We start from the raw sequence: 288358 nt of genomic DNA on the forward strand, positions 1-288358 counted from the left end.
TTTTCTGTCATCAAAGCCACAAGGAGAGTTTGGAATTGTGACTCTTTGGCTTTGTTAATTACCTATTTTTTTAAAAAAATCGAATATTTTAAACTCCGGTAACTAGAGCTGAGGAATTGCCTAGCATCGCCACTCTTATCCCACTAAAAAAAAAAAAAAAATCAATATTCCTACCCTCTTCCTCCCCTCCCCCCTAGGATCCGCCCCGACCAGATAACCCTTTCTAAACTCTGTTGTGACAATCAGCTCCCCCAGCCGCATTCCCCTCCGCGCCCCGGCTGTGGCTCCTTTAGCGTTCCCCCCCATCTCTCCTTTTCAGGGTCCCTTGCCCAATCTCGTTTCCCCTCCCCCTCTTCCTCCTCTTGCTAGCTCTTTTTTTTTTTTTTTTTTTTTTCCCGAAACCCACTCTAATTGAAGCGCTGGGATTCCTCACGTGAGACGTTGATTTGTAGTTTGAACACGTGGCTCATTCAAAAAGCCGGACACTCGGAGCGGATTTTTTCCGCCTCTTGCGCCTTCCTCCTCCCTCCACCCCTTCTCCCCTCCCTCCTGCCAGTCACCCTTCGGGGTTTTTTATGGGGAGGCGGTGCCTACCCTCACGTAGTGTGATATTTTCACTGTCCGCTGGCCGATGCCAAAGGGGTTGGGGAGGAAGAGACAAAAAGTAGTTTCTCCCCTCCTCTCCTCCTTTTTCTCGCTAATCCCGCCTCCTCCTCCGAGTTAGGAAGACTCGTTGATGCGTTTGGATTGTAGCAAGGGTTTTCTTTTCTTTTTTTTAATACCTAGAAGAGGAAAAACAAGAATCCTCGGATCTGATTTTTCGCTCCTCGCTCTTGTCCTTGGTTCTTACTGTGTTTGTGTATTTTAACGGCGAGAAGAGGAGGGGAACAAAACCCGCCGGATCCATCCATCGCTGTGGGTGGTTTTAATTTTTCGTTTTTCTCTTAATTTTTTTAAACAACCACTCTTCACAATGAACAAACTGTATATCGGAAACCTCAGCGAGAACGCCGTCCCTTCGGACCTGGAAAGTATCTTCAAGGACGCCAAGATCCCGGTGGCGGGACCCTTCCTGGTGAAGACTGGCTACGCGTTCGTGGACTGTCCGGACGAGAGCTGGGCCCTCAAGGCCATCGAGGCGCTTTCAGGTGGGCCCCGGCCTGGCCCCGCCGGAGTGCCTGCTCAGCCCCGCGCCGCCCGCCCGGGCCTGCTGGGGTCCAGGGCCCGGAGCCAGGCCCGCGCTGCCACCGGGTTGTCCACTCTGGGCCCCGGCCTGGGCGAGTGCGGAGAAGGGACGAGGCCCGGGCGCCCACACGCGAGAGTCGGGGTGCTTCTTCCAGGCTGGGCTCCGACCCGGCCCCCGCGGCTCCCCTCCCCAGCCGATCTTTGCGAGCTGAGGGCGGACGCGCTGTCAAGAAAGCCTGGGCGCGGGCTCCGAGGGAAGCGAGGGACCGTTCGGCGCGGAGAAACGGGGCTTGGGGCGGGGGGAGCGAGAGCGCTCTCCCCGCCCGGGCCCAGGCGCGTGCTCCAGGCTCCGGCACGCCGGGCCTTGGGGGCCGAACGCGAACGCCTGCTTCTCGCTCCTTCCTTCCTCTCTGTGCTTGTTATTTACGGGGTTGGGTTCGCTGCCCCTCTCCCCGAAACCCGGGCCGTGGGAGAACTCAAAGTGGCCTTGACCCCGCTGCCGAGCGAGGCCGCGCGGGCTGGTGCCTCCCACCGGCGGCCCCGCGCTTCCTCTCGACCCTGCGGGAGGCGGGCGAGGCCGACGCGGGTTCCTTGCTCAACCTCCCCGTGTCCGACGAGCAAGAGGGGCAGGTGGGCACCGGCGGCCAGGGGTAGCCAGGGAGCGAGCACCGCTGCGGCGCTTGGCCGCTGGGCCTGGGGCTGCGGCCTCCGCCGCTGGCCGGGCGCGCTCCGCGAGGGCGGAGGACGGTGCGTGGCAGGGCGGCGCGCGGGGGCGGGACGCCCAGGGAAAGGCTGCGCTCGGGTCCCTCCCGGAGCCGCGTGCCCTTCGGGGTGGCCGGCGCCGGGCCGTCCTTTGCGCGTTGTACAATCAGTGCTAAGATGCATCTCTGGGCGTTCGCGCTTTCCGCGCCTGCCCTGCTGTCCGCGAACCTTTCCCGCCACTGCCGCTTCCCAGCGGGCCTGAGCTTGAACCGGGAGAAGGGCCCTGGCGCCCCCACCTGAAGAAAGCCAGTTTAACCCCCTCCCCGAGTTTGTTTTGTGGAGTGTCCAGCGAGGTGGGCGGAGGCGCCGTGTCAGTCCGGAGGTGGGGGGGGGGGGTGCCGGGAAGGATAGAGTGTTACCGAAGTGGTGGCTCAGCCAGTTCCTCCCCCTTCCCACTCTTCTGTAAAGTACATGCTGCTCCGAGGGGGTCAGCTTCCCACCTGCGCGGGGCCCGTTTCTCTCGACCTAGAACCGCGTCCGGACGAGCGGAGGAGTTCGGGGTCTCAGGAGGCCACTTGTGTCGCCTCTTAGGCTGTGCGGGTCCTTAGGGCCCAGAGAGCCGCTAAACCCGGCCAACTGTCTTCCACCTCTTGTGTGTCCGCAGGTAAAGTGGAACTGCACGGGAAACTCATAGAAGTTGAGCACTCGGTCCCAAAAAGGCAAAGGTGAGCTTGTTTATTCTCATAGATTCGGTTCTCAACCATTGGGAGAAGAGACTCAACACAGCTGAAAACAACTTTCCCTCTTACGCTTATTGGGTTGTTGTATGGCTTGGTGTTTCTCGTCTTCTCTTGCATTTGCAGGTGTGTGTGTGTTGTGTGTTTGTTGGTACTGCTGCGAAGGAATAGACAGCTTGTCTGTGGCCCATGCCACTGGATTATTGTTACTAGTATAAAAGTCTCAAGGAAACTCTCGCAGCTATATGTTTTCTGACAGAGTAGGTCAGGTTGCTGGAACAGGAAATCACAGTCTCAGAGGGCAGTTTCTGGGAATCTGTAGGAATTAGGAAGCAATGGGTGACCCCCCCCCTCCCCACCTGAAAGTACTGGATAGGCGAAAGCAGCGGCCGACACGCGCGGGTGTGGCGTTCCTTTCCTTCTCTGTCCCGAGTTGGCGGCGACGAGTCTGAGAAGCCTGGGGGGCCGTGCTCACATCTGAGAGGAGTGGAATTTGCCTTTACCCTGGTAGCTCGCCTGCTGGGATTGGAACACGTGAGTGAACGCCTGGGCTTCTTCTGCCCAGAAGGGCCTTTCAGTCACTGCAGAGTTAGACAGTTTTCTTCAAACTCTCCTTTGTCTCCTGCTCAGCATCCCCGCCCCGCCCCCCGCCTCACCAAATATTTTTTGCTTACAGGTAACCATCAAGAAATAGTAAGGACTGAAGATTTGTGCTGCTTAAGCAAGGGGATTGCATTTTTGGAGAGCCGTTGTAGTGTGTCAGTTTATAGAATATTTGGAGACTTTTAATCTCTGGAGTATTTTGGAGAAATGGCTCCTTTCTCCAAAGCAGGCCAGATACCGGCTCTGTAACTGGGACTGGAAAGGTGTTGCTCCTCCCAGTGGTGCTGGGGTTGGCTTTTGCCTCTCTAGGTTTTGCAGGGTGGGGCTGGGGTTTCTGCCTTCCCCTTTCCCCACCCCAACTCCCAACCTGGGCCGAGTAGTAAACTGGGAGTTAATTTAAGCTAGGGCCTCCGTGTGTCTGATTAAGTATTGGTGAGAGTGTGTGCTGGAGGGCAGAGGGGTTTGCTAGGCATTTCCCTGGTGCTTTGCAGAGAGAGATGACCCAACAGGTCATCCTATGCATATTTCTAGTTTGAACTCTCTTCCAGGTAAAGCATTTTCACAAATTGTGTTTTTGGTAGTGAGCTGATGTGGATTTTTGTGGATTTCTCTTCATGTATTTAATTTTTATTAGGATAGTTGGAAAGGAATTTGCATGGCCAGATAGATTTAGTTCTGGCTGGGGAATTTTGGTAGGGGTCAAGTTATTTTATATGGGAGAATGGAGTTCTTTTTTAAAAAATTTTTTTAAATAATAGGATGTGTACTGAAAACTGTCCAAGCTGATCTCAGTTTAATAGCAACTGAAAAATTGGAGAAGTCTTACTTCCTTAAAAAGAAGTTTAAAAGAATAGTCTGAGTTGTTTATCTAGGGGAAAAAATATAAGCACATTCTGCAAACTCTTAATTGGTTTCATGTTTAGTCACTGTGTCTTAATTTTCTTCCAATGTTGAATAAGAAATAGGCAAATGGTTCTGTTGAAAGACTGGCATTTAAACATGAGGGTTTCTAAATTTAAACATTAAATGTCTTGACCTGTATGTAAATACAGTTACTTTGCTTTAGTCTGCTGATTTTTCCTTTACAACCTGGTGTGAATTTCTCCCCCATGTGTAGGGAATTAGGTTAAAAACTTTTTGGTAATAAGACTACCTGTTTTATTCTTAAAGGCTTTTTGCCCAACCTAAAAACAGGCTTAGTTACTTGTTACTTTATGACAAACAGGAGTTCCTATTTAGGAAAGCACATAAAGTAAAATATTACCAGTGACAGCAAGTATTTATCAATGGAAGCTTCTTCAGTTTATTAACAATGTAAATTAAATTTTCTAGCTGATTTTCACTAGCATTAAAATGCTTAGGATTTTAAATGATACTGTCTTACTAGCTAAGTAAGTAGGAGTGAGGACATGGGAGACAACTTTTTTACTGATTTAGAGAGCAATCAAGTAAATCTTTTGCTTGTATTGAAATGGCCAAAAATGAGCTGAAAATCTGTATTACAGTTTTTGTTGATTGTTGTTGTATTTTTAACTGAACCCTGGAGCTGTATAGCAGTTTTCTTTATCTGGACTGTTCTACTGTCTAAATAGGCTTTGGGAGAGGGCAGAGAAGGCATCCTGGCGAACCACATGCCCAGCACCTATAGGAAGGTCAAGAGGTGGTACTGATGACAGTGAATTGAATGCAGCAGACCAGTCCTTGCCAATGAGCCTGTTGGCCTTCTGGGTGGAGTTATTTGTGCTTAGCAGTCATTGCATTCCATCCCATCATCGTGTGGGCATCTGAGGCAGGCACACCCATATATGCAGCAGTGACCTTTATACCTGCTGTGTGAGGCATGTTGGGAGCCCGGTGCTGAAGAATGCTTATGGCAGCACTCTGAGATGGATGAATGGGCTTGCAGCGACTAAACCGGGGAGCAGGCCCAGGAGGCGATTTGAGTATTGGTAGGCTGGGAGCAGAGCTGGGCGGGAACCTTTCAGTAAGGGGCATTGTTGAATTTGGTTCAGACCAAGCTTAGTTCCTGATTACCGAAGTCTCAGGGGAATGTGGAAGGAATGTTGCTTTTCTGCATTCAGATACCCCTCAGTTGGGGAAGATTATAGAAGTGCTTCACGGAGCTTGAGGTCTCATGCATCCAGAATGAAAAGATTTGCATTGAGTACATGTGATAGTGTTGTACTTGTGATTCCAAATATAAAAGATACAGCACATGAATACTTGGGCTTCACTCTGAAGGTGTAAGCTTTAAAAAAAAAATGTGCCCCCGTTATGGGTAAGGGTGGGTATGAAAATTGTTGAGACTTTGGAAGACTAGCTGAATTTGGTTGGAAGAGCCACTGGTATCTTGAGGGACCTTGTTTGTGCCCCTATGTGATTATGTAAATAGCACTGATTTCCTTTTTGTTATGTTGTGGGCTGTTGGGCATGGGAGAGGGAACGGCAAAGTCGCTGACACTGGGGAACTGAGAGGATGGTGGCTTTAGTTCATTTTTCATTATTTTTTTAAATTATAAAAAAAGTTCCTATTTTCCACTTTTTTATAGCTTAAACTTCCTCAAGATTTAGCTGTTAGCTTTGATTAGAATTGTATGTAGTCAAAAATACATTTGAATAAAGGAGAAAAAATAGTAGGATATTAGAGTTAATATTTTTTCAGGAAGGATTTGTTAAAACAGACTGTGGTGCTCAAATGTCTTTTTTCCTTCCTTAAAAAAAAAGAAAAAAATTAAGCGAACAACTTATTTCCGTATTAGAATCTTATGTTTAGCACGTGAATTGGATATAGAGAATGTATAAAAGTTATTAGGGTTTTAAATAATCTTACTTTAAATGGCTGTTTAAAAGCTAGTGCTGCATTTTAATAGCTGTTAAGTATAGAATAGAATGGTGCGGTGACCAGCAGTGTGACCATTAGCCAGGACAAATGACCCTGTTGTCTCAGGACCATAAAAACTGTTTTTAGTGCTCAACATTTAAACAGGTATGCCCCTGACTCATCAGTGTGGTACAGGTGAATCTTGTGAATTGGGCAAGTTTCTCACACATGCATCGACTTGAGATTCTGAATGTTAGGGAAGTTTTCGTGGCTGGTGAAGAATCAAAGACAAGGTTATCTCTGGAGTGCTCGGTTTAAGATCAGTAATGCATGACTGTGTAAGTGGTTATAGCCAATGCAATTTTTCTTGACTTCATGTTTTCTCAGTACAGTTTGAGAGAGTTTAAAAGATTTCTCACTTTGACCTTATTAGAATTTTTAAAAAGTGTTGATAAGTTGCTTCTGTGTGGCTGTCCACAGTAACAAGGAAAACACTGAAAACATGACATGTGCCTGGAGCCAGTGGGAGTTGAGAATCTTGGCTTCTGTTTCTGCCTTTCTTTTGATTTATGTGATCACTTACATTCTCTGTTCATGCCACATGCCATTATAATAAACTAATAAGGGGCATATTTTCTGAGTTTTGCATTTGGCTTGAAATAAATGAGTTACCAGCTAGAGTTTAAAATGTATATATTTTGGAATTATGGAGGTTTAGGGTTTTCCCTGTAAGAAACTTGACTTGTGTTTCTTTTCTGTAGTGTGGTAGCTCAGTTACTAGTGCATGTGTACGTCCTTCGGGGAGTCAGCAAGAGGAACGTGATCTTTGCCATACTTTGAAATCCTTTTATGGGCCACACCACTGCAGTTCCCGTGTTGTTAAAGGTCTGGGATTTTGTACTGAAGTGAAGCTGCTGAGGCATCTTTGTGTGTGTGTGAAGCAACTCCACTGTAACTGTCTTCAGCAGCATTCAGACAGCAACTTTTCTAGCAGTAACTAATTTTGAAAGGTATGAATTACCATTCAGTAACTGGTGGTTGGTTTGGTCTGGGAGGAAGGAGAGAGGCTGTGCTATTCTTAGCTGAGTTTCCTTTATCGACTGTTGACTCTGATTCAAGTTTCTAGAGTCATAAGACAGGAGGTGGCAGTGTGGGAGCGGTGACCAAGGGATAGGATTGGCATTATTAGTTAGGATCTCTGCCCCATAAATCTGTCTACAAATTGGCTATGACTGTGAAGTTTTGCTTCAAAGCTGGTGGCAAACATAGTTTTCAGTACTCTATTAAAATTGAGGGTGTAATTTATCATGGTCTGAAATAGCTGTTTGGCAAGAGTTCGGTATTGGTAAATAAACAGTTATAAATACCAATATAGTATGTGGGATTTTTTTTTTTTTGCCCTGAAGGGGAATACACAGTACATAAATTGTATGTTCTAGAGAATTATGCTGAGACTATTTAACTTGATTAGGAAATAGTTTGAAATTATGGAAGTATTCTTTGAGGAATATACTTAAACTACAAGCTGAAAGAGGCTGAAGTCCTTAGACTGTCTGGCATTATCACTTAGTTGTTGAGGATGCCGATTCCATTGTGATCATGGTGTTTCACGTCTGTACTGCTGCTTAATAAACCACCCCAGAACTAGTGCCTCAAAACAATAGCAACTTGTTCTTCCCCATGATCCTGTGGGTCTGCTAGGAGGTTGGTTCTGTTCCATGTGGTATCATTTTGGATCATTTGCTAAGCTGGGCTTAAAAGGTCTAAGAAGACTTCATGCACACGTCTTGGGGCTTGTCCAGATCACCTGTCTCCACGTGGTATCTTAGCACTCAGGAGTAGCCCCTGGCTGGCTGCAAGCAAGTGAAAGCAGAAGCTGCGGGGCCTCTTACAGGCTATGCCCAGGATTGGCACATTATTGCTTTTCATCCCATTTTACTGATCAGAGCAGGTCACAGGGCCAGCAAGATTCAAGGGGACTATGGAAATAGACTCTGTCTCTCAATGGTAGAGTGGCATGCATGTGCAGAGAGGAGAAATTGATGGTGGCGGTCTTTGTAGGGGATCTTCCACAAACTGGGGAGCATTTTGGCTTCAAAAAGCTTAGACCATAAAACATCTGAAAATTACATTTAGCCAATCCCCATTGTAATATCCTGGCAAGAGATTGTGGTATTAGCTTTGGAGGTGAGGAGTAGTGGTCGACTCTGTATATTTCTAAGGAACATCTAATAGCATTTGCTGATGAGGTAAATGAGGCGTGTGAGAAGGGTAAAGGATGACAGAATTTTTTGGCCAGAACAGTTGGGTGAAAAGTGGTGCCATTTACCAAGATGGAGAGTACTGAGGAGGAGGAACAGATTCTTGGGTGGAAATCAGGAGCTTTACTTTTGACGTACTGTGTTTCTAATATTGATTAGAAATTTAAATGAAGTCGAATAGGTAGTTGGATATATCAGTCTGGAGCTCAGGGGAAGGTGGAAAGTGGAGGTGAAAATAAGAAGTTTCATTAGCTTGTGGTATTGAAATCATGGAATTGGACAGGATCACCAAGGAACTGAACCTGAGGCTGTAGGAGGAAGGAGAGACCAGCAAAGGAGAGTTACGGAGGCCAGCGATTAGTGGAAGGCAGGGTGAACTGTTTCTGGGAGATAAGTGAGGAAAGCCTGTGGAGGAGAGTGTAGTCAACTGTGCAGAAAATCACTGAGAGTTTGTGCTTTAGATGGATGAATACTTGAGTGGGGGTGGTGTTAACTCTCAGCCTTTTGGCTCTGCTGTAAATAAATGGAGAGTGATTTAAGAATTTTGGAGCAACCCGGAATACAGCCTTTCTTCCAGAATTTGTTTATTTGGCTCTGAGTTCATTTTTTTACATTCCAGAAACATCTATGGACATGTATTTATAACCTGGGGCAATAGAAGAGGCTCCTAAGTTTAGTAGATCCGCTTGCCTGATGGACAAGACTTGTGTGTGACAGTTGACCTACCCTCTGGCATCTGTTGCAACACTTTGGGTGACTGTGAGCTCACTTTATTATAGACAACCCATCCTGCTTTTTATTAATACACATTTGGTTCCAAAACAGTGTAGACTAAATTCAGTGGTTCCCTGTGCTTGTGTAAATACTTGTTGAAAGACAAGCAAAGGATGAAACTAATGGTCAAAACGTTTATCAATATTATGGGCTAGGTTTAAAATAATTTAATCACTTTGTTATTTTAGGACGCTGGAATAAGTAACACATTCCTTCCATTTTACTCATAAAATCTGAGCTATAAGAAATGCAAGAACCCTTTTAAGTAACCTAAACTCATTTTTGCATATTAAAAAATCTGGTCTGGTGGAGGGTATAGCTCAGTGGTAGAGTGCATGCCTAGCATGCGTGAGGTCCTGGGTTCAATTCCCAGTACTTCTACTAAATAAATAGACCTAATTACCTCCCTCCATTAAAGAAAAAAAAAATCTGGTCCATGGTAAAGTAGCCTCCTCAAATTATGACTCCTCATTGGCCACAGTAGTCACCAAAACTAGGTGAAGTGTTAGAGCAGTTTATTTTGGGACAGGTGACTTGGTCTGAATAACTCTGCCTAAGACTTTCTTTGTGCAAGTCCTTTGATTAATAGAATACTATTTCTAGAATGTGTTAAACATCTATTATTTTTAGAGGGGAAAACCAATAAAATGAACTAGCACAATAGGTTTTTTTTAGTGGTATTAGTTGCTTTACCAAAGGATTCTCCATAAAGCCGTGGCAGAAGAAGTGACTTGCCCAAGGCACTGCAAGTGATTAGTGGAACGCATTTCCAGGTCCCCTGACTCTGCCCTGTCTTCATTCCTCTCATTTAAAGTTGTCAAATCCTTAAAAAAGTAGCTTACATAGCAGCCTGATGGTGTTTTGCAGTGGCAAGTTAGAGCAGAGATGTCCTGTTTCTTGCTTCCTCTGAAGAAAAAAGAATCTTGTTTGGCTTTAAAGAGTTGATTTATTGTCGTCCTGTAGGAAAAAGACTGGTACAGGTAGTCTGGAATCTGGAGCTTACTAAGAAATAAAAATATCCGGACATCCTTTGAAAATGAGACTACTTTTTCCTTTAAAGTATTTTTTATTTTTTTCTTTAGCAGCTTCATTTTAATATAAATGAGTTTCAGGGAAGTTGGAAGGGGCATGAGGAGATAGGAGAACAGAGGGCCTGAGGAGATAGATGCTATGGCTTTATCCCAGGCGGGTGATTGTAACTCACGGGATCTGTTTTGTTTCATTTTATTGAAGTACAGTCTATTACAATGTGTCAATTTCTGGTGTACAGCACAATGTCCCAGTCTTACATATACATATATGTATTTGTTTTCATATTTTTTCCATTAAAGGGAGATGTGTTTTAGATTGCAGAAGAGGTAGAAGTGTCCTGATTGGAGTCCATGGTGCATGGTTGTCCCAGCTTGTTAGCAAGTTTAGCAGGATCCTGGCTTGCAGAAAGAAGTCTCTTTAAACCTGGAATATTAAGGGTTGGGAGAGATTTGGAGGGAGAAATCATGCTGAAACCTCTTGATTAGAAGCCTTGATGCTTGTCTCATGTGCTCTTGTTGAAACAAAGGGTCCAACTAGAAGAATGTCAGATCTGGGTTTGAACCCCAGCTCTGCTTTCTGAATGCATGATGTCTAAGGATGAGGAAATCGAGTCTGGAAGGTTAGAATGGAAATGATGCCTCATAGGATCCTGAGGATAGTGTGTGTAAAGCATCAATATGGTATCACCCAGTATCACTCCAGTGGCAACTGTTGTATTTTTCCCTCTTGAGATTCAAATGTGAAGGCTAGATGTAGATTATATTTGGTGGTGATAAAAGAAGTATGAAAGTATGGGGGAGGGTATAGCTCAAGTGGTAGAGTGAATGCTTAGCATGCACGAGGTCCTGGGTTCAATCCCCAGTACTCCTCTAAGAATAAATAAATAAACCTAATTACTGCCCCACCCCCCAAAAAAAACTAAAAAAATTTTTTTTTACTTTGTTTTGGGATGTGGGCTCCTAAGGAGAAATCTGTGGGTGGTGTCTTTTGGTTTTAATTTTCATTGAGCGTGTATTACTTTTTCTTAAAATTAAGGTGTAACCTAGATACAGCAGAGTATAAATATTAAGTAAATATCTTACAAATGCTTGCAAATGTATGCATGCAAATTAATTCAAAACACATGAAGTAAAACGTAAAAGTACTTGTTTTTCAGTCCTTCTTATCCCCATGCATTTCCCAGGTCTTACAGCTGGTAACTTAGTATGTGTTCTGGAAATTCTTCCATGCATGTATCCACAAGCACTTTCTAACTTAATAGTCAAATTGTATTATGTATTATTTAAACTTTTCCTAAATAATTTTTCCCGAAGAATCTTCGGTGTAGGTACAAAGAGTTCAGTGTACTTAAACTAACAGCTGCATTGTTTAGCATAGGTGTGCAAGAATTTAAACATTCTTTTCATAGTAATTTCAATTGAGCATATTTATATGTATGTTATAAGGACTCTTGATTGGATAATTTTATAAGGTAAATTCTTAGACTGGAAATTGCTGTATCAAAAGACATGGACATTTAAATTTGCTAAGTGCCCTTCCCTGAGCACTAAGTTTAGCTAGTGACATGGTTCATCATAATTTGACAACCAAGGGAGCTGTTTGCAGTGAAGTGTGCAGTGAGACAGTTTGGTTAAACCATCTTTTCAAGCATGGAAGACTGTATCATTCTAGGAACAGCCTGATTCTTTCTACCATGGAGGTTGCACTAACTCTGACAGGTCTAGATCCTGAGATTCATTATGCCCCTTAAATGTAAAAATTAAGTCAAAAGCTATAAAGGTTAAATTCTGATAACTTATAGTTCAAATACCTGGGGCTTAAGTTCTCTTATACTTAGCACCTTGAATTTTTGGATCTTAAGCCTCAGAAACTAACAGTATTTTCTTGAGGTGGAAACTTTACTAAATAATATTTTGAGGAGAAATTTGATTAAAAATTAGTTTCCAAAACAAAGTCCTACTCGGCTTACCACTCTAACTGGGTAGATGATGACAGGAGAGCTTATTTAAGAGTGTCTATGGTGATGTTAAAACTGTTTTGAGCAGTGATTGAGTTCTCTCCAGTGATCCACAAGTGTGTTTTTTTCTTTTTAAATCAGCTGCTCTTGCAAGAATGGAGACGCTCTTGCTTTATCTTTGTGAGATAAGTATGGTTGAAAATTTTAATGTGCATATTTTTGGTGTGCTAGTTTACCTTTTTCTGCATTTTTTTTTTGAGTTTCAGAAATGAATTCATTTCTTATGACTTAGAGAAATTTTTAGTTTAACAAGCATAGATTGAGCACGTGTGCTTGTAGTCAGTTGCATGCTAGGTTTCAGGAGCTAGAAAGAAGACTAAGATACTTGTTCTAAAGGAAAGCACATGGAGTGTAGTGACTTTGATTTTGTTTTGTCTCAATCTGTGGGTGACATTTTTATATTCAACACCAACAGTGGCTCACTGTGGCAGTGATGCCAAAGGTGGAGTGATATCTCTGCAGGTAAAGAGAAGTTGTAAATGCATCATGAGGTGTATAGAGGATGCCCCAGAAGCACAGGAAGGGCATTAGGCTTAGCTGAGTGTTGGTGCAGCCAGCCAGGGAGCGGTTCAGAGAACAAGGCATGTGAAGGCAACCGAGGCTAACCGTGTGCAGTGGGAATGGGAAAGGCAGAAGGGACAGCAGGAGCCAAGGCATGTAAGTGTGAAATACCCTGGTGTGTGCGGGGGAATGGCAAGCTGTTTGGAATTAAGAGAGGTTTAAGCGGGAGGCAGGATGGTGGTAGAGGCTGAGCCCAGAGGGGCGGCAGGAGCAGCCTGTGTGCTTCAGGAGTGACTGTATTATTCTGTTCTTCATGTGTGTAACTTCGGGGGCTCGTCAGTTTAGTTAATGTCATTTAGCAGATGGTTATTTGGGATTATCATGCAAGACTTGATGCCTGGATTAATTTTGGGATCTGATCACCAGAGATCATGTTGAACTGCTTTTACCTTTGAAGTGCTTCCTGGAAATGGTTATGCCCCCAAACATCCCGTGGGTATAGAGCTGTTCTCAGGATACCCTCTGACAGGGTGATTAGTGTCAATTGTGAGAGGACTAGGGTCTGTGTAGTAAGGCTGACTGACCTTATGCTGTTTTTTAAGGTCAGTGATGACAATCATAGTTTTTTTTTTTTAACTTTTTTTTATTGAGTTATAGTCATTTTACAATGTGTCAAATTCCAGTGTAGAGCACAATTTTTCAGTTTTATATGAACATACATATATTCATTGTCACATTTTTTTTGTTGTCGTTGTGAGCTACCACAAGATCTTGTATACATTTCCCTGTGCTATACAGTATAATCTTATCTACCCTGCATATGTCTGTCAGTATCTAAGACAATCATAGTTTTAATCAATAGTGATGATTAAAGCATCTGATATTATTTGACTTTTATTAAGACGTCTCAAATGATGTAATGAACCTTTGGAGAAAAATGAGACCCTTTTAGGTACACATACTATTAACTGAGCAAAGTCAAGGGCAGCAGTACACACACTGTTGGGAGGGCCAGTGGCATCTTGCATGGGATTACACAGATAACAGAATCCTTGCTCAGCTCTGTGATCCTGGACAAACTGATAAAAGTCTGTAAACTTCTCAGTTTATCTATAAATAGGGACAGTAAAACTTACTGCACAAGATTGTTGAGAATTAAATGATAATGTTTGTAAAGGACTTACTGGAGTATCTGACACCTAAGTGGAGTTTTCTCGTATTAATAAGCTTATATGTTTACAAGTGGCAGTTGAAAATAAGAGATGAGTGTATCTATTCCTGCATAATCCCATAGTTGGTCTCTCATATGTACAGATACATAGAAATATTTCACACTTCTTTGTAGAATATGAGTTATGTGTTGAGATTAAGTTATTATTAAGAATCTGTACTTTGTCTAGATGTGTAGGTCTTAGAATCCCTAAAATGTATCTAGTTATGAAATTCTCTTAAGAGACATCATACTGTAAAAAAAATAGGGGATAAAGAACTGTTAATTTTACAAAGGTGGACAGCATACTGCAAAAATGTACAAAAGGATAAGTGGTGGTTCAGAGGACGTATCTGAAAAGCCAGTCTGCTTAGGAGAAGATACCTTACCTTACTAGTCATCAAGGGAATGCCAATTGTAATCGCTTTTTTTGCCCAACAGGTTGGGAAGAATTAAGATTCATAATACACGGTGTTGGCAAAACTGTGTAGGAATGGGCACTCAGATAGTTAGAGAATTCTTGGCATGCCATTTGGCAGCATCTGTTAGAACTTAAAATGTGAATACCCTTCAAGTATTATGGAAAACAACCCAGTCCTCATAGTTTTGTGTGGTCTGTAAGCATAGTTTTAATCAACAGTATTGTAAAGGAACTCCAAATTACTCCCACTCCAGGCAGGACTTGGTAAAAAGGTCTTGGAATAGGAGTCCATCATATACACAGATAAACTTTTGGGTTTTATTATATCGATCATTAGATTTTAATAGACATACAGATAATCTGGAACTTTCACCACTGTCCACTTTCTAAGCAAAGAGGATTCCTAGCCTTAATTTGACTGTCGGGAACATTTTGACTCATTTTTGAGCTTTAGAGGGTAATTTTTTGAAACGGAGGAAGATTACAAAGAACCCCTTTCTTTTTTTCTTAAAAGCCCTTTGAAGTGACATTAAGCAGTTTCTAACTTTTAGGTATATTTAATGTCTTTGTCCGTGCTAACAATTTCACTTGTAGTGTTCTATTGTAAAGAAATACTTGGCAAAAATAGATAAGTTTTATTTTTTGCAGTGTTGTTTAATAGAACATTGGAAATAAATGTCCATACAAAGAAAATGTACCATATTCAAACAAACTATATTGTGCTATATTTTGCAGCATTTTCAAAGAATGGTATAAATTTATATAAGCTGACATGGGAAAAACAAATTGAAAAGCATGTTTTGGGATAGCTCTTAAAGGACAGATGTTTAGGGGGAAAGAAAGACTTTCATATGCGCGTTTGCATGAAAACACAGGAAAAGTTCTGGTAACCCACCAAGAAGAGTGGTTATCTCTGTAAAAGGGAACTGATTGAGGAGGAGAGAGGCTAATGGGACATTTTTGGTTTTACTCTCTATTCTAATGGTTCCCAAACTTTTCAGTTTTAACTCTTTGACACTTAAAAACTGAGGACCCCATAGAGAGCTTTTGCTTGCTTTAATTTATTGATAAATACTTATTATAAATTAAGTGAATAATGTTTAAAATTATTTTAAATGAATATACATGGTATGTACATACACAGTAATATAGTAATATGTATGTTACCATAGTAAACCCATTATATGTTAACATGAGATTTTGGTAACAAAAAAAACTCATCTGAAACCAAAATATAAATTAGAAGAGTGGGATTGTTTTGCACTTTTGCAGATTTAATGTTTGGCCTAATAGACAGCTGCAACATTCATAACTACTTTAGCATTCATTTGTTGTGATATATTGTTTTGATTGAAGTATGTGCCTCTCACAGATAAATAGTTAGAAAAGGGAAGGGATATTTTAATAGTCTTTTTAGATAATTGTGTATATTTTATTCTGACCCCAAAACTCGGCAAGTGGAAGTTTTTTTTGAAGGCTAGGTGAATTGTGGAATCTGAAATCATATCAGTAAACTTTTTTGTGCTTTGTTACATTAAAATCCATTGGTCTCTCTTGCACTTTTACCCCCAAGTATTGGGAGACTGTCAAAGCTCAAGGTGGTAGATAAGTTTGCCAAAATTCTGGTTTTTACTTAAAAGCTCAAATTCATTCATTGGCAATAAATGCTGTTAGTTTTTCTTGAAGTAACTGGCTGATTTTATTCTCTTTGAGAAAATGTCCAGCAGACACTTACCATAAATAACCATAGTTTGTCTACAGCTCTTTCAAGTGAAAATGGTGCTCCATGCAAAAAGTGGCTGGTTCCATCTTGCACCTCAGACAGCTGCACAGCGCTTTTTCTCCAGATGCCCAGACCAGGTAGCACAAGTGCTTCACACGCACTGCCCTTTTCTTCATGCAGATATTAACAGGGTGTGTACTCAAGGATTATTTAAGAGAATTAATAATTTTTACTGCTTCATCAAGGACATTTAAAGATGAAACTTGGATTATATTTTACTGCAAGTGCCGGTGAAGAATATGGTGATTATTACTACAGGTTATACCACTGCCTTGATTCATGCTAAGGTGCCAGCAGTTTACACACCATTGTTTTTGCACCATCAGGGCAAATGTCAACACAGTGAGAGGCAGATCACATGTCAGTAGTATTATAAAAATAGTTCTGACTTTTTCGACCTCTTTGAAAGTGTCTCCGGGGACCCCCCCCCAAGAGTCCACATGCTATATGCTGGGAATTGCTGTTCTACACAAATGTGATGTTTGAAATTATTTGGATTCAGTATTCCTGTGAATATGTATTTACATCATAACACAACAGATGGCAAGAACAAGTGAGGATTTTATGCAACTCCATGGCATGTTAGCCTCAATAGGGGAATTTTACACAAGTCAGTTTGTGAAAAACAGGTGTGGAAAGAGAAAAAAACAAAAGGAAAAAATGTAAGAAGCTAAACACAAAAGAAAAATCCAGGTGTATGAAAGATAAAATATTTAAATAGTTAGGGAGCATTTAAAACAAATGCACATGAGCAAAATGAAGTGAGTTTGGACATTAGGGCACCTACCGTTACACTTTAAGTTCCTCAAACCAAAGTGAACCCTGCATGGAAGTGAACAGCCTTCAGTACCTTTGGTTATTCCTAAAACATCAAAGAAGTGTAACTAGAATCTCAGGGCACTGTCAGTTTCTTTTGACAGTTTAGGTGTTTTGAGGCTGGAAGCATGTGCCAGCTCTTTGTAAGGATGACCATGTAAAGAGTCCAGTTTCAGCCAGCTTTCTTTGCCCTAAGTAAGTTGGTTAAATTTAGAAAATAACTACTTTTGTTCTTATCACAGGCAAGGTAGTTTTCTTGTCTTAGGCAATGATTTTTTTTTTCCTTCAAGAATTAAATGCAACAATGACCTTTCACATCTTTTTCTACTCTATATTTTTACTGATTTGAGAAAGCTTGGTAGCTTGCCATTATGTTTTCTTTTTCAAATGGTTCTGTTTTGCTGATCTTGGATTTTAGCAGTTTTTAAATGATTGATTCAACAAATTTTTGAGTGTTTATTACATGCCAGGTACTGCATTAGGTTCTTGGGAAACAGAAGTGAACAGAAGACAAGAACTTACTCTTGTGAAGCTTAGGGTCTAGGACTGCACTGTCCAGTAGGGCAGCCACTGGCCACATGTGGCTATCAAGCAGTCAAAATGTGGCTAATCCAAATTGAGGTGTGGTGCACATGTAAAATGCACACTGAATTTTGAAGACTTGGTTCAAAAAGAGAATAAAATATCTCATGAGTAACTTTTATATTAATTTCACCTGTTTTTACTTGAATGTGGCTACTGGATAATTTAATATTATGTGGCTTGCATTTGTGACTTGTTTTATACTTCTGTTGGATAGCACGGATTTAGAGAGGGGAGATGGACAAGTAAATACATAATGTGAGGCGTGTAAAAGGCTATGGAGGGAGAAAAAAGCAGGTAACGAGGAATGGGGACAATTGGCAGGGGGCTGTGTTTAGTTATTTGATACTGGATGGTCAAGGAAAGCCTCATCTATAAGGTGCTGCATGAGCAAAGGCATATTGGAGGTAAGGGAGTGAATGAACAGGTAGGTGTCCAGGGGAAGAGCGACCCAAGCAGAGGGGACAGCAGGCCCGGGAGCCACCAATGCGTGCTCACTGCCTTTCTTGTCCACAAGGAGCCCTTGTGGCTGGATCAGAGCAGCAGGAGGACAGCTGTAGGAGATGAACGTGCATACTGCAGGGTAGGAATGGAATGAGAGGAAGCCATGGAAGGATTTATGGAAGGGACAGTTCTGATGAGATTTACCTTTAAAAGGGAACTCTGCTGAGGGTAGACCATGGTTGGTAGAGTGAGATCAGGGAGACCAGTTAGGAGAAAACTTAGAATTGTATAGGTCAGAGACAGTGGTGGTGGGCATGCATGGTTAGAATATTCTGTTTTGAAGATACAGCTGACAGCAAATGTGGAGGGAGTGATGGAGGAACCAAAGATACCTTGACAGTTTATGACTGAATCACAACTGGAAAGATGAAGTTTCCTCTAATTGTGAAAGGTTGTGTGAGCAGCATGGTCAGGGAAGATGGAGATGAGGTCAGTTTGGCTGGGTTAAGTTTGAGATGCCTGTTAGACATGTGGAGATAAGACAGTGAATAGATAGTAAATGGAGGAGGAGGAGGTGGGGGGACAGTGAGGGGCCAAGGGGATGGAGAGGAGATGAAGGGGAACCAGTGATGGAGCTCAAGGAATGGTTCATAAGGTAGGAGGAGAATCTTGAAAGAAGTCCCTAGAAGTTGTTAGAAAAGTGCTTAAGAAGAGTTATCAGCTATGACAAATGATGTACAATAGGATGAGGATGGAGTTGGCAAGATCATTGCTGGTATCCTGACAGGTGCAGTTTTGATGGAGCAGTGAGGCTTGAAAGCCTGAGTAGTGTGGGTCTGTGAAAGAATGCATAGATGGAGAGGAGGTAGAGATGGTGAGTGTGGATAGCCTTTCAAGGAGTTTGCTGTGAAGACATCAAAGAAATGGGATGATAGTTGAGGGGATGTAGTTTAAAGGGAGGGCTTTAAAAGTTTGCCATTTTAATTTGCAGGGAAGTTGCAAAAGCAGTACACCTTATCCTTATACCTTCCATCCCATTTCCCCAAATGTTAGTATTTTTTTTTAATTTAAAAAGAAATCTTTTTGGTGGGGAGAGGTAATTAGGTATTTATTTATTTAATGGAGGTACTGGGGATTAAACCCAGGACCTCCTGCGTGCTAAGTATGCACGCTACCACGGAGCTATGCCCTCTCCCCCACCAAATGGTAGTTTTGACTACTCCAATTTTCCTGAGACATTTGAGAGTAAGTTGCAGAACTACAGAAACATTTGCCTCTAAATACCTGATGTGTGTTTCCTAAAAACAAGGGCATTCTATTAAATGACCATAGTAAAATTACCAAAATAGATAACATTGATAAAATAATAGTTAATCTACAGATGTTACTCACATTTTGCCTATTGTCCCACTAAATGTCCTTTTTCTGATCCCAGATCCAGGACAAGATTACATAATACCTTTAGGTGTGATGTTTCTTTGGTTTCTTTTAAACTGGGACAGTTCCTTAGTTTTTTATTTGTCTTTTATGACCTTCATGTTTTTGAGGAGTATAAGCTGGTTATTTTTCAGAATGCCACTCAATATGGGTTGGTCTGATGTCTCCCCATGGTTAAAATCAGGTTATGTGTTTTTGGTAAAATACTGCACAAGTGATGATGTCCTCAGTGACCATATCAGGAGGTCTGAGATACTAATTTTGTCCCAGTACTCCTGGAGATGTTCATTTTGATCAGTTGTTTACAGTGTGTCTGCCAGGCTTCTCCAGTGTAAAGTGTGTTTTCTCCTTGCTGTCAAGAATCTTGTGGAGGAATATTTCGAGACAATGTAAAGATCCTGTTTCTCATCACACTTTGACTGATTTTAGCATTCATTGATGATTCTTTTCTGAAACCATTATTAACTGTAGTGGCTGCCAATTGGTGATGCTCTAATTCTGTTATTTCTTACACTTATTAATTGGAATTTTATTCTAAGGAAGCGCTTTCCCTTCTCCATTTACGTTGTTCATATTAATATGGACTCATGGATGCTTATTTTACAGAGTATAACGTGTTACTAACATTTTGTTGCTCTGTCAAAGTGAAAGTTTTTAAGGTAAGAGGTATTTTAGCGTGATGGTGGTGCGCTGAAGGCACGATTCAGCACACATGGAAAAGTGATTATGATAATCTAATGTCTGCAGTACTAGATGAAATCTTTGCATGCTTGTACTTCAGTTTTAGATGAGCAGCTTTGTACTTAATTTGAAAACAGACTTTAGCTGCCTAAATGCAATAAATCTAATGTATTTGAGTCTTTTCTGGGGCTATCCTGTAACTAGTGAAAATCAGGTCACAGCATGTATAAGACATACTAACTCTAAATTTCAGACATTGTGCTCTGCACCTGAAGATGTAATAGATATTGTCGGTACATGCATCACATATAATAATTGTTAATCATTTGTAGGTTATTTTTTCCATACCCATCTTACTTTATTTTTAGCTCGTGATCATGCATTTTTCCCAGTCTGTTGCATTTTGATGTACTGACCCTGCAGCAGATGTGAATTGGCAGAGCATTGCCATATATGTCTTCAGTGTTCCTGTTTAATCTTAAATCTCTTGGTGAGTGGTATGTAAGCACTAAAACAAATGGAGAGGGGAGGGTACAGCTCAGTGGCAGAGCACATTCTTAGCATGTACGAGGTCCTGGGTTCAATCCCCAGTACCTCCTCTAAAAATAAATAAACCAAATTACCTTCCCCCCAAAGTAAAATAATTAAATAAAACAAATAGAATCTTATACAGTATATATTTCAAAAACTAGTTTAAAGAACACCCACAGGAATCAAACAAAACTCATTTTTTTCTATGGTAATTAAAAAAGTTGGAAGAGTTAAAAAAAACAAACCCTGTGGTATACATGACAAAAATTAAACCATAAAAATAATTAAAATGATCCTTTTCTCCTCCAAATGCAACCACTGTGTAGTTTCTTCTTCTTGTCGTGGAGATTTGTATATATATGTAAGCATCTATGGATGTATACTTTTTAGAAAAGTATAGTTTATTTCTGCCCCTTACAGTTTTGAAGGTTTAAAAAGCATTTTTAAAGGTGTTTGGGAGCTGGAAGGGGGTAAAATTGTTGTAATATGTAGTATGTTCAGTCCTTTTAAAATAGTGGATTCTTGATTTAAAAGTGAAGTATATTTACCCATCTCTGGGCTGATAATACATTAAAGCTTGTTTAAATGTCTTTGTTATTAATACAATATCAACAGGTTTCATTATTAGTACTTGTTACAGATTATTCTAATTTTCCGAAAACTCCAGCTTGTGGTTTACCCACATCATCAGTTATGGAAAGAAGAAACGTGTTGTGCAATGTTTGACCAAAAATTAAAGAAAAAAACCCCCAAACCTCTGAAAAACATCAAAGTAGTTGTTTTAAATAGCATGTATATAATGTGTGATATTAACTGGAACTAGTTCAGTGCTCTAAATTTAATTCTGATTTTTTTCCTCAACTTTTTTGGGTTTTAAAACATTTCTTTAAAAATCTTTAAAATTTTATTTTACTTTTAATATTTTAATTTTTTCTTTTTATTATTATTTTTTAGTGGTGTTCTTAAACTGCTTTTTGAGAGGGGCGGGGATAGCTCAAGTGGTGGAACACATGCTTAGCATGCGTGAGATCCTCGGTTCCCCCGGACCTCCTCCAAACATAACCTAACCCCCCCCCTCCACAAAAAAAACCAGTAACGACAAAAATAAATAAATAAATAAAATCAAGCCCATTAAACTGATTTTTTGGGTTCCCAAACAACTGCTTATTTTTAAAGCTATAATTTTTACAGAAAAATCTTATTAAAATATTCTGGAAAATACTGAAACTTGATTTGTAAGCTTAAAATTAATAGCTCAAGATTTTAAAGAAGGAGATTAGTTTTTAAAATATCTTTAAACATTTTATTTTATTTTATTTTATTTTATTTTAATTTTATTTTAATTTTATTTTATTTTAATTTTATTTTATTTTTGGTGCACCATTCCTGGAAGTACTGCAGTACCAGGTCGATGCGTGGAGTGGATGGAGCAAGCTCTTATTCCAACTCCCTGCCCCAAAAAATCCATTTAATATATTGTCCTCAGATAGAGGACGTATCAGATATTAAACTGATAAAATTATTTTTAAATATTTTAAGGTGAAGTTGCATTAATAAATTTTTAACAAATGCAGTAATGGTATGTTTTAATTCCAGGTGGAAGTCTGAAACATTTAGTGCACATCAGTCTGGCTAATACTGAATTTACAGACTTATTTAAATTAATAGCTCTTAAATAAACTACATAATTAAATGTTATTAAATATATCATAATAACTATAGCTAGCAATTCAATACTGCACAATATATCTAAGATCAGTTATATCTTGAACTTTAAACAAGCTTATTTTAAAAAATCACTGTTGATACTGTAAATAAATAATGTAGATCTGACACATAATTTTGGTCATGTTAGTTTGCATGTCAGTATTAGTATTTAACTTTTTCAGAACAAATTGTAAGTTCTGTGATAGAGTAATTAAAAGTTAAAATTTCGGGTGGGAAGAGATAGACTGGGATTTCAAAATTGTAGAATAGATAAACAAGGTTATACTGTATAGCACAAGGAAATATATGCAAGATCTTACGGTAGCTAACAGAGGAAAAAATGTGACAATGAATATATATATGTTCATGTATAACTGAAAAATTGTGCTCTACACTGAAATTTGACACAACATTGTAAAATGATTATAAATCAATAGAAAATGTTAAAAAAAAAGTTAAAATTTCACTAAACTACTTCCAAATGTCTTGGTCAAAGATAAAATTGAGTTAGCTAGTTTTATTGTAGGTTTTAATTTGGTTTAAACACTGCCATCCTAAAAATCTCTAAATTTATCAAAGGACTAAATGGATATTTTAGTAAAGGAATACTTAAGCTTTCTGATAAAAATTGGAAACATTAAAACTTCTTAGAATCTAGAATTGGCCTCAGCAAAGTCTGAGTATGTGTATGTATATTTCTTGTTACTCCAATAATGAAGAAAACACAAAAATGCTAAGAATTGAGATTTTTGAAAATAGATTCCTATATTGCTGACTTTGAAAAAAACTTAAATTTCCAAGATGTCATTAGTTTACAGCCAATTGATAATAAATCTGCTTCAAAAGATTGCATTTTAAAGCTATTGATACTTGCAGTTTGACTTCCGTGGCTTATTTGCAGTTTTGTTCTTTCAACTTATCTATTGAGTCCTGCCAAAGACCAGTGTGCCCAGGTGCTAGAGAGACCAAAAAGCAATTTTGAAAGAGAAAGATTAACAATTTACAGTAATCTTAATCAATTAAAAAAGCAGATCTATAAGAATGATATGTACATTAACGTTTTTAGCCATTATCATAGTTGGCAATAACTGTAAATACACAGCTGGGCTGTTTTTTAGATGGTCTGCTTAGGTGATTTGCAGTTTCTGAAAAAAAATGAGCGCTATTAAGATTCTGAAAGTTTTTTTTCTTTGAATTTTTTTAAATTGAAGTACAGTCAGTTATAATGTGTCAGTTTCTGGTGCATAGCATAATGTCCCAGTCATGCACATACGTATACCTGTTTTCCCATTTGAAAGTCTTTTTTTTTTAATCTACAAAATTTTAAAATTTGGGTGTTACAAGTAAATCAGATCTGGTTCTGGTTAGTTGTTTTGATGCTGTTTGTTTGGTCTTAGAACTGTTATGACTCTGAATTTACAGGCTTTTGGAAAGACAGACCAAGTTGCACACAGTATTTTTCCTGTTGATTTTGCTGCTTGTATGAGAGAGAAGATAGAGTTCTATAGCTAGTTTTTCACTTGCCCACTTTATATATTTAAAGCCTTCCCAAGTCCTCAAACACCTAAAGTTTTAAACATAGGAATACATAATTATTTTAATGATGTCCATCAGATAAATCTATAGGGAAGGGACTTAGAATCCCCAATATTTATAACTGATACAGTATTTTTACATGTAAGATGTGTTCCAGTTTTCATCGTCAGGAGAGCATGCTAAATGTAAGTGTATGTGTATGATGTAGAACCTCTTAGAGGAAAAAAAGTTAAAACTTTGACCTAGGTTTTTCCCCAGCCCTTCTGAAACCTGTGTAAAAATAAAAATGACCTGGTATGTAAATGAACAGATGGTTGGTGGTTAGGGGTGTGTCAGAGTCCTGGTGTGCTGCCCTCTGGTGGACGGTCTGTCCTGATAGCTTAGGTTTTGCACTTGTTTCTATAGGTCAGTCTTAGGCAGTTAATTAAAGAGCTTAGTCCTTTAACACGTTCTTAAGTGTTTTGAAAATGCACAAGCTTTTATTTCAACATTTTTACAAGGTGTTAAAGTCTAAAGTCCAGCCTACTAAAATTTAATACTAAAATTTGTACTGTACAGGTTGTTAATGACAGATTTGGTTTGTGATGGTTTTTCTGATAGTTAAAAAAGGGTTAGAACATTTTGGGGAGTAAAGGGGTTTGGTATCTGTGTTATAGAGAAAGTCTGAGGGCAGGTAGATGTGCTCTGGTTACACTTGAGCGTGAGTACTCTGCAAAGTTGAGAGCCTTTTATACCTTTGGTGTTCAGTGCTCCCTCTCCTTTTGCCTATGTTAAACTTTTTTGGCCAGTCATATCTATATACTAAAGAAGACCAGGAGCTCTTCCTTTGAGAGACTTGTGTTCTCCATGGGCTTGGATATTATTCGTCATAGGTAGTGTGTTTTTGTGTATAATCACAGTGAAAGGGTATCTGCAAAGTCTAGTATGGTTACATCTTGGAAGAAAAGAGTTGAGTTGCCTTGGGTGAGGAATGTCATAAATACTTGGATTAAACTTGTCTACCTTCTTTGTTTTCTTGCTACATAAGAATTTTTCAATTGCATAAAACAGAATTTTGTACCGATTCTCTTGCAAGCAATAACAATTATTTGCTTATTTTATTTGATGATACAAAATGTATTGGAAATATAAACACTGTGGATTGTATAGCTCTACTTCTGGGAAACAAGGCAGCTAAAAACTCTCTACATTCTTCAGACTCTCAGGTGTAGTGGGATTATTGTAGTTACTTAAAGTTGATGATCATGACCAGTGTTAGAACTGGATAATGACCAACTGCATCTTTCCCATTAAAAAAAAAAAACACAAATCCAAAGATTTGCCTTGGATAAGGGCTATATCCAATTAGCAGTAATATGAAATAAAAGTGTTACTGTAGAGATACCCCTATATCCAAAATATACTACTTTTAAAAGTTGAGTCCTTTTATAACACCTCTTCTTACAGGTATAATTCACTTAGTGATGGTGACTTATGTGGAAAATAATTATTCCACCATATAAAACACTGTTTGATCCTGAAATTACCTCTATAAACAGAAATAAAATTCAGTCAGTTTTGCCTTTGAACATCGAATATACAATTCTTAGATCAGTTCTGTCCTGTTGAAAGATGTGAACTATATATGTGATAAAACTTTTCTAGTAGCCAGTGAAAGAAGTAAGAAGTAACAGGTGAAATTAGTATATTCTACAACCTGATCTCAAATTTTAATTTTCTAACATGTGATCAGTATAAAAATTATTGAGAAATTTTATACTCTTTTGTACTGTCTTCAAAATCTGTTACATGTATTACACTCAAGAACAGTTCAATTTAGACTGGGCTAGCCGTGTTTCAAGTGCTCAGTAGCCTTGTGTGGCCAGTGACTATTCCATTGGACAGAGTAGTTTTAAGATAATACAACTTCCAAGAGGGAAGATATGGCTCAAGCACTAGAGCACGTGCATAGCGTGCATGAGGTCTTGGGTTCAGTCCCCAGTGCCCCGTCTAAAATAAGTAAACCTAGTATCTCCCCCCCAACAAATAACAAAAATAAAATAAAATAGATTAAAAAATAAAAGATTTACCAACTTTTCAAATCATTTGTTACAAAATATGGTGAGTCTTGCTGGAAAAAAATGTAATGGTATTTATAAAATTAGTTTAACAGTGGAAAAATGTGGGAATGATTAATTTTCAATGTGACTCAAACATATTAGAGATTTTGTATCTGAGTACTTTATTCCCTTGTGACCACCCTCATTTTCAAGGAATATATGTGTAATTTGCTATCTTGTGTTAATGTTATACTAGACTTTTGAGTCATATAGACAATGAGTCTTTTATTTAAATAGAAACTCTCCCTCATGTTCAACTGCATGTGTTTTCTGTAGTTGGTTGAGATACTCGTGGTGACTTTTTTGATTAAAGGCACATTTTCACATTCTCAGTATGATGACTAGAGAAATCTTTGGTTATTCAGGAATCAACAATCAGTTTGTACCCTATTAATTTAACTATTTTTCAGAGTATTCTGTCATCTTGCTTTGCACATATCCTAAGGAAGTTTAAGAGCTTTAACTATATTCCTCCCTTTAAGGGACATTTAGTCTCCTACAAGAGAGATGGCAGTGCATAGTTGCAAGCATTAGTAATAAGAGCAGCGCATAGAAGAACAGTCAGTTTTTCCTGGACTTGACCAACCCAGTACCCCTGGGTTCAGTCAGGTTTCCATCCATACACTTACAGCTGTCTGGCTGTTCTATGTAGATTAAGATGATAAGGTGTGTACCTTTAAAAGATACATACCTCTATTTTAGTTAAGGGGGCCTGGATGGTGCTCCTTTGGAGATCTGGGAGCTGGGGGATGACAGAAGAATCGCCTTCGATTCTCACTTGGAGCTGTAGTGAGCCTTTTGTTCCTTTGTTTAAGCAACGTTGAGTAACATATGCCCACTATGAGCCAGGCAGTCTGCTGAGCACTAGAGTATACAGTCATGAGTGAGGTAGAAACAACTTTGCCTTCATGGGACTTGCCCTGCTAAATAGACCTCAGTGGCCACCAAACTGTGTGTGAAACCACATTTCCCCACTGCATCCCTAGAGGTTTGGATTTAGGAGGTCTGTATGGGGGCCCTGGAGTCTTCGTTTTAAGTAAGCCCTCCTGGTGATTCTAATGTAGGCGTTCCCTAGACCACACTTAGAATGACATCTCTCTTCCTGTACAGTTGAGGGAAAACATACTTTGTCTTCTTTTCCTTTCCTCTGTCCAGTGTTGAGTTCACTAGGATCTGGCATCCCCATTAAGTGTTCGAGCAAATGCGCTTTTCTTTACAGAACATGTGACCTCCTAACTTCAATCCAGTAGGTGGGATTCAGTCTTTCACAGAGATTCTAAGCCTGAGGTCTACCCGATTCACTCCTAAATTTCAACGTTGTTCCCTCCTTCCCAGTTTTACTGACACTTCTTGAAGACTGTTGTGAAATGCCTACTTTGTTCTGCCAGACTGTAAAATCTTTGGAGGGGAGAGAGAACTGATGTTAGGGAGCTGGTTAGAATTGTTGGACTGATAACTGTTTTCTCTTGATTAATCTTATGTTATACTGCAGGTTGGAAATAATAGCTTATTTTCCCCTTAACAGTTAGTAACGTTTATTTTATAAAACACATAAGCAAAAAGAAATTGAAAACTGCTTGTGCTTGTTCCAGCCAGAGCTCATCAGTGTTTTGGTGCTATACCACTCCTCTTTATTTCTGTTTGCACATTTTTTCTTCTTCTGCATGGGGACATTTTTTCATTTCTTTGGTAAAACACACATTTTAAAATGAGATCATAATCCATGTTTTGTTTTGTAATGTGCTTTTTTTTTCAATGAACAATGTTAGGAACATATGTCCTCATTAAACGTTACACATTTAGAATGTCTCGTGAGTTTTTGTTGTATATATTGTAATTTATTTCGCTAATCCCTTTTTGTTAAACAGTTGTGTTGAGGTATGATTTATACAGTCAAGTGCATCTTTTTTAAAACCATGGAATACAATGAGTTTTGACAGCTAACATACACCTGTGAAAGCACAGCCGCAATCACGATGTGGAACACTTCTATCCCCAACATTATGTAAGTTTTTGGTGCCTTTTTTTTCTTTGCACTCATCTCTTTTCCTTGGACATCTGGGTTCTTCCTAGTTTTCTCTATTTACAAACTTAAAACTAAGTTTTGGAGCCTGGTACAGCTTTACCTAAGGAAATGATGTAAGAAAGAGAATCCTTGAGTTAGAGGCTGTGCTCCTTTCTAGTCAGGGGATTTGATAAGAGACTGCCAAGTCGATGATGAGGCAAGGTTATGCGAATTGACGCTTTTCACCAGCAATGTGAAACACATCGTTTCCACTGGTATTCATCTCCTTAGAGTGTTCTGCTTCTAAAAAATTGAGGTTGACCTTTTAAAGAGCTAATTCTTAACTGTGTAAAACGAGGAAGGATTGGTATAATTACAGTATTGAATATTGAAGTTAATGCAAGTAACTACTGAATTTGGCCAGGGTGAGCAGGTTCCTCGCTGGGTGTAGCCTGTGTTGCTTGGGCACAGCTGGAATGGAGATCTGCAGCCGGTGCAGAGTGCCCCCAGGTGGCAGGTTGAAAAGGCTGCACCATACTGCTCTGAGTCCACAGGCTTGGCTCTTTATTTAAAAATGACCAGTTCACATACGGACCATGTATCCCAGTTCTTCCTGTAAGAAAGCCAGGCAAAAAGGAACATGTTACCAGTGAGACTTGGTTTTTCTCTTCCTGTCTTCAGCAGATGTTAGCAGTGTTAGATCATAATCCAAGCCTCAGCCTCTTTATGGAGTAGAAAAGCAGTGGGTGGATTCTCTTGATTTGTGTAAGTGACGGTAGAGAGAAAGAGGAGAGACGAGCCTTTTGTGAGAAATAAGGTAAAGAAAATGAACACTTAGGACTTACAGATAGTTTGGAAGGTTGCAGATCTAATGCACATGTGTGTCTTGTACTAGGACTCGGCATGGAATGACAAGCTTCAAGTGCCTGGGTGCTGGTGTATACAATTTTCCTAATATCTTGAGGCAGTTAAATTAGCTGAGTTTCCAGCATAGTTGGAATTGGCTTCCTTTCTTGGTATTAATATGTAATCTCCATTTAATGTCAGTAGTGACCCTTGGTATGAAAATTGATGTATGGTTTAAAGCTTTGGGCTAAAGTGAAAATTTTGCCAAAGGTTAGCATGTCTTTGACCTTTTCGGTTTAACATGCAACCTGTAATTTTTCTGAATCTATTTAATATGGTTATGTAATTGGTTAGATTACATTTGAAATCAGTAAGGTTGAATATAGTTAAGAGGATAGACTTTGGAGCTGCAATGTCCAGAACTGTTTTCTCATGTTTTCACTCGTGAGTGGTGTGTACTTGGACAAGGTCAACTGTGCTTTTGTCTCCTACTCTGTAACATGCTGACTGTGAGGTTGGATGAGATAACAGACACTGTCTTAGGCAGCTTGGACTGCTATAACAAAATACTGTAGACTGAGTTTTTTTTGTTTGTTTGTTTGTTTGTTTGGTAGACTGGGTTTATTTCTCACAGTTCTGGAGGCTGGAAAGTCCAACATCAGGATTCAGGCAGATTCTTAGGGTTCTTGGTGAGGGCCCTCTTCCTGACTTAGACAGATGCGTTCTTGCTGTGGGTTCCCCTAAGCGTTCTTCAGTGTGTGCCTGTGAAGAGAGCCCTGGTCCCTCTTCTTAAGCAGTTATCCATTGTGGGGGCTTCACCCTTATGTCCTCATGTAAGCCTAAATACTTCCCAAAGGCCCCACCTCTGAATACGATCACTTTGGGGGTTAAAGCTGCAACGTAGAAATTTTGTGGGGAGGGGGACATAAACATTCAGTCCATAACAGACATAAAACATTCTCTTGTTTATATTCTTATTTATATCTGGTGTCAAACTTTACTAGGAAAAAAGATGCAAATATCAAAGACGGGGAAAAAAATCTAGTAATCTAAAACTTGAATCGAAAATTTGGTTGACCTGTGTTTTTGGGTTCTACATCTGTGGATTCAACCAACTGTGGGTCAAAAATATTTGTGGGAAAAAATTTCCAGAAAGTTACAAAAAGCAAAACTTCAATTTGCCTTGGGCCAGCAACTATTTATATCTCATTTACATTGAAATTGCAGCTATTTATGTAGTATTTACATTGTCTTAGGTATTGTTAAGTATCTAGAGATGATTTAAAGCATATGGGATACTACTCATTTTATATAAGGAACTTGAGCATCGTGTGGATTCTGGGATCTGAGGAGGTTCTGGAACCAATTCCCTGCAAATATGGAAGGATGACTATAATCAGCATGAACACATGGTTTATTTCTCTTTGAAACAAAATGTATATTTTCTAGCTCTGGTCCAGGAACAGTGATCAACCCAATAACAGTGAGCACCCTAGTGACCAGATTATGTCTCTGTAGTACTTGTGACAAAAAGGAACCAGTGCTCAGTGTAGATAAAACTGGATAAGATGGGGTAGGTGGGAAGTGTGCACGTTGAACCTGGATTATAATAAGAGAAAGCAAACATCTCTCAAAGATTACTGGAGTCACTTTGAAAGATGCAGGATCAACTCAGAGGCTTCCATAGACTAGCCAAAGATTGGGAATTTGAGCCTCAAAAAGAATTAATGTGGTAGAGGTGGGGCGGGAAGGCGGTATAGATCAGTGGTAGAGTGGATGCTTAGCATGCGTGAGGTCCTGAGTTCAATTCTCAGTTCCTCCAACTAAATAAATGAACAAAACCAGTTCCTCCATATAAATAAAAATATAGATAAATAGGTTTTATCTATCTATTTATCTATCTATCTGATTACCCCCTGCCCAAAACCAAACACAGAAAAGAAAGTTTCATCAAGAAAAAAGAATTAATGCAATGGATTGATACACACAAAATATCTATGAACCCATAATGACGCTGAAAAGAAATAAGCATTTGGTCATCTTTGGACAATGCCAGGGGACCAAGTCATTATTCTGAAAAGTTTAAAATAATAATGTCTTTGATCTCCTGGAAGAAAAGATTGAGATGCGGATTTGCATATGAAGCAGATTTATTTTGGAGATGATTTCAAGACGCAAGCATGAGGGAATGGGGAGAGTGAAATGGGAGTTTAGGACAAGCCAATGAAGAATACTTTACTGAGGTTGCCATAAGGAAATAGGACCTTAGAGAAATGTACAGAATGCCTCCCAGGTGGAAAACTGGAGCATTTATCTACTGGTTTCCACATTTCCCTCCGTAAATCACAGATTGTCTTAAGAGTTTCATTTCTTTTCTGCTTCTGGGCTGTTCTAGAGCTCTGCTGAGGCTTTGGAGAAAAACCTGAGATAAAACAAAGATGCATAAGGTGTGTGCTTAGGGATGGAAAGATGTGGACAGCTTCAGTGTGCTTGGACTGTCCACACAGCTATGGATGAATCAGGTGAGTGAGGGGACGTGAAAAGGGGTCCAAAATCATCTGCAGAAGAAGAGGAATCACTCATCCTGCCTTCACTGTACTTACTGTGGATCAGAGTATCCAAATGCTTGATAAAAGAAAGTTATTCCTTATGGAAGAACTCCAACTAAATAAAAAAATATGGAAGGCATGATAGAATGAGAAAATCTGTTTTCAACCTTGAATGAAACAGTAGATTTAGGCAATGGTCAGTAGTGATTGCAACATCCAGGAAGACGACCAGTGATAACATACTTTATCATGGAAGTACAAGACTCCCCCAGGGATAGATTATTGTCTCTCCCCAAACAAACAACCAGCAATGAACAAAAACAAATCAAATCTTCAGATTTAATTACCACTTTTATAGAGGTCAGAGTAATATATTAAACACCACCATGGGAGTGTAATTAGCAAAATCCAGACGGTGAGAAACCAGAGGACAAATGACAGGTTTTGTGTTTTTTATTTTCCAAATAAGTTGCAAGGATAAAAAGGGAAATATGTAGTTACTGAGACTAGAGTCCTACTGAAGCAACTGAAATGCATGGCTCTTTTTGGATACTGATTGAACAAACTTAAAAAAATGAATTGGTGAAACCTGAAGTCTGACTAGATATTTAATGTGAACATTTTGTCTGTTGTTAAGGACTAGAAATAGTATTTTGGCTACTTAAAGAATCATTTTTAAAGGGATATAAATGTAAAAGGCTTAAAAATGACAAAAAGTTTGGTTTATAGTTACATTCTGGGAGGCAGGCGTTGGGATGGGAGAGGAGCACGGTAACTTCAATTGTCTGGTTCTAATTACTTGGTGAAATAGGTTCGTATATGTCTTATGCTTTGTAATATAAAGATATTACATATCATTGTATGTCAAATTCAACATGACAGTTATTTAAAATGACACAGGGGATGCAATGGATAAACCCAGAATGAGTAATTGCACGAGATTTATGAACTGAACCTACAAATAAATAGCAAGAAAACAGAGTGAAGGGAAACTTTTATGTCAAACAGACCTAAGAGACATTGTACGTATGTGCATCTTGTTGGGATCTTGATATGAACAATCAGCTGTAAAAACATAGTTATTAGGCAATTGGAAATAAAAACAGTGGTTATCTGTTATCAAGGGATTTTTGTTAATCATTTCTAGGAGCAATAATGGTGACACAGTTATTTTTAAACAAAAAAAGTTCCTTTTGTTGGTATTTACTGATGTGCTTCAGCATGACAGGCCATGTAAGTGGGACTTGTTGGTACAGGTGTGATACAGATAAACAAGGTCAGATGATCCTACATGATAACTGAAGCTGGTATGGGCTTATGGAGGTTGATTTTATTTTTCTCATTTGATGTCGATTTGAAAATTTCTGTAAAATCAATTTAAATCAGTTCCTTTTATTACTAAAAGTCTTGAAGATGCCTTTTGGGGTCTACTTGAGCTTCTCTGTTGATTTTTTATCTTGTAATTAGATGAAGTTTTAATAAATTATGAGTACTCCCGCCCTTTATGTTTAAATTTATTTATTTTTATTTTTTATTGAAGTATAATTGATTTGTAGTCTTGTGTTGGTTTCAAGTGTACAGCAAAGCGATTCAGTTATACATATATACTTCTTCAGATTCTTTTCCACTGTAGGTTATTACAAAATATTGAATATAGTTCCCTGTGCTATATAGTAGGTCCTTGTTGTTTATTTTATATATAATAGTGTGTATCTGTTAATCCCAAACTCCTCATTTCTCTCTCCCCCGCATCCCGCCCTTTCCTCTTTGGTAACTATAGTTCCAGTTTGTTCTCTATGTCTGTGAGTCCCTTTCTGTTCTGTAGATAAGTTCATTTGTATCTTTTTTGTTTTTAGATTCCTCATATAAGTAATATCATATAGCATTTGTCTTTCTCTGACTTCACTTTGTTGAAAATTCAGTACTCATTTTTTTATCATAACTATTTCAAGCATAGTAAGCATTTTTTAAAGGTTAAATGAGAACTTAAACTTCACCCCATTTCACCATTTTCTCTGTTTGGGGGGAACCCTTAAATTCTGTATGGTTAACTTAGATTGTTTTCAAGGTTTTTAATACACATAAAATAGCACAAATGATTGAATCAGCATTTTCTTGGTTTTTGTTCTCTAACTTAAGATCGTTAGAAATGTTAGTAGCTCCTGGATAGCAGATCTGGGTCTTGTTTTCTTCCCTTTCTGTATATTATAACAGATGTTAATTTAACTATCAGTTGAGTGCTTCTCAGGTGCCAGACACTGTTCCAGGCTCTGAATGTAGCAGTGAGTCCTTCCTGTTATGGGGTGTGATCCTGTACTTCTAGGTGTGTTTTAGGAGGAAGTGAAAAACTGACTTAATTTGCTGATAGTTAAATTGAACTGTAATTATTTGGTAATCACATGGTAGAAACAAATATCAGTATCCATTTTCTTGACTCTTAAGTATTAAGAATCAAACCTAAATATAACCTAATTCTAAAAGCTTAGATGGGAGATAAGAACTCAGAAAACAGGTGATAAAACACTTGATTAGTACAGCTGAGTGGGGGAGATTTTCTCACCTACCTTCCTGCTCAGAAGTTTGTGTTTATGAGCTGGTTGGTTAGAATTCACGCTTTTGCTTGGCCTCTTTTAGTGCTGAGCCTTTTGGCTTTTGTACTGATAAGAGTGTGGAACATGGGGTTAGGAGCCAGAGGTGAAACTGCAGGGTTTGAGAATAGTTACTGGGTAAGTGTGAAAGAACAATTCTAGATGTCAAACACGAACTGTCTGAAAATAATCCTAAATGAAACTTGAGAGAATCAGATAATGGAAACTGGACAGCCGTTAAAGGGACATAATTATTTTGGAGTAACTTCTGATAAGTAAATGGGTATGTTTAAAAAAAGTGGGGAAAACATGGCTAATGGGGTACTTCTAATGTACCAAAAATGGTATCCGATTTAAAGAATTCCTTGGGAGCCCTGTGAAGTAGATTTTTGTTTTGTGATAATTCCCTGCTAGCTGACCTGAACTCTATATACACGCTTATGTGTGTGCTATTGGAAAAAATTTGGGGTAGTATATATACCCAGAAAAGTGATGCCAGTGGAGATGAATACTTAGTTTCTTAACACTGTGCTGCTATTTCTTAACTGTCAGATGCTTGATTAAGACAGATTAGCAACTGCAAATGTATAGTAAATAATTCTTACTTCCTTGGTTACCCAGGGTAAATATTTACATAATGTGAGTAACTTTTCTGCTAGCTAAAGCAAGATATGGCAGTTCTGAAATCTGTGTTTTAGAAATGTTTTTATCAGGGTCTATCTTTCTAAGGCTTTTATAGAAAATACAATATAAAACTTATACAGAAGGAGAGATACAGTATGCATCCTGCAGCTTTAACAATTACTAGTGCATGAGTTATTTTTGAAACAGATCCCAGACTAGCATTTGTAAATTCTGAGACTAGGTGGTGCTTGAAAATTTTTTTCTTAAATTGACATTGCCTCACTATCTCTTTGATACACTGTCCGTGGTGATTGTGCTTTGTTTTACTGTCTCACAAAAATAATGTAAGAATGCTTTTTCCTTCACCCTCTATTTTATGATTACAAACAGGATGTACCTGAGTTTGGTTAATCTACATTTTTAGTGTTTCCTAAGGAACAGGCAGTGTCTGTGGCGTTTATTTGTTCTTGTGCTTTGGGGTGAATGGAAAAGACAAAGGACTAGGCTATGAATCTAATCTAAGCTGGTGTTTTGCCCTGGTACTTAAAAATAAGTGGATTATTTGAACCAGAAAGGGAAATTAACTGTAGTTCTAATTCTAGAGGTTAAATAATGTAATTATTTCACTTGAGATGTTGTGCCTAAATGCTAGTCTCATTTTTAAAAAAAAATAGCTAGTTGACTGTAAATTCCTTTCCCTCCTAAGGGTGTGACTAGTGTGAGTATCCGTAGTACAGTCTCACATAATTCATGTGCCTTCCTTCCTTCCTTCCTTCCACCCCCTCTCCTCTGCTCTCTCCCTCTGATATCATTGAGGAGGGGGTAGAAGAGGAGATATATAAGACAATAAATTTTTATTATTTTATGAAATACATACTGTGTTATATATGTGTGTGTGTGTGTATATATATATATAGGCATTTGAACTAAACTGGGGGATTTTTAATGTTTTCTGTACCATAGACTCCTTTGGCAGCCTGAAATGTATGGCCCTCTTAGGATGCTTTTTAATGTATAAAATAAAATACATATGATTATAAAGGAAATCATTTATTTTGAACTACAGTTGGAAAAATGTTAAAATTCAAAATGTGCTGTTAACGTAAGTGACAATTGCTAGCAACACAGCTGACTTTCTCAGTAATGAGTGTACATGATATTTAAAGATCTGCAGCAACTTAATGTGATAGGAAAATACCTGATTTATATTAATGTCAAAAGTACAAGTCTTGTAATTCTACTGTGGTTTGATGCCAGCATTCAGAGTTGAAGAGGGTGCTAAATTTCAGTCAGGGGATAGTGAAAATAAATATGTGATCCCCACCCCACAGCCCGCCCCTCCTATCCAAGTTCCTTGAATTCTATCCATGGACCCCTTGGCTGCAATCTCAGATTAAGAACATCTGGACTAAGGCTTTGTTTGTGTTCTGGGATGCTTACTTTGAGGCTAAAGGATTTGAACTTAGAATACAGTTATCAGATGAAATGTTTTTCAAACATTGTATCTGCCAATTTTAGTGGCTTTTAGAGTAAACCATAACAATCCAATGATGCTAGATTTCCAAATGGTCTCAATATGAATCCTGTGATTAACTTTGTCTCCTTTTTCCTTCTTGGACTGCATTTTCTTTATATATATTGGTTTGTAGTTAATATAAAATTAATATTTAGTAGTTTCTAAACATCCATCTTGGCTATTAATATCTTTTGCTTTTGTGTTTTTTTTCTTTTAAAAAACGTTTTAATTCTTCTGCAGGATTCGGAAACTTCAGATACGAAATATCCCGCCTCACTTACAGTGGGAGGTAAGAATTTCTTTATTTAAAACTAAGATTTCAGTATCTAAGCCTACTCTTAGTTTTTCTGAAGGGGTTTCTCCTTCTCCCACTCTTGGATGTTCTAGAACACAAAATCCTTCTCTTTTATGGTCTGTACCTTGCAGTGGGCTTTTCTTTATGAGGGTACACCATATCTTTTAAAAATCTGCTCTTTGAGATAAAGTTGAAACAGGTACTGGGGTAATTGGGTAAGCTTTTCATTCAGTCACATCCTAACAGAATCTTGTTTGAGATCTTTCTGATGGCTTTTTAAAAATTTTTTTAAATTTTTATTTTTTATTGAAGTTTAGTCAGTTTACAATGTCATGTCAGTTTCTGGTGTACAGCATAATGTTTCAGTCATACATATACATTACATATATTTCATTCTCACATTCTTTTTCATTATGGGTTACTACAAGATATTGAATATACTTCCCTGTGCTATGCAGTAGGACCTTGTTGTTTATCTGTTTTCTATATAGTAGTCAGTATCTGCAAATCTTGAACTCCCAATTTATCCCTCTTCTCCTCACTCTCCCTTAACTGTACGTTTATTTACTCTGATGGGTTTTGCTCGTTGTATTTAAATATGAAGTTCTCTCCTTGGCAATTTTTTAAAAATAAATAACCTGCTTATTTTATGCTTTGTTTTAAAATGTTACTGTGCTTTCTTTTGCTCAGATGGTGGCACTATAGTGATTGTATATAAACACAAACCTTTTAGCACAATTGAATAGCCTTTATCAGGCTTACATGTTAAATAGCCTTTAACATGTTGATGATGTCATGGTGAGAATTTGAGACCCCAGTGGTTGAAAAGATAAAAGGAAAAGTCTGTTGACTCTTCTAGATGATAGAACCTGAAAGTTCTTAAAACCTACTTTGGAAAAGGTGGTACAGGGAAAATTGCTCAGCTTTTTATGTGTTTTTAATATAAAAATCAAGAGTAACTAGCTTTTGTGTGTTTCACATTAGTCTTGCACAGTGATATTTGAAGAGTCACTAAACCAGGACCTTCATCAAAACGCAAAGAATGGATAAAAAATTTCTTTGGTAATGAGTTAAGGAAGCTGGTCTGAGGTCCAGCTAGTAACAAATCATTTATGCTCAGAATATTTTACAGAGCATTTATTTTCAGAACAATAGTATTGAGTTTAATCTTTGTAGGAGGAGTTGGTTCTTTGGTCTATGCTGAATATTTTTCAACTTACATAATGTATATTTATTTATTTATTTATTATTTTTTTGGAGGAGGTACTGGGGAATGAGCCCAGGACCTTGTGCATGCTAAGCATGCACTCTACCACTGAGCTATATCCTCCCCCCATAATGTATAAAAAGTATACTTTTGTAGATGGAAACAGTGACTTACTAGATTAAACTCAAAGAATTTTCTTGTTTAGATTAACATTTAGTTTAGGGAATTTAGTAGCTTGGAGGATGGGTCCCTGAATCAAGTGTTAGGGTTTCAAGATTACTGGTTTAATCCTCTTTTAACATGGGCCATGGTAAATGTGATTTTCTGTTTGGGAGCTGTATCTGATGCAATATTGCTGTCAATGAAATAGTCAAATGGTGGCAGCCAATTTTAAGTATGTGAATTATTAGTGCACTAGCAAATCACCTGCAGGCAAGAGGCAGTTTCCTTTTAATTCATTTATAGTTTAATCTCTTCAAATTTAGGTTGCAGTGGCTTATCAAGCATTGCTTGCTGTATTTTTGGTGGCTTCTCAAGCTTGTAGTTTGTTGCATTCTTGCTCATTCTGAGTAAAATTTAATCTATGAGAATAAATTTTTATTTGCCGTATCTAACTTTTCATTTTGCCCTCCCATAGTCCTGTGAGGTAAGATGAAGTTGGTGACATTATCTCCACTTTCAGATGGGCCAGTATGGGCACACAGGATTTAAAGAATTAAGCAAGAACACTGACTTGTAAGAAGCGTGGTTGACTTTTGACCCCTTTACAAATTTTTAAATAGTTTGGAATATTTATTAACAAAAACAAACTTACTGAGGGCTTATCAGGAGTAGGATGACCTGTTGGAATATTTCTTTCCTTGAAGACTTGAATGAACACTATCTGATTTCCTTTTGGAGGAGGCACTTTGTATAACATTTTATTTGTGCATGCTGAGTGTGCTGGCTGTCTTGTGCCAAAGCCTTATCATAGAAGATGATAACTTTGCATTTGTAGGTCTGTGCTCTCTTAATAATGGAGGGATTAGACTTTGAATCCACCTATTAATCTTGGAATCATTGAAAGTGGAATGACCAGACATTATGTGCCTCCTGATTGGATGCAGTAGGTAATACATAGCAACATAGGTGAAATATTCTTATTAAAAAAAAAGATTTGACTGAATTCAATTTCAATCTGACTTTTGAGTTTACAGGAAATAATAGAAGATAGAAGCACAAATTAAATGCCATGAAGAAAAAAGTAGCCAAGTCCAGAGCATGGGACAAATGACACTGTCTTACTAATCAAGTGATGGCATATTAAAAGGAAAGGGGATTGTTACAGAATAAGACCTAGGAAGAAAGCATATCCCTATACTAAGTTATTTGTGAACCATGTAAACAGCCCTTTGAAGCAGCATGGAGTATCTAGAAGAGCCTTAGAGTTTTTTGTATGTGGGCTTTGGAGTCAGACTTGGAGTTGTATCCCAGCTTCACTACTTACTAGTCTTCTGAGCTCTGAACCTGTTTTTAAAATTCTGAGAGTCTCATTTTCCTCATTTCTAACATGAGGATGATAATAGCCACTTCACTGGGTTGCTATGGGCATTAATAGGATTATGCACGCTGAAGCCCTTTAAAAATGCTTGGTACATACAAGTGCACACTACAATTTCGGAATGATATAAAAACCAAATTTATTCCCCCCCAACTTTAAGTTCTTAGGCTTGAATCACTCAGATCCAGCCTGTAGCACACACACAAAAACCACTAGGTATCACCCCAGGGGAAGCTACACAGGTGCTAGAGGGCTGGCTGCAAGAGCCAAAGGGGATCCCTAGGTAGTGACTGCAGGCAGCAGCTACTGCCCAGAGGGCTGAGCAGGGAGGAAAGGGGTCAAGGGAAGAGGCTGAGCTTATCGGATCCTAGAAGCTTGAAGGAAGAGCTCTGAGTAGCTGAGACTGAGTGAGGGATGCTCCCTGGCCATGGAGGGTGCCTGGGATCGGGGAAGAAGGGATGTAGTGAAGCTGGTTCTGGGAGTGCCCAGAGCAGCTGGAGACCATGGCTGGGAGGATGACGCTGACTCGAGCAGAGGATCTGTGGGAAGGAACATGCGCTGTCTGCGCTCCTGCTTTCTAGTCTTCCTCTAGTGCCTTGTGTGTGTGTGTGTGTGTGTGTGTAATAGTATCTCATCATCATTTTATTTGCACTTCCCTGATGAAGATACTGATGTAGAGACAGAGATATGGACACAGATATCCTTGTGTGTGTTTGTGACGTACTTAGTCAATTTTTTTGGTCTGTTGCTTTTTCTAGACTTTTATTTATTTATTGTAAATTTGAATGTGTTATTTTGGGTAAATATACTGCAATTATCTTCTCTAACTCAGACATACTTTTCACTCATAGCAGTGTCATTTGACAAACCGAAAGTTTTTAGTATTAATGTATAGTATAATTTATCAACTTTTAAAGAAATTTTTGACTATCCCAACTCATGAAGACATTCTCCTGCACTTTCTTTTGGAAGCTCCATAGTTCTGTATTTCATGTTTTAATGTGGAATTCATCTGTAATATTTATTCTTTTCAAATTTCCACATGGATACCCAGTTTACTCTGTTTATTGGAAAAATTATTCTCCCCAAGTTCACAGTAATGACACTTCTGTCATAAATCAAGGGATTATATATGTATGGGTCTTTCTTACATAACTAGTCTGTTTCCTTGGTTTATTTATCTATTACTGCATCTTTACATACTGTTAGTCGCTATAGCTTTACAAAGCAGAACATCCACAGAAACCAATAGGGAACGGCTGGCAAAGGAGCCACAGAGTGCAGAGTCCCAGCCCCAGCATCACAAAGTTGAAAGATGGATTTGGAACTGAGAGCTTAATATCCAGTCAAAGTTCTATCCCAGGAGTGAAACTTCCTCCCTTGTCCTACCAGTCCTCTTACGAGGCATTTTCTGTGAGGTCATGAGAGAAGGGACAGAGTCTGGAACCATAGCAGTAACAGTCCTGTGAGGCGTTGTATAAGATCTGTAATTGGATTGTTAGTTAGCTTTATACCACTGTGACACTTTTATTTTATATTTATATTTCTTACTTATTTCATCTCTGTGCCACCATATACTGACAAATGATGCAAGGAGATTACTCCCTCATTCTTGGGGTGGCGTGTCTTGCATGCTTTGTATGTCATGCAGGGGTTAAATGATTTCCAGCCATTTAGTTTTGGGTGATGGTAAAGTGTGCTTGTGGACTCTGGACTGGCTCAATGTTTTCGCTACATAAGTGTTTGGGCAGATACAGATATGGGGAAACTAACTTTTGGAAGGCCCTGCTGCTGGAGAGTTAGGTAGGTTTGGTTTTTCCCAAATATGTGGACTGTGGAAGGGAGTTAGAAGCAACTGTTTCTTCCCCACCTCCTACCCTCTTGCCTGAGGCACTTGAAGAGTGGATTTTTGGTGTGACCAGACCTGGAAGGGCTCCTCTACTGAGAGTCCTGATGGTTGACTGAGCTGGATGCTCAGATGCCCTAAGGGAGGTAAACGTGTGTGTGGAGGATTGGAAGGCGCACCTTCTGCAATGGGGAAGAGGTGAGGGAGGGTTAGAGCCCCAGCACAGCACTGACTTTAAACACTTCTGAGAACACTTGTCCTTTTGTCCTGTTCAATGTCTTAAATTGGCCCCATTTCCTCAATTTAAGGGGTGTCTTTCTGCATATAAAGAGAAAGGCCTTTTCAATGAGAGTTTTCCTTAATCTTATTATCTTAATTCTACTTTCTCATCACAGTTACAGGTACTCATAAAATGTTAAAAGGGATACCATCCCTGAAGGGAAATGAAAAACCCATTAAATAAGTAAATGAAGTGTGTAGAGTAAAGGGCAAGTTAGGTTCTCATTTTGGGGTCATGTATTGAAAGTAGAATGATATTTCCCCAGAGTCAGCTGTCTGGCTAGTGGTCCGCATTGTAAGGTTCTGCGCGCTGACATGGACCTGATTTTGCCCATGATGGAGTGACTTTATTTTCTGAGGCAAACGTTTGAATATGTGATCAGACAAGAGCTTATGGGGAATGTACTTTAAAATTACAGCTTGCTAGAAAATGCATATATGTTGGCTTTGCCTCAAGGCTGAATATCAGGTTTTTCCTGGACTTAATTGAGGCGAGAGGATGAGTATCTTGGGAAGAAACTCTGAAGAGGTTTCCACAGTGTAAGATCCGTTTCTGCCACGTGTGTGTCTGGTGTGACTGAGTAAAGGAAGTGGAAGCTGTCTCCTGGTCTAAACATAGGGAAGTAAAGGGGAGCTCTTCAAACTAAAGCAGCCTCAAATAGCATTCAGTCTTCTCACGTACCAGTGGGTTGGTCTCTGGTTCTTGACGTGGAAAGAAAACAACCAGTACACTGAACATGAAGGCCCAGAGCTACATGTTGAACTTTGCAATGTAAAATACTGTTTGCTTTTTTTCTCTCAGAGTTATCTAAATGATTTCTCTTTTGAAATTCTTTTAGGTTTTTCTGCGTCAGCTTGAGGCAATTTTTGGAAGTAAGTGGATCTAGTAGGAAATCTTAAATGTCTTTTCTGTAGGGCCATAAGATTGCCCTAACAAGTGGATCTTGTAGGAAATCTTAAAAGTCTTTTCTGTAGGGCCATAGGGTTGCTATTGAAAATAGTGCCTTGTTAGTTTGAACCTACCTCTTAGTAACCAGTTTGAAGAAAGTTGACTTCTAGGGTATAAGGAGTATTAGAAAGCCTTTGCTTCCTTCATGATTAAACAAAGTTTATTCTCTGAATTTGGGGGTAGGGAGTGTGGCATTAATAGTAAGATGTTATAGGAGGAGGCAGAAGTTCCCGTAAATGTAAATTACACTCAAGTCAGTCACGTTCAATTTCTGGTAGAAGGGCTAATGCTTTAGAGAGATGCCCACATTTCAGACAGTAATGAAAAATATACTCTAACAGATAAGGTAGTGTCTCAGAAAAACGACATCCTCTTGTGAGATGAGGCAAGGACTTGTAATGGAGAAGTGCTTAATGAGAGTGAGTTATAGAGGTCAGAAACGTCCGTAAGATTGATAATGGCTTCTTAAAGCTGGTAACATCCCAGTGAAGTCTGAGTCTACGTGGACTCTGACTGTGGTGGGGAAGGCTGATGACTGGAGACCTCCCTGGCTGCACTGCAGGGAAGTAGGAAACAGCAGTATCGTTATGCTAGGTGCTGCAGAAGAAGGGAGAGCAAAGGAGTCTTTATTTAGAAAGAAGGAAGGAAGCAACAAAGTAGTGAGGCCATGTCAACTAGTCAGGGGCGAAAACAAACAGTAGCATAGTTTAAATGGCCCAAAGAGCCTTCATAGTAAGTCGTGATGCGTGTGTGCTGAGAGTTAAAAGATGACCTGGGAAACTGGGGAGAGGTGGGGTGCCTTCCGAGTGAAGAGACTTAGGCAACGGCCTTGGAGTCTGTAAGGTGAAGTCCCCAGTGAATCTTGATGTTCTTAAAAACACAAAAGGGGGAGGATGTAGCTCAATGGTAGAGCGTCTGCTTAGCAAGCACGAGGTCCGGGGTTCAATTCTCCAGTACCTCCATTAAAAAAATAAATAAACCTAATTTCCTCCCCCCACAAAAAACAAACAAACAAAAACACTGCAGGAGCTGTCATTCATCTTCATCTGACTGAGTGCTGATTCCTTTTGGTGCCCTGGTCAGAAGCTGTACGGTCCATGATGGGTGTGTGAATGAATGCGAAACAGAAATTGATTGAGACTAAAGCTTTTTAAGTATAATCGACAGTGTAAAGCTAACAACATGAGGTACTTTAACTCAAGCAGAAAAAGATACCTGTAGAAACAGTGGGGTTGACGTTAACCATGAACTGAGCAAGAAGTCACAGGAGGCATTAATGTTAAATGTTAGGAATAACCCATTTAAAATCTGCCTTTTGTAGCAGACTTCTTGGTGCTTAAGGTAGTAGCAAAAAAGTACTCTAGGTTGGCGATTTTCAAACTCTTCTCTTTTCTTCAAGGGAGATGGTATGGCAGAAACCTGGTATGTGAACATAGAGTTATTCAGAGGTAGCACAGAACCTTGCCTGGTGATTCCCTCTTTGGCCCTGGGGAATCCCAGGGAAAGGTGTGATACTGTGGTTTATAAGAAATAAATATTGGGTCTTTATCTTCCTTTTCTGACCCAGAGCTCCTAAAATCCCTTGAAATTTCCTAAGTGATGAGAGTGATAAAGGGGTCTTTTGATAATGATGTGACTTTTGAAGGCTGAGAGCTACCAACCAGGTGATTAGAGGGTTGAAACTTTGAGTCTCATGTGTGCTCCCCCTACCCTCACCTCTGGGGAGGGGAGAGAGAGGAATTGGCCTCTCCCCAACACCTTGCCCCATGCATCTCTTCCATCTGATTGTTCCTGAATTATCTTCTTTGGTAAAAAAACCTGTGATTAAGTAAAATGTTTCTGTGAGCTGTTCGAGCAAAGTAATGGAACCCAAGGAGAGGGTTGTTGGAACCTCCTAGCTGTAGCACAGGTGACCGGAAGCACAGGTGATCCTCCTGGGCTTGCTTTTGGCCTCTGAAGGGTGAGGGCAGTCTTGTGGGGCTGAACCCTTAACCTGTGGAATCTGATGCTATCTCCAGGTAGTGTCAGAATTGAGCTGAATTGTAGGACACTCATCTAGTGTCTCAGAATTGCTTATTGGTGATGTGGGAAACCACGCTCCTCTGCACATTGAAACTGGGTCCAGGAAACCACAAGAGGAGGTTTTGTTGGGACTGTCTGAAAATCACCAAGGCTTCAGTGAATTTGACTGTGAATAGTTGTTAGAAGTAGTTGGTCTCTATCAAATGATTTTGAAGGAACTTAACAGGCAGTTTGAGGAGACCATTGACACTGATAGGGGATCCTTCTTCACCATGACCTGACTCCGAGCACTGGCCAATAAAGAGCTGACACTTGCTGAGCACTAAAGTGCCTGGTGCTGACTTAACTTGTTTTAAACATCTTCACAACAGTCCCATGTCCCCATGTCCCCACTTTACAGATGAGGCAGCTGAGGTACAAAGAGGTGAGGTAACTTGTTCAGGGTCATGCAGCTGGAAAGTGGTAGAGTTTCTGCTCTTAATCAGCTTACTCAGACAGGAAACTTCCCCCCAAAGGTAAATTTCTGTTTCTTGTAATTATCTTCATTTGTTTATTTTCCACATGCCCCTGAAAGTTTGACAGTGAACCCAGTAAAGACTGGATCCTTTCCAGGTCTGGAAGAAATTTGTGGTTATGAATGATAAATGGGCTTGGACAGATTATTTGATCAAGTTATTGGTAAACTCTTCCGTTTAGAGAATTGTGGACAGTAGAGTTCTTCATGCATCGTTGTTCTGGGATGGGTCAGACTGTGCCTTGTTAGAAAGATCTAGTGAAGGTATTTGGGGAATACCAGAGCTTCCCTATGACTCCTCAGTGAGGGGTGTGTGGGGCAAGTGTTTCAGGTCCTTATCTGCTACCTTCCTGTGTTGACCATGCCCTTGCACTTGATGCCTGGACTTCTGTCCTGAGGCTCATAGTTCTTCTGAGATGGTCGTCTAAAAGATCTCCATGCCCTTTATTTAAACCTTTTATTATGAAAAATATCAAGCATAAACTAAAAGGCTAATATAATGACACTCAATTTCAACTTTTATCAATACATGGTCAGCCTGTGTTTTTTATTTATAATTCTACCCTCCTCAGATTATTGTGAAGCAAAACCTAGACATGATATCACTTAATTCAGTAAATAATGAAAGCATCTCTAAGAGATAATGTCTCTGTTTTAGTTTGTTAGGGCTGCTATAAGAAAACCTTACAAACTGGGTGGCTTAAAGAACAAACTTTTAATCTCTCAGTTCTTCTGAAATCCAGGTGTCAGCACATTTGGTTCCTGCTGTGGGCTGAGAGGATTTGTTTGAGGCCTCTCTCTCTTCTGATAGCTCCTTGTTTGTAGCAGTGTAAATCCAGTCTTCATGTGGCGTTCTTACTGTGTGTGTCTGTGTCCAGATTTCTCCTTTTTATGAGGACACCGTCTATACTGGACTAGGGACCACTCTAATGACCTCATTTTAACTTGGCTACATCTGTAAAGACCCTATCTCTAAATATACTGAGATACTGGGAATTAAGACTGTATCATATGAATTTTAGGGAAGACACAATTCAACCCATAAATCTCTTTAAAAAATTCACATATGAGATTAATAATAACTTTCAAATATCAAATCTAACCATTCATAATTCCTTGATTATCTTTTTAAAAAATGATGTAAGGATCCAAACAAGATCTTTCTCAAGATATTTAATCTACAGAGTCTTTTTTTTTTTTTACAATGTAGTGCACTTTTTGAGGTTAGTTTATTCTGTAGAATGTTCCGCATTCTTATTTTGCTGAACTGTATCCACATGTGGTCACTTAACATGTTCCTCTGACCCTTGTGGGACTTGGATTAGACTCAAGTTCACTTCGGGTTTATTGGACGAGACAAAGTAATAGATGGTGATGTATTCTTTCACCAGGTGGTACATGATGTCTGACTTTGTGATGTGAAATGCCACTGATCATTGCTTAGATTCATTGTTGTGAGGCTGTAGGGTGGTGATATTCTAATTCTACAGTTTCTTCATTAATAAATAAGCTTGAATGCATTGATTTCTTCATTTCTTAGCTGGAATGCATTTGTAAAGAGGAGTTTGTGATCAGATATTTAATTACTGTGAAGTACAGTTTACAGAGGAGAGAGAGGAAAAATACTTGGTTCTTTCCACTTACTTACTACCTTATAAGTATTGTGTGCCTTGGCATCCTACAGGGTGACCAGTAAGTTTTTTGGTTTTTTAAGCAATGAGTTTTTGTATGTGTAATTATGAGCTCATGAGTTTAAACCTAATTAGGTTTCAAAATTACTGGAATCATTCTTAGTGATACTCAGATTATCCTATCCTGAGAGGCCTGTCAGGGTCCTTTCGGTTCTCCCTCAGTAGTTATAGCTTCCTTGGTTTTGGTTTAAGAAGTCCCAGATTCATCTTGTACATTTCCTGTTCCAAGGATGGGAATCTGCCCTTCGTCCAAAAAGCTTAGTTTCTGGGAAACTAGAGAGATAGTATGTTCATGCCCCTCTCGGGACCACATCCATGGGTATTTCCTTGCTTGTTCATTTTCTTGGCAGCATTTATGCCCTCACTTCTCTCCCTGCAGGTTTTAGTCATGGCTACTCTTGTGTATTATTCCCCAACATGTGCTTTTCCATTTCTAAGGGTAAACATTTCCTTTATTTACTCTTTGTTTTTTCTCTCTTGGAAATTCCCCTTGTTTTTACTGGATTTTTTTTTTTTTTTTTTTTTTTTTTTTACTTGGAAGCAAACATTCACTGGAATAGCCGTTGATCTTAAGGTGTCTAAAACCAAACTTTTTCCCTCTTGAATCATTGCTTTGCTTTCTCTGAAATTTAATATTACTTAGGTCATACAGGTTTAGCCTTGAGGTCATCCTCAATTCTGTCTTCCTTTTGCTCTCTGGCCACTGGAACCAGGTGTCCTTAAGGTCCCTTCCCACTCTCATCCCATGCTTCCTTTGGTGTTCTTTCCTGTACCCCTGGCCACCATCCTGTAGAGGATTCAGTCTTAAGTCCACCATTTTAAGCATTGCTGTGTATAAATGGAAAAAAACAGCATTGCAGGCACAACCACCCAATGAGGGTGACTGTAGAGGGCTGCTGTTGTGTGTTCTCAAGCTTTAAAACCATTTTTAGAAGTGTCTGAGCATGAATTTTAGGATTCTGATGAGTGCCAAGTTGTGAAATTGCTCTGTCAACTTCATAATCTGCAAATGGGTCCTGTAACTCTTGAAATGAAAGTAATCGGTCCTTTCTGTCTGAGTTACATTAGACTCCCCACAACCACAGATTTCTTGTGGTTGTAAACGGGAACGGTCATAAAAAAAAGAGGTCTTTGGTTTCAGTAGTATTCACCTGAAGTCATGGGAGATTAAAGAAATAATTGGTAAGTCTCTGTTTCTGATTTGTATGCTTCCAATACTGCTTCAAAGTTCAGATGGACAACTAGGAATAAGTGATCTCGTGAATGAAGACTGAGAGGAAAAGAAGTTAACTACTTGGGTTGGGAAATAAAGTAATAGTTACCCAAACTTCAATGCTTCATGGCCAAATAGCTGAACAAAGTAGCTTTAAAAAACTTGTTTTAAAACTTTAATCTTTTTTCTGCCTGGGATCGATCGATCTTTGTTTTCAACTCTCAAGTGCCCTCAAAACACTTACCTAACCCTGGCTGTTTTTCTGTGCCAGATGGTACCCTAAATATGAAGTAAGAGGTTTATTGGCTTGATTGAGAACATTGAGAGAGAGGACCTGTGTCATTTTTATTGACAGCATTTCTGGTATCAAATACATGATGTCTTTTTCAAAACCACTTCTCTGACCCTCCAACACCACCTAGATGTCTTTCCATCCAATTCAGTTCTCACACTTAACTGTTGGATTTAGCGTCAGACTCCACAAGTTACAGGTTCCATCTCACAGGACTGCCTTCATCTCAGAGGCAAGGCACAGCGGGATGCCCAGGCTACGCACCCATCAACTTTAAGATTGGTGGTCAGAAAAGCTTGCAATACTCTGTCAGGTACAGATAAGTTACTAGATAGGAAATTTCTCTTAGCATCCTTTAGAAGAAAGTACTGAAATCCATTGACGGTGTCATGCCAATCAGATGCACTGGGGCTCCTGAATTGTTCATCCTAGAAAAAGGGACTCTTCAGGACTCAGGACAGTACATGATAGAGATTTGGGGCGGGGGAGTGGGGAAGATGTTAATCTTGCTGGTTTTCTTTATGACTCTATCTTGTTCTCGATGTCTTCCTGCCCACTAACTTGTTACAATAAAGTATGGAACTAAATTTGTTGGAAAATCAGCATTTTTTTGGTATATAGCTCTTTGAGTTTTAACATGTATGTGTTTGTATAATGCAGTCACAGTCAGGATATAGGATAATTCCATCATGCCAAAAAAACCCCACATTATATCCTTGTGTAGTCATATCTACTCCACCAACAACTGAAGAGTTTTTTTGTGTATATAATTGTTTATAAGAAGCCGACAAACTGATGTCCAAGGTGGCTGTACCATTTTTGCATTCCCACCAGTAATTTATGAGTGATCAAGATGGTCAGTACCCTTACCAGCATTTGGTATTCTTATTTTTAATTTTAGCTACTGTAATAGATGTGTAGTGGTATCTCATCTTGGTTTTATATTTACATTTCTGTAGTGGCTCATGAGCTTGAACATTTTCTCATGTACTGATTATCTTCTGCATATCCTCTTTGAAATATCTGGTTAAGTCTTCCTCTACGTAATTGTGTTGTTTTATTAATTGGGTTTTGAAAGTTTGTCATACATTATGGATAGAAGTCCTTAGTCAACCATGTGCTTGGCTGGTATTTTCTCCTTGTCAGTAGTTGTCTTTCCATTCTCTCATCATTTTCTTTATCAGAACGAAAGTTTTAAATTTTAATGAAGTCCAATTTATTGACTTCAAGCATCCATCCCCCTTTTTTAGAGTAATTTTGGTGTGTTGTCAAAACTCTTTACCTAAATCCAGGTCGTGAAGGTTTTCTGTTGTGAAATTTTATAGTATTATGTTTTACATTTAGACCTACGATGCATTTTGAGTTAATTTTTGTATAATGTGTGAGGCTTAGGTAGACACTTGTGTTTTGCATGTAGATGTCCAGTTAATCCAACACGATGTGTTGAAAAGATTACCCTTTCCCCACTGAATTGTCTTTGCATCTTTGTCACAAATCATTTGGCCATATTTGTGTGGGTTCCATTGATTTATATGTCTATCCTTTAATACTACACTGTCTTGGCTACTGAGGCTTTATATAGTAAGTCTTAAAAGTGGGTAGTGTTATTCTTCTAACTTTATTCTTTTTCAGAATTGTATCTATTCTAGTTACTTTGCCTTTCCGTATATATTTTAGAACCAGGAAAACTATGTGTATACAAAAATCCTGCTGGGAGCAAACAAGTCCTACGTGTATTTTGTGAGATTCATAACTATATATTTAAAGTGGCAGCTGGGGATGCTATTGTAAATGATTTTTTTATTTTTAAACGTAGTAAAATACTCATAAAATTCACCATTTTAACAATTTTTAAGTATATAGTTCAGGAGTATTACAGTAGTTTAGCATCAATGCAAATACAACTTATAAAAGTTTGTTTTCTTATAGATTGTGTGTAATTTTCTACTTAGACAATCATGTAATTGCACATAGGCATAGCTTCACATCTTTTCCGATTTGTATGCCTTTTGTTTCCTTTTCTTGCTTTGTTACACTGCCAGGGACTTAGAATGACAGACATCCTTGCCTTTTTCTCAGTCCTTGATGTTTAAAATGTTAGCTGCATGGATTTTGTAGATGCTCTTTATCAGGTTGAAGATGTTTCCTTTTATTCCTGGTTCGCTGACAGTCTTTATAATGAATGAATGTTGGTTTGTGTCAAATGCTTTTTCTGCACAAATTGGTATGATCATATAGTTTTTTTAGGCTGTTATTAAGATGAATTTAAAATATTGAACAAATCTTACATTCCTGTGATAAATTCCACTTGGTTGTGGTGTTTTATTCTTTGAATTTATCCCGTGGTTCAATTTGCTAACTTTTTGTTGATGACCTATTGTGTCTCTGCTCATGAGGGATGTTGGTCTGTAGTTTCATTTGTGTGTGTGTGTGTGTGTGTGTGTGTGTGTGTGTGTGTGTGTGTGTGTGTTGTCTTTGGCTTTGTTATCAGGGTAGCACAGCCTCAAAATGTGTTGGGAAGTGTTTGCTTATGTTTTCTGGAAGAGATTGTGCTGAGTTGGCATTATGTCTTTAAATGCTTGATAGCATTTGCAAGTGCAACCACCTGAGCATAGAGATTTCTTCCCCGGAAGTTTTTTGTTTTTTTTTTTTAAAGCTTAAATTCAATCGCTTAATAGTTACAGGACTTTTCTAGCTATTTCATATTAGATCATTTTGGTGATTTATAGTTTCTGAAGAATTGGTTCATTTGATCCAAGTTGTTGAATAGAGGTGCATAAAGTTTTGTAATATTCTCTTGTTACCCTTTAAACATCTTTTTGGGGTCTGTAGTGTTACCTCCTTTTATTCCTGATATTGGTAATTTCTGTTTCCTTCTCTGCCTCTCCCTTCTGTCCCTTCATCTTTGTCAGTCTTGCCAGAGGTTTATCCATTTTATTGCCCCCCCCCCAAAAAAACCAGCATTTGGTTTCATTGATTTTTCTTTCTCTTTATTTTCGTTGATTTTCCTCTTCATTTTATTTATTTTGCTTGTTTTAGGTTTATTTTGTGCTTTCTTTGCTAGTTTCTTAAGGTAGAAGCTTGAGTTATTAATAGGAGACCTTTCTTTTCTGATATAAACATGAATTTCTTTTTAAAGCACAGAATCCCATATATCTTGGTATGTTTTTAAATTTTTTGTTCAGTTCAGAATGTTTCCTAATTTCCCTTTAGACTTCCTCTTTAACCGATGGATTTTTTTTTTTGAAGTATGTACTTTAAATTTCCAAATGAAGGGAGATTTTCCTGTTATCTTTTTTTTATTAATTTCTAGTTTAATTCCATTATGGTTAATAAACATACCTTGTATGTTTATACTTCCTTAAAATCTATTCATACTTGTTTTATATCTAGATAGATACAGTGTATCTTGGCAAATGTTTTGTGTTGGGTGGAGTGTTCTATAAATGTTAAATAGGTCCAGTTGGCTGATACTGTACAGTTCTGCCTACTTGCTGACTTTTGGTGTCATGTTCCATGCATTCCTGAGAGTGGAGTGTTGAATCTATTATAATCAGAGATTTTTCTCTCTTTTTCAGTTTTGTTAGTATTTCTTTCATATATTTTGAAGCTCTCTTGTTAGGTCTGTATACACTTATGATTGCTGTGTCTTCAAAGTGAATGGACCCTTTTATCATGATGTAATGTCATTCTTTATCCCTGGTAACTTTCTTTGCTTGAAAGTCTACTCTGAGATTAAATACCACTCTGGCTTTCTTTTGATTAGTGTCTGCACGATATCTTATAATTTTTTTACTTTGAGGTTACCTATAACATAGTTGGAATAAGTTTCTTAAAGGAAGCACACACTTGGGTTTTGTAGGCTTATTAGTGGCTTCCTTAGTCTCTATCTGCTAGATGGCAGCAGCTCCGTGCCTCCCCAAGTTGTGACCATTAAAAATGTCAACGGACATTGTCAAATATCCCCTTGGGGACGACATAATCCCCAGCTGAGAACCACTGTCCTGTGAGTAATATGTTATTTTTCTCACTGCTTTCGAGGTTTTTCTTTGTTTTTGATTTTCAACAATGAGTTTATGATGTGTCTGGAGATAAATTCCTTTGGGTTCGTCTTGCTTGGGGTTTTCCGTCCATGTAGGGAAAAACCCAGGTCTTCCCTACTATGTGTTTTTCTTTGCTGTGTGTATCCTTTATTACTCAGTACACTTCACTTTTAACACTCTGGTCACCAAATGCATGGAGGTTTTCACCCTAAACAAGGAATTCTTTGGAACACTAGCTGGATGTCCTATAATTTTAACTCAATTCTAACTTTGTAATTGGAGACAGCATCAGATCTCGTGGGTTAAGGGCTCAGTCCTACAAGACTGCACACCCCTGCCCCCTTTAGATGTCAGTTGTAAGAACCTGTGCTTCTTACCAACCAGTTATGGATAAGTGGTTCTGAAGACCCTCCTTGGGTTGGATTAGTTTGCTCGAGTGGCTTACAGAATTCAGGGGAAAACTTATGTTGACCAGTTTATTAAAGGGTATAATAAAAGATACAGATGATCAGCCAGACAAAGATACATTGGGTGAGGTCTGGGAGAGGCCTGAGTGCAGGAGATTCTGTCCCTGTGGGGTTGGCTACATCACTCTCCCAATGTAGATGTGTTCACCCACCTTTAAACTTTCTGAACCCCCTACTCTCGGGGTTTTATGGAGGCTTCTTCATGTAAGTATGATCAATTATTAACTCCATTTCCAGCCCCTTTCCCCTCTCTGGAAGATGGGGAGTGGGGCTGAAAATTCCAAGCTTCTAATCAAAGCATGGTCTTTCTCATGATCAGCCCCCAACCACAAGTCATCCAGAGCTACCTCAGTAGAGCAAGAGATGCACCTGGTGCTCTTATCACTTTGGAAATTACAAGAACTTTAGGAGCTTTGTGCCAGGAAAGGGAAGAATTGGACAGAGGAGACGAATATATATGTGTTTTCTATTATCTCACAGAGGTTCACTGACCTTTTAAAATCTATAAGTTTATATCTTTTGCCAAATTTGGAAGAACTTCAGTAACCATTTATTCAAATATATTTTCAGCAAGTATTTTTCTTTTTTCCTGTGTTTCTGAGATACTGTTAACATAAAGGTTAGACTTTTTGGTATTTTCCCAAGGATCTTTGAACTTCTGTTCATTTTTTCTCAGTTGCTCAGATTGAATAATTTCTGTTGATCTGTCTTCATGAGTGGTGACAATATCCTCTGCTTCCAGCCTGCTGTTCTCTTCATCTAATGAGTTTATTTAGGGTTATTGTTTGAGGTTCTAAATTTGTATTTCTTTAATGTCTCTTTAAATATTTTCTTTCTGTTCTTCCCAGGAGTGCTCACCTATTGTGGAACATTTTTATAATAGTTTCTTGAAAGTCCGTCAGATAATAACACCTGTGTCATTCTTGGCATTTGCATTTGTCAGTGGCTGTTTCGCATATGAGTTGAGGTTATCCTAGTTCTTTATACACCAAGTAGTTTTGGATTGTATCTTGGACATTTTTAATATAATGAGACTCTGGATCTTGTTCAAATTCTATGGAGAATGTTAATAATTTCAATTTAGGATGCAATTGCCCCAGTTGGCTTTAGGCTGCAAATTGCAATTGGCCTTCTGTGGATTATGGTTCCAATTTCACTTCTATTTTTGAAGCCTTTGAAGTACTCTTTGGATCTGTATCATATGTGTGTTACCCAGTGGTGGCCAGTTTGGGACTGGGCGATCTCTCCCGTGGTTCTGTTCTCAAAGTCTTGGGTATGCTGTTTGGGTTCTGATACAAGCATGCATATCTTACGGCTAAACCCAGCAGTTTCTAAACAACTTCATGCAGTTGCTTTCCTGAGCTCTCGCCTTTTCATGATCTGATGAGTACTTTCTGATTCCCAAGGGCTGCTTTTTTTAGTACTCTGGCCCCAGAGAAGCTAGGGCCTTAGTTAATCCTGCTTAGTGGTGTACTTCTCAGAACTGCAGTCATCTCTGGGGCTAAGACAGATGCAAAAAGCAATGGGATTTAACCCCACCCCTTTGGATACATAGCTCCTCCCCTAACCAGAGTTTTAGGTACCCCTTTCCTGCTCTTCGAATAAGAGCCTCCGGGTTTCTCCTGGAGTTCTGTCCATGCTCAGTAACAATTTCCAAGTTTTAAACTGCTCCAAGTCCAGGCTGGGGCATATCAGAGTGAAGTGGGGGGGGAATAAATCATCTCACATTCAGTTATACTTCCAATTCCCCATTCCACCTGCTATCATACACTTTGAGAGTCTTCAAATAGCTGCTTCATACATTCTGTCCAGATTTTATCATTCCATGGGAGAAACAGGGTAGAATCACCCCCACTCAGTTTTATGTGGATCTAGAACCTGGAACTAAAGCTTAAATGATTTCTTTCAGTTTTTTGTTATTTCTAAATTTCAAGAGATGAGTTGAATCATTTATTTCTCAAGAATAGGGTAACTATTTTTAAGTAATTTGCATTAAGTTTATTTTTTTTCTTGTGGGTAAACCTTGGTTGAATTAAGGCTGAACAGGCACTTAGTTATCATTTACAAAAAGAAACTTGTATTCAAACTGTCCACGTGATTCAGCACTGGAGATGTGTATGTAATGCTAAAAGAAAGATCATTTCAAATTTGAGTTTATAAAAGCTTTCACTTGTTGCTCTTTTCCTGTTGCTTCCTCCCTCTGATGTTGATGAACAAGGTATTCGGGGTTAACATAGGGGAAGGAAGCAGAAGTCCCCAGGCAGGGGTTTAGAACAGTAACCCAACTGGGAATGGCAGGGCACCCTTAATCCTATTCCTAATTTTAGCATCTTCAACCAGAGAGGCAGGGTTGCCTCGGTACTCAGGGCATTTTTCCCCTTTGTGTTTGTGTAATGTTGAATGGCCTATTTGGTCTCACCCCAAATACAATCTTACTATTTAAAGTCGATTGTCATGTGAGGATGAGAAAGGCTGTAGTTTTCTGTGATCTTCCCTAGATGTGTAGTATACATGCACTGACATCTTTGCAGGATTCCTCAGTTACTGGTCCTTGTAGACAAAATGAGTAAGTAAGCATTGGTTGAACCAATAAAATAACGTGATGCTTTTCAGAACATGACCGTAACCCAGATAGAGATCTGTGTTCATCTTGGTAGATTCTTTCTGTCTGATGTTGTTTTGTGCCACGTGCAAGTGTATATTAAAATGTTTGAAATTGTTTAGTTAGTTGATTGATGATAATGAATGGATATTTCAAACTTTTTTTTTTTTAACGATATCTTTATTTGGTTTGTCCATTTTCGCCTATTTTATGCTTAGGATCACATTCCTAGCTCTCATTTCCCTCTTTTCTTGACTATTCTGCCTTTAGGTTTTAGATCAACTTAATAATAGCATACATGTGGGGAGCCTGACCATGGGCAGGGCTGGATGGTAAACTATTCAGAAAGAGCCTCATTTGATTGTTCAGCCAACCATAGATAAGGGAAGGAAATAGTGCTACCCTCACTGTAGCGGGGGCGGGTAGCTGAGAAATGGAGAAACTTGCCAGGGTCTTGCAGCTAACATTGGCTGAGTGGGATTCAAAACAGGCATTCTGACCCCAAAGCCCCCCTTTTTATGTAAACTGCCATAGTTCTGTCATCTCATATGTAAAAATAAGAATGTGACCTCCAACTTCCCCTGCAAGACTCTGAACACCAACTTCATCAAAATGTTTTTATTTAGATATACTATAAATTCTTACTATGTTTGACCTGTAATGAACACTGACATATTTAAATAAATAGACTTGGATTTCAACCCTTTAACTTGCATCCTCTTTTTAACAAATATTTTCTAATGTCCCAATTACAATCCTGAAATTCACAGAAAATACAACTCACTTACATATATAATTTCTTTCTTTCTTTTTTTATTGAAGTATAGTCAGTTACAATGTGTCAGTTTCTGGTGTACAGCATAATGTCCTGGTTGTGCATATATATACATATATTCATTTTCATATTCTTTTTCATTGAAGGTTATTACAAGATACTGAATGTAGTTCCCTGTGCTAAACATTACATATGTAATTTAAAAATCAATATAATGTCTTAATAATACCGGAAAGGAGAAATAAAGGGAAATAGTTTATACAAAATAATATTTCAGTACCTAAACAGTTGGCATGACCAGAGCTTAAGGCATAGTGAAATAATCAAGTACTTGTACAGGATTTGTGTTATTGTAGAATAGCCCTCAGCAAACCAGTATTGACATAAATACTCAGGTGTGGCATGAGTGACTCAAAGTTGTGTTGCGCTCTCAGTTAAGTGATTTTCTGTCATGGTGATAAGCAGCCCCAAATATTGTTGTATCTTCATTTACATGGTGGTCGCAGTTTTGGAAGATAGAGTATATATTAAAACTGAGCAATAAATACTTCATTAGGGTTATGCTCATATAAATAGGCTTTTGTGTATGTGAATGTCAAGAACCTTCAAGAGCTGTGCTGGGCATGGGGTTGTCTCTGTTGTGTGAGGCTGTCCTGCACGAGTCAGGACATATGACCTGTCTGGTCTCTGCCTGTCTAGGGTCAGTGAAGCCCCCTTCCTCCACCACAAAGGCCCCACAGATTTCTTTTTTTTTTCTTCTTTAACATTTTTTTTTATTGAGTTATGGTCATTTTACAATGTTGTGTCAAATTAAGGCCACACAGATTTCTAAATCCACTTCCAAAGTGGTGAAGTTTTCTCCGTTGAGAATTACTTCTCCAGGTCATTCATCCTCAGCTTTGTGGAAGGATGAATTTGTCTTTAAATTTCCCATGAATCACTGACTTTGTAAAATGAAAAACTTATTAGAAAAAAAAATTTTAAGTCAGTCAAAAAGACAAGCTCTGATTTTTTATTATTAGATTCAGCAGACATAACATTGTGCTGGCAGTCTGCCATAGATATTTCTAAGTGCTTCATCTCCACTCTGCACTTACCTTGTCCCGGTACGGTCTCTTTATCTTCATCTCACTGTTTCCCCAAAGTCACCCAAAATGAATGAAGTCTCTGAAAAAAAAAATTCTTCCCCTTGGAAGATTTTAGTCTCGTTTCTCCCTAGTCAAATGCTTACCCATAGAGAAGCAGTAACTTTTTCAACTTTGATTTCAGAAGACTTCCTGCAATGTTTTTGATACTGAGAGGAGTCTTAGTGACTGAAGATAATTCTAATCACAAGCCAGAAAGGCCCTGGATCCTTCAACGCCCCTAGTGCTTCACGCTGGTGACACCAGTGGCAGAACACTTGCAGCAGGCGGCCTGCACCTGCTTCTCCTGCTGATCTGTGGGGAGACCACAAGCACTGCTGGAGAGACTGGATGCTTTTGCCGCAGTGACTGATCTGAAATGTGACCAGCTTCCTTTTCCTACCTTTCAGGTTTGTCTAGAAGAGCAGAATTGTCTGGTTTTTGTAGGGACTTTCTTTTAAGTGTGAGTTAAAAATCTGAGTTTTGACGGCATTCTGAATACCTTCCCTCCTGTAGCTGAAGCAGTTGGCATGCAGTCTTTCTGCTGTGACGTGTGTGGTTGGCTTTGGCATGTGTTTGCCTAGGTATTGATGGGATGAACCCAGGCACAGAGTCACAGGTGGCTCTTTCTTGAGCTGCTGAGCCCAGCCCCTCCCTGCCTCTGCTTCTGTTGGTTTTTATAAGCCTTCATTGAATTTGAGTCCCTGCTATGTGCTGGAGCTGAACCTTGCATAGATTTTTCACTAAATGTTTCCAATGCCTTGCGTATTTATTCTCTACATAAATCTGGAGATATGTTTTCATAGAACATAAGACAGAGGTGATGGGGTTTCCATGTCTGAATATCAAACCCCAGAATGATGGAGGAAGACTGGGGACTTGGTGCAAAGGTGTCTTGACTATATAGAACCTCTTTCCTGTCTGTGGAAAGGGGATTAACAACACAGCCCTTGTAGGGTCACAGAACTAGCAAGTAACACAGGTGTGTGCATCGCCACATAGTTTATTATGAATTAATCACCCTTTTAAGGGATTTGATCTTTGGCTGATATTCTCATCCTTTATGCTCCACTGTGATGAAGTACTTTACTTTTCCTCAACCCCATCACTCTCTTAGTTTCAGGGCTTTTGTACATGTTTTCTTTGCCAGTAGTCCATGTGTTCCTTTCTATTTTTCTTAATTGCTATAATTACTTAGCCTTCAGCTTAGATGTCATTTCATTCACAAAATCTTATTTTTCCTGCCGTACTTGGATTAAGTGTCTCCTCTATTTCTCTTATACTTAGTTATAGCACTACTTAGCACTTTATATTTTAATTGCCTTTAAAAAATGGGGGGTTGGGATTAGGCTAATTAATTACCAGAGGTACTGGGGATTGAACCCAGGACCTCGTGCATACTAAGCCTGCGCTCTACCACTGAGCTCTGCCCTCACCCCTTATTTGCCTTCTGACTTGTTTCTGTTCTCCTGTCGGACTCTAAACTTAGGAGTCGGAGGCTGTGTGTCTTCCCCCATGTTGCCATCAAAGACCCAGAGTAGTGCCTGGTATAGACTAGCTGGTCAGTATTCACGCATGTCTCCTGGTTGGAAAAATTTTCAACTCTGAAATAGATTTAAAAAATTAGTTCACTGGATTCTTTTTGGTGAGGGGGGCATGTTGGGAGAAATGGAGAGGGTAGGTATAAGAAAATAGGATGTAATTTTTTTCTCAGGTCATTGAGTTTACCAAAGGAGAAATCAGTCACTGAAGGTTTTTCTTTAAATGTTGTTGGTTTTCTTTTTGGTTTGTAATTTTTTTTTTGGTGGGGGGCAGAGTAAATTGAAATTTTTTTACATGCTATGTTGCACCCTTCAGTAGCAGGCAACAAACTGTATTAGAAGGAAATATGACAGGTATTTTGTCTTGCTTTGGTTACTTGTTTAATGTTTTAAGTAGTTCAAATGTTCTTGATTAGTCTTTCTAATAGTATTTTAGCTTACAGTTCAAGTTTTCTATTCTGGGGGAAGCTCAATTTCTTACTTTTTTTTTTTTTTAAAGAAAAGCCTCAGATCTTGTGTTGAAGAAATGAGTCACCAAAAAGTCAGAAGCATCATTGAGTGATGCTCCTTACGGCTGTTACTGAGCAGACTGTGCTCCCAGATGCCGGCCTCATTAGGATGGATTAATGCTAAGTCCTCCTGAGTTTAACACCCATCATTACCTCCACATTCTCCTTTCTCAGCAAATCTGATGCCCATCAACTCAGAGCATGTTCTGTGCGCTTCCAGTATTCCAGTGTTGTTGAACACTACTTGAAGTGGCCCAGCTCAACAAATATTTCTAATTTTAAGTAACCTTCATGATGTCTTTTCTGTAAGAGATGACTTAATCATGTTTCTTTCTTGCTTAATTAAACATGGGCAAGTCTTTGACCAGACATAGCTTTGTTTCTGCATGCTAGAAATTTTATCCTGACTTGCTACTGAATTAGCGTTTGTTTAATAAGAGGACCTTTGCTCCTAGGCTTCCCTCTGCTTCTAGAGACCGAGCTGTGCAGTGCATAATAAAACCTTCACTTCTACTGATGCAGCTTGGTGTTGTCTGTTACTGAGTTTAAGGGCCACCTCTACCTTACAGTGTATTTTATGGTTTTCACTTTACCACTAACTTCATACTAATTTTTTTAATCCTTAATTTTCCTTGGCTTTATTTTTCTCTCGTGAAAATTAAAAACGTCTTGTGTTGTCTTTTGTTAAGTTGCTTCATCCCTTGGGGAATTAGTTATTTTTCAGTTGTACAGGTTTTTCCATAGCTAGAAAACCTGATATGTGAATTAGCTTGACGACTTCCTACCTTGAGACAGTGAGTCTCAATAACTCTAATTAGTGTTTAAATCAAACAACCCCATATATACATCCAAAAAATTGTGGTATGCACATGTGTAAGATTCATTGTTTATTCAACTTGCCAAAAATTCATGAAAGGAATGGTTCACCCTTGCACTAACTCTGCGGCCTCTGAAAGGATCCATTCCAATGATCGAGAATCAATGGTGGGAAGTCCATGAACTTGTGTTGCCCTGCCACCTTCTTTCCACAGCGGGAGGGACTCTCCCAGAGACTCTTTCCCCACTGAGCCTAGATTAAGCCTTAGAATCCTTCTTACATAATGCTCCAGATACTCACAGCCCATTGTTTGCAGCTGGAGTGCAGGAAGAACATTAGTTGTCTCTTTGGACTAGATAATCTCATAAAAGACTATCCATTTTGACTTCTGTTAACCTCTATTTGGTTCTCCATTGAGAGTGTCTGCTACCTTGTTGACATGTGCAAATCCTGCCAATATGTGAAGAGAGCACATTAGGGGTACATTGTTTATCTGAGATGCCCTTCTCCGTATTGCTCATTTGTCCCTCCTCTGTTCTGCCCTCCTGATTCCTCACAGCTTGTTTCCCCTGGAGGGGCAGGGTTTCTGAGTCTGGGCAAGTAGGGTTCAGAACTGAGTATAGTGTTCTGTATGGATCTGCACTGTACTTACTGCAGTGTAGGACCATTCTTCTCCTTGACATGTGTTCAGTGAAGGAAGGATTCATTCACACTCTCTGGACATGAGACTTTCATTGATGACAACTGAACTAGCTTTTAGGTATTAAGAATGTTAAAGTATTATTGATTTATATGTTAAAAGGTATGTGTGGGGAGGCTTCTGAGAACGAGGTGTTTCAATTAAGAGGTGTTTCCTGGTGCAAACGTGAAGGACCAGTCAGGGTGATTGGTGAGGTGATGGGCAGAGACTTTCTGTGGGGCAGGGGCTCTTCTGGAGCAGAGGACATGCTGAGATGGGATGATAGCCCGTTCTCCTTGATCATGGAAGCTGAGGTAGGTTAACTGTAAAAAAGGTGACAAGACTTGCTGAGTGCCCCCTGAGGAACTGGGTTATTCTCACTATGAATGTCTAAGAAATTGACTATTGGCCATCTTACAGCAACGAGTGTTGTCCATTTTAAATTTTTAAATTAAAAATGTTTTGTGTTTATTGTAGAAAAAAATCCCCCCCCCAAAGGTACCTGTAATGCTCTCTCATTCGGAGGTAACCCCCCTTACTAGTTCAGTATTTTTGTTGATCTGTATAAAGGATGAGCTAGTTAACTGTCCTTGGGCTTTTCTTCCAAAATGGTTTTCCAATTGTAGTAGCACCACTTACTGAGACAGCTTTTCTCTGAGCTGAGCCTTTGTACTATTTGGGACTCTGGCATGTTCTCTCAAAGTGTTGCCTTTCTCATTTGAGGCTTAGCCAGCACTGAGAATTCTTCACAGGTCAGTGAGGAAGGTACTGCAGGTCTGCCTTCTTTGACCACATCTGCCACACCGTAGGCAGTACTGGCCGTCATTTACAAACAAGCAGCAACTGTGTATGTGAAGAAGAGCATTCTTTTCCTTTTTTGTATGTTTCCCCACCTAGTCATTTCTGGACTGGAATACTTTGTATTTTAGTAGGGCTAGCCAAGCTGGTTAGGGTGTGTAGCAGACGACACCAGGGTTGTGCATTTTAATGAGTGCGCTGTATTTTATGTCATGAATATCCTAGAAGGGCCATTAATGAGATTTACTGTGTCTTTAGCTTTGTTTTCAGATGCTTAGCAACATACTTGTTTCTTGAACTTAAATGCATTTAAGAGTAAGGACTAGAAATGGCAGATAATGAACACTGACATTTAAAACCAGTAACATTCTTCTTGCCTCAGGTTTCTTACTCATCTTGATGTTAAATTGTTCTACTTTCTAAGTTATGATTTATTCAACCACAGTATGCATTGGGCTTATCTGCAGACAACTGTCGATGTTTGCTATTTTTATTTCTATACACAGAAAAGTTTGTAATTTTTGAATGAAACATTTCTGTAGTTGTGCCTTGCTTTGGTGACGTGGTTGGTTCTAAGGAAAGGCATATGTAGCACATGGGTCATTGCAACATAATTCCCAGTTTTGTGTTCTTTTGGAGGCTCGGTTCTGAGGAAGTTAAAAGTGGTTGAGCATGGGCTTCCAGAAAGAGGGCAGAATATCTGAGTGTCTTCAGAAGCCCATCACGTTGTCATAGCTGTCCCTGCACCCCCTGGAAAGTGAAAGTGTTGTGGAGAGGCTCACCCTCTGTATGTGGGTGACATATCCTATGTCAGTAGCCACAGAAGTGAGAGCAAGAAAAAGCAAAGACAAGCCAAAGTGACAAACAGCTGTGAAGTTTTTAGGCTTCTTTCCAAAAATGGGAGTCCTGTGCACTATAAAATTGTGGTTTGGCATCTGCGTGCTTACAAGTCTGTATTTAGCTCTAGCTGGCACTTGAGGGATCTCATTCCTGTGCAAGAATGGGATGTCCTGGGGTGGTTGCTGCTCCCTGAATCTCCCAGCTAGCTGCTCCTGACAGGTGTGGTGGTTTACCCCAAACTCATGAGACTCTCTACTTGCCTCTGGCTGGGGGGCCTCATCCTTCATGTCTTGATCAGTCAGGGGACATATCAACTCTTGTTTCGTTAGTATTTTGATTTGAACTGCTTTTTTTGGGAAGCTGCTGGTAAAGGAATGACTTAAGTACCCCTCTCTCATTTTTAGGAAATGCAGATTCATTGGATAAAATTTGGAAAGTACAAAAAAGTCTTGGTATCCCTTTCATGTTCCTATGCAGGAATACACATACATGGAATTAGCAGATCAGAGTGTGAGTCTTTAGGCCATTTGCTGTTTCAAAACTTCTGCAGGAATTTTGCGCTCCTTTATACTTCCCCCACTAATAGATAAGACTAATTGTTCATCCGTATGATCTCCAGCATAATTCATGTTAAAATAATTTAAAATCTTAGCCAATTTTACCTGGAAAAGCTAGCATTATTACTTCATTTGGCATATTTGCCTGACTTTGGCTAATAGTGAAAATTTTAAAATGCATATTAACCATTTGTGGCTGTCGGTTCTGTTCATCGCCCCTTTCCTCTCCCTGTATGTCTGATAATACTTTTCACACTTACTGGGCTAACAGTAGTTGTAATGTGTCGGGATTAAAGAGTTATCATCCAGTTTCTTTGTTTCTTTTTCCATTTGTGCAGGCTTATTAATTTTTAAAACAGTACTGATTTTATTGCACTTAATTTTAGAACCTTTTATCACGTCACACATTGAAAGTAATTCCATTTTCTCATTAATTTGTAACAGTTTAAGCCATATTAGTAAAGCTTTCATATAACAGCTTTACTGAGATACTATTGACGTACAGTGAATTACACTAATATCTTTAAAATGTACACTTTGATAAGTTTTGACAGAAGTATATACCTGTGAAACATCACCACACATAAAAAAATGAGCGTAAGTATAACTGGCCAAAAGTTTCTGCATGCCCCTTTGTAGTCCCTCCCACCCCTACCCCCAAGCAACTAATGCTCTGCTTAATTAGCTTACATTTTCTGGAGTTCAGTACAGGGAGACATATAATGTATACTGTTTTGGTCTGGCTTCTTCCAGTCAGCGTAATTTAAGTTCTGCACATGTTGTATGAATCAGTAAGTCACTCCTTGTTACAGCTGAGTAGTATTCCATTGTGGGATATGCCACAATGTATCTGTTCATCTGCTGATGGGCGTTGGTTTGATTCCTGTTTTGACTACTACAAGTAAGGTTGGTATGAGCATTTATCTGTGGGTCTCTTTACGGATGCATGCTTTTGTGGGAACTCACCTGGACCTCCAAAGTTGGTGTGTCACTTATTTCCCACTAAAGACATTTGAGATTCAACAGATGCAGAAAGAAGCCCATTCAGAACTTCTCTTATTGACTAAAGGCAGAAATCTGTGGGAGTAAGGCTGCCATAACTACCCTCTCCAGGGGCATTTAACTTGTTTGAAGAAAGATGGAGAAGACCCCTCAGTGCTTTGTGAACAAACATCATCACAATCCTTATTGCTCATTTTTTCTTCCTATGAAAACTTTTCTCTCTCCTCCTTCTCCCCCTTCAAGTTAGGAGTAGAAGTCGCCATTTTTATCTAGAGAGCCACTTCTTTTGTGTGCTCCCACGTGCATTTATGAATAAACTTGGTGTGTCTTCTGGTAATCTGTCTGTTGTCAGCTAAATTCACAGGCCTCCAGTCCTGAACCTAATTTGAGGGAGAAAAAAGTTTTTCCTCCCAACACTTTGATTTCTCTTGGAGGAATAGAATTAACTGGGTCATAAGATAAATACATGTCTAACATTTTAAGGAACTGCATAACTGTTTTCCAAGGTAGTTGTATTACTGTATGTTTCCGTCAGCAGGGTATTGTGAGAGGTCCAGCCCTAAAGTGGGCAATTCAGTGGTTTTTGTACATTTACTGAGTTGTGGGACATCACCACTTGGTAATTTTAGAATATTTTTATCACTCCAGAAGGCAACCCTGTACCCACTCACTTCCCATTTTCCCCTCTGACCAGCCCCTGACAACCACTAATCTTCTTTCTGTCTTAATGGTTTTGCCTATTCTGGGCATTTTACATAAATGGAATCATGTAATATGCGGCTTTTTGTGATTGGCTACTTTCAATTAGTATGTTTTCAAGATTCTTCCATTTTGCAGTGTGTTTTAGTGCTTTGTTCCTTTAAAAAAAAAAGTATTTTACAATAGTTGTAGATACACAGAAAAATTGAAAAGCTAGTACAGAGTTCCCATATACCCCACAGCTGGTCTCCCTTATTATTAAGGTCTTTCCTTCGTATGGTACATTTATCACAGTTAATGAACCAGCATTGCTGGGTCCTAGTTTATAATAAACTAAAGCTCGTACTTTATTTAGATTTCCTTCATTCGTACCTAATGTACTTTATCTGTTCCTGGATCCCATCCAGGATACCACTTTATGTTTAGTTATCATGCCTTCTTAGTTCCACCTTAATTTTCTTTTTAGTTTCTTAGGCTTTTATTGATTTTGATTACCTTGACAGCTTTGAGGAATATTGATTAGGTATTTTGTAGAATGTCCCTTAGTTGGGACATGTCTGAACTTTTTCTCATGATTAGACTGGATTTATGGGTTCTGGGGAGGAAGACCAGAGAGATAAAATGCCTTTCCTATTACACTGTATCAAAAGAGTACATACTATCTACATGACATCACTGTTGATGTTAACCTTGATGAAATAGTGCATGTTAGATTGCTCCACTGAAAAGCTACTCCTCACTCCAAACCCCTTTTCATCGTGCTGTACTCATTGGAGGGAAGTCACTGTGTGTAGCCCACAGATGGGGAGCAGGGAGTTAAGCTCTACTTCCTTGAGGATGGCGTATCTCCATAAATTATTTGAAATTCATCTCCATGGACATGTATCAACTCTCCCATGTATTCATTTATTCAATCATTTGGACTCATGGATATTTATTTTGTACCTTGGGTTATAATCCAATATTAACTTAATTTTGTTCATATTGTTCCAGCTTTGGTTGTTGGAAATTTTCAGTTGGCTCCTGTGTCCCTATGGTACCCTAACCATTGTCTGTGTGTGGTGGTTTTTTGTTTTTTTGTTTTTGTTTTTTTGGTTCATTGTTTTTTAAGCACTTTCTTACTTCCTGGCCATAGAAGATAAACCAATCATCCTGCTTAATTCTTGCTACAGTCCTAGAATCAGACATTTCTCTAAGGAGGCATGGCTTCTTTTATTGGAGAATAGTGTTAGAAACCAAGATCTGGGCAGCATTGCTACAGGGGTGTTACTGCTTCTAGGTTCTCTCATCTGACAGGATAAGGAGATACATATGTATATACTAACCTGTGTTTATAATAAATATATCTATGTTAAGCTAAATATTACTGATACTTCATTTTTTTAAATTGCTAAATATTCCATTGTGTTGCTGTACAACATTTTGTGTTGGTTTTTTGGGGGGTGGGTAATTAGGTCATTTATTTATTTTAATGGAGCTACCAGGGATTGAACCCAGGACCTCGTGTGAGCTAAGCACGTACCCTACCACTGAGCTGTAATCTTCCCCCAACATTTTGTTTATCCACTCATCAGTTGATGGACATTTGGATGGTTTATACTTTTTGAATATTACTAATAATGCTGCTATGAATATTCATATACAAGTTTTTATGTGAGTTTATGTTCAATTCCCTTGATACAGACCTAGTAGAATGATTCCTGATGGAGCTGCTGAGTCATATGGCAACCTTATATTTCATATTTTAAGGAACTGCCAAAATGTTTTCCAAAGTGTCTGGACCATTTTACATTCCCACTAGCTATTAATGAGGGTTACAGTTTCTCCACATCCTTGCCACCAGTTGTTGTCTTTTTATTTTAGCCATCCTAGAGGGTGTGAAGGGATATCCATTGTAATTTTGATTTGCATTTTACTAATTGAACATTTTTTTCATGTGTGTATTTACTATTCATGTATCTTTTGTTGTGAAGTGTTTTGTTTAAACCTTTTGAACATTTAAACATTCATTTTGTCATTGACTTGAGGGTTTTTTTTTTAAAGAATTTTATTTTATTTAATTTTTTAGGTTTTTTTTTTTTCTTTTTTTTTTGGTAGGGGGAGGTAATTAGGTTTATTTATTTATTTATTATTTTTTAGAAGAGATACTGGGAATTGAACCTGGGACCTCTTGCATGCTAAGCATGCACTTTAACACTCCAGCTATACCTCCCCCGTGTTTGAGATTTCTGATACATATTCTGATGCAGGTTTTTTATCAGATATATACTTTGAAAATATTTGTTTCCAGTCTATGGTTTGTCTTTTCATTTTCTTAAGTCTTTCAGAGACTATTGGTGGTAATTACCATTATCTTACTGATTTGTATGAACTATATGCTCATTCTTCAACCACTTTAGATAATCAAAAGATGTTTCATATTTTTAAAGCTTTTAAAATGGGTAGTTTCAAGCATATACAAATGTAAAGAGAATAGTATAATAAATTACCCCATGAACCTATCACCTGACTTCAACAATTACCAGTTTTGGGCCAATTTCATTTCCTCTCCCCACCAGATAATTTTGAATAAATCTTACTAAATAATTTTATTGATAATTGTTTCAGCATGTATTTCTGAAAGATAAGGGCTTAAAATATAAAACCAATATCATCACACAAATTCTTAATATAAAATGTGAAGTCTGGTCAGATATTTTAGTTGCCCCACATATTTAAAAAATACATTTGCATCAGGATCCAAATAGGTTCATATTTTGCAATTGGCTGACTTTTCTCTTAAACCTTTTAATCTTTAAAGTCCCATTCCTTTTTGTTTCCTTGTCATTTTAACTGGATTTTTTTTTAAGGGGAGGAAGGTTGTGGGTAGAGAGTTAATTTAGGATTAGTAGATATAAACTTTTATATAGAAACTGGATTTTTTTGTCCTGTCGCACATAGATTAGCTGATTTCATCCTTGCATTGTAGTTTGTTTCTCAGTCATCTGTATTCCCATGAATTGATAGTTAGATCTGGCACAGTCTTTAACCTTGGCTGCATGTAAGAATCAATTGGGGATTTTTATTAAAAAATTCTAATATTATAATTCTAATCCAGGCTATAATCCAGGCTAACAGAATCATATCTCCAGGATGGTGGCCCAGCCACTGATATTTTAAGGTGTCCCCAGGTGATTATGCTGTGCTCCCAAGGTTAAGAACCACAGAAAGCTTAATCATATTCTGATTCCCTGTCTTCCTCTCCTCCTTTCTTTCTCTTTAAGCAAGAGTAGTTCATAGGTGGTGGTACAGACTACTGTCAGGAAGCACTTACCTAGTTTTCTCTTTTTGTGATTTAGCAGCCACAGATTTTGAGAAATTCATTATTTCATGAAAGGAGGCAAAAGAGTGATTTTTCTGAATCTATTCTTTCATTTATTAATTGAGCCATTTTTATAAAGAGAGACTTCCCCAGATACATTATGTGGTTACTATGAGACTGAGTTCTTATAAAAATGGCAAGGCAAATGTTTGATCATTTACCAGTTCTCAGTTCTCCAGTGGTAACTGATATTTTTCTTTAAACACTTGGAGTTTATAATATTAGCACTTTGTTTTTAAAATTTTTTTTATTTATTTGTTGGGGGGAGGTAATTAGTTTTTTTTCATTTTTGTTATTATTATTTTTAATTTTTAAACAGAGGTATTGGAGATGGAACCCAGGACCTCCTGCATGCTAAGCTAGCACTCTGCCACTGAGCTATACCCTCCCTCATCAACATCAGTCCATTTTTGTTAGTTTTACTGTAGTCAGATTGTCCCATTTTTAATCAGCAGGAGCTCTTTCAAGGTAGCTCCTGAGTTCTTTTGACAATACAGCTGTCACCTTTGATAATAAAGTGAAAAAGTTGGCATAAAGTGACACCATGAACTGAAAGTTTCTTATTTTTATAAAGAAAATATATGTTGCTTATATGAAAAGCCAAAAAAGTCAAAGTGAAAATTTCCATTTACTAGCTTTACTGAAGAACTTTCTGAACTGAACTTGGCTTTAGTTTTTGGCTGTACACGTGTGGTTATTTACACAAACGGGATGATACAATCAGTGCTGTTTTGCAAACTAGTGTTTTGTACCTACCGGGTATATTGTAAAGACCAAGTCATGGCCATTCATTTTGAATGTTTGTATAAATGGTAAAAGATTAATTTATTTATCTTAGTTGTCTAATGGTTTCCAGTTCCTTAGTCTTATAAATAGGCCCCCAATTTTAAACAACTTTCTTGAGCTACAATCCACATATCATACAATTCATCTATTTAAAGTATACAATTCAGTGTTTTTGATATGTTCAGAGATATGTGCAGCTGTCAGCACAGTTAATTTAAGAATATTTTCATGACCTCAAGAAGAAATCCTGGACCATCTAGCTATCACTTCCCTGTCCCCACATCCCTCTTAGCCCTAAGCAGTCACTAAATTTTCTGTCTCTATAGATTTGCCTATTTTGGTCATTTCATAAAAATGTAATCATTCTAGTCATTGTGTCTGACTTCTTTCACTTAGCAAAGTGTTTTCGGTTTTCAAGGCTTCTTCATGTTGTAGCATGCATCAATACTTCGTTCCTTTTTATTGCTGATTAATATTCCATTGGATATACCATATTTTGTTTATTCATCCATTAATGGACATTTGGGTTGATTGCACTTTTTTATCTGTTGTTAGTCATGCTGCTGTAAAACATTTATGCACAGTTTTTTGGTGTATGAACGTAAGGTTTCATTTCTCTTGGGTACATACATAGTGGAATTGCTTAGTTCCGTGGTAATTCTGTTTAAGGTTTTGAGAAATTGCCAAACTGATGTCCAGAATGACTGTACCATTTTATATTCTTACCAGTAGCATATGAGACTTCCAGTTTCTCCATATCCTTTGTCAACACTTATTATCACCTAACTTTTTTGTTATAGCTATCCTAGTGGGTGTAAAGTGATAGCTCATTAAGGATTTTGGTTTGTATTTCCCTGATGACTAATGATGGATGTCAAGCATCCTTTTATGTACTTACTAGCCATTAGTATATCTTCTTTGGAGAAATGTCTATTAAGAGTCTTCCTATTTTTCAGTTGTGTTATTTGTCTCTTACTGAGTTATAAGAGTTCTTCTAATATTCTAGATACAAGTCCCTTATCAGCTACATGGTTAGCATGATAGCCTGCATGTAAACATGTAAATCCATCAGCTCACCTGTCCTAGTTTTTGCTCTCAGCTTCCATCAGTATTCATTGTATGTGTATGAATAGTAATTATTAAAGGTTTGGTTATCAAAATGATCAATGTACTTAGAGTGTTTTTGCACATGGCCTTGCCTAAGGAAAATTAGTGTGTCTGTTACAGGGTTCTGGAATTTTGACCTTTATACTTATGTGAGGTATCACTAATGAGTAGGGTCATTTTCTCTTCACTATAGAGGTTATAATAGAACGATTGTATGGAAAGTGGTGGGAGGATAATTACTGAGATGGCAGATGATGCACTGGTTGTGATACAAATGAATTTTTATTTAGCTAAACTTTTGGTCATGATTTAAATTCTGACATAAAATGCTTAAGTTTTTTTTAATTTTAGAAAAACTGCTAGAAAAATTAAAATTTTGTTTTTGTCTATAGAATATAAAAAATGAGAGAACATTTCTTATGGCATAGTTGAAATACTGGGAAACTTAATCTTGGAAACAATAAATCTGATGAGATCTAATTTCATTTTACTCAGGAAAGTCTGTGCTGTTCTCTGAAATACAGAGAAGCAGCTGTGAACCTTTCCTTGTTGTATTCAGAGATAATGACCTGGGTAGTGCCTGTTACGTAGTGAAATTTTAATGAGTGGTACAAATATTACACTTTTCCCCAAGGATTATTAAAATTGTTGAGAAATACTGATACTTAATTTGTCACTTTGACTTTTGAAGTAGATTGCAAAAATCAGGCATCACTTCAGCGAGTGTGAAGAACTTTTACATTTTCTCTACATAAGTGTATACAAGTAGAGAGTATACAAGATAAACAAGATTATACTGTATAGCACAGGGAAATATATGCAAGATCTTGTGGTAGCTCACAGCGAAAAACAAAGTGACAATAAATGTATGTATATTCATGTATAAGTCAAAATTTGTGCTCTACACTGGAATTTGACACAACATTCTAAAATGACTATTACTCAATGAAAAAATGTTAAAAAAAAAAAACAAACAAACAAGTAGAGAGTATACAGTGAATCTTCCTGTGCCTGTCAATCAGCTTCTACATTTATATTTATCCACTTTCTGCCCTTGATGTTGGTGTGAAGAGCTTTTGAAGAATCATTTTCCATTCAAGATGGTGCCTTTCAGAGAAATGGATGATGTAATGTATTGAGTACTGGCTTTAGAGTTGAGGGGATTTTAAATCCTGACTCCCCATGTCCTTGCTGTCTCACTGGGCACGTGACCTTTCCTCTTAGTTCAGTTTTTGCATCTTGAAAACAGGGTTAACATCTACCTTTGATGGTTGTCTAGATGATTAAAGGCACTAATAGATGTGAAGAACTGAGAGAATATTTGGTGGTTAATTACTGTGTGTGTACATAGAGCTGCCATTGACATGGTTCTCTGCTGCCATGTTGAATTTCCAGAGCCTGTAATTGTGTGCTAAGGCCTAGTCAAGAGACAGCAATGAGGTGAGGAGTCTTAATTCCAACACAGGCAGATGAATGGACTGTTATAGTAAAGATAAGTCCCAGGGTTAAGTACAAAGTACTTACTGTGGAGGATGGGGATTATATTAGTTTCATAAAGCTGCCATAATGAATTCCCACAAACTGGGAGGATTAAAACAACACAAATGGATTCTCTCACAGTTCTGGAGCCTAGCAGTCTGAAATCAAGGGTGCCGGCAGGCCTCTCTCCTAGTTCCTGGTGGTTGCCAGCAGTCGTGAGTATTACTTGACTTGTAGTTGCGTCACTCCAGAATCTACCTAGATGGACACGTGGTGTTCCACCTGTGTGTCTCTGTGTCCAATTTTTGCTCTTACAAGGATGCCAGTCATTGGATTAGAGCCCATTCATGGGTACTGGTGGACATGAATTTTTAAAGGACCTTATTCAACCCAGTACAGGAGGTTAACCCAGACTGGGAGTGATCAGGGATTGCATTCCAGAGGGTAATAGGACCAAAAATGTGTTTTATTTGAAAGATGGTTACTGTGGAATTAGTTGGGATTGGATGAGAGATGAGGTTGGCGAGGGAGGCATGATAATAGTTTTGAACCATATTAAATTGCATGGATTTTCCCCCCTAAGAGCCACGGGGAACCTCAAGGGTTTTAAATTAAAAATTCAAATAGAATAATGGATTTTTGTTGTAATGTAATGGCTGAACGTTTTGAAATAGCTTTCTATATTTGAGGAAATTACCCAGTTATGAATCTTCTAACACATCTTAGAAATTGGTACTCAGATTTTTGGCGCCCTCTGCTACTAGGATGTGGAGAGCTGCCCATGGTTTTGCTTCTGAAATATGCCTGTATAAGACTTTGATTCACTGAGCAATAATAGAGATGTAGAGTTGCCAAGCGGATAACAAGTATGTGGAAGTATGTTTTGAAGTGACCAAGTAGAAGCCATAGAGCATAGTTTCCAAACCAAGTTTGTGCTGGGAGTGGTGAGTTGTAGACAGGACTCAGGAATCCTTGCAGCTGGAGAAGGAAGCAGGAGGAGGAGTCTGAAGATCAGAAAATTGAGGCACTCCCCCCAACTCCAATATCTTTTAAAAATCCTTGGTGAACTTGGCGAGTAAACAGAGCCTCTGAGAGTTGAACTTGCTGTTTTATAGACTTGATTTCCCTGCTCGCTTTGGCAGCACGTATACTATAGACTTGATTTCCTAAAGTTTGAGGTTAACTAAATTGTCTTCTTCTAAGTATAACTTTTCCTTGACTATTCTTGGACATTTGCTGCCTATTAAAGCCTTTAAAATTACTTGAGCATGCCCACTTCTAGTCCCAATTTATCAGTAACAGGTGATATCCAAGTTCGACTGAAATCTTTTCTAAACCTCATGAACACAAGATCATGTTACAATCAGAGGGGTCGGATCTGGGTGAAAAGCTTGTGCAACAGAATTTTGAATCAAAAGCAATACTTAAGAGCTTAGTTAGCAGTTTTTTTAGAATTGCAAATATTGAGGCTCCAAGTGATGCCTCAATTTTGAACACAGTCTACCAGAGACTGAGATCAATGGGTGAGTGTGGCAAAACTGTGGTCAACCCTCCTCCGCTACCCGACCAGTATGTTTCAGAATGGGGAAATTCCAAGGACATTTATATAGACTCCTTTTGTCACTAGCTTGACAGTATTGTGATGACTTGCCCACCTCACTGTTCAAAAGGAGCTAAACATGAAATACATGTCTTTCACGGGAAACAAGCAATGGACCGAAGCGATTCCATTTGACTTCTGTCACCAGTCCACTCTCTTCTAGCAGTCTGACCTTGGCTTAGCGATGTTCAGGTCTGCTGCAGTGTGGGTTGACGTCATAAGCATCTTTCCTTTCTCTGCCCAGTTCCCAAATAATTCATGCTTTTGGCTTTGCCCTTTGTTCAGTTGTTTCTCCAGTACTCTATCCAAGGAAAGCCTTAAGGATAGGAGAGGAGAACACTATTTTCTTGGCATTGCTTTTTTTGAAAACAATTTGAAGGCCAATATAATCCAAGTTAATGATGATCTCATTTTTGCTTGATTATAAAATTACATGTTTATTGTAGAAAATTTGGAAAGTGACAAGGAAAGGAGAAAAAAAATCTCTTTCTCCTGATGGCTGTATTGTTGTATGACTCTTGGTTCAATCCAGTGTGATAGGCATTTTTCTACATGGTTGAGCCATGTTGTCTGTATAAGTTTATATCCTGTTATGTCTTAAACATTCTCTTTTTCGGAAAATTGAGCTATAGTTGATATACCATAAAATTCATATTTTTATTTTTTATCCTTTTTAAATTGAGGTATAGTTGATTTACAGCATTGTGTTAGTTTCTGGCATACAGTAAAGTGATTCAGTTATACATGTATGTATTCTTTTTCGGATTCTTTTCCATTATGGTTTATTACAGGATATTGAATACAGTTCCCTGTGCTATATAGTAAATCCTTGTTTATCTATTTTATATATAATAGTGTTTATCTGTTAATCCCATACTCCCAATTTATCCCTCCCCAACTTCCCCTTCGGTAACCATAAGTTTGGTTTCTAAGTCTGTGAGATTGTTTGTTTTGTAAATAAGTTCATTTGCACTATTCTAGGTTCCACATATAAGTGTTAGCATAAATATTTGTCTTTCTCTGGCTGACTTCACTTAGTATGGTAATCTCTAGGTCCATCCATGTTGCTGCGAATGGCATTGTTTAATTCTTTTTAATGGATGAGTAGTATTCCATTGTATATATACTACCATTTCTTTATCTATTCATCTGTTGATTGGCATTTGGGTTGTTTTCATGTCCTGGCTATTGTAAATAGTGCCACTGTGAATACTGGGGTGCGTGTGCCTTTTCAAATTAGAGTTTCCTCCAGATATATGCCCAGGAGTGGGATTGCTGGATCATATGGCAAATTTAGTTTTAGTTTTCTGAGGAACTTCCATACTGTTTTTTATAGTGGCTGTACCAGTTTACATTCTCACCAACAGTGTAGAAGTGTACCCTTTTCTCCACACCCTCTCCAGCATTTATTTGTAGACTTTTTAGTGATGGCCATTCTGACTAGTGTGAGGTGATACGTCATTGTAGTTTTGATTTGCATTTCTCTAATAATTAGCAATGTTGAGCCTTTTTTCATATACCTCTTGGCCATCTGTATGTCTTCACTGGAGAAATGTGTATGTAGGTTTTTCTGCCCATTTTTTTATTGGGTTGGTTTTTTCGTTTTGTTTTGTTTTTGTTACTAAGTTGTATGACTGTTTGTGTATTTTGGAAATTAAGCCATTGTCGGTTGTATTTGGAAATAATTTCTCCCAGTTCAGTCTTTTCATTTTGTTTATGGTTTCTTTTGCTGTGCAAAAGCTTTCAAGTTTAATTAGGCCCCACTTGCTTATTTTTGCTTTTATTTCTATTGCCTTGGGAGACTGACCTAAGAAAACATCTCTATGATTTATGTCAGAGAATGTTTGCATATGTAATCTTCTAAGAGCTTCATGGTGTCATGTCTTATATTTAAGTCTTAAGCCATTCTGAGTTTATTTTTGTGTGTAGTGTGAGGGAGTATTCCAACTTCATTGATTTATATGTGGCTGTCCAGCTTTCCCAGCACCACTAGCTGAAGAGACTATCTTTTCTCCGCTGTATATTCTTGGCCTCCTTTGTCAAAGATTAATTGATCATAAGTGTGTGGGTTTATTTCTGGGCTCTCTATTTTGTTCCATTGATCCATGTTTTTGTGCCAATATCATGCTGTTTTGATTACTATAGCTTTGTAGTATTGTCTGAAGTATGGAAGAGTTATGTCTCCAGCTCTGTTCTTTTTCCTCAGGATTACTTTGCCAATTCTGGGTCTTTTGTGGTTCCATATAAATTTAGGATTATTTGTTCTAGTTCTGTGAAAAATGTCATGAGTAATTAAAGAGTTGTTTTCTTTTCTTTTCTTTTCTTTTCTTTTCTTTTCTTTTCTTTTCTTTTCTTTTCTTTTCTTTCTTTTCTTTCTCTTCTTTCTTTTCTTTCTTTCTTTCTTTCTTTTTTTTTTTTTTGTTGGGGGTAGGTAATTAGGTTTATGTATTTATTTTTACAGGATGTACTGGGGGTTGAACCCAGGACCTCATGCAAGCTAAGCATGCCCTCTGCTACTCTCCTGTCATGGGTATTTTGATAGGGATCACATTATATCTGTAGATTGCTTTGGGTAGTATGGTTATTTTAACTATTACTAATTCTTCCAATCCAAGAGCATGGGATATCTTTCCATTTCTTTGAATCATCTTCAGTTTCCTTTATCAATGTTTTATAGTTCTCAGCATATAAGTATTTCATCTCTTTGGTCAGGCTTATTCCTAAGTATTTTATTTTTTTGATGCAATTTTAAAAGAATTTTTTTTTTTTTTACTTTCCCTTTCTGATAGTTCATTGTTAGTGTAAAGAAATGCCACAGATTTCTGTATGTTAATCTTGTTTCCTGCTACCTTGCTGAATTCATTGATCAGCTCTAGTAGTTCTTGTGTGGCATCTTTAGGGTTTTCTATATACAGTATCATGTTATCTGCATATAGTGACAATTTTACCTCTTCTTTTCCAATTCAGATCCCTTTTATTTCTTTTTCTTGAATGCTGTAGCTAAGGCGTCTAGTACTGTGCTGAAATTCACCTTTTTAAAGTATACAATTCAGTTTTTTTTTTAGTGTATTCACGAGGTTGGGAATTGTCACCACTGTCTAATTCTGGAACATTTTCATTATTCCAAAAAGGCAACCCACAGAATTAATAGTCACTGCCCTTCCTCCCTTCTAGCCTCTTCACAGCTCCTGGGAAACATTACTCTTTGTCTCTATGCATTTGCCTGTCCTGGATATTTCATGTAAATGGAATTAAACAATATGTAGCCTCTTTACCTAAGCATAATCTCAAGGTGCATCCATGTTTATAGTATGTACTTGATTCCTTTTTATGGCTGAACAATATTCCAGTATATGAGTACACCATATACTGTTTATCCATTCATCAGTTACAGATATTTTATTATAAGGCCCATAGAACCCAGCTGAATATCTAGTGCACATCTGAAGGACTAGTTTTTTTTTTTTTTTAACACTATTTACTTTGGAACCAACCCCTTTCGTCTTGAGATGTTTTTTATTTTTAAATAAGCTTTAATAGGGGCAGTGGGTAAGATGCTAGGACCTGGGATGGTCTGCTTCTGCCTTTTAGTGATTGTGAATAATGCTACTGTGAACATAGGTATACAAAATCTACTTGAGACCCTGCTTTCAATTCTTCCAGGTGTATGTGCAGAAGTGGAATTGTTGGATCGTACAGTAATTCTATTTTTTATTTATTTGAGGAACGGCCGTACTGTTTTCTATAGAGGCTGCACTATTTTACATTCCTCTCAGCAATATGTGAGGGTTCTAAGTTTTCCACATCCTTGCCAAGACTTGCTGTAAAGTTACAGCCGTTCTAGTGAGTATGAAGTGGTATCTCATTGTGGTTTTGATTTGCGTTTCCTTATTGTCTAATGATTTTGATCATATTTTTCATGTGACACACATACTTCTAAAAATACCTAGAGAGCCCCCAAACTGATGGTGGTTTCTTTTAGCATTTGGAAGAGGTAACCAGTTTGGAAGTTAGTACCTAGTCAAAAGGGACCCTAACTTTATATTACTTAGAGTGTTTTTACCAGTATTTCTGTTAGTAAAATGTAGAATAAGTTAATGCTGGTTAATATCTCCATTTGGTTGAGGTACATAAAAATACAGTGTTCAGCACTTGGAACATGGGTGGGGAAGCTTCCTGACCCTGGGGGTTGATAAAGTTCTTGGCCTACTAAAGAAAGGTTTTGATCTTCCAGCAAAGTAAGGATTGAACCGCTTTCAGTCTGTACCATTACATTTTATTTTAATTGTAGAGGAAAATGAGGCAATCTGCTTGACCAGGTATGGGTATGAGCTCTGGAATCTGACAGCTGGAGTTTAAGTCGTTTCTCCGTCACTTACTCATCCATCCAAGTTCCAATACTATGTAACTTCCCCATGCTGTCATTTACCCATCTATAAAATGGGATGTTACCTCTCAGGATTGTATGGATTAAATAAGTTAAAATAGATTAAGTATTTGGGGCAGTGCTGCTACTAGAAAGCGTGTAAATGTTATCACCCATAATTTATCACTAAAAAAAGGCCAATGCAGTGGGAAGGTTAGATGACGGGGCTGGTCACACAGGGCCCTGAGGGCACCTGCTAGGGATTAGGAGCCTATCCCCAGTACAGAGGGAAGCTCTTAGAATTTGTAGTAGGATGTGAGTTGATTAGCTCAGCTTTTAAACATCAGTCTAGCCCAGTACTGTCCAACAGAAAAATAGTGCAGGCCACTTACATGATTTAAAACTTTCTAGTAGTCATGTTAAAAACTTAAAAAAAAAAAAGAAGTAGAAAACAGGTAAAAACTAATAATATTTTACTTAACCCAATATGTCTAAAATGTTTCAATTTTAAAAAGCAATCAGTATTTTTTGAATTGAGATTTTATATTTATTGTACTAAGGCTTCAGAATCTAGTGCTTGTTTTACACTTAAGCACATCTCAGATGTGGATTAGCCAAGTTTCCGGCATACACAGCTGTAGGTAGTGTTGCCACAGGTAGCCAGCCAGTGGCTATCACACTGCACAACGCAGATCTAGCTGTTAAGAGAATAAATAAGTGGAAACAAAAATGAGTATGGGAAGACAATTTAGGAACATGTAGTAGTCCAGAGAGAGATGATGGAGGCTTGGTCTGGTGTGGTGGCAAAAGAAAGCGCTGGCTGGCCCAGAGCAATAGGTAGGAGGCAGCAATAGGTAGGTGGACTATTGGGGAGCTTGAGGGAGATGCAGGTGCAGTTATCGAGGCTGAATGCAAGTTTTCTGGCAGACATAATTGTAGATGGTGTTGCCACTTACCGTAAAGGGCAGTAACAGAGAAAAATGGCCTCAGTATTGGCCTTGGGCAGAGATGTCAGATCTCAAGCATTGCTTGAATAAGGTTCCTCCTGGTACTCATCTTCCTCTGTGACTTTGAGATCTGTTTGGGTGGATGCTAACTTGAAATATTCTCTCTCTTAGTTGCTCTGATCATGTGATTTTATGGAATGCTAAATTATAGTCTCCTCCCCTTGTCAGAGGAGCTAACTTGTAAAAGTTGAGGATGGCTAGAAAGCTGTGAGACCTCTGACACTGGAAGGTCCATGTGTTAGTTCCAACTGTAAGGTCCAGCTGGAGGCTGAGATTCCCTCTGGGGTTTATCAGTGATGAAGATGATGTGCAACATGGCTTGTGAGGTTGTCAGTGACCTGGTCTGTGTACGTTGTCCTTCTTGAGTTGAAAGTCTTTCAGAGTTTGGTGTCAGGGAATGGTTTGAATGTTATCCAAGTAATCTTAATGGCAGCAGTTTAGACAAATTGATACTAAGGGAGATATCTTTAAAAATTATTTTGTATTTGAAGTTTGTACCAGTATTTATTAGAAATGCTATTGGGACATGCAGTGTAGGATTGTTCTTTGTGTATTGACGATGATGGGAGGGGTAGGCAATACCAGATCATCGATGACCTCCTACACCGTGTGGAAGTTTGGCATTTTGAAGACACTAAAGAATGGCAACTTTTGGCAGGAGAATAGCCATGGGGTGGTGGGCTGGAGGCAAGGATGTCATTTAGACACATGGTTCAGATAATTCAGAGGTGATGGGACCTGAGCAGTGGGTATAAAGAATAAGTCATCAGCAGTAGATAAATCTGCACAGCCTGAATTACTCCATGCCCATAGAGGGTCAGCTGAAATATAGCTAGTTTTGTTGGGAGTTGAGGTGGGGCTTCTGTGGGAGAGGAAGTCTGACCATGTGTAAGGTACAAAGATAGTTTTTCAGTTCTTTATTTGGCATTCCTTGTGTGAATAAACTAGGCTACTTGATTGAAGAGGGGCGAGAAGAAACCGTTATCTTAATTATGATGGTTTCATGAGTGTATATGTAATGGCAAAACTGATCAAATTTTTTGCAGTTCACTGTGCTTCAGTGATACTGTAAGATTTTAAAAAATGAGGCCATTATCGAATAATACTGATCTTAGTTATTTTTAACAGTTTTATTGAGATAAAATTCACGTGGCATATAATTCACTCGTTAAAGAGTACAGTTCAGTGGCTTTTTAGAATGTTAACAGATAGGTACAACCATCATCACAGTCAACTGAAGAACATTTCATCACCTCAGAAAAAAGCTGATAGCTGTCACCCTTCACCCTTCCACTGTCCCCAGCCCTGTGTAAGCACTAGTTTACTCTGTCTCTGTAGCGTTCCCTACAATGGACATGTCATATGTGATACGGGGCCTTTTGTGACTGAGTTCTTTCGCTTAAGTTTTCAAGGTTTATCCATGCAGCATGTGTCAGTATTCCATTCCTTTTTGCAGTCAAATGGTTCTCCATTGTATGGCTGTACCACAGTTTGTTTATACATGCATCAGTCGATGGACATTTTGATTGTTTCCACTTTATTATGAATGATCTTACTTACTCTATCTTAAGGAAAGTGATGGTCTTTGCATTTATCATGTGATCCTTTCTTTGCTATTTCTACTTTTGGATGAACGTTTAAAAAAAGAAAACATTGAGGGGGAGGGAGGGAGAGCTCAGTGGTAGAGCACATACTTAGAATGCACAAGGTCCTGGGTTCAATCCCCGGCACCTCCTCTAAAAATAATAATAATTACAAAAAACTTTTTTTAAGTTGAACATTTGAGCTTTTTAAGTCCTAAATATATAAAAGGATGAATTCCAGCAAGACATTTCCTCTGAGGCTTTAATTTGCCTAGATATCTTCTTTCTCCTCCAGGTGAAATTTGAACTTTCCAAGCCTAGAGAAATGTTTCCTTTCTTGCTTGAGTAAAATAAATTCAGTTAGGAATAAAAATTTGGGTTTGTTAAGAAATTTGTGAAAATGTTGGAAAAGCGTAGTGGAAGTATTTTTGTTTTTTCTTTAACTTTTAAACAAAACTTCTTAAAAGAAACCCTTGTGGCTGAGATAGATGGGAGATGTAGAAAATACAAGATGTTCTAGTAAGTGAGAGGAGACAAGAAGCTAGGGGTAGGCGGTTTATGTGACAGATAAAAACATTTATCCTGTCTTCCTGGTTAATGCAGGATGAGTCAAAACGTCAGAACTTATCAAGCATAAGTTGTACGTACGTACTCTGAGAGTGCGGTGCGTTGGAGCGGCGTGGTACAGTTTAGTAGTTCTGCCTGACAGCACAGTCAGACAAACGCCTACTTAATAGAGTGAAGGAAATCTGGTTACTATAGCATTGCTCAATCATTTGGGGGTTGGAGACCCTTTTGGGATTTGGGCTATTGACAGTTCTTCTATCTGACTGGGCTATTGACAGTTCTTCTCCCATCTCTCAATTGTGATTACCCGCATAAAGCTTCAGAGATATGACATCAAAAACCCATTGAAATCCATTTATGATGTCTAGGTAAAAATCGTTATGTTATTAATTTGTTCTCAACTGGGTACCAAGATTGATACTTGACTTATTTTTTTTTAGGGAGTATAGGGTTTTTGTTTTGTTTTGTTTTGTTTTTAGAGTCAGATTTATTGAAGTATAATTTTCATACAATAAAATACATCATTTTTAGCATATAGGATTGTAGTTGGTAATTTTTTGAGATTTTACACATGGGATAGTTGACAGCCAGCAGCATTTATTATTTAGGAATAGAATGTGTAACTCTTACAAGCAACTTTTGTTTTGAACATAAATTTAACTTTATATGATACATGCAGTAAAAAATTTGATGTATATTTCCTCAATTTAAGTTAAAAAATTTTACTTGTATCATTTATGTCTGTGTATATATATGTATCATAGACATATAAATATGTGTATATTTGTGTGTTATATATATAAATACATATATAATTTATATGTCACTTTGCCATTGGGCCTTTTGGAGAACATTAGTTTCATTAGCATTTTTGCAGGTTTAGTCAGCATTGTTTACAAGTCATAGTATTTAATTTTTGTAGTGTTTATAGTAGTAAAAGTTAACGTGGTATAAGCTAAACTACGTGGAGACTAATGTATTTAGTGAACAAATTGCTTTTAGGAAGAATTACAAATGATGTTTATTTAATTAACATATTAAATTGGCAATCACCCCCTACTTCCTACCTTCCTCCTCCTATGTCTCCACACTCCTCTGTGCCCCCTGCCCTTCAAGATATCCAAGTGTCTATAAAGCTCTACTATTAGAGTGGCTTTCATTTGAAAACTAAATTTTAAATGGTAGATGTACCTTTCCTGCTGCTCTAATTATTTAAGATTGAATGAATTAAATACCTTGTTAGAAGTCTATAAATTTACATGTAAAACTTTTTTTGTATTAAATTTTTCTTTTAGTTTTAAAAATATAGGTAGATTGCTGCTTAAAAAAATTTAAGGCATTACACATTGCATAGTATCTATTTGGATGGCATTGTGAAAGATTTCCTATTTTTTGGCCTTTATAAAATATAATATGATCAACATTACATGCACGGCAAATTTACATCTAAAACAGGTGAGCGCTGTTATGAAGAGTGCCGTTCCTAATAAGCTATACTAGCATTTCCTCCTGAGAAGTAGTCACTTAGCTTATGAAATTTTTGAATGTCTTTTTTTGTACCTATATATTTTAGGTGCTGGGGTTAGTATAGTGAGTAAAAAATTCCTGTTCACGTGGAGCGTGCATTCTAATGGCTGAGACAGAAAAGTGAAATTTTATGTAGCCAGTTAAGTGTTCTGAATTAAAAATAAAAAATTAAGCTTTATGATTTAACAGTAGCTATAATTTGAGGTAAAGATCAGTGGGCTTTTACTGGTAGGCCCCACCCAAAGGAAATTCACCATGTCAGAACTTAACGATGAAAATACTAACCATTCCATTTACAAATAGGTGTTAACCTTATTTAAAATAGAAAAAAGTTAAAAGTTCATCTCCAGACAAACCTTGCTATAGATATCAACCTGGACTCAACAGACCAAGTAAAAACCTGAAAGGTCCCACTAAGATTAAGCAATTTCTTCTAAAGGAATGTTTAACTTTAGTAGGAAATTACCATAGAAATTTATTTAGAAAAAAAGAAAAAGAAAAAAAAAGAAATTTATTTAGTGTGTTTCTTAATGGTTTATTGTGTTCTGGGGGCCAGAAAACATTCTCAAGGGACTGTCCTTCAAATTTTGCAATAAAGTTGATGAGTAAGTGTTTTCCTATAAATTAATAGAAGCTCATTTTGTTTTACTTTTCAAGAAAAACTTGTTACAGTTCTTGAAAATGAAGGGTAGTTGAATTTGGTTTATACTGACATAGACAACTGAAGTTGATACTCTAATAAAATTTACTGACAATTTTAATAGCCTCTCATTAGAATAACATGTATCTGAAATAATGCAGCTAAGGGAAGATAGTTTCAAATTGTACATTTTCCAACTCACTGTAGACTAGAAATGTTCACTTTTTGTCTTTTCTTAGAAATGTTCTTTTTATATTTTTTACTGTCCAAGTATTGATAAACCACTTAGGTTAGTCTTTAGTCAAGACTCTGGGTAGAATATCTTTCTTATGATTTATTTTGCTGTCCTGCCTTGAGAGTAGTCTGTTCTGATATATCATTTGTAGCTGGACAAGGAAGTTCTTTGAAAAGGAACATTTTAAAGATAAAACTTAACGAGCCCTTGTCTCGTGATTTGCTAGGAAAGGAGGAAGTAAGTCGATGTGTTGATGTGTGCATGAGAACTATATGCTGCTTTGTCATGCAGCCTCAGGAGCCAGCAGCGGTAGCTCTGAACACTTCAGCTGAGCCCCTTTACTTCTTGGTTAAATGAGCTTGAAGTTAGAAGACTCAAGATAGGCAGGAGAGAAGGACCTACCAGATGCTCTCCGTGGGGCCCTTCACTCACTTCTGTAGTCCCAAACCCCAGTTAATTTTTTGTGGCTCATTTCCATCACAATACTTTGTGATTTTAAAGCATATTTCTGTCCTTGCTAATAACATGGGAAACTGAAAATTTATAATTTTCTCTCCCCCTCCTGATAGGTGCTGGATAGTTTACTAGTCCAGTATGGAGTGGTGGAAAGCTGTGAGCAAGGTACATGTCTTCTCAATTGCTTTCAAATTTGTAAAAGGAAGAAGGTAGAAAGAAAACTAATCTTTTTTTCTCTTCATTTTTCTCTTCCTCTAGTGAACACTGACTCGGAAACTGCAGTCGTAAATGTAACCTATTCCAGCAAGGACCAAGCTAGACAGTAAGCAGTTTGAAACCTTTTATCTCTATGCAGTAACTAGGTTAAATATAGTACTTACATTTTGGGCTGGTGGGTAGCAGACATAAACTTTATTTTGCAAAGTCTGACCTTGCAGTTCTTTTTAAGTTTGAATGTCTAATAAGAAACTGCATTGGTTTAAGTTTTATTACATTTTCAGTGTATCTTTAATACCAATAATAGAGTGATAAAGTATGAAGCTGAATTATTATCATATTGGCAAAAAGCTTGGGGCCTGGGTATCACTGCCAAATCACATAAAGACTTGTTTTTTTCCTTCTTATTGGTATGATACATATATTGCTGCTGTTTTATCCAAAGCTGGTAAGTTGATCATGTGTTAAATTAACGGCAGTCTTAAATGTTAAGTTTTCTTGTTCAACGATGTTTTAATGATTACCATTGTCATTTGAGTGTGCAGACATTGGATTACTGTAATTTGGTAGAAAAAATATATTTCAATGCAACAAACAGGCAAAATTTCATAGATCAAAAAAATCTCCTCTAGGAAAAGGTAATTCTGTAGGCTTGGGGGCGATCTAATGAACAGCCACTAGAAAGGGGAAATGAGGGTCCCACAAATGCTGCTTTTGATAGATCAGTGGCATAGTGCCCAGCAGCACAGTGCCGAGTGTCAGCAGACCGTGGAAGTCTTAACCACCTCCAGCTAAAGTGCAGGCAGGAACAGACTGTCCTCTGTGTAGGGAAGATGAAAGGAAAAGACCATGCTCGCTGACCCTGAGCCCTAAAGGGGAAAGGCAAAACCAGCAGCAAGAGTGGGAATACAGTGAGGTTACCAAAGGCAGTACCCACACATGGAGGGACTAGGAAAAGAAAGATAGGGCTGGGAAGGAGATGGAAATTCGCATAACACAGGTGGAACTTTACTTTTTAAGTTGGTAATATTCACATGCTTATGAATTTTAAAGGTCTGAAGATGCATGTAGTGCAAATCTTTGTCCTAGTATTGTTCCCCAATTACCTTGTTCCCTTCCTCGGAGATAACCATATGAAGACTAATATATGTGTGGATTCTTTCTCCTTTTTACACAAACGAGACCATAACATTTGAGTATTTTTATACATATAAATATATCTCTTCAAGTTGGATATAACTTAATTCTATGGATATGAGTTGACTTAGTCCCAGATTGGATATTTTGGTCTGTTGCAGTTACGAGCAATGACATAGTGAATCCCTTTCTGCAGTCATTTTCTATGTGTGTGAGTATAGCTGTAGGGTAAATTCCTAGAAGTAGATTTGCTGAATCAAAATTTATGTGCATTTAAAAAACTTTGTTGGATATTGATGAATTACCCTTCATAGATCTTGAACTAGTTTAAATTCCCACCAGCACTGTGTGAGTCCATTTCTCCTTACTGCTCCCTAACACTGGGCTTTATCAGACTGCCCATCAAGTAGGTGATAAGTAGCATCTGTCTAATTATGTTCATTTCACTTTGCGTGATCGAGACTTCAGATTTACTTTTAATGTTTTAATATAAGATTCAATGTATTTTAAACTACTCTGTTTTTCATTCTGTTTGTATCCTTCATTCATTTTAAAAATGTTAACAGTTTATCTGAGGACATTATAGAAGCTGTGGTATGATTTGCCAGATAAACGTATTTCTTACAAACTTTATTGTTCAGACAATATCATATAAGGAAATTTCATGTTTTATACCCCAAGTAGGTTGGGGGCAAAAGTGAGCAGTGGGAATGCAGAGGCTCCATTCATTTACATGTTTCAGTCTTTACAAAGACCTTTAATAGATACTTGGTAGAGTTAACTCTCTGTTAGATGGAAGATACGGGATAGCATGATAAACCCAAGGATATCTGGAGATTGTCAAGTGGCCTGTTCTAATTGCCTGATTTGGTAATTGATGTGAGGCTAGCTAGGTAAGAGGGAAAATGACGAAGTTAATGTTCTGTAGTCGTGTGGGAGAACGCGTGTTGGAGACACACCTACACAACTTTGAAGAGACTTAAAGTGAACTTTAATAGGGACAGGTTGACATTTAGCACCCCCTGCCCACTTAAAAAAAATCCCCAAAGCATTAAAAGTACAAGGGGCAGGCAGGGTAGGCTGCTGGTCAAGGCAGAATTAACTGCTGAAAATAATCCTAACATGACAGCAAGCTGAGTGTGGAGACACTTCAGTACTTCCTGGTGGTCATTGGAGATTGACAGGGTCCTGTTTATCACAAGGAGGGAGGAAAGACTGTTGGGAATTTGTAGCTTTGGTAATTGCATAATCTAAACAAATAAATTGGGTGTTTCAGTGAGGGAAATAGTCATCACATCCTTTGTTCTAAGAGTCAGTTTATTTACATTTATTGAGTAACAGCTATTGACCAAAAGTTACCAGTGAATAAAGGTACAGCCTCTGTGCTCAAGGATGTACCTCCCAGTGGTGAAGGAGTATTGGGAGAGGGAATACTTGATTTAATGCCTGCCCAAGTTGAGTTTCCTTGTAAGAAATTGGGTTTTCTCCCCCTCAGAAATCCAAAGATCAAAGAGAATTAGAAAACAAATGGGTATTCAGAGAAAGTTAATAGATTTAAAGAATGGACAAATCAGTTCTGTGTATAATACTGTGAAAATTGCATCTAAAAGGATGCAGAGTATATTATTCTTTGAGGAGAATCAATTTTATTTAAGAGGCATTGGACCATGGAGTCAGGCAGCTCTGACTGTAATCTTGACCTCTCTGAGCTTCAGTTTTCTCAGCTACAGAATGAGAGTTGACAAGAACTAACATGTATGCCCATATTTATAGACAATGGTCTTATCAACTGGCCTGGCACCTGGTAAATAATAACTCTTATTCAACCCATTGGTTCTGAGCTGCCTGTAGTGCAGCTGGAAGTGGCTTGAGCTGGGGAGGCTGGTCCGTCCAGAACTTGCTCCACTGAACCCTGCAAGCTTGCTCTCGGTCTGGAATGCCTGTCTGCTGCCTAAACTACCCTGGCGTGGTATCTTCGTGCTCTTTCCTTGGCAGCCATCCAAAGCTCCCTTCTTTAGGTAATGAGGACTAAGATGACATTACTTTTTCCTTTATTTTTTAAAGTAATCATTTCTTGAGAATCTGTGTAACTGGAATGTGCTTGTGCAGATGTGAGTGGAGCATGGAAGTTAAGAGGGTGTGTTCCATAGTCCAGTTCCAAGGAATGGATTCCCTGTGCCCCTTTTATAGCTGTGACTCTGGTCAAGTTAATCTGTCATAATTCAGCCCTGTCTGGAAGATGGGAATAATTATAGTCCTTAGCTCACTGAGGCTGTTGAAGGAGGCTGACAGTACCTCAAACACTTATCGTAATATCTAAAAGGTATGAGAGCTCCTAAGCTAGCAGCTATTATGCATTTCTCATTGCTTTTGATAACACCCTGTTTTTGTGCAGGATACTTCATTTCAGAAAATGATTGGCTACTGATAATCAGAAGTTAGGGACTTAGTTCAAAAGCCTCTTGTTACTTAAAGCTCTATGAATGACAACTTTAAGGGGATTCCTCAATAAGGCTATTTCTCTAAGACAGAATTTAACATGGAAATTCCTGCCACCTTGTGGCTAGGAAAAATCTTAAGGTTAATAGTACACATATTACTAGGAAATATATACCTTTGTTTTAGCCTTAAGCCTCAAATTATTGATTTATTAAAATAAATGAGTAAAAATAATGAAAACTTCAAAAAAATTATTAAAGCCAGAAGTATATATGTAGTATTTCTTGTTCCTGGATGTGAGAGACTTGGGTTTCTGGAACACCTATTTCCTTCCTTCCATCTTCCGGGGATGCTCCTGTAGCACAAAGACAGATATTAGTCATTGGAAGATTTGTAGTGTGTGACAAAGAAATAACCCTTTAGAATTTGTAGGTATTTAGTTCTTAAACTTTATTTTTTAGGGTACTTATTTCTGATGTTTATTTTTTTGTTGGGAAATGGGAATATAGTTGATTTTTTGAAGCTATTATTGCAGATCTTTTCAGGTGGATCTGTGTCAGGTTCACACAGTTGTGGCTAGAAGTGTTTGACACAACTTGGCTGATCGCTAAAGGGAGGATATTTACCCTTAAACTTTGAAAATTATGTAAATAGATTTACTCTGGAAAAAGGAAAAATAGGCCAAGCAGTGAGGTCAAGGAATTTCTTGCCCTTTCTGCTGTTTAGAGATAACCGCTGTTAAGTTTTCCATCAAATTTGGCAGACTTTGTCCCACACACTACAACTTTTAAAATACCAAAGATCATTCTGTAGAGTTAATCTCTATGTGATATTTGATTCGCCCCACAGTCTCTGTCTAGGCCTCTACTGGACATATAGGCTGTTGGCAGTTTTTTGTTTTGGTTTTTGCAGGTTGGTGTTTTTTTTTTTTTTTTTTTTTTTTCCTTTTGGAACTAGTTTAGAAATGAAGTTCCTTAGTGGGTAAATGCGTAGGCTTTGTCTGTAATTGTTTTGTTGAAATGGATTCCTGCAGTGGTGTGATCAGGCTTCCGGTAATTATTGCTGAATTGTGTGTCTCATCCTCTTATTCTTGGTACAAGAGAAAGCACAATGGTATGACTTTTACAGTAATTTACAGCCTCATTTTGTTAGGACCTATGGGATATACAGCAGTGAGGTCTAGACGTAAGAAAGAGGAGATTTGAGACATGCAGGTTAGAGTTGAGAGGGCCCATATCTAATCTTCTAGTTTCGTAGGTGAGGAGGCTACGAATGCCAAACAACGACATGGCCTTTGCACGGTTACATGGCTTACTTACTGTTCAAGCTGGGTTAGCATTCTGGTCTCTAGTCCACCTGTTTTTCAGATCCGTATCTGTGGACCATTGGATAAGTTTAACTTCTCTGGGTCTCATTTCTTTCTCCCTCATCCTTGAGATAAATTATTTATTCTCTGTCTCAGGGCCCTTTCAGCTCTACACTGTGATCTACCCCAATAAACTTAGCAGCGTAATTAAGTGCTGCCAGTTAATGAAACTACTTACCATCTTCGGAATGACTCTTAGACAGTAGCATCAGAGCAGAGTCACATAGTGATGGGAAAGGGGAATCCTGAGTCATACACAGGTGAAGTAAACAGCCTTGAGTTCCATTTAAACTGAATGCATATGTTTTGAATAATTACGATGACAGTTGTTCATCACACGTCTCACATATATGGGTGAGTTGGTGAAAATACTATAATGTTTTCCCCTGAACTCAGCAGACCGCTAAACGATATAGCTGAATGTTAAACTTTGTGCGTAGAAAAGTTACAGTGGTTGACTTAAAATTCAGAAACGTAGAATTTTAGTTATGAGAAAGCTGTTGTTTGCAGTTAGGTTTCTCCTGATCCTTCAGCTATGTCCAAGTTTGGAGCATTGTCGTTTGAGGGGTCAGGAACCCTGCCTCGTTGGCTGTTAGCGGAGGCATATACACAGTTAGCCATGGCACATACATAGTTTGTGCTATCTGCTCTCTGACAGCCTGAGTTGGGAGTCTTTGGGACACAGACTCCGCACTGGGTCCTGGAACTGTGTGCTATCTGACCTCCCAAGTGAGAGAATCTTTTCTCTTCCCTTCAAAGAAATCTTTTTAAAGCAGCACGGTGAAGTTTGGACGTTACAGTTTATGCCCAGTTGAGAGTGTTGTTTCTTGGGACACATGTGGCTTTATTTGGAGAGCCCCAGAGTGCATAAAAGCGGCTGGTGACTGACATGTTCTTCTCTATGCCCATGGAGAAGGAGGTCTGTCTGCCTGCCTCCCCCTTACCTCCCACTCAAAAAAGAAGTTAATTACCTTTTTTGGTAACACTACTGACTTAATTCCACAGTGAAATTTATTCTCTTCTGAAGCTGGCAATACTCAGTTTTGTAGTGGAAAAGGATGTCATAGTGAACTATGTTGCCTTTTATGCCCGAAGGTATAGTAGATTCCTTCGTTGGGTTGGGCTTTCCTTATGTTTTTGGAAGAACTTTCAATGATCTGTTTCTCCTGGCCTTTGAAAAGGTTTAATATTGCTTTGAATGACTGTCTAGTTGGTTGAGACTTTGTATAATAAATACACATTGTAGATATTAATATAGTTTCTCAGCTGTTGTCTTCCTTCAGAAACAGCCAAAATATTTTAGGGCCATTAATCTACATTTTCCTTAAGAAGAAAGGGGAGAGGGAAAAAACAAGGAACAGTATTTAATGTAAGTATCTTATATCAGGGCATTGATAAAATAAGTTGTACTGTGGCCCTGCTGTCACCTCTGAAGCTTATGAAAAGAATGCCTTCAGACATAGAAATCACAAGGAAATATTTCAAGATATATTATATCTGGGAGAAAGCAAGTCACAAGACTGTGTATCACGATCTCAGTTATGCTTTTAAAGAAGGTACTGAACACGAACACACCTGTGTAAACAGATAGGAAGGACTGGGCCCTTTTCAGAAGTTATCGCAGTTGTGAACAGTTACTCTGGGAGGGGTCTTGGAGGGCTGGTGATGGTGCCAGAGAAATTTCTTGATGGTTTGCTTTTCTGTATGACTGGGATCTTTTATAATAGGAGTTCATTTGTGTGCAAGGCACTGTCGGTCAGTGACGGAACAGGGGATTGAGGTGAGAAAAGGGCAGAATTCTGGGTCCTAGGAACAGTAGTATGCCTTGTCTGGTTGCCTAGCTCTGCCATCTAATTTCATGCTTTTGGTGCCCTTTTTGGTGCTGGGACTATCTTTTTTCCTTCTTTCCATCCAAGTCAAAAGTTGAAGAGCCCCAAATAAGGAAAGCAGCATGTGAGCCAGAAATGACCATTCTGAGCAACTAGAGAGAGACTGTTTCATGCCTGTTTTTCTTTCCCTGCGTGGGTTGAACTCAGGGCCCATTGGAGCACAATCTGAGCAAAGAATCTGAGGAACCCTAGAGAAAGTGTGGGGCCTTTATTTGTTTTTAATGTTGTTGTGTACTGGGCATATGTATTACTAGGAATGTGTTTACGTGTGCTTCTGAAAACTTGGCTGTATCTTCTCTATCAACTTTTTTTTTGAGTTCTCCGCTTTTCAAATATGTAGGTGAGGTAGAACACAAGAATTGGGATGAATCTTATAAACATGATAAGTAAAAGATGCCAGGTACGAGAGAGTACATGTCTACTCAAAATATTTATAAAGAAATGTAACAGGCAAAATCAATCTAAGGCTTTGGAAGCCTAGGGGAGGGGCCGTTACTGGGAGGAGGTACTGGCGGGGTGTCTGGAACCCTGGTGTGTCCTGGTTCTGGATCTGGATATGCATGTTCACCTTGTGCAAGTTCATTGAGATGTATGCTTAAGAGTGGGTACTTTCCCATCATAAGGTTCAAAAATGAAAAGAAAAAGAAGTAAAGCTTCTCTCAGAATAGAGGGATGAGTGGATGGATGGATAGATGGATAAATAGATAAGGTAGAAAATAGCTTCATTTGCTTTTTTTGGGGGAGGGTTCACCACCACCACTGCCTCTCTGCCCCAAATCATATCAAACTGGACAAGGTCAGGTATTTTCTCAGGGACTGGCTCATAATAGGTACTGAGAATTTATAGTGATTGATTTCCCTGAGTGTTAAATTCTGTCCATCTCCAGTGAGTAGCTTAGAGACTTTTGTCCTTTGATTCTTAAAATGTTTTAAATCTGCATTTTTTATGAGGTTGAAGTAAGGGGGAGGTTTGTATTTGTAACCTCTTTTCCACTCTGATTTGGAAAGACTAGGCAGGACGGGGACTGCTCACTCCCTCCTGCTGTTCGGGGACTCATAAGCTGTTACTAACCTCATGGGTAATAGCGTAGTCAAGAGTTGGACAGAATATTCTTTACTTTATTGGTAGATGGCAAATACATTCCCTTTGGGAACTTCTTGGTCTTTCCTGTGTGTCTTCAAAGGAAAAGTTGTGGGGGGCGGGTTGTGTGGTCTGAGTTTGCTTTGTTCAGAAGTTTTAGAGCCAATAATCCCAAGTGGGAGAGGTGGGTATTACTTTGCTGAAAGTTCTGTTATATAGCTCGATTTCTCTTCCCATCCCCTGCTCCTTGTCCACTTTTAGAGCTTTAGACAAACTGAATGGATTCCAGCTAGAGAACTTCACGCTGAAAGTGGCCTACATCCCCGACGAAATGGCTGCCCAGCAGAACCCCTCGCAGCAGCCCCGGGGTCGCCGTGGGTTTGGGCAGAGGGGCTCATCGAGGCAGGGGTCTCCAGGGTCAGTGTCCAAGCAGAAACCGTGTGACTTGCCCCTGCGCCTGCTGGTTCCCACCCAGTTCGTTGGAGCCATTATTGGAAAAGAAGGTGCCACCATTCGGAACATTACCAAGCAGACCCAGTCGAAGTGAGTATTCCTGAGTGTGTCGGGGGGCGTTCACAGTTTCCGCTTGAGTCTTAAAAACAGAGTATGTTGTTCTGGTGCTTGGTGCCCTTCTCAACGCGGTTATGATCCCATCTGGTATGGTACTTGGGAATCCGGAAGAACCTTGTGATTTGATATCTCAGTGTTCATTTTATATGAACCTGGGGCTAAAACTTAATCTCAAAGGGAGCCTCAGATTTTCACACATGATTGGAAAACAAATGATACCTAATCCCCTTCTGATGAGGGAGGCCCTGGTGAACAAAAGGGCAGCTTCTAGATGGTTCTCTGCTCCCCCTTCTCCACTCCTGCCTCCCGTGATACCTGCCTTCATTGCTTTTGGAAGTAATTTCCTGGGTCCAAAACAGATCGTTTCTCAGTCTTGCTTTACTTTAGTCAAGAGTCAAGAGTCATTCAGCTTATTGTCCATATTTAAGCCATGTAGTCCGTTGATAGTTTTAATTTGCAGCTTTTAAGGGATTGAAAGATTTCTCCGTCAGACCCTGGAGCTAACTTTTTAGGAGTAGAAAGCAGGAAGAGTTGGTTTTGATTGACCACCATGGTCCCAGTGCTGAGCACATTGCCTGATGTGTGGAAGGCTCTCACATTTGTCAAGTGACTGAAATAACTGCAGGTGAATGATGTTTAATGCCCTTAACATACATCTGAGGTACTTTCTCAGTTTAGAAGCTACAGTGCATTATATCTTCATTATTTTGCTTTATTAACCATCCTGTTGTGCTGTATGTGGAGATTTTGACCCAAAGAAGCTTGGTGATGAGCTCTCTCCCCACCCTGGTTGTGTAAATTGCTCCCAGGCACAGCTCTGGGCCGGCTGCTGCCAGGTTTCCTGAGGAGCTGTGGGTGGAGTAGGGGGACGAGGCTGTGTCCACACCTCTCTGTGTCCTTCTACACAGAAGTGTAGGGATGTGGCCTTGGGCCAGCTACAGAGACAACTGTGTATTATTTTGCTTTTTAAATTTAGTAAGAACAGTTATTTTGTGTGATCCAAGGAATTAAGCAATCTTTCTCAGAAAGTACAAGTCTGGTGCTGTGTATACCTTGCTTCTGTGTTTGTTCCCACAGGTTTAGAAGGTTATCTGTACTCATCTTAGGTGCCATGCCTGTGCTGAGCGAGCAGATTCCTTACTCAGGCAGAACCCAAACGAGCTGTCCAGTGGTGGTTGTGTGCCCCTCCCCCGGAGAGTGGCGTCTGGTCCTGCCTTCCCTGCTTTGAAGCAGGAGGTGCTGGGTGCTGGTGACCTTGGTGCAACTCAGTGGCCTTGACTTGATCATGTAGAGGGTGGGGAAGACAATTAAACCCTAGCCTAATCAGTTTTCATCTTAGCTCTGCCTGCTTTTAATAGTAAAATTTAAAGGCTTCTTGCTGCCCATGATCCACTGTTACCTGCAGAAACTAATTATTAATGGTTTCCCTTCCTTGTCACGTGGCAGATAGAGTTGTTCCTTTGAAAGCTACTCATTTCCTTGTCAGAGGAAAGAGCTTCTATGATTTAAATTGAACTGTTTGTTTTATTTAAGCAGGAGGATGGAGGAAGGAAAGGGAAGGGAAGCAGTTTTTGTTGTATCCGATGATTCGCGTGCAGCTCTGCCAGCGGATTTAATTAACTCTTGCCACTGGAGCTCGTCATTATCAGAGCCTCTGTTTCTGGAATGATCTGTAAAGCAGCATCTCCTTCTCTGGGAGGATCAGGGTTTAGTAACCCTTAACACAGAGAGCAGGTGGAAGTAAACCAGAAGGAGGGAGGTGAACACGTTGCTACCAGGACAGAAGCGATACTTATCGTGACGGGGAATTGAACAGGGGCTGGAAGAGATGGAAGCTGCTCTCTCAGATACTTAGATACTTTTTTAGTGGTCATTTCTGGATAGCCCTTAGTTGTTTCATTTCCACATTGCCCTTATTTTTAGTGGTAGGTTTTAGTTGTTAGATAAATCTTCAGTTTTCAATCAGACATTTAGGAAAAAGAAATGCAAGCTTTCATTTTATTGGCATGACGAAGTGGTCATTCTCATGACCAGGAGCTACGTAGCTCTTGTCCAGTGTCTGAGTGGCGAGAGGAACGCACAGATACTTAAATTCCCCTGAACACACTTTTTTGGATAGTTGATTTTCCTTTTTGTACTTTTTAAAAGGAAGACTTATTTTGTCTCTAATTCAAAATGTATATAGTATGCACATTGTAAAAACAAAGAGTTACCCTTCATCTAACCCCCGAGGTGACCACTGTTAATTCGGGGATGTGTCTTCACAGGACCAGTTCCGTGTATCTACTAACATGTGTAGCTTTAAAAAAGAAATCGTATCATGGTATGTATTGTGTTTTTCCACAGAAGATCAAGGACCTCTTACTACATTGGTACCTGTAATATTACCACATGTGTTTGAACAGCTGTATAATATATAGTGTTGCTTAACCATTTCTTCCTGATAGGTATTTTAAAGATAATTCCAATTTTCTTTCTGGCATGAGTAGTGCTACAGTGAACATTCCTGCACTTTAGTGGTTTTCAACCAGTGGTGATCTTTTCCTCCAGCAGACATTTGGCAATGTCTGGAGATGATTTTTGGTTGTCATAACTGGAGGAGGGGGTTTGCTGCTGGCGTCTCATGGGCAGAGCCCAGAGATCTGCTGACCGTCCTACAGTGCACAGGACAGCCCCACAACAAAGCACTGATCTGGCCCAAAATGTCAGTAGTGCTGAGGGTGAGAAAGACCACTGTTGGCCCACGTATGAGACTCCGTCTGTAGGAGATGTTATGAGAAGTAGAGTTCTTGGGGCAAGAGATAATCTGCGGCTTAGCTTTGCTAGGTCCTGGCAGTTTGTTCTATACCCTCCTCCATGCCAAGAGTATGGGTGTGCCCAGTTACCCACCCTCTTGCCAGTACTTAATTTCATCCATTAAAATATCAGCAGATTTAGAAGAAAATGACATCTTGTTTTAATTACCAGTGAGGTTGAACATCATTTTGTGTTTATTGGCCATTTGCTTTTCTTTGAAGTAGAATTGCCATCTCTCTGGCTTCCGTTCCTATCACTGCTGTGGACTTGCCTTTATCAAGGAGGCAAAATACAGAAGGAGCCCTGCAAGAGGAAGCAGATGAACGAAATCTCCACATAAGACGAATGGTGGACGTGCTGTGTAGAGGCAGGCGTTCAGCCTGGCCTGTGGGATTCCACTCCAGTCCTCTTGGCATGTGTTCCAGTTCCCCTTGGGTTTAGAGCAGAAGAAGGCCTTTTGTTTGAACCCAGGCTTTCGGATGTGAGTGTTTGACCTGTGGCACCGAAAAGGAAAATTAAGCACATGCAGCTTGCACAGAATGAAAAGATGCCCCTACTTGGGGAAAGAGAGGGGAGAATTCCGGGAACTAATATTTGTCTCATCAATGGTGACAGCTTATCAAGAGTTTATGCTCTTGAGGGAAGTGAGTCATCCACTCTTTGCTCAGAAGTCCTGTGACTTCAGAGTTGGTAATTACAGGCTCTGTCGTGAATATGTGCTCACAGCTCGTGTTTCCTCCCCTTTTTGCACCCCGTAAGAATTGATGTCCATCGTAAAGAGAATGCGGGCGCTGCTGAGAAGTCGATTACTATCCTCTCTACCCCTGAGGGCACCTCTGCAGCTTGTAAGTCTATCCTGGAGATCATGCACAAAGAAGCTCAAGATATAAAATTGTGAGTAAAGAGGATTAACCTTGAAGAGGTTGATATTATGCTGTCTTGTGTTGGAATTGTGTGACACAATTCTTGGGAATTGCCAACAAACCAAGGGGAATGCTCTCCCAAAGAGTGACAGTGGGTTGGGACTGTTGACTTGGTTGTAAAGCATAAATCTCTTAAATACTTCTTTTCGTTCCATGTTGGGATATGTTGTGGGTGGTGTTAATGGGGAAAGTCCAGCTGCAGAAGAAGGCGATGGGGGGGGGGTCACAGGAAGCCCGCCTAAGGTCCAAGAAGTGCCCAAGGGATTTACCCAAAGCAGGAGCCCCAAATCCTCACTCCTTCACGCTTCTGCCTGCCCAGCCCTACCCTGCAGCAGCGGGGAGAATGAAGGTGGGGAGCCCCTCATCTTGTGCTAAGGTAAACTGGAGACTTATTTGGGTGTTTAAGGTTGAAACTCCAAATATCTTTTTTGCACAGGAACCCTGAGCAGAGGCTGGGCTCTGGGCTGCTTGCAGCGTACAGCACGGTGCTGTGCTAGAGACAGACTCCTGGGGATGGGGGCACCAGCACTTCATTTGTAGGGACCTTTAGCACACATTGAATATATACATTTAAAATACGGTATAAATAAGTTAGTTATAAGTTGCTGTTTTGTAAGATTATAATTCCTTTTTTAATATAGAGAAAAAGAAAAAGCCACCGTCCAGATAACCCCAATGACATTTTTTAAACAGTGATGTGTATAAGACTTGAGAATTTAGGAAAGTACAAAAGGAAAGTGAACCCCTGCCCCGTCGTCCTGCTCTTAAATTCTTTCCCCAAAGTGTTACCACTGTTGAGTACCTTCTGTTTATTTCTGTAAATTGGGAATGCTGTCTCTAGGTATGTGTTTTAAACATATTCTAACATCATACTGTTTTGCATTTGTACCTTGTTTACTGGTACTAGATTTGAGTAAGGTGTTTTCAAAGAGCTAACAGAATCCATCACTGGAAATTATTTCCTGAGATGAACAGAAAACTTTTAAAAATTAACTTCTCTCCAAACACTTGTTAATGTTTTTTCACCCCCTCTATTCATGCATTGCTAGAATGTAGGCTAATGGTCACAGGCTTTAAACTCTACCCAGCGTAATGCTTCCTATATAGTAGGTAGGGAGTAAATGTTTAATGAATGAATATTGTCTTTTTACCCAAGGGTAGGTTTGCTTACCCTAATTTCATGACCATTTTTTTTTTCTTTACAGCACAGAAGAGATTCCCTTGAAGATCTTAGCCCATAATAACTTTGTAGGACGTCTTATTGGTAAGGAAGGAAGAAACCTTAAAAAAATTGAGCAAGACACGGACACTAAAATCACAATATCTCCGTAAGTGCCGTCTTACTTTCTTCTGAATTAGAACATTTTCAAACACTGCTTCTAAGCTGTAGGTTATATATTAAGCATTTTACAGTTGTCTGAGCTGGACTGTACCACTGTACTTCATTTCTCAAACTCGGTCCACTGCCTGCTATCTGACTCAAAAGGCAGGAAGCACTAAATACTTCACATTCATTTTTTGTAGCTGAAGCCTTGGTCATATTTTCTGGCATATACTCCCAGAGTTGGAATATGTAATACAGTGTATTATCCATTGCTGTGTAACAAAGTATCCCAACATCTGACAGCTGAAGACAAGGGTGAGCACACATTGCTCACCAGCTTCTGTGGGTCAGGAACACAGGAGCAGGTTGACTGAGTGGTTCTGGTTCGGGGTCTCTTGATGCTGCTGACAAGTCGGTGCCGGCTCTTGGACAAAGCTCTGCTCTCTCCTCGTGGACCTCTCCACACGGCTGTCAGGCTGTCTTCGGGACTAGGCAACTTTCTTCCTTCAGAGTGGATGTTCTAGGAAAGAGCAAGACGGAAGTGCTAATGTGTTTTAGGATGAGGCCCCAGAGGTCGTACTCTGTACCATTTCACTCTTGTTCACACAAGTCAGCTCTGTTCAGTGTGGGAGGAGCTACACATCTCTGGGGAGTGGGTCAGCTTGGGGGCTGGCCACCACACCTGGGGTCCATAAGTGCTCTGCAGTGATATGGAAAGGCCTTTCTTTTCTGAGGGTGGCTTTCCTTAGTTTCATTCAGAGTACCCAAAAAAGCTGAGGTAGGAAGAGATTTGATGGACCAATGAAGAATAGTAGGGAAGACGGGGACAATATGCTCATGTAGCAAGGAGCTTTCAAAGAAGGGGATGGTAAGGAGGTAGGAAAGTCCTGCTTGGTTGTAAATGATGGAGAAACCACAAAGTGGTAAAAATAACCAGCGGTCCTACCCCTTCTTGAATGTTATGCTCAGAAAATGGGAGGGTTTTAAGAGAAAGAAATCTTAAAAGCTGTTCTGGAAGCAGCTTTTAAAAAGTGTAATATAAAATGCTTGGCAGGGGAGAGGAGAGGTGACACTGGAGATGAGAAACACTTCTTTAGTCTTGGCTAAATAGCCCTCATTGGGTAGATGTTGGTGTTTTTAGCAAGTTTAGGAAGACGTTAAAGAATAAGATCCCATTCATCTGGTTCAAGTTTAACTTAAGACAGTCAGCTGGTAGTGACAGTGAGAATTTTACCCCTAGGAATATAAAGGAGAACTGGCCCAATATCGTGTATCCTTTCAGTCTGTGTACTTAGTCTTGTTTCCAGGTAAGTATCTCTCATTGCTTTCCCTTCAAGGCTGTTGACTGGCTCAGGCTTAGATGGTCTCAGATGTCATCTGAGTGGACTTTGAAACTTCAGCAGGATCTGAGTCAAGCAAGGGGTTTCTTTCTTTTTTCCAATTAAAGGGTTTTCAAATCCCTGCATCTTCTTTTTCTTCTCTTTCATTGAAATAGAATTGATTTTCAAGGGGCTTCCTGAATATTGCTGTTCGATTCTAACTTTTTAGTTGTTTGAAAGGTCATTAAGAGGCCATTTTTTAAACTGAGTCAAAAATTGATTTATATTTCCTCCAGCCTACTTTGATATAAATTCTAAAGTTACTGGCAAAAAGTAAGTTTAGACATATGAATTCTGCTTTTCCTTCTTGGAATATGTCCGTGCTTATTCCCTGCTTGCTGACCCAGAAAATGCAATTGCACGAGAATGCCAGTTATGCCTAGAATTGGTCAGTGCAGATGAGGAACATACTTCGTAAAGGTTATGTACATCTGGTTCTTGGTTTCTGCTAAAACTGTAGGTCCCCTGATCATTTTCTTTTCATTTCACTGTTAAATTGTGAAAATAGTTCACCTTACGGGGTCAAGAGGATCCTGTGTTTAAAACATGGGCTTAATTGAATTGTGTACGCCCAGTGATTTTTATTGAGAAGGTGGAGGGGAGCAGTATTTTCTTCTCTCCTGTAGCTTTACAGTTCTTAGATTCGTGTCTTTGGGGGCTTACTCATTTTTCATCATGACTAACCACCCACTTTTATGTATTGCCAGCCTCCACATTTGGGTTTTGATTGCCATCTGTGGCTGAACTATTATTAACTCTCTTCCTCCTATAATTTCCAGTCTTTTTCTTCCCCCTCTGTTTCCTTCTGCAGATTGCAGGAACTGACGCTGTACAATCCGGAGCGCACCATTACAGTCAAAGGCAACGTGGAAACGTGTGCCAAAGCTGAGGAAGAGATAATGAAGAAAATCAGGGAGTCTTATGAAAATGATATTGCTTCCATGAATGTTAGTTTTAATATGAAGGAAGTGTCTTTATTTTGATGAACAGTTAAAAGATGTTTTCAGTTGCATTAACATTGATTCCTTTAGTGGCATCTTTGTTAGATGTAGTTTCTAACTGATTTTTAGCACCACTGTGCCCTGGAAAAGTTCAGAAGTCACAGGCTTTGACATTATGCTTGGTTATCTCTGTGATTTTAGCCAACTTTGAGCCTTAGCTTCCTTATCTGTGAGGTAAGGCTAGTACCTACCTGCCTTTAAAAGGTTAGTATCTTCCATGCGATGTTAATTTGAAGGAGATTATTAGGAATGTAGGCTTTAGAGGTATGTGAACTGGGTTTGAATCCCAGCTCAACCATTCATTAGCCGTAGCTCTGTCCTCTGGGACAACTTACTTGGTCTCACCGAGCATTGTTTCCTTATCGATAAAATGGGGCTACTGCCTACATTGTATGCTTATTAGGATTATGATAGATACAGTGCACATGAAAGCTACTGTTAGGAATATAAACTTAAAACTTACTTAGTTACTCATAAGCCTTGGTTACTCATAAACCTTGGCGGTAGAAGAATTTCAAATGACAAACCCACCTGTGTAATGCAGCGAAGGCAATTAAAGTGAATTGCTGACATTCCTTAGTGGATGGGATGGTGCTGAAAATGGAGCATTTCAAAAGTCCCTCTTGAATTTTCAAGCAAATGATTGGGGAAAAAAAAAGCCTCAACTGGGCCTGTCATCTGAAACATTACACTTAGGAGAAGGGAAATGTGAAAATGATGCTACCTTTGTGGGAAGAGCCTAGAGTGCTCATTGGTTTACCCCTGCACGCCTGCCTGCCTCCTGCCTGCCTCCACGTTACCACTGCCATTCAGTCGTTTCAGTCACTCGGGAGTACACCCGACCCCGTGTGCCTTTGAAAGAGTCTCAAGTATGTGCACATCTCAGTTCTCTAATCTCCACCTTCCTCAACTCTGATAGAATGAAACCAAAACAAAGTCCCATTTCTAGCTCCTGGATCCATTCCAAAGAAAGGTTTAGTTGTGGTAGTTTCATGCGGCTGGGACCTGATTTCCAAAGGGCTTGACTTAGCCTCAGGACTGCCAAACTTTTTCCATGAAGTAAAGCTCTCTTAATAGATGTGTCTGTGTTTCTGGTCTGTTTTTCAATGAACGGATCTTGTTTGCTTGCTTCCTCAGTTAATGCAAGGTTTTCAGTCTGTATTTACTGTGCACCCAGAGTGTACAGAGTACATGTGTGTCTAGGCGCTGGGAGCCGGTCATAAAGGAAAGGAAGTGCTATGTTCCTTGCTTTGAGAAGCCTAGTGTGGCTTCAGATCAAAGAGGAGGCAAACAGTACGTGGATTTTAAAATATCAAGAAATATAAACCAGACATAGCCTATGTACTCAAGCCTATGTAATTATACATGGATGTCTGCTTTGTTCTAAAATTTGAGTCATAAAATGATCTTTTTTCTTTACTAGACAAGAGGTCACAGTCTTAATATTATCACTTATAAATGCTCACTGACACTTACCTTTTAATTGTAAAGTGAAGGGACCTTTTTACCATTGCAGCTTCAAGCACATTTAATTCCTGGATTGAATCTGAATGCCTTGGGTCTGTTCCCGCCCACTTCAGGGATGCCACCTCCCACCTCAGGGCCCCCTTCAGCTATGACTCCTCCTTACCCTCAGTTTGAGGTAAGACAGTGTGCCTTGGCTTTCTTGATGGTTGAGTGGGATGAAGTCAGAGGGACACAGTCTGGCCTTACTGCCCTCAAGTAGTGTGACATTAGTTGCAAACTGGGGGAAGTCTTAATGTAAAACCTGGTCCCTGTGTGATCGCTCATCAGTTTGACGCCAGTATGTGCTTTCCAGTTCTTGTCAATGGAATCTTTTTATCTTTGTAGACATTTGAGTTATTTTGAAGTTTTTGGGTGGTAGGTAGCATGAATTTTCAAATATAAAAAGAGAAGTTGTAGACTTTGAGGAAGGGTTATTATTTTTAAGTGTTGAAGGAAAAAATTTTTAAAAGACTTCCTTCATCTTGAACTTCACCTGAAAGTTTACTGCTTTGAAAGGTCAGTAAAGACCAGCCATGCTTTCCAATTTGAATGTTTGTACTTAGTAAACAGTGAGCTCAGATAGTCGTGCCCACAGATCCGCTCTGCATGTGTGTTTGTATGCAAACGTTAAACAGCTTTTATTTGTCTGTTTTTAAATAGGTTGATTATTAAGAAATAATCCTTATTTTTATATTTGCTTTTTAAGAATAGAATTGTTCCTGAGTCAGAAATAGGAGACCAGTGATAGTATGAAAATAAATGCAGCAGAACAGACAACATGTATAATAGTGTTTTGGGGGGTGGGAGTGGGGGCTAGTTAGGTTTACTTATTTATTTTTACAGGAGGTACTGGGGATTGAACCTAGGACCTCATGCATGCTAAGCATGTGCTCTCCCATTTGAGCTACACCCTCCCCCTGTGCAATACTGGTTTTGGAAAGAAGTTCACAATTCATTTGCATCATCTACCTCCAATTATCATTGTTAATCATGTGCAATAATTAGCATTCTAGGATCTTCCTCAATGAATTTGGTTTTACATCTTTCTCCTCCTATTTGGATCTGATCTTACCAAATAAAGTGTTGAGTGGTACCTCCTACACCAAATTAGAGAAATGTCCAGGGGGAGGAGATGAGGGATTCCATTATACCACTGCCTAGAGTACATGTAGAATAAAATGCCACTGGATCCTCCAGGGAACACAGGTTGCTGATTGTTCATCCTGTCCCTTTTAGAATGAGACTTGCCTTTGCCTCTCTTAGGTGTGCTTAGTTTTTGTCATCTTCTTGCAGTGTGTGTGTGTGTTTCTGTCTTTACTGTTGGCATCATTTGCATCTTCCACTGCAGCTCATCTGCCACTTTGAACCTGTTTGGGCCTAGAAACAAAGCCCTTTAGTCCAAGGATAGGCGTCAAAATTTCATACCAAGTGTGGATAGATTGATGATGCGTTTGCTGAAGCTTTGTACCAGGGCTCAAGGTGAGGTGAAGTGGCTGCCATGTTTGTACCCTGGTGTTAAAGGGAACTGGTGGGAAGACAAAGCGCCCTGCTGGGAGAACCCTGGTCAGGCCAGCTCTGTTGGTATCGCTGTGGTCGGTCTCTACTTCCCTCCAGGCTTGTTTTCTCACCTGCACGGTGAAGAAGCTGAGCTGGGTGAATTATCTCTAAGAACTCTTCCTTCAGGTCCAACATTTCTAGTTTTTATAGAATCTGATAACAAAAAGAGGGTACAAGTGAGCCTAAAGAGAGTGTATGGACTTAACCTCTAATATGCCTGCTAATTTCTTTATTACAAATAGACGCATTTGTCTTATGATTGAGTTTAGAGCAGATATCTCCCTGACACTTCAGTGTAAAATGACATTGATTAAAAGCCACAAGGAGCTGATTATTTAAAGTAATTCTGTGCTATAGAAACTCTTACCTAACCTACATTTCTGCTTGCAAGCAGCTCTAGCTTGCTCCTTGGGCAAGCCCCTTAGTCTCTCTACTCGTCACTTTCCCAATTTAAATTGAACAACTCTTTTCTTAAATTATTGATATTTCTTTCAGGGGAGGGAGGTAATTAGGTTTTATTTACTTGTTTATTTGTTTATTTACTTACTTACTTATGTTTAGTGGAGGTACTGGGGATTGAACCCAGGACCTTTTGCATGCTAGGTATGTGCTCTACCACTGAGCTGTACACCGTACCCCTCACCAATTTTTTAATTTAATGATATGGTTCTATAGAATAGTTTATTGTGTTGGAAAAATTAGGATTGTTTTAAGAGAAGTGATATCGTATTAAAAAATATATTTCCAAAGCACTTTTACCATATTAAATGTCTGAATGACTTACACAAGTAGCTGTTCTGTTTTATTTTAAGACCTGGGAGAAGGAGATCAGTGATCTTTAATTAGTGAGCCAAGAATAAATGTAGTGAGAGTGATCTCACTGGAATAAAGTGGTCTTGCTTCTCTTGAGATTTTAAACTAAACACAGTAGGTGCAACTGGAAGTAGCCAGTGGGAACGGAAGATGCAGGGGCTGCCAGCGGTCAAGGGGGAAGCACCGCAAGATGGCGGAGCCCGGAACCCCGAACGGCCTGCCTGGTGGCTTCAAGGGCAGGAAAAGGAAATTCTCATTCTTAAAAGGATAAAATGTGGACATTCTTAGAAATCCATGTTCTTTGCAGAATTCCAGTGGGCATATTTTACTCTACATGTATTCTAGGTAGTGATGTAGCAGAATCCCCAACATCACAGCCGGACAGTTCCCTGAACTGGTATAGGCGATTCCACTCGAAACACTAAATGCTAAGAAATGAGGCAAGTCTGTCATCTGTCTAGCTGGAATGGCTGAAATTGTGGATATATTGTGTGCGTTTGGTAAAGATGAGTGTGTTCTTGTGATTTCTCTGTAGACTTAAACCTACGACTAACTCCACCTATTGGTCTTAGATCTCAAAGAATGTGTCAGGAATTATCCATCGAATTTAAAAGTGGAAAGGAGACATGTTTTTGTAATCCATCTTTTCTCCAAAATGGGAAAAATCTTTGCTGTTGTGAGCTTTAAAAATAAGTGCTCACAGTTGCCTTTTCCTTTTACAAATACATAGGTTTGTAATCCTCTCTTGGGTGTTTGGTATATATTTTTATAAACTTTGTAATTAGAAGTGATTATTAATGGGTGCATTGTACTATTTTGAACTTTTCTCCTCAAGAACATTTACCTTGATGTTAGCTACAATATTGTCAAAACTCTTAGGAAATTTGGCATAATACTGTTATTTAATATGCTGCCCATGTTTCAGTTTCCTTAGTTAGCCCAATAATGTTCCATGTAGCTGTGTGTTTTCAGTAAAGAATCCAATCAGGAATCACACAGTTCACTTAGTTGGGATGTCTCTTTAGTCTCCTTTTTTATCTTTACCCACGCTCCATCCCCCCGACCCCTTTGTTTTCTTCTATGTGGCATTGAAAAATCCTGGTTAGGGGCTTTGTAGAATGTACCTTTATTTGGATTTGACTGACTGCCTGCACATGATTAGGCTCAGGTCATACCTTTTTTGGGGGGCAGGAATACCTTCTCAGTGTGTCACATTGGGAAGCAAGTTGATGTCAGTGTGCCTTATTATTGGTCACGTTAAGCTTGATCATACAAAGGCAATGTCTGAGTTCTTGATTGTAAAGATACCTTTCCTTTTTGTGGTCAAGGAAAAGTAATGAGCGGTACTTTGAGAATGTGTATCTTGTTCCCAACAGTCTTTTACCCTGAGCTTAATATCCATTGCTGACATTTGCTCAAATCATATATTTTATGTCTTCCATTACATTTATTAGCTGGCAATTTTCTATAATGTACAGCTTTCTCTATTTTGTGCTTTACATTAATGAATCAGAATCTCAATGGGAGCATTTGAAAGCTCAGAAACTTGTGGTTTTGTAAGGTGATCAGGAGTTTTTTGTTACCCATTTATTGTCAAGAACTACTGTTCTGCAAGTAACGTTTACTGTTCTGTGGGGACTAAACTATTGTTTTAAAAAAAAATCTTCTGTCAAAGCTGTTGCATAGGAGACAATATTTGGGATAACCGTAAATATCCACCACTCACGTTATGTCCCTTTTTCTAGCTTGTTCAATACTAAAGTGTGGTGAAAAAACTCACCCCTTTTTCTTCGGACCACCTGTCATTTAAACCCATAGGTAAATATCAGTCCAAAAGCGTCTGTGGGGTGCTGCCATATGCCAGTTTTCATGCTTCTAAATATATTTTGGCATGCTATCTGTGTCAGGATTAGCTCTGGCTGTGTGTTACAGTTTAAAAAAAAAAGTTTAAATGAGTTTTCCTTTTTCATGAAAAGAGTTGAAGGGTAGACAGTCCAAGGCTGGTAGTAGTCCTGCCCTGTCATCTAGGACTAGTGCTCCTCCTGGCTTAGCATGCCGTCTCCTGGCCCACAATGACTGCTCATGCTCCAGCCATTGGGTCTGATTCCAGCCAGCAGGAAGGATGAAGGATCAAACATTAGCAGCCACTTCATATAAGGATACTGCCTGAGGACAGCTTTTCACACTTCTGCTGGTGTTGTGTTTGCCAGAACATAACACCTGGTCATGTCCCAGCAAGAGAAGCTGGGAAGCAGAGTCTGTAATGGAATGGAAAAAGAGATATTGGGGACAGCTATTTGACTCCGCCCTACTGAATTTAGCAATATTACCTGTCAGAGGAATCTCTGGGTGGGAGGAGCCTGGGAGGGAGGAGGTAAGCTATTAAGTCCTCCAAAACAAAACAAAGAAAAATGAATGAATTCTAGAGGAGAAAATTCCCCTCCTCCAGATTATTTTCATCTAAATAAAGGGAAAACACAGTTTTCAGAGAATTGTATTGTGTCTCTGGATACCAGTTAAAGTAAATTTTACTTCCAAATGGCTGTCAGGTAATTTTCCGGTTTAATGTTTCAGGGAACAACTCTTCAGCATGTTTTATTTCAGTACATAACTTGCTGGGGGAGAGGGTGGATTTCTAAGTTGGAATAGCTTTGCCTTCATTATCTATTTTTGGACTTTGTTCTTTTTCTAAATCCATATCACTAATATATTAAGTGGTCACAACTTTTTGAAATTCAGATAAACCAACTATTATTTTTAAAGGCAGTAATTAAATTTACCAAAGCTTTACTAACAATTTCCTTTATTCCCTTTGGCTTCACTTTTCCTGCTGAAGAACCTAGTATTGTAGGTGTTCAGTTACATTTAGTCATACTTCATTTCACTGTGCTTCCTTTTATTGCACTTGTAGATATTTTGTTTTTTATTTTTGTTTTTTTAAAAATTAGTTTGCAGCACCCTGCATTGAGCAAATCTTATAGGTGCCATTTTTCCAACAACATTATTTTTGATTAGGTATGTACCTTTTTTTCAGACATAATGCTGTTATTGCACCCTTAAAGACTACAGTATAGTATAAACATAACATATGCACTGGGAAACAAAAAAATTCTTGTGACTTACTTTGTTGTGATACATGGTTTAATGGGGTGGTCTGGAACCGGACTTGCAATGTCTCTGAGGTGTGCCTGTGTCTAAAAACTGGGGTAGATAGAGAATTAAAGGCAGGCAGGTGTTTGCTCTCAACACTTGACGATGCTCCTGCACTGCATCTACTGCTGCTGCTGAGAAGCTTACTGTTCCACAGAAGCTCTCATAGAGAAGTCCGATACTAAGATAGTCTATCGTTGATGCCCTGTTAGGTGAGCAGTGAATCTGCTTTTACTTGAAACGTAAACTGCCTGGCAAGGAGTAGGTTTGGATGACTAAGTGGTTCAAAGACTCTGACTCTATTTTTATGTACTGCTTCCTCTTTTAGACTTGTTTCATTTTTCTACTTATGTTTGCCCTCTTCTGCTTTGTAACATGAAAGTAGAATTGATGCATCTTGTCTTGGGATAAATCCCTTGCCTCTGTTCTATTCCCTCCCCCTAAATCATACCCTTCTTCCTGGAACCTGCCAGGTTGATTTTTCCAATAGAGCCAGAGTCGGTTCTTCCAACAGACAAAAAGTCTCTAGTTCCTGCCTAGCAGCTGGCTCATGCAGTACTTAATTGGCAAACTTCGAGTTTATAAATGACAGGAAATGCTCCTTTCAGAAATGCTTGAACAGTAGGGAAGAGGCAATTGGCAGCTAGCGAGCAGAGCAGGAGCTGGAGCTGGCATAGCACATGACGGCACCCGTAGCTGGACGCTCTTGGCAGCCTGCGTCTGGGTTGGCAGAAGTTAGCCTTAGAGCCGTTGTCTTCATCATTTTGATAGCGCCTTTGGAGGCTGCACAAAAGTCTCCAGAACAGTGTAATCTGAAAATTGCTAGCTTTCTGCTTATGGAAGAGGCAAGAAAGGTGAACACTTTCATAGGTCTTACCTAGTCTGAGGTGCTCTTTAAGAAATAAAATATTTTGATTTGTTAGATCAGATGACTCTGATGGGGTCTCTTAGTCCTGCTCCTTGGAATTTCTTACTGTGGGTGCACTTCTTTTGTCAGTAAACAGTTTCAAAGTAAATAACTCATTGAATACATTTATTATCTCTAAGAGGCCTTAGCTACCTAGTTATTGGGGAGAAACTTTTTTGCCTTTTTTTTTTTTTTAAAGACTTCAGTATTCTGTTCAGGTCATGAAGTTGAGTAAACTCAATTTCAGTTCCAGACCAAAATCCATTAAAACAAAAGAAAACAAACAAAACAAAAAAGGCCAGGAGTATCTATTTTATAAGGCAAAGGGAGACATTGGCATTCTTCCAGGTTCCTGGAGGCTGGGCTCATTGGCTGGCATGTGTGTTTCCATGCCTTTGTGATGTCTTAGATTCTGTTCTCCACAAAGTAAATACACTTAACCTTACTGTTTGCTCATTCTTGTATCCCCTCATCATAGACGATTAGGAATTACTCATTGGCAGGCTTCACTAGTTATGCAAACTCTCAGTTGAGCAGCTTTGTTCTTCTGTTATTTCAAGCTATAGCATAGGGCCTGCCAAGAAGGCCAAAGGAAGTTTTGCCGATAGGCATCTGGCAGAAAGCCATTGGGAAGCAGCTTGTGTCCTGAATATCCTTCACCTCTGAAGGTTTAGGAAGAAGGGTTCAGGATAACACAGCTGAACGTTAACTTAAATGCAAAGCATGCGTGTGGAGAAAGAGTTGAGTTTTTTCAAGCTCATTTCAGAGACTTAAATTCATAGGTGAAAGAGGTTTATCATAGCCCCTCGTTCTGGCTTCTTAGTTTTATAAGTAAAAATTATCTGCTTATCTGGGTGTCCATCCCAATCCTAGAAACATGGCTCACTGTACAGAATCCCATATAAGAACAGGCCACTTTAATGATTGTCAAGTAGACAGGATGTTTATGTGAAATGACTTATATTCCCAGAGGAAATTTTCCTTGAAAACTAATTTATGGCCAGGGATAGGCTTGCTGGACATGGAACTGGAACAAAGGGAACTGGGTGGGTGTTCAGAAGCATCTTCATCAGGCTTCAAGACATCTGATGAGTCAGCTTTTCATGGGGGCTACTGCCAAGAGCACACAGCACTGCCCACCAGTCTAGGCCCACTCCTGGTGTGCTTGGTTTGCTTCTAACACTGCCCTTAGATTTCTGGGGCTCCTGTTTTCATCCCAAGTTAGGACACTTGTCTGCATACTGATTCTTCATGTCTTTGCCCTTTCTTTCTATTATATTTTGGTCCATTTAGCCTTTCTCTCCTGATCACCATTCCTTTTCCAAAGCTCTATACAACTTTTAAATGTATTCTTAATCTGCCTATTGGATTTGTTACCTCCTACCCACCCCCACCTCCCAAAAATCAATGGGAAAAAAACCCATCTGTAGCCTTTCATCACTGTGTCAGAAAAATAATTTTGCTTTTGTTCAGTTTTTGAGGCTATAACAGTTTCTGCCCATCAGCTTTTCTCATAGCATTGGCCTTCAGTATATTCCAGGCTAAGACACATGCTCCAGGACCTCTGCTCTAAGGATGACAACTATTACATTAGGCTTCTGAGGATATTCAGAAGTTGCTCTCTGGGGTCAGTCTCTGCAAAAGTAGTTTTTACTAAGTGAACAAGTAGTTTTTCTCTTGCAACTAATTCATTTTTTTCTTTAATTAGCAGCTAGAAAGCTTAGAGCCAAATTTGTATGGTAACAGCATTTCTGGTTTTATCTTATCTGTTGAGGTCCCTATGTTCTTATTTCTTCACTTCCTTTGTCTTACCTTTCTAAATTTTGTGTATTTTGTAAGCAGCATAAAATCTTTCTGGAACAAGGCCCAGAAAGCAAATAATTATACAGTCATGGCAAAGTACAATGGGGCAGATCTGGGCAAGTTACACATTAGATTTAGTCTGAGCATTAGAAAAGTCTTTATCCCCGCCAGACCTCCTCCTGCCCCTGCTTTAAAAAAAAAAAGTATATTATTCAGAAGAATATTATATGGATGTTCTCAGATAAAATATTTAGATCCTATCTTTACAAAAAACCTGGTTAAGATTAACCTAACAGTTTTAATAGAAGAACCAGAATGACAAAATAAATGGATACTAACGTTGAGCACAGTTTATGGTCACTGTCAGCATTAATTCACTTAGTCTATGCAGCTATTAAAATAAGAAAGGCTTTAAAGTGTCCCTCTGGAATAAATGGTATATGGTAATTGCGTAAGACCCTGGCAGGCTGTAAGGTACGGGGCTTTCCAGAAAGAAGCACTGTTCTTTTGACTGGGAAGTACTGAAGAATGAAATTATTTTGTTGTGGTGTTCTTCCCTGATGCATAACAACAAAGGTTGACTTGGGTAAGCTGTGCAGGACAGGCACCTCTGACAGATCTCCACGGTCAGTTCAGTGGGAAGGCAAAGCCCCTTCTGGTGTGTGTGTACTGAGGCTTACAGAGCCACGGGGAAGACTCCTTAGGCTGACAACTGTGTTAAGACCTACAGTGTGTTACGACGCCCTGGGAAACATAGGAAATACCAAAGAGGTACCAAGTTGTAAAGCATATAGTATGTACGTCTATACAGATGGTAACGAAACAAAATCTAATGATCAGAGAAAAATCCAATGGTTTTTGTCAAGAGTATTTTCTGGAGTTGAATTTTAGGCTAAGTTGTATAGGAGGCAAGGAGGTGCATGGTGGTGGGTTACAAATAAAGGAAAGAGACTCAGAAGAGCAGGGTTCAGGTATTTTTATTTGTAGAAAATGAGGCATGGGGTCTAGAATCCCACATTGCTTTGTTTTTTGTAAGTGAAAGGTATGTTTCGAACCAAAATGATTTCCCCCTGTCTTTAACACATTTATTGACTGTATAATAAATTTATTAGCATGAGAATTTGGAAATAACAATTTTAAACGTTCATGCTCTGATCCAGCATTTTCGTTACATAAAATCTTAGAAGTCTGAGGGTACAAGATTTATGTTTAAAGATTTGATTGCAGTGTTATATAAACTAGTGAAAAATTGGAAACCACACTTTTTAAAGGCTCTTTAAAATAGCATTCTTAGATATAGCAAAATAATAGTAAGGGGAAGATAAATATTGTGGGGTTTGTTTTGGACAACTCTGTGATGTAGTTATTCTATTCTCATAGTAGAAACAAACATTGAAACGCTTAAGTTTCAGTTACAAAGTGTCTTACACATGCATAGGATGGGTGTGTGCAGATGAGACAACAAACCTCTTTTCTGTTCCTTGTTCAAGTAAAGTTTCATATATACGCATATATGTTGGTAATTCAATTAAACTAATCTTTTTTGGGGGTAAAATTTTAAATTGAGTTGTAATTGACATAATTTTCAGGTGTACAACATAATGATTCAATATCTGTATATACTGCAAAATGATTACCACAGTAAGTCTAGTTATTAACATCCGTCACCACGCAGAGTTACAGAAGTGTTTTTTCTTGTAATGAGAACTTGTAAGATCTACTCTTAGCAACTTTCAGATATGCACTAGAGTGTGAACTGGAGTCACCATGCTGTACATTGCATCCCCAGGACTTATTTATCTTGTAACTGGAAGTTTGTACCTTCTGCCCCTCTCTACATCATTCTTAATCTGCAGTTACCCCTATTCTTGCAAAATCAAGAAAAAATTTAATGGCCTGTCTCTAATGCCCCTTTTAGCACATTGATGATCAAAAGCTTAAGCTTTTGCCACCTACACGTAACACATTTTTTTGACTCATAGGAAGTCATTTCAAAGTAGATAGAAGAATGATACAACCAGGGAAGGCAGCACCTCCTTGAGAGTCCTATTTGGCATTTTTCTTTAGAGTCACTTCTGCAGCTCTATGGGTATTTTAAAGCACATCCATACCCCTTGGAAGTGGGGTATATACTTTGTGTGTGTGAACATATTTTAGGAGATAGGGAAATCCAGGTGTGAATCTTGGCTCCAACATCAGTCAGTGTATGACCTTATGCAAGTGATTTAATCTCTGGTTCAGTTTTCTCATCTTTAAAATGGGAATGTTGTTAGTTTCTGTCAGTTGGATCAGTTGTGAGTTGTAAGTGCACAGCACCTCACAGAGAGGAACTCACAGTTTTATCACACAGGATTGCTATAGACACTTGCCCCCGATCGTAGTTCTCTTCCTCTTAAACCTGACTTTTTAGCTCAGCATGCTTTTTACCCATCTCCGACTACTTAAAAAACACAAAGGTGGCTTTAAAATGTTCCACGAATGTACGCCTTAACTGGAATTCCACCATTCTGTGTGGGCTGAGTGGGAACCTTTTTGTGTAATTGGTAACATTTTTGAGTTTTAAAAATGTTTAGGCCCCGGTTCTACTTCTAAGAATTTATGAACTAGAGATATTTGTACAAGGGCACAACTTTTTTTGTACAAAGATCTGACTGCACTGCAGAACAGGGATGAAAATGTGTCAGCTGTGGTGTCTCTGAAGGAGTAACTCCATAGAATGAGGCAGGGACATGTGAACGACACGGGAAAACACCCAAGGTGTGTTGTTAAGGTAAAAAAGCTAATTAGAACATGTAATTGGTAGTATGATCCCATTTATTTATTTTCTTACTTAATATACTTTTCTCTGTGAGGCATGTCTGCCTGTCCTTTTCTAGTCTCCCATGTCTTCCCTTTCGTTGGGATTTTTGTCATTCTTCCTGATTGTTTGGCTTGAAAAAAATCAATTAAAGTGCCAAGCCCAAATAGTTTTAGGTAATTAGTTGATTGTGGAGTTAACAGTTTAAGCTTTTCTAATTGATTTTGGTAATTTAAAAGTTTTTGACATTTTCATTAGTATTGACATGGTTGTATCTTATTTTTTATCTTGTCTGGTATCATTTCCTTTTTCTCAGTTCCATTTTTTAATTGATAAATTGACAAAAGGCTTTTCTTTTCATTAAAGAACCAATTCAGCCTTTTGTTACGTCTAGAGAGTTTCTGTTTATTAACTTACTTTTTAAAAATAACTTTGCTTCAGAGGAAGGGAACTAAAAACTTAAAAAAATTTCCTGCCGAACAGTGAGAGTACACCATGTCCTGTGGAGCAGCCTCCAGCGAGTCTGTGCTCAGGGACAAGAAGTGGAACAGGGGTCCCTCTGTTCGCGGGCTCCTGCCAGACGGTGCTGCTTAGTCCTCTTGTTTTCTGCCTCCACACTGGGCTTCCAGGGAGAAGATGGAGATGTTACTGCCACTAGTGATTTTTGCGTGGTAAGAGTGGTGATGTTGTTTGCTGGACCAACATTAAGTGGCACAAAATTTGCCACATCTGGTGAAAATGAATGGGGCCAGTGCTGCTGTTTTCTTTGACTAAGATTTTCAGAAACCACTGAAAATGATCAAATTCTAAGATTTCCCTAGTTCTTGAGACCCTTGAAAGCAAAACTACTAGCATGTCTTTGAGACTTTTTAAGAATTTGGGGAGAGTTTTGGTTAAAAAATCCAAAAATTCGACAGCAGCTGTTTTATGGCTGTCTGTGTACATGTTAGGGTACTGATGTAATGTGAGTACTTGGGAACGGAACTTATAGTATCCAGGAATATAAGAAGTTTCAAGAGAATTCTGTGAAGTGTTTTTTATCAAGCAGTTTATCAAGTGTACATGTTTTATTGCAAAATATCTTCTAACATCTTTAGAAATTTTTGTGAGGTATAAATTTTTTAAGCAAATGCATATTATTTTACTTTGGTTTATTCAGTTGTGGGTCATCTTAAAATATTTCTTAGTATATATGGGAAATCTCTACAGTCTCAGTTTTGTGGTGAACCTAAAACTGCTCTAAAAAGTCTTAAAAAATAAAAACACTTTAAAATATTTTCTTAGAGTGAATTTCTTAATTATCCTTGGAAGCATGTTTTTCTTACTGGCAGAAAGTAAACAAACTGTTAACTGCATAAACATGTGCACTGCTCCTGCATTTAGAATCCTTAAGCTCACTGGTAACATTACTAAACCCTAACTTGGCCTTTTTAGGAACCCAGTCACTGAACTGTTCTCTTGAGTGAGTGTATCCTTTAGCGCTTCAAGAATGACTATTTGAAGGGAGACTCAGGAAGGGCACAGCTGGCTTGAGGCGGGAAGATGAAGGACGGCATTTTACCACTAAAGTCAATTAGTTTTCTTGTAACCCTGTCGTGTGCTTGGGTAGTACTGAATGGTATTGGTAAGGTTCTTCATTTACTTGTCAAGAATCTGTCTTGGATGTAGGATGTACTGCTAGGGGAATCTTGCTTAATTTTAAGCACACTCTTGTCCCTGATGTGTTTAAAACTTTGTAACATTTACATAGTTTTTAAGTCTGTAACTTGGATGACATTGTAAACTTTAAGAGAATTGTGTAGTGACATTTTAAATGCTAATGCTTTCAGAATGAATATGAGATCTTCTCGACCTGTTAGATAAACTCACATCAACATACTGCGGTGGTTCTTCCTAAAACTATCCTAATATCCCTACAGTATGAGAATGCCCCCATCCCTCTGCCAGCCACATAGCCTGATTTGTATCAAATAAGCACGTACGTCCTGTATTTCTTTTCCAGCAGCAATCAGAAACAGAGACTGTTCACCTGTTTATCCCAGCACTCTCCGTCGGGGCCATTATTGGCAAGCAGGGGCAGCACATCAAACAGCTTTCTCGCTTTGCAGGAGCATCTATTAAGGTACTGTTCTGCCAGCTGTGGCTCTCCACGTTCTTTACATACAGCAAATTTCAGAAGCATGTGTCTTCTGCCACTTTGTAATCTGAATTGAATGTGGCAGTCTATCCTGGGGTTACATAAGGGTGTGACAGAAAACCTTGAATAACAGTAGCTTAAACAAGGTAAGTTAAATTCTTTCTCCAGAAAAGGCAGTCTGGAGACGAGCAGTCCGGTGCAGGCATGGTGGTTCTGCCCCCAGGTCCTTGGACATATATTCCTTCTAGCTCATCTTCTCCGGGTGAGGCTTCCTTCAAGAAAACATCAGTCTTTTGGGGGTTTTATCTTGGTTTTGTTTTGTAAAGTTTATAAAAATTGTATTTAAATGAATATAGTACACAAAAAAAACTGCACTCAAATGTTTATAGCATCTTTATTTATAAATGACCCAAAATGGGAAGAAGCAAATGTTCATTAACTGGCAAATGCATCAACTGTGGCCAATCTATACAATAAATACTACTTAGCAATAAAAAGGAACAAACCATTGATACGTACAACAGCTTGGATGAACTGCATGTATTATGTTGAGAAAGAAAGACTAATAAGGCCACTTACTATATGACCCTAATTAAATGGAAATTCTGGAAAAAACAAAATTATGGAAATGGAGGAAAAAAAACAGTGGTTACTAGGAGGTGGAGGAGGGGTTGAAAACAAAGAGGCAGCATGAGGAAATTTTGAGTGATGGAAACTTTTTAGTTTGTGGTGGTGTTTGCAACTCTGCATTTGTTACTGAAAGAGTGAGTTTCACTGTATGTAATGTAACACAAGTAAATTAAAAAAAAGGAAAACACACAGAAATAGCTTTTACATGCTGTTGTAGCAAATGATAAAATATGTGAACAGAATATGCAGAATAAGCAAAACAAATAAATGGATAAAAGAAAAGAGGTGGTAAAGACCAAGTGGTAAGCTGACTTTACTATCCTTCTAGTTTCCTGATTCATGAGTGAAATAAATCTTAAAAAAAAATAACACATGCAAAAAGAACCTAGCAGATTATTTTGGGAAAAACTGCAGTGAACATTCCATGAACAAGAAGAGTTGGTTATTTAGACGTTTGGCTCTTTTTCTTTCTGGCTTTCATGGAGGGTTTATAATGAGCTTTTAAAATATTTTTGTTTCCGAAAAGTCTGGAACATGCATAATTTGAAAGATAAGATTCATCACCACTCTGAACAGTTTGCTAGATTTCCATAATGCAGATTTCCACATACATATACTTACTTTAATAGGCATATCTGGTATCACCAAACCATAATTATCTGGGTTCACTTACTGGACATTAAGGTTGTTCCTAGTTGATCCTGCACAGAAACTGCAGTGAGGGACAAAGTTCTTTTGGCCAGATTGTCATATAAAACCTTTTCTTTAACATAAGTCTGCAGAAGTAGATCTGGTGAGTCAAAAGGGCATGTGCTCTTTTCAGGCTTTTGAGTAACTGTAGCAATTTGTGCTCCTACATCTCAGTGTACGAGTGCTCTTGGCACCAGCCCTCTATCACTAGGATTGACAAAGGTTTGTTGTTTTTTTTTTTAAATGCAGATACTGGGGATTGAACCCAGGATCTTGTGCATACTAAGCTTGTGCTCTACTACTGAGCTATTACCCTCCTCCTGACAAAGGTCCTTTTTAAAAAAGAAAACTATAGTCAGAAAGATTAAGAATGATACCTTCTTTCTACAGGTTTCCTGTGACTAATTCAAAGATTGTGGTCTGAAAGGAAGTAATTATCTGCTTATTTAATAGACTCAAAATTAGTGCCTAGTGTAAAGCAGGAATAGTATCAATTTGGATGTAGATAACAGAAATGTTAGCTTTATTTTGAGAGAGGGAGAAAGCATGACTATTAAAAGTAAAAACATCCTTTTGATTGTAAACATGTGGGGAAGGGTCTACTAAACTCTAAGTAATTGACAGTGATCATACTGAGTGGTAGTTGGATGGTTTTTATACTATTTTTGGTTCCTACTCTCATTATTTACTATAGTTAATAATTGCTTCTTGTGCAGCAAACATCTAGCTTTTTTCTTTCTGTCAAATATAAATTTTTTTTTCTTTTAAAACAACGTCTACCAGCCAATTCCAAAACCCTTTCTTACTGTGGCTCTGGGGGAATGCTGGTTTCTCTCCCTTCAGCAGTCTGCAGCATATCCCCAGCCCAGGCTGCTTGTATGATTTCATATGCTCTGCCAAAACAGAAGACTCTGAGTTTACTTTTCTTCTGCCAAATTACTGTTTGTCTATTCCGTATGTTATTCCAGTGAGTGTGCTTTAGGGGAGTTCACTAGTAGTCTTAGATTTAGTGAACCCAGCAGTTTTGTGCACACATACTGGAAGCTGGGGGTTCTAATGCATGTGGGCCAAGGACCACACTTTGAGCACCACTGGTGTCGTGATTGGAACATGTCAGTGGGGACAGACCCAGCTCTCCCTCCAGCTCTATCAGCTGTGTGATCTCAACTTTTCCGGCTTTTGGTTTCCTTATTTGTTGAGCAGAGGCAATACCACATCAGGATGTAGTGAGGATTAGCTAGAGATTACATGTGGACTTACTTACACTGTGCCTGGCCCTAATGTGAAAGTACACAGTATGTGGCAGGAGCCATAACTAATGAATCTACGTTACTCACTACCTCTCTGAAACTTCCTTCCAGAAGTCAGTCTGTAAGTCGTGTGCAAATGACAGGCTAGTTTGTGCAACAGTTTTATCAGTGGTACCTGAAAGTGTCATAATCCTTTTTTTAATGGGCCTGTTACAGATTGCTCCAGCTGAAGCACCAGATGCTAAAGTGAGGATGGTGATTATCACTGGGCCACCAGAGGCTCAATTCAAGGTATGTGCTCTAGAGTGTGTGCACAGGTAACAAATAAATGGATGCAGAGAATGTTAATGCCTTCTTTTCAGGAACTCCATAACCTGGCTTCTCCCTTAAATATATCTAATACTCAATAGAAAGAATCTCTTAATGGGAATTCATAAGAAGAGTAGAGACATACCCAAAATTACATTTTAAAAATAAACCAAAGCCTTTGTTTAATTTTGAGAGCTCTGCAAATGGTTGTTGGGTTTGCCTGTCTCCCAAAGGAGAATTTGCTCAGTGCCTTATTGTCATACGTGAAGGTAAGACCTTAAGGCATGTAAATTTGTCTAGTTAACATGCCTTAGAAAACTTGTTCTCAGATTTTTTTCTCTTGTCCAAGAGGCCTTACCCTTGCAAAATGCTCCCTTTTCTTCTGACCCTTGGATTAACTGTTAGCCCTTGTCCATAGTCTCTCAATAGATCACTCTAATCTTTTGAACTGTAGAGACAGACATGGCAGGAACTCTTGTGGCATTGCTCATGTTGGAGTTTGGGGCCTTTTGGGCTGGAGTGCCTCCCACTGTATACTGAAAGGTGGTGTGGCAGGGTGATGAAGAGCAGTGACTTGGCAGGCAGGCTGCTGGTTCAAACCCCAGTGCTACCATTTACCAGTGGTGTGACCTTGGATGAGTTACGTAACTTTCCTATGGCTAGTAAAATCTGCAAAATCGGGGATTAAAGCACCCACAAAGTTTAAACAAGGTTATAAAGTTTAAACAGTATAAAAAGTGCTTAGAATAGTGCCCAACATAAGAAATACAATATACATGTGCTGGCGGGAGTGTTGAGCAGACTCTGAGTGAATCAGCCTAGACCCTGCCAGATCATCAAATCATAAATACACACCCTTGAGTATATGATTTCTCCCATAAAACTCAGTAGGGTGTCTTGTTTGTCGTAAGTGAAAGCAGCTACTGAATTCAGTGTAACTAATTTACCCAAAGCCCTTGTCTTGTTCCTAACACTCAGCAGCCGTGTTAACAGGACAACTCCTTAACCTTAGGCTTTAGTTCCCTTGGCTCTAAAATGTGGCTAAGTAACAAGTGCCTATCTCTCACCTTTTTTTTAAACCATCACTTTCTTTGACCTCTGTTTTCCTAGGGGCCATTTTCCACTAAAAATCCAAAGCTATTTTCACTTCATTTATGGGAAGAAAGAAAACAAAAGGAGGTGCTTTGAGATGTGCGTGCAGTTGGCTAGGCTCAAGCTCAGGTGAAGAAATTCACTCCCTCATACTAAGCAGTTCAAATCAGAATCAGAAATGTTGAAAATTGTTTCCTATCCCAAACTTACAGGTTCAGTCAGTGCAGTATGAAATATTAAAAGATAAATACAAATATCAATCATTGCATGTTTCTTATGCTTTTACTGCTTTATAAATGGAATTACTATCTTGTAATTCCTTTAACGCTTGTATGCTAGGGAATTGAGTTTCCCTGTATCCTTGAATGCCTGTATTGTACAGTTGTCTTAAATGGGACATTTAAGAAAAGCTGTAATGCTTAAATATCATTTATGAGATCAATGATAATTACAAATAAATTTATTTCAGAGAACTAAGGAACAGTAAACCTCCCAACACGTATTTTTTCTTATAAATTGAAGAGCTTCTGTTTTTGAAGGATGATATATATCACATATCCCTAGTGTCCTTTGTGTTAATACTGTATCTGTGGCCTGAGACTTTGAGGACAAACGTAATACAGGGTACTAAAATGGATTTTTCCCTCTAATCCCTAAAATAAGCTTATCATTTCTGCACCAATGAAAACGTGTTGGGTTCTCTAGTTTCTGTGCTTCACCCTGGCAGCTTGTCAGATTAAAGCACTTCTGACTTCCTTTTCTTTTGGTGTATACCAGAGCAAATTAATGCTTGTACATAACAGAAGAGGTTTCTTATGTGTAACTTCTAGTTGTACGCAGCAAGTGACAGGATATGTTTGACTAATAACTATGAGGTATGTGCGTTAACTTGACTTTGTACTTAACAGTAGAAACTATCTGACTAAGATGATAAAACCTTTTAACAGAAAATATTTCTCACTGGCCCATTTAGACATGAGCTTGGCTTCTTGCGAGCCTGGAATAGTGGGCTCTGTGGTTCTTCCCTAGTCTCTTTTACTCAAGAAAAATGTAATTACTGTCTTATTGCTGGGAGAGGTTTTACCCTTTCAAGATCAGAGAGTAAGGGGCTATTTTCTATCAAATGCTGATATATACTGCAAAGGACTATTCCAGTGGACCCGGGCCATCTTTAAAGTTAATGGACCTTTTGTGTTTTCTGCATGAATGTCACTGATAGGATGTGTTCTCATCTGTAGGCTCAGGGAAGAATTTATGGAAAAATTAAAGAAGAAAACTTTGTTAGTCCTAAGGAAGAGGTGAAACTTGAAGCTCACATCAGAGTGCCATCCTTTGCTGCTGGCAGAGTTATTGGAAAAGGAGGCAAAACGGCAAGTACTTCAGCAAAACCTGTGCAGTGGTATGAAAGGGAAAGCATTGAAAGGTACTTAGGAGTTCCAAGACCCTGAATTTTGGCTAACTTATAAAAAGCAGGACCATCTGGGCCAAGGTTTGGAGAAGACTGCCTCTTGTCCCTCCTGAGTGTTGGTGTCAGCTACAAGTGAAAGCAATGCCTCTCTTTCCACTTTGTCTGATATTTCTAAGGGGCATATAGCATTTTTCTGTTGATATGTCAGCTTTTTATTTTTATTGTGCAAACACTTAAATGATGTGAAATTTTTAAAAATTCCATCTACCTTTCTAACTTAGACTTCTATAACTGAACAAAGCAAATGGTTTCCAGTTTCTCTTTAATACATCTAACTTCTAAATTGTTTTCAAAGCTATTTACAGACTTTTTTTCAAAGCCGTTTACAGTGTTGAAGTGATTGAAAGTGTACATTTAGGAATCAGACTTTCAGGGTTTGAATCTGGTTTTGTCATTAACTTGTGTAACTTTGGGCAAGTCAGTTTCTTTGACTAAGGCTTAGTTTTAATTATGTTGAAATGGGGACAGTACTGATAACCTGATAGAATTAATGAGATTTGTAAAGCAATACATTGCTCAGTATTTCTGCACATAGTAAGTGCTCAGGAAATGATAATTAACACAAACAAAAACCCCTGACCTGACATGATTTGTATTTACCTTTTTCAGGTGAATGAGCTCCAGAATTTGTCAAGTGCAGAAGTTGTTGTCCCTCGTGATCAGACGCCTGATGAGAATGACCAAGTGGTTGTCAAAATAACTGGTCACTTCTATGCTTGCCAGGCAAGTGGGCTCTAGTGTGATAAGCAAGCTCTTTTGCCTCTTTCTCAAATGGAAGCAATTCTCCCATGGGTGTCCCTACCCCATATAAATATTTAAGGTAGTTTGGTGCTTAACAATTTTAATCCCCTTTTTAGCAGGTGATTTCAGAGACTCTACTAAACTAAATTAATTAGTATGTATCTTTAGTCTTCAAGTAAATTTATTTGAAGTTGGTGAAATGGAAAAGTAGAACTTTTGGTAACTTTTGATCAGGTAGAAATTTCAAAGCTCTCTCCTTTTGCAGGTTGCTCAGAGAAAAATTCAGGAAATTCTGACTCAGGTAAAGCAGCACCAACAGCAGAAAGCTCTGCAAAGTGGACCACCTCAGTCAAGACGGAAGTGAAGGCTCAGGAAACAGCCCACCACAGAGGCAGATGCCAAACCAAAGACAGATTGCTTAACCAACAGATGGGCGCTGAACCCCTATCCAGAATCACATGCACAAGTTTTTACCTAGCCAGTTGTTTCTGAGGACCAGGCAACTTTTCGAACTCCTGTCTCTGTGAGAATGTATACTTTATGCTCTCTGAAATGTATGACACCCAGCTTTAAAAAAAAAAAATAAAGGGGGGAGGGAGGGAAAGAGAGGAGCTCTGCACTTCCCTTTTGTTGTATTCTCAGTGTAACAAGTATTCTAATTTTTCTTAATATTCCCCCCATAATGCCAGAAATTGGCTTAATGGTGCATTCACTAAATTCATCAAATAAAAATAGACTGCTCCTAAGTCCAGTTGTTAAAATTGGATTGGAACATAATTATCACAGAACTTAATTGTTAAGCTATTAGCATAGAAAAAAATTTTGTTTTATTTTTATCTAAACACTAACATGAATAACCTAAGGGAAGTGCTGAATGGTGTTGGCAGGGGTATTAAACGTGCATTTTTACTCAACTACCTCAGGTATTCAGTAATGCAATGAAAGCGAAATTTTTTTTTTTTGAAAATTTTATATACTTTATAAAGAGAAGTCCAACTGTTTTTTAAAAAATAAACTTTAATTAGCTAACAGGCAAGTAACTAAAAATTTTTACTTCTGGCTGGTTGACAATAAAGCTGGAAACTTAATTTAAGGTTTTTTGAGGCTTTTGACAGTTATTAGTTGGAAAATCCAATAAATGTTCAAAGATAGGAAGCAGTGCCTATATTTGGAGAGCAGCAATACCATGTATTTTTGTTTATGGTAAGTAAGTTTTTGATGGTACTAACAGAGCAAAGTGGTTGCAAGAGGTTTTGGAACAGCTAGTTTTAAATGGCTTCAGGCGACTTCAGTTTTTTTGTTTGGCTATGTGATTGAATGCATAAATGCTTTGTGCTTTTGACTATCACTACCTAAAGAAAGTGTATCAAAGAAGAGATGCAGCCCCTGTGGACTTTAAACCGATTGGCAAGAAGAAAGCTTCGGCTTGCCTTACAGGATGTTTAGCTTGCCAATACACTTCAGACCAGTTGGTCTTCGCTTTGAGCAGACCTCAAAAGAGTTGCTTTGTGAAGACCAATTGGGCAGTCAGATGGTGTGACAGTGTTCAAAGGCAATAAAAAGGCTACATCTCCATGTGCCAGGCACTGTCATGAGCCTCACTAAGCTATGTGGAAGACTTTTAAGCAATGATAAACCAAGGAAAATGAAAGGCTACCTAAAATGCAGCAGGATTTCTGTATTCTCTGCAACCAGTCATTTGAAAATAAGTCAAAAGGTAGAAAAATACAAGAAAACAATTTTTGGAATATAATTTGAATGACTGTGATAAAACATTTGATCTTTGATACTAAACTCATTTGCCCATTCCTTGATAGCAAAGCCTGGTATGTACAATTATGTGGGTGTGGGTGGTCTCCAAGGCCACACTGCTCTCAGAATTGTTTCTGTGTTGCTTTTGTTCATTAAATAATCACAGTCATCATATTATACTGATCTGAAGGGTATATAATAATTCTTTAAAAATCATTTGCCTCATTCGTATTTCAAGATGAATTTCTACACAGACTAGGTAAGTTTTTCTGAAGATCACCATATCAGTTAGACATTTTGAAAATGACTTGAAATGTTTTTCTAAATGTTTTCAGAAAACCAGTTTATTTTGTAGTTTTAGCCAAAAAGTGCCCTTTTTGTCACTGAATTCATAAAGCATTCATAATTTTTTTTCATACAATTGCTAAAAAAAATTAATAATGGACTGGCTTTCTGGTTGGATTTCAGGTGAAATGTGCTTAAGGCCAGAGATCTTCATCAGTATTTGATTTTTCCAACTTTTTTTCTTAATACAGATAGGTGCTACATTTATATCTGCCTGTTGAAATTCTGTCATATTTCACTTCTAGCCTTCTAGTGTGGCAAATCATGTTTTACTTTCAATTAAGCATTGGTAATGGAGTATCTGGTAATACTAGGGAATAATTCTGTAATTGTTTTGTACTCACCGAATATGGATCATTCCTCATCTGTAATGTGCCCCAAATACAGCTTCATTTTCCAGATACCTTGATGCAGAATAAAGTGTTTCATCATTAGGTGCAGCTTGGTGTTTAGTTCTACTTTTGGTTTTTCAAATAAATGTGAAATGTCCTGAATTTGGGCAAACTGTAAACTTAGATTTTTAGTAATACTATGTTGATCTTAAGGTAGACACCAATATGTCCTAGTGTACTTACTGTGAACCTTGATAATATTGCATATGAACTAAGAACTATAGGTTTTAAGTAACAGGACCAGTGTGAGGTGGTTATGTTCTGCTTTATTTTTAAAATTTTTGGCTGGTGCATTCTACAGAATAAGAGTTCCACTTGAACTCTGAGTAGAGAGCTCAGGTGAAGCACAGAGGCCAACACTATCACCAGGAAATCCTGCTGGGACCTCAGGAAGTTTGAAGGTACTGATTTCTTGGTGTGAGAACTAGCTCCTCTACCTACAATTTCCACATGTCTATAGGCACTCATATTAACAAGACTTGTTTTGACAACAGCCTAACCAACCTAGGTGGGGTGTAGGAATTATAAGAAGTGACTCAATCCAACTCTGAAATGACTAAAGCAGTTCATATCATCTTATTCACACTTGAACTCCACAGGAGTCAGGGATGAAGTGTCATCTTCTATTCCAAGAATGAAGTCTTCAGGTAATGTCTCAGGCGCTATCTGAGCTAACTGGTCATCATAAGAACGTAGGGTCCATAATTTCTCTAATTCATAGGTTTCTCTGGTTTCTGGAAGCATCAAATGAACCACCATGCTGCCTATCAAGGACAGATAAGAGTTATAATCAAGAAGCTTATCCTTATGATCTCACACACCTCTCTGACAATTAGAATAATGGTTTTCAATTGGGGACATTTTTTATTTTCTTACCTGTAACATCCTACCAGGGATATTCCTCCCCATCTGAATTACCTGGCCCAAAATGTTAACAGTGACAAGGCTGAGAAACCCTGACTTTTACAGCCTTGGCAGAAAAAGTGTCTTACACCAAAGCAAATGCAGGTTTGCTTCCTGCCCATTATCAAAAATGTGGACCCCCCTAATCTCGGAGTTCTTCTGTTAGAACTTTGTGTGCAAGTGTCATCTGGACCTGTGTTGCTCAGGGAACCTGGTACAAAAATGCTGCTAGCTGCTTCTACTGCTGAGTAACAAAGTGTGCTTCACCTAACCCTGGAATAGTCTTGGGTAACTTACCAATATCCATAAAACTGACTAATAGCTTACAAGTAAGATAAAAATCTCAGACCTTTAACAGTTCTTGACAGTTACTGTTTTCCCCTTTGTAGTAAGTGTCTTATGGGGAAATATTTTTAAACTATGTATATATTATTACCCAAAATAACAGTCTTCTGTTCTTGTCCTTGCCTGTGCCTGGAATGCCCTTCAACTTTTCTGAGTTCTTTAAGACCAAGGTTATGTATACTCCAAGGTGCCTTCTACTACCATTAAAGGATTTCTCCCACCTCTACCATGTTAGCCATCCTGTTCTCCACCTTTACGGCTAGATACACAAATCAGGTTGGGTGAGGATTTCACATGTGAGTAAGACCACCTGGGTTATAATTAAATAAAAATTGTTTTAAATAAATTTCAAAATTTTTACATGGAAAAACACTAAGATTTCGATCCCTTTATAATTGAAAATAGTTCAAGATGTACAATATCAAATATTTTATCTGAAGAGTGTGCCAAAACTACTTACCAAAGTCCACACAGAGCCAGTCATCAGTGTCCTTCCCTTCAATCTTAACGTGAGGCTCACTTTTACATTTCAGGTATTTGTACTGAAAAAAAACCAAGTCATACATTAAAGGCAGAGAAGATGGGGGAAATCTGTTCTTACAGGGTCTGGGGGTATTTCTGTTGGTCTTAATTTGGGACCTAGCTTATTCATTCCTCACAGCTATACCATGCCCTTTAGTCAGTAACGCAGGGAAACTATTTGCCCCTTAAATCCTACCCATCTCCTACTCCTCTCTCCTGAATCCTCCTGCCCAAACCCTTCTGAGGGGCCACCTCACTCATTCACCAAGGTGTCTGAGGCAGATAGGCCTAAGCTCACTCAATACCTGGTTCTCACCTACATCATCCTTTCTGTCCATCCTAGCTTCCCTTCACTCTCAGCAGAGCCAGACGCTACCTTCCCGTTTTAAGGCTAGGTATTCTCAGTTCTAATTTCATCTTATCTACCTTTTTGACAATGAGAGATTTTATCATCTCAAGTCTCTGTTCCCAGCAGATTCCATAAATGGTCTAAAACAACAGATACACTATTAGAAAAAAGGCTAAGTAAAATACTATTACAAGAGAGAAAGACATTATATAATGATAAGAGTCAACTAACCAAGATGACCTAACAATTATAAATGTGCACCAAAAATCAGAGCTCCTAAACATGTGAAACAAACACTGATAATGTTAAGGGGAGAAATAGATGACAACACACTAATATAGGAAATTCAATATTCCATTTTCATTAATGGATAGAACCAAGAAGACCAATATGGAAACAGAACTTTGAACACTACAGACCAACTGGACCTAAACAGACATTAACAAAACATTCTACCCAACAAGAGCAGAATACAAATTTACCTCAAGTGCACATGGTACATTCTTCAGGATATATCATATATTAGGCCACGAAACAAGTCTTAAATTTTGAAAGATTGGACTCATATAAAGTATATTATCTGATCACGATGAACTAGAAATCAACAAAGAAAAATAGAAAATCCACAAATATATGGAAATCAAACAATTATTAGCTTAAACAACTGGTCAAAGAAATCACAAGAGAAATTAGAAATTATCTTGAGACAAGTGTACTTACAGGATGCAGTGACAGCAGTGCTAAGAAGAAAATTTATAGCTACATATGCTTACATGGAAAGTTCCCTAATCAACGTTAACTTACACCTTAAAGAACTAGGAAATGAACAAATTAAACTTAAAGCTGGCAGAAAAATAAAATCAGAGAAAAAAAGACAAAAATCAATGAAACTAAGATTTAGTTTTCTAAAAAGGTCAACAAAATAGACAAAAAAAAAAAACCCCAGAAAATCCAAATAACTAAAATCAGAAATAAGTGAGGAGATACTAGAGAAATAAGAAGGATTAGAAGTACTATGAAAAACTACACAAGAAACTGGAAAACCCAGATTAAATGGACAAATCCCTAGAAACACAACCTACCAAGATTGAATCATGCATAAATAGGAAGCGTAAATAGGCCTACTCAGTAATAGTAACAGAATTGAGTCAGTAATCAAAAACTTCGCAACACAATTATATCTCAAAAGAAGGCGGGGGTTGGGGGGGGTGGTACATGGGAAGAAAAAAAAACCCTCCCAACAAAGAAAAGCCCTGGGCCACACAGCTTCACTGGTAATTTCTACTAAATATTTAAATATAAGCTGACGCAGATTTTTCTCAAACTCTTCTAAAAAACTGAAGGAGAGAATACTTCCTAACTTATTCTATCAGAGTAGCATTACCCTGATACCAAGGCCAAAGACACTACAAGAAAAGAAAACTACAGGCCAATAACCTTGATGAATACTGATAAAAAAGCCTCAATGAAATACTAGCAAATCAAATTCAACACCACATTAAAAGAATTATATACCACAACCACATGGAATTTATTCCTGGAAGGTAAGGATGGTTCCACATGAAAATCAATCAGTGTAATAAATCACATTAACAAAATGAAGGACAAAAACCACAGGATCATCTCAAATTTATGCAGAAAAAGCATGTGACAAAATTCAAAACCCTTTCATGATTAAAAAAAAAAAAGGATAATAATAATAATAAAAACTCAAGATAATAAAGGCCGTATATGAAAAGCCCACAGGTATAACCTATTATCATACTCAATAGCAAAAGACAAAGTTTTCCCTAAGACCAGGAATGAGACAGGAATGCCCACTTTTGCCAATTCTATTCAACATAATACTCAAGTTCCAGCCACAACAATTAGAGCAAGGGAAAAAAAGAAAAGAGAAAAGAGAAAGGTAACTAAACTGCAAAGGAAGAAATAAAATTATCTCCGTTTGCAGATGACATGATTTTATATGTAGAAAACCCAAAACACCTGTTAGAACTAGTGAACGAATTCAGTAAAGCTGTAGGATATTAAATCAACAACCCCAAATCAGTTGTGTTTCTATACACTTAATAAGCAACGTGAAAAAGAAATTGAGAACAATTCCATTTACAATAGAATAAAAAATGAAATACTTAGAATTAAATGTAACTATGGAAGCAAGACTTGTACAATGAAAACTACAAAACTTGGCTAAAGAAATGAAAGAAGACAACAATAAATAGACTGTAACTGGAAGACGACAACATTTTTAAGACGTCAATACTACCCAAAGCTACCTACCGATTCAATACAATCAATCCCTATCCAAATTCCAGTAACTTTTTTTGTAGAAATAGAATACTCTACCCTAAAATTTATATGTAATCTAAAGAGACCCCAAATAGCCAAAAACAATCTTGAAAAGAGAGCACAGTTGGAGATCTCAAATTTCCTGATTTGAAAACTTACCACAAACCTACAGTAATCAAAACAGTTATCAAAACTGACTTATAGACTGATGGAATAAAATAAAAAGCCCCCATGGTCAAACAACGTTTCAACAAGGTTGTCAAATCCATTCAATAGGGAAAGGAAGACTTTTCAAAACACAGTGCTGGGAAAAATTGATTATCTTCATAAACGAGAATAAAGTTGGAGCCTTACCTCACACCATCTACAAAAGCTAACCCAAAGTGTACCAAAGACCTAAACATTAGACCTAAATCTATAAAACTCTTAGAAGAAAACACAGTGGAAAAGCTTCATGACATTGGATTTGACAATTTCTTGGATATGAGACCACAGGCAACAACAAAATAAAATTTTGTGCATCAAAGGACACTAACAGAGTAAAAAAGGCAACCTACAGAATGGAAGAAAACATTTGCAAATCACGTATTTGATATGAGATTGATATCGAATATACACAGCACTACTAAATTTCACAATAAAAAACCAACCTGATGAGAACATGGGCAAAGGACTTGAATAGGCATTTCTCCCAAGATACACAAATGGCCAATAAGTATTTGAAAAGATGCGGTCAAGATGACAGAGTGGTAGGACCACAAGCTTGCCTCTCCTGTGACTACAATGAAACCACAACTGAATGCTAAACAATCATCAAAAAAAGACTGGAACCTAGCAAAAAGATCTTCTGCAAATGGAAACATAAAGAGGGAACCACAGCAGGACGGTAGGAGGAATATGCTCACGATATAATTGGGCCCCATACCCCCCGGGGTGGGCGACCCACAAACTGAAGATTTGTTAAGTCGCAGAGGCCCTCATAAAGGAGTGAGAGCTCTAAGCTCCAAGTCAGGCTCCCCAATTCGGGTCCCAGCACTGGGAAAAGGAGACCCCAGGACATCTGGTTTTGAAGGCCAGAGGGGCTTGGCTCTGGGAGCCTCATGAGACTGGGGGAAATGGAGACTCTATTCGCTTGAGAAACGTACACGGAAACTCACATGCACCAGGTCCAAGGACAGAGGTAGTGATTTCACAGGAACCTGGGCCAGACCTTCCTGCTGGATTTGGAGGGTCTCCTGGGAACGTGGGGGACAGCTGCAGCTCACTCAGGGGACATAAAAGCTGGTGGCAGGCTTTCCAGGGGTCTTTATCTACATGAGCTTTCCTGGAGGCTGACAGCTTGATTGGATTATTAGCACCAAGACCTAGCCCCACCCAACAGCCTGCAGGGAAGCCTCAGGTAAACAACATACAGGGTGGGAACACAGCCACACCCATCATCAGACTTCCTAAGCCACAAAGGCCTCTAGACACAGCCCTACCCACCAGAGGTCCAGGACCAAGCTTCACCCAGCAGTGGGCAGGCACTGGCTCCTCCTGCCAGGAAACCTGCATAAACCTCTAGTCCAGCCTCACCCACCAGGGGCAGATACTAGAAATAAGAAAACAATAATCCCAAAACCTGTGGAAGGAATCCACAAACACATAGAAAGATAGACGATATGAGGCGGCAAAGGAATATCTCCCAGACCAAGGCACAAGATAAAATCCCAGAAGAAGAAATAAGTGATGAGGAGATAGGTAATTTATCTGAGAAAGAGTTTAAAGTAATGATGGCCAAGAACTCAAGAGAAGTATAGATGCACACAGAGTGAAGTTTTTAGCAAAGAGTTGGAAAATATAAAGAATACCCAAAGAAGAAGAATAAAATCACTGAAATGAACAATAGACTAGAAGGAACCAAGAATAGGCTAAATGAGGCAGAAGAACGGATCAGTGAGATAGAAGACAAGATTAGTGGAAATCACTACTTCAGAACAGAAAAAAGAAAAAATAATAAAAAGGAATGAGGATAGTCTAATGAAGCGCTCTAATATTTGCATTACAGGGGTCCCAGAAAGAGAAGAGAGAAAGGACTTGAGAAAATTTTTGGAGAGATAATAACTGAAAACTTCCCTAACTTGGGAAAGGAAACAGTCACCCAAGTCCTGGAAGTGTGGAGAGTATCACACAGAACCAACCCAAAGAGTAATATACCAAGGCACATAGTCATCAAATTGACAACAATTAAGGATAAAGAGAAAATATTAAAACTAGCAAGACAAAAGCAACGAATAATATACAAGGGAACTCCCATAAGGTTATCAGCTGATTTTTCAGGAGAAACTCTATAGGCCAGAAGGGAGTGACAAGATATATTTAAAGTGGTCCAAGGGGGAAACTTACAACCAAGAATACTCTATCCAGCAAGGCTCTTGTTCAGACTTGATGGAGAAATCAAAACCTTCACAGATAAACAAAAGCTAAAAGATTTCAGCACCACCACACCAGCTTTACAACAAATGTTAAAGGACCTTCTCTAGCCATCAAACCATAAGAAAAGAGAACAAAAAGAAGAAAGAGGAAAAAGAGACCTACAAAAGATTGCTTTGAGTGTTCAGGGTCTTTTTGTGGTTCCTTATAAATTTTGGAATTGTTTGTTCTAGTTCTGTGAGGAATGTCACGAGTATTTTGATGGGGGTTGCATTGGATCTACAGATTGCTTTGGGTAGAGTGGACATTTTGATGGTGTTGATTCTTCCAATCCAAGAGCACAAAAAATCTTTCCATTTCTTTGTGTCATTTTGGTTTTCAGAGTATAGGTAACCTTGGTTAAGTTTATTTCTAGGTATTTTGTTGTTTTTGATGTAATGGAAATGTCTCTGCCAGTTATAAAATTCTTGTTTTTGAAGTGAAAAAAAAATGAATGAAGGGCTGCAAATGGCAAAATAGCCTTCTTTTTTATGGGTGAGTTGTATTCCATTATATATATATATATATATGCATGCAGCATCTCCATTATCTATTCAACTATTGATGTGCACTTAGGATTCTTTCATATCTTGGCAATTATAAATAATTTTGCTGTTAATAGCAAGGTGTATTTGTCTTTTTGAGTTAATTCTTATTTTGTGGTTGGCTTTATTCCTTTGATAACTATAAGTTTAAAAAGCTAAAGCTCCAGACGTTCTCAGAAACAATGAATAGTACATATATGTAAATTTAAAAATATATGTGCAGTAAAAAAAAAGATCTATCAAGCCATGAAAAACATGGAAGAAACTTAAAAGACATATTACTGAAAAGGCTACAAACTGTGCGATTCCAACCCAAATGACATTCTGGTAAAGGCACAGCTACAGAAACAATAAAAAGATCATGGTTTTCAGGAGTTTGGGGTGAGGGAGGGAGGGAGGAATGAACAGATGGAGCACAAGGGATTTTTAGAGCAATGAAATTATTCTGTATGATACTACAGTGGTGGCTACATGTCATTATGCATTTTTCAAAACCCATAGAATGTACAACGTCAAGAGTGAACCCTAATGTAAACTATGGACTTTGGTTGATAATAATGTGCCCATGTTGGTTCATCGATTGTACCAAAAATGCCACACTGATGAGGGATGTTGAGGGTAGGGGAGTATATATGTGTGGATGGGGAGGGCTATGTGCGAACTCTATTTTCTGCTGAATTCTGTTGTGAACCTGAAACTGCTCTAAAAGAATAAAGTCTATTTTAAAAAAAATGATGAAAAACAAATTAAAAATACACACCTATTAAATAAATAAAAAGAAAAACAATTATTTGAAAAGGTGATCAACATCACTAATAATTCAGGAAATGCAAATCAAAACCACAACGAGATACCATTTCATGCTCTTTAGGATTACTATTAGCAACAAACCAGAAAATAATAAGTGGTGAAGATGTGGAGAAACTGGAACTCCTGTGCATTGCTGGTGGAAATGTAAAATGGTACAGCCACTATGAAAAAAGTATGTTTCCTCAAAACATTAAAAACAGAATTACCATCATTTGGCAATTCAACTTCTGAAGTTAAAAGCAGGGATCTGAACAGATATCTCTACATTCATGTTTACAGCAGCATTATTCACAATAGCTACAAGGTAGAAGCAACCCAAATGCCCATGGACGGGTGAATAAGATAAAGTGTGGTATATACATACACTAAAATGAATATTCAACCATAAAAAGAAGGAAATTCTGACATGTGCTACAACGTGGATGAACCTTGAAAACGTTATGCTAAGTGAAAAAAGCCAATCACAAAAGGACAGAGATGGTTTCACTCATAGGAAGTACTCAGCACAGTCAAATTCATAGAGAAGCAAGCAGAATGGTGGATGCCAGAGGCCGGGGAAGGGAGAACAGGAAGCTACTGTTGTTACAGTTTGTTCTGCAAGATGAAAAACGTTTTGGAGATGGAAGGTGGTCATGGATGCACAACAATGTAATGCAACTAATGTCACTTAACTGTACACTTAAAAAGTTAAAATATTAAGTTTTATGTTACATATATTTTACCACAAAGAATAAGAACAAAACTTTGAGCTTGCATTGTTCTCCCTCCTCATCTAAAATTTTTGTAAAACTAATTTCTAGTCCCTTGCCTTTGCTCTTCCACAGAAAATTCTCTGACAATCCTCTCATTCTTTTTATATCTCCAAGTTCAATGGTCACTTGTAAGACTTCATCTTACTCTGACCTACTATTACAACGGACAGAGACCCTGGGATCCTGTTTTATAACTTCTTAATGCCCTCTCAGTTCTCTCTGCCTCTCCAACTACTTTTTTGGAATCTTCCTCTGTTCTGGCATGTTGCACCAGGGTTCTGTTCTCAGCTTCCTTATTTTACAACCCTTCTCTCACCAATCCCGGCTATTCTTTTGGTCTTATCCAATTTTCAACGTGGTGAGAGAAGTATGTTCCCCTCTGAAGTGGTATCAGAATCAGCTTCCAGGTATATTTTCTTCCTCATTCTGATTCCTATTCAGTCCACTGGAAAATGAATTGCTTTCTTTTCTCAAATAGATTCGTGAATTCGGGGGGCAAGAACTAAATCTTTCATTTTTGTCTTCTGAACACCCAGGACGGTGCTTGGGAACACTGGACATGCTCAAAACACGTGAATTAAACTCTAGGTCAGCACTAGACAAGAGAACTTTTTGCAACTATGGAAATGTTTTAATATTTGTGCTGTCTAATATGGGAACCATTAGCCACATATGGCCACCAAGCACTGAAATGTGGCTAGCACAAGTGAAGAACTGAATTTTTAATTTATAATTAAATAGCCACATGGGGCTAGCGGGTATCACAGTGGACAGTTTTGCTCTAGAAATTCTGGGTTATACTGTCTTCTAGGCTGCCTCAGGTTATTTTTTAAATATTTTCTCCTGGTGGTCACAAGAGACAAGAAGAAATATTCTGACTAAGGCTAGGTATTTGTCCCCATAACTTGCACTATCAGAGAACATAAAACACTCATGCAAATTCTGAAAATCTGGACTTCTCACATAATCTCAAGTGATGGGTTTACTCTTTAAGTGCTGCTCTGCAGCCTGATGCATGGACACTATTCCATTAAGTTAATGGTTCCAAAGAATAAGAAACCTACCGTTTTCACAATGTAGTAGGCCATGGCATGTAAGTGTCGAGTGGAAGTTCCACTACCAATCACAAAGTAATCCGTATATTTCATTTCCGGAGGAACCCTGATCACACAAATGTCTCTTGCATTTTCTTGCCTCAGAAGTGAAACCAGCATGTCAATGTCAAACTTGGGACCAGTATGATCTGAAAGGCACAAAGATTTGCTTGTGTCAGGTGGCCAAGTAAAGATAGACACTATATGAACCCAAAAATGCAGGCAGCTGACAGTGAAAATTTTCCTCCATAAAGGTGTTTAGGTCTGAAATGTTTTGAAAAACAGCAGGGCTCGGGTCTCCTGGAAGCTGAGCCTGGACAATGGTTTCATATAGTGTACTGCTCAACTTTTATGGGAGGAACGCTCAGGTCACAGAGAAATCACCACACATCCCTTCCTACTACCACATGCAGGTAGAATCAATCATACGTGAGCAACAATGGCTTTCTCTTCCAGTACTTGATGAAGTGAATACAGCTCAAGCACAGATGTGCTATTCAAAGAGAAAAAAACAGCAGCATAATTTAGAGAGGTGGTAATATCTTGGGGCATATTCAACTGAATCCCAGCCAGAAAGGATCACAGAACCGGGACTGTGAGCTGGAAGGGCTCTCAGTATCTGGTCCACAACACTCACTTAAGAGAGAAACTCAGACCTAGCCGAGTAAGTGTGTGGCCCCAATCAACCAATTAGAGAGCTAAAATTTTAACAACAATCCTTATTTCGAACTTTCAAGTTTTTCTTACAAAGCCATTTGAGTTATGTAACAACTGTTATCTGTGACACACTTTCTTTTTTCTGTAGAGATTTGAATATTCTGTTCTTCACGTTGGAGTATTAGAGCCTATGGATTTATGGCTCTCTTATGTTCTAAAGGTGACTCCCAAGTGGGCTGAGCCCACTAAGACCTCTCCCTCTCATACTCCATCCTTTCACAGATGTTATCTGTTTACCATCTGCCAAGTTTCCAAAAACTTACAGTAATCAGAGACCCTTAAACTGGCCCCATATCCTATCAGCACTTCTTACGCACCCCATAGCCCCGACTCCCGGCTCTTCCTCAGAATCCTCACGCCCCAACACTCTCGGCAAGTCCACTTCTCGGGACCCTAGGCAGAGTGTGAAGGGGGATGAGGACGATGAGACTGTGATGCCACGAGTCCGGTGTGGCTTGTTCGGACGGACGCCGGAGTTTGGGAGACCTCAGTTCCTCTCTTGACCTCAGAGTTTCTTCACTAGAAAATGCAAAGCTGGCGCCGATAACCTTTGCAGCCCTTTCCAGCTCTGGCTCTGTAGGAGTTTTGTGACCCCAAGGAAAATGCAGAAAGAGGGGAACTCAGAGCCTCCTCAGTTGGGAGCCGGCTCCCTCCTCTTTGCCGTACCTGCTGTGCCTGACTCCCGGCGCTCCTCGCTGGCTGTCCCCTCCGCCCGCTCCTCTAAGCCAGGCCCGCCGTGCAGGCCGCGCGCGCGGTCGGGGGTCAGACTGGCCCGGCCGAGCGCTGGTCCCCTCGGAAGCCGCCCCACCGCCAGCAGCCGAGGCCGGGGGCCCAGGTCGGCCGCCGCCCACGCTCCCGGGAAAGCGGCCCTACGCCAGAGAAACGCCGAGAGCCGCCACGCCACGCAGCCGCCCGGCCCCATTGCCGTCGCCGTGCGTCGACTCCCGGGGCGGGGCTTAGTGAAGCTCGAGAGGGTCTGCCGCTTTCGATTGGTCAGGTCTCTGCGCTGCCATATGACGTCAGAAGCGTGGGCGTAGCCAGGGCCCAAGCGGGAGCCATGGGCGGAGTCTGAAGCCCACGCGGGTGGGCGATGGTGACCCCACGGTGACCCGGAAGAATTTAGGTTTTGTAGGCGTTAGGTAACTAGCATTTGACTGGTCGTCTTGCTTTGGTCTGCGTCATAGTGACGCGTTGTGTTATCTTTGCATTATTAGTATTTTTTTTTTCAATCTGTCTCCATTCACTGGAATGTAATTGCAGAAATTTTTGTTTTTTTAACTGCTGTCTCTTCCGAGTCTAAAGCTGAATGTACAGAGGTTGCCGCTGTTGGTTAGACTGGAATTAGCTCGTCGCCCATTACCAAAAAAGTTATCAAGATTCCCTTGCAAATTTAAATTTAACTGAGGAAAATCAGTTATCCTGAGTTAGGGTTCGGTGGGAGTCAAAGGTGTAAAGGACTATTTGGAAAACGTCGTTAGGTCAGATACCCTCCCCGAATGCAGTTATTTTAAGCCAGTGGACTGTACTGTGGAGCCCACTTCTGCCAGAATAAGGAATTCTGTGCAGCGACAGAATTAAACTGTAGGATTTGAGAACTGAAAGAGACCCAGGGAGGAAGTCATTTGCCCATGGCCAAGCTGGAACCAAAAGGTGTTTCTGAAGTACAGCCTGGTGACTTCTGAAAGGAAGAGGTTAGTAGAAGGGGGCAGATAGCTCATATGCCAGAAACAATGCCAGGCACATAATAGGTACTCCAAACGCTTGATACATTGTTTAATTTCTTTTAAAGAACTACAAGCATTAATTTGGGGGAAATTAAAAACTACTGAAACTAATGCAAGCACCTGTGTGTACCACACCAAATATTTACAATTGCTTCAAGTTATTTTTGAAAAGAAGAAGAAGAATGTGTTACAGATGAAGTGAAGTCTCATCCTCTTCACTTCCATTTCCCCATAGGCACGGAGCTGGTGCTTCGCCCAGCTTTTGCCATCAGTTCTGTGTTTCCACATCCCATACCTGCTTTACCACCTGTATTTGTCATCTCAATTAGTGGGTCATCATCCCCCCAGATTTCCTAAACTCTGGACCGCATTCATTGCAGGATCTCCCTGCAACAACTATTCTGTTGTCAAATCCTGCTTACACTACCTCCAAAATATTGTTTGAATCCAACTTCTTGTCTTCATTCCCATTGTTCCTTCCTTAGTCCCTCAATAGCTGTTGGCTAATTACTGAGACAGCCTCCTACCTGGCTCTCCTGTCTCTAATCCTTCTCTACTCTTTCCATCCTCCATGCTGCCAACTAAAACTATTTTAGCCTCATCTGCTTTTTGCTGTTTTGCAAACACACCGTAACCTTTCCATGCTGAGCTTTGCACATACTATTCCATTTTTAAACAGTGCTCTTCTTCCACCTTTGCACATGACAAACTCAGACTCACTCTGTAAGACCTACCTTAAGCAGTAAGATATCTCCCCCAACTCTCTCAGATGGTCCTTCAGAAACTCTTCATCCCTTTGTTCACAAATGTCTTCAACATTTACCATGTTTGATTGGATGATAACCCATTGGAAAAGACTTAGATTTATTTCCAGCTTGTCGGTTTAGTAGCAGTGTACCATTGAAGTTACTTAATCTCCCTGAGCCTTAGTTTCCTCATCCACAAAATGGGAATGATAATGTTTTCTTCACAGAATTTTCTTTAAAAATGGAATAAAATAAGAAATATAAATTACATACCACAGTACTTGGCATGTAGTAATCACATGGAAATTGGTATATTGTCTGTTTATAAATTGGCCTCAAGGGGAGGAAATACCTTGAACCCAGCCATTCTGATAAAGCCTAGCCTAAAAAAAAAAAAAAAAAAGACTACCTGGGAACATACATATGGTCAAAGCTAGACTTAACTTACTGCAGCAAGAGAGACTGCACACAATGGAGAGATTGCACACACTCCCTCAGTAAGAGGGAGTCGGAGGGGCTTTGGATAAGGCTTATGGTTATGCTGAGTCTAAGGAGAGCCCAGACAAAGTGGGGACAGCTGTGGATTGGATGCTGACCCGAAGCAGGGGCAGTTTAGTGATTGTGTGTCTCATTACACTTTATTCAGGAGATTAATCTCTGATTAATTCAGCTCTGTGGACAAAACGTGACACAGGCCAAGGTATATGTGGAAGTGAAAAACCCATAGAGTTCTCTGAGGGTTGATACCCTCACCATGGCATTCACCTCTCCTGGAATGTCACCCCATAGCCCCTTCAAGTTGTATCACTTTAGGGATTGTCATTCATTCCCCCAAGTCCAACTTGAAAGGGGCCCCCTGAAGCTGAACAGTGTGAGGCTCTAAGACCACCTTCTTCGGCCTCAAGACCCAGGTCTATTTAAATATTACCTCCTCTCAGAGCCTTCTCTAGCTCCTACAGAATCACTGATGTGCCCCCAAGGCATCTTGGACTCTTTCAAATACAAATACATGATATTGATGACATTTACTCTAATTGCCATCTCCTCCCTGTCTGGGAGCTCCTGAGGGGGCAGGGGTTATTCACCTTTCCCCTCCTTGCCCTGGCCCAGCACCTGGCACTGGAATGTTTGTTGCCTTAAACTTTGGTAAGGACTCTTGGGAGATAGCAGCTCACAGTTTACTCAGAATGACCCTGATGTGCACACTGTCTGCAGACTGCACCTACACACATCAGAATGAGGAGAAAGTACCTCCTCACTGTGGAGATGAGTACAGGGAGAGCCAGTAGGCCTTCCAGGTCCTTACCAATTCCTGTAGGCTGTGGGAGAGAGAATGGCCTGGCTGCTGGCCAGCGCCCAAGAACCTGCGGGAACACCATGGGTGCCCCAAGGCCCAGCACCAGAGTGAGCCATGGTTCTGAAATCTGAGGACACAGAGCTGCCCAAGGAAACTGGTGGGAATCTGAATCTGCCATTTGGCCTAAAATATAGGCTCACTGGAGAAATGGTAGAGAAGTTTCTTCCCACATAGGAACCTCCTAGGTGAGGCTCCCAGATGGCGGTGCTCCCAGATGCCCTCAGACCACAGTTTCCATGCTTCCTGGGAAGCCAACAATTCATCGTATCAGAGGCCTCGATGCTCACTCCGGGTTGGACTCCGTGTCCTTACAGTGCGAATGGCATGATTCACAAACCAACAGGAAACATCTGAGCAGACAGGCAATACAGATTCCTGGATCCACGGGGAGCCTGGGGAGAAAAGCATGCCTTACCCCTGGGTTTATAAAATAATGAGTCCCTGTTGCTGGACTTTGACTTAAAAGGCTTTTCCCTCTTCCAATTAGGAGATTTACAAAGAGGAGGACAAAATCATTGTTAAATAGAAACACGCAAACTGAGAGCATCTAGAATTAATTAGATTTATAAAAGAGGTAATTTTAATCCTAGCTCTTCCCCTCTGCAGGGTCTCCTGAGGACAGAAACAGTACAAAGAGAATGGAAATCTGAGAAAAAGGATGAAATTTAAATGAGGCAGGAGTACTCACCAACAGCTACAGCTGCTCAGTTGGGGATTGAGCTGCCCTGTGAAGTCAGGAAGGAAGGCTGAGCTGGAGAGAAGTGGTCCCAACCTATTTCATTATTATGAACTTCTGTTTTTAAAACTGTGGTTCTTTAAACATCAGTTGTTGAACACATACATGAAAAAATTATATTGAATTGCAATAGCATCTACATTCAAGTGCGGTGGGAGACATGTGTTCATTCTGTCCAAGGCAATGGTGATGCACGTGAGTGCGAGGATCCCCTGCAACCAGAAGAGCCGCAGATTAGGAAACACAGATGCACAGTTGATTTTCATGCATGGAATAAGCAAAGGCTGGGCTTGATCAACTTCCCAGTCCCCAAACTGTGTGAATTCAGTCACTCACTTATTAAACAATGATGTATGTACGAGTTGTGGTGTTAAGTGCCGCAGAGTCAAGTGTGGGCACACACACCAGGAAAGCTTGCTCAGCCCTTCTCTTGTTTAGCCCCCGGGCCCTTTTCAGGCCCAGCCTGTTCGGTTCTTCCTGTCTGTTCTTTCTGAAGCAGGTCCCTGGTGGCATCTCCCAAAGGAGCACCTGCCCTCTCCACAGGCCCTGGGGCTAGCTCCAGAGGACATCTCTGTGACCGCAGCTTCCCACCTTCCGACCTTCCCGGGAAGCCCTAGGAAACAAGTTCAGGTGCCTTGTGGCTTTGCTGCTAACAGAACAAACAGGAGGCTCCTGAATTAACACACCAGGGATGTTAGTAGGATCCATAAAGTTGAAAGTCTTTCTAGTCATGGGCCCTGGTTAATTTATAATTCCTGATTCCCTCAGGAAGCTGCTTCACCCCTCCATTCTCAGCACTCCAAAGATAGACATGGTCAAGCTTCCGACTCTGCCTTTAAAAAGCAAGCGAGGACTGAAAACAAAGGCCAAGCACGGCAGCAGATGGCTCTGTTCTCAAGTGGGGGCCTTTTGCATTTCTGAGGACCTTGCTTCTGAGTAACTGTCTTTTCCCGAGTCTTCGCCTCAGGTAGGAAGGAAGACCTGTGGAAACTGCTTTTGTTAATTAACAAACTTGGTCTCCGAGAAATCACAGAGAATGAGAAACTGCTGTTTTGGGATTATTTCAATGAGGCTGGAAGGTCCCACTCTTGCCTGAAGAAGGGGAGGCAAGTGGGTCATTTCACACAGAGACGCGTTGATAGCCCTCCTCCCCCACGTGCAGCACTTCAGATGAAGGGGTTTCAGACACAACTCTACATGATCTCAGCTTTGTATGTCTAAGGGGCAAGGACCCTGAGTCTGTCTCTCAGCCCTGCTGGTCATCAGACTGTGAAGTTTCTAAAGGAATCTGCAGTAGTGTTACTAATGGGATGTGTTTCTCCCCAGAGCATACAACCCTTTTGAGTGATGGCCAATGACATCTCCAGCCCAGAGAACCTCCCCCTGCAGGATTACAGACCGGTTCAGAGGCTCTGTGGCCCTCCTGACCCAAAAGCCAAATCAGAGCTCCGTCCCCCACCTACAGTACCTTGGGTTATTTATTTTCCACCAAAACCAAATTTCCTTTGAGTCTCTGATTTCTTCTAATCAGATGTGTTGACAATCCAGCAAACATTCGGCTCTGTTTCCTTTTTCTAATCCCAGTTTTGTTGAGTTTCTTCCCTTTCGTAACTATTCCGAGACTTGAGTGACTCTGATCCGCAGATGAGTGTGACCCTGATGGCTAACCTCCCACGGGCTGGTTCAGAACAAACAAACTCAGCCTCCTCAGCAGGAGCTCCTATCCTCTGACTGGACCCCTGCCTTGAGGACCCCTGCGGTGGGTCACTTTCAGCTCCAAGTCACACCGTGGACAGGTGCCAAGAGGAGAGGGGACACCTCACAGAGTGGTTGGGCTTGATCTGGGATCTCACCTTTACGACAGTGCACCTTTTGGCCACACCTAAGGAAAGCAAGTGATGACAGACATTAATTTCCACTGTTGCAGATCAATTCTCCTGTCTCCTAGGTGGCTCCACAAATTCACGCCACACGCACATGCACACACACAAATTCTGAGAAGCGTGAGCAATGAGTTTCTTCAGGCTGATCCATTCAGGCTTCTTAATACACAGGGGCTTTCTCAGTGACTTGCGAGTCCAGCCATAGTGTGGGTGGCTTCTGGGGATCCCGCATTTCCTCCGGGCCCTCTTGGTCGTTACTTGCTGCTGATGCAGCTGCTGCTGTCAGGAGCAAGGTGACAACATCAAATGCAAAGCTTCTTAGGGACCAATAACATTTATAGCATTTGTATAGCTTTATTATATTCGTTTATTTATCCCAAACACATTTTTCAGTACTTACTATATGCCAGGCACTGTTCTTGGTGCTACAGACAGGTGCCAGACTGCAGCATGACTCTACCCCTTTCTCAGTCTAGACAAAGACAGTGAGGGCCCATCCTATGTGAGTCACCATCCCAAACACAGGGCCCCAGGCATTAATTGTAACACCAACATACTGTTCTGCTCTGTGCATATCACAGTGCAAGGCAGTGATTTTAGGGTTAAACTTGATCCTTATATGAACAAAGACATTTTATCACTTATAGAAGACAGGCCTCCTAGTTTGCCACCATAGATAATCTTGGAGGACAACACCAGAGTTTGATTTTCTCTGTGGATGATAGGGGGGGGTCTCTGAAGACTCCTTAATACCAGCTTGACAATTCCAAGGTTATCTTTTAAAAGATGACTTTGGCAACATAAGACTAAATGGTGAAAAGCTGAAAGAAATAAACCCACATGATACAGCACATTAATCTTTGACAAAAGAGACAAGAATATACACTGGAGATAAGACAGTCTCTTCAGCAAATCGTTTTGGGAAAGCTGGACAGCTGCATGTAAATCAGTGAAGTTAGAACACTCCCTCACTCCATACACACACAAAAATTCAGAATGGCTTAAATTATAAGACGTGATACCATAAAACTCCTAGAAGATTACATAGCCACACATTCTCTGACATAAATTGTAGTGATGTTTTCGTAGGTCAATCTCCTAAGGCAATAGAAATAAAAGCAAAAATAAACAAGTGGGACCTAATTAAATTTAAAAGGTTTTGCAAGCAAAGGAAACCATAAACAAAATGAAAAGACAACATATGGACTGCGAGAAAATATTGGCAATTGATGCAAAAAATGAGGGCTTAATTTCCAAAATATACAAACAGCTCATACAACTCAATAATAACAACAAAACAACCTAATCAAAAAATGGGCAGAAGACCTAAATACACATTTCTCCAAAGAAAACACACAGGTGGCCATCAGGCAGATGAGAAGATGCTCAACATTGCTAATTATTGGAGAAATGGAAATCAAAACTGCAATGAGGTATCACTTCACACTTGTTAGAATGGCCATCATCAAAAAGTCTACAAATGATAAATGCTGGAGAGGGTGTGGAGAAAAGGGAACCCTCCTACATTGTTGGTGGGAAGGTAAATTGGTGCAACCACTCTAGAAAACAGTACAGAGTATCCTTAGAAAACTAAAAATAGAGTGATGGTGTGGCTCACTTGGTAGAGCACATACTGAACATGCACAAGGTACTTGGTTTGATTCCCAGTACCTCCATTCCTCCATTAAAAAAAAAATGAAAATGAAACAACTAAAAATAGAGTTACCATATGATCCAGCAATCCCACTCCTGGGCATATAACCAGAAAAGATGAAAGCTCTAATTCAAAAAGATACATGCAGGCCAATGTTCATAGCAGTACTATTTATAATAGCCAAGACATAGAAGCAATCTAAGTGTCTATCAACAGATGAATGGATAAAGAAGAAGTCTACACACACTTCTTCATACACACACACACACACGCACGCACGCACGCACACACACACGAATATTAGTCAGTCATAAAAAAGAATGAAATAATGCCATTTGTGGCAAAATGGATGGACCTAGAGATTATCATACTAAGTGAAGTAAGTCAGACAGAGAAAGACAAATATTATACACTATCACTTATATGTGGAATCTAAAAAATAGGATGAATAAAACTATAAAATGGAAACAATCTCACAGACCTAGAAAACAAACTTATGGTTACCAAAAAGAAAGGGGTGTAGGGATAAATTGGGAGTATGGGATTAACAGATAAACATTACTATATATAAAATAAACAAGGATTTACTGTATAGCACAGGGAATTCTGTTCAATATCTTGTAATAAAAAGAATATAAATATATACATATATATGTAAAACTGAATCACTTTGCTATACACCTGAAACTAACACAACACTATATAATTGATTTATAGTTATACAATTATACTTCAATAAAAAAAAAAAGATGGCCTTGGGAGCAACGAGCAGTGTGAATATGAATATGGAGAGAGAGAGCGAGCTGGTTGGAAAGCGGTTTGGGGGCCATTACTATAATCCAGGTTTGAAGTGACAACAGCCTGATGGAAGTATGTGGGAGAGGAAAAGACAGAGATTTTGGTTTTGGGTTTTTTTTTTTTTTGAGTCTTAAAAGTGCTTATTATTTAAAGTTTCTCATAAGAGGGTTTATCATTTAAGGACATTTTTAAGGGCATCCTCAGTTTGGCTGAGCACATTTCCACTAGTCACTTCAACCTCATGGGGTTCCTTAGGGGAGACTCAGGCAAGGACTGGAATCAAAAGTCACTGGCTGTAGAGCCAGGTGTCCCCTTAGGACATGTTTGATATTCCTGGGGCTCAGGACCAATTGGTGAGCAGCTATTTTCACACAGTATAAAATGAAGGAAGGCAGCAGCTGGAAGCTTGGAGACACAGCTCACGTGCTGAGTGAGGCAGCCTTCTGTTCCCCGAGCAAAGTTCTCTGCCACCGTCCTGCCAGGAGCCAGTGGTTGTGGAGGGCCTCTCCGGCCACCTTTGTCAGGGGCTTCTAGGGTGACAGAGGTCAAGTCCTCTCATTTTATAGCTAAGGGGAAATACAGTTTGGGGGGTTAGTCACCACAGTCACTGCAAATCCAACCCAAAAGAACACATCTTTAAGTTAGAGGGTGGACTTTGCAGGAAAAGGCAAAGAGGTCAGGGCTTTGGGTTTCAAAGTTTAAAGTTCACAGTTTTGAATGGAAGAGCTTAAATTGCATTCCTGTTGTTGTTCAGGCCACACATGAGGGATGAAAAGATTGTTAATTACTCATTCTTCTAAAAAATTATGAAAATTTTCAAACATATAGGGGAGAGAAAAACAAATTAATGTGCTCTATTCATTTCAGATCTTTTTTCCTTTAGAAACAAAATGTTTCAGATTCATCTAAAGGAAATTCACCCTTAACAACCTTCCCTAAACCCATGCCTCTCTCTCCATGGCTAGAGATTAACCATTACCCTGAATTTGCTGTGTTCCAGTCCCACGCCTGTTTCTCTTCTTGAACTTCATCTGTAGGTATAAACAACTTACAGTATAGTTTTAAATGTTTAAAAATTTTCCCTAAATATTATAATACTGTACCAATGGCTTCTGGTTGACATATCTTTGTCCTTTTCATTTGCATCTCCCCAGTCACTAGTGTAGTTGAACATCTATCTCCTTATATGTGTGTTGCCATTCAGAGTTCCTGGGGATTGTCTGCTTCCAAATCTTTGCCAGTTTTTTCTCCTGAGCTGTCTTTACTTGAAAATTCTTTTTAGAAGTTATTTTATTCCACTTAAAAATGAAGTAGTATTTGAAAATGACTAAAGAATACATATGGCATGTGGATAGAACATAAAGAATAATAATAAAACAAACCTACCAGGAAGTGTAAGGAATAAAACAGGGCAGCGCCATGGGAGCCCCCTGCCTGCTGCTCCCCCAGTGCCCCGTTCCTCCTCCCCAGAGGCAACCACTGTGCTGAGCTTCATATAATAACTCTTTCACCTTCTTTCCCATAAGCTTATTACATGTTTTAATACACTCACATATTTAGTTTTCCATGCTTTTGAAAACATTGTGGCATCGTATTGCATGTATTCTTTTGCAACTTTCTTTTTTCTGTCACTACCACGTTGGCAAGTCTTCCCTCTGGGTGTTTGTCGCTGTAGGCTCATTCATTTTCACTGATGATGAGTGCTCCATTGTATGTCACAACGGCTTCATCCATGCTACTGTGGAGAGACATGGGGTTGTTCCTCACTTACTCTTGCAGGTTTTTGTCCTTGTCGCCTAGAACATGTGTGCAAGAGTTTCTCGGGGTGTTCCACACCGAGGAGTGAGACTGCTGGATCATAGATCGGTGCATCTTCAACTTCACCAGGTAATACCAGATTGTTCCCTGAAACCATTTTTCCAATTTAAACTCCCAATAGCAAAGTATAAGTGTTCCAGTGTTCTCACTGCCACCAACACTTGATTTTTGTCAGATGGTTTTTTTTTTTTTTTCCAATCTGGTGGGTGTGAAATGATGTTCGCTTGTGTGATGCATTCCCCTAATAATTCTTCATATAACCTGGGTACTAATCTTTTATCAGTCATGTGTATTGCATTATGTTCTTCCAGTCTGTACCTTTCCAATTTTAGTCAACTTTATTGAGGCATATTTATATAAAGTAAACTTAACAAATTTTAAGCCTATAATTTGATATTTGAGAAGTGTATACAGTTGTCTAACTACTAAATCATGCCACAAAATGTTTCCTTTGCCCCGACAAATTCCCTTGTGCCCCTGCTCACTCCCCTCTCTCCCCCTCTAGTGTCAGGCAAGCACCAATCTGTTCAGTCAACACAGTTTCGCCTTTTTCAGGATATCATATGAACCGACATTCAGTACATCCGTCTTATTTCATCTGGCATAATGCTTTTGAAATTCATCCATGTTGTTCCATCTATCAACAGTTTGTTCCTTTTTATTGTCAAGTAGTATTTCCTTATATGGACACACCACATTTGTTTATCTATTCACCAGCTGATGGAAATTTAGGCTGTTTCTTGCTGTGGCTATTACAAAGAACATTATTATGAACATTTACATACAAGTCATTGTGTGAATATGTCTTAATTTCTCTTGGGTAAATATCTAGGAGTAAAAGGGCCAGGGTAAGATGTGTGTATATTTAACTTAATAAGAAACTGCCAGACTGTTTAACAAACTGCTGAATTGGTCCCCACCTTCCACTTTCACCAGCAGAATATGAGAGTCTGTGGGTCTTTAGAAGTTTGTGGCGTCTTTCCTTCAGAGCTTCAAAAACTGTGACATAATCCGATATATCCGTCATTTTCTTGATGGCTGGTGCTTTTGGGGATTTGTGAAATCCTTCATCACTTGGTTCTTCATGTTGTGATTCTGTTTGTGAATTTCTCCCGAGAGGATAATTAGATTTTGTTTTTTCTTCAGAAGGGTCTTTTTTTGACATTTCCCCAGAGCAGTTCACGGGCAATGGACACTTTGTCCGAGATACAGCATTTGTTGTCATTACGGAGTAATGGGACACGAGGTTGAGGGTAAGAGCTCAAAGTACTAAATTAAGGCAATTACTTTTCACGTACTTGAAATTCTCTGAAAAATTCTTGGTTTCTCAATTCTGTTCAGAATGGAGTTCAACAACGCTTTAAAACGCAAATCAGCACGCTTTCTCTATAAAGGACACGTAGTACATATTTCAGGCCGTGCAGACCGCAGGACTCCGAGCCAGTACTCAGCGCTGTTGTGGTGGTGCAAAAGCGGACGCCGACAATCTATAAATGGATGAGCGTGGCTGTGTTCCAATGAAACTTTATTTCTGGACTCTGAAATTTGAACTGCATATAATTTTTATGTGGTACGGAATCATATTCTTTTGACTTTTTCCAAATGTTAAAAATTATAAAAGCTAAGTTTCGCTTGCGAGGCATAAAAACATAGGCAGATTTATACCCAGAAACAGTAGTGTGCCAACCTCTGATTACAGAATACAAGCCTCCTGACCCCAAGTAAGGAAACTGGGTAATAACATCCTTCCCATTTTGCACAGGGGAGCATCAGAACCCAGGGAGACTTCAGAGTTCATCCAGTTTAGTTGCCGTCTCGTCTTCTTCTCCATTTTACAGATGAAGAGGTTTTGGTGCAGAGAGAGAAGAGACCTGAGCAGGCCAAATAGCCCGTGAGTGACAGACAGGGCCAGGCTGGACCTCAGGTGTCTTGATCTAAGTTCTACTTACCTTCCTCCACTCAATTTCAAAAAGCAAAATTTAAAATTACATCCACAGCCACAAAATCTTTCTGCCACTTAACAGCAGTTCATCTTTTTTTTTTTACTCTAAAGGAATCTATTCTAATAAACACCTTAAAATTAAGGATTCACTAAGCTCAAGTCTTGGTATTTAATTTGTATCATTCAAACCTGTACAATGCAATTAACAGTGGCAGTTGCATTGTAAATTTAAGAGAAATTTTGTTTGGTGAGCTGACATGATGATATCTGTGGGAAAGTTAAACAGAGAATTAAAATTGGTTATATAACTAAAATACCCTCAAGGCACCCACATTCCAAAAAGCCTATCTCCAAAGCAAATTTTATTCCAGGATTTTGAGGACAAAAGGAATGGCAATTCAGTTTAAGTGGCAGAGGGATCACCTCTACAGGTTAGACTGAGGCCCATGGGGTTGGCCAGGATGCGAGACTCCAGGCCTGAGGTCAGGGCTCTCATGGCAGGAAAGCTCTGGAACCCAAGCTCAAGGGGTTCCACATCCTTGTCTCTTGTTCATGGCTTTTCCCACCCGAGATTGGAGCCTAGGACACACTGGTGCCCAGTACACAATGGTTGTTGAAGGACCAAAATGGGTCTGCAAGAGGTGATTCCTGGGAACTGACCTCTGAATGTTTAGGGTACTTATTCCAGCAGCTTTGGGACCACTCTTTGAGAAAACTTTAAAGGATTTCCCACCAACCAGGAGCCCCATCAGAAGCTGGTCACCGTCACTCCCTGGATAACTATCTTCTCATCTGCTCTTAGCCTGTCACTTAGGTTTAGAGTTATTATACATTCTGGATATAATGGATGCATTGAACGTACTGCCCCCTAAATTGTTAAACAACTGAAAATTCAGCGAAGGCAACCAATATTTATGAATGAGTCGGAAGTGTTTAAAATGCAGGCATTTATTAAAAGTCCTAGGAGTAAGAAATTCCCAGAATAATTTATTACCTCCACATTTCGATTTTGTTTGGAAGTTCTAATTCTCAGCAAACATTAATCAAGTCTTCCCACTATCTTTTAGGTTATTTCCCCCATTTTACAGACAGCAATTCAGCAGAAGTTAAATGATTTGTTGCCAAGGTCACATGGAGAATATAAATCTAAATAATTCATGATCTCAGCCTTCTCTCCTGCCATTTGTTAGATTGAAACCGAGGGAGGTTTCGTGAGGATTTCAACCTGCTTCCCTGGTGATTGAGTGTATATTCGCTGCTCTCTGCTACCCCCTGTTGATTTCAGAAGGGAAAACCAGTATTTCTCAAAGTTAGGTCTGGGAGCAGCAGTATCAGCATTGCCTGGGAATTGGCAAGAAATCCAAATTATGAGGCCCCTACCCATGATTTTATGGGGTGGTGCTCAGCAGTCTGTGTTTAACAAACCTACAAGTGATTCTGCTGCAACTTGATGTTGCTTTTCTGCTTTAGGTACTGATGTCCTGACCTCCTAATCATCATAAAAACGACAAAGCCCCTTCACATTGCTTCTCACATGTAGTATACGTACCACCATGCAGTGTACAGAGTGCTGTCACGTCCCTTCATTCTTTCAGATGGGTTTGCAGCAGCCTGTGAAGTAAGTTAGGGAAGGACTGTGTGTCCATTTTACAGAAGAGGAGACTGACGTTCAAGAAGGTCAAATACAAATGAACTTATATATAAAACAGAAACAGACTCACAGACATAGAATACAGACTTGTGGTTGCCAGTGGGAAGGGGGTTGGGAACAGATAACCTGGGAGTTCAAGATATGCAGATACTGATAGGTATATATAAAATAGATAAATAAGTTTATGCTGTATAGCACAGGGAAATATATTCAATATCTTGTAGTAGCTCATGGTGAAAATGAATATGAAGATGAATATATGTACATCCATGTATGATTGAAGCATTGTACTGTAAACCAGAAACTGACACAACATTGTAAACTGACTATACCTCAATAGAAAAAAAAAAAAGAAGGTCAAACAACATGCCCAGGGTTACTCAGCTCAAAGTGGCAGGGCTGGATTCCAATCCACGTCTCCTATCTTACATCCAGGACCAGGGATTCTCCAATTACTCCTCAACAGGGTTTCTGACATTGTGGGCCAGGTAAGATGGGATTCTTTGTTCTGGGGTGCTGTCCTGTGGATTGCAGGATGTTCAGCGGCATTCCTGGCCTCTACTCGCTAGATGCCAGAAGTACCCACCCTAGCTACGACAACCAAAAATGCCTCTTGACATTGCCAAGGGGCAAAGTAACCTGTGGCTGAGAACCACTGACCTTCAGGTAACTCATAAATGGGGAGAAATTCCACAATTCATGTTCTGCCAATTTGGTACTCTTTGAGATGATTCCTGAACAAATAGCTTATTTTGGGGCTGCTAGGCCATCTATGAAGTGAAGGGACTAGACTATATGGTGGTCTCCACCAACTCCTTAAGAAAATCCATATACTTCTTAAGAAAATTGACAATAATTCGATATCCTCTTGTATCCATTGTGTGTTCCAACTTCCCGCAGTTGTCCCAGGAATGCCTTTCGCAGCGGTTTTTTAAATACTAGAATACAGTCTAGATCACTAAATTGCTTCTGGTTGCTGTGTCCCTTTAGTCTCCTTTAGTCTATTACGTGGGTTCACAAACCATGGCCTGTGGGCCAGATCTGGCTCGCCATCCACTTTTGTAAACACGCTTGTGCTGGGACACAGCCGTGCTTTCACTGATGCACATGATGGCTTCTGTGCTGCAGTATGGGGTTGAGTCGTTGCAACAGGGATGGTATGGACCCTGAAACCTAAAATAGCTACTACCTGGCTCTTTACAGAAAAAAAATTGCTGATCTGTGACCTAGAACTATCCTCTCGCCTTTATTTTTAATATAACACTGACTGTTCCAACAGTCCAGAACAATTGCTTATAGAAAAATCTCTTCTTTGAGATCAGTCTGATTATACACATTTCTATATATAAAATGTATTGAAATTTCACATACTGTATACATAGACTTAAAAATATAAAACACTTAGGAAATTGTCAGTGCTCCACAGGGCAGCATTCACCAACTTTTTATGTGTTAAAACTATAAATGAAATTGAAAGGCAAACAATGAATTGGAAAAATAATGACGATTCCAAGATCTTGTCTCTTTTCATACTTTATTTTTCAGGAAGGAGAAAAAGAATGTCATGACGGACATAGGGTAATTTTAGTTACAACTCGAGGTAAAACACTTACTGATTGATTAAGTTTCTATATCATTTACATAGAGAAATCAGTAGGAAAACCAGGGCTTCCTTCTTTGGAAAATCGTAATATGTAATTTCACATATGTTCACCAGAGTGTACAGAAATTCAGATATATACACACGAATGTCAACACTGGGTGCAGGGCCACAGACCTGGCAACAAGCCTGGTATACAGAAAGTTCTACATAAAACGAATGAATGAATTCCATTCCTTTACACAGCTGGGCAGGGCAGGTTTTCACAAAAATATTCACACCTACTTATTAGATGAGTTTTTTTTTTTTTTTTTTTAGTGTAACAAGCATGCAAGCCTACTGAAGGCTTGCCTGTTATTGTTCTGTTGAGAGCTCATGCATGTTCATTGAAACAGGATTCAGGTAGCTCGGAACATTCAGTACAGGAATACACTGGTTTTATGCATATGGTTATATGGAAAGCTAGAAAGTATCTCTCCTTCCCGGTGACCTAGGTCAGACCCTGATGAATAGTACCTTCTTCCTCTACTCTTTGGACACAGAGTGTCTATCCTACTGATCACCTAAGACTTCATAAGTGAAACATAAATCATCATAAAAGAAAGCGCCGCTAATTGGTTTCATCGGTTATATAACATGGCTGGCTCTGTCTAGTACAATTCCTGCTTCTTTAAAATGTCATTTAACCTATAAAAAAAAATTGGACCTTCCCAAACCACAATATATATTTTACAGTAATCTTTAGAAGAAAGTTAATCGTCAGCCACTCTAGCACAGCTCACATAAATGGCACTGAAGGATGAGCTGTTGGTCAGAAATAAGACTGAAGATTTAAAGAATTCCTGGTTGGTTCTTGAGCAGTGGATTTTTTTCTTGGTTTCCAGGGAAGAACATGGTCTTTGCACGAGTGAGGAAAACATTCAGGCCTTTGCCTTTGACTGAGATCCCAGTGCTGTTTTTTACTGGTTTGTATTCCTTGTGTTTTCTGAAAGCAATGTATTAGACATATTAAAGATCTCCAGCTGGAATTGGTTACTTTCTACAATCTTCTACATGTCAAGTGCAAAAGGGTTAATTCCATTTAACCAAATGTATGGTTTTCAAGACACTGATGTCTTCTTATGAAAATATATTTATTTTCTCTGCTTCATGCAAGAAGTGTGCCTACTTACTATAAATTGAAATTATATGTTAAACATTAAGCTGACACAATTTGGTAAAGTTACTGACATTTGGTAGCATTTTTAGGGCTAAAAAAAAAAACCACAGCAAAATTAATAGGCTAGTTTAGTAGTCATTATTCAATGGAAGATTTTCCTCCCTCACACAAAATGTTTGAAAGCAAAAAAAAGGGAAAATGGCCCATTTGTGCAGAAATATGCTATTTATTTTTGACAATATACTGTAGTGCTTTAAAGTGCTAGAACCAGCAACTTACTTGTACACCAAAAGGGCGATCACAGTGACAAATACAGCAGTCAAGCAGCCAACGGAGACCAGGGTACCGTTTGCCATTCTTAAAAAGAAGGCTGGGTCTTAAAACAGAAGCGAGACCACGTTAGTGACATCTTCCACCTAGAGGACATGCTGCTTGTAATGTAATTAAATAAACGAGGAAGGGAGCTCTCAGAAGATATATGGTTCCCTCTGGGCTTTCAGTAATCTTTTCCATTACATAATACATAGTCTTTAGGGAAGCTTATCTTCCATTTAGAGAATGAGCTAGTGTGTCTGGAACACTGTGTTAAGGGCTCAGGAGAGAGATGTCACGTCCTGGAGACACCTGCTCAGGTCTTAGCTGACCCCGCCGCGCCCACATAGGGAAGGCCTCCATGACCCTCCTGCCCACTCCTGTGGCCTCATCTCCCACCACCTACCTCGCCGTTGTGCTGGAAATCCCCTCGTCCCCATGCTCTTTCCGACCTCCGTGCCCTCTGCCGGGAATGTACTTCCCCCAGCTCATCTCAAGTGTCTGCCCCTTTGGGATGCCTTCCAGACATGCATGAGGGCACCGGGTCCCACTTTCCTTTGTCACTTCTCTGCTTGCCTCTTCCTCTGCCTCCATCACGCCGTGTCACTGACTTCTTTACATTTATTTCTCCTCTACTAGATTGTGAGACCCAAGAAGCGGGAATTCTGTCTTCTCTGTACTCCCAGAATCCAGCAAATCAACTTGTCTTTCTCTGCCACCCAAGTACAACTGAATTTTGTCTGCTTTCCCTCCATCTCCTCTGCCACCTTCGCAGTCCCAGCCACCAGCCCTCTCCCCTGGGAGGACCTCTTCATTGTCTATCTGCTTCCACCGTGACTTTCCAATGATCCTTGCTCCACTCAGCAGTCTCAGCCATCTTCTAAAAGCATCAATCAGATTATGCTTCAGCCCCACCAGGGGCTCCCCTTACACACAGAATAAAACCTAAACCCTACATACAGGGGTCTAGACGGGCTGCTCATTCTTGAAATTCAGGTCTCAGTTCGGAGGACGCCCTTCACCAAGCAGGTGCTCCTGGGTTGGCAGGACTTTCCTGACCCCTCAATCTAGAGAGCCAACCTCTGTCCCTCTCCCCAGTGCATGTCACTCTCCATGCTCTGACCTTGTTTCCTGTCTTCACAATATCATCGTATGTTTGTCATCTGTTTCCGCTCACAGAAGCCAAGACCTTCCTCACTGTTTTCCCACTCTATCTGGAACTGTCTGCCGGGTGCCTGCAGCCGAGCTGGGCATGGAGTGGACTCCCAATGAATATTTGTTGAAAGTATTGCAGGTGCTTCATGAATGTTCATTGAATCAATGGCTGAAAGTCATTTCAGCTAAGTCTATGGGTTTGCCTTTGAACAATGATCGGTTTTTGAAATTCTGACTTTGAAACCCAAGTCATCAAGTTATAATTCCCACTGGACTAAAAGCTCTCTGAGCTTCCTTTATTTGGATTTGAAAATGGCTCAGCTCACACCTAAAGTTATCACGCACAACAAGAAGGATTAAAGGAAAGCAAATATCTAAATATCTAATCCAGATAAGAGAATTGTGGTTTGCCCGAACTGAGGAAGCTTATTAGAATAGGTTATGGCTCTAAAAGGCAGTCCCAGCAGCTCCGGGACATGATGGCATTGAAGGTCCAGGCTCACATGGATACAGAGGCTCCGGCTGCCTCTTTCCGCCCTGATCCCCAGCTGTCCACACCAGGTCCCACGAACCCCAATCAGGGAGGAAGCAGAGAACCTTTGCATACTTGTTTTCTTGTTGTTAAACATGCACCTTGGCTCTAACCAAAAATAAACACTCATGCAAATAATTGTATGTATGATTACCTATGCTTTTCTTTCCATAAGGTTAAAGTTGCCTTTTATATAGTTAATGAGTAAATATATACTTAATTATATTTTACCTTATGAGACAGGCTCCAAGTCCAAAAGAGTTATTTGTGAGTTAGTTAGATTGTATACTGACAATGCTCAAATTAAGGAGCAAAATAAGTGCTGTAATGTGTGCATGAGTTAATCTATCCCTTTCATCCCATGCAGCACTTCTAAGAGATAAAATATTATCTTTCAACATAGTTGGTTATATGTGGAATTCAGTTAGTCACCAGGTAGAGTCCTAACTGGGGGTTGGGAAAAATTAGAAGCCACCAGTAAATGGAAATTTCTCAATGAAGTTCCTTTATCCACATTGTTAACATTTTATCTCTCTGAGCACCTAGTGGGCAAAGAGTATTTTTTCTGGTGAACATCTAAGGACGAAGTAAATTGGTTTGTTTCTGTCTTCGTGTCATGCTTGGTGGAATTTGAGAAGGGAAAGAGAGGGTACATGGCAGGTTAGAAGGGAGCCATGAGTCCACCTGTTTCTCATTTCTCCTGGCTTTACATTTTTGCCCAAGTGGATTCTAATGACAGCATGGTAGCAGCCTTCCCTGTTATAGTTTAACTGGAGAACATTGTTATTTTTTTTGATGTTGGGCTTTACACTTTCCCCTTGAAATACAAATCTATTTGAGCAAGCAGTGATCACATCCCATTATTATTGGTCTATGATCACAGCTGATTTTTTTCATCAGAAGGCTTTTCTTTGGCCACTATTTCTTTGGATCTCTCTCTCTCATCCCTTCCCTAAGCAGATTTGCTGTTGGATTTTAATGCCACTTCTCAAATCCACATTAACAATAGTTCAATGAATTTTACACTGAAATAAAACTAAATATTGAGAGTGAAGCCTTGAATAGCTGTAGTGTTGGACACATACTTTATCTGCAATATAAATGTTCGAACAACCATAAAACAAACTTACCTCTGCCAGGGATGGAGACAAGGATGCTTGTGAGGGCCAGACTCGCATCATCGCCCAGAGTGAGGTTCAGACAGTATGTCCCAGACCCACGGAAGGCCCTTCTCACCGTCAGCAAGCACATGTCACCCAGGGCCACATCCACGGGGTTGCAGACTGTGTTCTGGGTGATCTGGCAGGCGGGGTCGGAGATCATGGTACAGACCTCTGTGGGGATGCTGAGGGCACGAATGACACCAGGAGGGAGAGAGAGGAATATGACATTAGTTTAAAGGAAAAATTGTTACATTTCTATAAAAGTGAATTTCATCTTATTCTTACTCAAAGCATATGACATGAAATTGTCACATATAATTTACTCTTAGACAAGCCTGGGTGTGAGCCACTGTTTCCTCTGTATCCGCAGGAAGACAAGGCCCTGGGGCTGGAGAAGGAAGAAATTACGTCCCCGAAGGCAAGGGGCTGTTGGGAACTTCCCTCTCCTTCTTGGCTCCCTAGAAAGCCCAAAGGTGCAGACAGATCAGGTGTGAAGCAAAGATAGTATGAAATGCCAGTCAGCCCCACGTGGGTCCTGCAGAGGTATAACAGCAGAAGCCACCAGAGCCATTTACACAGTGCTCACTGCGTGCAAGGCACACAACAGAGTCTCGTCTATTCCTCTCAACGACTTTAGAGGGAAGTGATATTATCCTAATGTAGCAGGTGACAAGCCAGCTTGGGGAGGGGTGATAAGTGGCCCAAGGTTACACAAGCAGTTAGAGGTGGAGCTGTGACTTGAAAAAAAGATGTTCAACAGCGTCCTTGTAACCATCAGGCTACCTGGCCATGGGTTACATCTGAGCCACAGGTTCACTTCTGAGTAGACTTCCCGCATGGAGAGACTAGCTCTGAAGCTGGGCCTGGGGAGGGTGTGGGGAGGGACATGCTCTCTTCTCACTTGGCCCAGCTGCTTGCAGCAGCTTCCCCCTCAGTCAGGATTTTCTGTTTTCTTTCATCCTCATCCCACTCTCTCCCGCAAAGCTGGAGAGCATCACAGCTCTTCCTTTTTATCAAACAAGGCCTCATTTTTATACCATCCCGTTGTCTTATTAATTTATACATCACATACACGTACACTTTAGTTACTTGATTTACATATTATATGTAAACTAGATAATATTAACACTTAATTCGTTAATTGCTACAGTATTCACATATTAATTAACTTATATTTAGTCTATTATACATAGGTCTAACCAAACCACAGGAAGTCAAATTAGATAATGCATTAGAAATAGCATTGGAAGTTGTAACGAGAGATGGGGTTACCAGGCAATGCTATTAATTAGCACTAGGACACAGTCATTCCACACAGGCTTCCCTGACTCCAGAAGAACCTCTGGGAGCTTAAGAGGCTCTGAACCAGAACTCAGCCTGTGAGCCTTGCTCTGCCAGGTACCTGCCACCTGGGTAAGTTCTATAATCACCGTGTGCCTCGGCAGCCCCCATCTGTAAAATGAGGATACTCAGGATTGCGTGAGGATTTGATATAAAACAGATGTAAAAGTTTAAGAACATGGTAAGTGTTCAACCAGTAATTATTATTCATCAACACTTTAAGGTAATGAGCATTGCTCAACTCTAGCAAAACACATGCATGCTCGAGCGCACCTTGGAGGGTCCTTCCTTGTCCTGGCTCATTACTGAGGGACTAGAATCTAAATCAGCTCAGAAGGGGACTAAGGGGTGAAGCCCTTTGTTCAGCCCGGGATCCTCACTCAGTCCTGTCCTCTGACTGGGATGATGGACTCACCTCCCTTGGCAGGTCACGACAAAGTCCACCAGGGAGTTCTCAGGCTGTGGCTTGGGCATCGGGACACCTGTCACCTGGATGATGTTCACCTCCAGAATTCCCTCTGACGAAACAACCCCATAGAAAACCACATCAAAATACAACGCAAACCAAACCAAACCACTTCTTACCAAGTCAGAAGGCCAGGCAAAATGACACAGCCTTCCTGTGTCCCAGGAATCTACCCCGTGGTTGGACACGTGTCTGGCAGCATTTGCAAAGTCAAACTGAACTGTTCTTCAGCCCAACCTCAACCTTTATCCCTGGAGGCTGTGTACGTGTCAAAGGTGTTTGGGCAGGTGTTTCAGGAAGAGGTGGCCCTAGGGGGATGCAGCTCCAGGCTCAGGCCTTGACCAGGGTCTCCTGCAGAGGCGGCTTAGCCCCCACCTGTCTCCTCAGTTGGGCCCCTGTGGGCAGGGCCCCCAGTGCACAGCTGCGTGTGCTGGCCCTGTTCTTTCCCCTTTCTTACACACAGGAAGTGTGGCTTAGTGAAATCATCCAGGGGAAAAAGTGGAAGCTGGGGGAACTTGCTACTTCAGGGCACATTCATTCAGGTTTCTGGGAGGCCCAGGGTGGGGAATCCAGGCCCCAGGCAGGCTGGTTGGTAATGTGGACCTCATGGAGGGTTCATTTCCACCAGGATGTCTAAGGAAGGCTGGGAAGGCGGGCAGGAATCTAGAAACTTGTGGAGTCTTGGCTCAAACATACGTGGTATCACCTCCAACAGAGTCAGGGCCTCTGCTCCCTACCATTAGCCCTCAAGAATCAGGGAAGGGAGTGGGTAGCCCAAGGTGGATGCTAACATCCTTCCCCTGCTGGTCTTACCAACAATCGTGATGGTGGCTGTAAAGTAGCCGTATCTCTTAATCTGGCAATGTTCATCAGGAATCTCCCTCGGCTCCAGGGGGTTGTTACCAGCAGGCACTGGAGAGTCTGAGTGATGAGATTTTAGATTAGTTGCTGAGAATGTAAAAGATATACATAGTATAACAAAAATCTAAACACCTGTCTACCTTCTCTTTAGAAAACATCAGAATTCTATCCTATTAAATTGCTGTAGACACTTGAACTAAATGTATGACAATTCATAGCAATATGAGAGCTATAAGGCATTATAAAATTGTTAAATTATATAAGTAAGCACAATCCCATATCTTGTTCAAATGCAAGCAAATGAAAGGTAGAAGCCATATTAAAATGTGTCATATAACAACCACGATGAAATAAAGCAGGCAATAGAAGATTAAATTATATTTTAATTTTGGAGGAAGGTATTCTGGGCTCAAATTCTATTTCCTTTGTTTTTAGCTTTTTGAGAGCATGGGCATATCATTTAACATCTCTTTGCCTCAATTTGCTCATCTGTAAAATAGGAATAATACTTACTGATCTACTAGGGTTGAACTATGAAACTTAAATAAGATAAGGTATATAAAGCTTGCTTCCCATGCCTGCTACATAGGAAATACTTAAGAAATACCAGTTTCCTCAACCCAATATGTACTTCTATAAATCTATTTAACTATAGATGTGCTATAACATATATATGATATGTAATTTTAAATATTAAGGTGGGTGCATAATAGATTAAGAAGAAAACCACATGGGAAAAGGCAATTCTTTCCTTGCTTGAATGTCTTATAGCTTCTAAGCTTACATTCAAGAGTATTTAGGGGATGAGCAGAGTGTTTAGGGGAGGAAGGGAGTGAACATAAGACCTTTTTGAAAAATAACCCTTTGTGTATGATTAGACAAAGAATTTAATGCTCTATTTGTTACAATTTAAAAAGCTCTAATTAAGCTGTTGGTGTTCCGTTAACAAGATAAAAAGACTGGAAAGAAAATATGATTCTGAAAACACAACATTATTGTCTCTTAAATTTCCAAAGGCATAAAAATGGGCCCAGTTTGGGGGGAAGGGCATCAAAGCTTCACAAGAGCTGCTTCTCTGACACAGGGAGGGACATGTGGCTATGAAGCTGGGGATTTCTCCAGGGCTCCTCAGAGCCTCTAGTGGGTGAATGAACGTGGCTGTGATGTTCCTTTGTTCAGAGGGACCTTCTCAGAGCAGTTCTCAGAGCATCTCTGGAGACGAGTGCTCCACGGCACACACTTTAGTAAATGCTACTTGGGTAAAACTCAGAAAGGTTCTAACACCACGTCAGATTCAAACACAGTGGTTTATCTGCAGGGTTGGCCATGGCAGGCTCTTGGAAATGTCCCCGGAGTTTCAGGGTAGTCCTTTGGAAGTTACAGGGGAATCATTCATTCCATCCCAAGATTTAACTGATGTGCTCTGCAGCAAAAGATCTGTTTGTGAAGGGTACTAAAGATGGCTGGCTCTCCCCTAGGAAATTAGGAAACTCCTTCTTTTAAAATTCTTGATGGGCAAAATTTATCTGTCAAGTTAGAACATGGAATCATGACCCTGCCATCTTTTAAAATAAAACTTCTTCTAAACAATCACCAAATAATAAATAATTCTACCTTTGTTAGAATGCTTATAAAAATGTATATGGAGTTTTGCAGATATATCTATAAAGCCAAATCTATATCTATGTATGTAATATACATATAAAGTCAAGGTATGATTAAAGGGCTAATGGAGAAAAACTAACTTAACCTCATACTTAAGTCACTATTCCCTGTTAACCAGAGAACAGTGTGAGACCCCTTGATTCTTTGGGAAAGCAGAAAAGTTCTACATGATATGATATATGATATATATATATATAAAATATATATATATATATAATATATATATAGTATTACACTGATTAGAATCAGTGTTACAAAAGTTTTTCTTTTAAGATTTGTTCACAAAAGTCTGAAAAATGATCAATGGCACTGCTAGCTAAGGAAGGAGAATTCTGTGGCTTAAAACTAGTGCATGCCTATTGGCCCTATAATGTAATTATCTTCCTCAGTCACCTCTTCAACTCTGCTTCTGTCTCACTCTTGTGGTTGCACCTGGTTTCTATTTGATAGCTGAACCTATTTTGAAGCCACTTACCAAAGTAGAGACAACATATTTTTTTGTCAAATCATAACCCAGTGTTCAATAACCCAAGCCTGATCATACGGTCTGCAGAGCTGAAAATGCTCTCTCTTCCAGAGGGCAAATACCCCACCTCGCTTTCTCGAGTCATGGGTTGACTCCTATCACCACCTTGGGTCCCATTACTTAGCATTCCTCCGTGCCCCAAGTCTCCCAGCTGCTTTAAGGCATTTGGGGGTTGATTATGGTTTATTTAACATCCTTAGATAAAGCCAGGCAGCTCCCCTTCACTGTAAAATTTAACTAATTCATAAGGCTTATCTTATATCTTATAGTCTAACCTATGGAAAATAATAACAAATTTAAAATACTTTTTCATTGACTTAAAATATGTTTTTTACACGTTATGATATAAATAGGTTCTAAGAAAAATAAGCTATATTTATGAAAATGCAACTGAAAATAGACTAATATTAAATAACGCAACATGAAGCCCTTTACCATTCAGGAATTTCTAGACAGTTCTAGATATAACAGGCACCTGTAATTTATTTTGAATTTCACACCCGGTCCCCTTAAGAAGACCATCAATTTTTGTAGATAATTAAATTGATTCTCCGACAGAAATACTAGAACAAAGCTACACGTTTAGAGCTGTTCAATGCAGTTCTATTTATAATTGGAATGAGGATGAAACATCCATCAATCAGACAATGGTTAAATAAATTCGCCATTGAATAAAGTGAGTTAGATATACATGTACTGAAAATGGAAAGATGTCTGTGATATTTATTAAGTGAAAAAAGGCAAACAGTAGAACAATATATATTGCATGAACTCATCCATCTAAAAATCAAAACCACAAACCTTAATGTACATTTGTAGACTATGTTTATAAATACATAGAAAAAGTTCTGGAAAGAAACGCTCCCAACTATTAACAGGGTTTAACTCTTGGAAGGAGGGCATGAATAGGAACTTTCACTTTTATTTTAAATTTCTATATTGAATTTTTGCTAAGGAACATGCATTCATTTTATAATTTAAAACATTTCAAAAAAGAATCAAAATCAGTAAATCTTATTGTCTCTTGATTTATATATTCTTGATTTAATAATATATCTTTTATTAATAACACACCTACTAATTTATATCTAACAGGTTTGGGTAAAAAAAAACCAAAACAATTGCCAGAAGTCTGGACAGCATCATGGAGAGTTCTGTCTAGACTTGGTGATGGCGCCCTCTTGTGTCCAGTGAGAGGATGTCAGCCTGTTACCATCTCCTGGATGCCCAGGTGCTAAGATGTACTCATGAGTGGCTGAGTGGGGAAGGATGGTGACCACATGGGGTAGGGTGCAGAATCAAATGGGCGCTAACACTTTTTGAAATAAACTCTTAAGAACGTCTTGAATGTCCTCATATACTATTATTAGAAGGTGAGATTTAATTAACTATGCCTTGTGTCTAGAAAAATTTTAATATCTGGAATCTTTCCAGCTTGCTAGCTAAGAAACATTTTCAAGGTGCATTCTTTCTTGAGCCATCTGGAAACTGTCTTCAAGCATGGCTGAGTTTTCATGGGTCATGGGATAAATGTGGGCAGGGTGAGGAGGAGAATGGAAATGGGGAGCAACTGTGGGAGGGGGAGGAAGGACAGCAGGATGGCCTGAATGTTTATAAAGGACCAGTGTGTCTCCTCATGGCTGGAAAAAGTGGGACAAACAGAAGTGTAGTGATGTAGAAGGGGGAAGCACATGTATGCATAACAAAGGCCAGTGAGAATTAGGAAGGTCAAAGAGTTGTATGCAAGTCACCAAGTGGCTTTAAATGCATTCTCTTTCCTTCTATATTCTAACTTCTAAAAATGGTGATAAAAAAGGAAATCAACGGGTACAAAATAGAATCACTGCAGAATCTCTTCCCAACAAAAATTACCTGGAAAGTACTTACACAAAGAAGGGGTGGTTAGTGGAGGTCTGGGCGAAGGCGCAGGACAAGGTCCAGGCACGGCTGCTTGCACAGTGAGGTTGAGGCTGAAGGTACCATTGAGCACATATGTGTGGTTCAAAGTGTCACTGGTGGACACAAACAGACCAGTGTTATCCCCGAAGTTCCACTTGTAGGAAATAGAAGACTCATTGAGGAAGTGGCTGGGATCGTGAATCAGGACACTGAACATAATGGGGAGGTCCCTGAGGAAGGTTTCATCAGATGAATTCCGATTGTTCTTCTGGGACATAGTCACAAATATAGGAATCTGATCTAAAAGACAAATTCAAAAAAGGAAGAAAGAATGCATGATTGCTTGATTTTAGTGGATGACTTCAATAATGCTTTTAGGTTAGGAATAACTCAGTATTGTTTTCCCTTTTCTGATGCACATTTTCTACAGTTTTCCCAGGTTATTCTGGAAAACATAGATGGAATATATTATTTAATATATAAGCTCGAGAGGGAGTCAGGTGAACTGTAACCTAACTCAGAACACTTGGCTCTAATTCTTTCTGAACCCACTAACATCACCAATACCAAGTGCCTCATCTTCAGTTAATTTAGAGTTCACACCACTTACCAGTTACCACGTACACATCTTTCACTTTGGCGATGGGAACATATGCCCAGCGGTGTCTTCTGTAGACAGTTACTTCCATGATTTGAGGGCCAACACTCACATTGGCTGTGTTTATAGAAACTGTCACTGAACACCGTCCCAATTTCTGGAAATACTGACCTTTGAGAGGATGAAAATTTTTAGTTATTGGCTACATTATATGATCAGTATAGAAAGTTGCTGTGTCTTAAAGACTAACAACTGCCATTGAGAGATTGTTCTGGGAGAGGAAAAGCAGGCTGGGGATGTGGCCTTGGCTCCTGCAGAAAGGAAGATGGGGCTCATTTTTATGTAAAACCTTATAAAGCAAATCCATAATCATGTAAATGTAATTGCGTGTAGCTGGTTAAAATGAAAAGAGCTGTTTAGGGAGATAATACAGTTAGTTCTTAGTCTGCAAATAAATAATTTGTATAAGTCATCTGACACTTGAACTACATGTTTCCCATTGAAAATACATTTAATGTAATAGTGAGGTGTCCACAGGAGTTAAAAAATTTACCCAAAAATCTACCTTATTTTTGTAATAATATTACTAGTTCAGCTTTATTATTAAGCAACTTTTTTTTTCCTTTTAGGGGACTAGGATCCTCCACCTTCTAGCAGTATTTGTATATAAAAATGCAGTAAGTGATGAAAAAGAAATAGGGTATGGTGGGTATAAAAAGATATGGAGTAGTTCCATAAACACATTTCCAGGGTGCTCTTGAGTTCTTCTTTTTCTTTCTCCAACTCTAACCTTAATCTCACTGCCCCTGGCTAGCTAGTGGAAGTAATTCCTCTCCTTCAGGGCTCAAGGGTTTTTCTAATCCTTTTGAAGAACCGGGCGTGGATGTGTCAGTGGTACAACAGGTGTCGTAGACAGATGCCTGTGAGCTGGGGATGCTTCAAGACTGTGCTTATCACCTGGTCGGGGGTGTCAGGAAAGGGATATGTAGTTTGGGATCGCCCTTTACCTGCAAATGCAGAGGCAGTTCTGTCGGAGGTTGTAGGGGGAGAGGCGTCTCTCGGGGGTTAGTGATACGGGAGGAAATGTTAGTTCTGGCACCAAGAAACAGACCCGAGAGGCAGTGCTTAGCTGGGGGAGAATAACAGGTAACTGAGACCTCAGCAGAAGATGGAAATTCAAAACAGTCCTATTAAGAAAACAGCAGTATCTGAACTGAAGGCTAAACAGAGTCTGGAGTGTTAAGTGAGCTTAAGTGGCTCCAGGCAAACTATCAGGTCAAAGAAATCATGACATTTGGGGAGTTAACTGACAGGACGTAGAGGCACTGAAAAAAAAAAAGTCAGCTTTAAATCAGCTGATTTAAATAGATATGCATAATATTTGATACATATTTTATACTTTGTTCAACCAGAATGTATTACTAACATGTTTCGATTTGTAAATGAATTAATTGAAGAAAGAGAAGCGCTCTGTAATTCATGAAGAAAGACAAAACATTTAAAAATTTGGAGTCTGCACAACTAGGAGCAGATTTGAAATACTCAGAGCCAGGTGGCAGCTGCTGAGATTTTTAACTAAGAATCTAGCAGCTTTGCTCATAATAATCTAAATTTACTTCTAAAAATAATCCCTTCACTAATATTAAAGCAAAGTGGATATCATTTGTGGTTTAAAAAAAGAATGTAGGCTGTGTCAAAGAAGAACAGCAATTAGATTATTTTGCTTTTACATAATAGAATATTATGCAGTCACCAAAATAATGTATATAAAGAATTTTAATGACATAGTCATGATATTGAGCAAAAATGTGTATACATTATGATCTTTAACAAGAAATACTAAGAAAAAAATTACTAGAAGAGGAAACACCAACATGTTAACAGTGATAACCTTTGGTGTGAATTATGATTGATCTTTCATTTGTGCTTTTTTGAATTTTCCACATTTCCTACAAAAAGTATAAGTTTCTTTAGTTCTTTAACTTTTTTTTTTCAAAAAATTTCTTCTAATCTTTTTTTCCCTTGAGGGGGAGGTAATTAGGTTTTTATTTATTTACTTACTTATTTTAATGGAGGTACTGGGGATTGAACCCAAGACCTCATGCATGCTAGGCAGGCACTCTACTGCTGAGCTATATCCTCCCCACCCCGAATTCTTAAATATTCTTTTAAAAACATAAAAAGTGAAAGAATAAATCAACAAATATCCATCCACGTGCCATTCAAATAAATAAATATTAGTATTTTTTCATATTATTGTTCTAGGCAGGAAAAAAAAAGAGTAGTTTGTTTTTTTTGAGAAAAAGGTGAATCTGTCTTTTTCTCCTTTTAATTCTTTGGTGTCCTGGAGATTGCACAAGGCTAATCAATTTAATTTTTATCCCTCACCCTCCATTTCAGCTAAGGCAAGTTAACAGAGTAACTTGTTAAACTCTCAATGTTATCATTCTCAGTTACAGAATAGGAAAAGAGAGAAAACATAAAAGGTTAAGGGAAGGTAAAGAAGAAGCTAAGGGGGTCTGCAAAAGTCCAACCAAGTGTGTGGAACACGTAGACGAAATTCCACTTCCGGGGATGAGGGAAAGGCCTCCCGTCAGGAAATACGTCGTGATGGCCGTGGCTGGTGCCGTTTCCCCAGGCACCGTCCTCTGTCCACGCCGTCCAGCTGTAAACATACTGGTCAGGAGACGGATCAGTATCTAAACAGGAAAGAAGCAAGCCATGCTTGTCATCTGGACTCAGAATGCTAATGCTCATCATTGAATTAAGCACATTTTCATATTTTTCCATAACTAGTCTAAATATAGTTGGACCACTAAAAGCCTCACATTCAAAATTCATCCAATGGTACCTTTATGACCTGTGCATTTTTCTGCTGACATGTTATATTTCAATGAGTTTTATATAAAGTAATTATTCAGGAAAGTTTAGAGAATGTCACTTAATATATTTATCTGCCTACTGGATATCCAAATCACAACCATATTCAAACCAAACTGAGGGATGTTTTATCTTTTTATTTTGATACATTCTATTTGTAGCTTTTTTTTCCCTGACTCATGTGAAATCAGCACACATCTCCTAAGAATAAGGACAGTCTCCTACATAACCACATCATCACCACCCCTACCACAGTCTAATCAAGGGTCACATCCTACATTTGGCTATCTTGTTTCTTCAAATGATTCAGAAAAAAAGATAGATGGAAGCAAATAGGGGAAAATGTTAAAGTTGTTGAATCTCAACGTGCCTTGCTTTCTACTTTTGTGTGGGCATGACATTTTGCATTTTAAACAAGTCATAATCAGTATCTTTTCATCTAGAACAACCCCCTCACCCTCTTGCTTTTCATGTCACTGACATTTATGGAGAGCTTTTTAATTTATCAGTCTACTATAGCCATTATTTTTTATTTTTAAATTGTCCCAAACATGGCCATTAGGAGCCTGTCAAGCTGCCTCCTGTGTCCCTGTGGCATGTCGCCATTATTCTTTGTTTTCTAGTGCGAGATGTCCCTGGTCCACCTGGTACTTTCTCTGCCCTAAACACCAGGAGTCATTAATTTCTTCAAAGATCTCTATTTCCCTTTAGGAGTGATAGAGATTTCATAAAACTTTTCATAACTCACAAAGACTCTTTCATATAAAAATGCTCAGAGGGCTAGATTGTCATTTGAAATGTTCATAAGAATCAACTTTTTTAGAAAAAAGAGAGAATACAACAATTTTTAACTATCAAACTCTTTCTATACAGAATTTTTTTCCTCATAGGAAGATAATGAATTAATAAGAAACAAACACATCAACAGTTTAATAGACATTCCAAATAATAAAATCAGGTAACTGCATTTAATAGTCTTATATTGACTGAAGAATCTCAGTAATTAGTTCAGAGTTTTTAAGAACGTACAGGGCTAAAAGGAGAATTTCTCTTGATGTGTTTGTGTTCATTTATATGCTTTAATATGTACAAAGAGCTTATCTGCTTCAACTAAGAGCAAAGTACAACCAAAATATACATACACATTTTAGCATTTGTGCAAGCCATATAGCTTAAGAAATACTCGTGAGCAGAAATTGAGCTGACCAACAAAGATTTGTCAAATTGGCTATTCTTTGAGCAGCCAAAAGAATTCTAAGTGATAAAACCAAAATCTGAGAATCAGCAAGGTATTCTCTGTCCAATCAACTGGACACTAAGAAAAAGCCAGGCATGACAATGTAGATTTAAGGAGAGTTCCCAGCAGCAGAGAGCCACCAGTTTGATGAAATGGATTTGGCTGATGTTGATGAAGGGACAGACATATTCACCATCCTGCCATCTAACCTGAGGAGGGGGTGACAAGGGATGATTGTAGTATCTTGCATTTACAGAACTACCTGTGAGCATTAAGGTTTAAGAGATGGGTCTCTAGCAGTTAGGAGAACTAGCGTGTTCCTGTGATGTGAATAACTTTCCTTACCATTTCTGCAGTTCTTCTCATAGACTATGTTGCCACTGGCATCTTCCTTCTGGCATCTGGGGAACACAAGGTTCACTGCAAATGTGAGAGTTGAGCCCACCAGTGCTGGTGAGTCACTGGTCAGAACTGCCTGCACACGGCCTCCTAGGGCACAGAAAAGTAGAGCTCAGTGATCAAACATCTTTTTTTCCTTTCACAGATAAATTTAAAAAGTGAAGTTAGATCTATGAATAAGGACCAGAGGATCCTTATGCCTTTTTACAATAAATTATTTTCTGGATTCCTAACTTTTGCTTTCAGAGTATAACATTCTAGAAGAAAAAAAAAAAAAGACCAATTGAAGAACTCTCTAACCACAGAAGGAACATTTAAGTTAAATAATAAAAATCCATTTAGTTAGATTGATGAAATAAGTATCAAAGGTTTGTATTTTTTAATTTCAAAACCAATGACTGAATGATTCATTCTTTGATGTGAGTGAAAAGGTATTCACTTTCTGACAAACCACACTTTTGAGAGATTTAAAGACTGCCACGGAGTCTCAGAACTTCTGAAATGCCCATTCCCACATAGTTACATAAGTTTGAGGCTAGGTCTGCTCACTCTCCAAAATCTTCCAAGAGCTACAAATTTGTAAATTTCTAAGGAGATTAAACTCTGTGTGTATGTGTGGTTTAGAAAGTGATATTGCTGAGATAAAGGAAATATTGCCGAATTTGGCTGCCTCTCACTTGGTAACCATAATACTGCCATTTGTGCAAGCAACACGAACCCTGTGATCTCAGAGTCTACAATCTACAAGACTAATTGAAATAGGAAATTACAGTTGTTTGGGTTGAGTCTTTTGATTTACCTTTCCAAGAGTTTTTCCACCTAGAGTCTCCCCTCTTCCATACTGGATAGAGTTTTTCATTCCAGTCATTTTCATCTGAAGACCAGCCATTTAATTGGTTGTGCTCCCTCATATAACCAGAAGGTCTGTCATTGCTCAGCACATCATGAAATCCTGTAACAATATTTGAAAAAATTATTTTGTCTACTCCATTCCGCATTTAGTATTACCTAACAATGCTTAAAGTAACTTCTCATTTCATAAGATTGGAAAGCACATACATAATGTTTCCAATATGTCAAACAGATAGAGGGTGCTTTTTAAAAAATGTGTGAAGACTTCAACCACAATTATGTATTTGCCAAGCTGCCGACTTCTTTCAGCTGTCAGTATTTGCTTTATGTGTTTTGAAACTCGGTTTTAAATTGTTAAGCCTTCTTGATGAAAGGATCCTTTTATCATTAGGAATTGACTTTCTTTTTCTCCGGTAATATTCCTTGTTCTGAAGAATATTTTGATATTAGTGCCTAGTGTTTAACTGGTACATCTTTTTCCATCCTTTCACTTTTAACCTATATACATTTTATATTTGAAATGGGTTTCTTGTAGACAGCATATTGTTGGTTTGGGTTTGTTTTTTTAATCTAGTCTAACAATCTCTACCTTTCATTTGGAGTGTTCAGGTAATTTATTTTTAACATAATTATGAATATTGTGGGATTTGTCTACTATCATATGTTTTGTATTTGCCTTATTGTTCTTTATTCCTTTTCACTTACACCTTTTGGGATTATTTTTGGATTCCACTTTATCTCCAACTGGCTTATCAGCTATACCTTTTTGTTTTGCTTTGAATAGCTCCAGGGTTTATAGTATTTTAGTTCTTTTATTTTTTTGCAGGGGGCGGTAGTTAGGTTTATTTATTTTTACAGGAGGCACTGGGGACTGGACCTAGGACCTCATGCACATGCACTCCACCACTTGAGCTATACCTTCCCCATATTCTAGTTCTTTTAACATCTTTCTAATCTTGATTCGATGTCAGTTTTTTTTTGCTTTTCCTGACAACTCTGGTGGCCACACTCTCTGTCTGTCTGTCTTTTCTTTGAGGATTGTAGCAGGCTGGTTGTTTGCCTCCCAGCAGCCACTTCCTGCCTGCACTTTCCCTCTTTATTTCTCTTGTGGCAGAGTTTCTATTGTAATGATTCAGAATTCCAGAGGCTCACTTTCCTTACAGTTTGGGCAGGAACAGATGATTAGATCCTGGCCCATGGAAGCTAAGAGGAAGTCTGCTTAAGGCTTCTGGGAAAGGTTTTCTGCCTTCAGAAAAAGAAACATGTGAGAACAAATTCAGTTTTTTCCTGAGAATTGATTTTGGAGAGAGCAGTGTCATAATGTGATGCCTGGAGCTGTGACAGCCATATTTTACCATGAGGGCACAAATCTGAGGAAGCCAGCCAGCACATCAAGGGTGTCAGAATGGAAGGATAGAAAGGAGGAGTCCTTGGTGGCGCTGCTGAGCTCTTGCTCTAGCCTAGCCTACCTCTGGACAGACTAAGATAATAAATGTCTTACTCAACCTATTTGGGTATTCTGTTATAGCCCAAGGCTCCACTGTCTATAACCCTCAGCCAGCCCCTAATCATACCCTATCACACTGGTCTCTCATCAAGTCATGGTCTTGTGTCTTGGCCTGGCCATGGACTCTCAGAGCCAGGAACACTGTCTCTTCTCTTAAACCCTGGAAGACGCCTGCCTTGAGGCGCAGTATTTAACAGGCACTCAGAAAAGCCATATTGAATGGATGCCACTAACGCCTGTCTTCTATTCCTCCTTGTTGGTAGGAGGAGGAAGCTGTATGTAGTTCCCTTCTTATAAGGGAGGCTGATGGAATGAAAAAGAACTTTGAACCTGGCTTCTAGTCCAGGTTCTGCTACTAAACAGGCTGTGTGACTTCAGGCTATGTTTCCTCTCTGGGCCTCAGGTCAGACAAAAACCAAATGTCCTGTGTTATACTGTGAGATAGTATCTGTTTTCAAATAGGAACAAAATGAGAGCAGGAAATGTATGTTTATCAATAAATGTTTGTAACTGCAAATTCATTTGAACTAAGTCACAGAATGGTAGAATGTTCAATGTGGAAAGAACTAAGATTAGTTCAGATCCCTTCATTTATAGATGAAGAAATTCAAGGCAAGAGAAGTGACCTGATTCACTAAGAGTTGTCTTTAATCAAGTGGAAATGAAGAATTTCAGCTTTTGATTCCCAGGACCAGTTTTTCCTAGTGTTACATAGTCTTCCTCTTCCTTAGATCCTGAGTGAAAGTCAGTGTTTTCAGAAGCATAATCCAAACACAGATTTCTCCTCTGACTTTAAATGTCAAAAGTCAAGGAAAAATACAGACAATGAATAGACACATAGGTCCACAGAATGCACCAGAGAACCCAGAAATAGACCCACACAGATAGGCCCTACTGATTTTTGACAAAAACAATCCAATGGAGGAAGGATGGCCTTTCAACAAATGGTGCTGTAAAAGATTAAAAAGCATAGGAGAAAGCTTCAGGCTATAGATAGGCAAGAATTCTTAGACTGAACACCAAAAACATGACCCATGATAGGAAAAATTGATAAACTGGACCTGATTAAAACTAAAAACTTTTGCTCTGTGAAGTACCACGTGAAGAGGATAAAAAGACAGATTACAGATGGGAAGAAGATATTTGCAAACCACATTTCCAATAAAGGAATAACATCTAGACCATATAAAGGATTTTCAAAGTGCAATGTTATTAAAAAAAAACCCAGTTGAAAAATGGGCAAAGGACCTGAACAGATATTTCACAGGTAAGGATGTACAAATGGCAAAAATGCATGAAAAGATGTTCAATATCATTAGCCAGTGGGGAAATGCACATTAAAACTACAATGAGATATCACCATACACCTATCAGAAAGACAAATAACTAAAGGTGACATATCAGATGTAGGTGAGGATGTGGAGAAACTATCACTCATCCATTGCAGGTGGGAATGTACAATGGTTCAACCACTCTGGAAAACAGTTTGGCAGTATCTTGTTAAACCAAGCATTTAATTACTATTGCAACTAAGCAACTGTACTCTTGGGCATTTGTCCCAAAGAAATGGAAGCTTATGTTCACATAGAAACCTGTCCATGAATGTTCATAGAAGCTTTATTCATAACCGCCCAAGTTGCAACAACCCAGAAATCTTTCAATGGGTGAACAGTTAAACTGTGGTGCATCCATACTATGGAATACTACTCACTGATAAAAAAAAAAAACACAACAAAAAAGCAACCACCCACTATTGATACATGCAACAACTTCAATAAATTATGTTGAATAAAAAAAAGACAGTTCCCAAAGATTACATGCTGTATGATTCCATTTCTCTAACATTCTTGAAGTGATAAAATTATGAAAATGGAGAACAGATTCGAGGTTTCCAGGGACTGGGGGTATGGTGGAGTGGGGAAGGGAAGTTGGTTTGGATCTTTGTGGTGATGGAACTGTTCCGTATTTTAACTGTATCAGTGTCAACACTCTGGTTGTGACATTGTTGTATAGTTTTGCAAGGTGTTACTGTTGGGAGAAACCAGGTAAACGGTACAAACAGGGGGATCTCTCTGTATTATTTCTTAAAAGTGCATGTGAATTTACAATGACCTCAAAATAAAAAGTTGAATTAAAAACACAGAACCAAAATAAGATTAATGTTCAAAAATCAGTTGCATTTCTTTACACTAATGATGAATCAACAGAAAAAGAAAGTAAAGAAACAATCCTCTTTAAAATAGCACCCAAAGTAATAAAATACCTAGGAATAAATCTAACCAAGGAGGTGAAAGAATTATACACAGAAAACTATAAACCATTGATGAAGGAAATTAAAGAAGACTTTAAAAAATGGAAAGATATCCCATGCTCTTGGATTGGAAGAATCAATATTGTTAAAATGGTCACACTGCCCAAGGCAATCTATAGATTTAATGCAATCCCTATCAAATTACCCAGGACATATTTCACAGAACTAGAAAAAATCATAATAAAATTTATATGGAACCATCAAAGACCTAGAATTGCCAAAGCATTACTGAAGAAAAAGAAAGAGGCTGGAGGAATAACTCTCCCAGACTTCAGACAATACTACAGAGCTACAGTAATCAAGACAGCATGGTATTGGTACAAAAACAGCCATATAGACCAATGGAACAGAATAGAGAGTCCAGAAATGAACCCACAAACTTTTGGTCCACTAATCTTTGATGAAGGAGGCAAGAATATACAATGGAATAAAGACAGTCTCTTCAACAAATGGTGTTGGGAAAACTGGACAGCAGCATGTAAAGCAGTGAAGCTAGAACACTCCCTTACACCATACACAAAAATAAACTCAAAATGGATCAAAGACTTAAACATAAGACAAGATACAATAAACCTCCTAGAAGAAAATATAGGCAAAACATTATCTGACATACATCTCAAAAATGTTCTCCTAGAACAGTCTGCTCAAGCAATAGAAATAAAAGCAAGAATAAACTAATGGGACCTAAAGAAACTTACAAGCTTCTGTACAGCAAAGGAAACCATAAATAAAACAAAAAGACAACCTACGGAATGGGAGAAAACTTTTGCAAATGAAACCAACAAAGGCTTGATCTCCAGAATATATAAGCAGCTCATACGACTTAATAAGAAAAAAAAAAAACCCAATCCAAAAATGGGCAGAAGACCTAAACAAGCAATTCTCCAAAGAAGGCATACAAATGATCAATAGGCACATGAAAAAATGCTCAATATAACTAATTATCAGAGAAATGCAAATTAAAACTACAATGAGGTATCACCTCACACCAGTCAGAATGGCCATCATTCAAAAATCCACAAATGACAAATGCTGGAGAGGCTGTGGAGAAAAGGGAACACTCCTACACTGCTGGTGGGAATGTAGTTTGGTGCAGCCACTGTGGAAAACAGTATGAAGATTCCTCAAAAGACTAGGAATAGACTTAACATATGACCCAGGAATCCCACTCCTGGGCATATATCCAGAAGGAACCCTACTCCAAAATGACACCTGCACCCCAATGTTCATAGCAGTGCTATTCACAATAGCCAAGACATGGAAACAGCCCAAATGTCCATCAACAGATGACTGGATAAAGAAGAAGTGGTATATTTATACAATGGAATACTATTCAGCCATAAAAACTGACAACATAACGCCATTTGCAGCAACATGGATGCTCCTGGAGAATGTCATTCTAAGTGAAGTAAGCCAGAAAGAGAAAGAAAAATGCCATATGAGATCACTCATATGTGGAATCTAAAATAAAAAAAAAAAAACACAAACAAAACATAAATACAAAACAGAAATAGACTCATAGACATAGAATACAAACTTGTGGTTGCCAAGAGGGCAGGAGGTGGGAAGGGATAGACTGGGATTTCAGAATGTAGAATAGATAAATAAGGTTATACTGTATAGCACAGGGAAGTATATACAAGATTTTATGGTAGCTCACAGAGAAAAAAATGTGACAATAAATATATATATGTTCATGTATAACTGAAAAATTGTGTTCTACACTAGAATCTGACACAACATTGTAAAATTATTATAAATCAATAAAAAATATTTAAAAAAACCCACAGAACCAAAAAACCCAATAGTAAGATTTTAAAAGAAAAAAAAAAGATGTGAGTGTATGTGGAGAACAGATATGGAGATAAATGGGGTCACACCCAGCACCCCTGTGGCTGCTCCCTCTAGCTTTGGACACCCTACTGGGTCTACCAGCATACAGGTGGTGGCCAGGCCAGTTGTTAATGTCTTCTCCTTCCTCCTTTTTACCAGGGCTATGACTGGAAAGTGGCAAGGAATCTCTTGGTGTCTGATACATTGTTAAATCCCACTCATCCTTATTTTTTTCTGGCCAGGATGTTTAGTCTTAAGGCAAGGTGAAATCAGGCACCTACAGGTTTTTGTTACGTTGCTAATAGGTTGGGACTCCTCTCAAACTGCCAGCCAACCTCAGGCTTATCTGTCTCAGTGAGTAGACAAAGAGGGTGCTGGTGGGCAGAAGGCTAGAATTTGGTGCAGGGGCTTCCCACGGACCTGTCAGCGGCCTGTCCCTCCGTCTCTGGGACTGTAGGCTCTTGCAGTGTCTGTCCTGCGAGGTACTTTGAGGGAAGACAATTGCTACCAAGTACACCTCCCACTCCAAGCACCTTTTGTTAACTGATCTCACAAGAACCCTCTTAACCAGTTTTGTAAACAAGGAAATGAAAACTCAGTGGAGCTAAGTCACACGTGGTCCAGCCCCACAGCAGGGAGGAAGGACAGCGGTGGGCACAGAAGCCTTCTTCTTCCCCTAACCCGCTGTGCGGCCTAGGGCGGGTTACTTGGAGCTAGTAGCGGCTCCCTCCCTTCCCCTCTCCACACCGCAGCCGCCAGCCCTGGGTGGAACTCTCCAAGGACCACCTAACTGCAGAGCTTTTCTCTCCCGTTAGGAGAGGAGGAGTGAGAGAAGGGTGTGCACGTGTGTCCAGGATCACTGAACTGGGCCCAGCAGGTGAAAAGCAAAACTCGGGTCCTTGTGTCCTCGCCTGTAGAATAGTGAAGGACCATCTGCTCCACAAAGGTGGTTGTGGGACTACCTGAGTAATAAAAATTGAATAAAAAAAAAGTCCCCAGCCTCTACTGTGTAACTAGAATAGAGACCCAAAGCTTCAGCTCTTCTCTTAGTAACCTCCCTACAGTGGCAGCAAACTTCAGCGGGTCTGTGAAAATACACCAGCAGGACTGGCAACAGCTTCTGGGCTGGGACTATTCAAAAGCCTGTCTCCGGATTTTGGGCCTCGAGTTCCCAATCATCTGAGGGCTTTACACTGTTGGACGGAAACCAGACAAAATTTAGTGGGTAACTTTGCTTTGTTCTAAGGCCTGAGACTGTTCCCTTCATACCCCCATTCTCCCACCCTCTCCAAGAAAGTGGGTGGCATCTGCGATGGAAAAAAGCCTCCACCAGAGAGGAGCTGCACGCCTTTCGCTTTTGAAGAGCCTGAAGCAACGAATGCAACCGAACGCATTTTACTGCAGTTTCAACATCCCCAACAATTTTCAGAAGAAGAAACAAGTGAGCGTGGCTGCTTCCTCAAGTCCGGCTTCTGGCTCAAACCATGTTACTTTAGGCAAACCCATCACTTCAGCCAGTAGCCAGAGAACGGGTTAAACCCAGAAACTGAGAATTACTCACGTTTGGCGGCATGGAGGGGCAATCTTGCAGCCAGAAGCAGAAATCCCAGGAAACAGCAGAGAAATTCCATGCTGAATTCTCACAGACCCGGGCAATCAAGGTTTAACTTGTGACTCTTCTGGCTCCATCCACTAAGAACAACAGTGCTCTTCTGGCTTCTGCTGCGCCCCACTCCTTATTTTAATCAAATACTGGGCCTCGGGGCAGATCATGTGATGGGATTAAGCAGCGTTTCTTGATCTGGTCTCTGGAGTTCAACCACTTACTACTCATGTGCTTCTGACTCACTCCCTCTTAGCATCTATTTATTCACTTTTCAGATGCACGCCATTTCAGTGCTGTGATTCCACATTTCTAATTAAAAGGACTTCCTTTCCATAGACCCCATTCTGATATCCTTCCCCAAATAAAATTTCAGTCTCCAACCTCAATTATCAACTTGCTGCGGTTCCTTAAATAATTCACTCACCCAGCTCATGCTGGGATGCCACATTTACGCTTCTTTGGCTGTGATTAAATGGCCAGCTCTTCCCAGTGCTAGCTGGTGCTGTACACCCCGTTCCCCCAAGAAGAAACAAAGATGGGCAGGGATAGTGTCAATCACTTGAAACTGTGGATGACATATGTGGATAACAACATACGTTGTGCCAGAAAGTGCTTGAAACAGCCACATAGCCTCCGGTAGTTGAGAAATTTACTCAAAAGTGCACTGAGGATGTCTGTGCAATTCCATTTAACTTTTGGAAAAATATGTATAATTTTTGATAAATGCTCTCAAAGCATTTATATGTTGTATCACTCATGGCCAACTGCATTAAACATACAGCACGTTTATTTTATGCTACAGAAAGCAGGGATTAAATATAAAAACAAGCTCACCTGGAAGATAAATTTTCTATAGTCAAACATTTCTAGTTACTGAATGTGCAGAAAATGTGGCAACATGAACACTTTACTGCACGTAATCATTCTCTAAGTCACAGCCACATAACCATTTTCAGCACACATAGAAATTTGGGGTGTTGCTTTATGTTTCAGTTCTGCTAATGAGGAACAGAAATAAATTGTCTGTGAAACTGCAAATCCATTGAATAGGAGTGGCTAACTCCCCACCCTCAGGTCATACACAGCTCTTTAGAGCTGCTTTTACAGCCTTTGAAGCAAATATGGAAGGAAAAACAGGGACTGGAACATATGTACAAATGAAACAAAACCGTTTTCAAGTACAGATGGATAAATGATTAATGGAAGTGGTTGTTAGTTTTATGTAATGTGAATAATCTATGTAGTTCTGTTTGCTTTTTTTTTTTTTTTTTACAACAAACATGGAGTAATATAATTTAGAAAACATTTCAGGGAAAACTCACTATTGATTTTTTTTAAAGTATGACTGCCTTTTGTTACTTACAATTAGTTCTGGCTTCTATTTTTGGCCAGATTAGCTCCTTCTGGCTCTAAATGAACTGGAAGTGTCAGACCCTTCCATAACAAGATCTTAATTAGGGTGACAGACACAGCGGTCAGATCTTTTTATGTCTTCTCTCCTTCCCTGTCCCATCAAGTAGCAATGACTAGGGCAACAGGTGGAAGGTCGGCAGGTGGGTGGAGGCAAAGAAGAGACCAGAAGTTCTTAATTTCAAAGCCCTACAAGTCGGAGAATCAGTGTAGACAGTCAACAGCTGACAGCACATAGTTTACTTTTAGGACTCAGATAGTGGGCTATCTTGGACAAGAAATAGCCCCAAGCTTATGTTTTTTTTTTTTTTTAAATAAAATCATACTGTGAAAATTGTTCACAATTTGAAATTGTGTTTGAAATTGTTCATAGAAAGAAGGGAAGCATCTCACTTACTTGGTATTGACATGATTATTCTGTTGAAAATACTGTTGAGAACATAGTCAACTTTTGAGAATGTCCTAAATTGCCTCTAAGCATCCTGGTTTCTGACAACCCCCCCTGTGGCCACAGTCCCGGCTGGAGGAGAAGCCCCTGAGTTGTGATGTCAACAGCAGCTACCCAGTGGTGGACTCATGGAGTGGCAGGTGGTGGCCACACCCAGGAGTCACATCAGGCAGTGGGGGGAGTAAGCTTTCATTTTGTGAACTTCTCAGTTCAGAAATTCCTAAACAAGATAAAAAAAAACCTAGGGCCCTTTTCTGCCCAACTCTTTTTAAACGGCTGTGGTTTTAGTTCCCTATTGCCACTATTTGCAGAACTTAAAGAAACTTGGAGACTTAAAACAACACAAATCTCTTATTTTACATTCTAGAAGTCCGAAGTCTTAAATGGGTCTAACTGGGCCAAAATCAAAGCATCAGCAGGGAAGCTCTAGTAAAGCATGTGTTTCCTTGCCTTTTCTAGCTTTTAGAGGCCTCTCTGTATTTCCTGGCTGGTGGCCCTCTTCCATCTTCCAAGCCAGCAACGGCCAATCAAGTCTTTCTCACACACAGTCACCCTGACACTAATTCCCCTTCCTCCCTCTCTCACTTATAAGACCCTTGTGATTAATTTGGCTCACCTGGATAATCCAGATTAATTTCATTGTCTTAAAGGCAGCTGATTAGCAACCTTAATTCCATCTGCAACCTTAATTCCTCTTTGCCATAGAACACACTCCCAGGTTCAGGGGATTAGGATGTGGACAACTTTGGCAGCGGGGGTATGATTCTGCCCATCACAGACATCCAGCAGGCGGGTTAGCAAAAATATTCTATTTATGAAGAAAAGTGTGTGGTGAGTGCAGTGATAGGAAGTAGCTCTCAAAGGCTGCAAGACTTGTTGAAACAAAGCCTGTGATATTTGGCAGAGCAGAAAGGCAAGACTAAAGATAAAGGGATCAGTTCAGAGAGAAAGCCCACGTGACTGCCTCATCCTAATGTGGGCTTTCTAATGTGTTGTAATGAGAATCACGGTTTTCAGATTTTAAGCTTTAACAAATGACTTAGAGATTTCTGTTTCGTGTTCAGTTCTTCAGCCATCCATGCTCCCTCCCTGGTCTGGGTGCTTCCCACATGAATAAGTAATTAAACCCTCTTGTTTCTAGGTTTGCTAAGTTTTGAACTTACTCTTCCACCAGGATATTTTCCCTAGCTTTTCAGGGAAAGAGGAGAAAATGAATCACAAAAGTCAGCGCATTCTTTCCTGGGCACTCTGCAATTACAAAGTGGCAACAGCTATTGTATTTTTTAGCCTGATTTTCTACCTGAAGGAATTAGACACTAGATCCAGGTAAAGGAGTTTTCTCCTTCGGTTGCTGGCTGCAAACATTTTTTGGCATGACTCTTCTTATGGAATTAGTGGCCCATTTGAAATTAGAAAGAGCAGTAGGTGTAGAAAAATGTGGGTTACCACACTATTTGAGTCCTAGTTTTGTTTTTAAAGTACCTTCTCTGAATTATTAGTGCAGAAGGAGTATAAGACGTGAAAGTGTAATGTGTGGATATGGAAGCAATGATGAACGGGCTCCTCTCTTTTCTGCCTTTGGTGCCCACAGATCAGTGGTGCAGAGAAGGGACAACCAGAATGGGATCTTCTCTAGAAGAGAGAGAGAAGGGAGGGGCCAAAACAGAAATCCGAATGGAAACCTGGCTGCCAGGTTTTTGATAATTATGGATTATCCAGAAACATCTCAGAATACTGGAGTGAGTGCATGGCACTCATTCTTGGAGATCAATTATAAGCTCAAGAAAGAAGAAGTTAGAGCAAAAATCAAAAGGGATTTTAACTGTAGAAGAAAAGCCAGGAAACCAAAGCTAGAATAGCATCTTGGATCTTTACTCTCACACCTAAATTTAGCTTTGTCTGAATGACATTTTTAAACACCTCAGACAGAATTTGATTCGGCAAGCACTGGTGGAGGTCTGTTTTTCTCTGGTAGCCATCATCCACCAAGACACAAATGACAACCTCTGATCTCCAGGGAGCACAGGATCTCATGGGGAGGATAAGACATTAACCCACAGAACAGGTAATAGTATGAAACACTCTTGGAAGTTTTTTATTATGGAAACTTTCAAACAAACAGAAAGACAGAATAGCATTATCAACCTCCATGTACCCATCACTTGCTTCAGTGATCACCAATATAGGGCCAGTCTTGTTCTGTTTACCCCCCTCCCCACACCAATATCTGCTGGATTATTTAAAAACCAATCCTGCACATCACTGGTGTGTGGCATTTAAACTAAGTCATGTTGGTAGAGCTAAGGGAGTTCAGAGAAGGCAAAGGATGTAGAGCAATCTTTACGGGGAAAGGATGACTTGACTTAGTTCCTGAGTGATGAGTTCAACTGGCTAAGCACAGAGGAGGAACCCGGAGGTGCATTCAGGTGGGAGGGAAGCATGTGACTAGAAGAAGGAACATTGGAAAAAAGGACGAAGAAATGATGCACGCTGCAGTGTGGCTGAACCTCAAAAAACATTATGCTAAGTGGAAGAAACCAGACACAAAAGGTCACATATTGTATGATTCTACTTATATGAAATATCCAGGATAGGCAAGTCCATAGAAAGAGAACAGATTGGTGATCGCCAGGGGCTGTGAGGAGGTGAGAATGGGGCTTTATTTTGGTGTGGTTAAAATGTTTGGGCACTAAATAGAGCTGGTGGTTGCACAACAATGTGAATGTACTAAACCTAAATGGTTCATATTAGGAGTTTGGGATTAAGAGATACAGATTACTATATATAAAATAAATAAACAACAAGGACTTATTAAATAGCACAGGGAACTATATTCAATTTCTTGTAATAACATATAATGGAAAAGATTTTGAAAAGAAAAAATATATATGTAGGTATATGTATATATGTATGAATTGCTTTGCTGTATACCTGAAACTAACATTGTAAATCAACTACAGTTCAATTAAAAAAATGAATTTTAAAAAAGTTTTAATTTTTTAATGGAAGGACCGGGGATTGAACCCAGGACCACATGCATGCTAAGCATGTGCACTACCACTGAGATATACCCCACCCCCTAATAAAAAATAAAATAAATAAAAGTTTAATATTATGTAAATTTCACCCAGATTACAAAAAAAAAAATAATGAACATTGAGGATTAACTCTACAATGCCCTTTGTTAGGCATGCCAGGCACAATGCTAGAAACCGAGGAGAAAAGGGCACCAGGCTTTATGGGGCTTGCAGTCCAGTTGAGGCAGCAGCCAGGTGAAGAGGGATGTGTAGGTGCTATGACAGAAACATGTCAGGATGCCCAGCGAGGGCACAGAGGAAGGGCTGCTCGGTTCCATCTGAGTAGCTCTGTCCAATACAGAGCTGTCCATGTGAGCCATGGACGTAACTTTGTTTCCTGGCAGCCACATTAAAAGAAGTAAGGAGAAACAGTTGAAATTCTTTTAATGATATGCTTCATTTAACTCAATATTTCTAAAACATCATTTCAGCATGTAATCAATGTGTGAAATTATTCATGAGGCATTTTGTGTATTTTCATGCAAAGTCTTTGAAATCTAGCATGTATTTTATACTTCTAGCACGTGTCAGTTTAGACCAGCACGTTGCAAACGCTCACTGGCCACACATGCCAGCGGCCAGTGTGTCACACGGTGCAGCTCCAGAGGAAGAGCTTCCCCAGGGGGTGAGCAGTGGCCTGGGCTTGCGCTGTTTCATGGGGGGCCATAGTCCCAGCAGGAGCGGAGGTCTGCAGGCTGTGAGGGTGACAGGCTCACGCTACAGCCAGGGTGGAGGGTTGAGCCTGATTTTGATGGAAAGTGAGTGTTAAAGGAAAGCTGTTTTAATACACATCTGGTATTTTTTTCTCTGATTTCTCAGGAGTGGAGATGAGGAGGAAACGTAGAGGGTGAGTTCCCATTACACATAATTGATTTAATAACCACTCTCCACACCCGACTGTCCGTCTCCAGCATTCTTTTCAAAGTGGAAATAAACCTTGCAAAACTTGGTTGTAAAATCTTTTCATCTCAACTGGGTCATCAGTGTCTTGATCAAGATAATGTTTCAGTGTTCGCTAAGAAGGAAATCTCTCCTACACCTGATTTCAGAAGTGTAAGGTATGTTCCCATAAACTTTTTCAACGTTATTCTGAAATAATTTCAAACATACAGGAAAGATACTAGAAAAGTGTAAGAACTCCCATATACCCTTTCCCCAGATTCACCAGTTTTGATATTTTGCCACCTTTGCATGCTAACTGACATATACTTGTGTGTATACACACATATACACACATGTTGTTGTTTTTTTATGAACCATAAGTTACAGACATCATGTTCCTTTATTCTTATTTTCTTCAGCTAATATTTCCCAAGACTGAGGGTATTCTGTTAACCCAAGTACAGTGCAATTATCAAAATCAGGAAATTTACCATCGATGTAATACTACTATCTAATTCCTAGTTTATTTGCAAACTTTTCCTATTACCCCAATAACATCCACTGCGGCAACCCCCTTACCTCCCTCCCAATTTAGGCTCCAATCCAAGAGCATGCATTGTATTTTGCTGTTGTGTCTCCTTAGTCTTCTTTAATTTGGAACATCCCCTCAGCCTACTTCATCCTTCAAGACATTAATATTTTTGAAGTGGATTGGCCAGTGTTCTATAGCATGCCTCTCATTTTGGAGTCGTCTGATGCTTCCTTGGGCTTGCGTTATGCGTTTTGCCCAGGAACACCACATCAGTAATACTACTCCCTTTTCAATGCATCACCTCTTCCAATAACTTTTGAACACTTTTTGTTCATTAAATGGAAGAGGATAGGACTTAAAAGTAAATGTACACAAAGTCCTAGCACAGAGCAAGGCGTGGAGTAGGCTCTGGACCATTCCTGTTGGTTGAGGTTTGCAGGCCTTATGTCAGTGAGAGAGGGCTATTCCAGTTCTCACGTGCCATTTATAAAACAAACTGAAGTTTCATTCACATAAAAAGCAGCAAGCTGATTTAGGTATATACGGGAAAATTCTGAAAATGTTTAGGACATGATTTCATTGAATAGATTTACATAAATGCAATGAGACCTCTCAGCTCACACACATAATTACACCATCTTCCTTGTTGCAGCAGGACCGTTTTTACAAGAGGCTGCATCTCATCTCGTTCTCTTTACCATCAGCATTTTCTTAGTTCAGTGGGATTGGACAATAACTTTCTTGCACGTTTATTTACTTTTCTTTTATCAATCATATAACTTCGAAGGCTTATTTAGCTTTACAGCTAAATGGTATATATTCATTAATCCTTTATATGAAATGACTGAAGATGAAACAGGGGTTTTGCTCATACCCCTGACTAAGTATGGAAATGCAAAAGAAACACAGTTCAGTGAAGAGTGTGCCCTGCTGACCACCTTGTTCCAGAGCTGGGACCAGAGTCAGACTCAGGGCCCAGCATCAAGGCCTCATCCGCTCCTCCCAGGGATCTAGGGAAACGGGATATGGCTGGAAGGGGACACCAAGCCTCATGGAACCCTTTCTTTTCACCCATTCACCACAGAATGCAAATTCTATTATGATTTTTGAGTGTGTGTGTGTTGGGGGTGCCGATAATAATGAGTCCTGGAAAGTGTACTATTTGTCTGGAGCAGAGAGCACCTCCATGGCCATATTTGAGTTTGTGGGAGAACTTTGGATAGACTAAGGTTCATCGCAGAAGTCAATGCTTTAAAGGTTAAAAATTTTAATTTCTTTTGTTGTTCTTTTGACCAGTTCTCCACCTTCTTCTGACATTAGGAAACATTTATCTGCAAAGTCAGAGCTGTGCGCTGAACTGGTCAAGGCAGTTGCCTTTATGAAACGAAGTGTTTATTTGCTACATATGAGTTTGTAACTTCTCACCACTTCCATTTCCCCTAAGTTTCTGTGGGGCACGAGTGTGTGTATTGGCTCATTTAAGTTCACGTCTGGTTTGTAAAGGCAGGTGGGATTGTCAGAATAGGACAGGGCTAGAGTATGGGGACTGATCCCCTCAAGTCAACAGGCTGAAAAAAAACTGGGAAACACCAATATGGAGCAGGTAGAGCAGCCACATTTTTAAAAAGTATATAAAATTCACCACACCCTAACACTCCCTTTATAAAGCTGGCATTCTGAGATTTCTAGGTTTAAAAGATGTATTACTTTTCTTGTTACTACTTGTCCTTGTTGATTGTGCCTTCATCTGCTCATCTGCTGAATTGAGTGTATAGAGGTTTACAGACAGAAAGTGTAACATGAGAGTCTGGAGAATCAAAGGGGCCACCTGTCGTGGCATGCTCACGGGGCCCGTGGCTCTGACTCAACGGGGGCCTGGATCACATGCTGGGCACTGGCTTCACCTCTCCCTGGAACCTGTGTGTTCACATCCTGGCCTTTTCTATACACAGCAGCGTACTTTGGTTGTCAGACATTACTATCATTGTTTGACTGCTTGTTTAAGCATTACAGAAGATCGCTCCGGCGATCCTGACGAACCAGCCATTAGGAATATACAAGTTTTGACCACAAGAGAACAGACTGAGGGACACTATGCAACATATGGCCTCATGCCATGAGATTCTGTGCAGCAACAAAAGGATCCTGATTGTGGACCATTAAATTTCATTAGAAAAGACCAAGTAGAACTTGTAAATGACTACTCAGCTAACTTTGGCACTTCTGTGGTTTGAAAACCATCTGAAATGATCAAAAAATTTTTTAATTGAAGTATAGTTTGTTTACAATACTGTGTCAATTTCTGATGTTTCAGTCATACATATATACACATATATTCTTTTTCATTATAGGTTACTACAAGATATTGAATATAGTTCCCTGTGCTATACAGTAGAAATTTGTTGTTTATCTGAAACTATTTGAAAAATTTATTCTCTTTTAAAAAGAATTATCAGTCTTAGGGAAAGTTCCCTACTTAAGGAAAGTAGGGAAACCAAGCAATGGCTTGATTCCACTCAGAGAAAAATAGTTTGAATTTCTAGGTTGCCTTTCCAAGTTCAAAAATCAGCTTCATCATTAGTTAATGGTTAGGCAAACACTATTTATTGCCTACCCCAAAACCATCCCCTTATTCCTCATTCCCTGGTGCTGTTTGAGTTTTGGGTGGAGGTCTCTAGCTCTCAAGGAAGGGGGTCCAGCCCCTGGTCTATGTGAGCATGTGCCCCACTTCTGGCGAATGCCAATGGGGGAAGTGTGCTGCAGTGGTAGCAGCTCAGGGAATATTTTCTTCCTTTATGAGAAGAGGGTATCCTGGGTTGAGTTCTTTGCCCATGTTGCTGCCAGTTTTCTGCCTTTGAACATGGTCACTTGAAGAAACACTCTTAGGAGCTGCCTCTACTCTCTTTTGCAACCCTGAGGGTACAGGGGAAGAGACCCGGAGCTGTTGACTCAATGCCAGTCCTATCTCTGGATTCCTTGTTATGTTAGAATTAAAACCCTATCAGTTGGGCATTCTGTTACTTGAAGCCAAAGTAATTCTACATGTTATAAATAGTACTGATTGATCACCAGCGAGGACCTGTGCTAAAGCATCAGGGAAATAGAGGATATGCTGGCTATGACCCCCATCCCCAAGGGGCATCCAATCCAGTTGGCAGACTTCTTCAGTCAAGGGCCACAAAGTCACTACATCAGGCTTTGTGAGGCATTCAGCCTCTGTCACAACCACTCAGCTCTGCAGCTGTGGGGAAACTGCAAGTGTAGACAAGACGGGAATGAGTGAGTTTGGCTGGGTTCCAATAGAACTATATTTATGGACAGTGGCATTAAACATTGTTCAAGTGTCACAAAATATTCTTCTTCTGTTTTTTTCCTCAACCATTTAAAGATGTAAAAATGTTTTTTAGCAGGCTGCACAAAACTATGAGGTAGGCTGGACTTGGCTGATGGGTCACAGATTACTGCCCCCCTGGGCTGGGCAAAGGAAAAGCTAGGAGAAAATACTATCTTTGATTTGCAGAAAGGGGAAACTGAAAATAGGGAAAAGACAGGCTTTAAAATTTTGTTGTTCCTCCACTTTTGTCCTTAAACAAAAGGTAACCTCCTGGCAGTTGAGAAGGGCTGACCAAGAGTGAGGGGGGACTGGAAAACCACTGTGAACAGAAGAAATGTTCAACGACTTTCACACCTTTGAGATTTAGTTTAAGAAGTTTTCTCTTCTCCCAGGTCACTAACATTTTCACCCACACTTTCTTCTATTAATCCCATTGTTTTCAGCTTTCAGATTTTGGTCTTTAAGCAATCAAGAGTTCACTTCGTATGTAGTGGTAGATGGGGGGGGGGCGGTTTTATTTTCATCTACGTAGTAGCAAGATTTCCCAAAACCATCTTCTGAGAACCCCTCTTTTCCCTGGGTTATTGTTCAGGATGGTTGGGGGACACCTGGGTGTTTGTCACCTGGGGAAATGGAGACTCAAATGTAAGGACGGGCACCCTGGGGTACCAGGCAGCAGGGAGAAGAGAAGCCTAGCAGCGTGGGTCTCAAGATGTGGGGCTGGGGGGAATGTTACACATAACACCTGTGTAGCTTAAAGACATGTGCATCCACCATCACCACGTTGCCTTTACACAAAGCCGGAAACAGAGACCTTAAGCACAGAATACCGGGGTGGGGGAGAAGGGAGTGACGAAAGTAAGAGAATAAATACAAAACAAGGGAAGAGACTTATGTGGAGACTCATGAGAATGTGCTTCACACAGAGGAATAAAACTAACTCAACTCTTTTCATCTAGGTTAATATTTTTTTTTAAAGTTAACGAGGAGCTTGAAAAACCAGATCTGTTTCATGTTGTGACCTGGGGTTTCCTGATCATTCCTGCCTTCTCTGTGAAAGCCGGTGATTTATCCTGCCACTGCAAGGAAACTTCCCCCAAGGGGGAGTGGCAGACCACTTGATGAGTGAAAAAATGCCAGCGGTTTTCTCAAGCGTGGGAGAGTGTGAGAAAGGATTGGAGCAGTGTAGCAGGAAGACCGTTCTGGCAGGGTTGGGAAGCTAGATCAGAGAGAGTTAACTGTTATCCATCCGGGACGATGACAATGATTGCTTCTCATACGTTGGACAATAAGTGTTTTACATCCTCACAACAACCCGCCAATGCCTGGGGGAAAGGTGGATAGGTACTCTAATGGTTCTAATTTTTCAGATGAAGAGACTAGGGCTCAGAGAGGTGAAGTTATTTACCCAAGGTCACACAGCTATTAAGTACTGGAACTGAGATTTGAACCCCTGCATTCTGGTTCCAGAATCTGCCACTGAACCCTCTTACTGGGCTAGTGTTCACTAGGTGTTGGCAGTGTCTGGTAAAGCTGTATCACTGGCACCACTTAATTTATGCTCCTGGTTTTAATGGTTTAAGTAAAAAAGATTCAACCTTTTAAAAATATGGGGGCATGCAATATTATGGGGGACAATATATAGATTTTTTTTGTCTTAAACTCTTTTTCAGGAATATTTGTTCTGTGATAAATAATAACAATATATTATTATTAATTATAATTAATTATATATAATAATATATTATAATTAATTATAATTAATATATCAGTGACTATTTTAAGTAAAAAAAAAAAACAACATTGAGGGCCATATTCTTTGCTGGTGCTGCTAAGTATACTGTGCAGTGTCTTTCCTGGGCTTGGATATTGAGAATGACACAGGTGAGAAAGGACCATTTTGATGGAGATACAACTATGACAAATTAACAGGTTAACCAGACCTATTCATTCCTAATTATATTATTTGTAACTTAATCAATGGACAAGATCTTGGCATGTCTTCATTAGTCTCAAAAACAAATGATTGCATTTTACACTAACAAACATAAAAATACTGTCAGTGAGCAGAATAAAATGAAGGGGAAAGAAAATGATTAGAATAATGTCATTGAGCTGGATTAAAGGGTAAGTTAAAGATGTTTGTATTCAGGGCCGTCCAGTGTTAAATTGATCTTTCAGGCCAATGTTTTGGAGCATGTTCAAACCAAGAAAAAAGAACAACATTCTTCATTAGCTGGAGATAAAGAGAGGCATTTTCAGTGGGCTTTAATACTGGGGAGAGACTACAGCAAGCATGGAAATAACTGAGTCTGAACTCATTGAACTGATTTGTGCTGTTTACTGATGTTCAAAAATAAAAAGACCCCATTGATTCAAGTTTTCTGCCCCTGAATCCTTTCATCAAGTGTGCAAGGAATTGGCATGACCCTCGAGGCCAAAAAAGAGTGACACCATAAAAAAGAGACTCGTAAAGGAAGTGGACTTTTCTGGCAGGAACACCCCACAGCCTGTGAAAGGGAACATTGAATGTCTGTGGGGCCAGGCCAGGGGCCACAGCTGTCAGATGGGGCCTGAGCGGAACACGCAGCTTCTGCCGAAGGAATTGGGCTTCTGAGAAAGAATTAAGGCCCAGCCGAGGTGGCGGAGAAGAGTTCAGAATGGTAAAAAAGGCAGCTGGGGTTGGCACCAGGAGAGTGCACCAGGCCCCCTGAAAGGCAGCCCTGCTGCGAATAAGGACCATTGTTCAATGACACTTCAGCCCCCAGGGGTGGACCAGACCTGCCGTCCCTCCCGGTTGGCTCACATTGGACTCTGTGACACACAGAGCTGGAGTCTGAAGCCTTAATTTAACTTTTAAGAGGAGAGGAATATGAAAATATGCTTCAATAGGTACATCTTTCAGAAAGATAGCCAAAAGGGGACACCTTTGTGAGTGAGACAAGTGAAAGGGGCAACCAGGAAACATCAACATAAAGGAGGAGGAGGAGGAGAAAGGGGCGTTAAGACTGAACTCTCTTTATATACACGTTTATCTATGTGTATACGTATTTATATTTTACTATGAAAAATTTCAGACATACCTAAAAGCAGAATAGTACAATGATTCTCTGCATATCTATCACCTGGATCTAATAATTACTAATATTTTGCCATATTTTCTTCATTTTTAAAATCTGCTTATTTCTTTACCATTATTTTAAAACAAATCCCGGACACTTCTTGAATATTTCAGTATGTATCACTTAAAAAAAAGAACTCTTTTCTACGCTTCCAAATTGTAACAGTTATAAGTTATTAACTCCTTAATATGATTTTATACTTAGTCTATTCTATTACTTATCTGTTGCTATTTAATAAATTAACACAAACTAAGTGGCTTAAAATAGCATAAATTCACTGTCTCCCAAAACTCATGGATATGGAGGGTCAACTGTAGTATTAACTAAAAAAATAATTATTAATTATAATCACGGTAATTATTTTTATAGCAAAGACCTATATTTATTTTGTGACAGGTACTATTTTAAATACTTTACAAACATTAACTCATTTAAGTCCTCACAATAACCTTACTTAGGCAAATACTACTACTATTCCCACTGTACAGGTGATTAAAAACTGAGGCACAGAAAGGTTAGGTAACTTGCCCAACGTCACACAGCTAATAAACGATGTATCTATGATTTGAGCCCAAGCAGATGGGCCCCAGAATCTGTGCTTGCCCCACTACATTATACCACATTTTATTCCCCTGCCTACTATACATCTCTACTGGTAGATCTAAAAGATACCTTAAAGTTACCATGTTCAAAACTGAACTCCTGCTTTTCTCCTCCAAACCAGCTCTTTCTAAAGTGCCTTCCAATACTGCAGAGGCTGGAAAGCTAAAAACTACATTTCCCAGACTTTCTTGAAGCTAGAGTTTCAGATGTCACTTAGGTTTTGACCAACAGATGCAAGACTTGAATTTGGAACTGACGTTCTGAGAAGGGGCAGGACTATGCATCTGTTTCCTGGAGAAGACCCCCCCAGAAGTGGCCCAGCTCTGAGGCTGGCAGAGGGAGGGGTGGCTCCCTAGCTGAGCAGAGGCAGCTTGCTGACCAAGCTTGGTCATGTGACTTTGAGAGCTGTCCCTAGAAACTTAGTCTAGAGCCTATATTGCTGGCCCTTGTAATGACCCTGTAAGTCATTTTATACCCTGAAATGCCCTTTTCTGCTTAAACCAGCGAGAGTGGATTCTGTTCTCTTCTTCTGAACCTTGTCTGATAACGCAGTCTGCCTTTTCTTAGCAGCAGTTCTATTCTTTGTGGGTGTGTATGTATGCCAAAGTTATTAGACTGTGTGCTTTATATATGTGCAATATATTATTTATTATATCTCAATATAGTCATTTAAAATGTGGTCCATTTGAGTTTTTATATGTGATATGAGGTATGGCTCAAGTTCACCTTTTGCATGTGACTATCCAACTGTTCCAGCCCCATTTGTTGAAAGACTACCCTCTCCCCACTGAATTGCCTTCAGATGTTTGCCAAAAATCAGTTTCTTATATATGTGTGGATCTACTTCTAGACTCTACTGTTCCATTGAGCTATTTGTCTATCTTTTTGCCAACACCACACTGTCTTGATTACTGTAGCTTTATAGTACATCTGAAAATCAGATGGTGTTAGTCTTCTGACTTTGTTCTTCTTTTCCAGGCTGATAGATTCTTGTTTCATTCAATAGATTAAAATTCATTACTATAATTTTTAATTTTCGTGCTCAAATTGTTCCATTTGGCTAGTGGGAGCCCCTTCAAACTGGTTTTCATTCTTTTGAAATGTCCCCATAATTTATTAACTCATATAATAATTTATATAATTTATTACTTTTTGGCATAATAAGGTGTTTCAGGCTTTCTGGTATTTTCCCCATCCCAGCTCAGGAGTCAGCTATTTCTCTAAGGAGCCTTGATTCTTCTTAGTGAAGTGTGGTACTTAGAAATTGAAATCTCAGCACCAGGTGCCACGGGTTATGGCTCCTGTGTTTGGCACATGGGGTTGGGCTGAGCGGCCGTGGTTGTGAGCCAATAAGCATCTTGGAGCTTGCCCTTGGTTTAGCTGCCTGCTGAGCAGGGCTCCCCGTAGCTGCACCCTTCTTCTCGGGACCAAAAACAGAGGACAGCCTGGGTGTCCTTCCAAATATCAAGAAAAAGGAACACAACAGGCGGGCTGGTTCCTGAGCTTTGTGTGGGGGGAAAAGGTGCTCCCACACCATTCCCATTACCTCCTCCCTGGGCTCTGTTCTCTTACGTCCCTGGCGGGGAGGTTCCTGGGAGTGCTTAGAAGGGATCCTCCCATACTTTTATTCCTGCCACTGGATTTGAGCAGGGAATCTAAAAACCTTTTTGATTTGCAGTCCCCACCACCTCTTTTGGAAACTCCAGACTCATCCAGATACGGAGAACACAGACAGCACTCACACAACTCAACCAGCCAGTATCAGTGCCACCTAGGATCTGCTCTTAGCCTGAGCCGTCCAACTGAAGGCTCCTCTACTACCGCTGTCATAAGGCCCCCGGCCACGGACGCAACCGCCATAGACCAAGGAGCACCTATGTGTGGGTCGACTGGCAGAGAGACCCACACCCATTTGCCAGAACCGCTGAGGCTGCAGCCTCCCCAATGGAGATGAAGTACTGGGGAGTTAATGCCCCATGAAGATTCTGGCCAGTGAGAGAGAGAGGATGGGAAAGAGGCAGCAGACAAATTTCTTGCTTCTCCTCCCTGACAACAGACTGTTTCAAATGCAGTGTGTGGCCTCTCTTGAGATGTCCTGTGATATGAGCAACCTTCTTTGCTGGTTACAAGGCTGTGGCCAGATGGATGACATATCCCCTGGTATTTGTTCTCCCTCCTTCCCTGCTTCACCTTTCCTTTTCCATCACTCTTGCTTCCCTTGGATTATAAGTCCCAAGAAGTTATTAGTGTGTGGAGGAGTCAGGAAAAAGCCTGTGGAATTAACTCTTAAAATTTTTTGTTTTGTTTTGAACCGACTACACTTCAATAAAAAATAAGAACTAAAATTTTTTGTTTTGCTTTGTTCTTACTAACTTCATTGAGGATTATTTTACATATAATAAAGTATACTTTAAGTCTATTTAAAGTGTGTAAGTTGATGCATTTTGATGATAATTGATAATATATAAATGATAAATTTAGAATAGCAATATCCCCATCTCTCAGTGGAGCCTATTCCCTTTCTTGCTTATTTTTTATGTAGTATTTATCATGTTCTTATATTCATTCTAAGACAGCAGTCTCCCTCAAAGAGTATATCACTCCACAAGAGCAGGCATGTGGTTTGTTTTGTTCACAACCATGTCCCCAGCCTCAAGAAGGTGCCTGACATAGTAAGTGTTCAATAAACATGCATTTCACAAATGAACAGTTCACATTTTCCTTGGTAGACCCTATTGTAGATGTCTTGTAAGTGTCCTGCACTCTGGGGCCTGGTAACACCTAGTCCAGGATGCAGAGCTGGACCTACTTCCTGGCCCCAGTGGTCCACCCAGGGCTGGGGGGCAGGGCAGCATCCAACCTGGCAGGGTGCTCCCACTAGCTCTGACCTTTCACTCGGAGACCTACCTTCCTCTCCAGTTTTCTTTAAAATAGTCTGTTAAACCATGCTGTCCCACTACCTCCTAATATTTCCTGTAGGAAACTCCTGTGGGGACTCACTCTGAAAAACTCAAGTAATAAAGCTTTCTATCCAAAAACTCTAGAAAGGGCTAAAATTGTTCTTGGTGGTAGTGGTTGGTTGGTTTGTCTCTTCATTTATTTGTCAGCTTTGTAATAGGAGGTATAGACATAAAAATTAACTTGCTATGAAAAATAAAGTAAAATTTCTTCCACATATGTATTTGAGGTTTGAGATTCATGTCCTCTATAGAACTTGGAGAAATTCTCCGTATCTCCGCATGTGCAGGTAGGGGTGGTCTTCTCTGCAGGGTTGTACCCTCACCAGGTTCCTCAGTGTTTTATGAGGATATTTGTCCTGCTGGCTCTGTAGGCCTACAGCTTGTGCCACCCCATGGGACTTCACCCTTACAAGGGCCCTGGGGTTGCTTTAATGTTCTGTTGTCACCATCTTGAAATTCTTACTTTTTGCTCTAGGGGTCTTCCATTTTCATTTTGCACTTGGCCCACAGATTATGCAGCCAGTCCCAATCCTGCCTCCAGCTCAGCCCCTTAAAGCATTGGCACTGCTGCCTGGAACAGCCACATGCCCAGATGTGTCAGGGAGGGCTCCCCTGAACTCACTGATGCTGGAGTTTGCAGTGCTGGCTTAGAGATAATGGCTATCAAACTGCAGGCTGATCACTCCCATTGGGCCCTCCAAAAACCCACTCAGAGGTTAAGCTAACCAATTGAGATATGTCCCCTTTAAATTGATTTCTGATACTCGCTTTGGCCCGAAGCCCCCACTTCTGCTTAAAGACTTGGTATTAAGCAGCCCTGTGAAGCCCCCGTGTTGCATCCCAGGAGCACTATTGAGGGCTCTATCGACAGCATCACACATACACTAGAAACCTCTCTGATCTCAACATGTGGAATGGTTAGCCTTCCCTGGAGCAGCTGTTTGCCTGTGTTCTCTTTTTAGGAAAAAATGTCAGGGTCACCGTGGGCCACATCACTTAGTATTGCCATTACTGTCTCACTATTGGGAAGCTGAGAGCCACTCTGCCACACACGCTGGCAAGCACAGAGCCCAAACAGCCCTCATTCTTGGCTCCATTTTAGCTTTCCTGCCCTCACCTTCCTTTTGCCCCAGTTTCTTCATCTACTTGTTTAAAGTTTTGCCTTAGTGTGTGTATTTTTGTAAGTCACCTCATATCCTTTCTAGAAAAAGTTATAACAATAAATAAATAACAATTGTTATACTAAATCCTATGAGATCAAGTGCCTTCTTTTCATAAAATTTCTGTAAAATAAAAAGATTTTTCCAGGACCTACTTGCTTCAGCAGTAGTATCACAAGAGACTTTTGGCACAACAGTGACTGGGGGCTGTCCCATGGGGTCATGGGATTTGCTCTGCAAGGGCCTGAGCCTGGTGTTGAAATGCCTCCAGGCCAGCAGGTCCTGTGACCCCAAGTCAGCTGCCTGGGGCTCCTGGTGGGAAGCGGGGAAGCATTACCTCCTTCTTCGTCTTTCTCAAAAGTAAAATACAAATCCAAATTAAAACTCATTGGCCACTGAACAGATAAATGCCCAGTGCCTTCTCTGATACCCAAATGCAGCACAATTAGTCCAGCAGACGGCTTCTGCTTTGCTGCACCAGCTCTGCAGGAAACAGGGGAGCACAGAAAGCCAGATGCTAACTTAACTTACCTTGCCTGTGACAGATTATTTGAAATATTTCAGGAAGAAGAACGGATGAGGATCAGGTATCACATTATCGAACTCTGATTGTTGCAGAAAAGTGTGTTACACCTTGGTGTTACAGCTCAGTTGTGACAGCAACCTGGTTCTCAGCGAGAGATCAAGCAGCACTCGGAGAGTTAGAGAACTCAGGTTCATTACTCCAGCAACCCAAAAGAAGTTAACACTCCAAGCTCTAGACCCCGTTTGCAGGCTTACACAGGCTTTTATAGGCTGCCAGTTTACACTTCGCAACATCATATGCAAATAAGGTATAACAAAAGTTGACTAATTAGGAACAAGCTTTGTAGAAATGGACCAATCAGGAGGGAGAGAAATAACCAATCAGGAGTGAGCACCATGCAAATGGAGTACTACAAGTGGACCAATCAGAAGTTAGAGAAATGGACCAATCAGGAGTGAAGGAAATAACCAATCAGGAGTGAGCTCAGGGAACCAATAGAATTTTAGGGGTATGTTCCGCTTTCCTAGAAGTAAGCCGTTTCAGAGGCAAGAAGTGAGATAGAGCTTCTGGGTCAGGGAACCGGATGGTGCTGGCAGGAGAGTAGTGGCCTGCCTGGGGGTCCTGCCGGTCTTTTTTTATGGGGCTTCCCACCTCATGATGAAGTACCATGATATTTCAGGCAGTGTGAGAGAGAGAGAGGGGTCATCTCAGCCTTAGTCATCCCTGTACCACCTTCATGGTTTTTTGTGTACCTTTTATTGTAGTTTTTACTTAATATTTATCTTTGAATCTACTAAACTGATACTTTAATCTCACCCTAAGCAATAGCACCCATGAATTCAGGAGTTTGATATGCCAGCTGTTTTTTTCTATCTGTAGAAAAATAATCTACTGTAGCTATAGAAAAGTAATCCATTGTAAAATAAATATTGGAAGTCTGTTGAAATTAAAAAATGTGTTCTCATACCTCCCAAACTTATCTCAGGTACTTCCAGTGGTAGATGAGCCACGCCCTGGGACACACCAGAGGAGAAACGAGCCTGGATCTCACAGGGCGGCAGGAGAGTGTCAGCCACGGTGGGATTTGAGGGATTTTCCAATGTGTCCTTTAAAAGAGTCATATTTACATACGTGCATTACTATAATACCATAATTGTAATTGACCCCCCTACCAAATTAATCGAATCAGCAAACACTTGTATATTGACTCATCTTTGTAACTGGATAATGGAAGTAGGACAGCTGGGCTTTCTTCTGCCTCAAGTATGAGTTACTTTCTTAGTAGCAATTTTGTTTCAGGTTGAATACCTTTCCTTTTGAGCTCCTCCCTTCTAAATCTTGTGAGTAAATGGGAATTAGGGAGCTCTGCAGAGATAAAGTGCTACTTTCACAGGATGTAGAATCACTAACATATGCAGATCTAGAAAAAAAAAATTAGGCTTTGGAAAACCAAAATAATCACAAAGTAGGGACTAAACTTGGGCACCATTCCTGTTCCTGTTTTAAAGCTTCTTCTGGTAAAACTGAGTCTTTAAAACAAACGTGGCTTTTCCCCACTGGAGGAGTGCTGGGCCTGCAGCTCTGTGGCAAGACTCAGGCTCAGGTCTCTATTCCACAGGATGGGGTTTATTAAAGCTGTCAAAAATAAAACCTACTTCAAGAAGAACCAAGTGAAATTTAGAAGATGAGACAGTAAAACTGATTACTATGCTCAGAAACGACTGGTGATTCAAGATAAAAATGAGTACAACACACCCAAATCCAGGAGGATAGTTTGTGTAACCAAATATCATTTGTCGGATTGCTTATGTCCGTATAGAAGGAGATATGAGAGTTTGTGCAGCTTATGCTCACAAACCCCCAACATATGGTGTGAAGGTTGGCCTGACAACGTATGCTGCAGCATATTGTTCTGGCCTGCTGCTAGCCCACAGGCTTCTCAATAGGTTTGGTGTGGACAAGATTTATGAAGGCCGGGTGGAGGTGACTGGAGATGAATACAATGTGGAAAGCACCGATGGTCAACCCGGTGCCTTTGGCTGCCATTTGGATGCAGGGCTTGCCAGAAATAGTACTGGAAATAAAGTTTTGGGGGCACTGAAGGGAGCTGTAGATGGAGGCTTGTCTATCCCTCCCAGTACCAGATGATTCCCTGGTTATGATTCAGAAAGCAAAGAATTCAGTGCTGAGGTGCACCACAAGCCCACCATGGGCAAAACAACTTACATGCATTACCTGATTGAAGAACATGAGGATGCTTTCAAGAAACAGTTTTCTCACATAAAGAACAACGTAACTCTAGACATGATGGAGGAGATGTACAAGAAAGCTCTTGCTGCAATACAAGACAATCCAGTCTACAAGAAGCCTGAGAAAGAAGTTTAAAAGGAGAGGTGGGACAGTCCCAAAATGTCACTTGCCCAGAAGAAAGATCGAGTAGCCCAGAAGAAAGCACACACCCTTTGAGTTCAGGAATGGGCTGATGAGAGTTAATAAGCCAAACCATCATTTTCTATGCTGATTTTTTGGATAAAGACAGAAATAAACTTATTGGCCAAGCAGCCAAAAAATAAAAATAAAATAAAATAAATGTGTTTACTAATACCAATAGTGCAGCATTTGTAATACCCTTTAGAAGCAATGCTGGCAGTTGTAATAAATTCTATATTTTAGGGTTAGTACTTATTCATTCAGTTTACCAAGAGCCAGTAAAAGAAAGCTTTGTTTATAAATATCAGCAGATGTTGTGACCTGAGGGAAGACTATATTTCAAAGTGGGCTGAGAGTTTCACTGGGAACCCCTGTGGAGTGAGACTGCTGATCGACAGGGGGAGAGATCCCATCAGAAAGGGGCTGGAAAGAGAATATCTGTGTTTTCTCTTCCTACTGGGCATGAGGGGAGAAGGAGGAGGAAGAAGACCTCTGCTGTAAGGACTGGAAAATAAGGTTGGTGGTGTTTTGTTATGGCACAACTGAAGAGGAGAATACACAAGAGAAAAAAAATCGGAAAAAAAATTTCCTGCAAGTTCAAGGAAAAGAAACCTTTTTCATCAGCAATAAAAGAAGGACAGGAAGAGTAACCAGGTATTAACTGTAGATCTGGACAGTGTTAGAGCTGAGTTCTAGGACTTCAAAACCGAGGCTAGTTCAGAGAGGTTTGTAAAGACACTTAAAAAACAAAAATCAGGCATCAGAAGCAGAAAGAATACACAACATTCTTCCCAGAGATGCTGCATTTAGTCAGCCAGTAATGCTGATTCATGGCTTCAGGGTGATGGGTTGGCAGGATGAGGGCATTGTGAGACAGGCAAGGCCATCATCACAAAGCCAGAGACCAAAGACAAGGGCTGAGAAGTCAGACATTGGTGTGAGGTCAATGTTACCTCTTTGAGAATGGAGATTGGAGGATTATAGGAGTGGCTGTTTTTGTAGCTTGGGTCATAGCAGCCCTTAGATGATGGTAAAAGAAGGGAAATTGGAAATTTTAAGGATTTAAAACAATTCTTGTGAACTGTTATGGTAGAAACAGAGGCTACAAGGCAGAACAGATAAGGAGAAAGATGCTTTCCCCACGACCTCCAGAGGACTCAGAGAAATTAGAAGGCAAGTGGGGTTTCCATAGAAATTTGAAGCTTTTTTTCTTCTAATTTTAGGGTAAACTTAAAAGAGCCCCTCTATTGATAGCTGGACTACATTCGGTAAACTGAAGACAATGAAGATGAAGTATAGACATTGTAGCCTCCAGGGGCCCCTTCCCCCTTCTCTTCCTCAAAGTGGTCACAGGAACATGCAATGTGACAAGTTGGTGGTGTGATAGAAAGCTCCTTAAAAGCACAATAAGCACAATTCAGCAGTCATGTGCTTGGTGAGTTTGGTGAAGAAAGAACTGTGTCAGGATGACTATGTATGTGGGTAGGCAAGGTCCAAGAAAGTGTATCCTGGCATTATTTGTGTTAATAAATTGCTGGAAAAACCCAAATGTCCATCAGCAAAAGAGAGGTTAAATAGTTTACAATACATTCATGCAATGGAATACTATGCAGCTGTTAAAAAGGATCAGATCTTTGTATCAGAGTTTGGCCAGGACATCAGAGGATGTCCTGTGTATTCCATGACTGGTTCAGGATGGGCACATAGCCTGATCAGAGCCAGTGAGGCTGTGGGAATTTTCTTGGGAACCCTGGGAATCTTTATTTTTCACTGAATCTCATAGAAGATGTAGAATCTGGAACTGCTACAGGAATGTTCTCAGATGAAAAGGGAACCTTACAAGAATTCTAACTGGTACTGAGACCTTAGTGAGGACAGTTTCAGAGGAATGAGGAGTGGGAGGCAAATTGGAACAGGTGGAAGAGTGAGGTGAGACTGGGCAGGGGAAGGGCAGTGGTCAAGAGAAGCCAACATTTAGAGATGTGTGGCTGTTGCAGGGAGTAGAGAGGTAGAGCAGTGTCTGGAAGGTGAGATGGAGAGCATTTTGCATGTGTTCCCCCTCTCCCCCCCGCCCAGCAAGGAGATGCTACCATGTGTGCGACATTTATAGGAGACTCAGGGGAGGGGGAGAGTGGTAACGGGTGGTGTCGCATAGCATGTGTAAAGGGCTGGCCTTGGAGTGCAGAAGAGAATGACCAATGTCCTCTTGATGGATTCTAATTCTCTGTGAAGTGTGAGGAGGGGTCATTTCTTTGTAGAGAAGCCAGATCAGGCGACAGCAGAGAAGATATAGAATAGCTTAGGTGGGAACAGGTGCAGAGCCCCCAGAGGAGCTGGATGGATTTCTGGGCAGTGTGGCTGAGATCGCAGGGCATGACTTCACAGGGCAGCTTTCTGTAGCAGCACTGCGTGCTGCAGGCATGCTGATCACAGGAGATGGCCTCCCAGGGTTTCACGTTGACCAGGCAAATGCCTGGAGGAAGGGAGTGTGGAGAAGTTTCAGTTACACATCTTAAAGAGTGACTGAGGAGAGGGTGAGGGTGGTTTATAGCTCAGTGGTAGAGTGTGTGCTTAGCATGCATGAGGTCCTATGTTCAACCCCCAGTACCTCCACTAACAACAACAACAACAACAAAAGAATAAAAATAAATTTAAGACATAAATACAATGAAAAAAATAATGAGTGATTGATGGTGGTGAGATCAAGAAGCATGTGAAGTTAGGAGGTTCCCCAATCATTTGAGGATAGCTCTCTCCTCCCTTATAGAGTTTCATTCTCCTCTCCCTTTGGCAGCTTTTACCCATTTCTCTCTCAGGTTTGGCTTGTTAGAAGCTGCTTGGCCAGTTAGAAACCTGGAACCTCTGCCCAGTTCTGCCCCCACTGGTGAGCTGCCGAAGGTGGTACTTTCTGCCAGTAAAGTGGGTTTTTTTCTTTCTGTTTGGATGAGATTCAGTCCTCTGTCAAACATTATAAAAACTGGTCTGCAGGGCAGAAGGCATTTTCAGAGCAGTTGAGAATCCTGTCTCAATCTCTGGTTTTGATGAAAAAAAAAAGAGCACCTAAGGCCTGAAGAAACGTGCATGCAGTACTGGTCGAGGGACTCACTGGAAGGGACTTACGGAAACACTGCTTATGAAGCGTTCAGTCCTCGTGGCTCCTACTGTTGCATATATTCAGTAACAACAAACTCATCACCTACTCTCCTTTGAAATGTGAATAGGTTATGTCCTCTGTTTTCAGGACCTACATGGTGGGGAGGAAGGAGAGGGGAATGAATCACTAAGATATTTCAAAGAGTGAGCTAACCAACTCTATTAAATTAAAACTGTTCATGCTTTCATCTCAGCATCTTAACTTCTTACCAGACACTCTCACAATGTAAAGATATATGCTCTAGAATGTCCTGCTGAAGGATTGTTGGCACATAATAAGGGGTATGGTTGAGTAAATTAAGCAATGGACACATAAGGAAATACTACATGGCCTTTGAAAACAGCGAGGTAGGTCTATAAGTACTGACAACGAAGGTTCGTCAAGACATTCTGTTAAGTGACAAGATGCAAAATAGTATCACAGCAGGGATAATGATATGACTATTAGAATGTGTATAAAGAATAAAAATTGAAGAAATGTACACAAAAATGTTAAAGACATTATTGGGAAAGTGGAGTATAATTTTCATTTTATGTTTTTCTATGTAATTTGATTTCTCTATAGTGAACAAACATTGTTTTTGCTTAATAATGGAACTATTGAACACAGTTTCTCTGCTAAGCATGTTACATTCATTCATTATTGGCTTACACAATCACTAGGTGGTGGATATTACCTATTCTATAGATAAGAAGATTAGAAAAGTTAACCAGCCCAAGTTCACCAGGTTAGTAAAGATTTTTTATCTAAAGAGATAGGCTTTTCAAAAGCTATGTAATGAAGTGAATAAATACAGCCTTCCCAGGCTCAGCTTCTCTCTATTTAGAAGGTCACTTCTGGCTATTTTGGCTCTCTTTCATTTCCTCTGGGAAGTTATTCTCGTGACTCCATTAACCTTACTCTGTAGCATTTTGATGTGCTCACTGCAGTGCCTTTGCCTAGGTGTTACCATTTGCACTTGTGTATGAGTCTATTTTTGTTCATCTGCATCTTTGATGATGAGCTCCTTGACAGACTTGACTCCTTGGAACTTCCATGAGGGCCTGTTTCCAAACCTGTTCAGTAGGTCTTAGGACTGAGTCCTCAGTGTAACATTTGCATTCGGTCGGTCCTTAATATTGCTGACCAACATTTCCAATGAATCAAGCAATTTTTTTCTTATGCAGGACTATATGTTTTCTCCACTGAATTATGTAAATGTCCCTCAGTCGAGTAGCTTCTGAATTAATAGATAATTCCAGTATAGTCATGTCTTCTCTTGATTTTTTTTCCCTCTTGATGTAGAAGAGATGTGAGTCATACAGAGTCACTAGAAGGCTTCTGAATGGAAAAGCTTGACAACCTTTGTGTTAAACATATTAGTGGCAGAGAATTCCTCTATTTCTCTGCTTCAATGCTGACAGGACTAAATGCTGTTTACATTATAAAGGACTAAAGAAACAAGACTAGACTTCCAGCTACTTGATGACATGTGGCTGAGAAAAGAGCTTCAAGGTAACTGGTTATCATATTGATTCCAGATTACCTTCTTTGGTTTAAGTAGAGAGACAAGCACATACCCTTACCCAAACGAGTGAATCAAATATAATTTTCATCTTGCTTCACAAATACCTGACTGTGTACCTTTAACACCTTTATTAACAGCAAAAATAACATTGTCTACATCCACAGCCAGCTGTTCTTTTGAGTAGTTTTACTCCTTGTACCTCAGCACTTGAATGACAAACTTTATCAGAGTGGAATATTTAATTCAAAAGACTTGCATACAATTTGACTCACAGTGATACATACAATTGATTCACAGTGATCACTTTAGAAATCTAAAACCTACTTGATAATACACAATTTAGGGTGAGAAAGAAGGCATTCCTTTTTTTTTTTAAATTAAATCTTTAAAAATTTGTAAATTTATTTCAAGTACACAGAATAGAAAATAATACAATGAATAACTATGCACTCAGGTGGGTTCCACAGTGTAATGGTCAGCACTCTGGACTCTGAATAACTATGCACTCATCACCCACTCTATCAAAATTTATTATTGTCATATTGAGTTTAAACTTAAAAAAAAAAGCCACAAATATAAAGCCCCCGTATGTGCCTCCTAAATCTCATTAATTTTTTTCCCCTTCCTACATAAACTCTATTCTGAATTTGGTGTTTATTATTCTCATGTTGTTATTCCTTTGCTCTATTTATAAATCCATAAACAATATGTAACATTGTTTGGTACTTTCAGTGGTGTATCACACACATCATCCTGCACCTGCGCTGTTTCGGCTGTTTATACATATAATTTGAGTTGTTGTACAGATTATATCCCTTATACCAAAGTGTATCTGTTATCCTGTGGATGGACTTCTGGTTGTTTTCAATGTTTTGCTACTACAAACAGTACTATTTACAGTTTTATACCTGTCTCCTCTTTCCACCTGTATGTATGTAGTTCTTCATATGTTCATGTGCATACAATCATCTGGTAAATCTTGTTAAAATGCAGACTCAGACTCGGTAGGTTTGGGATAGGGCCTGAGATTCTGCATTTGTGTTAAGTTCCCAGATGGTGCTGATGCTGGTGGTCCTAGGACCACACTTAGAGGAGTAAGGGTCTTGCAGAGGAATGAAACTTCTGGGTTGTAGAGGATGTGCGTCTTCAATGTTACTTGATATAGCCAAACTGCTCTTTGAAGTGCTTATACCAACCGACACTCCTATCAAAAAACAACTCACAAGTCTTTACAATATTACATCTTTATTAACACCTGTTATTATAAGACTTTTAATTTTTGCCAATTCAATGGGCATGAAGTGGTGTTTCTTATTAATTTGCACTTGATGAGTATTATTGAAGCTGGACCTCTTGAGTTTCTTCTGCAATAATTCTTAACATAAGCTAATATTATGGCAAAGAAAAGATCTTTATTTGTTTCATACTTTAAAGCATCCTTCTTAAAAGACTCCCTCACATTCTTAAGGCTTTTAATTGTTCTTTTTTAAAAGTGCTAGACAAAAGTAGAAAGGCAGAACTGAAAGAATGGGGCTGGAAGGGAGTAAAGAGAAGCAAATACCATCAACTCAGCTGGAAGAATGTCATAGGCTATTTTGTGCACTTTTCTCTGACTGAGGGTATGAGAAAAGGAATTGGAAGCTTATGGAGGGAGAGAGGGATAAGAGGTCTGTATCTTCTGAATAATTCATTTATCTTAAATCTTGGGTAATGAATTTCACTAAAGAAAATAATCTTGCTAAAATTTAGGCTTTGCCATCTAAAAACATTATGCTCCATCCCACAAATTACATGCCTATAAAGAAAAATGGAGATACATGTATTGCAAAAGTAATGCATGTGTATTGTAGAAAATGGTGATAACCAAAAAGAAAAAAATTCATAATCTAACTTAGCATAGGGTTAAAAGCATGGGCCTCTAAATCTTGTGTTTGAATTCCAATTTAACCATTTTCTGGGTGAGCACTCTTGAATAGGTCATTTAATATCTTTATATTAACATCCCTATCTATCTATCTATCTGCTTTCTCTCTTAGAAAATGAGGATTATAATAATATCACCTAGATCATAGGGGTGTGAGGATTAAATTAGCTAATAGATGTAAAGTACTTAGAACATCGGTTGACACCTAGGAAAAACTCATTAAACTAGAGCTACTCAAGGTGAGAGCAAGTTGGTAGAACAGGGAGCCCTCAACACTCCTTCCATCATGGAGACACGGATTTAACAGCAATACATGGACCAATTGCCTATGTGAAAAACCTAGAACCCAGTTAAGAGGTTCCTGTGCTCCAGGCAAGGAGCCAACCACATGAAAGCCTGGTAGGAAACTTTGTGGCATTCTCTCTCACCAGAGCCCCTCCACCGGCACAATGTGGAGCAATTAGAACACCTAATTCTCATAGAGTAGAATGCACGTCTAACATCCTGACTTTTAGCTGGCCTGCCCAAGGGACCGATTTCTATCTTGCCGGAATCCAGCATTGACAAGAACCAGGAGCTAGGTTGGGAGCTTGGCCTCTAAGAACAAAAGTGATCAAGTACCAGAGTCTGCAGTAACACAGACAGACACTAGGTGGCGCATACCACAGCACCAGAGAGGCCACAGTATCACAGACAGACATCAGGGGGAGCTCCTGGATAGAAATAGGCAAAACATTTAGATTACACACAAGCCCAGAGAGGACACATTTCCTAGAAAAGGCTTGAGAGGTCTCCAGAATCTTTAGCAGGGCTGAATGGAGAATGTCTTCCCTAGTATGAAATCATACTGAAAAATCTGGGAGAGAGAGCTTATTCTTCAAATGCCAAAATTCTAACAGAAGATAACAAGACATACAAAGAAAGAAGGAAACACAGCCCATTTAAAGAAACAAACTAAATCTTCTAAAACTGATCCTAAAGGAATGAAGACATATGAGTCACCAGACAAAAAATTCAAAATAACCATCACAAGGATGCTCAATGATTCAAAAAAAAAAAAGCACATATAGACAACTAAATGAAATCAGGAAAAGGATGCATGGGAAAAATGAGAATATCAACAAAGACAGAAACTATGAAGAAGAATCAAACAGAAATTCTGGAAATGAAAATAATAATTGAACTAAAAAATTCACTAGAGGGACTCAACATTGGACTTGATTAGCCAGGAATCAGTGAATTCAAAGATAGCACTTTCAAAATTACTGAGACAGAGGAGCAAAAAGAAAAAAACAAAACAAAAAAAAAAAACACTGAAGAAAATGAAGAAAGCATAAGGGACTTATGGGATACCATCAAGCAGAACAACATATACATTATGGAAGTCAAAGAAAAGAAAAGAAGGGGAAGAAAGGAAGAAAGAAAGGAGGAAGGAAGGAAGGAAGGAAGGAAGGAAGGAAGGAAGGAAGGAAGGAAGGAAGGAAGGGAGGAAGGGAGGAAGGAAAGAAAAGGAAAGAAAATAAAGGGGCAGAGACCCTATTTAAAGAAATATTGGCCCCAAACTTCCCAAATCTGAGAATGGAAATGGAAATACAAATTTATGAAGACTCAAAAACCTCCAACTAGGATAAATCTAAAGAGAATTACACCAAGACACATCATAATCAAACTGTCAAAAGCAACAAAGAGAATCTTGAAAGCAGAAAGAGAAAGTGACTTGTCATGTACAAGGGAGCTCCTACTAAATTACCAGAAGATTTTTCAGCAGAAATCTTGCAGGCTAGAAGGGAGTGGGAGGATATATTCAAAGTACTGAAAGAAAAAAGTGCCAACCCAAAATACTACATCCAGCCAAACCATCCTTTAAAAACAAAGGAGAAATTAAGACTTTCCCAGATAAACAAAAGCTGAGGGAATCTATTGCCACTAGACCTACCTTGTGAGAAATGCTGATGGGCTCTTTCCCTCAGGGCAGGTAGCAGAGGTGGTAGCTATTGCAGCCAAGGCCAAGATTAAGGCTTGAGCCCTTTAGGCAAGAAGAAGGAGGAGTTGCCATGATGACCTGAAGGTGGAGCTCTCCCAGCCACATGTCTCCAAAGTGATAGGTTGTGCAGCATCCAAACTCTCTAAGATCTGAGTTGTTTGCAAATCCATCGCCTGTGTTCTCACCACCATTAGCCAGACTCAGAAAGAGAACCTCAGGAAATTCTACAAGGGCAAGAAGCACAAGCCCCCAGAATTGCAGCCCAAGAAAATATGTGCTTTCCACTGCCAGCTCAACAAGCATAAGGGGAACCTGAAGGCCAAGAAGCAGCATTGGAAGGAATGGTTGTGCCCACTGTGGAAGCATGTGGTCAAGGCCTGAGCACCGTGGTGTCAAGAAAAAACAAACTGGCTGAAAAAAAAAAATACTGAAAGGAGTCCTTCAAGTTAAAGCAGAAGGATGAGAAATGGCAACCAAAACCATACAAAAATATAAAACTCCTTGATAAAGGTAAATACATAGACAAATATAAAATTATGTAGTGCTGTAACATAGGTGCAGAAATCACTTTTAAATCTAATATAGAATTTTTAAAAACAAAAGAATAAAAAGTAGTTATAAATCTGTATTAATAAATATGCAATATTAAAAGAGGTAATTTGAGTCTCAGTAACATAAAGTGGGGGAGGCAGAGCTGTAAACGAATAGAGTTTTTATATGTGATTGAGGTTACATTGTTATCAGTTTAAAATATATTATTACAACTTAAGACATTTTATGTAATTACAGTGGTAATCGCAGAGAAATTATAGAATATACACAAAGTGAAATGAGAAGGGAATCAAAATATGCCACTACAAAAAAATCAGCAAAACACAAAGCAAGGCATCACGAAGAAAAGAGGGACAAAAATGTTATAAAATATACAGAAAACAATGAACAAAATGGGCCATAGGAAGTCCTTCCCTGTCAGTAATTTCTTTATATGTAAATGGATTACATGTACCCATTAAAAGACACCAATTGGCTGAATGGATAAAAAACAAGATCCAACAAATATGCTGTCTATAACAGACATTCAGTAGATCTAGAGACACACTGTGTGATTAGGCTACACACGGTATCTGTTCTCTTGCTCTCTGTACATCCCCTGCTTGACTGATGTCTGCTTCACCTAGACCTACTCACACAACTGACCTTCCTCATACTTGTCCCAGGCCCTAGCTAATGGCTGTTCTAGCTTTAGATCAGAACTTCTTCACTACGATAGCTTGCCAAAGGGCGGTGAGGGTTGTGTCCCTCTGCTAGTTTCCTGGTAATGGATGAGCCAACCTGATGCCAATCCCCCATATAACTGCTAACCTCCCCCTGCTCCTGGGTAAAATAAACTTTAAGACAAAAACTATCATACAAGACAAAGAAGGGCATTGTATAACAGGGTCAATTCACCAATTATAATGTACACGCACCTCACCCTAGAACTCCCAAATATATGAAGCAAACTGACAAAACTGAAGGGAGAAATGGACAGCAACACAATAATAGTAGGATACTTCAGTACTCCACTTTCAGTTATGAATAAATAACCAAACAGGTCAATAAGGAAATAGAAGACTAAAACAACACTGTAGAAAAACTGAACCTAATGGACACATATAGACACTTCACCAAACAGTAGCAGAATATGTATTATTCTCAAGTGCACATGCATTTTCTCCAGGGTAGACCACCAGTTAGGCCACAGAACAAGTCTTATCAAATTTAAGATTGAAATCATACAAACTATCTTCTTTGACCACAATGGAATGAAACTAGAAATCAACAGCAGAAGGAAAACCCACAAATATAAAGAAGTTAAACAACATACTCTTAAACAACCAATGGATCAAAGAAGAAATTAGAAGGGAATTTGGAAAATATCTAGAAACAAATGAAAATATACAACATACCAAAACTTACGGTATATAGCAAAAGCAGTGATAAGAGGCATTTTATAGAGATAAATGCTTGCATTAAAAAAGAACCATCTCAATAACCTAACTTTATACCCGAGGAAATAGAAAAAGAACAAACTAAACCCAAGTTTAGAAGAATGGAAGAAACAATAAAGATCAGAGCAGAGGTAAATGAAATAGAGAACAGAGAAACAATAGAAAAAAGTCAATAAAACCAACTGAATATTTGTGTCCCCTCACCCAAATTTTTATGTTGAAGCCCTAACAACCAATGTGATGGTATTTGGAGGTGGGGTCTTTGGGAGATAATTAGGTATAAATTAGGTCATGAGTGCGGGAAGGATGGTTCAACATATGAAAATCAATCAATATAATACACAACATTAATAAAATGAAGGACAGAAACTACATGATCATCTCAACTAATGCAGAATAAGCATTTGACAAAACCAACACTCTTTCATGATAAAAGCGATTAAAAAAACCAAGAATACATGGAAACTACCTCAACATAATAAAACTCATATATGAAAAGCTCACAGCTAACATCATATTCAACCATGAAAGGCTGAAAGGTTTTCCTTTAAGATCAGGAACCAAGCAAAGATGCCCCCTCTCTTCACTACTTTTCAACATAGCACTGGAAGTCCTAGCTAGAGCAGTGAGACAAGAAAAGGAAATAAAAAGCACCCAAATTGGAAAGGGAGAAGTAAAATTATCTCTGATTGCAGATTGCATGATCTTATATGTAGAAAACTGACTTCACACACACACACACACACCACAAAATCTGTTACAATTAATAATTTCAGCAAAGTAGCAGGATATAAAATCAACACACAAAAATCAGTTACATTTCTATACACTAAAAATGGCTAATGTGAAAAGGGAATTAAGAAAACAATCCCATTTACTACGGCATCAAAATGGACAAAATACATAGGAATAAACTTAATCAAATAGGTGAAAGACTATAAATCATTGCTAAAAGAAATACAAATAAATGGAGACACTGCACTTATGGTTTGGGACACTTATATTGGTAAAATGTGCATACTGCCCAAAGCAATGTACAGATTCAATACAATCCATATCAAAATCCCAGTGGCAGTTTTTTTTTTTGGCAGAAGTAGAAAAAAATCATAAAATTCATATGGAATTTCAAGGTACTCCAAATAGCCAAACCAATTTTGAAAAAGAAGAATAAAGATAGAGGCCTCACATTTCCTGATTCCAAAGTCTACTAGAGTGTAACACTAATTAAGACAGTATGGTACTGGCATAAAGACAGATAAATAGAATAGTCAAATCGTAGAAACATAAAGTAGTAATCTGATTGCCAAATACTGCAGAAAGGAGGGAGGGAGAAGTAATGTTCAGTGGGTATAGTTTCAGGGTGACAAGATGAAACAGTTTGAGATCTGTTGCATAATAATGTGAATGTTATGCTACTGAATGCTATACACTTAAAAATGGTTAAAATGGTAAATTTTAAGTTTTTTTTTTTCTTTAACCACAATTAAAAGAAAAACCCATCTGAGCCATTATAAACTTTTAGGCTTTTTTCTCCCATGAATATACACTTTCCCCTCAAATTGGACCACACTGTGCATGCTATTTTATAAGAAGCTTTTGCTCATTGACTACAAAATGCAAACCTTTCCAAGTTATTCTCTATTCTTCTAGGTCATTTAGAAAGGCTGTTTAGTATTCCAATAAATGAATCTACCACAATTAATCAATTTCCTGTTGGACACTGGATTGAATTATTTTACTCTTATGAATACTGTATAGCTAAATCATGTCATGCATTTTAAATAGTTTTAATATCAGTTTGTTTTCTCTCTCCCCTTCTAATCAGCTTTCAGCTGTTACATTTCTCCCATTTTAATCTGTGATCAAATAATCAAGCCAGTTAAATCCATTTACTTGTCATAAAACTTTATGTGCAATTCTGTCCCTTGCTCATTAACCACATTGTGTGTGTGTGTGCAAGCGTAGAAAACAGACTTCCAATGATTATACAGAAACTCGCAAATTGCATATTACTAAGTTGCCTAAATGCAGCTGGATGGGCTCATTTCCAAAATTTGCCTGAAGGATCTTATGAAATGCTTGGTAGAAAACATATTCCCAGGCCTAGCCCAATGGATATATTATTCTGGATATATTATTTAATCAGTACTTCAAATGATTCTTATAATCAGGCAAATTTAGAAACACTGGGCCCTTAACCTGCATCCTCAGAGCTTCCAGGACATTGGGAAATCTATTTGGGACCCAAGGGAGGCTGGTAAGTCTGTAACCAATTGACAGGTAGCACAGGGTTCATTCCATCAGGGTAGGAGGACTCTAGGAGTCAACTGTAAGTTGAAAAAAACAACACTGGAAAGTCTTTAGAGCTTGACACCAAAGCAGGAACTTACCTCTACAAGGATGGTTTCAGACATACACACCTTGGGTAGATTCTATTCCAAATGCTGGGGTTCCAGAACTGAGAGTCATTCAGTTTTTCAAAAAGTGTGACAATCCAGGTCCCCTGAGGACTGAATCCTTTGCATTTACACTAAAATCATGTGGAGTGCTTATCTTTTATTAGCTAAAGATTTATTTTTCACTTAAAATCAGTTCAATACCAGATCTATGTTAGGTAACTCTTCTCGTAGTGCTGTGTGATTTTTGAGGCTTGAGAAAGCAGCACACAACTCTGACACATATGCCTCAGTTCATGACAGCTCTTTGATTACTTGGATCAATCAGATACACAAGATATTACTCCCTCAATCTAAGGACACAGGGAGATCCAAGCACATCTGAGAATTCTAATAGAAACTCTACAAACAGCTGGTGAACCCTGACCCCTCTACATACACTATTTATTCACATGAGATCACAATTTCTATTCCTGTTACTAGCCATCCACTTGATGGGATACTGTGAGGAATAAAAAGAATTACATAAAAATTAGGCCAAGATAAAAATCAGCTTAAGATAAAAATTAGCCTAAAATTGTTGAAGAAAACTCATATGGTCCATGAAACAGCCAAAACTGAGGGGAAAAATTATGAGGGAAAAATGCCTCCAAGTTCCTGAAAAAATCCATTTTTCACCCTTTAAAAAATTTTATTTCTCTCTTTAAGAGAATCATCTTCAACATGAAGGGAAGTCATGTTACTGATGTTTATTCAATAAGTTGGCTAAGTATTTCCCTACTGGCTCTAGAAATTGTCTCCTTCCTTAAAAAAATGTTTAAAGGTAAAACTTTAAAGGGTAAGACAGTAAAGTGATGTAGAGTGAGAAGCGTACTTTATTCAGTGCACACTGATAGTTTTTCCAGTTCCACTCATAATTACAGTTAAAAAAAATCTGTTCCTGAGTACTTTTTGTTCTATTTTACTTAAATAGTTAGGCTCAAGAAAAAAAATGTTACATTAATGTTATTGCTGAAAGTTTACATTTCTTGTAAATATATATGTGTATATACTTGTATATATACACATATATACGTATGTGTGTATATGTATGTATTTGTTCTTTCATATGAACCACTCGAAGCAATTTTAAAAGCTGTTCTTGTCTGTATTTAACAGTGCCCTTTTAAATATTTAGAAGTTCCACAGGTGGTGGCTTTAATGGAATTTTTCCCAGAGTAAATTTCTTGGATTGAAATTGTTCCAGTTCTTCTGCTGTTAGTTGATCCTTGGGTGTGAATAATACATTATCTGTTGTGGTGCTACCATTTGAGACTGGGAGGGAGGTGGATATGCTGCTATTTCCAAAAGTGTCACCGGATGACTTGGAAAAAGCAGTAAGAGAATGTGAGCCTGGACTACCAAAACCAGCCACAGAACTGCCACTTCCAAAGGCTGGGGCCACTGGAGCTCCAGTAGGGCCTGCTGCCATGGAAGCTGGAAGTCCTGAAAATCCAGATGATCCAAAACCAGAAGCTGCAGGGCTTTTAAATGAAAATGAAGCAGCAGACGTGATTTCGGGTTTACCACGCCCAAAAGTTGGAGCAGAAGTTGTGATGGCAGAACTGGCAGAGGGTGCGGCTCCAAATGCCGGAGCACTCCCGAACACAGAAGGGCTTCCAGCAAGGGCAGTGGCAAATCCAGAGCTTGGTTTAAAACTAAAATTCTGAGCATTATCACTGCTATTATTATTCATTGGAAAACCTATAAAAACCAGAGAAAGAAAAAAAGAATCTATTAATGTCAGAAACTGGAGCCATATTACTATCTCCTTCCCTCTTTTTGTCTTATTTCTGCCATGTTTTGATGATGAGAAACTTGTTGGAAGGAAGAAGAGAAGACAAAAGTGAAAACAAGAAGCTACAACCACTAACTCCTGCTGTCCTACCTTTCTGCTACACTGATCTCATTTGCGCTGTAATTTACCTTTACTCAAGGAGGTAGCTCTTGAGAAACCCCAGGTATTAGGGAGTGAATCTTCACTTCCAGCTTGTCCCCCCATCTTACTGGAGCTGTCACTGAAGAACAATACTATGCTATTATACACAGGGACAAGAAAGTCCTTAAAGGTGCTGGTACCATAGTTATGTATTCCTATGAAACTCTTGAAAAACTATTCCTAAAATATACTTCTAAAGCCTGAGCCACAGGGTCTTTCTAAGAACATGCCCATTCTAGCCCTCATTTCACAAATGCTCAAAGAGCCAAATTCTTTTTTTTTTTTCTTTTGTTGCTGTTGTTGTTTTGTTTTGTTTTTGGCCCTTCAGTCACCTTTTCTAAATTTCAAAAACCAGAATTTTATAACTGACATAAACATTTCCATTGCATCAAAAACAACAAAATACCTAGAAATAAATTTAACCAAGGAGGTTACCTACACTCTGAAAAGTGTAAAACATTGATGAAGGAAATTGAAGATGATACAAAGAATTGGAAAGATATCTTGTGCTCTTGGATTAGAAGAATCAACATTATCAAAATGGTTGTACTACACAAAGCAATCTGCAGATCTAATGCAACCCCTGTCAAAATACTCATGACATTTTTCACAGAGCTAGAACAAACAATTCCAAAATACTTATGGAACCATAAAAGACCCTGAATTGCCAAAGAAATATTTTGTAGTCTTTTTTTCCTCTTTCTTCTTTTTGTTCTTTTTTCTTATGATTTGATGACTAGAGAAGTTCCTGTAATATTTGTTGTAAAGCTGGTTTGGTGGTGCTGAATTCTTTTAGCTTTTGTTTATCTGTGAAACTTTTGGTTTCTCCATCAAATCTGAATGAGAGCCTTGCTGGATAGATTATTCTTGGCTGTAAGTTTTTCCCTTTCATCTCTTTAAATATATCTCGCCACTCCCTTCTGTCCTGTAGAGTTTCTGCTGAAAAACCAGCTGATAGCCTTATGAGAGTTCCCTTGTATGTTATTTGTTGCTTTTCTCTTGCTAATTTTAATATTTTCTCCTTATCCTTAATTTTTGTCAGGCTGATTACTATGTGCCTTGGTGTGTTCCTCTCTGGGTTGATCCTGTGTGGAACTCTGTGCTTCCTGGACTTGGGTCACTGTTTCCTTTCCCAAGTTAAGGAAGTTTTCGGTTATTATCTCTTCACAAATTTTCTCAAATTCCTTCTCTCTCTCTCTTCTCCTTCTGGGACCCCATAATGTGAATATTTGAAGAGCCAAATTCTTTGAAGCTCTATTATGGAAGATGGTATAATTTGTAAGGATGATTTAAAATAGCACTTAACAAGCCTTCAGGCTTTATGATGTGAAACCCATAAAATCTTATTTTTCTAAATCAGTAAAGTCTTGCATTACTTTATCATTTACCTGGTGACCCAAATGTCACTGCTTGCCTACTGCCAAATCCAAATGCAGGTGCTGTTTGATTTACTCCATCCTTTACATCAGAGAGCTATTAAAAAAAAAAGTAGGCAAATGAATAATTCTCAAGTACCTTTTGTATACACTTTATAGCCAAAATCAATTTTTAAAATGTGCACTGAAAAATGTGAAGTTAACTGTTTAAAATAGAAAAATGCTCAAAAATGAATATGCATAGAAAAAAAAGGACAAACCTCAATGAGTTGAGTGATTGACTCATAAACTATGAGTAATTTTAATTTTATTTATGCTTTTTAAACATGTTCTACATTTCTTCAATGATCATATGCAAAGAAAAATACTTTTAAATAACACATTTTAGTGTCTACAGGTTGATCTGCATTTACCAAGAAACCTAGATATTAGGTAAGGGACCTTTAAAGGCTACCCAGTCTACTTACAGTAACGCCTAAACTGAAGTTGATTCACAATTACATTATTGAAAGCATACTACTAAAATCTATTAAACATTTCTTATTTATTCCCTGAAAATGTTTTATGCTCTTACTATCTCCTGCTCTAGAAATGTCTTTCATCTCTGCTTACTGAAATCTTGATTTCCTTTCAAGGAACTTTTCCCTTTCTCCTGACCACCAAGAAACCTTTCCTAATCAACCCAAGCAGATATGATTTCTCTCATTTGGAAGCCTCAATCACATTTTTAAAAAAATCAATTTTACTGAGGTATAGTTTACATTCAATAAAATGCATCTATTAAAAAAAACTATCTATCTATATTTCAATGAGTTTCGACAAACTTATACCCACCATAATCAAGATTTAGAATATTTCCATCACTCATAAAAGTTCCCTTATGTCCCTTTCCAGTCAACCCTCTCCCAAACCCTGGCCACAGAAAACCACTCATCTACTTTATATTAACTATATATGAGGTTTGTCTTTTCTAGAATTTCATATAAATGGAATCATATAGTATGTATTCTTTTTTTTTTTTTAATCTAGCTTCTCTCCCTCAGTTTAGTATTCATTAACAGGTATGTGGATAAACAAATTACATAAAATCTATATAATGGATTAAAAGTATAAAGAATGAACTACTCAGCATAAAGAACAAAATACTGATACATGCTAAGCCAGTTGTAGGTGGGCTGTCCAAGATCCTCACCTACAGAGGGGTCCCTAGGAAACTAGCAAAGAACATGGAGCTTCCAACTTTGAAGGAAGCTCTGAAGTTCTTTCCACTAAATTATCCCTTCTACGTCAGCTCTCAGCAATGGTGATGTGGACCACTTCTCATCTAAGGACAGAATACTTCCAAGAAGTCCTACTAAATTCAAATGGCATTACAACAACTGAAAGATGGGAGAAATTAGCTTGCACAACAGTCTAGTTACTTACAAGCACATATTTAAGAAAGGAATAGGGTGTTAGGACTTTCATGAAGTCACTAAGTTTAGGCAGCTACTACTCTCATAACCTTTTTTCAGAAAGTAGAAAGAAAAACCACCTAGGAAACTGGAAATATTAAATTCTAAATGTAAATATCTTAGAGTAATGTTCTTAAGAACTTTTTATGGGGTAGAAAGATCAACTTTATTGACAGAGATAATGAATATGCTACAGTAGAAGCATGTATTATTGGATATCTCCTAAAGGCATTTCTGTATAAGGCAAGGAGCATATGGTAAGTGTCCTTTAGTCACAAAAGTAAGCATTAGTCTAAATGTGCATTCATATCATTTTTTTGAGGGAATTTCTTTCTAAATGCTGATAACCTGGAACACTTGAATTTACGTATTATTTTCTAATTTTCAAAACTAGTACCACCAAAGGTTAAAATTTCATCCTAGAAATAGTTTTAGAAAAGCATAATTATCTGCGCTTTTCTGACTGAGGAAGAGAGAGAAAGCAATTCCAGAACCTTGACTCTAAATGATAATATAGTTCTTGAGAATGTGTGCATTATAATTCTTGACAGAGAATTTTAGCTTTGCTTTCCAAATCCAAAATGAAAATTCTCAGCAAAAAGCAATAAATAAGACACCTCCCTGTAGAAAATTCTCCAGTACTTACTCACCAAAGCTATTTTAGTTGATGTATTTAGACTTTTCAGTTCATTTACCCTGTTCCTCCATTGATTTATTAACTGTTGGATGGAATTTAGCTGAAGAGAGAAAACAGAAAAATAATGAGTCATTACCGAGTATTTTTAAGTTACTTTCTCCAACAACAACTTCATGTCTTTACGTCCAAAGTCACAAGTTTTGTAAAACATTTTTATGGACCATAACTTGTAAAATTTGCATTGACCTACCCCTACTTGCCAAAGATATTCCAGCTGTGGTCCCCTCACCCTGTTCTCCAACTCCTTGTATCATCTAATTAAGATCACAAGTACCTGGCAGCATAAAGTTAGTTATATTTGGATAGGAGATGAACATGTGTACTAGTTGAAATGCCTGACACTGACTGTAGACAATAGAAAATACAGTTTATGTCATTTCCTTTAGGCACCAAACTTATACAAGCCCAGCTTTTTAATTTTTTTGATATTTGATATGTGAGAATGTTAATCTGTATAACAGACTGCATCTTATTTAACTTTGTTTTTCTAGCATTCATCATGGTGTCTGCACCTAAGATATGCTTCATAAATGTTTGTCAAATGATGAAAGGGTTTGATTTCTGGGACTGATTGCTGGATAATTGGTAATAAAAATAATGACATTCCTAGTTACTACAGTCAAAGTATACTATTTAGATAACCAACCAAATTTCAAAGAAACTAATTTAGAAAATAAAATAGCCCTGTTCTGAAAAAAATTATGGACCTCGACCATTTTGCCAACATACAAGAAAGCTACTGCAGAAAAGATAATAATTAATGACTAATCTGTTAGATAGATGAATAGGAAAGAAACTTACATAACTCTGTAAGTTATTGCTGGTTAAGAAGTTATGGTACTCAAGTCTCAACTCCTCTGGTGAAATGTCTGTAAAACCTGAAGTGAGGAATCAATTGGAATCTTTAAAAACCAAAACTTTTGATAGTAGAGTAAAACGAGAGGTGCTAGATAGGAAAATATGCTAATGGTGATCATTAGAAAAATTTCAAAGCCTACACTCTATTCAATAAAGTATAAAATTAGAATAAAATACAGTTGGTTAGTTAATCTTGAAGGAGGAAAATTTTCTAATGATAAATGGCATGGAAGGAATAAAGAAAATAAAAAGAAGGAGTTGACTACATATAGTTTCAAACTTCTAAAAAAAGATATTCTGTATGTCAGAAACTAAAATAAACAAAAACTGAAAAGCAAATAGCCTGGCTGCCTTTCTGGACTTATGTCATATCACTCTTTCTCTCGTTTATTCTCCTCCAGCAATGCAGGCCTCACTAGTCCTCAAACATGCCAACCCTGTTATCCCCAGGGCCTTTGCACTAGCTACTGTATTGCCAGGAATATTTTCCCCCAAATCTTCTCTTCATTCAGGACTCAGCTCCTATTCTGCTTCCTCAGAATGGATAATCACTCCAGGTAAAGAAACACTGCCTGTGTGGTTTCTCCTCCTTTCAGCTGTTACTCATCTGAACCACGAAGACAGAAAATGATTTGAGTGACTATTTCCTCAGTTCTCTCAAGGGTGGTGCAAAAGCAGAATCATTTAAGCAGGAAAGGATAAGTTAACTCATTATAAGGGATGCCTATGGACAGTGATTCTCCAACTTTTTGGTCTCAGGATCCATTCACATTCTTAAAAATTATTAAGGATCCCAGAGCTTTTGCTTACATGGGTTACATATATTGGTATTTACCATATTTGAAATGATAACTGAAAATGTAGAAAGTACTAATTCACTTAAAAATAAGAAATCAATTATATATCAACATAAATGAGAAAACTATTTTCCAAAACAAAAAATAAAAATGGAGAGATATGAGGGGGGAGAGTATTGCTCAAGTGGTAGAGCCCATGCTTAGCATGCACGAGGTCCTAGGTTCAAACCCCCAGTATCTCCATTAAAAAATACTACTAATAATAAAATAATTAAATAAATAAACCTAATTAGCTTGCCCCCCACTAAAAAAAAACCTAAAAAAAAAACAACTTAGTGATATGAGCGGTATTGTTTTATGTTTGTAAACCTCTTTAATGTTCAGCTTAATAGAAGACTGCTGGATTATTGTATCTCCTTCTGCTATTCAATCTGCTTCAATCTGTTGCAATACATTGCCTGGTTGAAGTGTATGTAGAAAATCTTATCTCACACAGATGTGTAGCTGGGAAAGGATGACTTTTATGCCCTTTTCAGATAATTGTGGATATTCTTCTTTGATACTATACCAAAACCGGACAGGTGGTAGTTTCTTAAAGGTTAGTTATAATGTGAAGTCAAATCACATTAATAACTTTGTATACTTTTACATTAAATGCAGTGGTTTATCTTGTACTTAGAATGGATTTTTCAACTATTCATAATTTTGTAATATCATACATTGGTTATCTGGAAAACACTGGTTCACTGAGTTATCCAGAACCTCTAAATGCTGGCATATGTCATCTTACAATATCAAAAAATGCATATTTGTTAATGTTACTTTATGTATCCTTCTCATTTTGTCACATAGAATATTTAAAAGGTGTGTACTTAAAGATCAAAATTTAATAAAATTAGTAATTTTTAAATTTTTACCTCCTTATCAGAAACATTTTTAAGTGAAAATGGCATTAGGAAATTTTTTTATAGACTACGGTCTGCTAGTACAGTTTGTTGTCTCTGCCTCATCACTGCTTTTGCATCAACAGTGCAAATGTCAACACAGTAAAAATGGCAATTAATGTCTTAGTATTATTGTGAAAATACTTCTGAACTCCTACAGCCCCTAAAAGGATCTCAGGGATAGGGTTGCCAGATTTAGCAAATACTACTAATGTACGCCCAGTTAAACCCGAATTTCCAACATACAACAAATACTTTTTAGTATAAGTATGTCCCAAATGCTACATGGAATATTCATATATTAAAAATATTACTCATTGTTTATCTGAAATTTAACTGAGTGTCCCATATTTTATCTGGCAATCCTGCTTAGGAATCTACATTCCAAATTGAGAATCATTGCTTTAGGATGTAAGGCATTAGGTTCAATTCTGAATTGATGAAAAAAAAAAGGCTTAATAATTAGTTTCTTTAGAAAAAATCACTATCTAAAATTATCTTATTTATTTCTATTACTTATTGCCTCTCTCCCAAGAACATAAGCTTCTTAAGGGAGGGATCGTCTGTCTTACTCATCACTATTTCCTAAGCACTTTAAATAGGGTCTGGAACAAAAGAAATTCAGTAAGTATTTGTTGAATGATTAAGAGAATAAACAACTAAGGAGTGGTGGACACAAATGCTCACAGATAATGAGCAGGTAGAGCTGAGACAGATAGATATTCCAGAGTTCTCAGGGACTGAAAGGGCTCTCATCTTCTAGGTTCCTGTTGTTCTCTTAACAGGGTCCAGGACCAGCCAGAATGGGCTTAGAAAACTGTGGTGATCTAGCTTTCAGCCCAAAAAGGGCTATGGATAAAAGAAAATGGGAAGGAAAGGGGTATTCTAAAGAAATGCTATCTCCATAGCCCAGCTAAGGCTCCTTACCTTCAAATATTATCTTTAGGACACTTCTCAACAAGTTTTATAAAAAAATAACTAACATTAGAAAAAAAGATAGGGAAGAAAGAGAACAGAATCAGGCAGCTAAGGGATTCTGAAGTTCTATCTACAGGGAACCAAGAAAGCAGAGCCTATTCTTGCACTTCAGTATTGAAAATGTGTGTGTGTGTGGGGGGGGGGGGTTGATTTTACTATTTTCTCAAGGGATCTATATATCTTAAAAGAATTGTATCTTCCAACCTTAATCTCTGAATTATGAAGTTCTGCTTTAAACAATGTCCAAAATCTCCTACTGTAGCTAAGTTTGTGGTTAATTTCTTTATTTGACATAGTCTTGGTTTTAGAAAATAACAATTGTAAAACATACTTAAAAACACACACAATTTCTCAATTACCTGAAATATTAGGTTTCTTCTTCACTGGTGAATAAGCAGAAAACATCCACTGTCCTGATGATTCCCAAACCTCCATATCTTTTACAATTCCTTCCCTGAATTAAAAAAAAAAAAGGTATAAGATCTTTTTTTTTCTTGTAAAAATTTGTAATTTACAATGATTGAAATTTTAAATTGTAGTAAATATATAATTTTAGATTTTTCCATTTTACTTTCTGAAGAATGTTCTTTAGAGCAGAAGCTTATAGAAATGAGCTACATTTCATGATTATAAATATTACGATATCAAAGAAATTAATAATTTTGGTTTTCTAGTACAAGGGAATGTTAACCAATACATTTTTTTTCATTTAGTAAAAAAATTTTTTTTTTTAAAATGAAGGTCCTGGGGATTGAACCCAGGACCTCATGCATGCCAAATATGTACTCTATGACTGAGCTATACCCACGCTCCACCAACACCTTTATTAAGTGAGAACTATCATAGCATACATATCTTGAACTAAAATACAGGAAAACACACAACACGAATTTTAATCTTTCTTTGTTCATTATCATAAAAGCAGTAAGTAATAAAGAATCACAAAATATTTAAAGATATTTTGTCTAATTCTCACATTTTGCAAAAAGGGAAACAAATCCATGTCCATATAGTTGATTTGTTGGCAAAGTCATGGATAGATTCAGCTCTAAATTAAATATATCCTCCCATTCTAGAATGGTAAAATTAATAAAATAAGAATAATAATTGATAATAAGATCATAATAATAAAATTTAGGATTTTTACAACAATCTTGAATATAGGAAGGAGGGTTTTGTTTATTTTTAAATTTATTTATTTATTTTAACCAATTGTATATGGTACATGGCTCAAAATATTTACAACTAGTTCTAATCTGGTTATGGGCTATAAAAGACTAATAAGTATATTTAAGTTCTGTCCTAGGAGCTGGGAGCTGAGGAATAGTTACAGACAGCCAGGCACAGTTTTGGCACCAGTCATAAATTCTACCACGAATGTTCTCAATAAATTATAAGAAATCTACTCCACAATAATGAAGAAAATCAAATGAAATCAGTTTGCATGAGGCAATTGAAGTAAAAGTTTAAGAAAGAAAAAGAAAAGATGCTGTAAGTGAACTCCAAGATCACAAGTTACCTTAAATCACCTCATACTTTGTTAAGAACTCATAATTTGCATCAAATTTGAGCAGGGCTGCCCTATAAAGATATTCACAATATGGTGTTATCAATAGAAAAATGGGATAAGCATAATTAGCCCTAAGAGGGCACTGTATTGATATAGAAAGATGACATTTTTAAGTGAAATAAAGTCTATTAATTACATGCAAAATAGTGGTCATCTCTGATCATGGATGCTTTGTCTTCTTTTTACTTATTCTGATTTTTTAAATAATTAAAATAATAATAATATTACTTCTTTTTTAAAGAAAATATTGTAGGTACTGTTGAAAAAATAAGCAAATAGGTAGTAATTTTTCTGAAGGTTTTCACTTACAGAAGTTTCTTTTCATCTTTCTGCTCATCAGAGCTAGGTGAAGCAAATGGGTTCTGAGACAATCCAAACCCCCTGTTCCTGCTAGTTGAAGCTCCAGAATCAAAAGAACCAAAAGATGGCTTTTCTTGATCTCTGCTGCCCCTCCATGGTGCAGATTTGGAGAAACTGGATGGCTGGATAACACTGGAATATCTCTGGCTGGTGTTATTCCATCCACGTCTGTTACTACCTGAAGGAAACAAAATAAATTATTTTACTACCAACTCCCTTTTTAAATCTTGAAAATTTTCATTTTTTTATCTTATTATTTCCAGACATTATGCAAGATTCAACAAGCACTACAATTCCACTCATTATAAGTTACAAAACTCTTCATTTTCAATTCATATAGTTAAGTGTATTATCAACAAATCACAGAATGGTCTAACTTAACAAGACTGAGAGAACTGTAAATACATAGAAAAATGACATATTACAAAATTTAGCTGACATTAACTTATTAAGTAAACAACTGTTTGATATTGAAGTGGATAGATGACATGTATCCTCCTCAGTCATGAGTTCCTTCAGAATAAAAATCTGTATCTTTATCGTTCTCTGCTTCCCAACTGGGCCATATATAGTAGTAAAATCTGAAAAGTGTACAATGTATTAAGGCGTTTGTTGAATATTAAAGATTAGTTTCTACCCTCTGTTCTTGAATAGATGCTTAAATCTATTTGACTCAGTCTTCCCTCTAAGAAAACAATATCTACTTACCTGCCTTTTATAAGATTATAGAGGTAATTTACATGTGAACAAAGTGCGTTGAGTTCCTCTATTATGAGCTGATTTCTAGGATTTTATAACCATCAAAATGAGCCAACGGGATTCTCTTCTATCTCTATATTAAAAAAAATCTTATCACTTCAGCTATCTTATTTACTCGTCACTTCTTAGTTGGGACTGAGATAATGGACCTTGTTTCTGACTGAATTAGGAGATATGCCATCGAATATGCATATTAAAAAATGGAGTGATAGGAGATATATTCCTCTATAAAAAATTCATCTCCCAATTCTAAAACTACTTAACAAAACCAAAGAGAAATGGGAGAAGACTGCTAGACCAGATTCTTCAAGTCAGAGTTAATGATATTTTATTTTTCTAGCAAAATCCTTTGCAGGGATGATACAACTGAAGAAATTAATTCCATCCTTCCTATATAGAGTTCAGCCTTCATACGTATTAATTCCTTAAGCATTCATTTGTTTCTGGGTGCTAAATACACTGTTCACTTGATGAGTTTTATTTACACTTTTAAAATTCTTCAATCTATCCATCCAACATTTATTTTCTAATGACTACATTAGAGTGAGTCTCCACAGAATGTCAGCTATTACGTATTGTTGCTCCTGGAAATACACTCACATTTATCAGATCCTGAGTCCTAACTTTGGGTTTCGAATATTTCACAAGACCAATTCTGAATGATGCAAGAAAACTATCTTCCAGAAGAGGGATCAGACATGAAATCACAATGCAACACAAGGTTTAAGGGTCAGATGAATAGCCCTAAGGAGGAAAGTGAGGGGAGACGTGGTCAGTATCTTGTGATACCTTTAAGGACTAAGTTCCAATCCTAAGAGAACCTAACTATTAATCTCACTTCTAAAACCTTGCACTTACAGTTTCATGTCAGACCCCTCCTCTCCTCAAAGACAGTCTTTTTTACACCATCCACAATTGGTTTAGTGAAAGAGTCCAAAAGCCTCGACAATGACTTAGACCCAGGGAGCAGGTCAACGTAGCCTTCCACCCCCTTTCCCTTATAGCCCAGAGTTCTTAATTGGGCATCTCACTCTCCTGATCTTACCCAAATTTTTTAAGTATTTGCATTTATCTGAGGTATGGCTCTGTAGCTTTTATTAGATTTTCAAAGGAGTTCATGACTTCCCCAAAGAGTCCTGATTCTGAGCCCAGTTGACTCTCTCCCCAGAAAAGTTTAGAAAAAATTCTATTCAAAGGGTAAGGGGAAAAAAACAAGTACCCAGACGGGTAGTAAACAAGAGAGGGATTTCGGTTGATCTACGCTAATTCTCCGAACCAATGTCACCCAAGGACAAGGTAGTTTTGATAGGTAATTCCGACTTAAAAAGTCACTGTTTTGAATTAGTACCCAGGACCAAGCCCCTGTCCTCACCCGCTCAACAAAATCCGACCGAGAGCCCAATACACGGATTACAAACGTCGGAGGGCGGAGCGGGGCGGGGCGAGGGGATGACGCGGGCATGTCCGCATCACCTGACTTGTGCGGCGGGGCGCGGTACCCAGCGGCGGGCCCCACCAGAGACGCCCGTTTCTCGCTGGCCGGTCCCGACGCAGGCCTTCCCCAGTTCCGCTAGTGTCGAAGGATTCAGGATAACGTCACCTGAGGGCTGCTGCTGCTGCTGCCGTCCTCCGCCCGCACCCCCGGCGCGGGGATGTTCGTTCCAGCACCGGTCTCCAAAGCGGCATCGGCCTTGAAGGAAGAACTGACAAATGGTCATTGCGACGACGTCGCGGACGGAGCGGTCTTCATTCGGCACCCTGAGCAAGCGGAGAGCCCAAAGCGAGCGTAGATCACGGATCCGCTACTGTGACGTCATCTTCTCGCGCCTGGGAAACGTCCTTTCTCTCTTGTCCCGCCTCCAGTGCGATGCGAGGCGTGGGGTTTACCCAATAGGATTTGAAGAGAGCGGAGCCGTCCCTTACGCGCTGAGCGTGGCCTGGGAAGGCGGGATGCTTGAACGGTTACGTGGAGGAAGTGGCTCCTTGAACCGTTGTGCAGGTCCTCGGACTTCAAGGAAGGCTTGAGGTCCAAAACGAGAGGAAAGCTGGTCAGCCAAACCCACAACTTCAGCGAGGTCCTGAGAGGAAGATTAGCTGTGGTTTGAGGGACCTAGTTGTACTTTTTATTTGTAACTTCTGAGAGTGAAAATCTGCCCAGCCACTGCTCAGGATGGATTAACAGTGTCAGATGAAGCCAGTTGTAACGATAATAGGAAAGTTTCTTTTAAGGACAAACTGTAACTAAAAAGTATCATATCTCGTCTTTGTATGACTACTACATTCTTATACAATGAAACCTTCACTTCGTTGAAGTACACGTAAATGTTGCTGTTTGAAATTGTATCAGTAAGAATGAAACATCCTACTCTTTCCTGGAGGATTTAGGACACCTCGTGACAGAGGAGCAGCTTCGGTTTCTAACAGCTCACAGAACTGCAGATAAGGGGGTCCTGAAAAGAACGTTTCACGTTTTCTTAACTTTGTAGTTTTCAAGGAAACATGACTCTACATCCTCTTCTCACTCCAGATCTGATGTTAATGCCTTTTTACACATATCTACTTTGCTTGAAGACTATCAAAACTATTTCATTTAAATTTTACCTAAACTCCAACCACCTTCCCCACAAGTCCACTTTTCCTTTGTGTGGTGAGACACCCTACAGTTCCTCTGGTTTGCAGTCTCTTGTTGCACCATAAATCTGAGTGTTGGTGGTTTGGGATGACTGGCAGTTGTTCTTGCTCATAAACTTTGGCTTTTGAGGACAGTGGAATCCACAAGAGCACTGGGAATAACTGGTGCAACCTAGTTTATTATTTTTCTACTCAGTTGAATTCATTTATTTTAAAAACAACTTATGGTTGAGTTACAAGTGTATAAAGTACAAAGAACTTTACCGAACCATTTGAGACAAGAACAGCATGCTATATAAAAGAATAACCATAAAAAGGAAGTGCTCTTGGAAACTAAACATGGATAGGAGAAACAAATTCAACAGAGGATTGGAAGATAAAGTCAGGGAAACCCCCTACAAGAATTGAATAAACCACACCTTGAACCCCATTTTACAGCTTTGTTATCACAAAGAGTCTTACAGCTCTGGAAAGTAAAAAAACTTTCTAGTTAGTAAGAATAACATTTCAGACAGTTTCCCAGTATAGATTTTTATTTTTATTCCTCCCAAAATAGTCTGAGTCACCTGGGAAGGAGGGAAATTAGAAAGATGAAGGTAGATTCAAGCTTTTAATCTTTTGGGCAAATATAGAAAGGGTGTTATTTAAAGGAACAATTTATCATATGTTGAATGATGCTACCCGTGAAATATCCTTTCATATTACCAAATTATTAAGACTTTATGAGAACTGTGTTTTGTGCCATCATGGAGTGGATTCAATTTTCTTAAGTTGTTGGTGTGTTACAAGTACTACCCTTAAAAAGCAAAATTTCCTTCAAGTATCTCCTTAATCCTGGCCTATGGAGCAAATCCAATATTTGCTGTTAACAGTATATGAAGCAAAAGGAATAGACTGCTGCTTTTAAAAATGGCTTATTTTCATGACTCAAAAGTTTCCATGACACTGTGTTAGGTTTTTGAAAGCTAGGTCATATAATTAGCTTTTTGATAGCAACAATTTTTTTCAAGATATTAAAATTTCATGTTCACATTGTGATTTTCAAAAGTATAAATTGCTGTGCTTGCTAGAATTTCATTGAGGATTTTTTGCATCTATGTTCTTCAGTGATAATGGCCTGTAATTTTCTTTCTCTGTGATATCTTTGGTTTTGGTATCAGGGTGATGCTAGCCTCATATGAGTTTGGAAGTGTTCCTTCCTCTGCAATTTTCTGAAATAGTTTCAAAAGGATAGGTGTCAACTCTTCTCTAAATGTTTGGTAGAATTCACCTGTGAAGCCATCTGGTCCTGGAGTTTTGTTTGTTGGATTTTTAAATTACTGATTCAATTTCATCACAGGTAATTGATCTGTTCATATTTTCTATTTCTTCCTGGTTCAGTCTTGGGAAGTTGTACCTTTATAAGAATTTGTCCATTTCTTCTAGGTTGTCCTTCTTATTGGCATATAGCTGATTGTAATAGTTTCTTATGATCCTTAGTTATTTCTGTAGTGTTTGTTGCAATTTCTCCTTTTTCATTTCTGATTTTTATTGATTTGGGACTTTTTCTTTTTTTTTCTTGATGAGTATGACTAAAGGTTTATCAATTTTGTTTATCTTTTCAAAGAACCAGCTTTTAGTTTCATCGATCTTTTCTTTCTTCCTTTTTTTTTTTAACTCTTTATTTCATTTATTTCTGCTCTGATCTTTATGATTTCTTTCCTTCTACTAACTTTGGTTTTGTTTGTTCTTCTTTCTCTAGTTCCTTTAGGTGTAAGGTTAGGCTGTTTGAGGTTTTTCTTGTTTCCTGAGGTACGCCTATTATCAATATAAACTTCCCTCTTAGAACTACTTTTGCTGCGTCCAATAGGTTTTGGATCATTGTGTTTTCATTTCATTTGTCTCTAGGTATTTGATTTCTTCAGTGATCCATTGGTTGTTAGCAGCATATTATTTAGCCTCCACATGTTTGTGGTTTTTGCAGTTTTTTCCCCCTTGTAGTTGATTTCTAGTCTCATAGCATTGTGATTGGAAAAGATGCTTGATATGATTTCATTTTCCTTAAATTTACTGAGGCTTGTTTTGTAGCTGAGCATGTGATCATGTACATTTACTCATTATCCTGGCATCGACAATACTGAATATTTCCAAGGCAGAATATAGACACTAATTATGAATTACTATAATTATTAATACACACACTTCATTATAATCTACATAAAACCTGCCTACATATGGTGTGTTCTAGTCAGCTGATACAGTCTGAAGAAAATGGTAGTTTTTTAAAAAATACCTTAAACAATGTGGCATATTCCATATGGGAAATTACTATATTAATAACAACAAAACTGTAATATGATACAGATATTCTACCCTCCAAAAAATTAGACATACATTTTTTAATGGAGTGCAAAATGCTAAACCCAACATAAAAATGTCCACAATAGGCAAATATAGAGACAGAAAGATTAATGGTTTTACCTAGGGATGAGATGTTTGGGAGATATAACTGGATTGAATAATATCCACCCTAAAATTTATGTGGTCATCATGTGACCTTATCTGGAGATAGGGTCTTTGCAGATGTCATTGGTTAAGATAAGGATATACTGGATTGTGGGGAGGGTGGGCTAAATCCAGACTGTTGTCCTTATAACACCACCTTAAGACACAGAGAGACACACAGGGAAGAAGGTCATGTGAAGTCAGAGGCAGTAACTGAAGTGACATAGTTATCAGCCAAGAAACACCAATGACTGCCAGCAACCACCAGAAAAACTGGGAGAGGCACAGGCAATTTCTGCCTCAGAGCCTCCAGAAGGAAGCACTGCTGCCAACACCTTGATTTAGGACTTCTAGCCTCCTGAACTGTGAAAGAATAAATTTCTGTTGCTTTAAGCCACCAAGTTTGTGGTAATTTGTTACAGGAGCCATAGGAAACTCATACAGGGAAAATGGAGAAACCCCATAACTGCTAATGAGTATGGGGTTTCTTGTTGTGGCAAAGAAAGAGATCCAAAATTATGGTGATGGCTGCATAACTCTGTGAATATATTAAAGACCACTGAATTGTAGACTTGGTGAATTGTATGATATGTGAATTATATCTCAATAAAGCTGTTACATACATAAAAAACCCTACATAAATACATCTATCATTATGCTTTTTGTAATTCTTTTTTCACTTAAACACTTCTAAGGTTTAACATTATAACATATAAAGAAAACAATGAAAATTCAAATAGAAACATTGCTTCACAAGTTTCAATAACAACTATTACCAAACACATATAAAATGAAGAATGAATAAAACTAAGCAGTCTATTTTAAGTTTAAAAATATTTAATATTATCAGATAAAAACATTGATGGCGACAGCTTTGCATGGCTATACATACATTCCATAATGTAAAAGGGCAAAACATTACTAGGAAAGAAATTAGTAGCTGGCTTTGTAAAAGACTTACTGACCACATAAAAGCAATTAATACAAGATGACAAATATATCACTCAATTATAAAACTTTTAGAGACAATGGGTCAAATATTTCTGATATATTCTGCTAAGGAAAAGAAATCATGTACCTTTTTAATCCATAAGAAGTTCAAAGTCAATACTGACATTGTGTGACTATCAGTGCTATTCTAGTGATCTAGAAATTTGCTATAAATAGCTTTATCTTTTACTAGATAATTATTCTTATTATGATTGGATTTAATTTAACAGGGAGCACTAAAGAGGCATAATCCTTTTTTAACCACTGGTTAAATACAAGTGATATAAATTAGTGGTGGGTGCTAAGCTTGGCATTTTGCATTAAAAAGATGGAATTATTTAATTGGATTGAATGTATTTTATGAGGAGTTGGGTACCTTTTTAATTCCCAAAATGTGTTTATGAAGTTTTGTGAGAGATATGCTTTTGCCTTGACTCACTCTGGCTTGCTTTTAAAATGGAATACATCTGGCACTAAATGGAACATATGAAGACAAGCTAAATTATGTGAGACTAAGCTGCTACATCAGAGTTGCCTATTGTGACTTACAGTTCCTACTATTTCTTAGTGCTTGACTGAACAGAAGCAACAGACCTAACTACATAGCACTTCTATGATGTATGAAAATAGAATATAGAGCTAAGATGAGACTGCTTCAATGATGAGTCAATCTCTCATTCTGTCATAATCATAGTTACAAATGTGAAGTTTATTTAAGAATTCATATTTTCACCAAGTGTTTATAATTTTTCAAGTTTTCTTACTAGATATGTTCTTGGTTATGAGGCCAGCTGAAATATGGTCTTTGAATTGAGTAAGGAAGTCCATATAAAAGAAACATCTATTTTATAGGACTCTTTACTTGAAACTTCCTTTAAAAAAACAAAACACCAAATTAAAACTTTGTAACCAAACTCTTTGGAACAAAGTACTCATGGCCATGATTTTGAGTCTCCATTGGGTCTTGAAGTTCACTCATTTTTCATGTTTCAAGGGTTTCTTCATTTGCTCCACAAGTATCAACAACACAAATTAAACAACTCGTTACCGGAAAAGCTCGGACTTTGGAATTGGCGACCCATTTGTCTGTTTCAGTGTTATATTCAAGGATGTGTCCTAATCGACCCACACCTTGAAAACCAGCCAAGACATAAACTATAGAGCCAACTGCTGCACACTTCACTGTTACACCTTTCCATGGCATTGGTGAGACCATCTTCCATTCATTTAATTTAATATCATAATATTCCACATTGTCCAGACCACCTTCAAAAGAGTAAAACAACATGAACAACTATATGAACAATTCTAAGATCTCTTAGTTAATTCTTTGCATCTTTTCAACATTTTATTATGAAAAATTTCAAACATGTAGAAAAGTTATAAGAATTTTATAATGAATGCCCACATATCTACCATCTAAATTCTTATTCTTACTTTAACACAATAGAAATTTAACTTAATTTTTATTTGCTTTTTTTAGAATCATAAATATTTACATTTATTCTACAAAATCAAAACTGTTCTATCTGTTCTGGAAAAATTAAAAAGTAGACCTAACAGTGAATTTTCCTTCTGATTAAGTTTATAGTTTATAATTATTCCAATGTCCTTCTTTTTCCTTCTGCCATTTATCTTTCAGCAGTTTATAGAAAATAGCGATGGGCAGAGACAGAAGGGAATGAAGTCATTTCTCTGTTATTACGTAAGTAATGATTAAAGGTACTGACTAAAATGAGCTTTGTGGACTATCTACAGACAATCAAGATTCTACATTATTAAAAGCAATTATTTAAGATTCTTCAGTACAACATTATTTAAGAAAAATACAAAGGTCAAATTTACTCATTTTAAAAAGTAATATTGATATTTTCATGAAACGCTTAAAAATGTTTAGGAAATTTTGCCATTCAGAGCCTGGATACAAGTCCTAAAAGTTAAATTTAAAAGTTTTAAAAGTTGTTTTGAAGTTCAAATGTTTTGAAGAACTCAATAGTTCTTAAGCTAGTGTGGTTCCATTCTCCAAGGGGTATCTGGAAATGTGCAGAAGCCATCTGACTGTCACATGACTGGTAGCCATACCCCATTTCATGGACAGGAATGTTAAATGTTATCACAAGATTTCATAAAATGTTAGTTCCCAGAAGCTACAAAAATAAGTATAACAATGTATGGGATTAATGCTTAGATCTTAAGAAATGTTTCAATAATTTCAGATAAGAAAATAGTAGCAAATTCATTGGGAAAGTTGAACAGTGAATGAACATCACATACCTAAGCTATTCTGACCACCCACAGCAAATATCTTATCTTTTACAAATACGAGTCCATGATTCTTCCTGGCCTCAATCATTGGACACAGCTCAGTCCATCTAAAAAAAAAATTAGAGAAAGTTTTTATTGCACTTGTTTGTTCACAGGAAGTAAAAGGACTCATACTAATTTACAATGAAAGTCTATTTTCCCAATTAAATCACTCACATGTGTACTACGAACACACACACACACACACACACATCTGGAAGACTAGAAAACAAAAGTTTAACGATGGTTTTGAACAATTTATTATTTATAGGTGAAGTAAACAGGGATTTTATTCTTTTCAACTCTGAGAGGATAGAGAAATAGAGGATATCTGGAGACTATTAACATGTCTTTGGAAGAAATCCATTTCCTGTAGTTCACAGTAACTTGTAAAACAGTAACAAAAAAGAAGGGGAAGATATGTAAGAAAATATAAAGGACTAATATTGTCACATCTGGTAGTAATTAGTATTTACATATGTGTAAGTAAACACAAATTTATCCTGGGCATCTAGTGATCAGCACATTAGCATATCTGTTACTAGCCATACATCCATCTTTATACACTTAGAACTTTAGGCAGCTCTAGTAACAGAAGTACTATTAGCATTCTGTCACATTTAATTACTTATTAGCATGTTGTGTTCACAGGCATGATCATAATAAAGAATGAGATTGAGAATATAAATGTGGACACAAATGTTGAAGGATACTAATTCACAGGTAGCAGCATGAGACACACAGAGAGTTTTGTTTAGTTATTTTTTTCTATGTGGTTCAATCTCTTCTTTTGCATATGCTCCCATACACACAAATGCCATCTGTGACTCTAAAGGTGGTACTGGCACACAGGCTTGTGTTCCTAACAGCTGATTTAAACCATAAGACTCCAAACAACAACAAAAGGGAAATTTGGCATAAGGGTAACTCTCCAGGTTATTTATGGCTCTTCTTTTAAATAATTTAATAAATTTAACTTTTCAAAACATAATTGGAGCATAATGATGAACTCTGAAACATTATGAACTCTTATGTTGTCTTCTATTGACCATTTTTTCATTTGTTTGAAAAATGGCCTAACAGTCTCATTTTCAGAGCATTCTGTTAAGGTGTGGTGGGCAATAGTCCTCCTGTTTTCCAGGATAAATGCACATGCTCCTCCAGGTAAAAAGATCAGCATACAGCTCGGAAGTGGGAAAGCCAGACTTGGGCTCCACTGCCTCTCCACACAGTGAGCTTCAAAGTGCATTAAACAGAGTATCTGACTTGGAAAAACTCAATATACATACCACTTTCTTCTCTAAATATGTCTGTGATATAAAATAACATCAAATTTTTATGTATATCTAAGCCTCCTTAAGGTTTAGAATTAAGGAAATTCCTCAAAACACTCTTCCTTCCTCCTGTAATTCACATGCAAAGTATGCACTAGGTCCTTGCTCTCTCCAACCTGAAGTTCAGTATTTAGTAGCTTTTCTTAAAATTCCGACTGTAAAAGTATGTCGTGTTGTTTCCATAGGTTTCATTTTTTTTAGCTTCCAATCTAATATTCCGGTTAAAAAGCACTTAAAATTTTTTCAAAAGTGAAAAGAAACAGTCTTACAAAAATAAGCTGGATGGATGTCAAATATTAGAAAGGAAAACACAGTAATGTATAACATTTCTTATTTTGAAACTTGGATAATTATATTCATACTAGCTTTTCACCTAGGAAAATTTAAGGGTATTGAAGAGAATAGAGAATTCAAATTTAATACATAAGCTCAATATATCCTAAAGAAATGCTAAAGTTGTGCAAGTTTTAAAATATTCCATAACAATATATTCAACTAGTTTCAAAAAAAATATTGAGGTTGTACAATTCCTTTATTCCTGCTATTACTAGCAAGATTATACTGATTTACACTAATAGTGCCTGAATAAAGATCTCAAAATTTAGAAGCCTGAAGTTTATATGGTATGATCTACTTTGAGACTTTTTTAGAAATGAAATTATGCCGCAGAATGAATGAGATTTTCTAACTAGTATGCTATAATACTTTTTTGAGTATAGTGTTTGTGGGTGATAGAGACTCATACAGGATGGAGGACAGTTGGTATACACACCCCTCCTATAGTTTGAGGCTAGATGGGGTGGCTACCTAGCTGAATGGATGGAAGATCAGATGAGGACACAGGGTATCCCCAGTGTGCCCTGGCAAGTACAAAGATACATTTTTGAAAAGTAGTAAATTTGATGATCTCAAGAGATTTCCTAGTCTTAACACTCCAGCAAAGGTAAGTTTAAGATAAGCTTTTTTCCAATTCTATTCCTAACATGGATGACTAGCTGAGCAAAAAATGAGGGGAAAACAATCGTAACTGCATTTTTTGTTTGGGAAAGGAGTTACTGAGTATGCTTCCTTGAATCCCTTAAAAACAAGTGGGAAGCAAAAATAATTAACTACAAATGACAATAGTATTTTATAATTAAATCTTTACTCTTAATTAAAAAGAGCAAAAGCTGGAGTGGAAGACCTCTATGTTTTGTAGTCCGCTATATATCCTAAATACAAAATTTAAGCACAAGAGTTTTGGTGGAGCTCTTTGGGAAAACATTTAAGTTGAACATATTTACCTAATAACTTGTTCTGATAAAGGAAGAACAATCCTTTTAAACAAGAAGATGACTTTTCCTATTGAAGTTTTTTGGATGTTCCTGAGTATCAACAAAAGGTCTGACTAGGATATCATTGTATTCATTTCCTCATTAGTTTAATGTCACTATACTTACCACCACCCCCACTGTTCCATGACTAGCACATTTCATTTGGCTACACTGAATGAGTTCCATCATGAATTACAAGGTCAGAAAAACTGGCTAACCATTTATTGCTTTAGTATTTTACTTCTTAAAATTTACTTCCCACTCAATTTAAGAATAATTTTATTTAATAAATATGAATCTAAACATACTTTGGTAAGCACAAACTCAAAAAAAGACATACCTAGGGGTATGATTCAGTAATGACATTAAGCAATATATATTTCTAATTAAAGGCAAATTTACTACTAATCATAAATTACTTTTTCCCTCCTCCCCTACATTTTCTGATCTCTCAAATAAAAAGATTTTATGAATTTGATCAGACTTGTCTCATTTATAGGCATTTATTGCACAAACAGAAACAGAAAGAGAGGGGCTCCCATAGGTATAAGGGTCAAGCCATTTCTCATTGTGTAGAGGGAGGGTCTGGGCTGTAAACATGCCCCTGACCCTCACACATTCAAAAGTGTATGTATATCCTCAATGTAAGAAAAAAAGTCTTCTGTTTGGTTCCTTCTGCCTTTTGACATCTTCCACCGAGCTTATAGAATAAAATCAACTGTGAAATGAGTTTGAAATTGATACATACGTTTCTGTGGCAGGATCATAAACTTCACAGGAATTCAGCACTCGCCCAGAAACATTGTTCCCTAAACTTCCACCACAAACATAGATCAGGCCGTTGGCTTCCACCATCCCGTGGCTGCAGCGCTGAGTCAGCATGCTGGGCTTTGTGTGCCAGCTTTCAGTTCTCGTATCATAGCACTCAAATAAATACAGAGCTGAGTTTCCTGTAAAAGAAAAGAACCCCATCATGCTTAACTTAGTGTGTGTGTGGGCTTAGAGTGAGCTGACTGTAGAGCTGAGTCATTTAATTACTGGAGGGAACAATTTAGGTTTGCAGAGTTTTTTTTATGCTCAAATCAACAACAACAAAATGCAGAGTTAGTTTAACAAAAAGCTAACCGTGTTTGTACAGACCTTGGAAAATATTCAGAAAAGGATCTGCTGGAGAGACTTATTCATTGGTAATTAAACTTCAAAAAAAGAAATTGGTTTGATTTCAAAAGAAAAACTGAAGGAGCATTATGTGTATCTTCCACCCCAGTTATGCATGATGAGAATTAACTAAAGAGGAAAAGCACAGCTATTTACAGACAGTGAATCCATATCTTAAATTATGAAAACTACTATCTGATAGTATTCTAAGCTTTATCATTTAATGTTCTATAACAGCCACTGTATCATTAACAAAACTATTCTTCCTGACTGCTCTCAGTGGTTGTGTGGGTAGGGCCTGAAGTCATGCTGGTCCATTCACTCCAGGTATCACTGCATGCTTCTAGTGTACTTTGATTATACATTTTAATGCCAAAACATAAATTCATCCTGTTTTGCAGCTTCTACACATTATAGGAGCTCAATAAAGAGTTTTAGAAATGATACTATTTAGAAATTATGCTATTAAAGATGAAGTGTTCTTTTTCCTTCCCAAGAAAAAAGAAGTTAGAACTTTACCAAAGTTACTTCTCATCTAGACCTTTCCAATACTTAAAAACAACACCCTTATAATTCTCTATCGAGATCAAAGTCTATGAAGAGCAAAGTTCAATGAGTAACAAAAGGAATAAGTAATGGTTAGGACTAACAACTTCTTTTTAACTTTTTAAAACATTTCCAACTTAGTACATTCAGTTGGTTGACACTAGGGGAAAACATACAGTATATAGCAAAAATAAAAAGCCACTATTTAAGTAAAAAACTGACTTAGTAGAACAAATGCTGAAGAAATGACATTATCTACTATACTCTCTACAAAAAGTATATCTATAAAATACTACCTATTATCTTTAGGATTTATTATATTTGAAATATGCTGTATTAGAATTACTGTGAAGATGCTTTTAAAGAGGGGGTAAGGTTACCCTTTTTCTAATTTAAAACTTTAATTGCTTTTTAAAAATTCACATAACATTAAGTTAACCATTAACTTTTTTTTTCAATTGAAGTATAGTCATTTTACAATGTTATATTAATTTCTGGTGTACAGCACAGTTAATTCAGTTTCATATTTTCATTATAGGCCATTACAAGGTATTGAATATAGTCCCCTGTGCTATATAGAGGACCTGTTGTTTATCTGTTTTATATATAATAGTTAGTATCTGCAAATCCCAAACTCCCAATTTATCCCCCACCCCTCCCTTTCCCTGCTGATAACCATAAGCTTGTTTTCTATGTCTGTGAGTCTGCTTCTGTTTTGTAAATATGTTCATTTGTATTTTAGATTCCACATTAAGTGATATCATATGGTACTTTTCTTTCTCCTTCTGGCTTACTTCACTTAGTATGACAATTTCTAGGTCCATCCATATTGTTGCAAATGGCATTATTATTATTATTATTTTATTTTATATTATATATATATCTTATTGACATATAGTCAGTTTACAATGTGTCAACTTCTGGTGTACAGCATAATGCTTCAATCATACATAAAATATTTTATTTCATGTATTTTATTATTTTTATGGCTGAGTAGTATTCCACTGTATAAACATACCACAACTTCTTTATCCAGTCATCTGTTGATGGACATTTAGTTTGCTTCCATGTCTTGGCTATTGTAAATAGTGCTGCTAAGAACATTGGGGTACATATATTGAAAAAGTTCTCTCTTAAGTCACACTTTGAAAATCATAATCTTCCTTGTATTCATTTGACATCTAGTTGGGGGGCAGTATGTGAAAACTTAAATAAATACATGGACCAAAAGTAAAACATTCTTTGAGCTAATATAAAAGTCATCAATAAAATAAAATAAAATAAAATAAAAATCATCAAAGAAAATAAAAAGACTTAACATTTAAATTCCATACCTTAGGTTTACTTGGTCTTCCTAGTTTTTTTTATAAAGACCATTATTTAGCTAAAGAAATTACTCGAAAAGATGAAAGCATATAAAAGCTATTATGTGTCTAGTCTGCACCTAGAATATTCATTTAGAAAAATTATTCATTTAGAAAAAGACCACTAGTGGACTAACAAATTATCTATCAATGAGATAGGCTTTTATGCCCATACCCACACCCCATTCTGATTAATAAGCATAAGATACCACTACCAGTTAGCTCATTAAAAAGCTAAAGAAAAAAGCAAATGAAAAATATTATTCCTAATTTTTTCTGATACAGAGAAAGAAAAAATAATACAGATTGTAAAAGCTTGAATGTAGTAAAGAGGTCTTAAAAGGTCTGAGTAAGCCAAACTCTGAAATCTTTAAAGCAAATAATATTTCATATATAAAACAACTAATCCAGATGGCATCAATGAAACTAAAATCCCAATGGCATCAATGAAACCTTTGTCATGACAAAAAAAATGGACAATTAACATAATCTTGGACATTGGAGCAGTAAGGTAAAACTTCAGGGAAATGAGCTCTAAAATATGACATATATATTTAAAGTATGTCAAAAAGTATCTGGACAAATAACGCCAACTGCATTTTTAAATATGAAAGCCAAGTTACTTGGCTTTAAAGCACTTCCCCAAACACAAATACTGAAGAAGTCCTTACCAACTTCAGAACCTCCAGATGTATAAATTTTGCCTTCTGCAGCACAGGCAGCAAGGCTGTCTCGAGGTGTTGGAGGGCCCAGTTTGGAATACCAGCTATCCTTAACGACATTATAGCAGTCCATTCGTTTTATGGGGAAAAGCTGAGAGCCACCCAAAATGTATACTACATTGTCCCAAAAGACGCATGCTGCATCTCTTCGTTTTTCAAAGGGGCAGCGGATGTCTGTCCAGCTATAATCCTGTAACAGGAAAGGACAGGAAGCTTTCAGTAATGGAAAAATATAATTGGAAAGGATGAAGCAAAGACACAGTTGAGAACATTTAAAAAAAAAACATAAGAATATGTTAATTTACTGGAGTACATATAAAAATGTTTGGCTGGAATCTATTATCTAATTTAATCCTGTGTGATTTCTTCTGAATGTTGGTTAGTTGTGGCAGAACATGAGTGGAAGACAGTGACTGCTTTGGGTCTTTTCTGGCTCTAAAAGAAACTTGAATAGAACTGGGTGTATCACCCCCCTACTCAAGTCTTCCATTCCTTCCATCACTGAGGATAGCAATACAAGGAAATTTCAAAGTAAGTAGTTTTGTTAAAGAAAGCTTTTTTCCAAATGTAAATATCCCCACCCGCTCCCTGCCAGATGTACAAAGTGATATAAAGAATAAACAGATAATATGAAGCTTTAACTGCTGTTATCCTACTGACGTCTAAAGCCAGAAGACTTTGTAGACTTCTGTGAGGTAGTAATTTTCTGTAAATACTCAGTTGAGCCAGTAGAGTCAGTAAGACTCTTAAAGCTGTGCTATTTATTATGAAATACTTAAATAATCTGTTCTGAGTAGTCTGGAAACTCATTATTTTTCTTTCCAATGATAAGAAATGAGCACCGATCAGTACTTCACAGGAATGGCTGTCCACAGCACCACTCTGTTTCCTATGTTTGATAACATCCAACGACACTAGTGCCCCTCTTCTATGTAAATGTACAAGGGAATGCTCCCAAAATTAAAGCTCATTGGATCCCACCTTTGTAAAGAAAGAAAGCTACAGTGTTCCTGAAACTTTCTTGAAATAATTAGGGTCAGACAGAAATCCAAACAATTCACAATCTCACCAAGCAAAGCAGTGTGTGTGATTATTAATGGGGATTCCCCTTTGGGAAAATTTGACGTCTACTGTGCTAGTGCCCAGGATTTCAGGTATTCATCAAATTAGACCAAAGCAACACAAGAACATAAGGAATGGCCTCTTAGGAAAAAGAAGAGACCCTGGTGTAGAACAACTTGCTTCCTAGTGATGATAAACACTCTACTTTCTAGGTGACCAGAAAAAGAGCCTCAATCCCCTTTCTTACTCTCATATTAGGATCTATGAGTGGCCCTGGGTTACTCAGCAGTATGTTTACTGGTAGGCAAACAAAACTGCAGGGTGACAGAACATCTTCCTGAAGCTTCAGTTTTACTCAGTGGATCTGACAAAGTGAGAAAAACTTGTTTTCTTAGGGAAACAGCATACTACAGAATGAAAAAAGTAAGAGATAAAACACTACAGGGAGCATTCCTTCAAAAGTAAACTATTTTCTTATGTATTCTGAAAATCTATGCATAATTCCTACCTGACCAAGTTCATTAGAAGAGAAATACAATTTCATTAATAAGACACATTAGCTCAGTGAATCTCAAGTCTTGCACTCTCATACCCAATTTATTTGATATTATTAGAAAGCAATATGTAAACTTTATCTTACTTCCTAAAGATATCTTTAAGAAAATTATCTTCCCATGCTCTTCCTTAGTTAAGTTTAGGGTGAGAAAGTTGGTCAGATATTCTTTAAAATGGTCTCCAAGACCTGCTACTCTTCAAATTAAAAAGAACCGCTCATGTAGGAGCTGGGATTTATAAAACAAAATATTTCTTTTAGCTAGATGAGCTTAAACACTTAGACACTAGGAAAAGAGGTTCCAAAGAAGGAAGTAACCCCAAGTTTGGTTAACGGAATAATTCTAACTTTCTACCACCACTCAGGGGTCTGATAGGGAATGGGTGACCATATGTCATAAAAAGCCTGGCTATGCTTCATATTAAAGAATTAAAATAAATTGCTCTCTTGTAACTATAAGCCCAAGGGGAAAATGTTTAGCCTGTGTATATGCAGCACATATATGTCTGTGTACGTGTGTGTGTGTTCGTGTACATGTGACAGAGGAATAGGTACATGCTTCTATCTCCTTGCAATTTGGGCTCTAATTTCTCTAGAAATCCTCACATTTTTAATTTTCCAACTCTCCCAATACTGTCATTAGTCACTGTACACATTAAACACTATGCTTGATAAATATTAGCTATATATAATATACTGCCTAAATCTTCTAGGCAGATAAGTGAAATAATCTTTATTTGCAAGAATTTCTACCTAGAATGCAAAATAGACTTCATTTCAGATAAAATATAATGTTTCACATTTGGGCTCATTAAATATACCTGTCAGGTGTCAAATGTGCCTGTGTTTGAACATATCTGGCTTTGGTCTTATGTATGGAGAGGAGGAGGCGAGCTTACGATATACATTATTTTTTCTGTTGTGTACTTGGGCAGATCTCCCTCGGAAATCTACCCAATTCCCTCATCTACTCCTCATCCAAAGTAGAATGCTGAGAATGTGATTAAATCTTTGCCCTTTAATAACTTATTTTATTGCCTAGGAGATGTGTGTAATTGGAGCAGCAAGCAGAGAGGGGAAAAAAACAGATGGGAAGTCAAGCTTGTCAGCTCAGTGGGTATGAACACCAGGTCTTATACTCTAGTGATGGAACCACTTCCAACCTGGGGCCTGCAGGTGGAGGGAGGATTACTTATGGCTCCCTGCAATCCTAGGCTACAGGGCAAGCTAGAGCGACTTGGAGCTTTCATGTTAGCAACAGGTGGATAAATAGTACCAGAGACACAGTGTATGAGTGTGGACAGGAAATTGTTACCCTAAAAATATAATTTAATTCAGTTAAGTTTTATTGAGTATCCATTCCAGGCAAAGTTCTATGTTTAGCTGCGAAGAAAATATGAAAATGGGAAAACTGGAAAGCCTGGAAAAGATACAAAAGGATTTTTAAAGTTTTGACACATCATCCACATATGCATCCACACATACAAATGCAGGCACACCCAAGTATATAAAGTCCTGTCTCTCCTGGTCCTAGTCAGCATTTCTTGCCTCTGCCATGATACACCACATTCTAGACTTTTTCAAGCTCAAGACTCCTTTCATTTTTGTAGCTTCCCTGATTTCCTTTTTCTGAATCCCTGCCAATTGGATTCTGGACCTGATGACTGAGCACTCCATTACACCCTGTCTCGTGTGATTTTCCGGCTGTATTGCACTGCTATCAGAAGTGAAAGGCTTCTTGAGTTGAGGGGCTGTAATTTTTTCTCTAAATGTCTCAAGGCAGAAACATCAGCTGCTATTTTCCTTGAGTAAGGATTGATTTTATATAATCTGTATTCTGAAAACATATGAATCCTCAAATAACAAACACTACAGATGTAGATTTTAATAATCAAGACAACCAAAATGCAAAAAGAAAAAAGTAATTTTTATTTTAAGACTTGAGAAAACTTTATTTTGCATCATTTGGAGAAGAAATCAAGCAAAACTAAGGGAAACACAGTCTTTGAAAAAAAGGAAAACAAAATTAACAAAATGGTAAAACCTAAAATTTCTTGCAGAAACATCAAGGAGTCAATCTAATCTGAGTTCAAGATTACCAAATTATATGGTGACAATGTATATAGAAAGCAAGTGTACGGGGTGAGGGTATAGCTCAGTGATAGAGTGCATGCTTAGCATGCACCAGGTCCTGGGTTCAATCCCTAGTACCTCCTCTAAAAATAAATAAACCTAATTACCTTCCCCCTACCCTGGCCAAAATAAAATAAATAGCACAATAATAAATAAAAATATTTAAAAAAAAAAAAAGAAAGAAAGTTTACACTAGAAGCCAGAACATTCCTAGAAGTAGTTTCATGAAAAATATATTGAAACACTTTTGGCTTCACTCATTCCACAAAGTCACAAAGAATATAGCTCTAAGGAGCTGGGAAACTTGAGCCCTGAGCTAGGCTCTGTTTGGAGGAGCTGTGAGTCTCATGTAAGTCACTGAACCTCTCAGGGATGTTAGTTTCCTTATCTGTAAAATAAAAAGACTGAAGCAGATGATCTTAGGGTCCTCACTATCTAAAACTCTAAAACCCAATGATCTTAGGGTCCAAATGATTTAGAATGTATCACTAAACAAACTATTATTAATTTATTCATTGTTGAGTATGTCCCGTTACAGGAACTATGCTGAAATATCTTTAAAAAATTATCTTATTTAATCTCTTCAATAACCCTATGAGGTAATATCCTCATTTAACAGGTTAAAAAAACAAAAACAAAAAACCTAAATCTTGGACATGTTAAGTACCCTGTCAAAGGTCACAGTGTTAGAAATTGGTGAATGCAAGATTTAGTCTAAATCTATCAGATTCCAAAACTGTGCTTTTAAGCTTTACATGGCCCTGCTTCTGTAAAAATCTTCTGATATGGCCTTCTAGAAAGGACACTGGATTGAAAAGTGAAGATATCTGGGTTGTCGTTCCTACTGTGTTTCTAGTGAAGTGACTCTGAGCATTTGACTCGACAATGAAGGATCTCACAGCCTCATCCATAAAACCAGGATGTTGGCAGGATGGCCACTGAGGTCTTCACACGCCTCCACATCTTACTACTTATAAACACAATGCTTAGCCACTAAAACCACAGCTTCCCTGAAAACAGGGATTTTCCCATGTCTTTGTGTGGTATTAGGGCTTAGCATATTGAAGGGAACCACATTTGTAGAAAAGTACATCTCATCCAGCTAAGTAAGCCACCTTCATTTTTGAACTTTCAAAGGCAGATGGTGCACTTGGCTTCTAGTTTGGACCAGTTCCTCACCACAGCACTATCCCTAAATTACACGGACTCCAGTGAGCATCTTGTCACTATGGTTCCTGGTCCTGTGGTAGCTGCACCACAAGGAACAGAGAGACCTGAGACCAACCAACCAACAATACCCAGGGTTAGGAACTGGGCTCTCATCTACCTTTTTGGTAGATCTAAAAGAGCTTCCATTTTCATCCTTTGCTAGAACAATCCTTCTCCTAGGAATTTACCCTAAAGAAAAAACTGCACAGTGTACTAAGTTGGCACATACAAGGATATTTCACTGCAGGGGTATTTTAACAGGGGAAAACAGGAAATGGGCCAAATGCATATGAAGAAGACAGGTATTGTGCAAATTATGGTATATCCTTAGCATTAAGTAAATGATAGCATATCCTTATGAAGGAATACTCTGCAGCCCTTCAAAAGAATGGTATTTTGACTGACATGAAAATACCTTCTTAATAGAAGTGCTGGGAGAGTTTTAAAAGTTTTTGCAAAATGGCATGTATAGCATGATGTCATATATATAAAATGAGGGGAGGGAATGATGTTCACTAACTACTGATGCCTGTCTTTTATGTTGGGAACACTTTGGCTTTCTCCTTTATGTCTTGCTATACTTGAATTTTCTACAATAAGCATGTATTATTTTTTTTAAAACAGAAAAAGTAAACATAACAACCAAGCAAGCAGTACCAAAAGTATGGTACAAGGAAAACAAATTCTCACATCAGATGCTTGTAACTGTGCTAAATGTTTTCACAGAAATATGAAATTAATTTAAGGCTTTAAGAATTTAAAAACTTAAATAGCTATTATACTATGGCGGTGAATTTCAACTACAGGATGGATTAGAAACCATCTCTGCCTTCCTTCCAAATAGCACACTATTAGGGTGCTCTAGTTTTTCAGAAGTAAACATTTGATTCAGCCAAGTAATTTCACAGGTTGTACCCATTTTGAAATGTACTCATTTTCAACAGGGTCACACAAATAATTCTGTAAGCATATGAACCTCCTAAAGTCCAAAAAGGGATTTAATATCTGCCATTAGGAGAAAATACCCTTGTAACTTAAGTACTTCATAAAACACAGCATCACAGTCAGAAAAAAAGGTTTCCACAGTTTGGGGGGTGGGGGTGGGCAAAGCACGACTGTACTATATTATAAGCTGTTAGATGAAAGTAGGAACAAAGAACATATAAATGGGCATTTCTCAGCTGTTGATGATTAGTTAAAATTAGCAAAGAGTCTGAAGTGAGACCAGAGAACAGCCCAAAGGGAATACTAAGAATCACAGCTTTCTTATAAAGTCACAGAATGTTCTTCCCCTCCACTCTCCACCATATCATCGAAACACAGAACTCAGACCTACTCAGAAATTTAAGTGAAATGAAACTCAGTACAAAAGTGAAACCTGATATGAACATTATGTTCAACAACAGCCCCTGTCTTTTCAGTAGAAAATAAATGAAATAGTAGGGAAGTAGCTCTGTGCTAGCACCCTGCCAGTGGCCTCAGTAACAAGCTTTGCCTGTAGAATTTTGACGTGTAATTTTTAACCTTGGCACAGGAAAGCATATTATGCTTGAAATGAATTATCTCAAATCTTAAAATGCAGTAACATACTCATTTAATAAAATGTTCTCACCGATGGGATAAACATCTGCTCTGTCTCAGATGTGCAGAGTATAGGAGATAACGCAGAAGGCCAAGAGGTTAGGAAGAGTTAGGAAAGGGGAAGAGAAAAACAAAATGAAGAAGATGTGTAAGCCTTTTTACATTTAAATATGGGAAAATTAGAAAAATCTTACGGATGGCAGGGACAAAGGGACTGAGTGAATAAAGATCAAAGAAAAGAAAAAGAGGGAGTCAAATGAGCATAACTGATCCCTAAGAAGATTTAAATATTTTGTTAACAGACCAGAAAACTGAAGTTTAGAAAGGCTGGCTTGCCTAAACTTATATACCTAGACTTGAAATGCTCTTTCTACAAAACAGCTGCTTCCTTTAAAAAGGGAGGGAGGAAGAAAGGAAAGAAGGAAAGGGGGAAAAAGGGCTCACAAAAGAAAAAAGATCAATGGTTTAGTCCTTCAGTTCTTCCACCCATACCTAAACTCTTCTTTTAAAGCACAAAGCTAGACTCCATTCACTTAAATAATCCTTTGAAAGCTTTCTATGAACATTTTAATAATCATACTTAAACCAAAAAGATACATTCATACTTAGGATTCAATATATTTTTATCTTTCTCTTTCTTCCTGTCTAAATTCTTTCATTAAGTTTCCCTCAAGAAAACCTCCGTGAAGCTTCAATGGGCAATTCCAACCCAGGGAAATCTCTGCAGACCACCAAGGCCACTGTTACCCCACACCAGGACTTCTGGTCACGGTCAGTGGCCACCTCACCGACCTCAGCCCCTGTGCTCTCTAACTGCTTCAAGCACGTGTACATCTCACACACTTTGAGTTTGAGGGACGGGACCGTAATATATGGGTCTTTCATAATCCCTGCTGCCCAATCCACAAATTTCAAATTCTAGGTGAACTGTGATACAGGTAATATATGACAAAATATTATTTGTTTAAGCTACACTTTACAGCCAGCTAACTGTACAATTTGCTGTTGTACAATGTGCTGTTGTTTGTAACAGCTAAGGACAGTCATCTCTTACACTAATCATGAATTTTCAAAGAAAATCAGTTTAACATGTAAAGAACACGATTTAATACTTCTAGGATAACAGATCCTTCTTTGCCTCTGCATCATCATATGAACAATTATGAAAGGCAGCTGACAGTAATTTTCAAGTGACATGGTGCAGAGGAAATAGTGATAGTTTATTTCACTCTGTTGGTTACGCACAGCCTGACTCTTACCCCTCTAACCTGCATTCAGGTACACACTACCCTCTAGCTAGTTCCAGGATGACTAGAATCCTTTAAAACACCACCATATGGAGATACCATTCCTAGTCTCCTTATCCCTTCCCACCTACAGCCCTTGAACGAATACCTACAGCTTTATTTCTGCTCTCTTCTAGCCTTTTTAGGGGACTGATCTGCCAACTTATGGTAATTATGGCTGGCTGTAGCTAGCAGAGAGTCTGATGTCCTCCCTCTCATGGTGAGTCGTATTTTCACTGGGGCTTCTTGCACATGCAGTGAGTAATCACAAAAGGAAGCAGATCCCCGAAGGTCGGAACTTCAGGTGCTGTACCTATGTAGGGTACAAAGGCTGTGAGGCTGATTTTAGAAGAAAACTACAAAACAGTGTATTATGAAGATGCTTGAAAAGAAAAAAAATGGAGTCTCTCAATAGTGCTATTTTGGAAGACATTCTAAGAAGGTACTCTACTGAGAATTTACCTCAGCTTGTGTTCCAATCTCTTCTACATGAATGTGAGGACCACGTGTCTAACCAAACTGCCTGCAAACAATCAGGCATGAAGAATACTTACTGTGCACAAACTGCAAAGAACACTCATTTTTACCACCACACGCCCGTTGTACTGGTAACTAAGGAAGCTTAAGGGATACTCATGTTCACCCACATTTGCATTCCAGCAATGTCCTTGGGCACACAGCTATAGGTCCAATCCACCTGGGATAACTGCTGTCCGTTTGGGGTACTTTATTCTTATAGATGCTCCTGATCATTTTAGCAGTGCTCACCCTTTTACTTCATACACTGCTTTCAAAACACTCTTTTGCTGGTGGCCAACACTACTGGATGCACTTCTTATAAAGGCCTCATTAATTTGTTAATATAACACCATTTTCCTTTAAAGTCTACACTTCTTTTTAAATCATATGTGGGGGGAGGGTATAGCTCAGTGGTAGAGCACGTGCTTAGCATGCATGAGGTCCTGGGCTCAATCCCCAGTACCTCCATTAAAAAAAAGAAAAAACATATGCAAGGCATAACTGTCAATTTCCACCCTGATGACAGAGTAGAACTGTCTCCTTAGTGAAGGCCTGTTTAAGAGGGGAGGTGGCTATGATACTGAGAAAAGGCACTGTGATACCTTTAACAAACACACAACAGGGAAATGTTTTGAGTTGAAGGTAACTTCATTTCTTTTGATTTAGAGCCTATCTAAATTTAAATCCAGTCCTATAAAACCAACTGACAAAACTGTCTGTGAAATATTACATAAAGTTAAACGGGTTCATTCATCTTCACAAACTTGAGTACACATGCTGGGCCAGACACCAAACTCAGTGATGAGTCTACTTCAGAGTTCTGAGTAAGAAAAGGAACGCAAGGTAAACCTTTTGAACCTGATGGTTCCATGTAATATGGCACCATATGGTTTTCTGCCTTTGTGATTTACAGGATCTGGCCCTCACCCTGCTGGTCTTACCCCTTGTTAGTTTTTGGCAGGGAATATGCAGAATCCCCTTTGCTCAAGGGCATAGTCTCCTATTTCTCCACCCTATGAGAGTGGTCATCCAAGACCTTTACAAAGTTCTAAGCTCTCAAAGCTCATCATTTCACTGACAGGAAGAGTCCAAATAAACTGGGTCAATTAAGTCAATTTTTATTTAGGCACCAGTATCATAAGACATTCCCATGCTACAATTTTAGAATACTAAGACTAAGAGAATAGACCACTGGACTCAGATAAATAACTCTTCTAGTAATCATTAAGCGCTTGAAAACTTTAAAAACAGTCCAGGTAGGGAAAGGGAGACTCAGCAGGCTTCATGGAAGGACCATGACAAGAACCATATCATTTCAATTCAGTACAGCAACCTGAGATTTCTTTATCTACAACTTTACTTGTCTACTAGAAAAAAATGTTAAGATCTTATTATTTTGAGTCAGCAATTAATACAAATATTTATCTCCTCTCACCAGTAATATCCGAGTATCTGAAGATAATAGTTTGTAGCAAAACTGGCTTAATTCTAGATAATTCGATTAATACTGCTTAAACTGTCCTCTCTGAAGGAGATCAATTCAATGAAAATGACCATTTGGGGCTGGTCTAGGACACACACAAGTGGGTCTGATTTAATGACAGTTAAAACCATTTTAACAGCTCTGAGAATATTAACCTTAAGAATTGTAAAACAATTCCTATGCAGTACTTCTTATTAGGCAGTCCACTTGAATAATGAAATAATGTTCACTTCAGGAGAGTCAAGGTAAATAGTAATTTAAAATGAAATCAGCCCCCTAATTGTTTTAATATTAGAAATAATAAAGACTAACCAACTTATATTAAAATACTATATACAAATAATAGTACATAGTGAAAAATTTTCAAGATGAAGGTTTTAGCATAAATAAAAGAGAGGCTGGTACTTCTAATAGAAACATTTAATAAATACTGTAATGAGATTCTAATGGTGTTAGATTTAGGAAATAATATTGATGGAATGAGAATATTTTGATTGGTAGTTACTTTCTCAATTGTTTAATTTCTTCTACTAGAAGTCTAAAAACTTGTGGCTGAGTATACAAAAGAGCATTAAGTATGGGCCATTTATGAGAGCAGAGTAAGACATCAAATGAGAATTCTGAAGTTACAGTCTCACTTCCAGGCTCGTGTAGAATATGCATCTCTTTTCAACTGTCCAATTTAAAAAAAAAAGAAATCAAGGAAAGTGTTAGAACTACAGATCAAAATCAAAGTGCTAGTAGTCATTCCACATTTGCCTTATTCTAGAAACAAGCTGTCTCCCAAATGAAAGTAGAATTCTCTTTGTCCCTCTGTACTTCAAAACAGAATCTACTTTAAGGTAAAATATTTTCTACCAAAATATAGTTCAATTACTTTTTAATTGTCAAGGTCAACACCATAACTAGGTTCTGGGAAACGAGGGATATAACTATTATTGACACCTGAAAGCTATAGTTCATAGCTTTACAATTTAAACTCCCATGATTTCAGTTTTTGCTTGGAAAATGGTATTTATAAATTTCCTGCTCTTGACTCAAAAGGATCCTGAAAAATTAAAAAACACTGAAATTAAATAGCCACTGAAATATCAATAGTCTTAACCTTACCTTGTGTGAAATAGGTGTACAGGTGTATCAGCCTTTTAAGCACACTTAACATTGTGCTTATTGGATTGTATTCTACAGGCCACGAAGCCTCAAGGCACCAGTCTGACATCAAGGCCTCTTGACTCTGTGCCATATTCACAGCTGCAGGAGCCCTGATCTATTGCGCCTTCCCAGAGGCTGTCATGCACAGGCCTCCTATATTGATGTCTATCATACTCATCAGTTCTGTCTTGGTAAGACAAGTGCTTGACAGGGGAGGAGTTATCCTGGAGTACAGCGTTGGTCACTTCCAAGTCCCTAGATGTCCACAGGTCTGCAGCAGGAGTTGGCAAACAATGGCCTGCAGGCTAAATGCAACCCACTACCTGTCTCTGTAAACAAAGTGTGACTGGAATATAGCCATGACCACTTGTTTATGTCCTATATTCATAGCTGCTTTCCTGCCACAGCATCAGGGTTGAGCAGTTATGGCAGAGACTGTGTAACTTAAAAAGCTGAAAAAAATTATTATTTGGGCTTTTACAGAAAAGATTCGGCAAGCCCATGTTGGTATAATCCCTTCGGAATGAAGGATAGCTTGCTGTCTCAAGCATCTTCTAACATTTTACAGATGACACATATCCTGTATTTGGGTGTCCTACATTTATACTTTTATTGGGTAAATCAAAAAGCTGCCAGTTGTGAGTAAGACCTAGAGCAGGAGAAAGCTTTCTAAGTGGGACAGGGTACATAGCATGGCTCCGCTGCTAAGGCTGTCCTGTGATCATGCGGCATCAGGGTGCTGACTGAAATGCTGCACATAGCTTGAGGGATATCCCAACATGATCACAGTGCACACCCCTGGGATTCTGGAGCAAGGCCAGCCTACTTTAAGCAGGTATCATTTTTTTCAGTAAATAGTTCCTGGCTAGCCACTAGGTTCTGACAGAGAGCCAATGTCTGACACCAAGGTAAACCAGGTGACTGTATCATTAACCCATTTTCCACAGCTTTACCTGACGTATCAAATCATAAACAGCATGCTTTCAACCAATGATCTAGTATGTAAACATAAGACTGGGCTTGTGGAAGTCCCATAGGCACAGAATACCCAAATAGGCTAATCACCACCTTACTCAGTGGGCCTTCTCCCTCAACCTGGGTTGGGTCATCATGGAGGTGGTCCCTACACATCAGCTGACAAATTTGAGAGAACTGAGCCTGGCTCATGTGTGATGGAACTAGCCCAAAGTGGACGGCTTAAGCACTCTAGTCCCTTCAGAAATGGTGTTGAAGGAAAATACAGAAGAAACATTTTCTGGTTTGGCAGAATTTCAAGCAGTTCCTTTTACTGTCCATTATACCTTTCAGGAGGGAAAAGCTCAAGGCAGTTTTTATCAATTCTTGGATAGTGGCTAATGGTTTACTCAGATGGACAGACTTGAAATAAGCAAGAATGGAAGACTGCTCACAAGGAGATTTGTTTGAGGAAGGATAATGTGGATGGCCCTCCAGAAAGGACACAAATTTGTATCCTATATGAATTCTTACCAGAGTACTCACAACTGCAGCAAAGTCTCTTAATAATCTTGTGAGCAGGACTGCCTCAATGTCTTCCCTCCCCAATCTGATGCTTGCTCATTGGGCTTGTGAGTGACCACAATGGCAGTGATAGATATGCATATAGTAACTGCATAAGTCAGTGGCTTTAAGAGCTAATGGACTTTCCTTCCCTAATGTCAATGTGGCTTTCCACTACTGGCCAGCACTCATTTTGTTAGCAATACTGACCAATCCTGTTATCATACCTTGAGGGAATTAGTTGGTTACCTAATACCAGGCTAACTACACTGGGATCCTTCCATTGTTCAAGGGACAAAGCTCTGCCCTCATTTGAATTGATACTTATTCTGCTTTTAGATTGGCCTTTGCCATCTTTGCACTCCTGACAATACCACCATACATGCTTTTATAAATGTTTTCATAAATACACTCTTGACAATACCACCATACACTACACAGAAAGCTTCCACGGACTCACTTCTCAGAGAAAGGCATGTCAGAAGTATTCTGATTTCAACAGGATGCTCTGGACTCATCAGGTTATCTATCATCAACAAAAACTGGGCCAACAAAATGATCAAAGAGACCACTACATGCTGAGATTCAACATCATTCATGGGTAACACCTTGCAAGGTTGGGGTGCTATCTTTCAGGATTATGGTATGTGCTCTACCTTAGCATTACATGTAGTAACAGCAAAATATGGTATTATCTTTCCCATAACCAAAAAACACAGGTCGAAGAAACAAGGGGTAGACATATGAGTGGACTTTCTCATAATCTAACAATCTGTTTTTTTAAAATTGCGAGACCTATGACTCAAGCTCTGCTGCCCAATTGGCATAACACAAAATGAAAAACACATTAAAACTGGTGATCATTTCCAGATGGTTAGATTAAAGGTAATTTTACACTTTGTGATGGTCTAGATTTCCAAATTTTCCAGAATGACTATGTATTATTTTATATTAAAACATAAGTTCTAAACAACCCCCTGACACACACACAAATAGCTCCAGAAGCATATTTTCATTGAAAATGGCACATAAGGAATGCGAGGAATTGCAATGAATGAAACTGAGAAAAGATGGAAGAACTTGTTTTCCATGTTCCTTGATAGTGGTTACTAGGCAGCACTCCAGAGCAATTATGGAAACATGTGAAATCTGACTGAGCTTCAGTTTCCTTACTTGTAAAATGAGGGTGATACCTAGGGATCTCGTAAGGTCTCTGAAAGAACACCACAAACTGTAACATCTCTAATACGAGTTATTATTACAGGTGGTAGGTACGTGTCTATGTGCTCAGAACTTTTAAAAACAGAAACAGGAATAAAAATTAGTTACCTTTGGGTTAAAATATCTACAAGACTGTGGTTGGGAGCCTCCAAACAGGGCTATGCGGTAGTCGTGTTTCTTTCTTCTGGGCCTTGTGCCTTCTACCAGCTCTTCTCGATCCTCTGGAGACAGGAGATGATACCTCATTCCACCTGGAGAAAAATACATGGCAACTCTTTAAGAACTTCAGCACTTTAATCCTTTGAAAGGAAATATCCAAACAAAATAGTGTTTTTATTTCTGTAACTGTTTTTCTATCATCCTTCTATAGCATCTAAGGAAAGAGTGAGGGGGAAGAGGCAGGAGAAATGTGTAATAATTGGAGAACTAACCAAGCTATTATTCTCAGCAATCACCATTATGCTAAGATTGCTCCCACGCACTCACTAAGTACCAGTGAATCATCTGGCTTTTCAAGCAACAACTTCCATAATAATTACTGGAATGCAGATCTCCTAACCCAGTGGTTCTCGATCTTAATTGTACATTATAATCACCCAGGAAATCTCGTAAACTATCTATACCTAGGCCTTATCACAGAGCAGTTAAATCAAAATCTCTGGTGGTAGGACTGAAGCACTGGTATTGCTACTTAACATGTAGTTCAAAGACCAGCAGTTTTAGCATCTGGGAGTTTCACAGAAATACTGAATCCCAGAACCTACCCTAGACCCACTGAATCATAATCTGCATATTTAACAAAACCCTAAGGTAACTCAGATGCACATAAAATTTTGAGAAGTACTTAACTGCCTTAGATGATTCTGAAATGCAAGGAGGATTCAGAACTATTGTGATCTAACATGACCCTTTTCCTTCAGCAATTCCTTAATTTTGTCAAGGACTACTCAACAATTAAAAAATTTTAAGATATATTTTCAAATCAGTGTGCGAAAGGTGGATTGCTAAATAAATGATGTTAGACAATAATATGGAAAAAATATTTGTATCCATACCTCATATTTTACTCTAAGGTAATTCCAAATCAATACAATATTTAAATATGAAAAAAAAACTTCATTAAAAAAAAAAAAACCTCATAGATGTACTAAAAGAGAAAGTTAAAAAAAGAAGGCCCAGAATGAGGACGCCTAAGACAAAAAACACCATGAAAAGAAGCCCTGAAAAAAAAAATTCAGAACTACATAAAATTTTAAGTATTTCATGGCAAAAAGAAAAAGTAAAAAGATAATGACAAAATAGGAAAATATTTATAAATCATATAAAAGACAAATATAAGGAAACATTTTACTAATTACTAAGATTAAGACCAGCAACTAACAGAAAATTAAGTATCTAAACACAGTTCACAGAAAAAGAACTAACTACAAACAACTCTTAAACATACGAAAAGATGCTCAAGTGCTCTAGTTAGAGAAATACAAATGAAAATCATGCTTTCTCACTTATTACACTGCACAAGATCAAACTGTCTGGAACACAGGGTATGACAAAGGAAACAGTACCTTTCTACATCTCTGGTAGGGGTGTGGACAGGTACAAATTGTCTGGAGGGCAACACAGTGTGACCCGAGAAAATTACAAATGTACACACCCTTTAGCCAGTAATTCCCTTTCTAGGAGTTTATCCATCTAACATTCACTGTCAGGGGAAGCTGTTAAAAATTATGGTATATCCACAGAATTAACTATTATACATGGTTGTTAAGAAGAATGAGGAAGCGTAATATGTACACATGGAATGAGCTCCAGGAAATAACGTAGAATAAAAAAAGTAAGACGTAAAAGAGTATGCACTGTGTGATGTATTTTAAAATTTATATCTTTATTCATTTTTATACATAATTTATACAAGCATGTCAGTAAATGACCGTGTATGCAGAGACTCAAGACTACCTTGGAAGGATATGCAAGATAATAACGGTTAACTCCAGTGAGGCTTACATTTCACCTTTTACACTTTTTGAATTATGTATGATATGCAGTATTATTGATAAAAAAATAAAATAATGTAAGCAGTTCTCAACACATGCAAAAAACACTTCTGTTCATGAGGCTGTGTTGGACCCTTACCAGAGGGATACAGAGAGAACACAGGTTTGGAGAACAGGTTGTGAGTGAATGATAATCACTATCAATACTCTTAGCACTTCCTTCCATTTCAGAGTTTGAGTAGAAGCACTTTGCATGAGAACATCTAGAAACCTCAGCAGCCAAGGCTTGGGTGAATGCTTAGGTCAGGGGTCAGCAACCTTTCTCTCTAAAGGGCCAGACAGCCAATATTTTAGGCTTTGCAGGTCACACACAGTTTCTGTAATATATTCCTCATTTGTTTGTTTGTTTTAAACAATCCTTTACAAATGTAAAAACCACTTTTAGCTCCAGGCTGGCTTTGGTCTGTGGAGTATAGTTTGTGACCCCTCTCTGTCCCCTCCCACTCTAGGTCTAGTTTAGTACAGTGGTCCTTAAACTGTAGTTCCCTGACCAGCAGCAGCAGCACCACCTAGAAACCTGTTAGAAATCCAAATTACTGCACACTACCCGAGAACAGATCTTCTGTGGGGTCTGAGAGCCACTGCTTTAGGAGGGTTCTGCACAGGGCACAGTGTACGTGGAATCTACGAACACAGTAATTCCCAATGAGAGAAGACAGCTAGCAGGAAAGGAGAGGAACAGGAGGGAACTGTCCCAGGCAACAGGCCACTGAGTAGTGGCTGACTGTGGCCAACTGTGTTGACCCCCAGAGGAAGCAAAAACTGGCTCTTTTACTCATAAGCTTTCTCTCTCTAAGGACACGGCTGGGGACAGACACTCTGGCCCTCTTCCCTTAGGAGCGCCTTGCTCCTTAGGCTGATTCCTTTGGGAGTTACTCCTTTGAGAGTCAAGTATTGTCATTTGCAAATTTTGAATAAGAACTTGGCCTGGCCCCTTGTGGAGGCTTTGACTGTGTTCTTCATTTCTATTTTATGACTTGTTTTCTTTTAGTTGTAAATTATTTTAGTTTAATTTTTAGTCTATATGCTTATCTTTTTGTTTTTCTTCCACTCTCAAAAGGCAATCCTAAGACAGATGGTAGGAAGGTTAACTGATGATCTGAAAAAGGGAGGCCTTCTTTCTTCCCCTGAGCTCTGCCCAGACTTCCAAGCCTCGAAGAGTCTCAGCTGCTTGTGCCTAGTCAAGGAATATTAGAACTCCCTGTTCTTTATAGAAGAAAAACAAAAGGTGGGCATGGAACATAACAAATAACAAAGATTTCTGCTCAAGAGCCTGATCCCTATACTTTGCTGGACTTCTGGAATAATTCTGCTCTCCTGTTTCCATATCAGTAAGAACTAAACACTATACTTCACAGAGACCAGCTAATTATCTTCAACACCTCAAATCCTGCATGAAGAAATAGGTATAGCTCTCTACCCAATGAAAGCAGAAATGTAACACACAGTTTGCGAATAAAACAAAAAATCTGTTACTAACATGTATGAAATCCAAAAGATGAAAGTCCTAATCTAAAGGCATCTTCTTGGTCCTGATTGTCTTTCATCTCCCTGTACTTAGAGAAACTAGTGGCGACCTATGCTCCACTTCTTAAAACCCTTTACACGTTGGTTTTCAAAACACCAGCCTTTGGTTCAAGTAGCTTAGTGAATTCTCCTTTCTTGGTTCTTTTCCTCCTACCACCCCTTAAACGCAGGAATTCACAGGGATATGTCCTTAATTCATACCCTCTTCTTTTTCCCTTGACACCTTAACTGGATTCAAATACTCCTACTAGTCTTTAAAAATTTTTTTTATTTCCATTTAACCAAAAGGTGTGATACCATATACTGTTTTATGCTTTCGCCACTCATGAAAAATTTGTATATTATTAGATATTCATTAAAATATTTTTATTAAATATATAAATATAGGGCATTCCATTGTGTGGATATATCATAATGCTTTTTCAATCCAGGGTACAGTATTGGGTCAACTTACTTAAAACCACAACAATATTATTAAGTAGTAGCTGGGTGACAAGTCTAACAGAAATTTTACTTAACTTTCAAATTAAGGAGCAAGTGATAGTATTTAATAATCAGGACACTTAAGCTTAGTACCGTTCTTGAGAAGGACATCTTAGGCAAAAGTGAAAGTGCTCATTTCTCTTTTATTTATTTATTTATCCTTAACTTTGTGCCTGAAACCAGCTACACTTCAAATGAAATGTGCAGCTGAAGTACCAAAAGCAAGTTAAGAGTTAAAAGTAGATTTCTAAATTCATTCTAGGGAGGCTTTCTTGCTCATCACATATTAATTGAAATCTATACTGCAATCCCACGTGTGGATACTGCCCTGTCGTTTCTGGTTTGATCAAGATGAATGGGAATCCAAGAAGAGCCTAAGAGAGCTAGCAGGAGTGTACCTCTCTCAGCATATCATAGTTATTACACTACACAGTTCATGCCTGTTTAAAGAACAAGCTAAACTTCTACTTACAACAGTGTAACAGCTGAGATTTTCAGAAATAACTTCCTATTACAAAATTACTGTAGCGCTGGAAAGAATAAAACAAACATTCTTTTAAATGTACAGCTAAAAGCAGAGGGCCAAAAATGAAGAGGGGACTAAACACCAGAATGGCAAGCATTAAGAGAGCTTGGAGCTTACTCTGAGGGCTTCTGATAATACTAGAAACCTAGAAATTGATATTATTGGCTGTATGAGGGAAAGAAGATTAGGTCTCAAATTAGCACAAGTGTTGGGATTGAGAGCTCTCCCTAAAGCTGGATCACTTGGATTGGTTACACTTTTAATGAAGATAGGCTAAAAGAACCACCTGATGGCAAAGGGAAAGACCATAATCTGTCTATTTCAGTTTCACCCCAAGGTAGAGGTAAAGTCTCCTTCCTTTGAGAATGTATAATGACACCTGTGCCCTTGTACAGGTTTGAGGTTTGAATTTACCCACCTGCAAATCTAGAAAGCCATAAACTGAGAAAAATTTAAAGCAGTCCTGGACTGTTGTGCCCCAAAGGCATTTGGAAAAAGCAAGCACTATTCAACTCTTGAGGAAAACAGGGAAGACCCACAGGAATACAACCCAGACCTCCCAGGACTCCTGGAGATTGAGTTCAATCAAACATAAACTCAAAGTCCAAAATTACAAAATATATGAGGAATTAAGTCAACGAACAAATAGCAGCATTTGGTCTTCAGAGACTTCAGATATTGATATTGTCAAACAGAGAACATAAAATAACTATATTTTAAATGTTTCCAGAAATAAAAACTGAAAACATCAGCAAGGAAAAAAGATAATAAAAAATGACTAGCTGCTTGGGGAAAAATGAAATATTTAATTAATATTCAAAACGCAAAAGATGAGTTTAACAATGGATTAGAAAAGAAACAGATAAAAGAAGAAAAGAAAATAGATAAAATACGGATTTGAAGAAACTATCCCAAATGCAACACAAAGAGACAAAGACGAACGAAAAGCTTAGAAATCATTGAGGGAAAATTTGACAACTTTCCTAATTAAAATTCCTGAAGGAGTGGCACGATTTGAAGAGAAAATGGCTGAGAACTTTCCAAACTTGATGAAAAACACAGATTCCCCAGACTCATTCCCCAGGAAACTAAACAAATACCAAGCAGGACAAACACAAAGAAACAAATGCACAGACACATTTGATACTAAACAACAAAAGCAAAGAAAAGCTCTTTTAAAAAGCCACAGAAAAAAATTCAGGTTATCTACAAAGAATGACAACTAGACTGACAACAGACATCAATAGCAATGATGAAGTCAGGGTGAAATATCTTCAAAGTATTGAGATCAAATATATTCTAGAATTATATGTCCAGTTCACCTTTCATTTAAGAATAGGGTTTTAAAAAAAAAAGACATTTTCAGATAACCAAAACAGTTTAAAATCAATAGATACTGTAAATGTATGAACTTTGAAAAGGATGCTCATTAGGAATATGGAAAAAAATCTCAGTAAAAAAGGTCTAAGATACAAGAAGAAATGGTGGGCAAAGAAATTGGCAAACATGGATAAATCTAAACACTCACTGTATTAAAAAAAAAAAAGTCCTATTTGAAAAGTTAAAGAAGGAACATAAAATGCAGAACAACAAAAATACATTTAGACATAAACTGGTGTCCTAAGATTGTTGTTTCCTTTAGAAGGAGAGTAAAAAAATATTAATGCCTAAGGTACATATGTTAAAAAATAAAGGACAACCATTAAAATAACTTAATAGAGTATAAAACTTCTCAAACAGAGGGAAACCATGGATTTAAAAAATCTCAATCCAAGAGAAGAGAGAAGCAGAGAAAAATTATGATGAACAAAAAGCACAAAATAAGATGTTAGAAATAAAGATACAATGGTATTTACAATAAATTTAAACTATTCACCAGTTAAAAGATAGAAAGGATTAAAAAAAAAACAAACAAACAAGCTATATGCTGTTTTCAAGAGATCCACCTAAAATATAAGGACACAAGGTGTTTGAAAAGAAATGAGTGGATAAAGATAAACCAGGCAAACATTAACCAGATAAAAGGTGGTTTAGTTATATTAACATCTGACAAAACAGACAAAGGCAACAATCACTATTAGGGAAAAAGAAGATCACTACAGATAAAAGATTATATCCCTAAAAAAAAAAACAACAGAAATCAACTGAAGAAGTTTTAAAAAGTGATCAATAATGACTAACAAAAGGAAAAAGATAACAATTCACAATAGCAATGACAAAAATACCTTTAAAATTTTTTTAAAGAAATGGAGAAATTATAAAAAGAAAATTACTAATTCTCTAGGGACACATGCCAATTTAAAACAATAAAAATAAACAATAATTATAAGTAAGGCACTTGAATGAATTGGAAGAGAAACTGATTGTGTATAAATATTTAGGAATTTAGTTTCAAATCAGTGGGAAAAGATGAATTATTCAATAATGACATTGGGTCATCTTGTCAGACATTTAGATAAGATCAGGTGTGTTCAGGGTGGTAGACCCTCTTGTCAGACATTTAGAAGGGAAAAAAACTAAGTTCTTATTTTTTCTGTGTAGCGTGAAATTATTTCAGTTAGATATTAAGATTTAGGAGTTAAAGAAAAGAAAGAAAAGAAGAAATCCATAAATGCACAAATGGAAAATTTAGGGGAAAAAAATCATCTTAGAACAGAGAAGAACCTTCCAACCATATCCTTGAAGTCATACATAAAGGAAAAAACTTATTAAGATTTATCAATATAAAAACAATTTGAGATTAGATTTGCCATTTTAAGATCTTTCCCTCCCTCTTTTCTTGAAAGCCACTATAGAAGAAAAAAAAAAAAAAAAACAGAAAAACAAGAAACAAACACAAATTCTGCTTTGATAATACTAGATGATCTATAACCCTAAAACACAGTTAATGAAGACAGCTAGTAGATAGAGAGGATGTTAAATGGCTGTGGAAGGAGACACCAATGAGAAGCAAATTATCCTGCAGAACCCTGGAATGATACCAAGTACCCCAGAAGTGGGGTGGGAATGAAAACAAGAGAACTCTAAAATTCTAAATAAACAACTGAACTGCCAGGCCTCCTTTCCCTACTGCAGTCAGATACCTGCCAGGCCTCCCCGACCATAAGAGATAGAAGAGTTGGTCTTTGGAGATACTGAATTAGAGATGTTCTAGACTCAGGGAATCACACAGAGAAGGAATTCAGACTGAAAACAGGAATTAAGTAAGCCTTCAAATCAAAATGTTCCCTCACCCAGCTCCCAAATGCCTCTACTCAGCTACCTGAGAAAATATCTACAGACACTGGCATCTGGGGGTCCCCACCTTAAAAACTGTCTGCTACAAGGATTATCCTACAGTTTAGTCTAAGAACTGAGAAGACCACTCACATATACAGCCTGATCTATTGGTTTTAATAATAATGCTCTCATAAACAAGATTCACAGATGAAATCAAACATTTTTTAAAAAACTCCCAATAAAAACAAAAACAGAAAAAAAAATGAAGGCAACACAGAAAATGCAGGAAGATAAGAAAACATTAAAGGAACTATAATGCTACTTTAGAATAATATTACAGCCATGAAATAAGAAATTAGAGAATAAAAGCTCACAGAAATAAAAAAATAATTAGCTGAAATAAAAGCGTTCAAAGACAAATTAATGCCATCTCCCAGAAAACAGAACAAAGAGGCAAAGATGGGTCACAAGAGAAACAAAGAAAGATTAGAGACTCCATACCTAAAGAACCACCATATCAATAATAAAGAACTGAGAAATCTGCGGCTGAAAAGATAATGATGAACATAACTTAAAAGAAAAAGGTACATACCAAGGTACGTTATTGTGAACTTTCAAAACATCAGAGATTAAAAGAAAAAAAAGATTTTAAATGCTTACAGGGAGGAATAATAAATAAACTAGCTTCAGATTCCTCAAAAGTTAATACTGGACACTAATAAATAATGGAGCAATGTCTTCAAAATTCTAACTGAAAACGATTTTCAACATAATTCTATACCCAGTTTAACTATTCTTCAACAATTTATGATAAAATAAAGATAAGAGATTGGCAAGTCTCCAAGTATTTACTGATTATATATACTCTTTCTCAGGAACCCTTTTAAGGATACATTCAATCAAGTAGAAATAAGGAAAGGAAAGACCTGGGGCTGAGGAAGACAGTGAATCTAACTCAGGAGAGGAGTGAAAGGACATCCCAGGATGGCAGAGAAGGGAAGCCCCAGGACAAGAACCATGCCTTAGGCCTAAGGAGCAGACAGTCCATATTGGAAAGGCAGAAGGAAGGCTCTATGAACGCTGTTTCCAAGAAATAAAAGCAACAGAATATTCAACTGTACTGACAATTTTACTAAGTGGCATTTTGCAGAGGGTTTCGAACTTAGCCTGCAAGTCAAGAAAAACTAAGTAAATGAGAAAATGTGGCAAAAAATGTTGTGCTCCAGGCACAACAAACAAACGAAACAAAACAAACAAAACTTGTTCTTTAATTAAGAAAATGTGATCACAGCACAGTATTTGGCTAAATTATTTATAAAAGGAAACATAAAAAAGTTATTGTACACATACATGCATGAAAGTTATCGTACAAAGAGACAAAGCATAAGTAATTTTTACCTTCTATCACACACGTCCCTATAAAATAAGGGCTGGGGCTAAGTTCCCTTTAAATAGACAGCTGAGAACCCCAACAGATTAATTATCTGGAAGAGCAAAGTCTTGAGTGTTTCTCCCTGGCTACTGAGTATGATCCATTTTAAAAGGGTTTAAGCCCATGAGAAACTGGCCACATGATCAGGTTATAAATGGATATTAAGACAACTTACTTATCACCATCTTAAGGCATTCAGGATTGTCTTGAATAAGTGGTTCAGCTTGTACTGTTTTACTTAAGAAATTCTTTGATATAAGAGGAAACCTGACTTTAGCAAGGATGTCAACCATAAATGGCTGGCGATTAGGTTCATCATATTTCAACCACCTGACTGCAGCATCATAAACCTAAGGGGAGAAAAACAGCATAGTAAAGTTCTTAGACGGCAGCAACACTTCCAGTTACCCATGTTTACTATCACTTTGAAGGGGGAGAATCTCAGGAAGACACAACGGCTTACTCCCAGTATCTTAGACAGATTTTTGCTTTCATCCCCAAACTTCACAATGGTTTACACAATAGTCTCCTGATTCCTCTAGGTAATATGCTTCTAGAACTAATCACTGTTACATAATGTAATAACAAGGAAGATACTGAATCTTTTTTTAAACGAAATTTAACTTCCTTTTTGAAAGGAGATATGATGCACATCTCTACTAAAAAAAAAAAAAATCTACTGGTCTATGATAGTTTCAATATATGCTCATACGGTACCAGGAAAACAGCTTCATTTCTTAAGAGGCCTTCCATCCCAAGAGATTTCAAGCTTATCTATGATTTTACTTCAACCAAATAGTCCTGAATTGTGAATTGATAGACTAATCTGCTTTCAAGAAACTTGGTGGTATAAAAATTCCATATTTAAAAAATAAATTACAGGCTATTTATATAAGTGCTTTCCAAAATAATACTGTAGCATTCATTTAACTGCACCAAACAAGTTCAAGTTTACAAAAATAATTTGATTTATAAATTATTAGTTTAAACACACTAAAAACAAACCTATTATTTCATATCATACACATCTACTACACACGTATGAGCTAGTTATTTTGGGCTGGTGTTAATAAGGCCTAAGTCTGATCTCCTAAGAGTTAGTTAATTTTTTATGAGAATTGGTCTATTTTTTTAAATAAACTTTTTATTTATTTTATTTTGGAATAGTTTTAGGTTTACAGAAAAGTTGCAAAGATAGTGCCATTTCCATACATACTGCACCCAGCTGTTAAAACATTATGTTAGTATGAAACTCTTAGCATAAGTAGTGAACCAACATTGATACATTATTATTAACTGAGGTCTATACTTAAAAAAAATTATTTAGTTTTTAGCTAATGTCTTTTTCTATTCCACAATCCCATAAAAAAATACGTTACATTTAGTCATTATGTCACCTTAGGCTCTTCTAAACTATGACAGTTTCTCAGACCTTCCTTGTTTTTGATGACTTTGACAGCCTTGAGTTCTGATAAGGTATTCTGTAGACTATCCCTCAGTTTGAGTGTGTCTGATGTTTTTCTTATGATTAAACTGGGGTTATAGTTTTTTGGGAGGAAGACCACAGAGGCGACATGCCATCCTCATTACATTGTATCAGCGGTATATGCTATCAACATGGTATCACTGTTGATACTGAACTGTAGGTAGTACTCATCAGGTTTGTCAGGTTTCTTCAGTCTAAAATTACTTATTCTTCCCTTTCTAAGCTGCATATGAGTCAGTCAATTTTGATTACATGGCTGAGTTTCTTCCTTATGCCTAGTCGGGTCCTCCAGGTCTAACCTGTCAACTTACAAACTAATACATTGGTCTGTGAAGAGACTAGACAAAAGATATGTCTCAGTGCAAACCTTTCATCTCTAGAACAAAAGTAACTCAAAGCATATGATTTTACAGTACTTCTATTAGCTTCCTATTGCTGTTGTAACATATTACAAACATACAGTCTTAAAATACAGAGGATACGGGACTGAAAACAGGGATTAAGTGAATGAGTGAATGTCTGCATATCAAAATGTTACCCCATCCAGCTCCCAAATGCCTGCACCCAGCTTAGCTTACACCTCTGACAGTTTATCTGACAGTTCTGGAGGTCAGAGTCCAAAATGGGTCACACACTGGGTAAAAAGCAATGTGTCAGCAAGACTGCTTGAAGGATCTGGAGGAGAAACCATTTCTTTGCGTTTTCCAACATCTAGAAGCCACCTGCACTTCTTGGTTTATGGCCCCTTCCTCTATCTTCAAAGCCAGCAAGGGCCAGCCAAGTCTACCTCACCTCGCATCATTCTGACACTGACTCTTTTGTGTCCGTCTTCCACACTTAAGGACCCTATGATTACACTGAGCCCACCCAATGTCTCAAGATCCCAAAACACATCTGCCAGGACCCATTTGCCATGTAAGGTAACATATTCACAGGTTCCAGGGATTAGGATGTGGACATATTTGGGGGAGGCACCATTCTGCCTATCCAATCAACTTATCTCTATCAAGTGGCCTATCTCTCAAACAGCCAGCCCTTACAAGCACCCAAGACTTATTTTTCCTACGAAACAGACTTCAGAATACTCTGTTTAGTTTAAAGAATGTATTCTCTCCTAATAGGATTCTTTTCCTTGTCAGTTATCCAAATATAATGCTTAAGAAATCAACAGGGACATTTTCACTAAGAAAACTTTTAGAAGGCAATTTAGTTACCTGATCCTCTGCTCTCACAGTCAGAGTGTCCTGGTTGAGGAGATGTGTAACTCGCTTGACATCAAGTTGTAAAAATTCATCAGTTTTGTAAACCTCAGTAAAATGCTGATGAATAAAGTCATCTGCAGTTGCTTTCAATTCAGGACAGTCTAGACACTCTGCTAGCACACTTATACCTAAACACAGAAAGAAAATAAATGAATAAAGAATCACCTAAAAAAATTTACACTGAAGATGAAACATGGAAAATGAGATAATAAATTTCATGAATCTGGATCCTTTTCTATTCCATTGATTTGTCTGTTCTTACACCAATACTCTGCCATTTATGTGTGGCTGATTTTGATAGTTTGTGGGACAACCCCTTCAATGTTTTTTCAAACTCTTCTTGGCTACTGGTATAACATTTTCTCTTGCAAATAAATTTAAAAGAAGCTTATAACATTCTCCTTTTTAAAAACCCTGACATAATTTCAACTGGGATTGCTGAAGTTTTTGGATTACTTTGGGAACAGATGGCTGTCCTGCAACATGGAGGAGCTCAACACTTAGAAACAAAACACAGATGTCCACTTACGTAGATGTTTTGTGATCTTCAATGAAATTAACAATTTTCTTCATAGAAACCCTACACATTTTCCATTCAGCTGTTTTATTTTTTGTTTGGGAAGGAAGTTCCCCCCAACTAAATGATTATTAATGTTCTGTATCAGGAGTCTGCAAAGTACTGTCCATGGGCCAAATCCAGCCCACACCTAGTTGTAGGATCAGCAGCTAAGAATGTTTTTCATTTTTAAAGGGTTGTGGGAAAAGGCAGGGAGAGGGAGAAAAAGAAGGGGGGGGGGAGGGAAAAGAGAAGAGGAAGGAGAGGGAGAAGAAGAAAGAGGACCAAATGTGACACGTGGCCCACAAAGTCTAAAATAGTTGCTATCTGGCCCTTATGGAAAAAGTTTGCCAACCCCTCTCCTAAATACAATCATTGAAATGGTATATGATATCATATGCTCTTGTGGCAGAGCCTCCCTTCAAAGTAATCAGTTAAGTTTTTCTCAGTTCATTACCTTTGATTTTCCATGTTTCAACTTTGTTGTCTTCAAATAATGAGTGTTGATGCTTTTATATTTATACCACTAAGGTTCTCGTAACTGATGCCTGCTAATGAATCTATCAGAGTAGTTGCCATTTTCTGAATGTACTGACCGATGCCATGGCATGCTACGTGCTCCCTGCTCCCGGTGAGCAGCCTGTGACATCTGCACATTTATACTCCCATCAGGGAGATAATAATTTTCACCAAGAACCAGTATTTGTTTATGAGCTAATTTTGGGGAGCTGAATTTGTTGTAATTATGCAACCTAGTTAAATGTCATGCAGATCAATAAAATATGAATGTGAAAAGAAAATAGCGGCTTCTATAAAAACTAATTTTAAAAGTTTAAGATAGATGTGAAAACAGCTCAAATTAGGCATGATCAAGGCAAGTGATAAAATCTGGGAAAACACTGCAAAATTCTAGAGGGATTCTGTAATCAGACAGTCTTGCTCAATTCATTTTAAGGAAATTAAATATAAAAAATATACATGAGTGCTCTACAATGGAATTTGACACAACATTGTAAAATGACTATAACTCAGTAAAAAATGTTAAAAAATAATAATGTAAAAAATATATATACATGATATATTATTGGTATGATTTAGGTAAGACAGACAATGGATCAGTATTCAAATAATAGACATGGCCTTACAGTCAAAGATTAGTATTTCTATATACTACATTAAGGTAACACCTTTAAACAAGATAATATCTTGTTTAACCACTCACTGCTTTAATGAAATTTTAAATTAGCCTACCAACTGCTATTCTGATAAACTTTTACTGTTAACTTTATTTTTTCTTTTTTAACCCATTAGGAATGGATACTGAAAACACAAAAGTGCCTTCAGCATCTGCTGCTATGATTTAAGTATGTTTTCCTCTATAGCTTGTTAGTATAGTAAAGTCTGTTAGATTTTTTAACACTGAATCATTGTGGCATTTCTGAAGTAAATCCTTACTCCCTGTCCTAAATACACAAAAATTAATTATTGAGGCTATTTTATATTTTGGAAAATGTCGATATAGTATTTAATGGCTTGTTTCTGCACAGGTTAATATGCACCTCCCTAACCTTCTCTTAAAATATATTACTAGAAAATTTTGTGGTGGACCATGTCTTTACGATTAAATGAGGATCCAGCAATCCCACTCCTAGGCATATATCTGGAGAAAACTATAATTTGATAAGACAGATGTACCCCAATGTTCATAGCAGCACTATTTATAATAGCCAAGACATGGAAGCAATAAGTGTCCACCAACAAATAAATGGATAAAGAAGATGTAGTCATTGTAAATTGACTAAACTTCAATTAAATACAAGAATTTTTAAAAATGATACGGTACATATATACAATGGAATATTACTCAGCCATAAAAAGAATGAAATAATGCCATTTGTAGCAACATGAATGGACCTAGAGATTATCATACTAAGTGAAGTAAGTCAGACAGAGAAAGACAAATATTATATGCTATCACTTACATGTGGAATCTAAAAAAAAATTAAAACTTTATTTACAAACCAGAAAAAGACTCACAGACACAGAAAGCAAACTATGGTTACCAAAGGGGGAAGGGGGGGGTGCAGGATAAATTAGCAGTTTGGGATTAACAGATACACACTATTATATATAAAATAGGTAAACAACAAGGACTTACTGTACAGCACAGGGTACTATATTAAACTACCTGTAATAAGCTATAATGGAAAAGAATCTGAAAATAAGTCTACAAATGTATGTATATATATATAACTGAATCACTTTGCTGTACACCTGAAACTAACATTGTAAATCAACTACACTTCAATAAAAAATAAGATTAAAAAGTAAAAAAAGTATCATTAAAATTTTTCAATCACACACACAAAAAGATTAAATGAGGGTACTTATAACCGTGCTTTTTTTTTTCTTTATTAAAACATGCATTAAAGGTTTTTTGTTTTGTTTTGTTTTGTTAAATAGCAATCTGATTTCTTACCAAGGCAATTTGAAGCATCAACTTGTTCTTTCAAAAAATCCACACACATTTTCTTCACAGGTTCAATCTGGTACTGGTTTGCTGCATCTAACAAAGACTGAACATTGTTGCTATTCACAGAAATTCTGTAAATAAGTTAAAGTGAATATTAATTTCCTACAATGTTTTTAATTATTTAAATAATGCTACGGTAGGATGCACCCTACTAGCCCCTGAAATTAAACAAAAAATTAAACTCTTCAGTCCTTGAATTAATATGGCATAGAAACCCCACCCCACCCTCACCCGCCACCACCCTTGCAGTTTCTCATTCTGAAGAATCTGGAGCACACCGATTTGTTATGTAAGCACACCAACGCTTTGCCACGGCAGATCTCAATCTTACTGCTCCACAACAGAAATGATCCTCCTTAACTCACCTGGCAGTATAAGCGAATTCTACAAGTTGTTCAATAATGTCAGGTTCAGCATCTTTGAGTTCTACTTCAAAGGACTTTGATTCAAGCATGTTGGCTGATAGGAAGAGAAGTAAGATAAATGGCATGAGTTTAACTGAGGAACCAGATCTTCCTAGGCTGTGTTAAATGTTGGAGAAATAAAACAGGACAGAGGCCTCTCTGAAAGAAAATACCCCAGAAAGCCCAGCATTCCTATAACAAATGCAAATTAATTCTCCATAATTAAGATGTGCCTAAAATCAAAATAATCTAATAAACTAGTGAATTAGTGGACTTCTTAAAAAAAAAAAAAGTCCAAGTGAACAGAGACACAAAACTAGATTTAGTATTTCCCCAACTCCTAAAGTAATTTAGTAATATTAAGTTGCTATGAGCAAAATGCCTCTGGTGTAGCTGGAACAAACGTACAAGAACAATGACCATTATATACATAGTCAGCTTTAGCTAGCAAAGCTCTCTCTCATCCTTCCCCTAGACCCTGGTAGGCAGCCGGAGCACTAAAGAGATCACCTGGGATATGTACGCTGTATAACCCGACCAAGCTCATATACGGTATTAAGTAGAGGAACCAGGACTTGGACCCAGTTCTCAACTTCAAATCTAGGGTTCTTTCTAGTATATGTTATATTTCATTTTTCATTTTTATTTAGTTTAACTTGCTAGATAAAATGCCGTAAGGTTTATCTTCTCCTTTGCCTTTCCACTCGAGGTTAAGGGGAAAACCATGGGTATTCAAGTGGAGGCTATACCTCCACTGATAAAGACGTCTGGTCTCTAGAACTAACAAAAGAACAGTTTTCCTTTGATTAATTATCAATCACCATGATCACTTTTCAACCTCTTCACTGTAGCCTTGAGTGCTTTTAAAACTAGGAAAGATGGCATATTTTCAATCAGACCTCACCTAATTCTCAGAAAAAATACGATTTATCTTAAGATACTTACTTGTGAACATTAGGTTAAAAAAATGACTGGCTGCAGCAAGGACAACACGATGAGCAGGTATTTTTCTTTCCTGGACCATAAGGATCACATCACACAATGTCTTCTAATCAAGAGAGAAATAAATAAAATTAAAAGAGGCTCATTGGGCCTGGCTTAACAAATATATAAAACAGGTGCTTGCCATTTTGTCTCTATTTTCTATTTAAATCCAGTCTTTCCCCAGCATAGAATTTGTTTATAATAAAGACTTATTTAGGAAGGACTTACAGAGTTGCTGTCATGAGTTTGCTGTATCAAATTTTGGCACTGAGCTTCCCAATAGTCAAGGGGAAAAAAAAAGACCTTTATAATCAGAAAAGAAATGGTCTACTAATCTTTTAAGGAAGCCAAATTCCTTTTCTGACACAAATCCCAAGATGTCTCATAGTGAGACTTTATGGGGACATTAAATGACATAAAGACAATGTCCTTGATGGTTTTTCAAACAACTGTCCTTGATAAAATGCACAGTACATGTGGCATTTCCCAAGAAAGTTGCCTTCATAGATCTAAGGATACAGAAATAACTCAGAATGTACAGAGCAGATGAACCAAATGTTCACTCAGCACTCTTTCCTTAAATAACACTTCTCTAAAATGCACTTCTGATAGGATCTGGATAGCAGCCACTTTTAAATTGTGTCTTCTGAGCAAGGCCAAAATGTGTCACTCTAGGTTGCTGAAAGAAGGCAGATATAGATTAAATACTTAAAATCTTGGGAAAATGTAATATTTCAAAAAGTTTAAGGTTTACTGGAACCCTTAAAGATGAATTTCAAGGAAAAAGAAATGTCCTTTTTAGCAAATAAAATTTCAATTTCTTAATGAAGTTAAAGATATAATGTACAGGTTAGGCTCAGAGAAAATTATGTAAAGTACTCTCCCAAGCACTGGGAATATGAGGCAAATAATATTTTCAGAGTAAAAAAATCTATCACTCACAAATCTACATAATGACTCAGCAGCTCAGAGGATATGGCATTTTGCAAATTTTAGACATTTTACTGAAACTGATGGAGTTTCTAGTTGATAAATCACTGCTATTTCCTACCCTATTACTCCATGAATAAAAATCCAGATAAGATGGTAATGCTTAGAATGAGAAAAGAAATGGTCCTCAATTAGTGGGCTAAGAGATGAACAAAATTTCACTTTTACAGCTTATTCGAAAATTTTTTATAAAGTCTATATTGTTTATAAATTACATGCAGATTATAGTTAAAGCTAACTGGTATTCCAATAGTGTCTTGAAACTTTAAATTTTTATTCCCTTTTATTTGGGGAGGGGGTACAGAATAGGGATGGCTCTCAGGTGATTTTGCCACACCAAAAAAATATCACGTAGCAAAACCAAGCCAGCTACATGGTTATTACCCAAAATAAGTTGATCAAGTTGCTTACAAGAAAGAGAAAAAGAAAGGCAGAGGGAGGGAAGGAAGGAAGGAAAAAAGGAGAGAGGGAAAGAAAAAGAATACTGACAGTATAGCAAGCAAATGAGACAGGGAGGGATCTATGGTCGCTGATGGGATGTTCCAGAAAATGTAAAACGAAACTGAAATGTAGCAAAAAACCTTTTCAGGGCATACTCAGCAATAGGAAATATTAGTCTAGTGAATTTACAGGCACTGAAGGAAGTTAGAGAAATCAAAGACATCTCTGAATAACAATAGTCTTAGTCTAAGATTAATCTCTAGCTGGATATTAGTGTTGTGGAGGCGGGGTGGTGGGAGGAGGTGAAATGGGAGCAATCTTTTGTATCTAATTAGCGCATTTATTTCTCTGTACTAAAATAGATTAATGGGTCCTATTCAAGAAATGAGACTGATCTAAAGGGAGAGGTCTCTCCTAACAATCCCCTAGGGAAGAGGTGTATCCAGAGACAGGAAATGGGAAGAGACAGAGACTCAGGTAAATTGGGCACTATGAGAAGTAACCAGTCCCTAGGTGAACTGAAGAGAAACTTAAAACAAAAACTACCTTTTGAACAAAACATGTTCACCAGATTAAACAAACCAAAAAAATCTTGCAATTTCTGTTATGTCCTCCCATATTTGTTATATCTTTGTACTTATTTTCAACTTTTCAATATTTAGTCTCTTATAAGCAGCATAGATTTCTGTGTAAATTAGTCTGAATTTCTCACCATCTAAGATTATTTTTAGTAGGGTTTAGTTGAATCTCTCCCATTTGTTACTGATAACTTATGTTTCATCTTACATGTGCCATCTTTTTAAGTGCTATTTATTATGCTTCCTTGCTGTCTTCATTTTTTTTTTTTAATTGTCAGCTACTATTTTGGTCACATTTTCTTTGCACTTTTTTCTTCCTGTAGGGACTTACTTATAGATCTGTCAAGTATTTGCAAACTGAATCCAGCAGGGTAGAATTGTCCTAGGAATGCAAGGAGGGTTCAAGAACAATAATTCTATTAATGTAATTCATCATATTGACAGGTTAAAAGAGAAACTTCTCATGTAGAAAAACTTCAATATATGGTAAAAGGGTATTTGATAAAATTAAAAATTCATTTCCTGAGATTCTTTAATAAAGAAAGTGATATGTCCGTTGAATGAAGGTCATTTATCAGAAGCCAACAGCAAACACATTTAATAGTGAAACAGGAGAGGCATTCTCATTCAAGTTTGAAACAAACTTGTTTGTCACTACTATTATTCAACATTGTTCTGGAATTTTTAAACAAATCAGTAAGAAAACAAAGATAAATCAACTTAACACTTGCAGAACTGATATGAAAAGTCAGTAAGACAGCTAGACAAATCAGATAAATATGAAAAAGCAATTAGCTAAACAATATGTAATAAACCATTACAAAACACAAATAAGAAGAAAATCCCAGTCATAGCAGCAACAAAATAAATGTTGAGAAATAAACCAAAGAAATGTGAGTAAGCTACATTAATGGGAATATGGTATACGATAAAGACACTACCTCAAATATGTATAAGAAGGTGGAGCACAAATGATATTTAAGGCAGTGAAACTATTTTGTATGATACTCTCTAACAGTGGATACACGTCTCTATACATTTGTCAAAACCCATAGAATGTACAACATAAAGAGTGAACCCTAGTGTAAACTATGGTAATAATAATGTAACAATAGTGGCTCATCCATTGTAACAAATGTACCGCTTAGGGAAAATGTTAATAACGGGGGAAAACTGTATGGGGGGAGTTAAGGGGGTAAATGAAAACTCTACACTTTCTGTTCAATTTTTCTGTAAAACTAAAACTGCTCAAAAAAATTTAATTTTAAGTGTGGTGAGATGATAACTGAAAAAAATGGTATTGGGATAACTGTTACCAATTTATGGGAAAAAACAGATTTCTCTCTCAAAGTAGTCTCTCTTCCTCTGGGTAAGGAAAGGACTGGAAAGGAAGTTTCAGTTCTTTCCTCTATTCATCACTTGGGGAAGAATGATTTTAGGATGGGCAAGAGTGTGGCAGAGGTCACTGACCACACAGACCTGGGCCTCCTGGCTCTGTCTTCTTCTATCAGTCTGGCCCCAAAGTGGAACATAATTCATTGGGACAGGCTTGCTCCTATTATGGCAGGACAGGACTATTCCTATTCCTCAGCTGCTCTGCCTCAGTTGGGGTGGATGAGTCCTTAGTTAAAAGGAGAAAGAAGAGGAAGCCAATTTTATGCTCAGGTTAAAGCCATGTTCTCCCATTTGTCAGCACCTTTAATTAACCTGTCTCCTTTGTCTACTTCTCAAATATTTAGAACAAGAAGTGGAAGAGGGCCCCTCAAATCTGTATTCATAGACACTCATAGAATTCAAACATAGGGAAACTAAACAGTGCTGCTTTAGTGCTTGCAATTATTAGGGACTTTTCTGGGAAGAGCCCTTAGGTTTGAAACACTCACCTCAGAACAGACAAGCATTTTAGGCAAGTGTTGGTGGAATGACTTTTTTGCTCTATGTATTTGCTAGACAAGCCTGCAAAAGGCAGCTAGGTTCCTGTAAGCTCCACAGCATTGTATCAGGTTCTAGCTTTCAACAACATGTGCTGGTATAAGTAGAAGGCATGCAAGCAGCTGTCCCAAATTCTATTCTTCATTATATCCCAAGGAGAGCACTGAGGAATGACTAACCTTTGGATTTATGTAGCTTGTCAACAAGGTTCTGCAATCAGTCCCTCCCAGCGTGATTTCAAGTTGACCCTGGGTTAAATTCCCAGGGCAGACTGCAGATTCAACTATAGTTGGGTGGTGGATTTAAATCACTGAAAAAATAAAGGGAAATGGAGCCCTTATTATATAGGAGTAAATCACCTTCTTGGATTGAGATACTAGAAAAGTCTCAATGCCACAATAAACCCAAAGGCTAAGAGAAAAAATTTAAAGGCCTCTTTAGAAATCCTGTTTGTTCAGAAAAGCAAGAAAAACAGCACTGAACTTAAACACATGTATGATATCACAATAAGGCAAGTGGGAAAGTGAAAGAAAAGCAAAGGAAGACATTTAGATTAATAAAGGAAAAAGGGAAACATATGACAAGTTAGGCCAAACAACTTTGAAAGGGAAAGGAGATAAACTTTGATATAATTGCTCTTTAAGGGATATTAGGGGGGGAAAGGTGTTATTCTTGTTATTTATTAAAGGAAGGTGATATGGATCAAGGAGATATAATGAAGGAAGAGAAGAAAGAATTCAGAAGCAGGCTAAAACGTTTCTCTCAGAAAGAAGCTCTATCTAGGAAGCTACCTATTAAAGCTAAAGGTAAGAAATCAAACACATAATTAAAGGATTGCCCTCAAAGACTGAAATAGTTATAATAGGTGATCACAGTAAGTTCAAATAGATTTGAAAGGGAAAAGGAAGATCAGCAATAGAGTATTTCGTGCATTATTAAGTAATCTGCAAGGTGACCTGGCGGGAAGGCAGGAACGGTACATGCTCAGAGGGACATATCTGGGAAGTTAGTGGAGATAAGACTCTAAGGGAGAGTACTAGGTCACATTAAGGGAAGCCAAGTAACTCATAGTCCAGGCCTACGTTAGACACTGGGTTCCCCATAATTGGAATTACCTCAGGGTGAAAAGGGTTGGCAGTAACTGAATCAATCCTGAACACACAGACTTCTTATCTTCCACTATGGCAAGGTCTATGGTCTTTGAAAGGCACCAGTAGAAGGACGTTAGCCAAACAAACATCTGGGCCCAAAATGAAAAGGAAGTGGAAGAGAGGCGTCTGATCTAAGCAATTTGAGCTCTACAGGATAGGAGAGTATTCAACTTAAACAAGTTAACAACTCAATTGGGGCTGCCTGATAGGAACAAAGGCACACAAAGACACAGCCCATTTTTGACACAAAAAGGGTAACAGGAAGTATCTGCCACCACCAAGGCCTGGAAAACAAATAATGAAGAAAGGCAAGGTTTTGAGGAGGACACTAAAGGACGACAGGCCTTAGAGGAATCTGTTAAAGATCACTATTCAGCTGAGACAAATGGAAAGGGAAAAAAGAAAAGGATCCTTCACAAGGCAGAATGAATATATATAAGGAATTTCACAGCAGGATAGGCTTGTAATGAGGACACACAGGTGCAGAACAACCAGGAGGATCACAGCTGTAGAGAATGCAAGGCCACAAACTGTGCTCTGCACAACTGCCTATTACATATGTGGATCATGCTTCTTCCAAAAGGGAGGGAAGACTGTCACTAGACAAAACAATCGTTTCGGCACTGGGTAGCCAGGATCACAAGGTTCAAAAAAGAAATGAAAGTTGAGGTATTAAAAAAAGGAGAAAATAAGAAAATTAAGCTTTAAATATGCAAGATGAACAACAGGGGGAAAAGGGAACCTCTAGGAGACCCAGAGCAGAGAAATCTCTCTGACAAATTTCTAACATTTTGCTCAAGAAAAAAGTGTGTCCTCTCCCAATGAAGTATTATGCGTAGATGAAATTCCTTCCCTATAGGGTAAACACAATGCCCCATTAGCCTCTTGATAAGTGATTCCTCCCAGCCAAGTTTAGTCTTAGAGTCTATCAGTTACAGGCAGCTGACACAGACTGGCAACCTGTCAAAAACAAAAGCCAAAGTTTTCTTTGAAAATCCTGTTCACCCAGAAGCCCAAGTTTCTGTTCTGCTTTTGGTGGGAAGCAATAATGTGGGTTAGGACTGCATAATAATGTGTCAACATTTGTACTATTTACTGTAGAGACAGGAGATATGCTTGTATCTTTTCAGATTCGTGGGGTGAGAGTGGGGGTGATGCTGTGCTAATCTTAAAAGTCTTAGAGACCCTTCAACATACTAAAAACATGTGACACCAACTACCTTGAAACTGGAGAAATTTAGCTCTGGAGGTACCAAATTAACTTCATCTATTCCAGTGAAAGACAGCCTACACTGCAGCTGCTGAAGAAGTTGCCCTGATTCGGCCCAAACACTAAGGCGAATGCAGCAGAGCAAGAAACCAGAGACAGCAGACTTCTGCATTTCAATTGCTTTACTTTTAATTTACAGGGAGATAACAGATGTGAAAATTTAACAAGAGGGTTCATAACTGACAAATTTGGGGGATTTTCTGTTGCTAGATGGAGTGCTTCAAATTGTCGTTCAGTTCACTGCATACAGCCTACAGAGCTATGAATGACATCTTGGCTGAGAAAAATTTGAGATGAGAAATGGAAGTGAACTTCCAGTCTAGAGTTAACTTAATAGATATCTACCCATTTCAAAGCTTTCTGGAGTAAAAACTTAAATAACCTCCTAAACTGGTCTTCAGAGGACACACAAAAGAACAGTTATTGATAGAGGATGCTTCATCCAGCATTTTAGATAGAACAAAGCACTCCCTGTGCCAGTAAGAAAACAGAAAACCCAAGACAAAGCAAACCTGGGAATACGAACTCACAGTACTTTGCCCAGCTAACCTCTGTTAGGAGTTGGGGTGGGGATTTGGTGCCCGAAATTTACCATTCAGCCCTCTGAGATTCTTAACTCAGGGAGTTTATATAGAGATCAATAGTCAAGTGAGACATAATAAGACACCCTATTGACAAGTGGGCAAGTACTTAGTAACCCCGCATATGCACTGCTTCTCTAGGAAAATAAGATTGGAAGATGAGGCTTTGCTTGAGAAGCCCACGTAGGCCTTTCTACTCACCCTTGCATCCCCAATAACATCTAAATTCTGGAATTTGCATATTCATATGTCTTGCAAGGAAAAAAAAAAAAGATGGCTGGGTCCAAGTCCAGCATATAGAGTCCACTGTAAGACACACATTACCTGTCCTGCTTAGCAGATAGAGGACCTTAAGCAGAAATACGTGATTCTCAACAGAGTAATCTCACCATTAATAAAACAGCAATGTCTAACTTAATTTTTTTAAGCAACTGCTCTGTCATTTGGCAAAATTAGGAAGAGAGAGATAAGTTCAAGATACCTCATGCCTTTACTTTGAGTGAAGAGAAGGTCACAAATGCTCTCTTCTAATTCTCTTAGCCCCTTTGCGCTGTTTCCAACACCACACATAGAAAGACAGACAATTTAATCTCTTTTCAAGGAAAAGCCTTAGATCAGTCGTTTTCAAACTTTTTCCTTTAAGCAGCAGAATCCATTTTCAAATAATCTGATTTCATTTTATTTATAGACAGAATGGTTTTTCTGTAGCCAGAACTAGTCTGGCAACCAAGGCATGGAAGAGGATCCCCTCATTAATATGTTTAATGATTCATTTATAAAAATTTTGTTTCTGACCTCAGCAATTAGTCTCCCTGGAGGTGGGTTCTGCTAGTTTAGATATTTGGGGGCTCAAAAGAAGAATGATTTAATCAACTGACAATATCTCCATAGAACTGAAAGTTAAGACCGTGACCTGGCCATTGTGGCCTCCTCCCACCACTGGGTATAGAGCAAAAGTTATTACATTTGGCTAGGTGTCTGACTGTGCCATCAAGAAAAAAATTTTGCTGTTCTCCATGAGGCAGAAGATGGCTGGAACTCAGGGGATCCCCTTGGGTACCTTCTGGTTGTTGGGAGAGACAGTCCTCTATGGGTCTCTTGAGTTCCTGCATATCCAAGAATGCAATGGCCTACCACTTTTTACCCAGGCCACCGTTTCTCAGAGTTTTCTTGGCAGCAAGTGATCATAATGGATGAGATAATGTCTCCCCTCCAGGATAAAGAGTAAGCTTGCCTACGGCCTCTATAAAAATGACAGATTCCTTATACTCAGTGTTCACTCCTTAGCTACAACACAAACCCACTAAGTGTATAACATCCATCTGGGCCCCACTACATCACCCTTATAATACTTATGGGGCAAGGGGAACTGATGCTACGCTCACAATGCTGTACTGTGAATAATCAAGTTTCTGACCTAAGAGTTTCATGTCTTCTGCCAGCATCCGTTAAACAGCAACAGGCTAACTAATTAGCTTTTAAGTAGCATAAAATCAAATTCCAGACCCAAAAACTGTACTGCCAAATCTAGTGGTAAGTGTTAATAAAGTAACCCTATACAGACAAGAACAAAGGCTCAAGATACACAGGAATAAAAGATTACATTACTCCATGAGATAAAGAACCTTAAGGGTTTGGCTAAAGACAAAGAATAGGAACAGGCAGTGAAGTAAGAAGTCATAAATATTTATTCATTCAGCAATGAATAAATAATAATAAACAATGAATGTGGCTTCTACTTTAATTTTCATCTTTGCTCTTCTATTTACATAAGTTTTAACTAGTATCCTTTCCCCTCCATGATTATATAAAGAATCTATTATTAACATACAGCCTGTAGGATTGTAAAATGACTATAGAAGGAAAGGATATCACACCAAATGATCTTGGGGTTAGATACGGTAAGTGAAAAAACTTGACTGATGAGAAATATATATATTTATAGGAATTGGAATAAGAGCATGCATGTTTGTATTGAACATCCAATTTCCTCTGCCTATTAGAACACCAAACTCTCATATCTAGAAAAAAACCCTTATTATGAACTATCTTGATGAGAGGGCAATTCTCAGAGCCTGCCTCTTGTTATGGAAGCCTAAAGTCAGATAATTCTTCTATTCACTCTTTAGCAGAGATCTAACTGGCAAACAATCCTAGGCCAGCCCATGAGACACCTACTTTCAGAATTTTGACACTTGAGTTAAAGACAAAAAGACTGGCGGGCTGGGTGGATGTGGAGATGAGATACACATTTTTATGGCAGCACCAGTAAATGTCAAGACTGCTCCTGCACTGTAGCCTTGACTGCAGGGTTTCCGTAGCCTGGTTACCAAAGAATCCCTGGTTCCTGCTTGTTTTCCATGCCTGCTCATTTTCTGGCCAGTGGTAGATGCTATAAAAGCTCCCAAAATCCTTGCAATAAATTATTTTTACTTAAGACAGAATAGGTTTCTGTTGCTGGTAACCAAGAATTCCAACAGATTCACTGTGATAATAACAATATAAACAATATTACACAATAATAATAAATAAATAATAAAAACACAAACAATACAAACTTACACAATTAGTAGACAGAGCAGAATTCAACCCCAGATCTGTTTGATTCCAAAGTTCATGTTATTTCCTCTAAAGCACGCTACTTACTAAAGCGATGAGCGACTAAAGACATTACTAAAAAGTTTTTTTTTAACATTTTTTATTGATTTATAATCATTTTACAATGTTGTGTCAAATTCCAGTGTTCAGCACAATTTTTCAGTTATACATGAACATGTATATATATTCATTGTCACATGTTTTCTCTGTGAGCTACCATAAGACCTTGTGTATATTTCCCTGTGCTATACAGTATAATCTTGTTTATCTATTCTACAATTTTGAAATCCTGTCTATCCCTTCCCACCCTCTGCCCCCTTGGCAACCACAAGTTTGTATTCTGTCTATGAGTCTGTTTCTGTTTTGTATTTATGCTTTGTTTGTTTTTAGATTCCACATATGAGCGATCTCATATGGTATTTTTCTTTCTTTTTCTGGCTTACTTCACTTAGAATGACATTCTCCAGGAGCATCCATGTTACTGCAAATGGCGTTATGTTGTCAGTTTTTATGGCTGAGCAGTATTCCATTGTATAAATATACCACCTCTTTATCCAGTCATCTGTTGATGGACATTTGGGCTGTTTCCATGTCTTGGCTATTGTAAATAGTGCTGCTATGAACATTGGGGTGCAGGTGTCATCCTGAAGTAGGGTTCCTTCTGGATATATGCCCAGGAGCGAGATTCCTGGGTCATATGTTAAGTCTATTCCTAGTCTTTTGAGGAATCTCCATACTGTTTTCCACAGTGGCTGCACCAAACTGCATTCCCACCAGCAGTGTAGGAGTGTTCCCTTTTCTCCACAGCCTCTCCAGCATTTGTCATTTATGGATTTTTGAATGATGGCCATTCTGACTGGTGTGAGGTGATACCTCACTGTAGTTTTGATTTGCATTTCTCTGATAATTAGTGATATTGAGCATTTTTTCATGTGCCTATTGATCATTTGTATGTCTTCCTTGGAGAATTGCTTGTTTAGGTCTTTTGCCCATTTTTGGATTGGGTTGTACAAGTTTTATAGAAGACACAAAACCATTTTCCAGTAAGCTAACCTGAAATAAGATGGCATATTCTTAAGACTGTCTCTCTTAAATGTTAATTAATCAACCCCAGTTTGACAGCTCAACAGGGTGTAACTAAATTATATGCTGTATTATTAGGTACCAAAATATATGTCAGCTATTTCACTGATATGAATTTTTGTAGTAGATGCCAATTGGAGTAACTACCTGACTTACAACTCCTCCTTCTTGGAAAATGGCCTCAATACATAAAATGGGCCTTTCAAGATCATGTTTGTACTGCATGGCCCTCCTCTGCTTAGCACAGATAATTTATTCAAAGAATTAACATTTAATCAAAACTGTGTCTATCAGATTCCCTGTCTTCAGGATTTGAAATTCTAGAAGAGAAACAGACTGTGAGTAGCCTAAGCTGATGTGCAGTGAAGGCAGTGTCCTCGAAAAAGGCTAGAGGCCTTTACCCTGATTATTAAATCTCCCAAATCTTTTCTCTTCTCAAAAGGGAATTTTAACACAATCACGTCTTCCTTTAAGATGTGCCTCTGTACTCTTCCATTCAACACACATGTGGTGTCATGATGACAGTATGCACTAGTCATATTACTGAAGTTTAGCAGAAGAACATTAATCCCATCCCGGAAACCTTGGGCCACACAGGCGGCACCAACCTCTCCACGTACATGTACTCACCACTCTGTCCCTACTTTGTCTTCTACAATTTGCTTTTTTTCTCCAGCATTCCATTAAAATGTTACTTGCCAAAACCACCGATTTTCAAATCCATCAGACATTTTATCTTTTTTGACCTCCTGTACCATTTGGTACTCCTGACTGTCTCTTCTTCTTTGTAACTTATACCTTGGTTTTGGTGATATTATTCCCTGCTTTCTTCCTCCCACTCCTTAACTTCCAATGCATTTTTCTTCCTACTCTTTAAAATGTTGATGCTCCCCGAGTTTCATCCAATGTCCACGTCTTATTGTGCCCTCATCCTCTGGGTGTTATCAACCATACCTATGACATCAACTATTAACAAATCTCTGAGCACCTATGTGGTACATGTTGGCAACACAGCTGAATAAGCCAAACACAATTCTGGCCCTCAAAGGGCTTAGCGCCTAATAGCAAAGACACACATTAAACTAAAAAATGTTTATTGCTTTTACAGAGTCAATAAATGCATGAAGGAATGGAATAGAGTACTGTAAGAGTATATGCAATAGAGGGCTTAGGCATAATCTAGGGTAGTCAGGGAGGAAGTGGCTTTTACAGTAAGAACTGAAGCATGAGTAGGAAGGGAAGAGTGACAGTGGTAGGTAGAAGAACATGATGCAGACAGATGGCTGGAGTGAAATGGCTAAGAGAAAAGTGGTAGGAGATCTTACTGGAGAAGGAGGTTGGGACCAGATCAGACACAGCTTTGAAGGCCAGGTTAAGGATAAATATTCACCGTAAGTTCATGATAATTAACCTCAAAAATCACAGCCAGCCATCACACCATTCCTATTCTTCAGAAAAACTGCTTTTTTTCAACCTCCAGCTTCATCCTCCTTTATTTTAGCAGATTGTCTCATCTCCTACTTTCCAGAGAAAACAAAAGCCTCTGTAAAGAAACTCCTTCATTCTCTTGATTCCAAACACACCCACCCACACACCTACCAACTCTTTCCTCCTTCCCACTCGTTTGGAAGAGGAACTGTCCTCTCCCCATATGAGACTGATCACCTTTAATTAGGATTTCATCTCAGGAATCATCTATCAACTACTCATTTTGTCTCACATATTTTCAACCTTTCCACCTGAAATGAACACTTCCCACTAGTTTTTAAACATACATGTACCTCCCATTTAAACAAACAAAACCAAAAGCCTTCAAATGATTCCTTCACTCTCTTCAGGGCCAAATTTCTCAAATAAGCTGTCTCAATTTTCTCATACTCCACTCATGCTAATCTGACTTCCATCTCTGTCTCCCCATCAAGACAACTCTCACTACAGTCAATCAACTCCTCTTTGTTGCTACTTCCTAGAAGCACTCTTTTAGTTCTAATCTTACTCTGCCTTCTCTTAGGCTTCAAAACTTGCCGTCTTCCTTCTGAAACAATTTCTTCTCTGATTCTCAAAACTCTCCTTTTCCTCCTACTCTTTAGCCATTCCTTTTTTTTTTTTTTTGTCTCCTTTACAGGCTCATTCCTGACCTAGACTTTATCCTAGACTTTTCTCTCCACAGCTTCAATAAAGAAGTTCTATTTGCAGATAATTCAAAAATTTACACTTTTAACCCACAACTCTCCAGACCTGTCAACTCATCATATACCTCAGTGTCTCATGGGCAGTGCAAACTAAACACATGTAAAACAAATTATAATCCTTTCCTCAAAGCCTTGATCCATTTCCAGTATCTCCTCTCTCAGTGAATAGTGTCATCATCCACCTAAGTTATGCATTCTAGAGCCCCAGAGGTCATAAATGACACCCTGTACTGAACCCCTCAGCATCCAATCAACTACTACCATTACAACAGCAACAAAAATAGCCAACATTTATTGAGAACTTACTCATTAGCAGGACCTGTTTTAAGTTATCTTAATTAGTTGTCACAACCACATATGATTGTTACTATCTTCACCAAGTCCTGGTGATCTGACCTCCTAAATCTCAAATATATCATCTTTTCTTCATTGATATTGCTGTTGCTGCTATCACCTCAGTGCAGGGGAGCATCTCACAGGGCTACTGCAACAACTTCCTGTCTGGTCGGCCGGCAACCACTCTGACAGCTCTCTAACTCACTCACCACAGAGTAGTCACATCTTTTTCAAAAGAAAAACAGATAATACCTATTCTTCCTCTCACACACACATATTTGAAAGGGTTTTAGAATAAAGGCACCCCCCCACCAAATTGATTTATAAGGCTATACGTGGGCACATCTCTAGCTACTTCTCCAGTTTCATCTTGCACCATCTACTCCCTGTGTTCTGTGCTCTAGTCACATGGTCTTTTACCAATCTCTTATACCTGCCATTCTATGGTAAGTAGGTCTCCAACTCAGGGCCTCTGCCTATGTTGTTCCTTCTGCCTAAGAGGCTCTTTCTTAAGGTGCCTAGTTTAAACACCTACTCTTATTTCAGCTGTCAGTTCAATTACCACTCCCTTAGGGAAATCTTCCTGATGGTCAGGTCATCCATCTGTAGCGCTCTTTGTATCATGTTCTTCTCAATAATACCACTGTCACAATTTTACATTTTTGTATGTGACTGCTTGACTAAAATCTCATTCTCCTACTAGACTATAAACTGCATGAGGACAAGGACTGTTGGATTTTGCTCATATTGCCAACTCCAGAATGCAGCAAAATGCCTAGCAGCATACAGTGGGTTCTCAACAAGTATTCATCTGAATGGAAGAATTAGAAAACCAAACTGAAATAAATAAACAGTGAGCAAAAAGGGGCAATGAATCTACCCACTTTTTGGTTTTAACAAGGGGGAGAGAGGTATTATTTACAGGTGAATATTGAGACTAGGAATGATTGGATTGGTTTGTTGGTTGGTTTAAAAGCTGGAGAGGTTAAAACATGCTTAAATGCTGATGGCTAGAATCCAGCAGAGAACGAAGAAGTTAAAGATGCTCAAAAAAGACAGAATAACCAACTTTGTAACTTTTCTGACCAGGCTAGTACTGAGGGAGAGTCAAAGCCCAGGTGAAAGTACTAGCTTTACAAGGAAAAAAGGCAGCTTCTCCATTGTAGTAGAATAAAAAGGGGAAAAAGAAAGTGCCAAAATAGTTTTATAGATTTGGCAGTGGAAAGTTAAAAGTTAGATAGTTTCAAACTAATGACTTTTATTTGTTTGTGATATCAAAAAAGGAAAGATCTACTGAAAGTGACAATACAGAGAAAGGACTCAGGTTAGAGAAAAATAGTAAAATAAATGGAAAGTAGGATTGCTCACCAGTAGTACTGCCAGCCCAGTTGAAGTAAGGACTCACCTGGCAGAGGACTGCCCAGTAATGAGATATTCTCCAGCTGTGCTTGGAAGCCTTGCACAATGAAGGTGAATATCATCAATGCTTTCTGTCCAACAGATGTGAAAAAAGGACAGAGGGCCAAGAAAACTCGGGACATTGTAAAGAGAATGAAGAGAGAGATGATATCTCCTAAGCTGGACAGACAAAGAAAAAAAAAAAAGACAGAAGACAGTTAAGAATAGGAAGGTCTGACTAATAGGAGTTGTCAATGGGAGTTGTTATGAAAATTAGATGAGACAAAGCATGTAAAACACTTTGCTGAATGGCTGGTAGAGAACAAGTGCTCAAGAAGTGTTTCTACTATTAAGGATTTAATGCAGAAGGTTTATTCACAAGAGATCCTAAAGATTAATCACGTAGTAATTTACAGTGTTGGAGAGGTGAGTGAGCATACAGAAGCTGAGTCATTTTAGTTAGTGAGTGAGCCCAGGTGACTACCTAGCATCCAATCCTCAAAGCAGGTTTGTGGTTCTCCTGCATAATTCCCAGTTATGCTTTAATTCATTTAACCTGAGGAAACTGTAAATTATAATGGTACTCAGGAAGGTCTCAAAATCTCTCAATTGTTAAGGGTCTTCTGGATTTCATTAACACAATAGCAACAGCATTGGATACATGCAGTAGTCACTATGACCCTGCCCTGCTTTGTAGAGCCCCATTCTAGTGTTAACAGGTAATAACATTATTCTAAAATGAATCAAAAGGTGCTGACCCTAATTAAATAAGATGCCACTATGCACCCATTTGGATGGCTAACATTGCAAAGATTGACAATATCAAGTGTTGGCAAGGATGTAGAGCAAACGCCTTTCTCATACAGAGCTGGTGGAAGTATAAACAGGCACAACTTCAGAAATTGTACAACACTATCTACTAAAGCTGAATGTAGACTAACCTATGACACAACAACTCCACTCTCGGGTATTTCCCAATAGAAATGCATCCATGTGCACATCAATAGGTATGTACAGGGGGTGGAGGGAATAGCTCAAGTGGTAGAGTGCATACTTAGCATGCATGAGGTCCTAGGTTCAATCCCCAGTACCTCCTCTAAAAAATAAACAAGTAAACCTAATTACTTTCACCCCCCAACCCAAAAAATTAAAAATTAAAAAAAAAGGCATGTACAAAAATGTTCAAATTACTACTATTTTTAATAGTCTCAAATAACCCAAATGACCATAATGACAGAATGGATAAATTGTGGTGTATTCATATAATGGGATACTACATACAATGAGGATGGATTAAAGTGATACACAATATAGATAAATCTCACAAACAAAATGCTGGCTTTAAGAAACCAAGACACAAGAGTATATACTGTATGATTCCAAGTATATATAAGTTCAAAAACAGGAAAAACTAATCTATGGTGAGAGAAGTTAGAATAGTGGTTACCTTTGAGTGCAGTTACTGAGAAGGGCGTAAGGTAAGGTCTTCTGGCGTATTAGTTTTACTTTCCTCGGTGATGGTGTGTTCATTTTATAATAATTCATTTAGCTACCCTCTTACAATTTGTATCCTTTTACATGAGTCCTATACTTCATTGGAAAGTTTACTTAAAAACAAAAGGCTAGAAATGACTGAAAGGATGATGGAGCAAAAGGCTCTTCCTCAGGAAGCTGAGGCTGCTGGCTCTGCAGAAATCCCTTTCACCACTAAGTATAGGATTGACTTCAATGCTCCAGAGGGATGAAATGACCTAAATCATATTTTCTAAGATTACAGAACTAATTAATGGCAGAGTAGGAATTGGGATTCAGGAATTCTAATTTCACAGTGCTCTTAAATTCTTGTAGGAATGTTTCTGGGTGCATATAGAGGAGCTCTTGTCATCCAGGTTCTCATTATCCTGATCCCCAAACCAATGAGGTAATAAGGGGAAGCACAAAAATTATAATAACACAAAAATTCACCATGGCACAAGAACACTTTTAAAATTGGTCTTCAAACTGTCCTCCTCTGGCTCAAACCAGCTTCTATTTCTGCCATTACCCATCAACTGTCCTTGTCAGTCCTTGGTGAGTCTCTCCTGTGTCACGATGTTACACAGAACAAAACAAGTATAATGTGAATCAACTGCAAAGTGAAACTGCGCATCTTACATAGGATGCAGGATTCCATTAAGTTGGGTAAAGAGCTACTGAAGAACTGTCTCAATAACAAGCAAAGCCATTGACAAAAGGAGAATCTGGCAGATTAAGTTCAGTTAACCACTGTGGCTGAGATCCCTGATGGCTCACCCAGCATCCATTTTCCCCTTCGTACTCAGTAACAGAATCCTGATATTTCAGTAACTGTGTTTCTATTTTAACAATAAATAAATAGATGCTAATATTGTTTAAAGCTAAGTCTAAGAAATGGGTATGAATCAATTTTTAAACCCAAAAAAGCTAAACACACAGTCTTAGACAATCCCCTCCTCCTGTAGTATACATTTGATGCTGCAACCTAATTGCACCTATCGACATAAGGAATGAGGCAATGGTTTGCAGTGCTATAGTCTGCAGATGTAAACACATATCTGGGGGAGTGGGAGGGTTGTTGGAAACAAATTTGGGCACTGGTGAACTGTGCTCAGTTTCCTTTTAGAGGCAGACACTAGTTAAATACACTAGTAATTTTAAGTCAGTGGTGTTGTAAATATAAAAAAAGTTCACATGAAAGGAACATGAATGTATCTATGAAAATAAATACATGAAAATAAGTTACATAAAATACTGAATTCAGGCATTCACAACTACTTCAGCACAAAGGCTGGGAAAGATCTATAGGCACTCCCAGAAATATCTGCTGCATTCAGGCACAATGTCAGGAGATGGAGAACAAAGATCCCAGCAGTCAGTTTGCTTAAAGAAAGCAGAAGTTAGTATCTTCATAAAAATCTTAAATTCCTCTGCCGTTGTCCATATTTCTATCAGAACCACTAGACGAGCAAACTAGATTTTGCAGTTACTTATCCTAACATCCTGCTTTTGTCTGGAAAAAACAGAACCTCAGTCACAAAACTGAAACATTCCCACAAATCTCCTTGGATGTTCAGAAATAAAGCTTACAGAATCAAAAAATAAACAAAAAACCCAAGTGACTCTCCTATGCTTATTGGTATAAGATGTTATGAAATTTAAAAACAAAAAATACCTCTCTGGTCTACATTATCTGACGCTGAAAATCCATTCTTTTCATAACCCACCTTTCGCCGACGTGCTGAAGTCTCTCACTAACGCGCCACTCATCAAAGACAGAACAAAGAACTCCTCTTAGTAACAGAGGCGCACAATGCCCTTAAAAGACGGCACGGTATTTAGCCATGACTGTTTCTGCTCTAAATTAACACGTACTGGAGGATTTGTCTTCCACCAGCTCCAACCGGGTAACACAGAAGGGGCGCGAGGATCCTTATTTAAGCGTAGCTCATTTCAGGCCAGCAATGCTTCTCCCTTCCTCGGGGGCTTCGGTTTGGGCTGTGCCAATGGGCTTCTTCGCACAAGATCTCATGACACCTTAAAACGACTGGCCAATGGAGGGATCCTCCTCTCACAAAGAGATAACTAGGGCACAGCTGTTACACAACCGATCCCCGACGGCGAATGCCAGCCCGAGGAGTCCCCCAGGAGTCTGACTTGGGAGCCACAGCCTCGGCGGGCGACGAGGCACTTTTGCTCCAGAACTGTTTAACGCGACCCTCTGCGACCAGCGGCTTCGCCGGCGTGTGAAAATGGAAAGATGGGCGAGGACAGAGGAGGAAGGGGGTCGCGATCCACAGGGCGCGGGTTTCGGCCCCGCGTCCCGGACCTCCCCACCCCCTCCCCCAGCCGGCAGTCACTCCCGAAGAGGCAGTACCTGTTTCCGCATGTTATTCATGACGCCCATGAAACCCGCCAGCAATTTAGCTTCTTCTCGAGCAGCAAGTTTCTTCTCGGTCTTCTTCTTGCTGCTCTTCTCCACCCCGGAGGCTGCCATCCTCCGTCAGCGCGGCTCACGCCCTGGGCTCGCCGGGCCGGGCGAGGGGTTGCAGGCTCCCGGCACGCTGGGGCTTCTGTTTAGCAAACGCCGAGGCCGGGACTGCGACTGCAGCGCCACACTCCGAAACGGGCGGGCGGAGGCGGCGCGGCCACTGCAGAAGGACGAGGCCCAGCGGCCCCTCAGAGGCTCGCGGGCAGGCGACGTCCAGCGCTCGGCGGCGTCTCCCGCAGACCCGAGGCCTGGAGGAGGAGCCTGAGCACTTCGCTCAAGGGGGCGGGGGCGCTATGAAGCGAGCAGGGGGCGGGGCTCAGCGTCGGCCGCGCGCCTCCGGGTTCCGAGCTCTGCCCGGCTAGGGCGCTGCTGCCCTGTTGGGTGTCGTACACCCTCCCAGTGCAGGCTGTTTGGATTTGGAGCTGATCCAAGGTCGCGCGTGCCCTTTCCTCTGCTGAAGACAGATTTTACAAACTTCGATTACGTGGCGAGAATATCTTTTTTTGGGTAATTGGGTGGTAGAACACATTAAAGTGTCTCCCACAAGTGTAAGCGCCATAGGAGCAGGGTTGGTAATTTCTTCACCGCTCTATCGGAGACTGGCATATTGTAGGCTCTCAATAAATATTTATTAAAGACAGAAAGACTCACATACTACAAGTGAAAGGTTTATTACATGGAGTAAAAGATTTATTTGCTTGGGCTTCATCAAGCAAGAACACACAGTCCCTATTAGTGTCTCCTTAATGTGGGATGCCTGCCTGCTTAGGCTGGTTTATCCTTTAATGTTTGAAACTGAGATCAGGTGTCAGCTCCAGAAATTTTCAGTTAGGCTTCCCCAGGTGTTCTACAGGAACGCGAAACTCAGTCACAAAACTCAGCATCTTTTTTTTTTTTTTTAAAGCTATAATAACCTATTTTTTCTAGTGTATGGTAAGATTATTTAAAATTAAATATTATTTTACATTCTGAAAACAACATATCCCTTTAATTTTCTACCTAGATCTATATAGGAATATATAGAGACATATTTTAAGTAAAGTAATTTATACTCTTGGTGCATTATGCTTTCTCTGGATAAGAGCAAAATAATATAGTATAACTCAAATGAAAGAGCAAGTGGCATCCAAGTCTTCATATTTATGAAAGAATAAGACGTTTCTGCCTCTGTGTGCTTTTTACCTTTTTTTTTTTAATCTAAAGTTTCTCAGATATTCTATTTTAACTGCTTGAGCAGATAGCTAGATAATGAGCAGAGAAAAGGGGCACTGGCCAAATGGCAGGAAACCATACATTTTGTGAACAATGAAGAGGGGGTCTTTGGGCAGACCAAGAAAAGCAGGAACCTCCAGACTGATAAGAAATAACACATTTTGGGTTGACAAATATCCTGGAGGCAGACAAAGAAAGGGAGGAAAGGGCAGAAATCTCTGACATTCAAACCTTTTGCTTATTATGCCCTTATTACAAGAAAATTAGCCTTGCAGATAATACGCATCATGCACCAACACCATGACACTTCAGATCAAGACTAAATAAGGACAAAAATCCCTCCTCCCCTCAGGAAGGTGGAGCTGGCATGAAAATCAGGAAATATGACCCCAAACACTTCCCTCCCCAATGAATATTATGTCTATTCATTTTTTCACACTGTAAAACCAGCTTGCCAAAGAAAATCAGCACAGCTACTCACTTGAGTCTGCTCACTCTCCCCTTGAGAGCATACTATCACTTAATAAATCACTTTACTTTCTTGAACTCCATGTCTCATCTCTGAATTTTTCCTGCCATGGGACAGGAACCTACTCTCAGGGAACATAACTAGTCAATTCAGTCATCCCTCAGTATTTGCCAGAGGTTGGTTCCAGGACCTGCTGGTGTTACCAAAATCCAGGGATGCTCAAGTCTCATGATTGTCCCTCTATATCGAAGTTCTGCATCAGGGGATTCAACCAATAGTGGATTGTGTAGTACTGCATGAATTTATTGAAAGAAAAAATCCATGTATAAGTGGTCCTGACCAGTGTTGTTTAAAGGTCAACTGTAATTTGGGGTTTTAGAGTGGACCCTTGCAATAGGAACCATTTATTCCTAATGAAATGAGAAATGAAGAAAATTTTGTTTACTTTATTAAATGACCTAGGACACTGAAAAATAAGAGTATATTTAAACATTCTTTAATTGAAAGGAAGTGGAAACCTGTCTTCTAATTCTAAGGGACACAGTAAGGATCCATGATGCAAAGGCAGAAATGTAGGTGATGAGACTGAGTGCTATTTTGTAACAAGGCAAAGAAATAAGGAAGGGCATACTTCTTACCTGATGTTGCTATAGTCCTTTCACATATTGCAGAATATAGAACACCAAGGTTATGGAAGAGCCGTAGGATTCAGAGTCTAAGGAGACTACACAGATTACATAGTACAGAGGTTACACACAAGATTTTGCCCTGATGCAGTCAAGTATGTCACTCTCTAGTTGTTTAACCTTGGACAACTTGCTTAACTTCTCTTGTGTCTCAGTCTATCTATAAAAATAGAACCTACCACAGAACTGTTAAAATGCTTAGATTGGTGCCAGCACAAGACAAACAGTATTACTTTCCTGAGTTAATAATATTACCTATCATTATTTAATCCAGCATTTCCCAAAATGTGTTCCTCAGAATACTGGTGCTATGAATCATTTCCCCACCCTCCCCCCCTGGAATAGGATCCCTGGGACTACAACTTTGGAAAGTAAGCAACATATCATTCTTGGAGAAAATTCCAAATATATTTGCATATTAAGTGTTTGGAGAAGATTTGCTATACATACTGCCTGAGCCTAATCAACTTTGCTGTAGTGTACTGCCTTTTGAGATTTCTTAACATCTCTAAATATTGGAAGACTTCCTTTGTTCCTTTTGTGAAGGTGACTGATAAATGGAGGGATCATTCACCTGGCAGGGAAAGTCCCAATAGACAAAGGAAGTTGGCTACAAGTTCGGAGACACTGGGATCACTTTTTTAAAAAAGAGCATTAAATCTGGATTATGACAGGGGAACCCTAGGTTTTGGAAACCTTTGTCAATATGACAGGCAAAAGAGCATTTTTGGATGTTAGTTTTTAAATTGCAAATAAGATTGAACATCTTTTCATGTTTATTAGCCATTTGTGTCTTTTTTCATGAACTGTCTGTATTGCCTATGTCCTTTGTTCATTTTTCATTTGTTTTTGTTTTTGTTTTGCTTATTGGTTTGTAAGCATTCTTTGTTGAGGTGGGTTTCAGGCAAATTGAGTTTAAGATAACATGTGTAAAATATCCAGTAAGTCGTTAAAGATGCGGGATGAGGTCTCCAAGAAAAGAATACAAATGAGCAAAAGTAGATTACTGATTCAGAGCTCAAGGAGGAAAAGAATCCAGCAGAGGCAAAAAAGAAGTATTTAGAGTGACCTGGAAAAACATGTCCTCATATGATCCTTACCAGTCATACTTTCTTTTATTATACAATTTAGCGTGGCATGCATGACTGAAGAAAGTCTAGTCTTTTTTGAGTTTTCCTCTCCAAGTATATCCAAGAAGCCCCAGGGGTGCTGATTCATGTCCAAATGTTTGTCCTTCTAGCTATTATTTTTTTCTATGCAAATGCAAACCTCAGTGTGCCCCCTTGAGGCTAGAGCATTCCAGAGTTGCCCTGCAGCTGTAACTCCAGAATGTCCTGCCAATGTAGTGTTGACTAAAATGCCTGGTCCACTGCCTTCTGAAACTCGAGCAGTCTGAAGACACTGACCATAAACCTACAATTGTATTAACTTTGGCTTTACATAAGATTGTGAGATACATTTAGTTCCTAAGCAAATGTGTGAGCAATTATCAAAGTAATTGGAATACAGTCTGAAGCTGTGTCTTGGGTCAGCTATCTACCCTAGATGTCTTCTTCTGGTCCTGGCCTGGTAGCTTTTTCTCCATTTGAGCATTGTTTTAAGGTGCAGCAGTCCTCTCTATAGACCAGTCCAGTGCAGGGGCTCTTTCTAAGTGGAAATTAATCCAAGAGTCAACTTCCTTCAGTTTCACTGTGCATGAGCTAGTTAAGAGTACCTGATAAAGGGTTCTTCCATCTAGGTTGGAGATAGTTCTTTAAATCATGTCTGTTCCAGTATATATAATCCCCTGGTTGCAGGTCATGGGACATCTGAACTTCATCCAAGGATAGATTCCTGAGCTTCAGAAATGAACCTAGCCAGAAAGAGAAAGAAAAATGCCATATGATATGCTTATATGTGGAATCTAAAAAAAAGGACACAAATGAACTTACCTACAAAAAAGAAACAGAATCACAGACATTGAGAACAAACTTATGGATATAAGGGGGTAAAGGGAGTGGGAAGGGATAAACTGGGAATTTGAAAATTGCACTTCTTGAGGAATGCTGGAAATGTTAGCTATCTTAATTGTGGTAGTGGTTTCATTGGTGTATATATCTATCAAAATTCATCAAATTCTACATTTGAAATGTGTGTAGTTTACTGTACAGGAAACATACCACAATAAAGGTGTTTTAAAATATATATATATATATATATAGTATAGCTCAAGTAGTAGAATGCATGCTTAGCACGCATGAGGTCCTGGGTTCAATCCCCAGTACTTCCTCTAAGAATAAATAAATAAATAAGTAAACCTAATTGCCTCACCCCACCAAAAAAAGAAGAAAAAGAAAAAAAGAAAAAATATATATAAAGAAACCAACCTAGAGTGTCCTTTAGTAATTGAATTAAACTTTGCAATAATATAACAACAAGGAATGGTCTGGGAAGTAAGTCTTAGTAAATACAGACCTCAATTAACAAAACTAGAATTTAATATCCACTGAAACATAATCTTTTTCTTTCTATAATTATTCTCATTTTAAATCAAATATAACCAAACAAAGATTAACTGATTTTATAGGCTCTTTTAAGTTACCTGTGTTGGAATTCTTTAGAAGGAATCTCAGACTGAATTCCTGAAAAGCCTCTCATGGCCAAGTAAGTCATATCAAGGACCTGTAATAGATTTTGCTTTACAGATTTAGGTGAATGCTTCCCTTTCTGAGGTCCCCAAAATACCTTGAGATTTTTGCACTGGTTAGGAGGTGGCCTTCCTAATTTACCTGCTAAAGTTGCTGGAAACCTAAGAGTTTCCAGCCTCTGGAGCGACCAGAGCCTCTGGAGCATGTTTCAATTCTGCTTTCAAAGGTATGGTTTACCAGACTACTATAAGTTAATTAGCTTGAGAAGGATTTCTTTATATCTGGAGAACACAGATTAAATTTCAGTAATATTTCAGACAAAACCAAAAATTATAACCATGTTCATCAGTTTACTCAATCCATGTTACTAATCCTTTTTTGTTAACACTTTCATGAAATCAGAGTTTCCATCAGACTTTTAAAATTTCTTACCCAGTTCAGTGTTATAATATGAAATTTATCAGAAACTTGTCAAAAGGTCGTTTCTAGTAAGCCAGAAAGAGAAAGAAAGAAAGAAAGAAAGAAAGAAAGAAAGAAAGAAAGAAAGAAAGAAAGAAAGAAACCCATATGATATCACTCGTATGTGAAATCTTAAAAAGAAAAAAGAAAAAACAGGACACTAATGAACTCACCTACAAAAGAAACAAACTTGCAGACATAGTAAACAATCTTATGGTTACTGGGGAAAGGGGGTGGGAAGGGACAAATTTAGGAGTTTGAGATTTGCAAGTGTTAACCACTATATATAAGAATAGATAAAAATCAGATTTCTTCTGTATGGCACAGGGAACTATATTCAATCTCTTATAATAACATTTAATGAAAAGAAATGTGAAAATGAATATATGTATATATATGTATAACTGAAACGTGCTGTACACCAGAAATCGACGCATTATAACTGACTATACTTTATTTAAAAAAAGAAAGTCCTTTCTATAAATCTTCCTAAAGAGAAAGCATTTTCCAAAGGCATCAGAGTAAAACAATAACTGTCTATACATGACAAAAGGCTTAAAAACATGGTTAAACACCTGGTTACATTGTAATTGATAAAGAAACCTGGTTACAATAACGAGAATTATGACTGGTTACAT

At 38.6% G+C, this 288358-nt stretch overlaps 5 protein-coding genes and 2 pseudogenes across 14 annotated transcripts; 2 read left to right on the plus strand and 5 right to left on the minus strand.

The window, feature by feature from the left end:
* Positions 1–607: 607 nt before the first annotated feature.
* On the plus strand, positions 608–122531 carry IGF2BP3 (insulin like growth factor 2 mRNA binding protein 3). 4 transcript variants are annotated; one of them, XM_031455046.2, is made up of 15 exons: positions 608–1148; positions 2552–2612; positions 36249–36297; positions 83137–83188; positions 83282–83345; positions 91413–91694; positions 95277–95411; positions 96646–96768; positions 98955–99090; positions 100661–100786; positions 113680–113799; positions 116601–116675; positions 119024–119155; positions 119863–119976; positions 120260–122531. In XM_031455046.2, exons 1-15 carry the CDS (start codon positions 974–976, stop codon positions 120356–120358), a joined length of 1743 nt encoding a protein of 580 aa, XP_031310906.1. In that variant the 5' UTR covers positions 608–973; the 3' UTR covers positions 120359–122531. The 4 variants fall into 4 exon arrangements, with proteins under 4 accessions (XP_031310906.1, XP_031310907.1, XP_064343575.1 ...); XM_031455047.2 differs by having other exon boundaries at positions 113683–113799; XM_064487505.1 differs by lacking the exon at positions 100661–100786.
* On the minus strand, positions 21909–22082 carry LOC116154142 (U2 spliceosomal RNA; annotated as a pseudogene).
* MALSU1 (mitochondrial assembly of ribosomal large subunit 1) lies at positions 109842–134201 on the minus strand. 3 transcript variants are annotated; one of them, XM_031455050.2, is made up of 5 exons: positions 133927–134201; positions 132514–132692; positions 124192–124273; positions 122436–122495; positions 109842–114086 (listed from the first exon to the last, which is right to left on the minus strand). In XM_031455050.2, exons 1-4 carry the CDS (start codon positions 134180–134182, stop codon positions 122446–122448), a joined length of 567 nt encoding a protein of 188 aa, XP_031310910.1. In that variant the 5' UTR covers positions 134183–134201; the 3' UTR covers positions 109842–114086; positions 122436–122445. The 3 variants fall into 3 exon arrangements, with proteins under 3 accessions (XP_031310910.1, XP_031310909.1, XP_010985488.2); XM_031455049.2 differs by lacking the exon at positions 109842–114086 and having other exon boundaries at positions 120992–122495; XM_010987186.3 differs by lacking the exons at positions 109842–114086; positions 122436–122495 and adding an exon at positions 122730–123247.
* Positions 134202–149086: 14885 nt separating this feature from the next.
* Positions 149087–197101, minus strand: GPNMB (glycoprotein nmb). 2 transcript variants are annotated; one of them, XM_064487507.1, is made up of 12 exons: positions 197076–197101; positions 192493–192631; positions 166162–166314; positions 165309–165452; positions 163381–163545; positions 160859–161017; positions 160237–160548; positions 156111–156218; positions 155247–155349; positions 153458–153672; positions 150608–150704; positions 149087–150154 (listed from the first exon to the last, which is right to left on the minus strand). In XM_064487507.1, exons 3-12 carry the CDS (start codon positions 166271–166273, stop codon positions 150001–150003), a joined length of 1569 nt encoding a protein of 522 aa, XP_064343577.1. In that variant the 5' UTR covers positions 166274–166314; positions 192493–192631; positions 197076–197101; the 3' UTR covers positions 149087–150000. The 2 variants fall into 2 exon arrangements, with proteins under 2 accessions (XP_064343577.1, XP_010985487.1); XM_010987185.3 differs by lacking the exons at positions 192493–192631; positions 197076–197101 and adding an exon at positions 173427–173559.
* LOC105095083 (large ribosomal subunit protein uL18-like) lies at positions 193145–194034 on the plus strand (annotated as a pseudogene).
* Positions 197102–208037: 10936 nt separating the features above from the next.
* Positions 208038–220494, minus strand: NUP42 (nucleoporin 42). 2 transcript variants are annotated; one of them, XM_064487508.1, is made up of 7 exons: positions 220283–220494; positions 217873–218097; positions 216353–216447; positions 213218–213294; positions 212370–212456; positions 210278–210362; positions 208038–208654 (listed from the first exon to the last, which is right to left on the minus strand). In XM_064487508.1, the coding sequence occupies exons 1-7, from the start codon at positions 220366–220368 to the stop codon at positions 208077–208079; spliced, it is 1233 nt and encodes a 410-aa protein (XP_064343578.1). In that variant the 5' UTR covers positions 220369–220494; the 3' UTR covers positions 208038–208076. The 2 variants fall into 2 exon arrangements, with proteins under 2 accessions (XP_064343578.1, XP_010985486.1); XM_010987184.3 differs by having other exon boundaries at positions 217873–218101.
* Positions 220495–224616: 4122 nt separating this feature from the next.
* KLHL7 (kelch like family member 7) lies at positions 224617–282513 on the minus strand. Of its 3 annotated transcripts, XM_031455042.2 has the most exons (12): positions 282154–282290; positions 267832–267962; positions 263673–263775; positions 262689–262782; positions 262270–262394; positions 259187–259362; positions 256662–256836; positions 247354–247496; positions 233478–233718; positions 230487–230688; positions 227062–227159; positions 224617–226053 (listed from the first exon to the last, which is right to left on the minus strand). In XM_031455042.2, exons 3-12 carry the CDS (start codon positions 263749–263751, stop codon positions 225770–225772), a joined length of 1617 nt encoding a protein of 538 aa, XP_031310902.1. In that variant the 5' UTR covers positions 263752–263775; positions 267832–267962; positions 282154–282290; the 3' UTR covers positions 224617–225769. The 3 variants fall into 3 exon arrangements, with proteins under 3 accessions (XP_031310902.1, XP_010985482.1, XP_064343579.1); XM_010987180.3 differs by lacking the exon at positions 267832–267962 and having other exon boundaries at positions 282154–282513; XM_064487509.1 differs by lacking the exons at positions 267832–267962; positions 282154–282290 and adding an exon at positions 279709–279717.
* Positions 282514–288358: the final 5845 nt, after the last annotated feature.

The sequence above is a fragment of the Camelus dromedarius genome, chromosome 7, assembly GCF_036321535.1.
Source record: "Camelus dromedarius isolate mCamDro1 chromosome 7, mCamDro1.pat, whole genome shotgun sequence".
NCBI lineage: Eukaryota > Metazoa > Chordata > Mammalia > Artiodactyla > Camelidae > Camelus > Camelus dromedarius.

What these genes read in the sequence shown, in the direction of transcription:
- IGF2BP3 (XM_031455046.2), top strand. Translation starts at nt 974, where the DNA reads ATGAACAAACTGTATATCGGAAACCTCAGCGAGAACGCCGTCCCTTCG. An exon ending in GGCCATCGAGGCGCTTTCAG is followed by an intron (nt 1,149 to 2,551) that starts GTGGGCCCCGGC and finishes GTGTGTCCGCAG; the next exon opens with GTAAAGTGGAACTGCACGGG. An exon ending in TTGGAAAAGGAGGCAAAACG is followed by an intron (nt 119,156 to 119,862) that starts GCAAGTACTTCA and finishes TACCTTTTTCAG; the next exon opens with GTGAATGAGCTCCAGAATTT.
- MALSU1 (XM_010987186.3), bottom strand. Translation starts at nt 134,182, where the DNA reads ATGGGGCCGGGCGGCTGCGTGGCGTGGCGGCTCTCGGCGTTTCTCTGG. An exon ending in CCGGGAGTCAGGCACAGCAG is followed by an intron (nt 132,693 to 133,926) that starts GTACGGCAAAGA and finishes TGTGCCTTTCAG; the next exon opens with ATCATACTGGTCCCAAGTTT. An exon ending in CTGGCTCTGTGTGGACTTTG is followed by an intron (nt 123,248 to 124,191) that starts GTAAGTAGTTTT and finishes TGTCCTTGATAG; the next exon opens with GCAGCATGGTGGTTCATTTG.
- GPNMB (XM_010987185.3), bottom strand. Translation starts at nt 173,496, where the DNA reads ATGGAATTTCTCTGCTGTTTCCTGGGATTTCTGCTTCTGGCTGCAAGA. An exon ending in TGAGAAGAACTGCAGAAATG is followed by an intron (nt 163,546 to 165,308) that starts GTAAGGAAAGTT and finishes TTTCCTGTTTAG; the next exon opens with ATACTGATCCGTCTCCTGAC. An exon ending in TGTCTCCATCCCTGGCAGAG is followed by an intron (nt 150,705 to 153,457) that starts GTAAGTTTGTTT and finishes TTCTGTTTTAAG; the next exon opens with ACCCAGCCTTCTTTTTAAGA.
- NUP42 (XM_010987184.3), bottom strand. Translation starts at nt 220,400, where the DNA reads ATGACCATTTGTCAGTTCTTCCTTCAAGGCCGATGCCGCTTTGGAGAC. An exon ending in GCAGCAGCAGCAGCCCTCAG is followed by an intron (nt 218,102 to 220,282) that starts GTGACGTTATCC and finishes TGTTTCCTTCAG; the next exon opens with GTAGTAACAGACGTGGATGG. An exon ending in AGTGACATTTGGGTCACCAG is followed by an intron (nt 208,655 to 210,277) that starts GTAAATGATAAA and finishes TGGTTTTTATAG; the next exon opens with GTTTTCCAATGAATAATAAT.
- KLHL7 (XM_010987180.3), bottom strand. Translation starts at nt 282,273, where the DNA reads ATGGCAGCCTCCGGGGTGGAGAAGAGCAGCAAGAAGAAGACCGAGAAG. An exon ending in CTGTGAGAGCAGAGGATCAG is followed by an intron (nt 256,837 to 259,186) that starts GTAACTAAATTG and finishes TTCTCCCCTTAG; the next exon opens with GTTTATGATGCTGCAGTCAG. An exon ending in TATGATCCTGCCACAGAAAC is followed by an intron (nt 227,160 to 230,486) that starts GTATGTATCAAT and finishes TTTTTTTTTTAG; the next exon opens with ATGGACTGAGCTGTGTCCAA.